The sequence below is a fragment of the Zootoca vivipara genome, chromosome 10 (assembly GCF_965207765.1).
Source record: "Zootoca vivipara chromosome 10, rZooViv2.hap1.1, whole genome shotgun sequence".
Lineage (NCBI taxonomy): Eukaryota > Metazoa > Chordata > Lepidosauria > Squamata > Lacertidae > Zootoca > Zootoca vivipara.
In genome coordinates, this window is record NC_142593.1 from 31,042,636 (window position 1) to 31,286,428 (window position 243,793).

General features: G+C 42.6%; 2 protein-coding genes across 5 annotated transcripts; one reads left to right on the forward strand and one right to left on the reverse strand.

Annotated features, from left to right (window-relative positions):
• Positions 1-13,269: 13,269 nt before the first annotated feature.
• On the forward strand, positions 13,270-77,977 carry HAPLN1 (hyaluronan and proteoglycan link protein 1). 2 transcript variants are annotated; one of them, XM_035100010.3, is made up of 5 exons: positions 13,270-13,444; positions 48,929-49,054; positions 60,701-61,069; positions 69,393-69,695; positions 72,400-77,977. In XM_035100010.3, the coding sequence occupies exons 2-5, from the start codon at positions 48,955-48,957 to the stop codon at positions 72,687-72,689; spliced, it is 1,062 nt and encodes a 353-aa protein (XP_034955901.3). In that variant the 5' UTR covers positions 13,270-13,444; positions 48,929-48,954; the 3' UTR covers positions 72,690-77,977. The 2 variants fall into 2 exon arrangements, with proteins under 2 accessions (XP_034955901.3, XP_034955897.3); XM_035100006.3 differs by lacking the exon at positions 13,270-13,444 and adding an exon at positions 13,464-13,877.
• Positions 77,978-102,351: 24,374 nt separating this feature from the next.
• VCAN (versican) lies at positions 102,352-229,620 on the reverse strand. 3 transcript variants are annotated; one of them, XM_035100043.3, is made up of 16 exons: positions 229,238-229,620; positions 211,715-211,781; positions 192,940-193,305; positions 185,204-185,378; positions 184,964-185,091; positions 177,807-178,100; positions 165,216-167,264; positions 142,434-147,734; positions 140,408-140,521; positions 138,404-138,517; positions 134,781-134,828; positions 126,806-126,964; positions 124,514-124,596; positions 105,603-105,747; positions 104,436-104,618; positions 102,352-103,736 (listed from the first exon to the last, which is right to left on the reverse strand). In XM_035100043.3, the coding sequence occupies exons 2-16, from the start codon at positions 211,773-211,775 to the stop codon at positions 103,606-103,608; spliced, it is 9,351 nt and encodes a 3,116-aa protein (XP_034955934.3). In that variant the 5' UTR covers positions 211,776-211,781; positions 229,238-229,620; the 3' UTR covers positions 102,352-103,605. The 3 variants fall into 3 exon arrangements, with proteins under 3 accessions (XP_034955934.3, XP_088508741.1, XP_034955935.3); XM_088652615.1 differs by lacking the exon at positions 229,238-229,620 and adding an exon at positions 228,774-228,812; XM_035100044.3 differs by lacking the exon at positions 134,781-134,828.
• Between the last annotated feature and the right edge of the window lie 14,173 nt (positions 229,621-243,793).

The following is a 243,793-nucleotide window of genomic DNA, read 5'->3' on the forward strand; positions in this document are numbered from 1 at the left end:
CCAGTGGAGAATTGATGGATCACAGGCATTCTCGAACATGCATTGAGCAGACAGGAAAGTGCACATTATCCCCACTTGCTAAGCAAACAGGTGGGTAGAGCAACATTGGGGGTGTGGTGTGGGTTGGAGGACAGCAATCATGTAGGATGTGAGGGCTAAGCACCTCAATAAGAAGTGCCTTGCTGGATCAGACCAACGGTGTCATGAAGAAGACCTGTTGAAACAGCATTAAAAGGGCATTAGACAACTTCATGGAAGATAAGACTGGTGTGTACTATCCAGGATGGCCAAATAATACTTCCAGAATGAGTTGCGCTGGGCCTCTGAATTCCAGTTGCTAGACAGCAGCAGCACAATGTTTGCAAGGAGGTTCTATGACTGAAGCTTTTTTGTTTCATTTTTAAAATAATGTTGTATCAATTTTAAAAAAATTGTATAATGTCTGTTGAGAATTCATTCAGGTTGGCTTGTGCGGAAGTTAAACAATGTTGCAACAATCAATTGTTACCCCACACTTTCCAGCGCCTTTTCCTATAACTTTCATTACAAAAAAGAGAGAGCCCTCTTTGTTTATTTAGGAAGCCGGTTTCTTGCATGTGCGCACCACATCCACTTTAACTGCAAAAACCTGAAGTTGCTGGTATGTAAACTGAATCCTGCTCACGAAACATACAACTCAGCCTGCAAGCTCCATCTTGTCATTTACAACACATATTCATGGGACTGATGGTGGCAACTTTGTTATTGCCCAAATGGAGAAGCACAGACCAGGCTGGCCCTGGTCACACCTACCTTTCGTTGGGCCAGCCAGGAATGTGCTGCCTGTCTCAGAGTGCAATGCAGCATTTTGGCTCTGCAACTTCCTTTTGCATCGATCAATTCCTTTTTCATCCCTCTGTGTGAATGGCAAGGATGAACTCTGCTGGGCAAGCAAGCTGACTGAGAGCTGAGTCATTCATAAAACAAACACATGCAACATTTACATTCAGTCAATAACACCTGATGACTCTCAGCCAAATACCCGAGTCACCTCAGCTGAAATGTTTTGCATTTTTAGAGAGATTGATATGAAATCTCTATTTGTGGTGTTCTATCTTTGCCTCTCATTCCACACATGCAAAGTGTCTGTTGATGTTGCAAGTTATTTAATGATGAGCAATGCACTTGCGGATTTGCCCTTCATTCTGTCTTCAAGGCGATGCTTCAGGAGAATTGAACAGCTACTGTCTTGACTGATGACAAAGCTGAAAGAAGCTCTGCTCCACATACTGTTACAAGCGAATGCTTTTGTTTGAACAGCATCCTGATCCTAAGCTTTTATATTCAGAAGAAAGTTTCAATGATACCAGTGGGTCTCATTTGCAAGTGAAATGTGCCTAGGATTGCAGCCACAATCCTTCTTTTTAATTGGATAATGTCATTACTACTAGCTGAGTCTCAGATCCCTTTATTGTATTTAGTAACTTACACATTAAAAGAAATGCAGCTAATTTGGTGCCTCCCAGCCTCCCACTCATAGCTGCCAAGTTATCCCTTTTTTAAAGGGATTTTCCCTTATGCTGAATAGGCTTCCTCGCGAGAAAAGGGAAAAGTTGGCAGCTATGCTCCCACTCCCTTGGAATATTGGTGGGTGCTTGATGGAGCTTACCTTAGCATTTTCATTAAACAGTTCTCCAGTTCTCTACAGCCTCCCTGACTTCCTATGCTTACAGGAAAGCCCATAAGAGGGTGTCATGGGGTTTCCAGGAAGTGTGGGTACCTAGGGAGGCTGCAGAAAGGACACTCACAAACATTATCCAATTTTAAGTCAGATGATGGCAACAACAACAAAAACCCCTGCATCCCATCTGCAAAACATTTCACTAGAATTTTCTCTTCCCTCTGATCATTTTCAAATGTATTTTCTTTGCTTTTTAATTGATAGAGAACTGGGGGGGGGGGGACCATGCAGAATTTTTTTTCAGTGCTACTGAAAACTCTCTGAAGGAGACTCTGGGACTATTTCACAAGATATTATATTTGTATGTGAAATTCCTCTAGGCTGTCAATGCTAGTACATGACAGAAGAAGCTGCATTTGGTGCTTATATAAGAACCTCCTTTACGGTGTGCTTTGGCCTTTGCATGAATGTAGTTATTGAAAATGATTTTATTTTAGACATGGCAGGGACTAGTGGATCAAAATAAAACCCCACAGGTATGCTCCGATTTTTCCAATGCCACATTTAGTGAGTAGAAATATGTCCCTCGGTCCTGCAGAAGAAATAGCTACTGTTGCCCAAGCTGGCCTGAAGTCACACATATTGTATATGGAGTCAGCTTAGAATAGAACACAGGTCTCCACCTAGTTTTGTGGCCTCATACCAGGAGGCTGGGGGAGGTGGTAAACAGAGCTGCCCATCAGACTAGGATATAGAGTTGCTTTCCTACCCAAGTGGCTTGCCAGGCATTCACAGGGGGAGCTAATAGTACCTTTTCATTATTGACCAAACTTTGGTTTACTACTGGAGTGTCAGGACTGAACACCCTCTGAGATCAATTTCTTGTTTGCAGAGAGCTGCTGTCACTGTTATTATCTCAAGTGCCAACCATCAACTTTGCCCATAAGGAAGGGTTATCAGTCCTCAGGAGCAACAGGGTTTTATCTATTCAAGGGCACCAGGAGAGAGAGAGAGAGAGAGAGAGAGAGAGAGAGAGAGAGAGAGAGAGAGAGAGAGAGAGAGAGAGAGAGAGAGAGAGAGAGAGAGTTTCTGTTGTCATAGCACAGATAGCTCACATTTACAGCATTTCATTTTGTGAGTCACACACCAACTGTAATGAAAGCAGGATCTGAAAGGGGGAAGAAAATGCAATGGAAGTCTCGTAAAAGCAGCATGATTTAAAAGCTGGCAGTATGCAGTATGCTTAGTGAAACAAGAACTCAAAGTCTACTTTCTTATTTTGGATGTGGACCCAGCAGGGATATCTAGGAAGCCGTTGGCTAGCTGCACTTGGAGAGCTCAGCTATATAGTTGTTGTTTTTTGCATTTATTTATACACTGGGATTAGTTTTATTTATACAAGAAGGATGCTGCTGAATCGGACTAAAGGTCCATCTAGTTCAACATTCTGTTTCAAACAGCGGGCAGCTCTAAATGCTTCTGGGAATTCAGAGGCAGGACACGAAGGCAGCATCTTTCCTCTTGTTTGTTCACAACATCTGGCATATATACCCTGCCTCTGAACATGGAGGTCTGGTTTAGCTGTCATGGAGGATATGACACCACCTGAAGAGGCAGTCTCCCTGCAGCCCCTTGCACCCTCTGAAAGCCCCTTGCTCCTGAGGGTTAGGGACCCTCCAGAAAAGGGAGTGGGTTAGAAGGAAGGGGCAATTGGCAAAAACTGCCCCTTGCCACCAATGAAATCCACCACTAAATTAAAAACCTTCCATAAATGAAAGATCTCCTGTTGATGAAAGGCAGAAGTTCTACCCTTCTCTAAGAAGTTGAAAAGTGAGCAATTGAATTTCTAAGAATACGTACACACATACACACGCCACCGTCAAGCTCACACCGCTTGGTGGTACAGAATGCTTCTTACAAGTAGCATCAAGGGATGTCACAGAATTGCAATGAAAATGGTGCTGCAGAGGTTGTGAGCCACCCCCAATCTCTGCTCAGTGGTAGCAAGGTTCCCAGCTTGCCAAGATGATTCTGCTTTCACAGCAAGGCATGGAGTTCATCCCACTTCCTTTCTTCTTCCCAAGAACCTCCAAGTAACTCCTCCCCGCTGTCCGCTTGCCCTCCTTATCCAGACCTGTTTTTCAAAAGGAAACATTTTTCCTGCGTGACACCACACACTTATGATAACCTCCCCCTCCCAACTCTGCTACTCACCCAGAGCTCAGGCAGAGGGTCAATGATTGACCATTGTTCAGTAATTATCCTTTTGTTGGCCCTTCTCAGTCCAGTATACCTGAAGGAGCATCTCCCCCCCCCCCAATCGTTCTGCCAGGACACTGAGGTACAGTGCCGAGGGCCTTCTGGCGGTTCCCTCATTGCAAGAAGCCAAGTTGCAGGGAACCAGGCAGAGGGCCTTCTCGGTAGTGGCGCCCGCCCTGTGAAACGCCCTCCCATCAGATGTCAAAGAGAAAAACAGCTACCAGATTTTTAGAAGACATCTGAAGGCAGCCCTGTTTAGGGAGGCTTTTAATGTTTAATAGGTTATTTATTTTATTTTTCTGTTGGAAGCCGCCCAGAGTGGCTGTGGAAACCCAGCCAGATGGGCGGGGTATAAATAATAAATTATTATGATTATGATTATGATTATTACTACTACTACTTCTCCCCAATCAATTTCCTCCATTTTAAATTCAGTTATGAATTTCTAACGTTCACTGAGTCTAGCAGTTATGAGTACCCTTGCACCCCTAAACCGTAGTCAGGAATGGAAATCAGTCAAGTGAACTCAATTGGTATTGATTCATACTGTTTTCTAAAGTCTGCTAATGATATTTAATTAATGACCTTTTTTACATTGTTTTGCTGTTTTCTTCACACGGAAAAGAATGCAAGTTATGTAACTTACATAGATACTTATGTAACTTATGTAAATTATGTTTTAAAACAGACAGTGAGGTGAATAATATAACATTTGGCTGAAAATGAACTACAATGGAATGTAAACAATACTGATGGTAACAATTGCAAGTCAGAATGGGAATTGTTGCTTTCTTGCACCCCTGATTTTCAAGCCTAATTTTGGGGGCGGGGGCTGAGAATTCCTAGGAACGTCTCTATGATCACAGCATTCAGTTTACAAAATGTACTGTGACTATCCATATGTCTTGTGGTTCATGAAGATTGAAAAGGAGAAACAGAAAAGTTGAAATTCTTATTATAAGTGGCAAGATGCAAATTCATGTTATTTGGTTTTAAGATCCGGGCAGTACTCGTGGGAAGGCTGTGCACTATTTGGACTCTCAGTGCTTAGTGCCCAAGTGCAGGATGAGTCTCAATCTAATGCAAGGACAGAAGAGTTTGGATTTGATATCCCACTTTATCACTACCCTAAGGATTCTCAAAGCGGCTAACAATCTCCTTTCCTTTCCTCCCCCACAACAAACACTCTGTGAGGTGAGTGAGGCTGAGAGACTTCAAAAAAAACTGTGACTAGCCCAAGGTCACCCAGCAGCTGCATGTGGAGGAGTGGGGAATCGAACCCGGTTCATCAGATTACGAGTCCATTGCTCCTAACCACTACACCACACTGGCAGAGGTCCCTTGGCCCTCCAGACATTGTTAGATTCCACCTCTCATCAATCCCTGGCAGCCTGACCAGTGGTCAGGGATTGTTATAATCTAACAGCATTTGGAAGGCCACAGATTCCCAACCCCTAGTCTACTGTGTGAGCTTGCACTGTTCAAAACTTCAGCTGCAGGTGATATGGAAGTATTTGTGGCCGTTAATCTGGGATGGTTCATTCACATTCACAGGTCATCCATCATCAATCACTGAACGAAGATCACATATTGATGGACTGGTCCTTAATCACCATCATTAATACATTTTCCCAAGTAATTTAAGGTTTCTAGGAACTGGAGTAATTTATGCTTTGCACTGTGAGAGCTCAAGCAACATCCTATGGCTGTCAGTCAAAGCAGTGCAACTGAACACTTATTATGAATAACAGACCTCTGGCATTTGATTCTAGCCGTCCCATACATTAACTGTTAACTACTATTTGTTAAATTTGTGTCCTACCCTTTTAGGAGCTTTTTAGTACTTCTAAGACTCTTCCAACCAGATATGCTCCAGGTGTTTTCGACCACAGCTCCTATCAGGTCCAGATGGCATAGCCAATGGTCAGGGATGATGGGAGTTGTAGTCTAAAGCATTGGGAGAGCATCAGGCTCAGAAAGGCTGTGCTAGGGTATCATGTCCCAGGACTGCCCTGTTGGTTGTCAACTCTCATCAGTCCTAGTCAACGATCAGGGCTGGCTGGAGTCCAACAACTGTAGGGTCACAAGGTTCTCATCCCTGAGCTAACACAAATAAATTCCACGTGGATCTTGCCAGTTTGCCCTGTTAAATGATACAGTTAACAGTGGGTGTTTTCATTGCCTTCAGCTAATTACTAGACTTCAGAGAGATTCAAATTCACAGTTATTTAGGCTGGAGAAAGAAGATCTTGTTTACAAGAACCCAAAATCATCTAGATAAATTAATAAGTTGCAGTAGGTAAACAGATGTGATATATTTCCTGGGCTGTTGCAGGAATACTTTGGGACATAGAATTATTTACCATAATAATGACTGGCAGGGGGATGCTGTTTGGAAAAATAACTGACAGGAACCAAGGACACATGAGTAACAAGAAGCAATGATAAATTAATTCCCTGCTGGTTGGGAATTAAAATTAAACAGGTATTCCTAGCACATTCTTCCAAAGGCTAGATCATGGAAAAATCAATCCCCACGCAGAAGGGCACCCAGTAGTAGTAGCAGCAGCAAGATGGATTCAAAGTGCAATTAAAATGCCAAATAAAATAGCTAGGTGTTGTTCCTTCATGCCCTTTTGGTTTAGCTTTCTGAAATCTGAGCTCCTGTTGCTCAGTCCCAGCTCCTGCCAACCTAGCAGTTCGAAAGCACGTCAAAGTGCAAACCTTCCTGTTTACCTCTGGCAGGAAGGTAAACGGTGTTTCCGTGTGCTGCTCTGGTTTCGCCAGAAGCAGCTTAGTCTTGCTGGCCACATGACCCGGTAAAACTGTCTGATGATAAACGCCGGCTCCCTCGGCCAGTAAAGCGAGATGAGCACCATGACTGGACTTAACTGTCAGGGGTCCTTTGCCTTTACCTTCACCCCTCAGATCAACCTGGAGAAGAGGATAGCCTGTGATTGCATTCCTCAGTTTGTGACTGTGTGGCTGGGACCTTGGTTGCTTCTAAATGGCCTGCATTCAGGAGCATTCACCCTGATTTGCTTTGAGGGAGATTAGGTAACATTGCATCAAACCTATGTACCCTAATCCAACACTTCCCAGTGCATTTTTAGGCAGATCCCCACCAAATCCAATGCACGTGACTTTCCCCAAAGAATCCTGGGATCTGTATTATATATAAAAGCCCTGTTTAGGGAAGCTTTTAATGTTTGATGGATCTCTGTATTTTAATGTTTTTGTTGGAAGCCGCCCAGAGTGGCTGGGGGAACCCGGCCAGATGGGCGGGGTATAAATAATAAATAAATTAATTATTATTATTGTTATTATTATATGCAAGGGGGAGGGATCTGCCTAAGGTTCTTTGAGGAAAGGCATGTGCTAAAACTGCTTTTTCCACTACACTCCTTGGCTTCCGATTTTGCTGCCTCACTTGTTAGCTAACCTGGATACTTTTTGACAAAGTGCGAGAATTTTAATAATTTCCTCTCTCCTTAGGTCAGGCCCTAGAGTCCAACCAAACGATGGGACTAATAGTTGCGCCACCAGATAGCGGGGCGGGACCAGAATCCCTCCCGGTCTACTCTTTGCAGGAGGCGAGCCGCTCAGCGCGGCCGGAGTTGAAAGCGCGTTCGCGGCTGTTTGTTGAGTCAACAGCGCCACCTAGAGATCCCGGGCCGACATAGGCGTGTTGCGCCGCGTCGTTTGCTTTCAGGCCAGCCCAACAAAGCGAAGGCGCGAGCCCAACTTGACGCGGCGAGCTGTCCTTTCGCTCTCGACCTCCGCAGCCAGGAGCGCGCGCGCGGGGGGGGGGACTTTCCCGAGCCGACTGTCCTTTTCTCAGCCCTCCCTCCTCTCTTCCTGCGCGGCTTCGCGCGGCGCTTCGGCCTCCCGCTCCCCCCGAGCCGCCCCTTGTTTCCTGAGGGCGGGTTCCGTTGGCTTTCTCTCCGGCTCCAGGAGCCATCAAAGGCCGCTCTGTTATTGAAATAGGAAGCCGTTTCCTCTCCAGCGAAAGCTGCTTTGCTGAAGGCGGGAATCAATGGCCCCTATATATTCTCCTCGGCCTTATAAATAAATACCTCCTGTTTGCTCGGCAGGGAGGGTGGCGGCGCGCCGCCTCTCTCTCGCTCGGCCGCTGCTTGGAGAAAAGGCGCTCCTCTCCGAGCGCCCCTTGTGGTCGCCTCGCTCAGCCGCCCCTTCGGCCTCCCCCCAAAAGAGCCTTCCATACACCGCCCCGCGCACACCCCTAAAATACACACACAACCCGAAGAAAGCTAGGTCTTAATTTGAGAGTTGTTGATACTAATTTCGCAACTCCTAGAAACTTTGTAAGGAACACAACACAGATATGTACAGTATATGCAGGTGGTGTGTAGCCTTCATAAACAAATCTTTGACTTTTAGAAGACTTCTGAAGGCAGCCTTCTATAGGGAAGCTTTTTTCCAAGTTTGATGCTTTATTGTGTTTTTAAATGTTTCTGGGAGCTGCCCAGAGTGGCAGGGGCAACCCTGTCAGATGGGTGGCATATAATAAATGTTGTTATTGTTGTTAGCATGCATGCACAAGCTGCCAGTAGGATCAAGGCATTTCTCTTTATTGGGGCTGCAATTGGTAGGCAGATGAAGCAAACCAGGTTGAACATGCCCATGTCTACTGTGCAGTAAGTTATGCTGTGTAATATGGGGCTTACTCCCAGGTAAGTGGATATAGTCATAGCTGTCAAGTTCTCCCTTTTTAAAAGGGAAATTCCCTTATGCTGAATAGGCTTTCTCGCGAGAAAAGGGAAAACAGCCTGACTAATCGGCAAAGGTTGTTCCCAGATGATCTGTTGATCGAGGATTCATCCAGATTTCCTTGAACGACTTGTGGGGAGGTTACCCAACGCCGGTGGTTTATGGAGCACTCATCCTGGTTTGTTTGCAATGTCCAGCAATTCTTATCCCACACACTTTCCAGCATTTCTCCCATTGCTTTCCTCGTTGGAAAAAGTCTTATTTTGGAGGGAAGCAGGAGTTTGTTGTATTTTGGAAAAGCCTACAGTTTAACCAGAAGGATTGCATAGTAGAAGAACTAGCTTAGCCTGGGGACTAAGAAATATCCCCAAAGAAATGAGATGTCTTGACTCTCTTGAGTTTTTCTAGAGCAAGCACAACAGGGGCAGGGCCCTCCCCACCCCCAGTTGAGAGACCCCCATGGTTGTGCTGGCCTCAGAAGTACTAGAGATTCTGGACTGAGCATGATAGGGTGGACTTCCTGTCCATCCCTATTCCAGCTCAGAATTCAGCAGGAGAGGTGCTGTTTCATCTTTATACTAGCCCTAGGACTCAGAGGCAATCCAGGTTTTTCTAAAGCTCAGTATTATATTGAGGAAAGGCCTTCTCACTCAGGGAGGTGCATGGTTTTGGGCAAGCACAAATTTGAGATGGTTACCAAAGACGGTAGAAATGTATGGATCCCACCCCCCTTGGTGAAGTGTCTTCTCCTTCACTAAAGGCGGTATAGCTGTAGTGTGAGCCTTTACTTTTTGTTTGTAGGAACAAACTCTTGGTAAGCATGACTGGATCTTTCTCAAAACATGCCAAGGAGCAGATGACTCACTGAATGCTTTCCTCCTTTCCCTCTTACTTAAAAATAAATCTTGGCTGCTGCATTAGCAGTGATTGTGGTAGTGGCTTCTCTGCCACCACCGTGTGCCTGTCTCACCTTGCTCTGAGAAAGAGGCACGGGGTTCCTTTTTCAGAGCCAGGCATCCTGGGGGAGGTAGCAAGAAATGCTTTAAATCAGGGGTAGGCAACTTAAGGCCCATGGGCCAGATGCAGCCCAATCACCTTCTAAATCCGGCCCACTGATGGTCTGGGAATCAGCGTGTTTCTACATGAGTAGAATGTGTCCTTTTATTTAAAATGCATCTCTGGGTTATTTGTGAGGCATAGGAATTCGTTCATTCCCCCCCCCCCCCAAAAAAAATCTAGTCTGGCCCACCACATGGTCTGAGGGACGCTGGACTAGCCCACGACTGAAAAAGTTTGATGACCCCTATTTTAAATAATAAAAAAGACACCTCCTCTCAATGGACCTTACTCAGAGTGAGGCAAAGTAGAAGAGCAGGCAGCAAACCTTGCTTGGAGAGGTGCACCATAATGTGATGGGGTAGAGGTCTCACCTGTGCCCATCACCTGAGACATGTTGATAACATCTCACCCCACATCTCCTGATGACCACTCCCAACTCCCAATGTGTTAAAAGGCCCAGAATACAAGATGGAACCTTATGGGATCCTACCAGAGAGTAGTCATGGGGTCAAACACACATCCTCAGTGCTGTTCTCTAGAACTGAAGATAAGGCTCCAGTACCAACCCAGACCGTTTGTCTTTCATACCATGAATTTGTTCACACTCCGTTTAGTGGAACAATCCAGCAAAATTTAATTGGAACTAGAAGTAGATGACAAGCAGCAAAATTAGGTTTGCTACCCAGCATGCATTTGATGGGAAGTCACACTCAATTTGAATTTCTTGGTTAGCATAGCTCTATGATACATCTTTGCAAACATGTATTTGTTGCAGTCATGATTGTGTATACTGTATCATTTGTGTATACTGTATCTTAAAAACATTGTGTGTGAAGTGGCTGCCCTACTGAAATCAGTGGCATACAAACATAAATGTAAGGTAAAGGGACCCCTGACCATTAGGTCCAGTCGTGACCGACTCTGGGGTTGCGCGCTCATCTCGCATTATTGGCCGAGGGAGCCGGCGTATAGCTTCCAGGTCATGTGGCCAGCATGACAAAGCCGCTTCTGGCAAACCAGAGCAGCACATGGAAACACCGTTTACCTTCCCACTGTAGCGGTTCCTATTTATCTACAGGGCTGGCTCTACATAGACCCCCGGTGGCGCAGTGCACCATGGCGGGGGGCTGGTAAGCTGGACGCCGACCTGGCAAGGAGGGCGCCGCGCGGAAACCACTTGCGCCCTGCACCAGGGCACGCGATCTGCTCAAGACGGCCCTGTTTATCTACTTGCATTTTGACGTGCTTTCGAACTGCTAGGTTGGCAGGAGCTGGGACCAAGCAATGGGAGCTCACCCCGTCACAGGGATTTGAACCGCCGACCTTCTGATCAGCAAGCCCTAGGCTCAGTGGTTTAACCACAGCGCCACCTGGGTCCCCTACTGAAATCAGTGGCATACAAACATACTGTATTCTAAAACAGGAGCATCTGTATTTTTTCTGGTGTAAGGTTTCTTCCTTAATGATGTAAGTAAAATCACTGGACCTGATACTGCCTCTTCTCTGCCCCGCAGAGTTTATTCTGCAAGACCCTTGCTTCCTCATCTCTACGAGTTATTCATTAAAAAAAAATTTTGTTCCACTTTTATTTGGGGATGGGGAAAGTTGCTTTTAGGATTGATGCAGCAGCCCGTCAATCAGCAATGTGTTGCTCTAAACCAGGCATCCCCAAACTGTGACCCTCCAGATGTTTTGGCCTGCAACTCCCATGATCCCTAGCTAAGAGGACCAGTGGTCAGGGATGATGGGAATTGTAGTCCAAAACATTTGGAGGGCCGAAGTTTGGGGATGCCTGCTCTAAACCAAAGATGGGGGAGGCAATGGGGGCACGTTGTGAATGACACAAGGTTAGCCAATCAACACTGAGCAACTCAAGGACTAGCCAATCATCACTGAACAAAATCAGCATCTGCTGGCAAGCATAACAGGTTTCTGTTGGAGGGGATGGTGCATGTGTTCAGTATATGATATGTTTTTGCACAGTGGGCTCACTGCTGAAATTATCTCTCCACACCTCTTAGTCCTGACAAGGACCCTTTGTACCACTTTCAGTTAGACTTAGTTGCAGCTAACCCTTTTGGGAATGTTCCTAGCATGTTTGGCATTGGGGTGTGAGTCAGCAGAACTTATTACATCTACAGCTACATATGGACATTTCAAGCACGAACTCAATATGTACCTGTAGCTTACTAAAGAAGTCTTTTTGTTCAAGTAAACTAGTTGTTTGTGACCAAAATACTGCTGCTGGATCTGGCAAGATCATTTATGTTTGTGGCCAAACAGGAGTAGCACATATTCATACCCAGACAGTACAGAACACATTATAAATAGCTTATTCCACCATAGTGCCATGCCTCTTCCTGCAGAGAAATGATGTCTCGAGGCTGCACCATGGCAGCAGATATGTGGCACCTAAGCAAACAGAAGGTGGGAGTTTAGAAAGGGGAACTCCAGAGGGCAAGGGTAAGGGTTTGCATTTAGCTACGTATGACAGTCCGAACATTTTTTTATTATTATTCAATCACTTTTGTTGGGCCTTGATGGGGCATGTGTTACAGATGCTGGGATCAAGACTCATTCACTTCCACATCCCAGTGGGTAAAAAGGCATCCCAAACACATTATTTTGCTTTTTGAACATTTCCAAAAGCTTGGATTTATAACTGGGCATGAGCCATGTACCATATCCATGAGGTCATCTGCAAGCACCGCCAGTGAATCTGAAAAGGCAATATTTTTCTCCCACTGTCAAGATGACACAGCCCAGGTTTTCTTCAAATTGCCAGGTTCAGGGGAAAGGGAAGCAAGCCATGCAAAGCCTAGCTAATTCATATCTCGCTTTAGGTCACTACTACACAACAGATTATCGGGGATTTGATGTTGCTCATGCAGGCAATTTTTTTCCTCAGCATCAATCTTATGAAAATGACCATTCCCTTCCCCAATTTAATCTGGGTTTACCATTTCCACAGGTGTTGTTGCTTATAGGGTTTTCCACAGAAATGCTAAATCAAGATTAAATGGGAACATCATATGGGGCAGCATTTTGGCAAGGACCTCATCCTGTGGGTGATATGCATACTTGCTCTCACGCACCCCCGCCCCAGCAGCACTAAATCCTCAATAAACTGCAAGTAGAGATAGATATTACCAGGGTTCTGTTACCCTCCTTTGCTCATTATTAGCTGAATATATGTGGTGGGAACATGTCCTGTGATTTCAGGCTCTTGATCTTGACCAGGAATCTCTACAGCACAAAGAATCTTTCCCATGCTGCTTGATCCAAAGATGCAACCGACTCCACTAAAGTTCAGGGCCCGTTTGCCAGCGATTCCCCCCCCCCCAAAAAAAACCCTACATGTTCCCGTGTGGGGCGAGCTGCTGCTGGGAGACTTGCAGGGTAAACCAACGGGATTCCGTTAGTTCTTAGAATTTCTTCGGCGTTTTTCTCCCTCCCCTCTTTCTTTCCCCCGGCTCTTGATCTGCTCCAAGAAACCATCCCAAGAAGAGGAGGAAGGGGGGGGGCGTCAGGAAGAGGGCAGAGCCCACAGAGCCCGGGAGTATCGCATTCCTGAGAAGGTGTCGGCCCTTCGCCCAGCCGTGATCCCTTCACACAGGGAAACTCTTGACAACTTGTTCCACTCGCTGGGCAAAGCCGGGGCGTGGGCGCGGGTGGCGTGAGGGGAGTTGTGAAGCGGCGGAGCCAAGAGGGCAGGGCACCTAGCGAGACCCTGAGGTAAGTGGAGAGGGCGTCAGTCAGGACACGGGGGCAGAAGGGACAAGAGGCCACTTGTGTGAAGAGACGCTGTTGCGCCGGACACTCTGTGGGTGTCTCTCTCTTTCTCTCCGTGCGTGTGTGTTTTGCTTTCGACTTTTCTTCCCCTTCGCTCCTGAGGTTTTGAACGGAGCTCACGCCGAGCTTTCTGGGGAACGTCCTTCGCCTCTGACGTGGTCCCTTCTCGACCGAGAGTGGCGCTCGCTCGCTCTCCCGCCTCACGCGCTCCTCTCGCCTGGATCGGGACTTTCGCTCTCAAAGCCTTCGGCGCGCGAGCCAGAGCGCGCGCAGAAACGACGCCAGGCGAGCGGCCACCGCGCTCAGGGACCAACGTCGCGAGACTTTATTTTGCTCTTTTGAGGGGAGGCATCTTCGCTTTGGAACTTTGAGAAAGGTAAAAAGAGAGAGGTGGGGGGGGAGGTGGGGAGGGAGTCCCGTCAAGCTGCTCTCAACCAATAGACCATAATCTGAAGGCGCCAGTTTTCCTGGGAATGCTCGACCTTCGTGTGAGGGAGGACTTGGAACGAACTTTTCTCCGTTGGTGAGGCGTGGAGCGCTCAGGGAATAGGGGTTGCCATCCCGCCCACCCCTTCTGACAGAGCTCCTCTGGCTTTCAACAGATACAAAGACAGGCATGAATTAGACAGATGCAACTCGCCTCAGCTTTGTGCTAGGGACGTCTTCACCACTAGGCAAACCTGTATTTCAGGGCTGGGGAACCAGTGGCCATCTATATGATGTTAGGCTATAGCTCCCATCATCTCTGAGCATTGGTCATGCTGGCTGGCTGGGGGCTGATGGATGACAGCATCGCATCGGGTTGGACTAGATGATCCTCACGGTTCCTTCCAACTCCACAATTCACAAGCACAGTTCTATGCCCCATCCCTCCCTGCGTAGGATAGCATTCTGTGGAATCTCAGGTAGTGTAGAGAGATGGAAATGGGGTGTCAACCGCTGTCGCTGCTCACATTGACCACATTTATTACCACAGTGACAGCAATGGAAGCAATAGCCATTGTAAACTTCCTAAAGCAAGGGCTAAAATAATTTGAGCATCTTGGTTCGGCAAGAGGAACCAAGGGCAGCCCACCTAGTGATGGACCTAGTGATGGACATGTAAGGAAGCAGAATGGAAGGAAAGAAACAGGAACCCTAGTGAACTTTCACATCTCTGAAGGAAGGTGCATAATTTCACACCTGGCTGTGACCCCTCAGTCTAGAAGAGCCACCACTCTCTGCTTCATTTCCCACATTGGGGGAAGGGGGATTTCCATTCATGCCAGTATGATAGGGTGATCTTGTACCTCAGCACAGGAGGTAATTAGTCTGGGTTAATAAATTATATTGCATGACAATCCTCCTGAGGGTGAAAAGAAGAGTAAGAAGCTTTTAACGAGTGGGAGTCCCTAGCTTGGTTTGTCACCAAGATGAGTCAGCCCCCTACAGTTGGCAGCATTTCATGGGAGAAGGAAAGGATGCATGGATAAGTACCTTTCCTGAATATGCACAAAAAGGATGAAAGGGGCATGAAGAAGTTTACACATCTAGCAAGTGCCCTCCTCTTCTGCACTTTGGGGATGACTGTAGCCTCTGCAATATATTTGTCCGCAACACATTAAAATGGCATGATGGTTTAGTCCCAAATGTGTTGCATATTTTTCCAGCACTGAGTTACTTATGATCAAAACTTTAATAAATTATCAAAAGGCTGTTATTGGATGATAGTAGTAGACTCACGGCAGTGTTATCTCAAGAACCCTAAAAAAGTATTTGTTGTTGTTGCTTTACTTTTATGATAATAATAATCCAAAACACACATCCCAAAACTGACAGTTTTGCAAGAGTTGGGTAGATGCAGGTCTTGGAATTACTAGTGTGTTATACAGCAAGCAATGTGTAAATGAGATTAATGAATGTACGATAATAATCTCCAGAAAGTCCACATATGTTGTTGGTTGGATTTCCCAAAGTGGAAAAAGCATGTATATAGTTTCAATGGGTTGTCATAAAGATCAAATAAATCCCAACATAGTTTCCCCGAATTCTAAACGTCAGTTGAAAAAAAGAATTCCATGAAATGAAACACATATGTTACACTGTGATAAGAGCTTAATGGAAAAGTTAATATCAGTGAGTTTAATATTTTCAATTTGCAAACACTTTTCGTCAGAGTGAAAAGCAAGAAGGTGGTAGCAAAATGAGAGCTTCAGTTATTCTACTCTGGACAAATATGATGTGATGCAATGTGCCTTGTAATGCACATTCCCAGAAGATGAAGGAATTGGTTGGTATTATTGTGCCATTCAAATAACTATATTCTCAAAAGTCAGTTTTTTTGCATATTAAAGTTACAGGCTAACACAATGAGCTGTTAAATTTAAGCCAGGTCTAGATGCATGAGATCTCTTTAGCTCAGTATATTTAGCACTTTCAATTTTGCAAATGCATTACATTTTTTCTTGTGCGTTCTCAAAACTCATTCAATTGTGCCGAACAGCACAAAAAGGGCACATTTCAGCAAAGTAAGTGTGCTTTTTTTTCAGTTGCACTAGTTTCAAGAGTTTGACTAACTCCTCCAGCGAAACCAGCACATTTTGAAAGTGCTTAATTCTGAGCATGCAGGTAAGTGGGTGTTATTCTCCAAGTCACACTGACTCTTAGTTTTGCTGTACTGAGCTGGGGTGGGAGACTAGGAAGGCAGAATTAGAGAGTGGAACCTGTCCAATGTTTGACTAATAGGTGGGGTTTCTATTCCAGCACATTTCTTTCCAAAAGTGCTGAAGTAGGACGCAAAGTAAAATTCCCTGGATTCCCCCCACCCCATTTATCTTAGCACTATACAAGCAATGATCCCACATCAAGGTGATGAGGAAATACGCTTAAGATGTTAGCAGGGATCAGCTTTGTGTTGTTAGTGGAGGCTGATATTCAGCCAGCATCTGATGGCCCAGCTCTCTTCAGTTCAGTTCAGTAAGCAAGAACTATTAAACTATTAAACTGCAATGCATACTCTTAAACTGACAAGCCTTGCAAAATAAAACAACAAGCTCAAATTCAGTATTGAAGAAATGCCTCCTTCAGTATTGAAGAAATGCCTCCTTCAAAGAAACAAGTTCTAAAACCTTCAGTGGTGCAATGAAGAAACATCTGCTCTGTGTGACACATAGGTGCCAAGAGAATAAAATAAAAAAATTCCTTCAGTAGCACCTTAAAGACCAACTAAGTTTTTATTTTGGTATGAGCTTTCGTGTGCATGCACACTTCTTCAGATAACCAAGAGGATGCCAAGAGGATTGTCTTTCTAATTAGCCTTAATGCCCAAGAAGTTTACATTGAATATGAAGGTTTTTTGAAAGTTGGGGTGGGGGGGGGAGAGAGAGGTCTCTTGTTGTTGTAAAGCAGCAATTTAGCCCCAGTGTATCTATATTCTGATTCAGGAAAGAAAATTTTAAAAATGATTTTTTTAAAAGAACCAGAAGTTCATGAGAAGATAATTAATGTAAAGAATAATGTCTCATTCTAATGGAATCAGTTCAATGGTACTCAAACTTAGGGTGACAAATACTGTAAAGAACACTAATTAGTGTAGGCAGAACTTGGCCCATAAAGTAGAAATCTAATAGTTAGCCATAGTTTAGTAGAATTTGAGCTTATAATTGATTGGACCAACACTAGCATTTTAAAGACACTTCATGGGAGGACTCTTTATTGGATGGGTTAGAAAGCTGAGCCATAATTATAAAATGGCAGATGAGAGAAGTATGAAACTGCCCCAGAATCCTCCGTGCTGTGACATGATGCTCATAGGGTTAGTCTCACTTTCTGTTATAGCAGGGCCTGACCAGGTTGGTTGGACCCTGAACCAGGAAAGAGTTAAAGCTGAATTTCATTTGGTGGGCCCATCAGGGGTACAAAAACTTAACAGTCAGCCTATTGGCTTTGCCAACCATTCCTCATCCTCAGTGTGTGCAAAGGTGATGCAGAGTTGCCTGTTCTGTTTCTCATTTGACATTTCTCTAACAGGGTGTCGCCACAGCATTAGTCACACTTCCCAATGTTAGTCATAACGAGCCCCAACCTAAATTCTCACTACAAGACCACAGACCACACCTGTGCTGGCGAACATCACTCCTGTCCTATCCAACCACATCATCACCCAACAGAGGGAATATGCAAAAAAACAAACAAACACCTGGGTGGGTGGGGGAGTGCTGGGAGGGAAAAAGAGTAATCAAAACAGTAAAAAGAGGCCAGAAAAAGAAAGGGGGAAAAGGACCACTCTTCCTTTTCCTTGAAGTACTGTAGATTCCTCAAATGCACCAAGAGGAACATGAGGAAGAGCATCAGTTGCTTGGATACATTAAGGTTGTGTTGTAGATTGAGGCTGGCAGGGACTCGAATCAGAGAGGATCATGGGGAGGGAGGCACTTCATTCCAGAAATGCTCCAAACAGTAATTCTGCATTCTAAATAGACTTCAGTATGTGGGGAACAGAGGAAGGTGACCTTTCTGCTTAGCTGCTGGGGAGGAAAACCTTGTAATCGAGTTTGTGGGTCCCCAAACTCTTTAATGAGTTTCTGGACTCTTGCCAAAACTTGACAACTTCTGGTATTGGCCTTTTTGTAACTCTGAAAACCATGTGTTAATTTTTCCTGTGCAATGATTCATAAATGCTTATCAGAAAATTGTAACTGGGTATCTATGCACAAGTGTATAAACCAGGATTATTCTACATATCATTGGTTTTCCAGTGTGTAGGAAATTACTTCTTTTTCAGAAGAATGAATATGCATGCATGTGCTTGTTTACCTCTTGTCTGCTGTGGGAAGGTTAAAAAAGCAACCACACCCAAACCTATAGCCACCAGTAGGAGAACTGTGCTTGTTCCACACTTCTAGTTCACATGACCTGTCATCAGATTACCAACTTCTTAACACTAAAAGAGTATATAAACGCTATCATTACAACCAGTGTCTAGGAAGCATGTGGTGGAAGAAGGTAGCCGAAAGAGGCGGACCACCAGGGGAAAGGGGTGTATGGGCAATAAAAGCAGTAGGGGAAATCTGGGCTTGCCCCCCCCACCCCAATATCACAATGTGAAACATGCCTCTCCAAAGTTCACAGTCTTGTCCACACCAGAGCTCTTTTTTCATAAATGTTGGAGCATCCACATGATATCCCAGTGTTGCACCAGACCTTCCCCCATTTAAATGCAGGGTTTTCTATTATGGCCATTTCAGGCTTTCTGTGGATTTGGAAAACGCTGCATTTAAAGGGGGAAATGTCCACTAGGGTAAAAGGTGGATTTGCACCCGCCTGTCTCCCCATTAATGTGGTGGCTGCTCCTACATTAATGGGGGGCAGGCAGGCAGGTGCAAATATACATTTTCTCCTAAGATGACTTGTTTCACATTTTCTGCATCCTGTTCTGTACCCTGAAAGATTCTGCTGTACAGTATAGACAGTATTCTGCTTCTAGACTGACTAGTCTGTTTACATAGGTTATGTTGTGAGTCCTATCTTGACCGGCAACCTATTCTATAGCCTTCTAAACATATCAATAATGTAGCTCATTTCTAAGTTGCAAGACTGAGTAGTCAGTACTTGGAACAATCTCTTCTTAAGAGAACAATTGTAAAAGGAGAAAAATGGCATACAAACCCTATGTTGTTCATGCTATTGTGCCTTTTAAAGTTTTGGTCCTGAATTCTCTATGATGAAAATAAGCTCTGATGAAAATAATGATGAAATACGTTGCGCCAAAAATCCATGGGATGACATTCAATGATGTCCACTCACTTGTGCAGTGGAAATCCACTTGTGCAACATAGCTTCCAGATTGTCTTCTCCCCGCTTCCCAACAGTTCAGTGAAGCTTTCTTCCTGTATGTATCACTAGGATCAAAGACCTAAAGATTGTTCAGAGTTGGCTTGCAAGCCATGGGAAGAATTAAAAGCATCTGCAATATTTGCCTCTCTGCTCAAGTGACAATTAAAATGCCTTAAAACACTGAAAGTAGATTATTTATTTGACATTTGAAAATCAGAAATGTCTGTCAAAATATATGATAAAATCCTTTTCAATTTTGTAAAATGTTTAATTGAATCATTTTCAGCTCACAAACATTTTGTGTTTCTACTAAGGAATTGTTAGAAATTCTGGCTTCACAGCTTGCAACCGCTACATGCAGGCATGTGCTTGAAAAGGCAGCTTGTAATTTGTAGGTAACAAAATGTTCTTGGGGGGGACCCCACCCCTAAATGTATTTGGAATTTTAGTCAATGGTGTTTAAGCAGGATTAGAGGAAACAGCTGGCTAAACAAATATTGGGGGCAGAGTGGATGCAATGGTATAAATTAATAATGCTGGTCTTTATTTATGACATGAATGGAAGGTTTTGTGGCAGTATAGTGTATTAGCCATGGTCATCATGTGCCACCTAGTGGATCTGACAGGATTTTACTGCCTTAAAAAAATGTTTTTCTCCAAAAAAAAAAAAACCCCACACTTCTGTAGCCAATCCAGCATATAAATGAACTCTTAACAAGTAATTAACATCTCCTGGCTGGTTTTATTTCCTCAAGAAATTATAGTTATTTCCACTAATAATAACATTAGTTTAACGAAGCAGGGCATTTATTGTTCTGTTGCTAATTCCAAGGGTTTAAGTCACACCACACATACAATAACAGCAATGGCTCTATCTGAATCAAGTTTTAGACATTCATATAAAAAATGCCAATGATCAGAGCTAATGCCAATAATGCTTTCAAAACTTCATTGCAAAAATGAAAGCAATGCCTGTCAAAAATAATTGTGTTCCCCTTTCTAACTTTGCACACAAAAGGCTTAACCACCTTTATAGCATTTCCCAAGATTATCCCACTCTTTCCGATCTTCGTCACCTCTCTTCTTTTCTCCTCCTTCTCTGATTTTGCCCCTGTTGTCTTCATTCTGTCAACTTGCATGCTGTATTATATTTCCTTTCCCAGCGTGGTAAACTTGGCTACAAACCAGGCCAAATTCTGGTTTTTATAATGGGCACAATCTTTTAGACTCGCCCCTTTTAATTTATGAACAGCCCAATTTGATACAGGCAAATTGGAACAGAATCAGAGGAGGGCAATGAAGTTGGCCAGTGGTATGGAAAACAATCCCCATGAGGAGACGTTGAAGGAACTGTAGCTAGGAGAAGAAAACCCTGACTGTCTATTACATGGTAGAGGGCAAAGATTTATTCTTTGCTGCTGCAGAAAGCATAACTAGATCTAACACACTTCAGTTGCCAAGGAAGAGAAATTTGATGATGGAACCAAACACCTAGAGGGTTGTTGAGCTTTTCCTCACTGGAGAATTTTTCAAGCAGAGTTTTAACAGCCATGAGTTGGGAATGAAGAAGCTCCAGATTTCCTGCATCCAGAAAGGGTTGGACATTACATGGCCTAAAAGGCCTTCTCCGACTCATCGGTTAGGAGTTATGCAATTATCTATAAATCTGTCTGTGTATTTAAAGTATTTTAGTTGCTTTTTAGAGCTACAACAAAACAACACCCACACGGGAGCAGGACAATATATAAAGATTTAACAGACACATTAGCAAGCATACGGGAATAATTACAAAGCTGCTCTGTAGCACTTTGGCTTATTATGACTCAATAAAAGGCAGCATTGAACAAGGAGGTCTTTAGCGCTCACCGAAATGCCTGCAGTTGGGGCAAGACTCTACTTGAGGGAGGGAGTTCCTGCAGTTCTGGGGCTACCCCTGAAGTCCACTGCATCTTCAACTGAACCCCACCTAGTAAACAGTCAACAAATGGAGGTTTTGGAGAGCAGGAAATGCTAGAAAGAAACTACAGCTATGAAGGATCCTCCTATTGGTTAGGAGCTATACAGGGCAAGGCAAGTAAGGGGTTATTAGAGTTTCTTAATGTAGATACTTTATGTTTCCCTTTTCATAGTAAACCTATGGATAATTGTTTTATGAATAAAATATTCTACCATTCTATAGAGGAACCCAGGTGGCGCTGTGGGTTAAACCATTGAGCCTAGGGCTTGCTGATCAGAAGGTCAGCGGTTCGAATCCCTGTGACGGGGTGAGCTCCCGTTGCTCGGTCTCAGCTCCTGCCAACCTAGCAGTTCGAAAGCACGTCAAAATGTAAGTAGATAAATAGGAACCGCTACAGCGGGAAGGTAAACGGCATTTCCGTGTGCTGCTCTGGTTCGCCAGAAGTGGCTTTGTCATGCTGGCCACATGACCTGCAAGCTATATGCCGGCTCCCTCGGCCAATAATGTGAGATGAGCGCGCAACCCCAGAGTCGGTCACGACTGGACCTAATGGTCAGGGGTCCCTTTACCATTCTATAGGGACAGGGATAGGTGGTCTGTGAAGCTCTTTTCAATATTAAGATTCAGCAATACTTGCAAAATACAAAACATAACAAGTTTAATTTGAATTTTAGTCACATGGGATGGGGAGATGAAGGAAACAGTAACACTGCCACTATGTGGAAAGATTCCTTGCCCCCTTTACTCAGCTTCAGAACAGGTAGTTTCCCTTTAATTAATACAACAGAGGAAATCCTGAACATTACTGATTGCACTAAAATCAAACATGTAAATGAGGCAGTAGGAACAATCCGCCTGAAGACCATTCTGAGTGCTTGGGAAACTTTTTAAAAACCAAAACCCAGAACTATGTGAAATACTACTTTAATAAGCTGCTGGTATGAGGTATGAGCTAATGGCTGAAGTAAGCAAGAGCTTTCCTTTCTCACGAGAACGGTGAAATTTCCAAAATGCAACCGTGCTTCATAAAATGCAAGCAGATAATGGGGCCAATATATATATCATTTCATAGTTCATGGGTGGAGACAAGAGATCTTTAACAGAAACAAAATTAATAGCTCAGGAGACTGTTACCAGATACTTGCCTCCTGCTTGGAAAATAAATGTCAAATTGACATTTTATCTAGTAGCAAGGGACTATTATCTTGCCACAGCATTCCATTAACAAAATCTCTTAATTATTTTAAAGGCTAACAGAATGACAGTGGAGACAAGGTAGATAAAATGTGTGCATAGCAGATTGTTGAGTAGCAAAAGAAACAAATGCTAGCTTGGGGGAGGGACAGAGAATTAGTAGGATGAGTTGCTGGGGAGCCCAATCAGGGAGAGTGCTGTCGGGTTGCCTGTCCTGCTAGTGAGCTTCGCACAGGCCACTGTGGGAACAGGATGCAGGGCTTTTCTTGTGTTCTTAGCACGAATATAGGATTGGCAAGTGTTCTTCTACACCATTAACATGGTGATGTGTGGTGTGCAGCAAAATCTTGGGCATATTGGCTTCCCTTGGTCCTATTTTGCCACTTCAGGTATGAAGCCTCAGATGAGATATATTTATCCAAACGCTTAATATAGAGTCACTGCTTGATACAAGTCAGACCACTAAGTTACAAGCACCATATGGGAAGCCACTGCATGGTAGCTATATAGTGTGTGTCGCTATGGAGATTCTTTTTTGAGTGTTGCATGTCACAGAGAGAGCAGGTGGAGAGGCTAAAGTGAGAATGCAATGGCAATTCACAGTGCTTCAGATTAGAATGGCCTGTATTTCACAACCATAAAGTGGAGGCCATGTGGTAGAATATAATCATAATCACTAGTTTATTTATATCATAACAATCATATCTAAGGACTTCAATATGGTACAAATTATACAAGGCTTGCACTACTAGAGAATTTTAAGGATTTACAGTGTCTCATGAGAACACAGAAAAGCACTTTATTCTGAGCTAAACCAATTTTCCATCTAGTTTAGTATTGTCTTGCTTTCCAGTCTCAAGCAGAAGTCAGTTACATCCCTATCTGGAAATTTGGACCTAGGATCTTTTGCATGCTCTACTACAGTACTTTGATATCAAAGCATGATATTAACAAATATATCCTTGCCAAATTCAGGTTTCTGATTAATGCTATCTCTTTATGTCCATTATATTATATACAGACATACACATCCATATGCATATGTAGTTATATGCTTGTATAGAATGCATAATGGTTTCATCTGAAAACAAACCATTCGGACCATGGAGGTTGTTTTTGCTGTTCTTCCTGATTGAGAGCCTATTGTTTTAGCCTGTACTACACTATTGCTGACTTATGGTTCTTTGCATACTGGCCATAGATTCCCATTGATTCACAACTGGTACCTCATTGTTTGCATGGCTAGAGGCTGGTACCAACTGTTACTGTTTTAAAGCTCATTTCCGAAAAGCTCACATCACAATGCAAACCTATTCATTTAAACACCAGTCCCATGAATAAATGATGAAAACACGGTGTCAGATTTTGTATAACTATTCCTGGAAGAGAAACACAAATGTGCCTTTCAGAACTTGATCAACATATTAGAGAAGCGTGAGAAAGGCATTAGGATGTGAATGGATTTTACAGCGTTGAAGGGATACCGGTAAATTCATTGGGTTGGTGGACCCAAAGTTTGGTTAAAAATTAAAAAGTTGTTTTCAAAGGAATATAGGATGGATTGTAGGGAAATCATGCTATCATGCATAGCTCACACTTGCATGTACAGTGGTACCTCGGGTTACAAACACTTCAGATTACAAACTCCACTAACCCAGAAATAGTACCTCAGGTTAAGAACTTTGCTTCAGGATGAGAACAGAAATCGTGCTCCATTGGCCCGGCAGCAGCAGGAGGCCCCATTAGCTAAAGTGGTGCTTCAGGTTAAGAACAGTGTCAGGTTAAGAACGGACCTCCGGAACGAATTAAGTTCTCAATGACACCTTTTGACTCGCTTGCTTATCCTCTGATCAGTGGGCATAGTTTTAAGAGGAACTTCATGTGCCTCAACATCATTGCTTATAATGGAACAGTCATGTGTGGGTCCAGTAGCCAAAGACTTTCTCAAGGGCTGTACTTTTTTTTCTATTTGAGCAATTTACCCATCTCCTAAGGTTACTTGGGTATAAATAAAAAATATTGGTGCTGGAAATTTATGTCTCAGTCTTGAGAGACTGTTCAATCCTGGGCTATTTGTCCAATTCACAAAACATTTTTGTGATTGTGACTTAACATTATGCTTGGGTTATTTGGAATTGTAGCTTACAGAAGAGCTCGAAGAATATACCATCTTGTAAAAATCCATGCACATTTTTGAAAATTCCACATGCACTACCCTATTGAGAAAACAGTCTTTATTTTCTTTCTCCATGTTTTAAAATGTTTGACTATCATATCCTTATTATGACTACCATACCCTTGTTATGAGGATCATATAAATAACTAACAATAACAAAAAAAATGGCATTATTAGCCGAATTAAAAATAGTAGGCAATACCGGTAATATTCATCCAAAATTATGAACATAGTAAATCAGAAGCGATAACTGAATGGGGATATGATCATTATTGGTGAATTCTAACTGTGCATGTTCTGGTTAATTCTGCATTATTAATTTATATATAATAGTGTACATTGTGCTTCCACCCAGTGGCATGCTCTTTTATTGTATGATACAATAAAAGTTGACACTGTCATTTCTGCTTGAAAACACCAGCTGAGCTTTTCAGAAAACAAAAATTTCAGAATTCCGAGAAAATTAGGGCACAGTTTTAATTTTACTTAAGTCGCAGAAACCTAACAGTCATTTTATGGAATTTTAACTGTACAATTACAGAAATGATCTTACTGCTTTTAGTTTGTCGAGTATGTATCATTTGTATTTTACTTCATTTAATCATGCTGTACACTGCCTCATTAGCTTTTAGCTGTAAGGTGGATTATAAATGTGCAAGACAGAACAAGTAAGATAACTAAATCCTCAATACGCCATTGCATTTGTAAAATCAAGAAAATTCATTTTTCCTTTGGTCCATTGAAATATATTGCACCTGTGCTCTAGGAGTAACCAACTTGGTCCCCTCCAGACATAGTTGGACTCCAACTTCCATAATCCCTGACTGCTCGCCATTCTGGTGTCCCAACATCCTCTGGAAAGCACCACAATGGCTACCTCTGGCCTGGACTACAGGATCTCCTGATTTATGTAAGTGTTTCTCGTAGACTGTGCTGATCAGACACAGTCAGACAAGGACAGCATTTGGGTGAATGTGTGCATAGTCTGGTTCAAAATGGAAATAGAAAGTAATGGGAGTCAACAAACTGAGCTCCTTCAGGATTTGCACATGTTTAACCACATTCTGGTTTCACCTTATTTTTGAAGACTTTTAGGATGTGGCGTTTCATGATCTCGATGCTTGAACCATTCACAAAACAATTCATCATAAATTTATGTTTATGCCATGGAATAGTTTATGGTGTTTATCCAGTGGAAAAAGTCAACTTGTGTTTACTTCAAGCTGCAAAAATATGTTTGCATGAAATGCATAAATCATCTTCAAAGTACCTTGGTCTAAATAAAGTTTGGACTTGAGGTTTTGTTATGAATTGATGGCATTTCAAGCTCCATTTTCAATTACATATTCTTGTAAATGTTGTTGTGACACATCAGTTATTTCTTTTGACTTATGTTAGTATGTTGGCTAACTCAGGATCCTCCCCTCATCAACTCCATTCAGCAGTTATTCCTGGCAATGTGTGCCTTTGAACCTGGTTTTAGCAATGTTTATGCCAGTGTACTTGCTTATTTGCGTGATTTGTTTCCACTGATAAACAGAGTAAGGCGATTCCTAACCATAGATTCCGCTCACTAAGAAAAGAGACCTTGTTTTTCACATTCAAAACAGAACATTTTCAACAGTAATATCTTATTTCTTTGAAGGTTCATTCCAACATAGAGTCTAATAAACTCAAATTAGTTGCCCTAGAGTCACACAGTTAATAGCATATGCAGGCTAATAATCCCTCTCAACTTCACACTGCCTACAAGGTGAAGCAGTAAATTTGAGGTTGCAATCAATACTAGAAGACAAGGGAGAAATACCCACTATAATCAAAAGCTCTTTCCTGCTATCTGTTGTCATAGCAGGGTAAGTTAAAACTTAAGGTGCACCACAGAAAATGGGGAGAATATTGCTTCTCCAGTATCAAAACATGATATTCCGAATGAAAAAATAGTTGTGCTTGAGGCCCATTACACTTAGCAGGTTTAAGTTAATTGCACTTCACTGCTAATTAGTGCAATGGCATTAACTATATCTGGAGCAGGGTGTAATGATCTGTGGTATGCAGGATTGTTGATTTGGGATGGAATCTGATTAGCAACATTTCAGTGTTCTATAGTTCAAGAGTAGCAAACTAGTTGTTGGAGGGCCCAGTCAGCCTGGTCAGTAGTCAGGGATGATAGAAATTGTAGTCCAACAACATCTGGAGTGCCACAGTTTAGCCACCCTGGCTGTAGTCAGTATCAACCCAGGATACACCTCTGACTCAACAATTTTGGCAACATTAGTGACAAAATTACTGACATCCAGCAATCATTAATGTTCTTTTAGGGTTGCTTCCTAGCTCTAGGTTTTACCCATTAATTTAAGTGATCCTATTATTCATGTTATCCAAACAGTCAATGTTATAATATACTGCATTTTAGGAAACAGACTGATAAAAATCCAGAGTTTACAATCCTTCAAAATGTATTGCTGTCAATAACCAAAGGTTGCCTAGAGGAAATTAAGAGATAATGTCACTTGAATAAAAGATAGACAATAGTCTCTCACTATCGGGGGGGGGGGGTATTCTAGCCCTTACAGAAATGCTGTCTTGTGTGAAACACATCGCTTCATTTCAAATCAAGTAACACTGATCTAATCATCGGAGGCTTATTTCCAATAGGTAGGATGACCTATTTAAAGGTAAAGGGACCCCTGACCATTAGGTCCATTCGTGACCAACTCTGGGGTTGCAGCACTCATCTCACATTATTGGCCGAGGGAGCCGGTGTATAGCTTCCAGGTCATGTGGCCAGCATGACAAAGCTGCTTCTGGCGAACCAGAGCAGCACACGGAGACACTGTTTACCTTCCCACTGTAGTGGTACCTATTTATCTACTTGCGCTTTGACATGCTTTCAAACTGCTAGGTTGCCAGGAGCTGGGACCGAGCAACAAGAGCTCACCCCGTCGCGGGGATTCAAACCGCTGACCTTCTGATTGGCAAGCCCTAGGCTCTGTGGTTTAACCGACAGCGCCACCCGCGTCCCTAAGGTGACCTATTTAGGTGGTGCTATTTTATCTGAAGAGGAATTCAAAGGGCAGAGCAAGAGTCCAAGCTAGGACCATTGTTTGTTGACCCAGTTTAATGTTCTGAGTCCTTGCCAGAACTGAATTAGAACTGACAGGATGAGGGGAACCTGTCATTATCAGATGTAAGCTCCATGCCATGAGAGGAGTTCACAATTCTATAAAGGTGCAGAAGAACGGTGTCCTCAATCCATGCTCATACAGCCAGTGCTGCAAGTGATAGACCTAGAGGAAGCATCGCCGTTGCTCAGAAATCACAGCACCTTCCCTCAGCTCCAGATAACTGGGCAAAGTGGAATACTAACTTGACTCCTCCCATATTTGCAAGAAAGAAGCCTGTCCACTGATGATGGGGCAGAGGGAGGGTCAGTATCTTTCTAAGTGCAAGAATGAAGTACATCTAAAATGTGGCAGGGAAACACCACAGCTTATTGTCTGTGAAATATATGCATTGGGCACATGTAGGTTTATTCCCATCAAGAGTATGTAAAAGATAATGCTATCCAAAAACACATCCCTCCTGTTGGTGATACAACACAGAAAGAAAAGCAATTAGAGAAAAGCATTGCGAATGAATGCATGGAAGTTTCAGGTTCAAGGGACCCACACTGGCAACTTTAAGCTTGAATCAAGCACTGATGACACAGTAGAAAATTTTCGGTGAAGGGAGGATTTTTCTTCCAGCCTAATACCTAGTCAGCAGCTTCTGATTGGTGGGTTTTGGCTTCAGCCTCCAGTGTTGTCCCTCTGTGAAGCAGCATCCCTACTTACAAGGGCAGCTGGTGATAATCTTTAACTTCAAAGTGGCTGTAAATATGCTTGACTACTTGGCATGGCTGCGGAGCTCAGAATAATTATTTGAATGAGCCCAATTCGAATGCTTCTGGGAAAAGCAACTTCTTTATTCTTCCTGAAATATAGATGACACAGGAATAAGTCAAAGATACAGCTGCATGAAATAGATAAGTTAAGGACTAGAAAAGTCATGTTATCCTTAAAATACAGATTTCGATTTAATACTAGCAGGAATTTTGGCAGAATTTCTTATCAGGCAAAGGTAGTGATATTCCAAATACAATTCTTTTTCTGTCTCCTAACCCTCAGCCACAGGGATTAAGGATTCTTAGAGGTGAATTTGCGATACCAGCAAATAGTTAGAAGGAGGCTTCACTGCCAAGGAATCTGCAGCTGCCATTTCAAAATTGCAGGAACGCATTTTAAAAAAAATAATAATCAAATGCTCAGAGCAACAATGACCAAGGTAATCACCTAAATATATGGCAGTCTCGCATGGGAATCAGGATAGCCACTCTTCCGCTATTGCAGTAAAAGGGATGTTATAATACAAGCAGCATTTGTATGGAATACATTAGCTCCTAATTCCTTCCTATAGCAAAGTATTTAATAAAGGCTAATTGTATTACTTTGTTAGAATTCGTATTCCATTAGTTAATTGTTGCTGCCATTTATTTGCAATGTTTTATTTTTTTTATTGGGTGAGATCCATAGTAATTCAGTCCCTCTTCTCCTGGGTTGCGTGAGGAGTTTGACCTAGGCACAGATGTTCCTGCACCCAGCTCTGCCATTGAAGCTGGCATAAAATCTATTGAAACATGAGCTGATCCCACTTCTATCACATGACAGCATTGCATCCTGTCTGGTACCGATTGCTGTACTGGCTCCAAAGTAGTGTAACAATGGTTTTCCATCCCTTGCCTTCTACCCCAGCTGTCATGTGCAGCAGCGCTGCAGCTGTGGCTATTGTCCTGCTGCTCCACAAAGCCCCACCAGTTGGCATCCAGAATTTGGATTGTCCCCTTAATCATACTTGGAGTAGACTCACTGAAATCCACTGCACTTAATTTAGTCATGGCTAACTTGAGCCTAGGACTTGCCGATTAGAAGGTCGGTGGTTCGAATCCCTGCGATGGGGTGAGCTCCCGTTGCTTGGTCCCAGCTCCTGCCAACCTAGCAGTTCGAAAGCACGTCAAAGTGCAAGTAGATAAATAGGTACCGCTACAGTGGGAAGGTAAACGGTGTTTCTGTGTGCTGCTCTGGTTCGCCATAAGCGGCTTTGTCATGCTGGCCACATGACCTGGAAGCTGTACGCCGGCTCCCTCAGCCAATAATGCGAGATGAGCGCCGCAACCCCAGAGTCGGTCACGACTGGACCTAATGGTCAGGGGTCCCAAAAGAGGTTCAGTCTGTGCTGATCTCCTTTTTGTGGTAACCTTGCTGGGAATACAGTCCGGTTTAAGATAATGAGCAGGAGCATGCTTTGGTGCTCAGGGTCTTCTTTTAGGCTTCTCATGGGTGTCTGTGAGAAACAGAATGCTAGGCTAGATGGACCTTTGGTCTGATCCAGCAGCACTCTTCTTTCACATGTGAATGTGCAATGTACCCACAGGAAATCAGCTGTGATGCTGTTGGCAAACCCCCAGACTGACCTGAAGCCTCCAGATTTGAGTGCCTTCTCCCTCCCTCCCCAGGTTGCAGAGGCTTGAATCTGCAGGTAGCTAAGAGAGGGAGAGTGTGGCCACACACACACACACACACACACACACACACGACTATGTATGCAGTTTGCAAGATTTAGCCCATTTGGAGCTGGGGAAAGGGGAACTTCCCATTTGGCTACAGAGTATTGGAAGTCTGGAAACAGAGTTGCTCTTCCACTTCCAGCTTAAATCAGAACAGCACTGATTGGGTGCTGCTAAATTATCCATACCTGGATGCTACATTTTTCCAACATGGCAAGCATCTCACTTCAACCTTCCTATGGCTGACAAAAAAAAAAGCAAGGGGAAAGAGTGAATCCTTAGGCATAACCATTCATAAAGAGTGGTGCAGAGCTGCACAGCAGTCTCCAGCGACCAGCATTCCTTTTCTGACAATTTTGCTCAAGGTTAGATAGCAATATGCTATAGCTCTTGCCTAGTGCAATTCATTCTCTGCATCCCATATAGTGAAAACTTGCTGAACCTATTCTCTTATTTACATTTGGGACACACCTGGGTGAGCTAGTTTTTATCATCTTGTGCTAATCTCCTAAAACCACATTGCTACAATGTATACAACAAGCAAGGTTAAAGCAAAATGAAAGTGTTAGAAGATACATCATATTATCTAGAAGAAAGCATAAATGTGTGGAATATACTAATAAATTAGACTCTGCTACAGTATTTCACTGCTGGAGAAAAAGCAAAAGAAATACCTAGCCTCCCAACAAAAAAAAAAAAGTTTGGAGAAAGAACAATACTGTTACTGTACTAAAGACTGTGAAACATTACCATCAAGGTATGTAGAAAAAGAAACAGGTGGTTCGGTGAATCACACCAGCTCTTCTCAACATGCTGTGTTTGATGCCTGAGCTTTGGATAAAGAAAGAAAATGTCATGAGCAGGAATGAAAATGGGAAAGAAGGGTTGCAGTGGGGCCAATTAACTATCATCACTCTATCTGAAAGTAGAGATATGATGGCCTCCAGCAAAGAAAATATGGCAGCCAATGCTGAAGAAAGGAACTTGTTAATGTTAAGAAACATTAATTGTGAAGGTGCAGGAACAGAAACCAGATCAGCAGTATCTGTTGGTCACTTGCCTGTTCCAGGATACTGAATATATGGGACAGGCATCTCCCTCTCTCTTTCTTCTTGTATCTGATGGTGGGTTTACACTAGCACTTCTACACCCCCCCCCAAAAAAATTCCAATTCCCCTACCTCCTGCAACCTCCTGTGTCATACGGTAGGGCATGCTGAATTTTTCAACTTTAAAATTCCAAAAATGAGGGGTGCTAAAATTGTAAAACATGACTTGAAATTAAAAAAAGATATTTTGGTTAAATTAATATAATGTAATTTAGCTCAGTAAGTACAATATGTGAAAAATTGCCTCGAAATGGTTAATAATTAATGATTAATAATGATTGCCAAGTACTTGCACTTATATTGTTTATTATTATTAAAATAAGTAAAATGATTGTCAAGTACTTGCAGTTATATCATATATTATTATTGTTTATTGTTTATTATTATGTAGCCTTACCTGACATTTTCAGCAGGCAAAATTTCAGTTATTTGGTTTTTCAAGAGCAGTTTATGTTAAGGTTACCAGATTTTTTTCAATGAATCCGGGGACACTTTTCAGCTTCCTACTAAATAGATGGATTTTGTCAGGGGACTGATTTGTAAATCTGGGGAAAGTCCCCAGGAAATGGGGACATCTGGTAACCTTAGTTAATGTGCTTTTTAATCAAATGTAGATTTACCAAGCTCAATTTTGTCAGATCACAAAAATAATAGCTTATTTGAATTATTCACACACCCCAAAAACATATTTTTAAGTACCCTCCCTGAAGAAATTTTCAAAAATTAAGTTTCACCCCCCTAAAGTGACATTCCTTAGTTAAAGTTGTACCTTGGTTTTTGGACAGCTTAATTTTCGAAAGTTTTGGCTCCCGAACACTGCAAACCCGGAAGTGATTGTTCTGGTTTGTGAACTTTTTTTGATAGCTGAACATCTGATGGGGCTTCCACGGCTTCCAATTGGCTGCAGGAGCTTCCTGCAGCCAATCAGAAGCCGCACATTGGTTTCTGAACATTTTGGAAGTCGAACGGACTTCTGGAACAGATTCCGTTCGACTTCCAAGGTACGACTGTATACAGTAGCTGTTCAACTTCAGACATTCTTGGAAGGTGTGCATTACCTTGACTTGTTTCATCTTGAGTTGAGCCTTGGGTTTCATACCAAAATGGCTCTCTTTGCTCTGATGTGTGACCTATTTCAGGAGTAAGATGACCTTGCTACTCCTTGATTTCTCAGTGGTTTTTTATACAATTGACCATGATACCCTATTTGATCTGCTCTGTGATTTGGAAACTGGAATCACTGTTCTCATGGCCTGGGTGGTGACATATGTGTGTTTGCACCTACAATTCCAAAATAACTCCATAATTTATTTATTTTTAAAAACCTCCACTGCAATCTCATTGCAGCCTAGTTACTGTAGTAATCCATAGGCCTGAATGCTACAAAATATGTGACCAGACTGCAAGCTAATACACATCTTGTTCAACTTTTGATAATAATTACTGAAGCTATCTCAGCTCCACCAAGCCATATCGCTTACTCGCAGGAGCAAAACCATTAGGCCAGGCAAGATGCTTGCATTTAATTTAAATATTGCAAAGATATGACAAATTAAAATCAGATAGGTCAGCACTTCCACTCAAGTACGCTTTAATAAATATGCACTAGGATTGTAAAACAATTATTCTATTAATGGTTGATGCAGATTTGCATGAACTGCCGGGTCTTCAGCAAACCTACACATTAGTGATCCTTGCTGTGCTAGCAGAATATAACAGACAGTGATATTGGTTCTGTGTTTGGTAGATCCCAAGCTTAACAATCATTTGCTGATGGACCAAATCTTAGAATCACATCACTCCATTGCTTAAAGCAGGGATCAGCAACCTTTTTCAGCAGGGGGCCGGTCCACCGTCCCTCAGACCATGTGGTGGGCCGGTCTATATATGTTTTTTTTGGGGGGGTGGATGAATAAATTCCTATGCCCCATAAATAACTCAGAAATGCAGTTTAAATAAAAGGACACATTCTACTCATGTTAAAACACGCTGATTCCCGGACCGTCCATGGGCCGGATTGAGAAGGCGATTGGGACGTATCCAGTTTCCTCCCCCTGGCTTAAAGAGCTTGCAAATGAAATTAAAGTATGTTTCAGCTTTTCATATAATTTTATCCAGCCAGCTACAAATGTTTAAATGTGGCTGAAGTGGGGGGGGGCAACTTTCCATTCAACAAGCCCTTTTAGGTGTTTAATAAACATGGAGAGTGGGGGACCTTCCATCCTCACTCTCAGTGTCTCATACATTTATCCAAAGATCTGAACAATTATATGCACATGGACTCTGCATGTTCAAATAGAAGTACAAGTGAGAGGCTCCCAGTTGCACAGGGAGAATCAATACTTGTATGTGCATAGCTCTACTGAGGTGTCTGAATCTTAATCAAGGATCTTGTTTTGTCTTATCCATAGGCTGTCTGCTACCCAAAGACAGTTACCAATTGTTGGAAACTTCCTGGAGTATAATAAAAAAAATTCCTTCAGTAGCACCTTAAAGACCAACTAAGTTTATATTTTGGTATGAGCTTTCGTGTGCATGCACACTTCTTCAGATACACTTGGTGTATCTGAAGAAGTGTGCATGCACACGAAAGCTCATACCAAAATATAAACTTAGTTGGTCTTTAAGGTGCTACTGAAGGAATTATTTTTTTATTTTGCTTCGACTCAGACCAACACGGCTACCTACCTGTTCCTGGAGTATGGCAGACTCCACCACCCCTGCAAAAAGGTACCTACTTTTAGAAGTAAGGAACAAAGAATACAATTTCACTTTCAGTGGTGTTCATTTAGTCTGATATAATCAAATCCATTACCTAAAATAAATTAGATTGGCAGAATATATGTGGGGCTGTGTGTGTACAAATCTGACACGTAGAAGCTGAGAAATACTTCGTTATTTGGAATACAGCCTATTGTTCTCCTCTGTAGAACCTAGCAGGTTGGCAAGGGGCCTGTACACGTTATTTGCTTACTATCACTTCCTTATATCCACCGCACATTTAAATGATAACAGGTATCCATTGTACTCAGATTTCTTTTATGAGATTTCTCAAGATTTGATATGATATGATATTTGTATTACAAAATGACTACCTGTCCTAGCAATGTATTTATGCACTTGATATAAATGACATCTGGTTGGTATTCAACCAGGTTTCTTTTTTACCCAGAGTAGACCTATTGAAATCAATAGGCCTCATTTAGGCATGTTCATTCACTTCAGTGGATCTGCCCTGAGTAAAACTTAGTTGAATCCCATGCATAATGTGCAAAATTATCTTGAACAGAAATTACAAGAACACTTTCCCCCTCATATATGTTTTTATTTTGTTTTATAGGTTTGTTTTTTGTTTACCATACATATGAGAATAGATATTCTTGCAAGAAAGTTTCCATTTACAAGAGCGAAACACAACAATGATAAATGAAGTATTTTCAACACAAATCTAACAGGTTTCCAAAATTATTCTCAATATTCATCATTCTACATTAATGCTAATGTAAGAAAACAGGGAACACCTTATCATGCAAATGTGTTTGCTTACACTATAGACCTAACTAGCAGGTATTTTTAGAAGATGGTCACTTTGAAGACGAGAATGCATAGCAATGGAGGAAGAGGACTGGTACTCTTCAGCAGGCACAGATTTGGCCTCAGGACTTCCAGTTGCGTATTCCATATGTAATGTGTATAATAATTCTACATTATCTGTTATGTTGTGCTTATTAGGCCTTGGTTATATCTTTATTATATTGAAAAAAATCATATCCTTTTACAGAGCTATAGTGTTTGGGGTACAGTTCTTGTCTCCTATTTCTAGGGAGAGCCAAATGTCTACCTTTCAGACTTCTCTAGTTATCAGTGTGTATTGTACGTGTGTAGGAACTTTTACCTTTCTGTAGGGCTTGGAAGGTATGATATCTAGGGCCAGATTAAGACATGCTGAGGCCCGAAGCTATGTTAAGTTTTAGAAGCCCCATAGTATTACCCCCTCCCCACCCCAAAAAGTGCATTATTATGTAAAATTTAGTGCTGGTGAGGTTGTATTTAGAGGCCCCTCGTAGCCTGAGCCCTTGAGCTGTAGTTCACCTAGCCTGTGTGAAAATTTGGCACTGATGGTTACCATTTCAAATTATATTAGGAGTCTCCTAGTTCAGGAAATGGTTGCATAAATGTCTCCCCTTCAGACTTTTACAGAAATAAGGGTATTTTGGACGAGGCATGTACAAAGTTTCAACTTCCTAGCTAATGGAGTAAATGCCATAAGTGTTTCAGTGTACACTTGAGTTCCTTTTACACATTACACAGTGTAAAGGAACTGCAGAAACAGAGCAAGAAGTGGGGTCACACTGCGGTTCTAGCACAAGAATTTGATGTCAGAAGTGAGGCCGGAAGCCCGGCCACACTTCTTCTTCACATCATGAGTGCCCTACACTTTTCTTCCATCTGTTCTAGGAGACAGGTGCACAATTGTCTCCCTTTCAGATTTTTAGCATCATCAGTGGCATCTTGGGCTATATGCTTGCAACAAGGAATTTTCCCCCAGGGAAAAATCTCTCTAACCAGTTCAGGGATTTGAAGGGAAGGAGGATGCATGTTAGCCATTTCTGTTCCCGTGGGCTGCAGCTGCAGCCCTATACATCTTGAGTAGGAAGATCTGAAGGGGGAAGCTTTAGTGTGTTGTATTGTGTTTTCCCGTGTCTTCAATGCACCAAGGTCTCTTCAACTGAAGAGACGCGCGATCAACCGGAAGTCTCTTGTAATTCCAACCCTTAGAATCCTCCATGTGAATGGATCCCCCAACCATGCAGGATTCCCGTTCATGTGAAAGATTCTGAACATGAATACACTTAACATCCACTTAACACAACAAGATATCCTGTTCAGATCTACAGTACTTTTCAATACATTGCAGCAGGGAAGGGGACAATGGAGGAAGGTGTTCTGGGGACCTATGGAAGTCAACACCTAAGTTTACTGTTTTGGGGGAGAAAAGCATCAGCGTCCCTTATACTTGTCTAATAAACAGTAAGTCTTGGATCATTTACCAAATTCCAGGGTTCTTTCTAACAGACTGGGAAATATCCTAGCATTTTCAGTACTTCAGTCTGTCAATCAGTAAAGCCCAGGCAAATATAGACTCATCTGAGGCTATCAATCAATAATGTAGCTTAGCCATGCATCAGAACTAAAGCATGATAATCTATAACCCTCTTTGACCCTTGGAAAAGATTTTGCTTATTTCTGTATGAATCTTCCACTTCATTAAATAATGTTGTCTGCATTTTTTCCCTTGTTGAATATTCAGAACCAATACACTTTGTTAAGAAAGTCTTTTATGGTCCCCTAGACAGAGGCACACATACACATGTAAACAGATATGTTTTGTCCATTTGGGATTTTCTTGTGAGTGCTTTTCATTCTGTCACACGCAGACAGGAAGTTTCTTATTTATTTTTTCCCCTCGGTGGAACTTTGTGTGACTAAATTGTTTACCTGGGAACTACACAAAACCTAGGCCTTAAAATTTTTCTCTTGCTGGTGCCATTTGCAACATGTACAAAGTGTTTTTCAAGGTGAGACAAACCACAGCAGGAGGTTAACAGAGTGCAAAAAAAGAAAGAAAGAAAATCCTCTGTTCTTGCCAGACTTGGTGACCTGAGGTGTATTTAGCCAGTTGTTCTGGACAGTTATTCTGGACAAGGTTCTACAACATGGTTTTGGAGTCTATAATTCAGCCACATTCTGCTGAAAGTAACTGAATAGCACAAATAACTTTCCCACATGTTCCTATAGCAGGTTTTTCATATCCCCATTCACACCACAGTGCATCTAGCTGGCAAATATTATTCAGAATAGAAACCCACTCAAAAATAGGTATTTAGACAGCCACGTCTTTAATAGACACTTCAGACAGGGCTAGGTATGGGGATTTTGCTGCCAGAGGCAGAGGACAACAAAATGCCTCCCTCCCCTGGCCTACCCATTGCAAGTATTGAAGCCGATCAGATTGGCAGTTGAATTTTTACTTTGGTGCCGGCATTGGAACAGCATTCTCCACCACACCTGAGCATAGGAGCTTAAGAAGGGCCTTGCTGCATAGGCCAAAGACCAACCTAATCCAGCATATTTTCCCAGTGGCCAGGCATATGCCTATGGGAAGCCAACAGCACAAAAACAAAACTATGCCGTGATAAATCCCTGAAATGAGATATTGATAAGGTGAACCAAATTTGGATATTTTGCAAAAGAAATCATTACAAAAAGAAACATATTGGGTACACAGGTTTGCATCCCTGACACCTACAGGCCTCAACACGAATATGGACTTTAGTCCTTTCTTGTAAATACCCATTTTCATCAATTCCAAGAACGTTAAATATAAGGCCACAAATATCAATTTCTTTAAGAAGTTAGCTTGGATTTATTTTTCAGATCAAGAGCGCTTACAGTGTTGTTCTGTGATTATAAACAAGGATAGTTCCTTTTCATTTTACAATCATACTCATTACTATTATCCTATATAATAAAGTCCCTGTGTCTCTGCGTCCAGTCCCTGTGTCCCTGGGTTTGCGCTACTGCGCATGTGCCCCACGGACAGCCGTTGGGATTTGGAACGCAGAGACACTTCGGAGAGGGGAGCTTGGTGCCCACTCGGCCCGGCAGGGAGACTAGCCAGGCTGAGGTGGTGAGGCGGGCACGAGGACCACCCCCCCCCAAGCCGGCCGCTCCCCTTCAATCCCTGCTATGCAATTTTCAATTCTTTTCAGAGCTTACAGCTCCTGTTTAGTTTTGATTATAACGAAACCTCAGCCCCTTAACATTTTCCTTCTGAGGAAACAGATAGAGATTTTCCAGTGAAACGAGTCACTTAGCCGACAGCTCGTCCAGGTTTACTTTATTTAAAAGGTTATTTCAAGATAGTCATGTCTTTTTTTATATCCCAGTTTCTTTTGGGAAATTTAAACCTATTATGTTTCTTTGAGTAATCATTAGTTGAGTTTTAGGATTATTCACCTTATCAATATCTTGTTTCAGGGATTTATCACGGCATAGTTTTGTTTTTGCACTGATTATACATTTCCGTGATTGTCTTTTTTGCCATATGGGAAGCCAACAAGCAGGAACAGACTATCTCAGCCAGCTGATTCAGGGAACACAAAGCAGGCTGCATAGTCCATACAGCTTTGTCCTCTAACACCTGGCTGCTGTTCCTTGTCTGTTAGCACCTGGTACCTACCGGTAAGGCAGCTACCTAACTTTCCCTAATGGTAGTTCTGGTTGTATAAGCTTCAGGCATTCAAGATCCAGGCAGGAATAGTTACAGGTAGGTAGCCGTGTTGGTCTGAGTCGAAGCAAAATAAAAAAATTCCTTCAGTAGCACCTTAAAGACCAACTAAGTTTATATTTTGGTATGAGCTTTCGTGTGCATGCACACTTCTTCAGATACACTTCTTCAGTGGAATAGTAAGCTCTCTTTCTGGCCTATAGGGATGCATTAGAGCCTATATGTGTTAGAATGCTCAGATCTAGTCATCACATTTACAGCTTTATACAAGGGGGCACTGCCTAGCCATTCCCTCATGGAAAACTAATCTGAGTTATCAACCATCCCTTTCATACACAAATTGTTGTATCTGTCCCCACCTCTGCCCCTTCCCCCCTCCTCCCTTTTTCCTTGTGTGCCATGCCTTTTTAGAGTATGAGCCTGAGGACAAGGACCATCTTGGAACTGGGTGTTGTTGTTTTTTAGAAGCCAGTCTGACAGCCTTTTAGGCTAATGGGTGGAGTATAAATGCCATAAATAAAATAAATAATAATGCTGGTGATAGCAAGAAAACAACCCTTTTGCTTACTGTTCTGAAAACAGTTGGAGAATCACTTCAGCTGTAATACATTTTCACATCTACTTAATTGTGGCTTCATCACATTCATATAATTATATATCCCAGAGGCTCTTGCTGGCCAAAGTAAAGCTAGTTTATGGAAGATGGCCTGATAATTTAGCTGATATTTCTTGGGTTTTTAGATTTCCTTTTACAAGTGTATGTGGGGGAACCTGTATGTCTTCACTTAGAAACATCCACAATGTCCCTTGAGTTTTAGGTATAGGGAGAGAAATTTAAATAACAACTACTTTATAATGTTGCTAGTGGAGTATTTTTTCTCAGAAATCTTTTTGTTGTATCTTTCTTATGGAGTTTGGCCAGACATAGCAAAATCTTTGTTATGAATACTTCTTTGTTGGATCCAGCTTCTGTAGGAGGAAGACATTAGGTAGAGATTCATTAGATATTTTATCAAAGTTTCAGGCATCCAAGACACTGTGCAAGTAATAATTGGACTTTGAAGGCTTGCATGCAGAATAGTCTTGAAGATGGTAGAGAGGCAGTTAGAGTGGCTGTGAAATGTTCATGAATTCAGGCTTACAGGACGTTGTTAGGCCAAATCTATATCGCTACAGTATGTTCCTATATTTCACCTATACAAATAGTACAGGCAAGCAAGATGAGCCAAAGCAGATTGCCTAAGGACCAATGTCACCTATAAGTGTTTGCTTACCTTTTCTTAAGAGATCAGCAGAGATCAGAGTAATTTTCTTCTGTTAGCTAATGGAGTAAGTATCAATCCACTATGGAAGCTTCATAACCATAACAAAAAAGAATTCTAACTGAACGCAATACAGCAGTTCAGGGTGGCATGAAGGTAACATGCAGAATCAACATAGGTTTCAAGGCAGGGTTTCATTTGTTCTCACTGCCACTATTTAATTGAATTGGAATATAGATGTTTATGTTTAGCCTGTGTTTCTAATGTTTAAAACATCTTTTGAAGGATTGACTCTCTTCTGTGTATTTCAAAACAACTGATGCGCAGTTAGACAAAAGCAGGCATCCCCCAAAGTGCAGCCCTCCAGATGTTTTGGCCTACAACTCCCATGATCCCTAGCTAACAGGACCAGTGGTTGGGGAAGATGGGAATTGTAGTCCAAAACATCTGGAGGGCTGAAGTCTGGGGATGCCTGGACAAAAGCTACTGAAATGTCCAAGATGTTTTGGTTTTCTAAGCTTTGTTGAGTAATCATGCTGATTTTTGCTGCTTGGCTAGCAATATTTTACCAGGGGCATTTGACTGATAAGCCATGAATGTCATAAGTTTTTATAGAATCCTTTTAGGTTTACAAGTGGAACTTATGAATGAACAAAGCCAAGATTGCTGAATCTGCTAAACTTTTCTATCTCTCTGCTGTACATATAGCCAAGGGTTTATTATCAACACTATCTTCTCCAGTGTCTGTGAAGAGTATTCAATTGCATCTCAGTATCTTGGGTTAACTTACACAGCTTCTCTCATGGCAATGAGTTTTTTCTTATATTTTTAAATAAAGTATCTTTGCTCACTTGACCAGCCAGTCAAGAGCAAAACAGAACCTTGAAAAGAATACTAAAGTATCTGGTTCATTTAATTCAATTTGATGTAGAGGTGTCTTTGTTGAGCTAGCTGGTCCTGATGGCTAAGAAGATTCTTTACTGGCAATAACTGAGTTGGGATCAACTATTCTTCAAGAACAATACTTGCTCAAGAAATAGTTTTCCACATCCTTAACAACATTGTTTGGTTCTTGCATTAGATGGAAAAACATACTGAGAGCATCATTTCCAACAGCAGCTCAGGGTACTTTAGTTTATTGCAGCATTTTCCTTGTTCCTACCTTTGGCTTCAGCATTAGAATCAATGACATTGATTTCTCTATGATGGCTTCCTGGATATAAAGCATGCAGTGCACTTTCTCCATGATTAGCACCAAATCTCCTTGTGGCTTTCTTCCTGTTCCTGGTCAGGCAACTGCAGCGAAGCCACATTATGGTTTTCTCCTGCTTCTTGCTTTGGAGCTTGCACCACACAAAAGACAACAGAGGAAAAAGTCCATAGCTTCAGGCTGTATTGCCTCTCCTGTGAAATCTCTGTGGTCTTCTCAGGTGGAGTGACTGTCTCCCCACATACTTCCTTCCCCATGTATGCAGTCTTAGACTTGTAAAGGGAACCTGGAGGGATTTTGAGGCAATGGGAGTGATGACACAGATGCAGTAGACCCTTTTCTCTTCCTCCTCCTCCAACTTCACACAAAAGAGATGAGATCCAGTCACAAAGATTACCCTCCATGCAATTGATTAGTGCCTTATTAGAATGGATTGTGTATTGTGGTTTTTAAAAATGTCTTGAATTCTTCCTTGAATAGCAAGGCTGCTGGTCTTCTTTGTCTGCAGAACAAGAATTATGATGATAGTAGTCTTGCCTAAAATAAACTAAAATATCAATTCATTAGTCTTCTTTGGTGTGAAGACTATTTACCTCTTATGAACTTACAATATTCCATAAGGGGGCATAACAGAAGTACTTCATAAGACATATGGACAATGGTATAATATACTATTATGATCTTGTGGATATCACATTCTAAAATATAAATATGCCTTCTAAAAGGATAGGTGGCAAAGTATAATAATAAAGACAGAAAAATTATGCTCTGTGGTACTTAAAATTTCAGAGTAGAATCATAGAATGGTAGAGTTGGAAGGGAGCCTGATGATCATCTAGTTCAACCCTCTGCAATGCAGGAATAGTAGCATGAGTAAGGGCTCTGCTCTGTAGTTGAGTGAACCAATGTAACAATTTTTCACTTTGCTAGAATCACTTAATTATGAGAACCATTAACTGAGCATAAATCTCAGAATATTTCATAAATATTATTCCTACTGTGATTCACTGTACTGTATTGTGGGTGGGATTTGCATTTCTATATAAGAAGCAATTTTTGAAACACTCTTAAAATCTTGAGCAAAAATCCTTTCCCTACAATAGCCATCCTTTTCAAAAGTGCTGAATCCTATTTTTTTTTTGTGAAAAATAAATATTTCCTAGAGGAACTTGAATTTCATGTTAAAAGAATGCACTGATGTTTAGTAGAATTAGGTGCTTCTGTAGGAACAAAATGTCACCCAACCGCAAGAAGGCAAACTAACAGCTCTCAACTAGATTAAATATCTAGGCAGGAATTTTAGGCTTGAAAACTATCTGGGAATAAACACAATGAATCAATACAGTGGGACTGTGGACAGCGAGTAAATAAACAACCACACACAATGCACTATTAAAGTATGTCAGAAAAACTTGTGTGCCCTTTCGCTTTTAGAAGTAGGAAAAGAAGTAGGAAAATTGAATTAGGAGAGGTTACAGTACATTATACCCTGGTTATTAGAGAGCCTCATGATGGTTTTAGGAAAGAGAAGCAATGCTACTGAAGCAGCAGATCTTCCAGCCAAAATACCCCTGTATCTGTGTTAACATTTTTATCTTTCATAAAGGCGTTGTCAGGGGGTCTCCCTACAGGGAGCCTCCCCCCATCATCCTGACCAGCACTTCACCCAGCGACAGCGCTAGCAGTGGGTCAGGGGGAAGCGGAATGGAGGAGGGAAGGCTCAGCGAGGCATCAGAGCCCTGGCAACGCTCTGGGGAACAGACGGTGGAGGAAGGGCTCAGCGATGTATCAGAGTCCATGCACCACTCTGACCAACTGGGGAGGAGGGACAGCTCAGGGAGGCATCTGAGCCCAGGCACTGCTCCAGCTGGCAAAGGGAAGGACGGGCACCGCTCCTTCCGGCGCCCGAATTGAGGTGTGCGCCCAAACGCAGGGCGAGGGGGCGGTGTTTCAGGGTGCCCAGGTTATTATGCTGGCCCCGAAGCCGACGTGTGCCATTGCCAGGTTCTGAGAGTGACTAGGAGGTCATGTTTTCTGCTATCTCTGCACTGTAAATAGTATGCACAATAAAACCTTTAAAGACACAACAGACTGGAGTGTCTTTACTCGGGAGTAGCCACACCAACTCCCTGACAGGTGTCATTTCAAAATTTGTCCGTGGTGTATTAGAGTTACCAAATCAGTGCTATACAAATTATCAAATAAAAACAAGTGTTCCTGTTTCTCCACCTCACTTCCATTGTAAAATTAAGAGTGAAGTCTAATAGAACGGTTTGTGTTCATGATTGACTCCAAGAGTAATCAGTTTGGATGCAAACACTAAACTAGTGGATGCAAATAACTCTCCCACATACCTTGCTCCTGAATGATCACATTGTCCATAACTGCTTGTGCATCTGACTAAAGCTTGTGAGAGTGTTGTGGAGCTGTTTAGCAAGATTCACACAATGCATTTTCAAATATATGCAGCCATTATTTTCTGATTGCAAAATGTCACTGTGTAGACCTGAAAATATCTGCACCAGCATTACATTATATCAACAGGCCGTACTTATTTTGGTTATTACTTCTACCACACAAGTGCTGAATTGACTAGGCGGCATCGTATCGCCTGCAATAACTGAATGAGGAAAATCCCAGAGCAGTCATGATGTGGATTATAAGGCCATCAAATGAAAATCAAAGCTGTCGATATAAATTGCTACTGTCCTCACAAGAAAAAACTGGCTTTCCTCCATTTACTTTCCATGCTGTGATTTTATGAATTGGACATGCAGAAAATTTACAAGAAGTTTTTTATAAAAAGAAATCCATCCTTAATTTTATAAAAATTAAAAGCGGATACAACTCTAATGATATATTGACTGAGTAAGTGCAATGTAAGACTGCCACTCGATAATTAATGGTTAAATAGTAAACATGTTATAAATGGTAACTCCTCTTATATGCTGGTTGCAAACCATGGCCTTCAATTATTATTCCGTTTCAAATTTTCATGCCCAGAATGTGTTGTCATCAAAGAAAAGAGGTGGTATTCAACTAAGTTTTACTCAGTGTAGACCTACTGAAATTAATAAAACCTATTTCAGTCATATTCATTAATTTCTGTGGGTGTATTCTGAGCAAGGCTTGTTGAATAGCACCCAAGGGAAATTAAAATAGAGATGCCAAGTGATTTGGTCAAGGTCAAACGAAAGGAAGAGGAAAGATCTCAAACTGGTGCTCAAAAAATTGTAGACCTAGTATGTAATATGGCCAATGCATTTTGTATTTTCAGGGGTAACATTAATTTTGCATTGCCTTTTTCCAATGGCAACACTGGTCTGATAAAACATCATTTGAAAAAGCATAATGAATGAGCAGCTAGAGAACTTTCCATTGGAAAAAAGTGTAAGAGTGTAAGCTGAATATGGGTGTAATCGACGTATTATACCCCATAATCAACTTCCAATTTTAAGAACACCAATTTAAGGTGTTCTTGCCTCTTCTTTTTATTTTTCTATTCTTTGGGCCAACTCCAATTTTCTTTTTTGCTTGTTAAAGCCACCCAATGTTATATTTTATTTATTTATAATATTTATGATTTGCTCTTCCTCCAAAGGACCTTAGGCCATCAGTTAAAAAATATTGAAACCCAGTGCCCTATCTACCTATTTTCATTGTCTATTTCTACCATTCTGGAAATGCAACCAAAAAAGTAATCCAGGTTTCAATGTCTTGTTTAGTCTGAATAAAGACTAAAAGAGTTCATCAGAGGGGTGTAATTCATCCTACTTATCTTTTATTTTTAAAAAATCAAACTCCATTAGCATTGTATATAAAATATTGTGTCTACTGACATCTCAGTAACAGTGCGATGAATCTTTCCCACAGTAAATCAAAACAACATATAGAGGCAAGGACCATTTAATTTGACTTACATAATTAGCAAGCAAAACAGTTTTCCTTGAGCCTGTACCTGGAACTTTACAAAACGGTTTCTGTGCATTTGCTTGCAGATACAATTTTTCTTGAACTATGCATGTGCTCATGCAGGTGTAGAAGTTGTTGTGCACCCAACCAAATCGTGTGTGTGTTTGTCTATGACAACTTGCATGGAGTAGCCTGCTTGTATAATCTACATCAGTTTGTGCAACTTGTTTTTATGAGGGGAAAGACGTTCCTCATGTGCAGAAGTTATTTGGAAAAACAAGGGCACTTGAGACATTCTACAGACTTTCCATAGATTTCTGAGAGCATAGTGATTGTAACACAAAACAGAATAGTGTGCAGAAATAAAGGGAGAGGTTTTCTACGTCTCTAACAGCCCTTGCCCATTATCAATTCAAGCAGGAATGTATCCCTGGTAAACATATAGTGTCACAAATCTATCTAGTTTGGCATGCTCCATTAAGTCCTTGAAACCCTCACTGTGTTTTAGACCCTCTGTAGCCATCATTGGCATAAAAAACAGTGACTGTAATGGAAAATGAGACTTCTTTCAAACATTGTGTCTCTTGGCAAAGCAAAACCAATTAAAGCCAATTTATAAAATTGTAAAACTTTTCCTACAGGGGATAGTGAGTCAGACCTCTTGTATTCATATCAAGGGGACCTTTGGAATATGCTGCCATCCCAAAGGTTTTCTCAATTCTGTTGCAATTCCTTAGGCTGCCAGTCAGTCGAGAATGTGATAAATAAATACGACCTGCAGCATCTAAAATAAACTAGTGCTGATTGATACGTTCTTGAGAGAACCACTTCTGTTCTTCTAACAGTCACAAGACAGTTGGAACTGTCCTAAAAGAAGTGGAGGGAGGAGAAATTTGGGGTATTTATTGCATGAGGATTTTGTTTGTTTGATTCATATCCTGCCCTTCATCACATGTGATCTTTGGGCAAGTCACAGCAATTAAATACACAATGTGTAATTACACACAAAGAGAATGATGCTATTATTGACTAATGACAAAAGGGAGCATCCCCCAGGACCAGGGAAAAGTGTACAAGATGGGCACACCATACTGTCTCTTGCACACACGGCACGCAAACACTGCTCCTTTTCTCATAGACCTCAAAGATATGTCTTCCTTCCCCACCCCTACCCCTTAGGGCTGAGCAATATCTGGTTTCCCACATTGTGATATATCACCAGCTAAATATTGCAATATACCAATATATTACAATGCCTGAAATAGCGATAGAGCTATGTTGTGACTTTGGCTGGCTTCATGGCTTCATGGCTTCCCCTGCATCATGATTTTTGCCAGCACCTGCTCTTGTGATTCGCTGCCCGCTGCATGAGGCAGGGGTAAGCTGAGCTGGCAGAGTTAACATGGGCTGCAAGAATAGAGAGAAGCATCAGCAGGCTTCACGGTTTTTCCACATTGTGTTTTTTTTTTTGTAACCAATGCATACACACACACACATCGCGATATATTGCCAGGTCGAAAATTGTGAAACTGTTATCACAATATGGACTTCAAAGTGGTTTTGGATGACCCACCTGTACATTTCTTCATCTTTCTCTGCCCAATTGCATCTCCCCCTCTGTCTGACAGAAGACACATGCACACAAACCCCACATACATTGCTCTGTCTCTCTCTGGCTAAGCACGTCTCTTTTAATCACAGAGCATACTTGAGCACTCCAATTCAGATAAGCCCCTCCATGGATGTCAGGAATACACAAAGGTCACCAACCTGGCCCCTGTGAGCTTTTGTGCACCCTAGCTAGGTGAGTAGCCATATCCTATACAATAAAGTCCCTGTGTCTCTGCGTCCAGTCCCTGTGTCCCTGTGTCCGCACTAATGCGCATGTGCCCCACGGACACAGGGACTGGACGAAGAGGCGGGACGTACACACGCACATGCTCTCCCCACCCCTCTGCCTACCGTTCCCCTGCGGCGGAGGACCAAGATGGCGGCATCAGGAGCTCGGTCCGACTCCCGCCGCGGGCCGTGGCCCCGGAGCCCGATGCCGCCATCTTGGTCCGCCTCCTCCTCCTCCTGACAACCCTACCTGGCCCGTGGGAGGAGCGGCAGGGCCTTCCCTCCCTCTCTGTGCTCAGCCGCGGAACACGACGGGAGAGCGCTTTGTTTAATTGCGTTCCCGGTGCGCCCCACGGCCGAGCGCAGAAAGGGAGGGAAGGCCGCGGTCCCGTCGCACCTCTAGCGCCCGTTTTCTTAACGGGCTGAATGAGACTAGTATATATATAATGTGACATTGATGGAATCTTAGACCCTACGGCTCAAATAAACTGTTCCCTCCTCTTTGTGGAATGTTGATCAGCGCTAGGATCAATTTTCTGTCCAGGACTACACATACATTATCCCAACTACCGGTACTCTATACACATAGCATTGGATCAGGGCACTTAGCAAAGTGGACAAAATCATTGCACTCTATTGGTTGCCAGCTGCAGCTTTCTAAGTTTTCCTAGTACCAGATATATTAAGTAGACAGGCTTCTACTGATGCAGCCGGTTCCCCAGAGGTTGAAATGGAATTCATATTGCCTCAAGACTTCCCTCTGTAATTTTTGCTCTGCGCCCAGCTGCTGTGAGTTACAGTGATTACCGCCAGTGCAGCAATGCTGCCATTATGCTCCTGCAGCAGTGCAACATCATAGATTGGCTCAGGGTGCCATTGCAGTGTACAGGCCATGGCATCCTATTGCAAACAGCCTTTGTTGTATTTGCAAGATCAGCAGCTCATGTTAGCCTGCAAAACAGCTGGGAGCGAATGCAGACATAGTCTGTAAAATCTGCACTAGAATAAGAGTCTGACGGAGCTTCTTTGCCTCCAAATTTAACGAGGCTTTGATCTGTAATTTTGCTCTGCACCCCAAGTGCAGATACGCCCTAAGTTTTGATGCAGATTGTATTGGCCTTGTTCTTTTTTTTATCTGCTGAATCTATTCTGGCCACAATACATTATTTCCAAGCACATTTGAAAAGGACAGTGAATGCCTAGTTATGAAAATGATGCCTCTAGAGAACATGACAGGCTGAACCTTCTGCATCAGAGCCCTTGCATTTTGTGTCCTCTTATCTATTTTGGGTCTTCATTTGCCTAATTACTACTCTGAGGCTGGCAGAGATTTCCCCTGCAGCGCTCAGCAGCTCTGCTGACTGCAGAGACCCTACCTGGCACACAATTTAGTGCGTCAGCATTCTAGATAGAAATGAATGAAAAATCAATCAGGGCAACTGCAGTGGCAGCACATGCAACTCTAACCTACTTTGTGCATGGTTTCCAACATTTCACTGTAGACTCTAAAATGGTAAGTGTACCTGAAATAAAGTGTGCCTGTATTGGTCAGCCTCTATGCTCCTTAGGTTTGACGAAGACATCACACCCTACGCTAATGTGTGTGTGTGTGTTTGTGTGTGTGTGTGTGTGTGTGTGTGTGTATGCAATACATACTATATTGGAGAGATATAGAACATGGTTGTTTAAAGAAAATAAATAGAATAAATTCAACAAACCCAAGTCCACTATGCATTTAAGAATCACAACCATTGCTTATTTTAGCATTTGGAGAAGATGATTGCGTGCTTTCAGTTCTTATTATACTTTTAATGGACAAAGTTATTCAACTGCAAACATATCTCAATTAAGCATCGGTTAATAGTCTCTGCAGCTAACTCTCTAATAAGAGGATTAACTTTAAAGTGCTGCTCGAAGAGTCACTCGCTGCTAACTTTTCAAGCACAGTGGGTTAAATTTTCATAGAGCAATGAGAAAACGATGGGCTGTAACAAGTTGTGCATTGCATCACTGTTAAGCTTTCCAAATTTCACCAGCTTCTTTGTATGTGGTACTCTTACAGTAAAGAAGATTCCTGGGCTATAAAACATGAAGAGTCTACTTTTCCTGGTGTTGATTTCTTTCTGCTGGGCTGATCATCATGCTGCCAACTTCACACTGGACCATGACAGAATTATTCACATCCACGGTAAGTTAAAAAAGGAATTTAAGCTGCACTTGTGATGATATGCTGAAATTTTATGACTTGCATCTTTTTTTAAAAAAGAAAAAGAAAAAGATCAGATAGCTTGGTGCTGTACTGCGTTATTATACTCTGAGCAATGAAGCCTGCTTTTAAATCTGTACAGTAGTGCATTTTTTTCAGTGTGCAATCTAATGACGATTTTTGAGACAGAAACAGTATTTGTTAAAATAAGAGTGCATGCATATTGAAAGAAGCAAACAAGCAATTAGTTTAGCCAGAAAAGTATTTGCCTTACTGTAGAATAAATATGATCTAAAACACATCATATAAGCAAAGACTTCCCTTTCACAGGTAAATGACTGGTTATTAAGACACTGTATTGAAAAAATGAGGCATCAGTTGAAAACTCAAGCAGTATAAAAAGTGCCTTACCTCAACAAATAGATGCTTTCCCCCATAGCTTTCTTTCATATACAGTGGTATCTTGTCCCTCTGCATAATCCTGTATATCCATTTGAATTCTAAAGCTTACAGCTGGCTGTATGAAGCTTTGAGGCTGCAGTGCAATGCAGCTGTTTTCCAGCTCCAGTTTTAGCAGTTGAGGGTCATCCTGTATGAAGCAAGCCAAAACATTTATTTATGCAAAAATGACAGGCAGAATAAAATACATCTATAGCTTCTCTCATTTGTATACAGTAAATTTTGACAACTTAAATAATGCAGCCTATGGGTGACTTTTAAAGTTTGGAGGTTCCATCCAATTTTTTTTAATATAAAAAACACCAAAAAAACCCCACAGTGTTTGCACTTTTTATAAACACGCACCACACTACATTTTGACACCAAGAAGGGTTTAGCATTTGCAGTCGTCTCAGTGAAGATTTCAGGAGCTGAGAGTCTCCAGGCACCAGGCACTATCTTCAAGGTCAAAAAAGAAATTGCACCGGATTGGTGTGGTAATGGAAAGTGACACTAGAAAGGAGTGCAAGCTGAATGGTTAAAAGAAGGTGTAAATCAAAATATAAAAGCAATGGCCTTTTTAGTGTGTATTAACTGGTTCATTCCGAAGAATTTAGCTCTTTCCTTTGCAGGTGTTGTCTAGTTGATAATATTTCTTTTTGGACCATAACTTCATATCAGCACATGCCTCCTGAGCGAAGGACACTTTCTAAACACTTGATGTATAACATATTTTTAAATATGTTGCTTTTAATTTGTTAGTTGTAGATGCGTTACTTATACCTCAGAGCATGTCCTCACTACGAACTAAAACCATGACCTTCTCTGAAGAAATTAGGGGAGAGGTGCGCAATAAAAGGCTTTGCAAGTGACAGTACTTCTATTTTAATTCTATCAGGAAACCTTGTTGCCTCTTTGTAATGTCCCTTTCAAGCAGCAAACTACTGCTGAAACCTTGGTTAGTAATAAAGCACAAAAGAGCTTCTTCTGAAGCAAACCTACAGCAGTTGGAATTTATCTGGTAGTATTCCCAGTGGCAATGCACAGGTACAAATGCAGAACTTTCAGCGTGTCCATAAAACTTTAGTTCTCACACCATTCAGCCCCAATCCTGGGGCACTATACCCTTCCGCCATACAAAGGGCTTCTGAAAAAGAAACAGAGTGGTAGACCTATTCTCTCTTTTTTGTGATTCATGGCTCTCTTGCACACACATTGCTAACATTTTAAGCTGTCCATTGACTGACACAGAGGTTGAGCTAAATAAAAGAATCTAGTAGGAGAACATTGTAGCCTACTAGGATTCTCTCAGTGACTGGGCTTTAAGATGACCAAACTTGAATAAGCACATTTCAAAGGAAGACAGCAGTGTGAAGCCACTGAAATCCAATTCATCAAGAATGCCAGGCACTATGGGTCTAAACAGAAACAATGGTTTCCTGTCCCACTATCAATGTTAATTAACAACACCGTTAAGCAGATTGTGTTATCACTTATCATTGCTGTTGTGAAGGGACATGTCTTTATTTTAATTGAACTGTGTGACATTTTCTGCATTGCATTTCCCCCTGAACTTGCTGCTTACAATCCATGTGTGCTGTACCTGGAACTGGGGTTAACACTTTCTGTATCTGATGAAGTGGACACAAAAATTCATGCCATTCACGCCATTAAAATGTGCTAAACTTCCATGTGCCACTTGTTTGCTAAACAAAAAAAGGGTGTAAGGGCAGCTTAACAACAGACAACTAACCAAAAGGAAGTAGATCTTAGTGGTAGGAAGTGTCAGAGAATAAGCCAGGGGAGAGTAGCCTAGAACAGTGTTTCCCAACCTTGTGCCGCCAGATGTTTTGGGACTACAACTCCCATCATCCCTAGCTAGCAAGACCAGTGGTCAGGAATGATGGGAATTGTAGTCCGAAAACATCTGGAGGCACAAGGTTGGGAAACACTGGCCTAGAACAGTGTGCTAATATAGGGAAAGACCAGCATGATCAGATGCAAGAGAAGGCAGGGCTCCAGATGTGGTGGAATAATGACCACTGAATGTTGCAGCAGCACACAAGTGAAATCTTCTCTTTAATAACTTGCATCCCTCAGTTTTTAGCATATGCCGCTTCGTAATTTCCCCAAAGTACTTCTATAGTGTTGTAGATTCTGAGAGGAGTTTGTGACTAGGTTCTAGCCAGTGGTTTTTCACAGCATAATTACAATTATTGTGGGGTGTTTTTGTTTGTTTTTTGTTTTTGTTTTTTAAAAAGCAAGATTCAAATGACAGTGAGCATTTAAAAGCAAGGGTGGACAGAACAATCCTATGGTCCAGGCATGTCACATGGCTACTATGCATGGGTAAAGGTATGGGTAGGACCAGATAAAATAGTCATGACCCAGTTCTCACCTTACAAAGTCAACAGGGTGCCAACAGCTGCAGAAACCAATGCTAATATAGCAATCCCAGCAGACATTCCCACCACCATCCATCTTCTTCAAACTTTCACAGCTGGAAGTTGAAGTAGTGTGGGTGTGAAAGGGCTTTGTTACCATCCCTGCTACAGAGGGCTATGGCATCATGATGACATCAGGTGATTGGCAGTTGGGCTGCCCCACCCAACACAGGGGGTATAAAGATCTGGTCCTTCCATGAGCAAAGGTTCTCCATCCCTGGTCTAAGGGGAAGGGCTTTGGTGAGCTTTATGGGGAATGTAGGTTGGCAAGTTGTAAGGGTTGGAGATGACTTTGGTGAGGAGAGAGGAGGCAGGATGGCTTTGGCAATGAGTAAAGAGATGGGCTTTTTGGTCAGGGGTTGGGGTTAGATAGGGTTTGCAAGCAAAGCAAAGTGAGCAGCAATGGCAGCCCCTAGTTAATGTTCATTTGGAGAAATGGGTGGGATAGATTTTTACAACAACAGCAGCCTGCCATTTTAAACAGTTTGCAGTTGCTAAACTGTGGATGTGTTAAACAGTTAAAGGATACAATGTCTTTCTTTCCTCTTCCATCTATATTTGTATTTACAGATAGGATCAGTTTAATTTGAACTCGGTCTGTTCCATCTGACATCTAGATCTCCAGCTAATGAGAGACTGTGTATCAGAGGCCCCATCTGGCATTAATCCTTGCAACAATAATGTGGAGAGTGGGGAGGGAAGTCTGATAGGTTTGGGAATAGCAGCATAGATAGAAATAAACTAAGCAGACTGAAGAAGCCAAATGAATATAAAATGATTTTGCTGACTGGGCATCTGATACCAAAAGATTCTCAGTTCAGAAACATGGCAAAAGAAACCCCCACAAAATTAAAAGCCGTGAAGCTGCCCTCCCAAGGGAGGCACTAGCACTTTCCAGGAGAGACACAACTTGCTAGTATGTGGCTTGACCAAGACATGTGATGGAGTGTCACACACTCACCAGACTTGAAATAACTGTGAATGGACTGTGTGATCCATTTCATTGAGCACTCTCTTCACTTGTTCTACACAGGGTATCCTCTACTTAAAGAACCCCAGAGCAATGTTGAGCTCATCCTTTGAGCCAGGGCACATCTAACAACTAACTGGGTTTAGGCTTCAGTGGCAAGCTAAGAATTCTGCCTGCCCTGCATCTCATCTGCTCCCCTTTGGCACCCACCTCTCCTCAGCTCCCCTTCACCTAGAGTCAGCATTATGGGGGACCATTTCCAGCCTAGATTAAGATGACTCTAGAAATGCTTCTTAATGACTTTGAGAACCAGGTACACTTACCTGGGAATAAACTTCTTTTAAGATGGGGAAAATACATCCAGGTCGTTGGGTATGCCACTTAAGAGCAATTTATTCTGTTTCACTTCATGTTTCATTTGTGATCCCAAGTAACCCACAGTCTTTTTAAAATTAAAAATTAAAATATCTTCTGCAAGCAAAAGAGAAGTTTGGGTGTGGAAAGGTGAATCACGCAATTTTACTTTGTTAGACTCAATTTTTATATATTAAGGAAAGTTCAGTTTTTTATCAGACAGCATCAGTTGTTCACAATCCTAACCTGGTTTGCACACCATTTTAAACTATAATTAAATGAAAGTACTGGTGCACCCTGCTGAATTTTTAAGTTCTGGGAACTTGGCCATAGCCTGACTTAGCGTTACATCTGAACTCAAGTTTGTGGTGTTTTTCTTCAAACAAACCATGAGAAGTATCCAAGGTTTATTCTTGGTTTAGTTTTCATGGTCTGTTTGAGGAAAACAAACCACAAGCCCAGGTTTGGATGTAACACTAAGCCAGACTATGGCTTAGTTGACCGTGCAGCAGGAGTGGAGGGGGAGAGAAGCAGTCACATTATCAGCAGTGTGCACCAGCCTGCTGCATGTTCACCTTTAGTTTTGTTTACCTGTGGTTTAAAGTCCCTCTAACCTGAAAGACCCAGGTTCAAATCCCCAGCTAGCCACTATCAGCATAACCTACTTGTTGTGGGGATGAGAAGAGGGGAAAGGTTGAATCATGTATGCCACCTTGAAATGTTGGTGGAATTGTGAGATAAAAATATAATTGATGGTGTTGACTATTTTTTGGTAGAAAGTTCATTCATGCAAAAATGTGATGCCTGGATACTTTAGCCCAAACAGCAACCATGTTAACTAATTATTTGAGCAAATGTAATTACTTTAGCCCAGGCATCCCCAAACTGCGGCCCTCCAGATGTTTTGGCCTACAACTCCCATGATTCCTAGCTAAGAGGACCAGTGGTCAGGGATGATGGGAATTGTAGTCCAAAACATCTGGAGGGCCAAAGTCTGGGGATGTCTGCTTTAGCCACACAAAAATCAATTGGACCCAAAATGGTTCATGTTCCAAAAAAAAAAAAAAACCTTCCAGTCAGCTTGAAATATTATGATAATATTTGCCTCTCAGTAATGCAAGTTTTTGTTGCAGATGAATAAGTATTTTTTCAGGATCCAACTGAGCTCAATATAACAGTCACAAAATGTAGGACAGTTGAAAATAAACACTCATTAAATAGCTAACATGGTCATACATCTTTGAGCTTGGTACATGAATTCAGTCAAAATTACTGATTTATGCTGGTGCTGTCTTTCTGAAGCCAAAATAAATAATAAACAAAAATCCAAGCACTTTGGCTGCACTGGTCTATATATGTCAAACAATAGTGATAAAAAGTCTAAGCACATTATAAACTTACATGTAAGTTTTATAAAAGCTTAATTTTCATGACTTCGCCCAAATAATTCTAGAAATCCATGGTAAAATGGAATGATCATTAAACTAGTTTAAGGTTTAGGTCTACATGGGAGTAAAAACCCCATAAACAGTGGGACTTACCTTCAGGGTAGACATGCATGGGATTGTGCATAGCTTGTGTCAGACATGCCCTCTCAAGAGTTTCTGAGAGAAACATTCTGTTTCCCCCTACAGGATTTTTTCCCCAAAATGCAGCAGGTCTAGGATGTCTAAGGGTTGTGGAAGGTTCCTTTATCTTAAGAAAATGTGGACTGTAATGAAAACTACAATTACCTAGCATAGTGTTTATATAAAAAAATATAGATTCATTTCATGTATAGACTATTAAAAGTTTTTGCCCCATATTATTTTTCTACCAACAATCTAGAAGTGTTTGGGAAACTTTATATCTTAATCTCAAAGCGTGACAGTTTTCATATCAGCTTGTCTCTTTTATATACGTTGAACATAAATATCGGTTGAATTTTTTTAAAAAAATGTAAAACAGCGATCCCTGAAGCTTTTAATTTGTCATGTTTCTTGTAGCACAGTCTTTTCCTCTGATGCTAAAAATTTCATTAACCCAAATTGTTTTATAAGTATAGTAGTACAGTAGATAAATATATGTGACTTCTGCTTCTCCCCCCCCAAAAAAAAAACACACACCATGTTATCCATGGGCATGCATGGGTACAAGGAATGAAATACTGCGGAATTGCTCATCTTTTAGAAACCAGTCTGAACGCTTTGTAGTTAATTCCCAGACATATATCATGCTGCTTTCATTCCTTATTCCCATCAAATATACTTTTCCTGCTGTTTTATTGTTTCCTTCCTAATCTGGTGTGCAGATTTCTAGCCTCTCTCTCTGTAACTGAATATGGAACACTATTTAAGTGACTACCAGCTTTAGATGCCTCCCCACTCCAGGTCCTAAATCGAGAATGGCGAACTTGTTGTTCTCCAGATGTTTGGACTAGAAAGCCCATAATCCCTTACCATTGCCCGTGCTGGCTAGGGCTGATGCGAACTGTAGTCAAACAATATGTGGAATGCCACATGTTCCCCATCCCTCTCCTAAATTAAGAAACTTTTTTCAGGAGTCAGTTTCTCAGTGGTACATGTGAGAGCCACATGGGTGTGCTTTTTCCTCCTTAGCGAAAACACTTCCTTTTCAACCATTTTCAGGCTGCAGTGAGATCACCATTTCTTTTACAGCATGAGGATGTGTGATGATTCACTGGCTTGTCTTCCCCAGTATATGTAATGCTAAGAGACAGTTGTGTCTGCGGCCAGGGTTATTGTTTTCTTTGCAAAATATGTAAGAGAACAGGGATCAAAAGGGCACTGGAGGAGAGTTACTCTACCAGCTGGGCTGTGTCATTTTCAGCTTTGGGTATACCACTGTTATCCCCAAGGCAGGAACATACCGTGAAACACTTATGATTCACCAACTACCAAGGTTTTTGCAACTATTGGCCAACTCTTCTGAACATGTTGACATGCCAGTAACCAAAAGTTTGAAGTCTGTTATAAGGCATAAATAAATCCTTTGCTAGTAATTGTCAATACATGAAGTTTGAAACAGAAGAAAGATCTGTTGACTGGGTCTGTTTTGGATGTCTTTCAAAATAGTTGCACCCCGAGGCCCCCAAGCCCTTTCCCAAGTAAATAACTTCACACTGACACGTAATTTTGGTTTAAGTTAATGGGCAAAATTTAGGCCACAACTTTATTGATTACAGCAAAGTGAGTGGCAATGGCTTAGGCATTGACAACAGACTATAACTGACTCCTGCCTCTCTGGCTGGTAGTCTGAAAGGGTAAACACCAAACAAGGGAGCAACATCAATGAAGATCAACTGAAGCTCACCCCGGGGTTCCTGTGGTCCTGGCATGGCCCTAGCCCCTCAAGCAGACTTCGGATGAGATCCAGGACCCTCAGATTCCTTATTCATGGAGGGGCAGGTGATGGCCGCACCTCCCCTCCCACACACTTCGTTAAGCCAATGCATAACCACCAAACCGTGCCTCAGCCACGTCGTGCTGCCGCTTTTATAGGCCCCTAACCCACCAATCACGCCACCCACACTGATTGGCTCAAACAGCCTGATGTGATTGTGGGGCTATACTGACAAGGCCTGGACCACATCCAGCACCTTCAACCTGGCGTTGGTTGTCTCACCCAGGCCCCTTGTTAAAGAGGGTCCCATATACTTATTTTTGTTTGTTTGTTTAAAATATTTCTAGTCTATTCTTCATTACTAAAATCAATCCAAATGAAAACCAAGTATTGGGGTAGGAGAGCTGGAAAAATAACACACATCTGGCAACTAATGTGCCCCTTGGGTTTCAAATAGTGCGTGGGTAGACCACTCTAAAAAGCCCAGGACACAAATTTCATGGCCCTCTAGCAGCTACAGTGGCTCATTTATCAGAAGTAATGTATTTGGCATTAAATCTGGAAGTGTATACTCTACTCAATTCTGATCAAACTAAGCCTCCTAGGGCAGATATTGTGCCACTGAGTTATGACTCTTACCCACAAAACCACTTTTAGTCCTGTGCCAAGCAATGAAATTACGTTCATATGAACATAATTTCATTGCTTGAAGATGCATGGCAGTTGAAGACTTACTATGTAATTATAATATGATAACTATGTATGGAAATCACATGTTGCTGTCCTGCTACTGCTTATGTCAGGGGAAGTGCTATAGGCACACAGTAGTCTTTCTCCTTCCAAATGCAGTGGTGGAGGACACCTTCCTTGCTAACCACCCAAAACTTTGTCTATGAATTAGAGCCTTTAAATCTGGATGAAAAAGCAAGCTTCATATAAATGCACTCCATATAAATGTACTTTATACCATCAAAAAATTAATTTTATGCAAGGTCAGAGTGATAGTCATATAGTCAGTATTTCTCATAGTAGTAGTAGTAGTAGTAGTAGTAATAATAATAATAATAATAATAATAATAATAATAATAATAATAATAATTTATACCCCGCCCATCTGGCTGGGTTTCCCCAACCACTCTGGGCGGCTTCCAACAGAAAAATAAAATAAAATAATCTATTAAACTTTAAAAGCCTCCCTAAACAGGGCTGAAATCAGATGTCTTCTAAAAGTCTGGTAGCTGTTTTTCTCTTTGACATCTGATAGGAGGGCGTTCCACAGGGCAGGCGCCACTACCGAGAAGGCCCTCTGCCTGGTTCCCTGCAACTTGGCTTCTCGCAATGAGGGAACCGCCAGAAGGCCCTCTGTGCTGGACCTCAGTGTCCGGGCAGAACGATGGGGGTGGAGACGCTCCTTCAGGTATACTGGACCGAGGCCATTTAGGGCTTTAAAGGTCAGCACCAACACTTTGAATTGTGCTCGGAAATGTACTGGGAGCCAATGTAGATCTTTCAAGACCAGTGTTACGTGGTCTCGGTGGCCACTCCCAGTCACCAGTCTAGCTGCCGCATTCTGGAGTAGTTGTAGTTTCCAGGTCAATCAAAGGTAGCCCCACATAGAGCACATTGCAGTAGTCCAAGTGAGAGATAACTAGAGCATGCACCACTCTGGCAAGACAGTCTGCAGGCAGGTAGGGTCTCAGCCTACGTACCAGATGGAGCTGATAGACAGCTGCCCTGGACACAGAATTGACCTGCGCCTCCATGGACAGCTGTGAGTCCAAAATGACTCCCAGGTTGCGCACCTGGTCCTTCAGGGGCACAGTTACCCCATTCAGGACCAGGGAGTCCTCCACACCTGCCTGTCTCCTGTCCCCCACAAACATCCTGTCTTGTCAGGATTCAACCTCAATCTGTTAGCTGCCATCCATCCTCCAACTGCCTCCAGGCACTCACACAGGACCTTCACTACCCTCACTCGTTCTGATTTGAAAGAGAGGTAGAGGTTGGTATCATCCGCATACTGATGAACACCCAGCCCAAACCCCCTGATGGATCTCTCCCAGTGGCTGCATGTAGATGTTAAAAAGCATGGGGGAGAGGACAGAACCCTGAGGCACCCCACAAGTGAGAGCCCAGGGGTCTGAACACTCATCCCCCACCAACACTTTCTGAACATGGCCCAGGAGGAAGGAGCGGAATCACTGTATAACAGTGCCCCCAGCTCCCAACCCTTCTAGACGGTCCAGAAGGATGTTATGGTCGATGGTGTCAAAAGCTGCTGAGAGACCCAGCAGGACTAGGAAACAGCTCTCACCTTTGTCCCTAGCCCGCCGGAGATCATCAACCAGTGCGACCAAGGCAGTTTCAGTCCCATGATGAGGCCTGAATCCCGACTGGCTCCCGAGCAACAACTCGCTCAATCACCTTGCCCAAGAATGGAAGATTTGAGACTGGGTGATAGTTGGCCATATTGGCCACATCTAAAGATGGTTTTTAAAGAAGCGATTTAATAACCGCCTCTTTCGGCGGGTCTGGGAAGGCTCCCTCATGGAGAGAAGCATTCACCAACCCATGAAGCCCATCGCCCAGCCCTTCCTGGCTAGCTTTTATAAGCCAGGATGGGCAAGGATCAAGGAGACAGGTGGTTGGTTTCACTCGTCCAAGCAGCCTGTCCACATCCTCGGAGGTAACAGATTGGAATTGATCCCACACAACTTGACTAGACAGACCTCTAGCACTCCCCCGCCCTGGCCCTGCTCCCATGGTGGAGTCTACCTCTTCTGGAATCTGAGTGACTTTATCTGCAAAAAATTTTGCAAAATCGTTGCAGGAGGTCATAGGATTATATTGTTTTACATTAAGCTCTAAATATAAGCAAGCAATTGAACAAAGCATAAGAGTTCTGTGCCTTTGCATGCTATATACAAAAAGTTGATTTAAAAGTCCATGTCCTTGAGCCTAATAAAGCACCCTAGATAGTGATCTACTGCTAATGGAGACCATTTGGGAAGGACAAATTGTTTTTGGAAAGGGCATTTTGTCTACACTTGTAATTGCCCCTTAATTAAAGGTTAAGGACTGTCATTTCTACAGAGAGGAGGAGGAATTCTCAGTGGGAAACCCTGAATGGGACTTCTTTGACTACAAATGAGAAGTTCTCAATACTCTCTTTATTACGATGTGTTATCATGCTTAAGCGTTTGTGTCATGTATTCACTAGTCACATTGCTGTGCCTCGGTTTACTCAGATGTAAAGGGAGATGCTGCTGCTGCTGCTGCTGCTGATGCTGCTGATGCTGATGCTGATTTATTTATACCCCGCCCATCTGGCTGGGTTTCCCCAGCCACTCTGGGCGACTTCCAACAGAATATTAAAATACAATAGTCGGTCAAACATTAAAAGCTTCCCTAAACTGTGCTGCCTTCAAATATCTTCTAAAAGTCTGGTAGTTGTTTTTCTCTTTGACCTCTGGTGGGAGGGCATTCCACAGGGTGGGTGCCACTACCAAGAAGGCCCTCTGCCTGGTTCCCTGTAACTTGGCTTCTCACAGCGTGGGAACCGCCAGAAGGCCCTCAGCACTGGACCTCAGTGTTCGGGCAGAACGATGGGGGTGGAGACACTCCTTCAGGTATACTGGGTGGAGATAAATAGTATAGTGGTTTGTTTGTTTTTAAAGTATTTTTGTATTTGGCTTCCTGTGCATTGTGTGACTTGCCTCACTGCTTTAGTCATATGGAACATCTGCCTGCACACACATTTAGTTTCCACTTTATCTTCATGGCATATCTGAGTCTGGACTCTGGTATCCCCACCATTGTGCAGCTTGCATGTATGTTCCTAGACAACAAGTGGGTCTCTGTAGCTCTCCAGATATTAATGAATGACAACTGCCATCATCCCCAATCAATCACCTTGCTGATTGGGGCTCATGGGAACTGAAGTTCAATAATGCTTGGAAAGACCATAGGCTACGCACACACCCACAACCATGCGCAGGAATGCCACTTTTTAAAATTTGTGAAATGTAGGATAGAATGCCAAACTAATCATTGTTTCTTTTCTTCCCAATATGTGATCAGAAAATGGACCTCGCCTCCTTGTGGAAGCAGATCAAACAAAAATCTTCTCACAACGAGGTGGCAATGTTACACTGCCATGTAAATTTTATCGTGACCATGGATCATCTGACTCGGGATCCCATAAAATTCGGGTCAAGTGGACCAAACTCACCTCAGATTACCTCAAGGAAGTGGATGTCTATGTTGAAATGGGATATCACAAAAAGAGCTATGGGAATTACCAAGGAAGGGTTTTCCTGAAGAAAAGCACTGAAAACGATGCCTCCCTTGTAATCACAAATATAATGCTGGAGGATTATGGGAAATACAAATGTGAAGTGATTGAAGGTTTAGAAGATGACACAACTGTCGTATCTTTGGACTTAGAAGGCAAGTAGTCCTGGAATTGCTGGTTGTTGTTGTTGTTGTTGTTGTTGTTGTTGTTGTCGTCATATTTCTTACCTACCCTTCACCATTAAGCTGCAATATCAAAATCAGTTAAAATAATTTATACTCAGAAGAATAGGATAGCCCATTATATATACTTCAGCATATGTTGAAAGATATACAATGAAGATGACAGACACACCTTTTGGAGACGTTGTTTCACAGCTTACATACATAGAACTCTTTAGAAAATTTACAATTTTAACTGCTGCTAAAGCCCCCTACTTCCACACCAGTGTGCCAATGTATATCAAGAACCCTGCACTAACTACTTCTGTAATAATATCTGCAAGGGCAGATATCATGAACTACATCATATGCAGTTTGATTCTTAGTCAAACAAGGTTATGTCACCTTCATTAAGTGGCTTAGATCTAGTGCAGCAAGAGCTTTTGTAGGGATGCATTTGAAGAATGCCACAACATTCTTTGTCTTGCTGTTTGCAGGCTAACATGTCTGCCATTCTTACCATAATTTATTTTTTTCTCTTAGAAAATATTAACTTTGAATCTGCTTCCCAATTTTTAAAAAAAAAACGCTAAAAGTTGACATGAAATCAAGGTGACTTGTTTTATTTAGCCATGAAATTATCTTATGTCTTCAAAAAACAAACAAACAGAAAACACACACATACACACACACACACACAACACAAGGAATTTAAGCGACTACAAGTTCTCTGTACATGTTAATGTTGTGGCACATTTCATTTTCTGCTCTGTCAACACAAGTTAGTTATAAATCATTTTAGTAATAGTTTAGGATTTGTCTGTGATGAAATCAAGTTTTGGTCTTGGTACATTTTTAAGGGAGTGTCTTTTGATTTGTGTGGTGAACTCAGCAATTACAGGAAAGTGAGTTATTTCTCCCGCATTGAGTCTGGTCCACCAACTGCAACAAGCACCTTGTTCAAGCACCTTGTTTTAGTTGCCACATAACTGACACTGAAGAATACATGGTTGTGCACAAATGGCTTCTCTATATAATGCTTTTAAAAATACATTTTCAGTCCTCTTTTGGTATCCATTCATATTTATCTCTGCATTTTTACTTTGTGTCCCTTCCAAAAGAGACTAAGGCTGCAAAGGCCCCCAAAAGGAATGAGATGGAAGCTGGTGGGCTTCTAAGAACAGTAAGCTCTCTTAGTCCCCTGCCATGCCCCCAAACCACAGCATTATTTCAACATGCTTTTGAGCATGCTTAGACCTTTCCCTCCTCATTACCTACAATTTCTAAAAGATTTTAAAATCCAAAGCCCATAAATTCCTTCTGCCCTGCTGGTAGAGCCAGGTAGGGTATTAAATGAGACAATTAAACCACATTTCTCCTAAGGCTTGCAGCTGAAGTCACCATATTTGAGATAAAAATGACCATAGCTTTATCAGAAAGCATATACTGTGGTACCTTGGGTTAAGAACTTAATTCTTTCTGAAGGTCCGTTCTTAACCTGAAACTGTTCTTAACCTGAGGTACCACTTTAGCTAATGGGGCCTCCCGATGCCGCTGTGCCGCCGCTGCGTGATTTCTGTTCTCATCCTGAAGCAAAGTTCTTAACCCAAGGTACTATTTCTGGGTTAGCAGAGTCTGTAACCTGAAGCGTTTGTAACCCGAGGTACCACTGTATGTAGCTGGTTTGATCTAGAAAAAAGGGCATCATTCAATTATATGGCAATCATACTTTCCTCTCTTCTCTTTACATTCTTCAGGAATGTTTAACTTCTTGCCATTGTTATGGAAATTTATACTTGAACATGCAAAAGAGTTCCTTTAGAACAATTCAGCAAAGCATTATCTTTTAGAACAATTGAGTTTCTTCCCTGCATGACACTTGCACACAGTCTTCAGTTGCCTGATAGAACAACTGTAACCGCAGATGAAACTGTGAATCAATAAGACAGTTGTCCCTAGATAATGGTCTTATTGGATGATGCTTGGCGGATTGACAAAAACATTTATTTCCAGGAAGCTGGACAAAACAGTTAATCATTCCTATGTAACTTCACTCAAATATAGCCAGCACGTGTAGAGACAAAGTCAGAAAAGTTAAAGCACAGAATGAACGCAGGCTTGCTAGAGAGGTAAAAAGCAACAAAAAGGGCTTTTATGGGTATGTCCGTAGCAAAAGGAAGAACAAGGAAACAGTGGGGTCACTTAGGGGAGAAGATGGTGAAATGCGAACAGGGGACAGAGAAAGGGCAGAACTCCTCAATACCTTCTTTGCCTCAGTCTTCTCCAAAAAAGAAAACAATGCCCAACCTGAAGAATATGGAGCAGGTGATTCAGCAGGGAAAACACAGCCCAAAATAAGTAAGGAGGTAATACAAAAATACTTGGCTAATTTAGATGTATTCAAGTCTCCAGGGCCAGATGAACTACATCCAAGAGTATTAAAAGAACTGGCAGAGGTGATTTCAGAATGACTAGCAATAATCTTTGAGAATTCCTGGAGAACAGGCAAAGTCCCAGCAGACTGGAGGAGGGCAAATGTTGTCCCTATTTTCAAAAAGGGGAAAAGAGAGGACCCAAACAATTACCGCCCAGTCAGCCTGACATCAATACCAGGAAAGATTCTAGAGCAGATCATTAAGCAAACGGTCTGTGAGCACCTAGAAAGGAACGCTGTGATCAGTAAAAGCCAGCATGGGTTTCTGAAAAATAAGTCATGTCAGACTAATCTGATCTCATTTTTTGACAGAATTACAAGCCTGGTAGATGAAGGGAATGCTGTGGATAAAACCTATCTTGATTTCAGCAAGGCCTTTGACAAGGTGCCCCATGATATTCTTGTAAAGAAGCTGGTAAAATGTGGGCTAGACAATGCTACCATTCAGTGGATTTGTAACTGGCTGGCTGACGGAACCCAAAGGGTGCTCATCAATGGCTCCTCTTCATCCTGGAGAGTAGTGATTAGCGGGGTGCCACAGGGTTCTGTCTTGGGCCCAGTCTTATTCAACACCTTTATCAATGACTTGGATGATGGGCTTGAGGGCATCCTGAGCAAGTTTGCAGATGACACCAAATTAGGAGGGGTGCCTAATACCCCAGAGGACAGAATCACACTTCAAAATGACCTTAACAGATTAGACAACTGGGCCAAAGCAAACAAGATGAATTTTAACAAGGAGAAATGTAAAGTACTACACTTGGGCAAAAGAAAAAAAAGAAAAGCACAAATACAGGACACCTGGCTTGAGAGCAGTACATGTGAAAAGAATCTAGGAGTCCTGGTAGACCACAAACTTGACATGAGTCAACAGTGTGATGCAGCAGCTAAAAAAGCCAATGCAATTCTGGGCTGCATCAATAGGAGTATAGCGTCTAGATCAAGGGAAGTAATAGTACCACTGTATTCTGCTCTGGTGAGACCTCACCTGGAGTACTGTGTCCAGTTCTGGGCACCACAGTTCAAGAAGGATACTGACAAGCTGGAACGTGTCCAGAGGAGGGCAACCAAAATGGTCAAAGGCCTGGAAACAATGCCTTATGAGGAACGGCTTAGGGAGCTGGGTATGTTTAGCCTGGAGAAGAGAAGGTTAAGGGGTGATATGATAGCCATGTTAAAATATATAAAAGGGTGTCATTTAGAGGAGGGTGAAAGGTTGTTTTCTGCTGCTCCAGAGAAGCAGACACGGAGCAATGGATTCAAACTACAAGAAAGAAGATTCCACCTAAACATTAGGAAGAACTTCCTGACAGTTAGAGCTGTTCGACAGTGGAATTTGCTGCCAAGGAGTGTGGTGGAGTCTCCTTCTTTGGAGGTCTTTAAGCAGAGGCTTGACAGCCATATGTCAAGAATGTTTTGATGGTGTTTCCTGCTTGGCAGGGGGTTGGACTGGATGGCCCTTGTGGTCTCTTCCAACTCTATGATTCTATGATTCTATAGGCTTTGCTAACAGAAACCATATTTGTCATAACAATGCCATCTACTCTCTGTTTCTAGGGGCTTCCTTCTCAAAGTTTTCAGTTTGTAAGCTGCATTATAGATCCTGGCTGAAAGAATTTGTGAATTCCCTGGGATAGCCCTGCAAGTAAAGCCATTGTGGTGCCCTCCAAATGCTGTTCGACCACCGTTCCCACCATCCTTGACCAGGCCATGCTAGATGGGGCTGATGTGAGCTGTAGTCCAACAATATATGGTCATCATATCAACAAGGGGGTGGGGGATCTTGTAGATACAGCACTAATAAAACTTCCAAGTTTGTTCTGGGATGGCAGAACCCTGGCAGAAGGAGGGATCATATCTTAGAGTTGGGGCACACACTTTGCATTCTGAAGGTCTGTGGTTCAGTCCTTGGCATCTCCAGCTAAGAGGATGATGTAGCACTAAAGTGACAGAAATCTGCTAGAGACCATGCAGAGCTGCTACCAGTCAGGGTAGGTGATACTGGACAAATAGTCTTAAGGAGTTTAGGTCACCAGCAGAGCACATGCATTTCATACAGAAGGTCATGGGACCAAGCCCTGGAATCCTCAGGTAGGGCTGGGAAAGATGAGCTGATGCCAATTGGTGGAGAGTGCTCTGGATTGACCAATGATCTGACTCTAAGGCAGTTTCCTCTTTTCCTGACCTTGCTTCCTGAATTCAACTTTGGGAGGGCAATAAATTATGAAGGTGTGAGATTTTTAAAAATCATAGTATTACAGTAACGTCAATTGGAAAAATGCTTGTTAGGCAAATATGCATGCCAGGTTAAGATGGTTACACTATGGTGGACTGCAGCAAGCTCTACTGTATCCCATGTTGACTCTGGCCATGAGAAGTCTGACATTTTTGTTTAGACTAGCACCAAAGGAAGCCAATTTCTTTACTCTGGCTGAGGCCAGCCTCTTTTTTTCCCACGTGGACTTATGGTACAGGAAATATAAGTCTCTCTGTAAATACAGACCAGTTATTCTTAAAACTGATAATTGACTGCAGTGTTAACTCAGCAACTCCAGCACCCTTTGCAACTGTCACAGTTAAAATCCTAAATCTAAAAATTTTCCTTAGAAAATGGTATCTATCAAAGCATATTGATTTCCACAACACAGGCTTCTCAGAATGCAGGGATCAATGTTAAATGGATATCAAACATCTCTGTGTGACTATTCTTTGCTCCATAATATCTTTTGCCAGTATTTTGGAAGAAGCAAATGGATGTCACTCTATGCAGCTGGTAACCCGAGCCTCCAAATGGGAGAAAGATGGAATTACATGACTATGGGAAAAATAACCTTTTCTCTTGGCTGGGTCTTCCAAGCTGAAGAGAAGTGTTCCTCGGTATTCAAATTTTGGCAGAGCTTTGGATAGGGCGCATGAATATTTATTAGCTAAGTCTTTGGCTTAGTAGACCAATATTCATTCTATAGTGAAAAGCAGATTTTAGATATTGCTCTCCAGTGGTACCTAATAGCACTTCACTGTCAGAGAGACTCAGCTTTTTTTAATAAAAAAAAGCACACGTTTAAGAATGCTAGATCATTAACATCAACACTGCGCTGAACAATTAGTAGTTTCTTGTACAATACACTGGATGACCAGAAACATCAAGTGACAACAACAGTTGGGAAAATGTTTGCATTTTATAGGTAAATAAGTTATACCCAATAGATCTGATTTATCCATTTCTTCCCTTTGAAATACTGCTCTAAATAATCACCTTTTGAGCCTTAATACCTTAGAGGCTTACTTGAAGAACTCAACAATTTCAGTTGGTCCAAAATACAGTGGCCAGATTACCTGCTGGTGCTGCTGTTGGAACCCATATCACCCCTATTCTAAAAGAACTGCATTAGGTGCCAGGCCAAATGTTTAAAGTCTCAAATTATTTAGCCCCCCCCCCCAAAAAAAATCTGAAAGATCACTTCCTTCCCTACAAACCATCCCGGGTATTAAGTTCAGTAGAGGGCCCCTTTGTAGTTCCACCTCCATGGACAGCTGTGAGTCTAAAATGCCTGCCCCCTGTCCACCCAAAACAGTACTTCTGTCTTGTCAGGATTCAACCTCAATCTGTTAGTCACCATCCATCCTCCAGCCGCCTCCAGGCACTCACAAAGGACCTGCACCACCTTCGCTGGTTCTGATTTAAAAGAGAGGTAGAGCTATGTTTCATCCGCATAGGCTACTGCTGAACACCCAACCCAACCCCCCTGGTGATCTCTCGCAGTGGCTTCATATAGATGTTAAAAAGCATGGGGGAGAGGACGGAACCCTGAGGCACCCCACAAGTGAGGGCCCAGGCACTGGATTTATCTTTGTCATCCCATGTTCTCCAAGGATGGTTTAAAAGCTTCAGCTGGCGCAGAATGCTGTGACTCTTGTTTTAACAGGACTGAGTGACACCTAATATTTTCCTCCTATTTTTGGTTCAGCTGCCCTGGCTTCCTTTCTGGGTTGTTGCAAGCTTTAATGTGTGTTTCTAGGTCTTAAAATGTCTTATTACTGATACATATTTTTTATAGTTTAATGTTTTTTAATTGCATTGTACATAATTTCAGATGCCATATTAAGGGCATAGATAGAATAAGGAATATTGTAAATAAACAAATACACTTTGTAAATACAGAAATAGGCTTTGTTTTAATTTGAGCATCTTCAGAAAAATGGGCAGAATTTTTAAATGTAGACGTTGATTCCAGTACATAGGCTCTGCTTTCAGTTTGAATTAAATTTTTCTTTAAAGAAGGAAGGTATCTTTCACAGAAATGCTGCAGACCTGTTTACTTGGGAAAGATGCCAGTTTGGCTTTTAGCCCTGAATATGAACTAACTATGTTTTACAAAAATGTAGCTAGAAAATTTTAAACAGTTACTGTGTAAATATGAATGCCTTGTTCCCACTGTACCGTTTAGAATATGGGCACAGAGTTAGTTAGCAATATAGTTTCTAACTCTATTGTCTTTGCACTTTAGTTTATTCTAAATTATTCTCAAAGGGGGGGGGGGGCGACTTCATGTGTATTTGTATTAGATTGTTCTCCGCATTCCCACAATGCACTGCTGTGCATTTGGCATAAGAACCTGCCCTAATTTTGAGACTATAAGAACATTCAAAAAGTTCTGGATCGGGTGGAAAGGTCCGTTTAGTTCAGGACCTTGACAGGAATTCAACATTGCACTGAGGCGATCATTCCATCAGAGCAAGCATTTCGGCTTGCCAGATGGAACGATCCTGTCTATCTTCAACCCTGACCCCAGACCCATGAGCCAATTTAAGCGGGGGGGGGGGGGGAGTATGGTGTGCAGGGTGTGCATGTGCAGGAGTAGAAGAATAAGGGAAAGCCCCACTGAGCAAGCAGAAGCCCTTCTGCAGAGCTTCCACTGATAGGACTTGCTAGCTGAATCCTGCCCCTAATATTTAAGAGTGCTTCACTCACCTGTTCAGCTAGGAATCTCCAAAAAGGGCTTCCCCACCAGCATCTGGCATTGACTTGCCTCGATAAACAAATATTCATAAAAATAGTTTAAGGTCACAGTGGCAGGAAAAACCCAAGTAATCATTCTACATCTTACCTACCTTTGATGCTAACCCAGCAGCAGAATGGTCACAGAGCCATAATCTGGGAGCACACACAGTCACATGCCTTGGGGCTAAGCTATTGTTTGGTTTAGTGTGTGATGTGTGAACCAAGACATCCAGTTGCTGTCCAGAAATACAGGTTTCATGTAGCTACAGTATCAGAGCTAACAACCACTGATATATTTGCTCCATAGAGACGGTGCTGAAAGGTGCAACATGAAACAATGCTTTATTTGATAACTGTTCATTATGACCCATACCAAAGAACATGTTTGCCCAGTTCTCCATATGTTTCCCGCCCCCCTTTCTAAATGAAGCAGTCCCTCTGCCAACTTGATTTCCTCTTCTGGATATTCCCTAGGTTTCTCCATTTTGGTATGCTTGCTCTGTGGAGAATAGAATTGACCGATGAGGGTAATGTTTCTAATTGGTGAAAACCCACACTTGAGAATAGCATGTGGGATTGGTGGCATTCCAACAGGGAAGGGTGTGGTTCTGTCTGAGAGTGAAGCCTTCTGTCTGCAGAGACAGGCAGAACTCTCAGACTAAACAGCTCACTCTCTGACAGCCAATATCTCCAGATATAAAACTTAACAGGTTGCTCATTTGGCATCATATACATGTAATGCTCTCACCACCACAACCCTACACTTCCAGCAAATGTTCCTTGCACCTCTTCTGATGACATTCATGTGTGAACACACACATGTTTAAAATTACAGTTGAACCATTCATTTCACCCACTTCTATTTTATTTCTCTCTCTCAGGCATTGTATTCCCTTACTTCCCACGACTGGGTCGTTACAACTTAAACTTCCACGAGGCTCAGCAAGCCTGCCTGGACCAAGATGCAGTTATCGCTTCCTTTGACCAGTTGTACGATGCGTGGAGAGCAGGCCTGGACTGGTGCAATGCTGGCTGGCTCAGCGACGGGTCAGTGCAATATCCCATTACACATCCCAGGGAGCCTTGCGGTGGGAAGAATACAGTGCCTGGAATCCGGAATTATGGCTTCTCAAATAAAGATCAAAGTAGATATGATGTCTTCTGTTTTACATCCCATTTTAATGGTAAGGAATTCTGACTCCCTTTTCAAAGGGGCCTGTTGGTGCTTTAGGGGGAAAGAATGACAAGCCGGAACAATTTATTACTCATTTTGGGAAAGGCTCATAGCTCACTGGTAGAACACACATGTTTCACATGCAGAAGGTCACAGGTTCACTCTGTGGCATCTCTGGTTAAAATGATCAGGTAATGTTTGGTGGGAAAGGCCTCTGCTGGAGACCATGGGGGTCAAGCTCTGTGTTATGGTTAATACGTGCTGCACAGCTATGCCTGTAATTTTTCTTAAATTAATTACAGACGTAGGGGGCTCCAGTTATTATTGGCATTGCAACATGCAGGGAAGGGAGGGTTGGCACCACCGAGAACTTTTTTTTGCTAAGCCTCCTAGCCTATGAGAAGGGTGTTATTCGGGTGGGGGGATGCAGCTGGAGAGAGGAGGAGTAAGCCTCCATTCACTGCATGCTTCAATCCTGATAACAATCAAATAATCTGTAATTAATTTAGGGAAAACAAGAGGCACAGTCACACACTATGCATTAATTGTAGTGTGTAGTTTTTCATGAGAAACAGTGCCAGTGAGGTTCAACAATACTGGGCTTGGTGGATAAATAGTGTGATCTGATACCTTTTATTTTATTTTATTGAAATATTTCCATCCTAATGAGAACCTTCAGCTCAAAATTTAGGGGTGTGGTGTGAATGGGGCCATGAAATTAAAGGAAAGTTGTGTTTTTTGTCCAGTGCTAGAATACAATAATAAATGAACTTGCAAAGTCAACTGAATTGCTCTATATAGCCTGGAAATGACTGGTCTGTTTAGGAGGGGAGGGGAGGGCCATCACACAACAGACTTCCCTCTTCAGCAACAACTTGGACTGTCTTCACTGTTCCTCAAACATGGGCCTCTCCCATATGTCTTAACTTGTATGCATGTTGGGGAACAGATGTTTGGCCTGTAGCCTGCGAGCTCAGAGATGCTCACATTCTCCTCTTACGCACGCTCTGGGTATTGGCAATTAAATTTATTTGCCCTAAAACAGGCAAAGAGCAAATACTTCTCTTGCTTTGAGCAATCCCGAGTTTGCTTTTCCAAAACAAATAGTGTTCAAAACCAGAGTTAAAACATTGTGCAAATGTTTACCTGATCCGGATCCAGCTAAATTGTTCCAGAAGGGGATGGTTAAGTTAATGCAAATAAATCCTGTGCCATGTAAGCAGTTTTATGCAGTTTGTAGAAAAGGGGATAAATAATAAACAAACAAATAGACATGAAAAAAGGCTAGTCAGCCTTTGAATAATTACAATGAAAATTAATTTCACTCTTTAAGGTCTGGTTCCTTCATGCCCCTTCTTCATATGCAGATGTGTGAGCATGCTTGCATTATGTAATAGAACAAACTTCTTCTTCAGCATCTCATTTTTTAAAAAAAAAACTTATGCACAGACATGGAAACAGGAAGAATATCATTAATTCTATAAACTTCTGCTGCCTTCCATCCGTAAGGCAAAAGGATGGGTGGTCCTGTATAGGAATTAAATAGGTTGTAAAGGTAAAGGGACCCCTGACCATTAGGTCCAGTTGCGGATGACTCTGGGGTTGCAGCGCTCATCTCACTTTACTAGCCAAGGGAGCTGGTGTGCAGCTTCCAAGTCATGTGGCTAGCATGACTAAGCCGCTTCTGGTGAAACCAGAGGAGCGCACGGAAACACTGTTTACCTTCCTGCCGGAGCGGTACCTACTTATCTACTTGCACTTGACGTGCTTTCGAACTGCTAGGTGGGCAGGAGCTGGGACTGAGCAACGGGAGCTCACCCTGTCACGGGGATTTGAACCGCCAGCCTTCTGATCAGCAAGCCCTAGGCTCTGTGGTTTAGACCACAGCGCCACCCGTGTCCCATAAAGGGGATATAGACAGAACTAAATGTGAACACAATCTCTTCCATACCATAAAAGTCAATTGAAGAAAGGGATTGTGTAGTTTCCCAATCCGCACCCAAGAAGGATTTTAAAAAGGCAGAGCATTAATTGAAGGAGAGGTGGGCACGGCACCTTAAAGTGTGGGCCTGTGCCTGGAAAGTGCAGCACGAAAGGAAATCTGGATGAGCCCCATGTCTGTTGCAGCAATATTAACAAAGTCCTGCATCACTTAAAGACTAACAAATAATAATATTTATTATGGCACGGCTTTATCAAATGCATGAAGTGAATTGAGATTTCACTCCATGTAATGATAAAGTTAGCCTTAGTCCAAGGAAGCTCATGGTATAATAAATAAATGTGTCCATATTTATGGCAATAAAGTTTTTGCTGTGTGATATAGACATTTTGTAACCTTCATGGTTCATAGTTGGATGCCATATTGCGTTTTTTTAAAAAAAAAAATCAGTACATGGTGCATCACTTAATATCAACACAAGCTTTTGGTTTGTGGCTATAGGTAAATACAACCTCACTGCTTATCAAAAGGCAATGTAACATCCAGCACTATTAAAGAGAGGCATTGTGCAATGGCTCCTACACAAACTACAGTAGTCACTTAAAGATTATATAGTGAGAGCTGTTAGAACGGGCAAAAGAATAAGTGATTTTTCTATAAAAAGAAAACTGTAATTTTAACTTTATTGCTCAACAGCGATTGCTTTAAAGAACTGTAAAGAAAACGTATTATAACTTTTTCTTGTTCTTGATATTTTCTCTGCTTTCATTAGGCCGTTTTTACTACCTAATACACCCAACCAAGCTGACCTACGATGAAGCAGTGCATGCCTGCCTCAAAGATGGTGCACAGATTGCTAAAGTAGGCCAAATGTTTGCAGCCTGGAAACTCCTGGGATACGACCGCTGTGATGCCGGCTGGCTGGCTGATGGCAGCGTCCGCTACCCCATCTCTAGGCCAAGGAAACGCTGCAGTCCTACTGAAGCAGCAGTCCGCTTTGTGGGCTTTCCTGATAAAAAGCACAAGCTCTATGGTGTCTACTGCTTTAGGTCATACCAGTGAATGTACCTAGAGCACAACAACATCCGATCCATCATGTGAAGGATTTTGTTTCAATGAACTCATGCAAGTTACCAAAACTGTGATAAATCTTTTTTACTTACTGTAAAGAGTCATTTTCATAAAAAACAAAAACAAAACCCAACCTATTAATTTGTTTTGGTTATTTTTTTGTTTAAAAAACTATCATTCAATAGATATTTTAAATTAATATAATTTAAAGGAAGCTTAGGTAAGGAAGTGCTTGAAGTGTAACTGTTTAAGCTACGTCATTCCAACAAAGCATATTTTTTCATGAATGGGGCATGCAATAGCTTGATGATTGCTAGGACTTAAGTTAAGGAATGTAAGGCTACTCAAAGCAGACACCTCTCCGAGTTTACATATTTGCATCATGTTAAAATAGAATAATGAGATCTGCAGGTCTGAACTACATTAATCTTTCCTTGACTGCCATGTGGTTTTGCGAGCAGTTAAATACAAAGATGTGAACACGAGTTAAAGTGACTGCTTTTTTTGAAGTCTGCAATACGAGAACTGCTTCACTATTTAAAATCCTGCCTTTTATCAAAACCTGCTCAATAATCTCATAACATTCCAACAAACACAGCTAAATCTTCTGAACGTCATTCCCAGTCTTATTGTGTATGTAGTAGATAAATGTGTGTATGAATAATTAAAGGATGGGTCCTACCTTCTTCTTAATGCAAACTAAATATGCCTGAGATGTATTGCATTATCTTTGAGTAGCTTCACGGAGAGGATTTCTATTTCTTACTCTAAAGGCCATTTTGCTAAGCAACATTTACTCAGGGCAGTTATATATAAATGAACTGCTGGACAGAAAGAAACACAAATGTCTGAAATTTAGCAGCTTGATTCATGTTAGCTTTTAAAATAGTATTGTCTTTATAAATGAAGCATTTAAATATTTAAATATTTCTTTCTTAGTTATACATGTGAAAGTCAAACATTTGAATGAATCTTGAAACATATTTATCCACTCTATGATTACAAAAGAAAAAAACAACCTCTGATCCCAATCATGAAAGGGGAAGATATTTCTGTAATCAGTTCCCCATGTACATTCCAATTTGTGAATGTAGTTTTTCTTTGCATTTCCCCACTCATGGTAATGTCATGCCTATGGTGCTGTCTCTCCATTGGAGTGTAGGAGCAAAGAATTCCCATGCCCACAAATGATCAGGAAGAATATTATCTACTTCACCCAGATAGTTATTTCTGACTCTCCAGCTTATCAGTATTCCGATTATGGGATATTAATCCCTGCTACAGAACCCAGGAAAAGTTACTTATTACCTGATCTTCCTGAGGGAAAGCATTGAAAGAGCAACAGATGCAACAGGGTGGGCAGACCTGCCTAGAAGACAAAAATTAGTTCTGTTGAAACTAATGAGAAAAGTTAGTCATGATTAACTGAAGTCCCACGGCATTCAATGGAACTTAAAGTACAATTCTAAACATGTCCACTGAAAAGTAAATCCCATTCCAGTTATTCCCAGTCCCAGATAAGCAGGTTTTAGGATTTCAGCCCATCTAGCTAGACAGTTGACAGTGAATCAATTTTTCAATAGTTACAGTGGCCTCATACTTCTATATCAAGCATGGTTTCTTATTTGCCATGCAAGGTAGCCTTATAATATATGTCTGTGCTTTGATATACATATCACAGCATTCAAATACTTATGAGCAGTGTAGTCAACTGATTGTAATCTTTCCTTGTTTATTAGAAGGGACCAGATGTACTGATTGTGTCCCACACTGGCCATTCTTTCGATAGGAGGCATAGAATGTCAAGTGCTAGTTGGTGCCAATGTAATCAGCTCAGGGCAATCTTACGTGGTTTATAACTAAAATATGAGGAGGAGGAGGAAAATCAAAGGAAAGGGCATGTGCGTGCATTGATTAAAACACAGTGCAATTGCCTCAAGATTCCTTTTTTTGTGCAGTTTTAATCAACGTGCAAATATTCTGGTGCTCACTTTAAAACTGCCCAGGATCTGTACACATGCAGAGTCTTGAACAAAGTCTGGAAATAAAATAGAATGGTGGGTCACTAATGCATTGGTGGCAGTCTGTAAGCAAGATCAGATATAATTTGGAACCCCAAAATCTGGGAGAAATGTTGTAAGCATCCAAAGAATTTACTGAGCGGAAGAGCAGTTGCAATTCATTCATCGATTTGTGTTTAGAAAGTTTGACTTTTGAAGGTTTCTATAATCTGGCCCAAGATGTTAGGAAGAAGGGAGAGATAGCAACAATGGGGTATATGGAGAGAGAGAAATGAAAAAAGAGATAATCACAAGAAAAGAATAGAAAGAAACAGAAAATCTGTTTCGCATCCTGCCTAATATGTTTTCCTTTTCAGGAACATGCAGCAAAAATATGAGAAGCTAAGAACTAATGGGATAAGAGTTTATAGTCTAAAGCACTACAACTCCCATTAGTCCCAGCTTGCACAGTTGGGATTTGTAGTCTAAAATATATGGAGGGCACCAGGTTGGGAAAGTCTGTTCTAAAGAAAACAGGAGTGAGTGAGAAAGTTTTCCATTGGCTAAAGGAAAATATATATTTCAGCAGTTGCTACACTGCACTCTGCCTTTTTTTTTAGCACCGTGAGACTGTAATCCTATATCTACTTAACTGGAAGTAAGACCCATTTAACTACCGGTAACTGGGATTCACTTTTTGAGTTGATATTATAGGATTGAGCTGTGAGGCACTTTTATTTGTAAAGAATCCAAGGTTAACCTTTGCAAAGTATCAAGTCACTTTCCAAAGCTTCTCTCAGACATAGAATAATAACCCAAGCTATCAGAACCAAACAATGGTTGTTTTTAAAACATCCATTTAAAATTCATCGGTTTACTGTTAAGACAAAGGGCATATACTACTCCTCCCTTGGAACCATGCTTGGTCACATTTAAATGTGATTATATTCTTTATTGTAGCACAACTGATATGCTTTCACAAATATTTCTGTGCAGTTTTTTTAAAAAATAAATAAATCAGTTTCCTTATGAGCTGAAAGATCTATTAACTAGGTTATGCGGTATGAGTGTATTAGAGTATTGTGATATATTATGGTTCCAAACAAACTCATAGTACCAAATGCATCTTTGCATGAATTTGAAAATACCTTTTTTTAAAAAAAAGAATTGAAAATGTTAACATGTGAAAAGCATAAGGTGAATGAAAGTGCTTAATTTTCTTGAGAGCCAATATTTCTAAGAATGGGCTTACAGTGTAATTGTATTGGGGATTAATTTAAAATCCCCTCGACAAGTTTCACCCCTTGATTTTGTGGTGCTGATTTATCTGGTTATGGTCATGGGATTGCACTGAAGAATAATTTTATCCCCGTCCTTTTGTTATGGATTTTTGGACTTTGTTCAATTTGCTCTCAACACTGCTTTCCATTCTGCCACTTGTTCATATTAGGGTTTTTGGTTTTTTGTTTTCTTCTGAAGGTAAACCATGTGTACTAGTGATTGTGTACATCAAAACTCCACATTGCTTTTGCTTTGTAGCTGATGAAAAAATACAGCTATTTTAAGCTCCTTGGTGTCCTTAATTATCGGTTGAGAAACACATATAGGGGGAAAGAGATCACTCAGACAGCAGTGCATCCCTTTTACTGTATTTAATAATGAGATTGAGTATTAACCAGAACCTCTGTTTAACTGAAGTTAATGGGCATTTCTGTGTGCTTTAAAAGACTTTAATAAAACAAAAAACCCAAGTCTATCAAATTCTTTAACTAGAAGGAACATTGACACATTTTTTTAAACAATCATTTGTACACACGGTACCTTCGCTCCCATGTACTTTGAGGTAATTTCTTTCTTAAAGGCTTAGAGAAAGCAAATGACATTGAATGATATGGTGTGTGCATTCAGGAACAAATTACACCTGCTGGCTTGTACCACTTTAGAATGCCTGTGGGGATTACATGTATGAATACTCTGAATTGTCAGTAACTCCCTTTCCATGGAAAGCTAGAATGTCAAAGATCATGTAGACTGATAATAATATTACGCTTCTAACATGATGGCTTTTGAGTCTGCATATTTCTTGTTTTGTTGTTTAGTCGTGTCCGACTCTTCGTGACCCCATGGACCAGAGCACTGATCCCCTACCTGCATTCTAAAATGATACAATCCCACATTAAAAAACAAAGCAACCAAGACTCTTGGGGAATCTTTTTTTAAAAAAGCTTCACTCACTTTATTTTTTAGCATAGGATAACCTGATCTGAACAATTTCTTCCAATATTGAGATACAACACTTTGAAAAACATGGGCCCTCTGGGTGGAATTCAACATTGCATTACTGCAAGTATTCTATCTGCACAAGCATCGTAGCCTGACAGATGGAATGATCCCTCATTCTCCCATGTGCAAGTGGGGATTCCAGTTGGATTCCCCAACACCCCTGATCTAATTTCAGTGTAGAGGCACATGGGAGGAGGAGTGAGAGGGATGCCATGTTATGTAAGTGAAAGCTTTTGCACAGGGAACTAGTGTATGCCCATAACAAGAAGGCTTTCCCTCAAGCTATTAGCACATCCCTGAACATGGCATGTAGAACCATGATTTTGAGGGTGCCATCCAAGCAAACCAGTGCAGCACCAGAGAAATATTAAAATATGGCAAAGAGACAAGGCAAGAGCAAGCCATTCCAAAATAATTAAGGTCAATTTCACCTGAGCTCTACATTTAGATACAGTTGCAGCGGCTTTCCAGCACTGCACCCAATCCAAATTGGTTTCTGTGCCTACATTATTAAAGACATGGTGCATTCATTTTCTCACATATATTCTAACTGAAGTAAGAGTAGTTTTGGATCCCAAGAGATGTCATAGTGCTGGTATATAAGGCTGCCGAAAATAACTTCTTACATTGTAAGGAGTCAGGTGGGAAAATAATAAAATGTAAGCTCACAAGGAAAATCAATACAAAGTAAGCAGAAATTATTTTTATTTTATATAGTTGCTAATATGAATATTAATACATGAGCTTTACAGCATTACTGGGACTTGCAGAGCATTCTTCTATGAGGAAATGGTGTTTCAACAGTGTCTGAAGAGAATGCTTAAGAACTGGTTTTATGTCGGTGCTACTGTTCTTGGAAAGAAAGAAACCAACCACCCTTGATCATAATAAGAAATGAATTAATGCACTGTGTCATTTTATTGTATTTTCACAATGTATCTGAATTTTAATGTCCCCTCGTATGGCAACAATTAAATCATGTTGATCTTTTCAAAATGAGAACTTCTTTCTTTATAAGCAAAGTGTCTCTTTTATTCGTAAATAAATCTCCATCTGTGTCACTTGTCCCTCACAAGGACTTATGAGTGAGGGAAGGAATAAAAGTTAATATATTTTCAACTCTTTCTCTTCTTTGGTATCCAGAAAATTATTACAATAATCAAAATTGGGGTTGAGGTGGAGCTAATACCATGATTTGAACCCCAGATATAACACAAATGTTTATCATCCGAGCCCATTGGAATATTCTTGGTATAGCTGGATTCATTGGAACATCATCGTCGTCATCTTTATTACAGACCAGCATAAATTAAAATAGAAACCCACAGTAATTTAGGAACTAAAGCAGATAAAATGGGTAAAAGGAGTGATTCAAAGAAGGGAGGGATGCGTGAGGGAGACTTAAAATCAGCTAGAGGGTTAAGAGCAAAGAGTTGCAAAAGTAACCATAGAAGGGAGGGTGCAAGAGAGGGAATGGGACTTGTGTATGAGCCTTCAGTTTAAGTCTGGTGCGAATAACCATCATAGCAGTGCAAAATCTGGCTGCTGAGTATGTTACGTCTGGGTTTGCATCTTGAAGTTGCAAGCAGGTATAGAGTTGCTCTGTCTGTCCAGGGAATTTGTGTAGTATTGGCAGGATGAACCTGACTCGTATATCTGTATAATATTGGCAGTGGAAGAAAACATGGTCAGTAAGGCTCTTCACTGTTTTGGTATTTCTAGGTTGGTTATATATTGTCTTTGGGAACTGAAGTATCTTTTGGTTTCACCAATGGAAAAAATTGGGGCTCTGGTAAGATCTGCTTGTGTTCTATGTCTTCCATATGCTGTTCGGTGATGGTTTGTGTTTTTTGGTTTTTTGCTTTTTCATATCCCATGTCAAGTAAAATTTGTGAAACACAGGGGCGTACCCAGGGTCAAATTTTGGGGGGCAAGGGGCGGGGCCAAGGCACGGGTGGGGAGGGGCCACAGTGGGAATGTGGGTGGGGCTATGTGGCCTGCGCCTTTCAGCTCTTCTGAGGAGGCGGCCCCAGGCTCCCGCTCCCGGCGCGAAGCTCCAGAGGCGCGTGGGGAGCATAAGCCTGGGGCCGCCACGCTGCGCCCCTCAGCCTTTTGCTTCTAGGGGGGGCAACTGCCCCCCTGCCCCCCTGCCTACGCCCATGAGATAAAAGCTAGGGTTGTTATTTTGTTTAACACTTCTCGTTTTCGAGTTGTTTGGAAGTCATCCTTTATAGTTAGGAGAACAAGGTCACATGGGAAGAAGGATAGTCTAACCAGTAATTAAGTGTGGCAAGTCACACTCTGGCCTCAATTCTTACAAGTCCAGTTTTTACTTGTAGGGTTGCATTGGAAACGTTTTTGGGCACTTGTAGGACAGATCTTTGAAATTTATATTGTGCCAGTTCCAGTGTTGTGCCGGGGGGGGGGGGTGCCAGTTGAGCACCATATAGCAGCTGCACAATTGACTTTGCCTTAAACAATTTGAGGGTTGCAAGTGCATAGCTGCCAAGTTATCCCTTTTTAAAAGGGATTTTCCATTATGCTGAATAGGCTTCCTCGCGAGAAAAGGGAAAACTTGGCAGCTATGCAAGTATAAAGTGACCACCTTTGGTCCTGAGATATTTAAGTATGGCCGTTCTGCTTCTCTGGGCGTTCCCTGCAACATACGGTAGTCCCTATGGGCTTTTCTGCTTCCCGAGGAATGAAGGGCTATGCCAAGGTATTTGAAGCAGGAAAACTGCTCAATCCTTTGGCCATCAATGTACCATGACCAAGATTTGGGCCTTTTGGCAAATACCATGATTTGGGTTTTCTGGTAATTAAGTTCTAGTTTGTTCTTCTTGCAGTATGCTGCCAGTGTTTTCATGGCTCATTGGTGTTACCAATGGAACAATTATCTGTGTGTTTTTCCTTTCCTTTCCTATTATTACACAGTATGGCTGACCCTCAGATCTCTATCTCAGAATCAGTTTGCCCAGAAACTATGTAAGGGTAACTTTATTTAAAACGATTGTAAGGATTTCTCATTTCGCATATTTATGTTGTGAACCACTCTGTGGTCTTCCACTGAAGGGTGGCATACAAATTCAATAAATAAAATAATAAAATAATAAATAAATAAATAAATAAAGTGAGGAATGACACTGTTTCAGTGTTTACACTTTCCCACTTCTCCCAAACCTAAGAAGATACAGTCATACCTCATGTTTTGTTCGCTGCAGGATACATCTTTTCATGTTGCGAACAGGCTGAACCCGGAAGTTCCGGAACGGATTACATCTGTGTTTGGCGCATCCGTAAGCTGCGCACATACGCAGAAGCGCTAAATCGCACTTTGCACATGCACAGAAGCACCACATTATGTCACGTGCGTGCGCAGATGAGGCGTTTAAGGATGCGGCATTTTCATGTTGCGAACGGGTCTCCGGAACGGATCCCGTTCGCAACCAGAGGTACCACTGTATCTGAGATTTGACTGAAATATAGTTCGCAATGGTAACTATATCACCAAAAGTAATAGTAGGCATCTCAAAGTACATTGCTATGTTGACATCCCCAGACAAGGTATTCAATCTTTCTAAGGAACAGAATTGATACATTTTATGCATTCTCTCTACAAATAACAGACTCACAAATATTAATGTTTATTTACATTTTGCAAGCATGCATTTATTAACAAAACTTTTATTTTAGCTACCTGCCATTACAGAGCCTTGTCTGAATTCAGTGTTGAAATACTGTAATACCCCACAGCAAGTGTGAGTCATTGACATTTAGACTGATAGAGGCGCCTATTAATGAAGCCATTCTTCACTTTACTGGGATGCTTCATACATTATTTCTCAGTAATAAAAAGATTTATTGGCAATTGCTCAAAGTAAATTGCACCAGGAAAGGTTATGTGGATCAAATATTTGTTCTTGAGCGTTTGTTAATTTATTTGTTTATATGTTCAACTGTATACAAAGAACCAAGCCATGGCATAGCACATTTCATTTTACATGAAGGATTTTATTGTGTAACAAGACCTGAAATGCAAGATTTTATGGAAACTGAAAACAAATCATGCTTAAACTAGCTGAGGATTGGCTGGGTAATGGAATACTTGAATTGAGACAATCTGTTGCTAGAAAAGAAGCATTGAAAAAGGAAGACTCTCCCCTAGGTATTTTCTCTCCCTCTTCCCCACTCAATAAATATCTTTCCGCACTTACCATTTATAGTGGTATAGTTTCTTCCACCCAACCACAGCAAATTTTTTGACATGATGCTACACAGTGGCATTAATAACCTGTTATACCAGAATAATGGACTCAAAAACCTGCCTTTTCTTTTACTGAAAAAAAATCTGACATTTAGGAAAGGTCTAGAATGGTTCTTTTGTGAGGCATGTGTATTATCCAATTTCTGTGCGAAGGGGTTCAGTGGCAGAGCAAGCCGATCGGGCACCTGGATTCATGCAGGCCTCTGAGTAGTCTGCCTGCCTCCTCCCACTCAGCCGCCCTACAGCTAAGGGGGAGGTAGCGGGTGGACCATTTGACGCAGCGTGGAGCCTGTGGGTGGCCAAGCCACCACGTCACTCCCAGGAGAGACATGTGGCTCGGGCACGCTGCAGGTCCCGCGGTGAGTGCCACCCAGCATTTTGTCACACACACCCCAGAGGTGACACCTGGGGTGGCCTGCCTCTACCGCGCGCCCCTTGCTACGCCCCTGGAGGGGTTGGGAGTTGGTGGGCACGGTTTGGGAGACATGTTTCATGCCTCTTTGTGAGATTAGGACAGAGGACAGAAATGGCAGGTGAAGACTGAGTCAAAGTTCTACCCATGATACTTACCATTAGCAGCAGACAAAATTTCATCATAATAACCAGGTTTACCATAGCTGAAGCAGACTTGTAGTTCCTATTCTAATCTGGCCTCCCACAAGAATAGAATTCTGGAACACTAGGTATTAAAACATCATCATCATCAACAACAACAGCAGCAGCAGCAGCAACAACAACAACAACAGCAACAGCAACCCACAAAGGGGCAATTTTCATGTGCATGCTCATAACTCTGACAAAAGAAAACCCCACACTCACTCACTACCAACAGTGACACATGAGCAAAGGTGCAGACTATCAACTAGAAATTCACTCTTCAAAATGTTGGATCAAAAAGAAAATTTACTGCTACAGTGGTACCTCTGGTTAAGAACTTAATTCATTCCGGAGGTTCGTTCTTAACCTGAAACTATTCTTAACCTGAGGTACCAACTTTAGCTAATGGGCAGGGCCGGCTCTAGGTAGAGTCCTGGTGGTGCGGGGCGCCAGGCTGGTAGGCAGGGCGCTGCGCGCCAAAGCCCCGCGGAAGCCATGCTGCACCCTGCGAGGGCAGGGGCGCCGGAGAGATCTCCGCCCCTCAGCGCCAGGGCGCACGACCTGCTTGAGACTGCCCTGCTAATGGGGCCTCCCGCTGCCGCTGCGTGATTTCTGTTCTCATCCTGAGGTAAAGTTCTTAACCTGAGGTACTACTTCTGGGTTAGCAGAGTCTGTAAGCTGAAGCGTTTGTAACCCCGAAGCGTTTGCAACCCAAGGTACCACTGTATAAATGGCAAGTCCCTGTCTCTTTCAGACCAGCCAAGCAGAAACTAGAGAAAAGAGCTTCTTAGCTGCCTATCTCATCTCACCTGTTCCACAGATCCCAAATGACATGGTCATAATTCCTTCACCCTCCCAGGTCTTGAACTGAAAGATGTAGAGTAGACTGTGATATTTTATCACATTGAGTTCAACTCAATGTGAATCTGGCCCATTTGGGCTAAGATGAGAATATGTCTCTTAAGTGGTGCTGCGATTGGACTTTTTTTTAGTTGTAGAGGTGAATTATTCACAAAATGTTCTCATTTTGTATTTTTATGTTGTGAACTGCCCTGTGATATTCGGATGAAGGGTAATATAAAAATATTATTATTATTATTATTATTATTATTATTATTATTATTATTATTAAGCCCTCCATGATCACAATCCAAGACAGGGCTGTGCACACTTGCAACTTAATCTGACCTTGCATTTAAGCACTAGCCTCGTAGCCCTAAGAAGCAAGGAATTCAACGAAGGTCAATATGTGGAACTGCACACAGGCAAGTGGGCAGGGCAACGATGGAGGGATGGAGTGCAAACTTTTGAAATAAAAAAAAGTGGTAGAATCAGGTGATAGAAACAAGTACACAGCCTGCTTTGGGCAGGTCTAGGTCAGAACCCAGCAGAAAAACAGTCTATTTACCTAAGGTATAGAGGTTAAAATGATTAAGAAGATTTTAAAAAGTAACTCTCCTTCATTCCTTTATCCATTTCATTCATCCACTGCAATTTCCTGCAGTTTCTCAGTTGTTCATAAATAATGTCAAGTTAGATTTACACTTTTCATTAACCAAAAATATATTTTCAGCACAAATCTTCTCAGTGTTCAAAGCAATGACCTTATAATGTGTGTCTCTGTGATCATACAGCTCTGGTAAGTTAGTCATGACACTGTGTGTTATGAGACTACCGTTCATTAGTGAAAAAAGGCACCAGCCCAGGACCTGATTCAAGAAAGGTATTGCTGTACCTCACTGGTGTAATTCCAATTCCATTGATGTTGTGGTTCAACTCCCATTAACTTTAATGAAACGGAATCTCATTCTAAAATTCTGAAGCAAAGGAGTGCCATTGCATACTTACTTCCCATTTACTTCAGTATCCCTGGGAGCTTCAAGTATACAATGAATGCGGTAATTAAACTTTGGGAGCTTCCAGACAGGGGCTTGGTGCTGTAAATGAGATATTGCAAACATGTAAGTAGCAACAGGGTTCCCCCCCCCCAGGAAAAGTAAACCCATATTAAATGGAATGAAATGTGGGTGGGCGTTTTGATGAAAGTGATGATGCCATGTAGGTGCTGCAGAAAGAAAGAAAGAAAACTTGCATGCATGAAGGCCACCAATTCCAAAATAAGCATCCATTTGGAATCATCCTTGCTCACTTACTGAAAACAGCAGCAATGCAGAGACCAATGTCAGCTTCAGTACATGCTGAGCTGTGAAATCAAACAGGAAAGCTTCCATTAGGAAAACAATGGTTTTTTCAGTAGTTTCTGAATAACCTTAACCAATAAGAAGGTTAGCAGAGAAGCAATCATTAGAGAAAGATAAGCATCTTGAACACAGGCCTGACACCCACTCGATTAAACAATGATGACACCTGGCACAGGCACAGCGAGCCACTGAGAATTAATGTTCTCCATTATCAATAAAACACACTCTCTCCTGTTAGCTTTCCCAGCATTTAAAAGGAGGCAATATAACTTTTAGGTTGTAGCATGGCACACACTTTTTCTGTCTTGAAGATGAAGACCTGCACTGTAATAGCAAGGGGCAAAAAGACCTGCCATCTCAAATATGTCACAAATTACACTACGGTAGGATGATGTGGCGACATGCTCCATTCTCTCAAATGACCGCTAACCCTGTCCACGTTTTCCCCCTGTTGCAAATGTGCATATCTTGTAGTTAAGCAACCTGTCAACAGCACAATGTGAACACTTTTTACAGATATGCTTTATTTGGACTCCAGAGCAGATTTTGATTGCCTAAGGCTACAATTCTAACCTCACCTGCCCGGGAGTAAGCCCCACTGAGTTCAATATGACATTCCATCTGAGTTCAATCCGAGTATACACAATTAGGATTGCACTGTAATAATTCTATCACACAGGATTAGTGGCAGCCACTAGGAAGTGAAATATGCTTCATCTCTGGGATATGTCAAATTGCTTATTGAACTTCTTTTGCTTAACCATAGTTACCTGAAGCATCAACAGTTGTAGCTGAAGTGAAAATATAGCCACATATTTAGGCATATATGCACTACAGATCTTTCAAAAACACCTTTGACTAATGTAAGTTTAGTAGCTCTGGATACTATCACACACATTGTCTCTATGGAATTCTCACTCTAACTCTACATTCCAATAGAGTTCAGATCGTTCCAGACAAGAGTATATCGTGGGATGGATTCATGCAGGCCATTTTTTCACAGCACATACACTCCATTATTGACAGCAAAATACCAGCTTCCCCCCCCCTCACCCCCTTTGTTTAACCCTGATTTATGTTTTCTTGGGAAGAATCCAGAAAGTCTCTTTTAAAAACTGCCAGTGATTCTTTTGTGATATCTGAATGCTGCAATCTTAACCCCCCATCTAGAAGCACCCTCTGTGCATTGTTTTGTATCTCTGAGAAATACATTCCAAGTCTTCTCCTACTCCTCATGGGTTTGGCAAGTATCCTTTGCCTAAGTAAACATGTTTTGGATGCCCTAGAAATCTTACTGACATCGAAGAGTCTTGTTTCCAGCATATCGCATTGCCTATCCATTTCACACTTGTGGGGCAGCACACTCAGCACAGGTCAGTGTTTCCGATCATGGCTCTGCGTTTATAAAGTATTTAAGTATTCCATTAGAGCCATCGGGGAAAGCTCCACTCTGCTTTTTGAAAGTACTATAATTGGGCATGTGGTGGGGGAGGTAAAAACTTGTACAACTAACCACAAGAACTTCAAGGGAATTCTTCTATGAAAGGTCTGCATGCACTTTTAATCTGTCTTTTATCCATCACATTTGTATTCCACACTTTACAGGTAGCTGAGGATGACAAATATGGGGCTATTCTGTTTTATCCTTTGCCAAGATCCATGTGAAGCAGACTTTGCTGAGAAGTTTCCCAAGGTTGCATGCAGTGCAATCTTATGCCTATTTACTCAGAAGTTCCACTATGTCTAACGGGGGCTTACTTCCTAATGCTACCTTGGTATGTCTTCTTGAGATGAAAGGTGGTGTATACTATTGCTATCATTATTATCATTACAATTAGGATTTTAGGATTCCAACTTTTGTGATTTACAGAGCTACGTCAAGCTCTGCATCCATGTATCCTAGTCCACCATAGCTGCCAAGTTTTCCCTTTTCTCGCGAGGAAGCCTATTCAGCATAAGGGAAAATCCCTGTAAAAAAGGGATAACTTGGCAGCTATGCAGTCCACATCCACTGCACTCCATTGGTCTTCTTTGCACAGTTAAAACCCTGGTGCTGCACCGCTGGTAGTGAAGCATCGGTTTGCCTTAGTGTCACATTTGAACTCAGGCTCAGGGTTTGTTTCCCACAAACAAACACAAGCACTACCTTTACTTACAGCTCGTGGTTTATGTGGAGAGAAACAAACCACAAACCCAGGTTCAGATGGAATGCTAAGCAAAACCATGGTTTAGATGCTAGTGGCATGGCAGCAACAGGTGAGCAAAGCGCTCACAATTTTTGCATCATGCATGAGCATGCTTGAAATATACTTGGAGTCGAGAGTGAATTTCATGCTCTTTATTCAGCTCTTAGTCATCAAGGAGAAGAAGAGAAGAATGCCCTTTTCCCAGAACCATCTGCTTATATACATTATTTACACAATGGGCTTTGCGTGATTGGCTTCTTCAGGGCTACACCTGTGGGCCAATCAGTTTGTGGATTGACTTCTGCCAGCAGCCTGATTGGCTGCTCCTGCAGGCCAATCAGGTTGCGGATTCACTTCTGCCAGCCGCCTGATTGGCTGCTCCTGCAGGCCAATCAGGTTGCGGATTCACTTCCACCTGGAGTTGGATTGGGTGGCTCCTGCGGACCAATCAGACTGCTGATTCTGGATCCTATTGTTCTATTATTCAGCTCAATGCTGCAGCTTCATCTTCAGAGCTTATATCATTTTAACCATGGTTGAGAGTGAAATGCAAATAAGGCTATTGCTTAAGGTGGTTCGGAATGGATCCTGAAGTTTGAGAGCTACACCAATGCAGAGGTTTCCCCAATGCTGATGATAATGGGAGCTGTTTCTCTTTCATCTGTTTACCAAATAAACATCTACATAAAGTTATACTAAACTGTGTTTTGTATTAATTGAGGTATGTCAATTAACAAAGCCTCATATTGTAAAAAAATAAAATAAAATTATGTGGTAACAGTTTATTGTAAAGGTTCTTCCATTTCCAGTACGAAAAGACATGTTCCATTTTTCCGAGTTAAGTTTTTAAAACAGGGAAGTGGTGGTATGGAAATGGTTTTTCTTTTTTAATTCAATATAGGAGTATGTTGTGGGAAAGGGAAAGGGGGAAAAAATCTTAAGAAACTATAAATTCTGCACATTATGCAAATGATGCTAAATAATATAAATACCCAGATATTTCTTCCCCAATAGTGTATCTTTTGAGCAGCACTTGACACTCTAAAAAACAGCCAGAATTAAGGGACTATATAACTTTCATGAGCACAGATCTGTGGCAGATCCAATGTGGATCCAGACCACACACATCCACAGTTACAACCAGCCCAGTGATCTAGATGCTGAGCCTGTTCAGATGTAGAACACATTAAGGACTAGGGGGGAAAAGCAACATTCTTTATGCTGCTACTGTCCTGACTCTTCCCGTCTTCCACTGCCAGCTGCAGGAAGGAGAGCGTGCAAATATTTGAATTTGCTGACAATTTTGCCCTCTCTGCAAAAACAAAAAAGAACAGAACAAACACTACCTTAAAGGTCTATTCAGCAAATGGTCCAATCCTAAATTAACATCAGTGAGAAGCAGGTGTGAGGCTCCCAGCACTCAAATGATGCTACAACTTCTGGCATCAAGCTATGATCTGACACCAGGCTCAGCAACAGCCACTTTTTGAGCTGCACTGCTGAAATGGGGATGAGGTGGCACCATTTCAGCAAGTAGTGTAAATTTGCCATGTCGGGAGGCAGAGCAGGGTAGCCAACCTCTAATGCAGCAATATGTATATTATTGATACAGCGGCCGTTAAACTGGACCAAGCACAAACCGGGCCAGAGCTGGATCCCTGAACAGACGGTCACTGCCAGAATGTTCGAAGCAGCCACATTCTGGCAACTCTTCTTAAGAGTTGTTATTCTTAAATAGTTGTTATTCTTAAATAGCAACTCTTCTTATGAGTTGTTATTTGTTTACAACCCGACTTTATTCCGTTGTGGAACCAAGCTGGTGTACATGACGTTCCCAGGCAGTCTGCCATACTGACACCAACCAGACCCACACCTGTTTTGCTTCAGCAAGGTTGCTGCATCACATGCCTTCAGACCACACCCTGGAATATCCCTCTGAGCTTGTGGAAAGAGAGTGTCCTTCTTTTCCGATGAGTTATCATCCACCAACCATCCAGTATACAAAACTACAGGAAAGGTTTTGCACACAGTCAGAGGCTTCATACTGAATTTTAGAAATTTTTAAAGAACTGAGTGGATGTGGTTATGAATCTTGAATATATGCCTACTTCTGTACTCCTACAGCTTGATTAAGTCAATGTGGTTGCTGATTACCATTGTGAACTGATTTTGGAATGACTACTGTTAATTACATAACTAAATCTTTTACGCACAGCCATGGTTGCCGTATCCCTTGCTCTTCCAAGAGAAGAGCTTAACCAAGCATTCTGCTCTATGTTTAGACGGCCAGTCCAGCCAAGTCATTACACCTAGCAAATGCTTCTTCCTTCTCTGGGTATGCCAGAATAATTTATGCAGACAGTAAACAGAATATCTTATGAACATACAAAGTGAAAGGGGAACCAAGACATTGTAGCAAAGGAAAATACACCCGATGGTTCTCTTCTACTTGTACAACATGACAGGGTCCATTGACCTTGGATTGAAGCAGCCGTGAGGAACCTCAGCCCCAGGGGCCAGTGGTAACCTCCAGGCACCTCTCTCAGGCCCTCAGGTCTACCTGCAGACCATGCCTCTTCCTGAACCACATCCCTTCTCTCCAGGGAACAACCCTCTCTGGTCCTGCTCTGCAGCTTCCTCAGGGGATTTCTTCTGGCTGAAATGTGTCCATGAATTGTCTTGCTTGCCTAGACAAAGGGAGATGTGTGCATCATCTGAATGTAGCCTACCGTACAAAAATAAGAGTCACATCCAATGCTCCACCCATGTTTTGTCTCTGGCCCTGCCCAGCTCTGGTGTGTAGCCCCCCAGAAAGTTGCCCTTGAGGGAATGTGACCCACCAACTGGAAAGGTTTCCTTCCCCTGACAGAAGGAGCAACTCTGGGCTGGTTTACATGTCTTTTTTTAAAAAAATTAACTCATACCAGGTTGCCTTAGTAAAACATCAAATCATGTTACTTCCTCAAGTAATGAGAGAGGGTGCCTAGATTGGCTGTGCCAATTTCTACACACAACTGCTGGAAGTTACCAGATCTGACACATGCAATCTCCACACATGGCAAACATATTTCACATAACCTACCTACCGCAGCATGCAGATTAAATTTAGACTGAGGGGGGTGGAAATAAGTATTTCAAGGCTTTCTTACTTTCTGTCTATCTGTCATTTCTTTCTTTTGATGGGTGTGATCCAGCCAACATTAAGCACTTTCAAGTCCCATTGATTTCGATGGAAGAGTTAAGTACATGCTTCCTTGTATAGACTGAATAAGCTGTATAAGCTTGTCCTTGGCAAAAACCATCCAAGCAACTCAGCCAACCAGTAAAATGAAGTAACAGTGCGTCTTTGTCCTCAGTGTTGAAGCAAACGTCCAAAATAACGTACCACTTTCCCCAACATTTTTCTAGGGTGTGTGAGGAAGGTGATTCCCTCTCCCCACCCTTAAACAAAACATTTACACAGAACATTTCTGCAGTTACCTTCAAGAGGAATTTTCTATGACTATTTCAGACCCACTGTGGTAGGAAAAAAAGAGACCAGAAACACTTTCCTTGACATTTTTGGCTGTGATCATCTTGGTTTGGCCAGGCATTTGCAGCTGGTTTTATATGACACACACAGCCACACAGCAAAGCCAATTAATCAAAATTTTCTGTTCTCACAATGTGCCTCTCTGTTTCTTCTCCAGGATATCTTAGTAAAGTAAGGCAAGGTGTGAAGCCTGAGAGGCTCTTTACTCCTTTCTTGTCTTGAGGATCTAAAAATGGTTGAGAAGGAGAGAGAGAGGGGGAGGGAGGGAGGGAGGGAGGGAGGGAGGGAGGGAGGGAGAGGGAGAGAGAGAGAGAGAGGGGGGGGAGGGAGGGAGAGAGGGAGAGAGAGGGAGAGAGACAGAGGGAGAAATTCTGCAACTAAAGGAAAACTGCCTCAGATGAAGGGCAGTATATAATTGTAAGTAAGTAAGTAAGTAAGTAAGTAAGTAAGTAAGTAAGTAAGTAAGTAAGTAAGTAAGTAAATAAGTAAGTAAGTAAGTAAGTAAGTACAGGACATGTTGCAGAGAAGGGAACCTTAACATTTACACAAGAAAACACTTCTCTATGTGTCTACAATTCTTTATTTGCTCATGAATTACACTTATGACATATTGGCAGCTTAGTTCTTTCCAGGCCTTTAGCACTTGCACAAGACACTGTTTGTTCTGCAACAGCTAAAGAAGAATCCTGCACCAAGTAAATAGGGCAAAGTGCCCTATTTGCCACCTAAAACACTTCCCACACATCTCTCTTGTAATATATTTGCTCTGGCCATTGTCAAATCTTAGAATACCTTTGGAAGGTTTTCTTGCTTTCCAACAGTGAAGAATATCTGTTGGGCTGTGTGACGATCACCCCAACCTCAGGAACAGTATAGAAGGGGTTAAAGGGATTAGACAGTTGGAATCCTAGGGGGCGGGGTTAGGAGGAGTATATAAACCCACCCTGGGAGGGGGTAGAGGAGAAGCTGGGTTGTTGGGGCTGGTTGTGGGAGGTTGAGGAGGTGTGGCTGAGAGTCTGAGGGTGAGGCAGAGGTAGCGAGAGGGAGAGTTTGGAACTGATATCAATTAGAAGCTAGAGGTATAGGAACTGTTATAAAAGGAATTGATGAAGTTATCTTTTGGAAACCACACACTTATGTACAACTTCTGAATAAACATCTTTTTATTTCAAAGCTACCCTGAGTTACCCAAACTTATATGGGTTGGTGGCAGCGGAATAAAAACGTGGTTGGTGCAGGTATCAACAGACCGTTAAACGTCTGGGGGTCCTGTGCAGGTTGAGGCAACCGCCACAGGTTGTTCCCTCATTTCTCTAAGGCTTTTAAGATGGTGTCCACTGCAGCCTGATATAGCTGGACAGCGACTCGCCATACTCTCGCATTATAAGCTTAATGTGTGTCACATATTTGCTTCATTGCTGTCTTCTGAACCAACGAAGCCTAGCGCAGGTTATGAGAGCTGTATTTTCAAAGCCTCATTCTGAGGTAAGAGTATTGGGGGGGGGGCAGGAACCATTTCTCCACAACTCCAAAACTGAGCCCTACTAAGAACCGAAGAAATAACTGTGGCAAAAATGAGGCAGGAAATGTATATGTAGTTTCACAGCCAAGGGTGCAATCCTGTGCAGACTTTAATGGGAGTAAGCGCCACTAAATTCAATGGCATTTATTCTAAGGAAACATATTGTGTCGACAGTCATGTTACAGGTGTGTATTAAAATTATCACTATATTACCACAAGATTTACAGGAAAGTAGTGTACTTAGCACCGTGTCTTGATCTTGACTGGACCGGGGGGGGGGGAATAAGGAACCCTTCCCACTCCAAAAATGTATTTCTCCAGCTAATTTGACATCTGAAGCAACATCAGCGAAGGAGTAGCCTTCCTCCACCACACTCTTCGTGTTATTAATCTTTGACTGAGTCTCAGCTCATTGTAACATTATCCACTGGTTGTGAATTATTGATTTGATTAAAAGGCTATTTAATAAGTTTATTTGGCAGAGAAACTGTTTTGCAGTGCCCTCTGGCAAAGGCTATTAAGGCCCGACTCTCCTCTCCACAATCAGATAATTTATACATAACCTTTTAATATTCAGACATAAAGGTTACTGCTTCAGTAAAGCAGCCCCATCTTCTTCGTTTCCATATTTGCATCAGAACTGTGTAGACCCATTTGGAATCAAGTTTTATGCATTAACCGTTTTACAGTCCTATGCTGGACAATACAAAATCCATCATGTCGGTATAAAACCCCATAGGTTTTGAACTTGCCATTTTCCTTTGTAGCGGTATAAATTATGATTCCAGTCACACAATTCACTTTGACTTTGCTGCTGTTGTAACATATGTATTTCCAAATGCTGTGCTTTTGTTCCACATTATCTGTGGGAAACAGTAGTAGCTGAGGAACAAAAAAAATACCTGAGTCTACTTCCATTGGCAGGTCAATGTCAATGTCACAAAAGTAAATTGGAAAGTGGGGGCTCCGTGTCCCCTCCTAAATCCCACTGGAGGAGCGCCTCTCCTCAAAATGAAAACAACATGTCCCTTCCATTATGGCTCCAAACTGCAAGCCGCACCCATTAACAATGTTGTTTTGAAACCTTGAGCCTTGGACCCAGGGAGGCTCTGGCTGTGGCTGCTCCAAATTCAGTGACTATAGCCCACTTTGCTGGACTCTGTGAGAATCAATTCATTTTCATAATAACCAGTGGAAGGCTTTCCCTGAATTCTAAATGGGAGATAAATGCCTCTCGGCAAGTAGGTGTTATGAGCAAACAGTTACCCTTCTTCCATTCAGCAGCCAACCCTCGCCCTTTCCAAAACCAATCTTAACGGATCCAACACAATAAACCCTCCTATGGCTGACATCTAGTGGTGGCATGCTCAAATTACAGTGTGTGGAAGTTAAAAATGATGTGTTCAAAATCACATTTCTTGGAGGAAATTAAAACCTACGTGTGGCAGATCAGCTCACGGAAATAACAGTCTTTCCACTGTGCCTCTATAATAGGCATGACTTTTCAACAGAACTAGGATTTCTCAGTACACCGGAACGCATTCCAGGGCCTCTGCAGGAGCTGAATCTATTACTTCAAGTGTGTACTGTCTTATTAAGTTGTTTTCCTGCATTTGCCATACATTATCCAAAGTCCCTACTCCAGATTTGTGTAGGGTTTACTCCTTAGCTTTTTATCCTCCCATAGATGTCCCACAAGGCAGCGGGTACAGGTTTTTTCCTCAGGATTTACTCTCGAAGCAAGGCAGCAGATGTTTAGGATCAGTGTTTTTCTTCACCTCAGTGAGCTACCTGCTCAGGTTGATAATTGTAGCCAAGGGGCCCCTCCAGACGTGCACTCATTTTATACTTTATTATTATTATTATTATTATTATTATTATTATTATTATTACTACTACTAAATGTGCAAATTATTGTGAATTCATTTGTGCTCATGATGCTGTCGGGGCAATCATACCATAATCCCACTTTTTAGCATTTGCGCTTACTCAAATTTCAGAGCACCCTTATGGCTTCATTTCCAATCGCTGAATGTCCTGCTGAAATCACATAGCTTTTTCAGACCACACATGTTCTGGGGGGCGGTGCCTTGCTTTTCCTGTGCTAACCCTTCCTGAGAGCAGTGATGCGGTAGCAATTCGAGGACGGGGCAGGTTGTTGCTGCTGTTTTACTATGGAATGTAATTTGCAGTGCTGGATTTTGGGTGGTGCAGGCAGTTCAGAAGAAGAAGAAGAAGAAGAAGAAGAAGAAGAAGAAGAAGAAGAAGAAGAAGAAGAAGAAGAAGAAGAAGAAGAAGAAGGAGGAGGAGGAGGAGGAGGAGGAGGAGGAGGAGGAGGAGGAGGAGGAGGAGGAGGAGGAGGAGGAGGAGGAGGAGGAGGAGAAGACTATTTTTATATCGGTACCTACTGAGAATACCTGTTAATAAGCAACTGTACCAAAAGGAATGGAGTTTTCTTGCCAGGGATACTGGAGTGGCTTGCCAGTTCCTGCTCCAGGTGGATCACGTTTAGTCAAAACTCTCCACTATGACCTGTCCATCTTGGGTGGCCCTGCATGGCATAGCTCATAGCTTCTCTGAGTTATCCAAGCCCGTTCTCCATGACAAGGCAGTTAAAGCTATGGTTTTCCCAGTAGTGATGCATGGAAGTGAGAGCCGGACCATAAAGAAGGCTGATGTTGTGAAAGATGGAGGGCACAAGGAAAAGGGGACGACAGAGGACGAGATGGTTGGACAGTGTTCTCGAAGCTACCAAGATGAGTCTGACCAAACTGCGGGAGGCAGTGGAAGACAGGAGTGCCTGGTGTGCTCTGGTCCATGGGGTCACGAAGAATCGGACACAACTAAACAACAACAACCAAAAGGAATTATTGTTAAAATAAGAAATATTCAGGGGAGGGGGATTTCGATATTGCCAAAGTCTGCCTCTGCTTTTTGGTGTTTTTATATTGTAAACCGCCCTATGATCTTCGGATGAAGAGTGGTATAGAAATTTAATAAATAAATAAAGAAGAAAGCAGAATAAATCCACCCAAATGCATTAGTATTATGTCAAGAACATATTGCAGAATCCACCCACAATGCAACACCAATCTGGGGGTGGGGGTGGGGAACAGGGACAAGAGTCTTAGTACCAATAGCCAGGGCAGAAGAAGTAGTTTCATGCTAGGATATGGAAGTGACAGCAACCTTTTTCTAGTGGTCCCACGATGCCTGTGCTTTCAGCCTACAGAAAAAAGGCTGTTTCAAGGCCCTGTGACAGGTTGGGGTGGTCCTCTTGGCACTGTTTCCAGATAGCTATTGTTCAGCTGCTGGCGCAAATTTGCTTTGTCTGAGGCATCCCTCCTACAACACAAGGATTTAAACCCTAATAACCTCCAGATGGTTCTGCACTGTTTCTTGGCTTCCACTCCTTTTCTTGGACGCAGAGGGACTGCATTTGGAAGAGTCTCTGGCGCCGTGAATCAAAAAGCTATCCAGAGCCATCAAGTTATTGTTATTATTATTTTTTAAAAGCTTCCTTATTAATTTTGGCTTTTTTCCTTCATTGCAACACAATTAACTTTTTGTAAAATAAAATAATAAAATGTGTATTTAGAATTGATAGAGTTTTTCCCATGCCTTATGCTGTTAGTGAAAAGCAATGTCACAGTCTAATTAAGTTAAACTATATTAGTTTATATTATACAGACTTTGGTGGGATTTGAGCTTAAGGGGCAAAAATACACACACAAATGTCTGTACTAAACCTTGTTTCTCTCTCTCTCTCTCCCCCCCCCCCCTTTAATTAAAAGCAGTCTTGGAAATTAAAAGCTGTGCTTTTGGCTGCAGGAGTGGGGAAAGTGATGAACCCTTGAAAGGAGAGGACTCTAGCACAATGCCAGGACACATGCTTTGCATGTAGAAGGTCCCAGATTCCATCCATAGCATCTCCAGGAAGGGCTATGTCTGAAACCCTGGAGAGAGGCTACTTTGAGCTAGATTGCTCAATGGTCTTATTCAGTAGAAGGCAGCTTCCTATGTTCCTAGCTTCCTGTGATGGTTGTTTTTCAGTTCACAATCACGCCTGCCCCAAGCTACTTTTTCTAAATTGCAGTGTGGAAGATGCATTTTATGAGAGTAGTCATACATCTGGAAGTGCACAGGGAGCTGAGCGGGGAACGGATTAAGCAGACTCCCCACATTGCTCTTCCACTGTGCAACATTGCAGCCCCTCAGGACTGCTTTTCAGGAAGAAGAAGAAAATATGAAGAGTTGAAGCTTATGTGCATTTGCATATAATGTGCAGTTGACCTCCACATTTCATCAGGTATGCTTCAGGCTATTTATTTAATCTTTTCATCCTGAGTAAAAAAAAAATGTCTAAATTCTAAGACTATTATTTTCACATATGAAGCTATATTTTGCTGAGTCAGACCACCCCTACTATCTCAACTCCTCTGAATGGAGATTGAACCTGTGACTTGAAGGATGCTGCAAAACTTTGGGGAGGCTGTATTTTAGTGCTTTGGGTGAGTGGGCCCAGCTCAGTGGTACAGTATATGCTTGACATGCAGAAGGTTCCAAGTCAGAGGCGTACGAAGGGGTGGGGGTGGGGGCAGTCCGCCCTGGGTGCCCTCACTGAGGGGGGTGACATTCGGCACACCGCCCACCTGCAACTCCCAAGCCTACCCCGAGCTGTCGGGGTAAGGGAGGGAGCTGTGCCATTTTGCCGGTGGCATTCCCCCCTCCCCCCTTCATTTTGACAGCTTGGGGGAGGCTTGGGAGTCGTGGGCGGGCAGCGCCCCGAATGTCCACCATGGACAGCTCGCTCCACCCCCGGCTGCAGGACGCGCCCGCCGCTCCGGGCACCCAAGTGGCTATCCCGCGGCTGGGACGGCACCCTCCGCGCCACTCCCCCCTCGGAAGCAAGCCCACCCTGGGCAGCGCAGGCATATGCTCTGCCGCTGTCCCAAGTTTATTTATTACATTTATATGCTGCCCTTCACCTGAGGATCGCAAGGTGGTTTACTGTTTACAGGTTCCGATCCCTGGCATCTCCTGGCTGGGCTGGAAAAGACTCCCTGCAGAAAACCCTGGAAAGCCTCTGCCGCTCAGTGTGCACAAAGCTGAGCAAAATTGACCAACGACCTGACTCCCTATGGTCCTGTGAGCTGTTACCTTTCTGTTTCTCTGTAGAGAGATGTGCATGTTTTGTGGGTGGGTGTATGGGAGAGAGAAGGAAAGCGAGAAGCAAGGTAGAGTCGGAAGGAGTGGTGTTCAGTATATGCTACAGGAAAATAGCAGTTTCCTAAGTCTTTCAGACATCTCACGCTTGCGTTTTTAAAATACTGAAGGAATGTTCTTCTTGCATATATAAAAACATAGCACAGGAAAGGCTTATGCATTTGTCCACTTCCTTTAAAAGCTAAGGCATGCTGAGAACCCAGGGGCTGTTCAACAAATCCTGGTGTTCTTGGCATTTATTTATTCATTTCATGTTCTGTATTTATGTGTATAAAAACCTTTCCTATAAACAAAGAGGTGGTGTTGGATTGTGCCCATAACTTAAAATGTAGGGAAGCAAATGTAGGTATCCATTAACGGAGAGAGTTTGGACCACTCAGTTCTGTAAATGTGTGTTTTGGGAAGCTGAGAGCGTGCTGCAGATATCAACACAGGTTCTCACAAGTCAGCTTTTATTTCCAATACACTGCCACAGCATGAAGACTCTGATCTTGCCAGGTTTGTTCTAATCATTTCTGAGTTGGGTTGCGTCTTCTGCCTAAAGCAGATCCATGCAACTTCGTACCCTGCAGCTGCTGAAGTATATTTTGAAAGCATATTGTAGGACAACTATAGCCCTGTTGTTCAGACGTTCTCTGGGCTTGTGTTGCATGGGATTGTGCCTACTCACAATCTTCTTCCTGCCTTGTATACTTGTTTGGCATGTCTGATGGATCCTGTATGTATATGAACTCACACCCAAACATACCTGTTCATTTGATTGTGGGCCCTGCCCATTCAAGGGTCCTCAATCACATAAACAGAGCCTATCGCTCATACAGTTTGAATGGCTTTAGGCTCTTTTAGACACGGCACCAAGCACTCATAGGTCCAGGAGGTAGACAAGCTGGTTCAGTCTCATTCTGCCCTGTACAAGCATTCAGGGAACATGTGAGCAGTGCTTATATTTTTCAAGGTTATCTTAAAATTAAACGAACAAAAGACCCAGTTGGATGTTAAATCAGTGGGCAATGAACTATTGCAAGGTAAATGAACAGAAAAAACAGAAGATGGAATAGAGCCTTTGGCAATGTGTAGCAATGTTAATGGAACTAAGTAAGAGAGTTAGTAAAGCAACAGGAGGAACAAGTCAGTGGAACAAGAGGGAAATGCAGATTAAGGGAAGAGCAACCCAAAAGTGACAGCATAGAAACAAAGAAAAAGAGAGCGCAGAAGTGAAATAGAGCAGTGGTTCCCAACTCCTTTGGGATGGCAACCCACAAGTCCACAATTTTTTATTGTCACGTGAATTTTGGACCTTTGGTCTTTGGCAGACATTGGCATTTTAACTGCAAGTTTGCCTAATTCATAACCACCTCAACAAAAATTTACTTAATGCTTCTATTAATGTTGAATTTGCTGAAATATTTATAGTACTTACAAAGTTATTCAGTTTTGTTTATAGGAACGTAGAAACACCAACCATCTAATTGCAGGATATTGCTCCATAAACTGTACAAATTATATTCTAAAAAGCTACTCAAGCAGCGTTAGATATAATGAACTAGTAAGCTTTTTAATCCTATTGACAATAGAGTCCATTTTGGCAAGCATCAGTGGGATGGCTGAGCTTGCATTTTGCCGATGAGTTGGTCAGTGCAGGGTGTGATGGTTGTCAGACATCCTCTCAAATCATTATTGTTACACCGGCTAATGCTTTTAATTATTATTTCGCCTAAGCAAACTTCAGATCACCCTTGGCTCAACCACAAGCTGTTGCCAGCAGCAGATCTGGCGACAAGCACCTGCACATCACAGGCACTTATGCACACCCTGCATGAGCAGCCTGTGGCAAACTGTCAACAGCTCTGCCACCAGCAAGCAGCTCCCATGTGTTAAAATGTAAGCCTTGGGCTTTGCTGATGTTCAGTTACAAATGTCAACATATCATTATAATAGGCCAGCCAAACAAAAAGCTGTAAGGGGTATTCATCATATGAGTTAGGGATTAAATGCAGTAATTATTTGGGCTTTACTTACCAAGTCCATGACCCACTTGCTCAGTGGGCTACAATTCACAGGCTGGGCATGGCTGGCTTAGAGGACGTTTAGCCAAACTTTAGGGATAAGGAGCACACAGGGCATCAGATATCTGACAGGGATTCTGAAACTTAATACCATGAACCCTCTTCTTGGTGGGAAAATAGCCTGATAAGATGGCATGTCTGCCACCACATTTGGAGTGCCTCCTTCTCAGGGCCGTCTTAAGCACCTCTGGCGCCCTGGCGCCGTGGTGCAACGGATCCCTCCGGCGCCCCCGGCGCCCCATTTTGCAGCGCGACGGGCAGTCGGGCTTAGCGCACAGCGCTGCTGCCAAGGGTGCTGCTGTGCGACGGGCGGGTGGGCTTAGAGCACAGCGCTGCTACCGAGGGTGCTGCTGCGCGATGGGCGGGACTAGCACGCAGCGCTGCTGCCGAGGGCGCTGCTGTGCAGCCGGCGCCCCCCCTGGCGGGCCGGCTCCGTGGCGCCCTGCACCACCCAGCCTGGCCATAGGGCCGGCTCTCCTTCTCCAACCCCAGGTAAATGTAATGGGCCACTGAATGGAAAGGGGGTCAGGTAATGGAGAAGGCACTTTGAGGGCTGGTGGACGATCACTTGGAGAACACAGAAACCACTGGTCTTTTGGATGCATTTGCTCGGATTGTGCACAAAGAATTTAGCGCAAAAATGTTCATACATTCCTAGTACCTTCTTTGAAACAAGATGTAAAAGAGAGGAGGAGGAGGAGGAGGAGGAGGAGGAGGAGGAGGAGGAGGAGGAGGAGGAGGAGGAGGAGGAGGAGGAGGAGGAGGAGGAGGAGGAGTTGATATCCCGCTTTATCACTACCCGAAGGAGTCTCAAAGTGGCTAACATTCTCCTTTCCCTTCCTCCCCCACAACAAACACTCTGTGAGGTGAGTGGGGCTGAGAGACTTCAAAGAAGTGTGACTAGCTCAAGGTCACCAAGCAGCTGCATGTGGAAGAGCTGAGACGGGAACCTGCTTCCCCAGAGGGGCAAGCAAGAGTGCAAGGACTTAAAAGCTTGTTCTTGATCCAGCAAACCTTGATTCAGTGGACTGAGACCATTGACTTTGAGAATATGTAAAGCAGAGGCGGTTAACCTGTGGCTTATTGTACCATTTTACTCCCAACACCCATCAGCACCAGCCAGCAGGGCCAATAGTCGGGGAAGATTGGAGTTGTAGTCTAGCTCTAATCTGGGGGCCCAAGGTTAGCCACCATGGTGGTGTAAGGGACAAAATGTAGCCAAACTGTGCATATGTTCACTAAGACTGGTGAACTGTTTCAAAGAGTTCAACTAAGGAGGAGGGCAGGCATGATTCAGAAATGCATGCACTTACTTAGCACAATGCCAAATGATTTTATTTTTTTTTATTTTTGTAATGATAGAGCACCTCTACTTTGCAAAGTATATCCCCACTTTCAAATCCTTTGAAGAGTCTTTGTATTATTAGGCTGAGCTGAGGTTCAGCAATTCTGCAGTTCCCTCTCCTCCACTTACCTTGATTTGTCAGCGAGTCCCAGGAATAACAGCAGTAATAACAGCAGTGAACCTTGTGCTGGTACCAACAAGATCAAAATGTCTGTTTCAGTACAAATTGCGAAAAGCAGTGATAAAACCTACACTAGTGTATTTTTGTACAAAAGGACATATATATACTGTTTATTGAGAATAATCTCAGTTTACACAAGATTTATTTTTTATATTTATATATATATATGGTATATTATAAAACAGATTTCATAAATTACCTGCATCTAATTGACTATGGTCAAATCAATTTCCCATTAAAAGTCAATAAAAAATTGACTCTGGTTAATCTGCTAAAAAGTTATTATTAGAAATGTAGAAAAAAGTTATGAAAGTGTTTGCATCACTCAGTATTTGTTGTTCTTGGTTATTTGACTTGACTCATCAGTAGAACTTGACATTACATAGACTTAAATTCGAAGACATGCAATAAACAGAACGTATCACAGTAGAGCAAAACAAGATTTCTTTGGTGAGCCAGAAGCCGATATATATAAAAAAATTAACAAGGTTTCTAAAGTTCTTTCACAAAACTCCCCAAAACATTCACATTACACACCATACAAAATAGAATATAAATAGTGAAAAAAGTATTATGGGTATAGAAAAGGAAAGAAATGTACAGTTCAAAACAGTGGTAGCTTTTTATGAGAGACCATGATTCTTCTCAAGGTGATCTTACATTTCACAAAACTGGTCCCAGTCTGGGAACCCTTGAGCCTTTGTTAGAGTGAAGCTACTGAATGTGCAACAAAATGAAGCTATATATTGTTTATGCTCATTGTAGACCTGTACCCGCCAACTACCTCTGTCTTAACACCTATTTCCCACAGCATGGTTCAGTTTTGCTTCTGATCATCACACAACAGGGCACCTGAAATGGGATCTCACCACTCCTCTCCAACTCTGGTTTTTTGGCCAGCCAGATATTGTGCATCATTGTTTTGAAGCTCGTTTAATATATGGCCCAGTTTCTTTTAGATTCCTCCATGTTTTGTTTGCAGATTGTTGCACAGAGGAAAGAAACTGTGTTAATCTACCATAGATTCACACATTATTTAATCAGTCTATGGTCACCACAAGTTCCCAGGGTGCATTAATTCAGCTGAAAGAGGTTTCAGGCAGTGGGAAACTGTAAACTACCTAGGGGAACATGCCAAAATCAGAGTTACTATTTGCTTTCTTACATTTTATCCTGCCTCTCTTCCATCATGGCACCAAAGGTGCCAGGAAGTCGTCCCATCCAGACACTGAGGAGGTCCAGAGTTGCTTAGTGTCAGCAAAATGTGCCTTCAGACCATAACCTGGGACTTGAGAGGAAGCCCTAAATAATCCACACCACTTGAGGCTGCAGCTAAATGAAATTCTATCCGCACAACATTTATGCGTGAGGACACATTGCTGCACCAATCCAGGGCCAGTTTCTTGACTTGTGGGAGTCAGCAAGGTATTGATTGCTTACACATGAGCTCTGTTCACAACTATAGCTACATCACATGCTAAACGTACACAACAGAACTGGATAATGAAGAGGTCAGTCTACCAGCTAGCCCTTACTGATTTATGTTACCTTCTACTTACAAACTTCACATGTACTGCTAAAACTAGAATATTTTTCTTCTTCATACGTTTTTGGAATTCAAAGAACAGAACGTTTCAGATCTTTTCTTCTCTCCTCAACAAAGCTAAAAGCAGAATATTGCAACTGGGGGGATTCTTTTGGGCCAGATAGGACCATACTTGTTCAAAGATCCACCATTTGTGCCTGACGCAGAGAGCGTACATTACGTCCCTCTGCACACTCCCAGAATGCCTAGACTGCATCTCTGATATCACCAGGCATCCATGCAGAGCAGACCCATTTTTGTGTGGTCGCTATCCCAGAAATTGTCCTACGTTAGATTTGATGCACAAGGCCAGATTAGAATGTCACACCCTTGTGTGGGCAGTGGCAACTCTGGAGGCAAGGAAAGCATGCCAGAGGTGTGGAGAGGGAAGAAGACACACTCTTGCTACACAGCACATGCATGGCATGGATCTGGAGAGAAGATACATCTAGCCCTTGAAAGTACCAACCCAGCCTGGCCCTTGAAAGTACCACTTTCTGCAATTAGTGTACCCCACCTCGCCATGGAAGATAAATTGAGAAGACCTAAGGAGACATGTCCCCTCCTTAAACCAGGCCTGCTAGGCAGAAAAATCTACAATAGTTCTAGGAACACACAGATTATTCACAAGTCAAGGTATTGATTGCTTACAAGTCACACAGCTCTCACTCATGATCCCATTTATTATATAGATATAGACATATTCTCTCAAGTCAAGTCAAAAAACATTTGAAGCCAACTCTAGTTCTCCCCATCAGGATGAGCTTGGAGGCTGAAAACAAGCTACTAAGCTATTTCAAGGTAAAAAGAACATCCAATAAATTATATCAGTATGGCTTACTTCATTTATTTAGGTACGCTTCACAGCTGCAGCATTCATACACAAACATTCATTACTTTATAAAAGGATTAAAAATGGTTATATATATTTATATATACAAAATTATTTACTTTTCCGTTTGTTCGGTTTTTTGTACAACAAAAGTTGTAGGTCTATCGTATCTCCATCGTAAAATGCAGAGAGCTGTAATCTAGACCCACGGTTAGTGTTGTAAAAGTCATCGTAAAAAAAGAAAGGGAAAAAAGTGGCCCTGGTTGAGATTTATTGTATTAGCACTTATTATTGTTGTTATTATTATTGTTATTCCTACAGGCCCTCCTTGTCGTTAAAAAAAAAAGTCCTCCAGGTAAGTCCCTTTTCAATCAGTGCCAATGCTGAAAAGGACGGAAGTCAAGTTCCACATTGCAGTCCATTGTTCAGGGTTGTTTCTGCTTGCTGTGCTCCTTAGGTGTAAGGTTTCATGATACAGTTCTTTATGGACTTCTGCTGGAAAAGAGCAGCGCTCCTCTGTTACTTTGCTCATCTTCAGCCATTGCAACAGCCGTTATCTCCCATGGATACAAAAAGAAAAGAGAGAGCAGACTGCAATTTAAAATTATTTTCAGCCTGATGAAGTACCTCAAGACAAACAAACAAAACAAAAACAATTAAAGACCTCTGAGGCCAAATAGCCATAAATAAACTTGAACTTAGTGTGACATTTCATTGTATATACAGGGTTGCTGTTCTTTTAAGGTAACACACATTAAAACACCATTAAATCATCTTATTTACATTATCATTGGTGCTAAAATGGAAGAGTTTTAATTGTTATAGGACGCTGGGACAGGGACTCTAATGTTCCCTCATCAATGACATATGAACATTAACATGCTATAGATGGCTGGCAATGTCTCCCTTTTCGATTTTGCATTTGTAGCAATCGCAGATGTGTGCTGAGAGTTCTGAGGTCCTTAAGTTTTCAAAAAAATAAAATAAAAATGCTTGGTAATACTCCTATAATTGATTTTTTAAAAAGGCACAGTTAAGTTAGGACTTTGGCTGGCATGGAGAACCTCCCGCTTTTGCCAGAGTGCGTTCAGCGCCTTGAATCCTGCCATGTCCTGATCCAACGATGAAAATGTTTTGATGAATTTAATGAGTTTCCCTTTCCTGGTGAAGAATGTTTATAATAATATTTCTTAGAGTGAGTCCTTTGGAATGAGGATGCTGGAAACAAAAGAGAAAGAAAAGAAGGGAAATGTTGTAAGCATGCCAGCAAAACTAGAAGCATGATGAAGAGATGCACTGTGTTAGACGCACAACTCAGGTTCACACATTTCCTGACCAGCGTATAGAGTCTTTGTGTGGTGGAGGAGAGGGCATGGAGGTAGCATGGGTGTTCACACATTACATTCAGCGAGGGTGCAGTCTGTGAAACTGGGAGCACAAATAGTTGAGCTACACACTCATACGGCAATGCATGTGTGTTGTTCAGCAAGTGAACAGTCTGTGTACCTGCCTACACAACAGCAGAGCTGTTCATATGAACAAGTGTACACTCTTTCACACAAATATTTGTACAAGTGTAAAGACGGCTTGTACTGTATTCAGGGCAACCTGTGAACCATCCTAGAGTCACATGCAATTCAGGCTCTCCGTTTGGAAATCCAATTGCGCAGATGTCCAATTTGCACAATTCTCCAACATCATAAAAACAAGATGATGGAATAAAATGAGCATCAGAATGGTTGTATGAAACACCTGTATGGAACACCTGCATTAAATAACACTATCCACAGGGCAGAGTGGAGAGGTGTGTTGGGGCAGGGAATGGTCCCTCCTCCTCCATGCAAAGGCATCTGAAAGACTGGTGAGGGTCTAGCCTGAACCTTGGCAATCACAAATCCCTTTGCAAAGGCAACTCACGATTCATGCAGGTAATTTTAGGCGAATCCCATCGTCCATTCCCTTGGCACCGGATGATTGGAACATGGCGCTGGATAAAACCATCTTTGCAGTGGTATCTGATCAAGGAGTTAATTTCATAACGAGGCTTCATCTTCCCAAAAGTCTTTGCGTTTTCTACAACTGGTGGCTGGCCACAGGCAACTAAAAGTACAAATTCAGACTTATTGTCAGTTTTCTTCCACACTATAACCTCGAGCAAAGCTCCCTTCTCTCTCCAAAAAGCCCACTATTCAGACTGGGTTCTCAGGCATTTTTAGAGTGTTTGATTTAAAGGGGACCCTTAGCCTTCATTTTTAAAAACCAAATTAGTTAATTGGAAGTATAACTTAATTTGATTACAAGAATTTTCAACCTTTCCTAAATAGTCGCTAGAAGTTTATAACATTGGAGGAAGGCTAGGAAGGCTCGTGCGAAATTTCACGGGGATGTGGACTGCCACTTGAGATGTCATGAGAGCATCCGAGAACCAGCATGCTGAGATGGCCTTGCCCCACAATCAAGGCACAGAGGTTAAAAGTTCTTTTCATGCCAGGTCTACCTGGGTTACCCAGCACGAAAGAGCTTTTAAGTTCTTTGTCTGATTTGGGGGGCAAGGCGCGTCAGCTCCAGAAAACTAGGGTTGCTCATGCGGGGCAGTTCCAAGGGGGTACTTTGCATATAGGCATTTTTGCTCATATAAGGGACCCTTGGGACCAAACCCCCATGAGAAGGAACTCTGCTCACTGAAGGATCTCACAAGTGGAACAACACAACCCTAACCACATCTACTCAGAAATAAAGCCTATTGACTTCAGTGCTGAATTAAAATAAGTGGAGTTAGGATGGCAGTCATATGTCATTGCATTTTTCTCCTACACAGCTGAAACATGAAATTACAAGAAAGCTAAAGCTGGAATGAAGAATTCTTCTAAGAGTGCATTCATTTGTTTCAGCACATTTTTAGCAATGGCATGCAGCCAGTTTCAATAACACAGCCAGCACTGATTTCTGCAGCACTAACATAGCTCGGCCTGCAATGAACTATGCTTGTCTTCAGACATTATGACTTGCACACATAAGTTCACAAGCCTGCACTTCTTGTGTCTTTCAAGTGGCAATTTGTGACCCTGGTCTGAAAACCTTTACCTGTTCCTTTCTTGCAAGTGTAGGTGAGATGATAGTTGCATGGTACATCGTTCCACTGGCCATTCTCGTGCCAAATTATAACAACACAGTCTTCTCCAGAAGAAAAGAAACTGTCTGGCTGGTTTGGTCTCCAGTTTTCATATTGCTGAAGAAGATAAAGAAAAATATCAGAAGCATGGTTTAAGAGAAACTGAATTCAAGCAGGGCTTGCCAAGTTAAGGACCAATGAAATGGAAATATTTCCTTCCTCCTCGTAGTCCCAAGAAAAACCTGTCCTCTGCACTGGGAAGAAATTTTCCCCTGAAGTGTTCCCTCCCAATGCAAATAGCAGCTTCAGAGGGGGGATTTTCATCCGGATCACAGTAAATGGGGAAGGGTGCTCCACCCCTTGCTATTCCACTAATTATCCTTCCCCGAGTACCATGACTCTTATTTGATTTTTTTTTTGAAATGTATACATTAAATACAGTAAGGTAAAGGTAAAGGACCCCTGGATGGTTAAGTCCAGTCAAAGGCGACTATGGGGTTGCGGCACTCATCTCGCTTTCAGTCTAAGGGAGACAGTGTTTGTCCACAGACAGCTTTCTGGGTCAGGTGGTCAGCATGACTAAACTGCTTCTGGCGCAACGGGACACCGTGACGGAAACCAGAGCGCACAGAAACACCGTTTGCCTTCCTGTCGCAGTGGTCCCTATTTATCTACTTGCACTGGTGTGTTTTCAAACTGCTAGGTTGGCAGGAGCTGGGACAGAGCAATGGGAGCTCACCCCGTCGCGGGGGTTTGAGCCGCCGACCTTCTGATTGGCAAGCCCCAGTGGCTCAGTGGTTTAGACCACAGTGCCAAGCAAGGGCGCAGGAGCAGGAGCACCCAGCTGGCCTCCTGGCACTGATGGTGCTGTGGCTGACTGGGAGGGTGAAAGGCAAGGCTAGGGAAAAGTCAGTGCTAAGGCAAGTTGATCCGGCTCGCCTTCTGCTGTGTTCACACAGGGCCAACCTCCCTCTTCCAGCAACAAACTGCAGAGCCGGAAGGCCAAGTACAGGCGACTGCCATCCCCACCGGCCACTCCCAATTGCAAAGATGCATTTAACATCCCATTTAGGCCAGCCACTCCTCAAGGCAAATATGCATTTAGCATCACATTTGGGTAGGTCCTTAGTATAGGAATCAGAAAGTTTTCAAATATATTGGAGGATTGTTTGTTTGACGTTATTTTCTAATTTTTTAAGGTATGTTGCCATCGCATCTTCAATCCCTCCCACCCCCACCCTGAAAATAATGAAATACTTGCATTAATAACTGAGAAAGCTGAAATTTTAGTCAAGAGTCTAACAAGGAATCAGGTGGACATTCTGTGCTATCCAGTGTCCACTACTACAGCCTTGTGTCTTGTTTCTCAAATAGCCCAGAGAGAGAAAATGCTTGCCTTGCCAAGATATCCCTTGTTCATTTCTGTAATGCATAGCATTATAATGATTCAAAACTCTTTATCCAAATAAATAGGACTACAGCAGAATACGTGCTACATTGTACTATCCTTTGTCTTGCGTACAGATACAGATATATGAGTGACTAGGAAAAGAGAGGGAGAATACTTGAAATCTTTTTTAGCTCTTCTTTGTGGTGCTACAAAACTTTCATTTCAAGTAGAAATTAATGGTGGATAAAAATAAGTTTCTAGAAGAGCAAGAATCCTCATAAATACCTGGCATGTACCAGTCACTCTGTACCTTAAATGGACATAATGGCACAGTTCACAAGTGCTTTTATTTAATCTCAGTGCTTACTTCTTGGAGCTGGTCCACTTACATGCTTATAAAAAGTACAAATTGTTTTCCTTTAATTCTTTATCTAGTAATCCAAACATAATGTCTTTCTGAGAACATTTTACTAATAAAGTTAATGTATCACACAAAAGTGGTGCTTAATTATCCGGGCTGTGGAAAAGTGGAATATAGTATTTTGAATACTGTATAGTATTTTAGTGTTGTATTCCCTCCAGTATGTCAATAATAGTGTTTTATGTATACAGGCAAGTGAACTGTAGACTTATAAATTGGGCTGCATTAAAAGTATTGTCTGTGCCAGGCTATAAAACATTTTAATTGCCATAAGGCTAGGGCTACAGTCTTATGCTTACTTATCTGTGAGTAAGACCCACTGAATTACAGTGTCTTTTTTTCCTATGTAAATATGCTTAGGATCAAACTATGCATTGATCCTTCTTGCCTGGTATCATGGTATAATACTCATTGGTATTCTAGAAGATTCCAACTAAACATTAGGAAGAACTTTCTGACAGCAAGAACTGCTTGACAGGAGAACAGACTCCCTTGAGAGGTGGTGGACTCTCCTTCCTTGGAGGTTTTCAAGCAGAGGCTGGATGGCCACCTGTCATGTATGATTAAGTTAAGATTCCTGCCTTGCAGAGAGTTGGACTAGATGACCCTCAGGGTCCTTTCCATAGCTGCCAAGTTTTCCCTTTTCTCGCGAGGAAGCCTATTCAGCATAATGGAATTTCCCTTAAAAAAAGGGATAACTTGGCAGCTATGGTCCTTTCCAACTCTACAATTCTATCCCAAGCAATGAACTGACTTGATTTCTAACCAGGTGCAAAACTCCAAATATAACTGCAAGAGCCAGAGCTTATTTTGCAAACCTCATCCAGAACTACTAAGTGACTTCAGTCACTCCGTAGCCAAGCCTCTAAGTAACACCTTTTCCTCCCAATAGCTGAATATTCATTTTAGTTTCCATATGCTAGTATGGGATGCTGGTGGTCAACTCCTGGCAGAAATGGCAGCCCTGGGATTTCAAGACGTTACATTCCAGCCAACAAAGATTCAAGAGCCTTCACATCAAGGGCCTGCAATAACAGCCGTGAGCCCTGGCTTGCATATGCTGCTGGCAAGGCCCTTCAGTCCCATGGAATGGATTTTGCAAGATTGCACCACATCCCCAGCCGTAACATGCTGTTGCCTCACAGCTGATATCATCACTGTGCACATTAACTTTGGCTTTCTGACCCTCATGCTGCTTTTTACTAATGCCAGAACCACTTAACAGAGGAGGTTCCAGACTCCTGAAATGCTTTCTTAACTCTCCATGCTACACATATTGAACTTTTCCATTTCCTTATTTAGGCAAGCATCACTGATGGGGAGATAAGCCTTCAGAAACAGTTCCCTTGGCCCGCATTAAAACATGGCACAAGACAAGTGCATTGGGGGCTTGATTCCTCCTTTTACAAATATGGGTGGAAGTCAGGTTTAACTGATGCGGACCAATTATTGGAAGATCCCAGTGCAGATGGTGCTCAGATGGCTCTGAGTTGTTGTTGGACTTCCAACTCCCCTCAGTCCCAGCTAACATGGCCAGTGACCAGGGATGGAGAGAATTGTAGCTCAACAATATCTAGAGGACCACAGGCTGCAAACCCCATGTACACCTCATATGATCAAGGCAAGCTTTACATTTTGCCACTACCTGTGTTGTTGTTGTTGTTGTTGGCATTCGTCTGCCTCCAGAGATAACTGAGTGCACCTCTGGAGGTGAAGTCCAACCACTGCATTAGCAGCACTGAAGTCACCTCTCCTGGGTGCCCTGCAGTGTGTATGGACGTTCTGGGCTGCCCAGACAACAAGACTTCTCTTTTGGTCTTGTTTATGTGGTCCAAAGAAAGCAGAGCAATAGGTTTGGCGTCAGCTAGGCTGCAGGAATTTTTGGAAGGAGGCATACAAGGCGCCATCCAGGTCTGCATTTGTGTAGAGTTTGCTCATGAAGCTTTTCTTCTCCCAAAGATCTCCCGCAAGGCAGTGGAGGATTAGCTTCAGCGTTTTCCTTCTCCAGGGGGTACCAACTTGAATAAAATATTGGGGTGGCCCAGGTAAGCCCTGTCCTGCATAATTGATCCCATCATACAGCACACATGCACCGTTTGAATGACAATGCCCATCAACTTTGGGAGGCCCAAGCCCCTTCAAATATTTTCAGCCCCTAAGACTTGGCTCCTATGTCCTCCTAGATGGGCTACCTTCCCAAGCTGATGAGCCTCATCTGCCTCTCACTTCTACAGCATGTGCAGAAAGTGTCTTCATGACTGTTGGACCTACTATTGGTCTCGCCCACCCAATCCGCTGGAGCCTGTCTTGGCATGCAGGGAAAGTCTCTAACTCACTGAGGGTTTGAGACCCATCGGCTACCCTCACCTGGTTTGGCCGGCCAGTCGAAACCGTTTCCTTTGGTGCAGCCACTGTCACTTGCTGACAGCTTTTAGGAGCCATAGGTGAGAGCTGAGTGTAGGGTGGAGACCAAAAGTAGGCAAACTACCCCAGAAGCAGCATGATGTGCTCCCCCACCCCACCAAAGGTACTCCCCCTCCCTAGTAGGATGGAAAGTGATAGTAGATAAATTAACTTTCTGATGAGAAGAAAGGATCTCAATCTTTCACTAAGCTCCACAACTACAATCTGCCACAAAACTTTAAGGGTTGGGATTTCGGAAACCACAGTATCAGTTAACTGATGCATGAGCAAGGCTACTAATGGAATGTGATCCAGATATATATAGATTTAGGTGAAAACGGACATCATTTCATGGGAGCTTCTCCTGGTGTATTCATGGAAGTGTCTTGTGCAGAAGCTTTCAATTGATTTCCATCAACTAATTTCAACAGGGCTCATGCAGGCAACATCGCTGTGGTTTGTGCTCCATGCCTTTGTACTTTCTATTTTATTCTATTTCTGTATTTGTCAAATAGCACATGGAAGAGAAACAGAATGTTTCATTTCCAGTTTTGGCACAGAACAATGTCTTATATTTCTGAAGCTTAGCCAGCCAAATGAGCAGGCGGATACAAAAACAATACCCCTTTCCCAGTTACTTTCCAGCTAAGTTACATCTTTGTATAAATGAAGAAATAAAGTGTTATGCTTTAATAGATGAAGCTATCAGCTAAAAGTCTCGCTTTTGTACTTAAATCAACCCAAGGATGATCCAGGTACAACAGCAAGCTTCTACAGATACAATGGCATGTGGAGTTATGTTCTGTGTGTGCAGAGTGGTGCTGCTTGGGGTAATATACACGGCATCAAGAATATGGAACAAAATGCACAGAGATATTTACAGGACTGATCCTCACATACAAGCGTCAACAGATGAGAACTGAAATGTGACACTGCCAATTTTCTAACAAGTATACACAACTTGTCTCTAAGATCAGCTTCCATACCTAAGGACTGGAAAATTCCTCATTTAAGATGGTGCATGCTACCCATATTTTTCAAACAACCCTGTAAAGTAGGTTAGGCTGAGGAACATTAACTGGCCCATGCTCACTATATTAACTTTATGGCTGAGGATAGACTTAAATCTTGTGACTCCCCAGTCCTAATCTGACATCCAAACTATAATCCCATGCTGGCTTTCACATAGATCATTCTTGGTGAGATTCATTACAGAAAATTAAAGCTGACTTCTGCATTGCCAACTAAGCACCACTTTCCAATAATTTATCATTCTTTCAGAGAAAGTATATAGTGTGGTCATTCCTTATTAGTTATAGGACTGTGTTCCTACTGCTACCCATTTCTGTGTGTATCTAACATTTAAATTTTAGTTAAATTATACTGCTCCATGCCACAAGAGATACAGAAATCCTTTCTTGAAACTGCATTTAAACAAAACAAGATAAAAACTATAATTGATTTTGTTAGCTGCTTGCTAACTTTTGTCATTCACTCAAGGCTCACATCCAAAATATACAACTCTAGCTTTTCTTTCTTGAAATCTTTTGCATATATCCTAACCTATTCTGGCTTTATAGCAGCTTAGTTACTTGGGTAACCAATAAGTAATTCTCATGGCTCTTTATTTGTTTGAATGTTGTCAAGGTGAATCTGTCGTGAACAGTATCTAAGCAATGCAATAGATACTGAATGATAACAGCTATCCCTTTTATCTCTGAAATCCCCACCAAGTGCCTGGGATCAATAGTTGGGATTTCACATTCCAGAGCAGTCAATGGGACATACGTGTAATGAACCGCGACTAAATCAACTGCCAATGCACAAAGCATAATTACTTGACCGTTGTGTGTGAGAAACCAATGAGCATCCAATATCAAGGATGTGGCTCTTTCTAATAAACAAGTCCCAAAACTAAGTAAGTCAGTCATTTAATTTTCAGCTTCTTTAAATGCTTCCTTAAGAGAACTGAGGTTTTCTTTCTCCTCCTTCCACTATCCCCTGGAAAATTTTGTCTATGTGGGCAGGGGGGGGGGGGTGTTACAAGCCTTCCATAAAACCCAAGAAGCCAAGGACACCTTCAAAGCAAAGCAAAATAAGCCTAGCATTTATCAGTGAGTGCTTTAAAATTGAACACGGGAAACCTTCATTAACTAGTGTTGTCTTTCCCATAATCCCTCCTATCTATTAGAGGAAAAAACTCTTCCACTGAGGCAGATAAGACCTTTCAGGTTTTTATCTAGAAAGTGCGCTTCCTACACTGGAAAATTTCTTCCGCAGTGTTTTTAACTTCAAGCAAAGTCCTTCCATTGCCCACATGAACAGCTGGGCTGTCTGCAAGTTGACCTATCAAGGGTGCCCTTAGTTTAGTAAGTTCAGACTGAGCTGATTCATAATGAACTAAGCATGGCTTTGGTTCCTCTGAAGGCAGCTTTTAATTAGTGTAACACTGCACATTGCCCACGGCACTTTTTAGATGTAGCAAAAACAAACACAGTTATTAAATGCACACCTAAAGTGTGCGAGCTACAACCATTTTTATCAACGTGTACTATATAGGTACAATGATAAGAGAGTCAAGAGACTTGTCAACCCAGAAATAGGTCGCAGTGTATTCAATGGGGCCTGCTTCCCACTAAGTTTGCATCACAGTGGTAGGGATCCTGTGGCCCTCCCATCCCTGGTTGGGCTGATGGGATATGAAGTCCAACAAGAGCTGGAGAACCACTACTTCCCCAAGCCTGGTGTTTCAGATCAATGCCTAAGTGTAGCAGTTTGACAGATGTTTGTCTCCTTCACATGTACATTCAAAAATCGTAAGCACACACAAAAACAGTGTGTTTAGGAGTCCTGTGTTTGTACAGTGTAACCAGCAGGTTTTGCCAGACTTGGAAAAGTGTACAAACTCCACCTTCCCCTTCTGAATCAAGGCGGAGATGTTGCACAGAACAGAAGGAAGATATTCTCCTATCCCAACAGCTACCATTGATGAACTTATGTGTGCTGCCGATATTCACACACAGAGGTGGGAAAAGACAAATGCATCATTGCAATTCCCTAGGAGGCTGCAATGAATCAGGGGAGGATAGACCTAATCTAGTTGCATGGTTAAACGTGCCACTCTGAGTAAAAGAATAAGAGAGTTGATGGGAACATTCAGAAAGCAGATCTGCATACTTTAATGCAGGACAGACAAAAAGTTATACAAGTCTCTAGTTTGGATGTGCCACCCACAAAAAAATCCTATTAGCACCCTGGGGAAGCTAATTAGTGGCTGGGGAAACCCAGCCAGATGGGCGGGGTATAAATAATAAATTATTATTATTACTGGAGTCTGCTGATTGGACTAGTGTAAATATTACTTGTGTACCTCAGGTACAGTGAGTTTTGCACACCAGACACCTGAGAATTCTCCACATGAAAGGGCCTAACATGACTTATTAGGATGTGGGATACTATTAAATTTCTGACTGCATGCCAAATTTTAAGCCTGTGGATCTCTCAGCACATATATCCTTCCGAGATGTTTTCCACATGTCTCGCGATGATTTCCTGGTATAAAATAACAAAGTGCTTTATGTAAAAAAAATTAAAATGCTCTGAATTTGTATTTTGCTATTGGGGAGCAATCATTTGGAGATTTAAAGCAATTTTCCACTGAAACTTGAAGTAAATGCTCAGTGTAAATGCTTATTCAGCGTCACAGAAAATCCCCACTAGATGGAGCTGTTTACTCATTGCTGAACCAGGATAATAAACGTCCTTGATTAAAGGAGGTTAAGAGCTTTAATACACCGGAAAGATGTGATTCCTTTAGTGCTCAGCACAAATACCAAGGAAATCAATCACAATCTTCCCATTGCCTTCTGCGAGCTTCGTGTGCTCAATGGTATGGTGTCTCTAGCTAGCTGTGCATAGGAGAGGAAGAGAGAAGGAAGAACAAAGAGAGGAACTGGGTTTTTAGAGCAAGTCTTAATAAAATGCAGATTCAAGCAACTGGTTTTGTTACATCAGCAGTTTACAAAAAACAAAACAAAACCAACAACAAACCACCCATTACTGAAGACCACACTCAAAAATTCCCATTTCAGACATTTGTGCCATAGTATCACAACAGGCTGGGGCTTTCAGGTGGCGCTGTGGTTAAACCACTGAGCCTAGGGCTTGCTGATCAGGTCGGCGGTTCGAATCCCTGTGATGGGGTGAGCTCCCGTTGCTTGGTCCCAGCTCCTGCCAACCTAGCAGTTCGAAAGCACATCAAAAAAATGCAAGTAGATAAATAGGAACCGCTACAGCGGGAAGGTAAACGGCATTTCCGTGTGCTGCTCTGGTTCGCCAGAACTGGCTTAGTCATGCTGGCCACATGACCTGGAAGCTATACGCCGGCTCCCTCGGCCAATAATGCGAGATGAGCGCGCAACCCCAGAGTCGGTCACGACTGGACCTAATGGTCAGGGGTCCCTTTACCTTTACCTATCACAACAGGCAACAGGACCCGCCCTACCATTAGGCAAAGGGAGGCAGCCACCTCAGGTGGCAGATACTGAGGAGCAGGCAGTGGCTACAAGGTGCTGAGTGACAGGTCTGTGTGACCTACACAGCCTGCTCTCTGCGCTCTCTAAGCCCACCTGCTGCCCTCTGTTACGGATATGGTGGAGGATGTCGTCCTGTCACAAGTGTTGAAAGATTTGACTGCCACTCCAGTCAGCTTCTGTACATTGAATGGGATGAGGTTCAACCTTGCTTTTTGCCCCAGGCAGCAAAATATCTTGGGCCAGCCTGAAGAAACAGCCTGCCTGCCTGCCTATCCATCCTACACACTTTATGGGTCTCTATGATTAAAATGGCTTTTCCAGCTTGTCACAACTATAACATGAAAAACAGCAGACAATTGTTAGGTCAATTGTTAGGCTGACAACAATTCAGTTAGTGTATGTCCAGCTTTGCAAAAACATAATTAACAATAAAAAAACTGGTTATACCAAATGGCAATCATAAAAGCAGCACGTTGCAACCTTCCCAAAAAGACAGGAGGCGGCCAAGGAAAACAAGAACACTTCACAGTCTCAGGACAACAACCACAAAGGCCTGTTTTTCACAGCACATATTATTGGCTCACGTGGCAATCTTGGATCTGAAGCAAGCAGCTGGTATTGGGAGATGCAGTCACTGAGGTATATTGGTCTGAGTCTTTGAAGAACTGAGGAGGTTAAAGCTAAGGCCTTGAACATTTATCCAATGAAAATAGGGACATCCTAAGGAAAAGTGGAACGCTCTGGAGTCAAATAAGAAACCGGGACGGCTTCTCTAAATCAGGCACGTATCTGGAGAAGAGGGACACTTGCAGGCTAAATCTGTTTCTGCCTTCTAAGATTCATTTGTTCCTGCCCAAAGATTAAAAAACAAAGCAAAACGCTCATATATATGCTGCTTGAAGGTAATGGGCTACCTAAGCAAAAAATACAAACAAATGCCTGTGTGAGTGGCCTCTTTACTAGTTTGAGCAAAATAAACACGATTTTGTCACCAAACAATATATTTCAAGTAATTATAGTGGCAGGCTTCCCCCTCCTCTTCCTCAGAGTAGGTCAAATGGGTATCTTAAATAGAAGCCGTACCAACCAAAAAAGAAAATATGTGCTAAGTTTTAAAATCCTTTTATTCGAGGGTCCTGGGGGTCTTTGGCACAACAGGCTTTTTGTCTGCAGTCTGCCTACAGCACTCCCAAGTGGGGGTTGTTTGTTTTATTTAACTCTCCCAGGCAACTTTCTTCCATGGAAGGCTCACGGTCTCTCTCTCTCTCTCTCCGCCCTCCTCCCCACCTTCCTTTATGCTCTCTGAAAGGGGCACAGACACAGATTTGTGTAGGGTAAAACTGAAGAGAGAGAGAGAGAGAGAGAGAGAGAGAGAGAGAGAGAGAGAGAGAGAGAGAGAGAGAGAAAATGCTTTGTTCTTTTCGTATAAAGAACCTCTGTTTCCTTTTGTTGCAACATTGCCTCTTCCCATTGGCATCCTGAAGCCCCATATTACAAACATGTGAAATGTGTCTGCATGGAAGGGAAGCGAAATGAGCATAGGTCTCTGGACAGTTTTAAAGTGGCAATGTGCCTGTTTCCTTGCTGCCAGCAAGCCAGGGGTGAGACACAATCTGGCTGCGGAGACCAGTCTGCTCGTTTAATAAAGCACTAATCTTGTGTAATGTGAGTGAGCTCACTGCCATACAAAGTACTAATTATCAGCAGCGTTTTCCAAAGGATATGAATAACTCCCCCTGTGAGAAAGAGGCCCAGTGCACAACCCCGAGAGTAGCTGTAAGTAGTTAATCCATAACATGAATGGTTCCAGTGGACTCCTTTACAGCTTCGCCTGCTTGCAAAGGTCCCAAATAGCAAAATGGTAATCATCCAAGTTCAGTGGAAAATGTGCCAAAAACAATACCTGCTTTTTTCTGTTTACATGGTTAGGCTTTGCTGATATCAAAGCTGGCACTCGCCAATCTAATTGAATTATTTGAAATGCAATTTCCCTACAAGGTTTTTAAACACCTCCTAATGATGTCTGAAGGGGGCTATTTACTCACGGCATGTGCATATCTTTTTCTTCTTTTTCTTTTAAAGAATTCAAGTAATTAAAAGGGGAAAGCAGCTTCAGCAGAAACTTTAGGAACTCAAACCTTAGAGACAGGAATTGTTTGATCAACAGATGCCCCTGTGATAAAGGCTCCCCCCCCCCAGTTTGGGCAGCAAACCAGGTTTGTCCAGACTTGAATCATAAAATTCCCATGTGCTTCTAAGGAAGCCCCCGGAAATCCAACAGGACTGAAATGTGAAGAACCCATGGTCAAATCCTTTTGTAGTTCAGATTTCACATTGCACCATGCCTTGTATAGGTAAATAATGACTTGCTTTAATTAGGGCTGCCATACGTCGGAAGCATAGATTTTGACAAAATTGCTTAAGAATAACTCCAAAAAAATTGCAAAGAAAAGAAAAGATCAACAACTTTGGGCAAAAAGAAAAAAGAAAGCTCCTGAATAACTTTTATGTCCAGCAGATAAAGACATTGGCAGGATTATTGTAATAACCTGCATTTTCAAAAGAATATATAGTCAAAATAGATGAATAAAAGAATAGGTTGTTAGAATATGCAGGAAATGGTAAAATAAATTTAAGGAACCGCAGAAAGAGGAGGAAGGAAGTCAAGGTTTGAAATGTTAGAACTATTGTTAAACTACAGAAATGTATATAAATGAAAATTAATTTAACAACAACATTTTTTGTGTCCGGATTTTCACTTTTGGAAATATGGCAACCCTAGCTTTAATGGGTTGGCTCACGCACAGCACTAAGCCAAGTCTCAGCTCTGAAGCTGAGTACTGAGCAGATGGGAAACACTAGACAAGCAGCTCTAAGCAATGGTTTGCATTTTTTACACCTGGAAGGTCACACCGTAATGTGGGGCTTCTGAACTATGGTTAGAACAAACCATGGTATGTCTAGTATATTATGTCTAGACTTAGGCACACAGCTATTATTGCTACAAAACCTGGAGCAAGGCGAATCAGGCTACAAGAGAGTCCAAGTTGGATCTGCTTGTGAGCTTTCCATAAGAACGTCACAGTAGTCCTTCTGGCTCAAACCAAAGTCTTGCCTAGTCTAGCATTCTGTTCTCTTAGTGGACAAAGCAGGTGCCTATGGGAAGCCCAGGAGTGGGACATATCTGGGGATGCCAGGTATTAAACCTGAGACCTGAATTTCTTTTCAAAAGTGCTTGGTTAAGGGTTGTAGCAAATTATGCCTTTACATTGGGAAGAGGTCTTAACTTGCTTTTGTTCATGAAGTTCAGTTCAGTTCATATGCAAGCTCTCGCGGCAATTTTAATAAAGCTCCTTTAACGTGAAGCATGAACCCTACAGAGAGAGCTATGTTTATATAGGAAGCCCTGCTGAATTCCAGACACCTCCAGGGTGCAAGATACTAGGAACTGCATTTCTCTCTCTCCTTTTTATTCTTGGGTGGTTTCCCCAAACTTTTTTTTAAAGCTTTAGAAAAACTTGAGGTATTACTGGTGAAATGCATGAAAGCAATTTTGTTTGGTCCATGAAGAATGATTCCTGTGTGACAGCTCGTGGTTGGCTCTGCAATGACCTAAGCATTTTTTCCTGCAAAGCTTTGCTTGTCAATGAGTCCTCATGGATTAGAAGCTTACTCCACTTACTGGAATTATTTTTGTTAACTTCATATGCATTCCAGTCAGGGAATGAAAAAAAAAATGCAGTGCACAAGTCTGGTATTTTTACAGTTGTTAATTCTGGTAAATTGCCAACAGCTGATAATTTCCATGGGAAAAAGTAACCCAAGAATCCTGAAAATGAACAGGTAGACCCTTGATTCTTAATTACACATCTCATCTAACACATTGATTGATGAAGTATTCAGTTAGCAATATAGCAGTTGATCCTTACTTGTACAAAGGCATTGTGCAAAGACTGTACTGAGTGAAAAGTTGCCATTCAATGAAGTTATTGAAATTAAAAATCTACTGTATTTCAGCATGCAACTAGTTTCTCCTGATTCAAAGAAGTCTTCTCTCAAGTCTTGGTTCCAATGGGAATTTCAGGCGGAAGCTTTTTTTTAATAGGAACCATGCCCCTCAGAGAAAGTATGTAGCAAGTCTTACAAAGTTGTATATACATCTACTGATCTCTGGAACATTGCAGATTCCCCCAAGTATCTCCTTATTTAAAAATGGGTAGAAGATTAAATTGGGTAAAAGAGAAGGGCAACCAAGATGATCAAGTGTCTGGAAACCCACATAGAAGATGGAGCAAGCTTGTTTTCTTCTGCTCCAGTGGCTAGGACCCAAACCAATGGATTCAAATTACAGTGGTACCTCTACTTACGAATAACTCTACTTATGAATGTTTCTACTTACGAATGGAGCTCCGTCCGCCATCTTGGATGCAGTTTAGATAGGATTATTTTCTACTTACGAATTTTTAGATAGGGTTGCTTCGACTTACGAATTTTTTCGACTTACAAATGTGCGTCCGGAACACATTAAATTCGTAAGTAGAGGTACCACTGTACAAGATTCTGACTAAATATCAGGAAGAAATTTCTGACAGTAAGAGCTGTTTGACAATGGAATGCACTCCATTGGAGATTTTTAAGCATAGGTTAGATGGCCAACTGTCAATGACGCTTCATTTGAGATTCCTCGAGGTCCCCTCCAACTCTACAGTTCTATCATTCTATGATTATGTTCTATAAATCTGTGATTCTGTGTGCAATTCCCTAGACTCTAGCAATGACCAAACATTTATGAGCTGCAGTTTTTAAATAAGCTATAGTCACCAACTGTACAGATATAGTTAAAAATTTCATTTCTTTTTCTTTTTCTTTAAGGTTCAAAAAATGGGGGAGGGGGATGATGTTTTTTTGTCAAGAAACAAATTATTTCAACCAAAAATTATTTTTCTTCTAAGATTTGAAAATAAGATATGCTTCATCACATGAGACAAAAGATATCACTACAGCTGAAAATTAGATATTGATTATTATTATTTTGAAGAAAAGTGCTATGGGATTGTTCTTGACCTCAGGTACATCCCCCCCCCAACTGTCACTACCCTGGGACTTTCTCCCTCCACTCATTTTCCCTTCCCAGTTTAACCAGTTGGAGCAAAGCTTTGTGATGGAAAATCCATGGACTTCAAAAACAGCTGGACTAGACAATCTATTTCCTCCAATCCTATAAAACACAATTCAATTCTAAATATATATATTGCCAGTTCTTGCCAAACAAATTGCCTTACATGGACAGAATGAGAAAGCTGAGGACTTCCTCAATAACTTCATGAAAAAGATATGCACTGAAGCAACCCCAAAACGCATTCTATAATTTGCCATGGTAGTTTCCTATTAAAACGTTCTGTTCCGAAGAAGAAGGAGGAGGAGGAGGAGGAGAAGAAGAAAAAGAAAAAGAAAAAGAAGAAGAAGAAGAAGAAGAAGAAGAAGAAGAAGAAGAAGAAGAAGAAGAAGGAGAAGAAGAAGGAGAAGGAACCAGAAAACGAGAAAAACAAAAGCGGAAGTGACAGAAGAAAATTTCTGAAGACACAGCTAACAGCAGTGCCAATTCATAATTTATTTCAGAACTCTATGTTGGATATATTCATTTATCTGTCTATCTTACCTACTAATTACACTTCCATATCCCACATTTTAAAATATACATTATATACTGCTTTTCTTCCATCATGTAGCCCAAGAAAGTGTACAGACAGTTTCCAAGCTATCACCCATCTAGGCACTGACTAGACGTATCAGCAAGGCTGTGCCTTTAGGCCAGTGTGGGATTATTCTTTCAGAGAGCCTCATACATTGGATATCCCAGATGGGTGCAATCCACAGTGAAGCCCCTTTTGTTTGATAGGCATCACTGCACTGGTTTCCCAGGGTGTGGCCACTGTGACATTGCTAACAGCTTATGGGAACCACAGGTGACAACTGAGTGCAGGGTGGGGACCAAAGATGGACAAACTACCCCAGAAGGAGCACAACAGGTCCATCCCCCTTGGAAGTACTACCACTCTGGTTATGCTGGCTGGGGATGATGGGAAATAGAGTCCAGCAACATCTAGAGGGTTGCAGGTTAGCCACTCTGGTATATAGAATAGCAGAGTTTTTCAGGAAAATACACAACAAGTCGTCGCTTAATAAAACAACGCAAGGAACTACAGTATCAGGTGAACTTGATACTCCCTTCAGTTCTATAACCTGTGTCAGAATTCAGCTTGAAACACAGTACATGTTCATTAATTAGTTGGAAAGTTGGGAAAAGCTGTATCATAATGTGCAGGAAAGATGTAGTCTCAGCTCTTGACACCCTGCCAATGAAGAGAGCAAGCTTATACAGCCATGGTAGACTTCTTTGCTACTTCTCATATACCCTAGTCCAGGCATCCCCAAACTGCGGCCCTCCAGATGTTTGACCCATGGTCCCTAGCTAACAGGACCAGTGGTCGGGGAAGATGGGAATTGTAGTCCAAAACATCTGGAGGGCCGAAGTTTGGGGGTGCCTGCCCTAGTCCCCTGCCTTCCTCCTCTCCAAACTCTCGCACAACATTTCCCCATCCCTTTAAATAAAAAAGGATGCACAGAATCATAGAATTGTAGTGTTGGAAGGATGGCAGGTTAAAAGTAAATTCATTGCAACTAGTGGAAGTTGGGACCAGTTCCCTTTTGCTGAGTGAGCTGGGAAGGCAGGAAGTTTACATAAGAAATGAATAAGATCAAAATGGATCAAAATGAAGATCAGTCGAGTCCAGGATCATGTTTCCCACAGTGACCAGCAATACATCTGTGGGAAACTCCAGCAAGACCTGAGTGCAATAGCATCTTCTGCTGTTATTTCCATGCAACTGATATTCAGAGGCATGCAGTTTAACACTTTGGGATACATAAAATACTGGTCATGCTTAGAAGATATCCATTAACGTTAGCAATGACTGGATCAAGTTCTATTGATTTCAGTCGAACTACTCTAATCACTGCTAAGTCTGGCTTTAATCCTGTTTGTATAAACTGGAAAAAGCATAAACGTTATTGATTGTTTCTGAAGAAAAGAAGTGGAGGGAAGTGGTTAACAGAAAGGGAAAAAAAAAATGGGATGGAGATCAGACGGAAAGAGGTCTGTTGGCAGATGTCCTTATCCTGCTCATCAAATGCCTTCTTTTCCTCATCTCAAAAAAGAAGCTAAAATTTAACACTCCGGTTTGTTCAAAAGCCTGAATTAGGATTTCATTTCCTGGAGTCTGAAGATTGGTGCCATGCCATTCTTGGCTCTCCCACCCTGAGGTTTATCACATGTTTAATACTGACTAGCTTGAAGACAGGCTGATCTTGCGAATACAATTCTTGGAGTGCTAGAGTGCATTCAATCATGAAAGGGTGGGGGAAGGATAAACATGGTAAGTGGAGAACAAGGCTATTCAAGCCCACAATACAGACAGAATGTGTGAGGCTTCCAAGGGGGTGGGAGGGTGCCCTTGGGGAGAAACAGGCTCTCTCCTGCCACACGCCAAGAGAAACTGCTCCTCAAGGCACAATAAAGCACATTTGTTCCAGCAATAAAGTATGTCAGCAATATAGCACATAAGAGAAGGAAAGAGTTGCTCCCCTTTTTCATTTTCTACACTGTCACCTGCAGCAAATAGCAGCTCTTAAAGAAAAGGGTCCTTCAAACACATGCACACACACAAAGCAGCTCAAACCCTCTGGTAAACTCTAAATGGTAATCAATCAAGGCGGATTCTTCAGTGACTTCTTTCTGAAGCTGTCATGTGTGATAGGCAGAAGGGATGCAAGGACCAGACCTTTTCCTGGAGGCCTGACGACGGAAGGCAAATAGTAAGCATGGTCCCAGTATCTGTGCAGAATCCGCAGGCTAAAAATCATATACAGTATATATTTCATATGGGGGAAAGTATTTTTTGACTTGGATGAAACAAAACCCTGTTTTAAAAAGAAAGGGGCAGCTGAGTGAGCAGCAGTTTTATTTGCTTTACTTTTGAATTTATGCGGTATTTTGTTGCAAAGCATCTGCGCTTAGGTGGGAGAGTGAACCGACTTCAGTTCACGCTATTCAATCTGAGAATGTCCCACACCATCCCAGTTAGGGCCTAGCTACGTGTGGCAGGAATAAGACGTCACTAGTAATCGTGCTGTAGCTTTTATTAAATACCAGGCACGGAGCAGGGATTGTTCCAAGGAGCACAGTATGGGGTGGGGGGGGCAGATTTAAGCTCCCCCTCCCCCCCCACGGTATCGGAGAATATCCACACCACCACAGCAATTTGTGTTAGGATAAAACTGCACGTCGATACCATTTAAGCCCTTAGAAAAGAAAAGAACATGGAAGACTTCAGTCTCCAGAGCAGAATGCATGCAAGGCAAGGACTTCCGTGTGGGACGCTGGATGCCTATTCTCGTGGCTGCAGGTTGGCAGACCTTGTGCAATGCAGCTGGGACTATAGGAGCCTCAGTGGTTTGTATTCAGGGAATCCAGATGCTCCACCAATGTTGCATTTCCCCCAGGAAATAGCTGTGTATTAAAGGCCTCAACAGAGAACACAGAAAATGTTAGTTCACTCATCCAGGGCTTGCAGCTCATTGGAATACCTCAAGGACCATCTCTCCCCATATAAACTGACCAGGACTCTGCATTCATCATCTGAGGCCCTTCTTCATGTGCCTCCTCTCCACGTGAGGTCTGGAGGGTGGCAACACAAGGGCGGGGCTTTTCTGCAGTGGCTCCCCATTTGTGGAAGGCTCTCATCCAGGAGGAGGTTTGCCTGGCACATCTGTTACAGGCACCATCCAAAAACATTCTTCTTCAACCAGGCCTCTGACTAGTTCCACAGCCTTTTAAATGTGTTTGTGGGAGGGGGGGTTATTGATTTGTTGTTTCTGTTTTAACTATTTATTTGTGCTTTTGTCTTGTGTTTTTATCTTGTGAACCACTCTTGTGATGAAGAGCGGTATATTCAGGTGGTTTGTGAAGGTAAATGGTGGGCTGGGACTTTTGCTGAGAGTAGAACTTGCTATTAAAACTTAGGTTCATTCACAGAAACTACGGCATAGCTGTCAGCCTTCACTTTTTTTGCTGGAAATTCCCTTATTCCAGAGCCGTTTCCCAAGCTATCCTGGATTGTTATATACAGTGGGACCTCGACTTACGAATTTAATCCGTTCCAAATGCACACTCGTAGGTCAAAAACTTCGTAAGTCGAGTTTCCCATAGGAATGCATTGGAAGCGGAAAAACTCGTAAGTCGAGGAAACTGCATCTAGCCGTGAACGGGTTTTCCGCTCGTAAGTTGAAAACATCGGATGTCGAGTAGCTCATAAGTCGAGGTCCCACTGTATACCGCAGACTGTCCCCGGAAAAGGTGAGGCTGCTGCTGATCCCTTATTTTCAAATCCAAAAGTTGACAGCTATGACGGACTAGGGAAACATCTAATCTCTAACCTGATGCCCTCCAGAAGTTGCTGAAGTACAACTGCCACCATAATCTCTGGTCATTTGCAATGCTGGTTGGGGCCGATGGGAGTCTTTGTTTGGAAATATCTGGAGAGCCACAGTTTATCCGCCATCTGCATAAAGCCCATGCAATGATTGTGTATAAGCTGTTTTTAAGTTGCTAAGGAAACAGCTACCACCAATTCTCTTAATTCGCCCTATTATACAAACAAAAGACAGGTCTTTGTACCAGGCATGCAATCTAATTTAGTTGGGTGGGGCAACAGTAGAAAAGCAAATGCTGAGATGGGATAAATTCAAACATATGCCACTTTATTTTAGTTGGAGGTTGAGGGTAAAAGGGTTAAGGGAAGAGGTAAGTTTTGAGCCGGAATTTGAAAACTGGACTAGCAGTAAGGAAAGTTATGTACAAACACGTGAAGTGCCAAAACTACCTTGGCATTATTACTGCCTACCCTACATTACAATAATAAGGACAAAGTGGGTATCATACCATAGCAAATCAGGCTGGTTGTTTGCTAGGAGATTTTCTCCATTGTTCTCGCAGCCTGACCTATTTTCCTTTCTCGGAAGCAGTGTCACAAACAACTGAAACATTTTCCAGATAATGTTTTCTAGGTCTCTTACCAGCACACTGCCATCAGTCCAGCGGAAGTCACTCTCGTACATCTTATCGTTTAGGCCAATCCACTGGTAGTCGTGTCCTATTCCTAAAAGGAAACAGAACCAGTGATTTTTTAAAAAACCAACTTTCCCATACAAGGGAATTATCTCAAAATGAAAGTATTTTCATAGACTTGAATCAGCCTTCCTGTGTGTGCTTCAAAATGATTATTCTTTCACAGAGAGAATAAATGAATATCTGCAGTGTGCTCCACCTTTTTATAACTGAAGTTATTTATTTATTTATAACCACATTTCCTCTACCACCACCCCAAATGATTTCGTATTTTGCTGCTGACTACTCTTAAAGAGTTGGGTGGTTGGTTTGCTTTTCAGATGGCTGTATATGATAAAATGCTTGACACTCGCCAGTATTTGAACAAGCTTGTTTAGTTGGTTGCACTTAAAGAAGTAAAACTTCTCAGTGCCCTTATTGTATCAGACTAACAATTTATCTATGAAAAAAGGGGGTGGAATCAGTGGCAGAGAGCGGGTGAAGGCGGGGCTGGCACCCCACCGGGATCGCGCTGCTGGGGGCGTTGTGCTCCCCCCGCACTCCTCTTCCTCCGCCAGTGGGTGGAATTCAAAATAGTACTAAGGCAATTGTTCCATCAGTGCAAGAGTGCCAAATGTATTGCTCTGCTTTCCATTGGACCACATCAGTGAGGATGAGAGGGGGGGTCTTGTGTCTGGACAGTGCAGGACCTTCATACACATTGTCCAGGCTTCTACCCCGAGGAAGTCACTTTGCTGTTGCTAGCACAGTAATTTGATTTCACCCCCAAAGGCACACTCCACTGTCTCTTGAGACAGATGAATGCCAACAACTACAAGGATGTCTGCTTGTGCAATGGAACATTCTTCTCCTCTCCCCCCTATTCCTGCATGCCCCCTAAAACTGTTCCAAATCCCTCGAGAAGATTTGAGGAGGGTGTGTAAGAGGGGGAGAAGGAGGGCAAGTGGAAATCCTCATGATGATAGTACTGATTAATAGAATACCACCTATGGTCACACATCTTGATCACTACTGTTGCCATTTGCTGTGATTTTTTTTATAGTCCCTGAATACAAATGTCCAATGACTGTGCTGATTTCACACGTACTGTGATCCAGCAACTTCAATGCACATGTGGGTGCTCCATTGCATATTTTGCACCCTGATGTATCAGGCTGTCCAGCTCCTTAGAGTTGGAGAATGATGTGAGTAGATGACGGTAATTTAACCATCTTGTTATGTACCACAAATTGTATATAGAATATTCCCTGGAAGAGGTAAAAAGAGTGTGTCCCATTTGTATGCAAATATCTATGAGAACACAGAAGTTGAATAATGCCCAATTAAAAAATATAATATTTATATTTTTTTGAAGGGGGGAAACCCTCACTCCATGCTGATTGTATTTTCTTGTTTAATTAAAAAAAACCCAGAAAATGCAAAAAGCTACAAATAACGAAAATGGCCACCATAATATTTCCTTCTTAATTTTCCTAGTTATTTCTAATGTTTTACTGTGCCATGCTGGTGTGCCGATTTTTCTTTCCAGGGATGCATATCCCCGTAAAGCAATTTTAAGAAACATTTTAAAGGAAAGATGTGCCAAACGACTTGGCGGAAAATCAACAACCTAGTGACAACACAAGCCCAGAACAAACATGCGTTTTCTTCCAAGAACATATTCAGGGACTGAACATCTTACCCAAACATTAACACAGCTAATGATGAGCATTTTGAAATGAACCTCATGTGCATTAGCCTGGAATGATAATTTGGATTGTCAGATAGCACCTGGGACTGCAACCAATGTCAGCTACTTGTAGCAGAACGCAAAGTGACTGACGCAGCAGTTCCTGCGAGCAACAGTGTTTTTAAAGTGCCTAGAGATGAGACTGTCTAAACAGTGAGCCTAAAATAAAATTAAAACACCGGAAAAAAATGCCTCACTTAATTCTTCTTCTAATGTCTTTTTCTCGTGAACTAAATTCTTTAGGATTGTAAAAGATGAATCCCTCCAAAGATCAGCCATTTCTCCCACTCTAGCTAATGAGTTTGGCAGACCCTAGAGGAGGGCTGAATGGAACAAAGTAGCGGTCAAGGACAAAAGGTCCTCTTTTTAAAAGGATAAACGATAACACACATTTCAGAAAGCAAAACATAAAATAAAATATTTGGAGGCCTGGTGGATATTTTATTTTACAGCCATTTCCACTGCCTCTGCGTCCTCAGGCTCAGCATTGGATGATGAAAATGCCACATACGGTTCACAAAGAGCTGTTCTTCTTGAGACAGGATGCTGGTCAGATGGGCTCCCTGGAGGCGGCACTCTCTCTCTGCCGCGTCCCACGTGCGGCGATGAGCAAAGTATTTGTAGCACTGCCCTTGGAACTTGTGCCATCCGTAATCACAGGTTTCGGTATCTGCAACAGACAATTGCAAAACGCTTGTTGTAAACATGGGTTGGCAATGCCCAGGGGCTGCCCATTGGCAGAGCCCAACACTGAAATGCCAAAAAACAAACATTCAGTGACAAGGGGACCAGACATTCTGCATACAGAAACGCTCAAATGCTTCACTCAAAAAAAAAAAACAAAACTGAGTCTGTGAGTAACATTTATGTAGTAAGTGTCTGCCCTTCCGCAGATTGTTATTTGGAAAACATTATATAACGTCAACATTAAGGGAGGGGGGGAGACCATGGTTGTGAACAGCATAAAATCAGCAATAAAATTACAACCATGAAACAAATACAAAATACATTACACATCAGCTTAATGCACTGAAACAGCTGGATTACCCCTCAGGGTAAAGCCTGGACAAACAGGTGGATTTTAGGTAGGAGATCAAATGCCAATACTGTAGGTATCAGGCTGATGTTCACTGAAAGCATATTCCAAATAACATGCTGATCTTAGTGAGCATAGAATGAATCTCAGGAGCAAACCAAGAGTATCTCTTTGATGCCCAACTTTGAAGAGGAAATTGTGCAAGACAAGGAAGTGGTCTGCAGAAGTGGATTTTACTGAGGATTGGAAAGTGGAGGTCCACTGGCAGAGATCACAACGAACTGACAGACCTTATTACACCCCAAAGCTCCGACCCATGAACATAAAGAGCTTCCTGTGGAAAACAGCTCCCAAGGAAGTTGTGTGCTTTCACCCAGGGGATTCTTCCTCTGGGAACAACTTGGAGCCCCCTGTGCTGAGCAAAGCCCAGGAACCAGCTAGATTTGGAGATAAGGATGTGTTAGGCTATCAGTCCAGACATCAGCAGCCAAGATCTAATGGGCTCTGAGCCTGCAGGAGTGGCTGGTGCCTTAAACAACAGGTGGAAATGGAGAAGTGCAAGACTTCAAGGAAAGATTCCTTGGGAGTAATCGTCTTCTGAGGACACTTCTCTTTGAAAACAGTTGATAGAATTCAGCAGGACTTGGGCAATGCTTTTCTACCAGAAATGTGCCTTGATTCTAAGCCACCGCTTGCCCAAAATCAGACCTTGCCTTAGCCCTGATTTGAAATACTTCTCGCCTGGCAACAGACCGCAGTCTAGCCTTGGATTGGCTGCTGACTGTGCCCACAACAGCTCTGTTATCTGGAAGTTCCCTTGTGACCCAGGGCCCAGCTAGGACAGCAACTAAGCCTGAAGGTTTAATCACAGCGGTGGCTCTCACTACACTAGAATCAGGACACTTCCTAATCTGAACAGTGTGTAGGTTGCTTCTTCAGCAGAGGGAGCTGCTGCAGTTACATCTTCAAAGACAGCTATTTGCATATAGAGCTTTTTGGATTTGGGCCATGGCTTGTATGTTTTCCAGATGCATACACTCAGCCATTAGCGCTAGAAAGCAGAAAGGAAATTCTACACCAGATGCCAGATACCACATTCCACGTGGAATTGCAAAAAGAAAAAGAACAACCTCATCTGTGTCATTTAACGGCTTAAAAGACCGTGATATCATTTTAACATTTCATAGGGAAAAAAAGACAGCATAAATGAAGCTGCAAGCCCTGCACACACTTGGGCGTCTGATCCACTTTAATTCCTTTAGCAAAACTATACCCTACGCTTGGTAGTTAAAGGTCACTTATTTCCCCCCCTTAACCATTGTTGAGTGATACAGTTTTAAACCTGCAGGGCTGGGAGGGGCTTCCTGCACTCAGACTCCATTACTAAACAAGCTCTAATCACAGCTAATGATGATCAAAACCCATTGTAATATCATTCAGACAACATGATTCGCTGAGCAGAAATTAGCTGAGGATAGTCAGATTTACCCAAGTAATGTACATCTCAGTGAAGCCAAAGGCAAAGTTTCCATTGATTTAATTCATACACACTGTGCAAATAGCTTTTGAAGGAGATAAAGGCAGAGGCACGGCCATCAGATTTGACTGTGATGAAAATTCATTCCTGATTCCTAACACTTTGAAAATAAAGACTCAAGGAAGTTCACTTCCATAATAAAAATGATGCATGAAAACTATTGTCAACTAATGCTCAAAAACACTGCAGCCCACACCCTGACAAAGTTAGTCAAGACAAATGACATGGGCCAGCAAGCTGTACTTTTTCACATCTCCACATGCCTTCCTGATGCACATGTAAAGTGGTCTCTCTCTCTCTCTCTCTCTCTCTCTCTCTGTGTGTGTGTGTGTGTGTGTGTGTGTGTGTGTGTGTGGTGTGCATATATATACTGCTTGTATCAAGTGGGTAAGGGGAGCAAAATCCCATCTAGAGCCTGGGGGGGCATGTCTTGGTTTTTTCTTGGAGGTTTTTCTTTTCTCACTCCTCCCACAACGAAAAAGAAAAGCACTTTGCAGAATTTTCTCATATTTCCCTCTGCTCTTTCTTTGTTATGGTCACTATTTCCTCTCTTCCACACCACACATAGACACACAATGCCCTGGGTATGTCCAGGGTATTGTGGATGGTATGAAGTGGCCCTGTTGCCTCTTGAGGGGGGAAAGCCCCACACTGAGAAACTGTAGGAGAATTTCTCCTCTCCACGGAGAAATTCAGTGCATGGTCTGCCCCTGCCCCCCAACACCACCCTATTCCCCAACATCTCCGCCCACACACAGGGTGGAGATTAATATTGAGAAACTACACACGTGTCAGATTTGGCCGCTCTTTCCCCCTATCTTATGCTGTGTTCCAATGTTTGAAGCACTTCCTACACACAAGCCCTAAAGTCAGAAATGAGCTGTGTGGGCAGAATTATTATTATTTTTAAGCAACAGGTCACACTGTGGGAGGGGCAATGGCTTTGTTCACCTCCTTTGTCATGTAAAGAAAAGAAAAGACAAAAGATGCCCCCAGTTCTCAATTTTCTGTATGTGAAAAGGGAAGACACATGAACATAATACACATGGCTTGGCTCTAAATCTCATTGAAAGCAATGGAGTTCAAGTCAGCTGCAACTGATTTGTTCCACTGCTTTCATGAATAACTTTAGTTGGACTGGGCCTGTTTGCTTGGTTTTAACATTGCAACAGGACACACAAGTTATAACTCTAGTGAGAAAGAAAAATTAGATCCAGGTGGATTTCTGGGCCCTAATATGGAAGGGTCATGTGTTTTTTTCCCCCACAGCCTTCATAAAAAAACAACAACATTATTTGCGTTTTTCATTTCGGCAATGCAGTCTTGAAGAACTGATGACTGAAAATAGCCATGGAAAAAAATAACTGTTGTTGTGCAGTTCACAGATGCAAAGCTGGAGTGCTACCTCAACAGAGATTAAGACTAGCCAAACAAAGAATAAAAAAAGGCCCCTGGAGGGGACCTTTTTAAATATATTAAATAAATTTAAGGGATTAGTTTCTGAAGGCAGCTGTAAAACTGAAACATAACATAATGAAATGCACGTTGTCTATCTTCGTGTGACGGATGGTCCCGATAAGAACACACAGTAGAAAAGCATTTGCATCAGCCTATAATTCAATTTTGCTAAAGGGAAGCAAACATGAAGCTTGGCAACGTAGCACATTTTAATGGCTTCGTGTCAATTACACTGCCAGTACCGCAGGATCCCAGAGCGGAGCTGACAAGTGGCATAAAATTCCACTGCTACTTTGGGTTGTGCCTGCGCCCTTTACAGATGTGCTTTTTTTTATCATGCTCTGGGGTGGACGGGTGGTTCAAATCCAGTGAGGATCTACATTGAGAAAGAGAGTTCTACTCTAGCCTACTTCCCGACATAAGCATTTTCTAGGAGAAGGGATATTTGTGGATGTTTTAACATTTAACTCTCTACCAGCATTCCAAAATGGTACAGTCCCTGCAGAGATCCACTGCATGTTCTTTCTACAAGGTTGCACACTACTAAATTCTGCCCACTGAAATTGATGCACCCAAGTTAACCATGTCCTTCCATTTGAATGGGTTTATTCTGAGCAGGACTGAAATTAGATACAACCCATAGGACGGTGCTTAGTGTGAGGTCCATATACAAAAAGAGGTCTTAGGGGTTTTTTAAGTACTAAAGAGCCTGTTAGACTAGATAATCCACGAAATTACCTGAATCGGTGAATAATTTAGATACAAATAATAATAATCCATTGCAACCCATGTGCATAGAGACACTTTCTTTTACAACATTCTAGGCATTCATAGTTAAAATGTATTATATAAGAATTGAAATGGAGCTTGGCATGTTTATGGTGTTTTAAAAGCTGTTTCACTAAACCCAGGAGTCATTATAGTGGAGCAGTTCATTTTTATTTATGGAGGACGGGTGTTTTATATATTCACATCATCTCTTTACGATAACTTCAGCATGGATATTATTCTTCAGACATATCTAAGTTACTGCCTAGAGATTCTGAGCAGAGTTGCTTTTTAAAAATTGTTGGCTTGTTGTTTTTAACTGTTGCAACAAACATTTAAACATTTGACTATAACCCTCGCCTTGTTTTAAAAGTCCTCTGAAAATGCGAGAAAAGCAAAGTCTGAACCATAATTACTATCAAAGTCAGTGGGGTTTAGTAGATAAAGCATTGGACTTAGACTGAGACCTAGGTTCAAATTGCCTTAGCCATGAAGCTTACTGGCAAGTCACTTTTTAGCCTACTTTACCTTAAAGGGCTGTTTTTAGGATAGAAACAGTATTACATCATGGGTGCATCTCTGATGTCCTTTGGGGAAACACAGAACACAAAATGTGGTACGTAATGGGTAATTCCATTAGCATGTCAACCTGCAGACCCATTTCTTATTTACATATATAGTTAACATGTTCTGTATCATTTGAAAGATAATTTCCCAAAGTTTCATGATCTGGCAACAATTTTTCAAAATGACATTTTACACATGAGTAAAACAACCAGAAGCATGACATGCAAGATTACTCAGAATTTCTCTCTATTGTTTTTTTAAGAGTTTGGTTAAATACCTCTCTAAGAAAATAGAGAATTGGTTGATGATCCATCATCAAAGTTTTGCTTTTCATTTGGTGAAATGACAATAAATTTTATGTTGGGGGGGGGGACTCAGATGAGTTTAGGACAGTAAAACATACGTTGCTTGATCAGGTTATGTTAGCACAAAACCACATACTTTTATTCCCGCAACAAAAGAAAAGAAACATACATGTTTTGCCTTTTTCTCTTCTTTGAGGTTCTTAACATTACGAAAATGTGGTAAGATATTAACTGAAATGTGCTTTACATGCAACATTTCTTGTGACCAACCTACCACCACAATTATGTATAAATGTTGTCATTAAACCTCTTTCTAGGACTGTCATATTTTCTTCCCTGAGAATTTAATCATTATCAAGGGAGAAATCCTATGCACAATAAACTGCCATAAAGCAAGCTGGTGTAAATTAAGCCCTAGCAAAGTTACACGAGATCCAAATTCTGGTGGAATCTACACACATATTAAAAACGCTATGAAAATGCTTTTTCAAAAAACGTTTTGAAAAATACATTGAATTTGGCATAGCTCACTGTCACCATCTGGTGTCACATTTGCATGTTGCACTTTACAACACATTTAAAATGTCCTATTTGCAGCTGTATAGCTGAGTCCTCTGTTCAACAGCATGGCTGCTGCTGCTCTGCCTAAGCCTGGTAGAAGGAAAAGAAGCCTTTATAATACTGTAGTGTTATGCAGCAGGCTGCCAGGTCACATGGCTGAACTGAGCAGGCATGACATGCAGCCTAAGTCCCCCCCCCCAGTTCCATTCCTGCCACCCCCCTGGAATGCTCCTTTTCGGGGGCTTACATTGGCCTTGGTTCAGCCAGCTGAGTCCCAGCTGAGCAAGTTACACTTCTGTATCTTTCACTGAGCTGGGGACTTAATGTTGATCTGCTGCACCCTAAATTGTCTATTCCAGCAGATCTTGCCAGGGCCTATTATATGTACCACTAGTGTCATTCAGCCCGTTTAATAAACGGGCGCTTGAACATTCAGCCTCTTTCTGTGGCGGCGGCACGTGGGGGGGGGGACTGAGCTGGCCAGTGGGCGCCCAGGAGAAGGCCGCGATTCTTCTGAGGACTGCGAGGGAAACGGTAGGCAGAGGGGTGGGGTGGGGAGAGCGTGTGTGTGTGTGTGTGTGCGTCAAGTCTCTGCGTCCAATCCCTGTGTCCGTGGGGCACATGCGCAGTAGCGCAAACCCAGGGACACAGGGAATACTGGACGCAGAGACACTTGCACTTTATTATACAGTGGTGCCTCGCTAGATGAATTTAATTCGTTCCACGGGTCTTTTCTTATAATGAAAAATTCGTCTAGCAAATCCCATAGGAATTCATTGAAAAAAAATTGTTTTTTTTTTTTTTTGCCCATAGGAACGCATTAATTGAATTTCAATGCATTCCTATGGGAAACCGCGATTCGCTAGATGAATTTTTCATAAAATGAATTCGTCTAGTGAGGCAACCTCCGCTTGAAAAATCCTTTCGTTAAGCGGAAATTTCGTTAAGCAGGGCACTCGTTAAGCGAGGCACCACTGTATAGGATTAGTGTTGACCATCTTACATAGTTTTACAAAAAGAGACAAGTGGTACAATCAAGAAGCTTATAGCCTGAAAGATCAGTCAAGCAATGGAAGGTGGACATATCTTATTGCTTTTTAGAGGAAAGGTAATATAATTATGTGCATAATATATATTTAGGAATCAGACATCCTTATTATAAGCAACTATGGTTTTTAGAAAAGTATTTGGCTACTAGATTCCCCACTACCACCTCCTTTCTTGAAGCAGGCAAAAGCTTCTACCAGGTTCCCCTCAGATGCATCAAGGAGGCAGGCCTGTCTTAACCGGTTCTCCCTACCGGTAGTTAGGTTCATCCAGACCAGAGGTGGAGAACCGTTTTGGCACCACAAGCCAAAGTTGACGTCAAAATCCCTTCTGCTCCCATCAGAGTGAGACTGGGCTTTAAAGGGAAGAAGGGAGAAGAAGCCTTTGGGAGTCCCCTTTAAGCAAGACTGTAGGCGGAGGAACTCCCCAAGGCTTTTGGAAGCATTTGCAAATCTCCCTCCCATTAAAATTGCATTGAGATTGGACTTAACAGGGAAGGGAGAAAGAGCCTTTGGGAGTCTCCATCTCCCTCTTTAAGATTGCAGGAAGATCAGGCTTAAAAGGGAGCGGTTGAGTTTGGGCACATCTCCAGGTGGGAAACTGTAAGGCCCCTTGTCCTCACATCTTAAGGTATTTAAATGGGACTTGGGTTAGACAAACCCTTCAAATAGAGGCCTGTCTGCTATAAAGGCAGGCACATGGCCACTCTAATCCCACTTTCCTGTCTACATGTTGTGCCCAGTTAAGCTGCCTGAAGAGTCCTGCTGCCAAGCAGGGTCCTGTACAGACAAGCCCAGTCTCCAAACTCCCCAATGCAATGGCTTCACTTCAGGGCATGAGACGAAATGGGTTTAGCAAACATATGAAGCAAAAGCTTGTAAATCTAATTTAGTCAAATGGCTTTCAGAAGTGGCATTGCTTTCCCCAGTCCTTCTCAGCTGTGGGAACTGAGCTAGGAGCTATTTCCAAATAGAAATGCTTCTTTCCTTCCTAAACTACAATGACTTCCAGAACTGAGCCTGTGGGGAGGGACAAGAGCAATCACAAACATTTGGACAGGGAACTAACTCCTTTATAAAACTGAGCACTTTTGCTAACAAAGAAATCATTTATTTTCCTTAGGAAAGGGAGGAAGAAAAGAAAAGAGGGGGAAGGGGAAGAGAAACCATCTCTGGCTATACTGCCCCAAGGAGGGTTGTCTACTCACAATTGCATCTGCGCAGTTTTGGCAGCAGGTTCACATGCACATCTGCATCTGGTAAACAGTGCAACGAAGGTTCAATTTTACTTAACGTTTATATATGTAAAGAAGACTTTATATAACACAGTAAGGGTGAGTTGTACTGCCAGGAAGAAATGGTGCCAAAAGCAAAACCTGAGCTATAGGAGCAGAGTGCAAGAGAAGGAGAAGATGAAGACAGAGATGAAGGCAAAGACAAAGGACGACCATAGTTTAAAGCATGCCTTCTACTTTGTTCCAACGGTCTTGGAATAAATATGCTGATTGTGTTGCATTTCTTCAAAATAGCCGCACAATTAAAAGAGTCAAAAGCCAGTGTTAGATGCAGCCAAACGCAAAAGCAACATACCCAATCTATTCACACCCCTCCACCTACCCACACATATACAACCTCAGCCACACACATTGATATCCCACATTTGCGCTGTCATTTTAAATTCCCCTCACCATCATGTGCCCTCTTTCTCATCCCATCCCTATCTGTGGTAGTTAGGGGGGGGGGAGAATGATAATGGAACCTTTATCTAAGTGCAATGGCAAGGGACGTAATTTTCAGAAGGTGCCAGCACTAGGGGAGGAGGGGGGATTTCCCCTGCTGCCACCCAACCATCCCTCTACAAAAACTGCCCCCCCCCCATACAGTAATCAGGCTAAGAAGTAAGCTCCTGTTCATTTAATGGGATCTTTTTTTAAGAAGCTGGGCTGCCACAGGGCTGAGAGAGGCTCTGGCCCCCGTTTTACAGTCTGATCTGGCAATGAACACACTGAATCCAGTGTTAGTTGTAAATAGACAGGGAACAGTATTCAGACGGCTTTTTCACAGATGAGGTCTACCTCTGGGGAAAGGGCGCAGCTCAGTGATAGAACATCTGCTTTGCATGAAGAAGGTCCCAGGTTCAATCTTCAACATTTATAGAAAGGGCTGGGAGGGACCCCTGCCTAAAACCTCAGAGGGCTGCTACCAGTCATTATAGATAATACTAAGCTAGATAGAACAACAGCCTGACTCAATATAAGGCACGTTCTTGGGTTTCTCTGCTTATTGGAAAGAAATGAAAGCAGTCAAATAGCAGTGAATCTTGATGTTTCCATATTTCAGTTCTTCCATCTCTTCCACTGTGACAACCAGGATTCAATGGCTAATGTCCCTTTCTTGGCCCTCATGTTCCCCCCGCTAAGCTGATACTGACAGAGAAAATATCAACACTGCTGGCTGAATGCCAACTGCCTTGCATACAATTACCTTATCTTCTTGGTACAACAAAAAGGTCACCTATATTTTCTCTAATATTAGTTCAAATGTTCACAAGCACTCAGAAATCCATTTGGCAAACAATTGTTTTTACAAGCCAATAATAAGTTCTAGGAAACAACAGAATCATTCACTCATGCCCTTTTGTGGCATAGGAATGCACATTCTGTACCTTTTGGCTTTGCTATAGATCTAATGAAATCAGGTTCAGTGACATGAAATCAAAACTGCTTTCCAGAAAGCAGTCCACATTTTCTTCCCCCATTTTCTGGTAGAATGGGCAGGGGGTAGGGGCTGGCATTGAATGCCTTCCTGCGATCCTAAACCACTGCAGGACTTTCTGTGGAGGAAATTTAAATTCCAGAGTTGACTGAGTTGAGATCTGTTTCAGACTGACAAACGAAGAAATGCTCACATTAAGTATTTCAAAAATACACTCTCCCTGGTTGGTCATAAAGCACAACTTAAAGCTACCATGAACTTCAGACTATTTCAGTGTTAAGGATTTGTTGCGGGAAGATATTTTCAGAAATATCCTTCTGCTGTAAAAACATGGGTCAAATTCTTGTACTAAAGAGGAGATTTCAGGAGGCTTTTCCAGCCTATGCCAGACTACTGGAATATATTGAGTCCTGGACCTAGTCCTATGCCTGAGACTTCAACATTAACAAAACAAAAGCAAAAAAAAATGTCCCTTCAGGCTCATGGAATATTTTTAAAGCACTAGCAAACTCAGAGTCTTTCACCCAGTAGGCTTACGATGAAAGGCAAGCCTGAAACATGCCAATGTTTATGTAATTATGCCTGGAAGACACTCTTGCTCTGGCTGTGAGTGAATCCAGTCAGAGCAAGATGGGGGGGGGTGGTATTTTCCTACATGTGAGGGTGAACGCAAAGGGGTAAAACCCACAACTTTTAAAACCTTCAGCTCATTTTTTTCATCCTGGAAATTTCCCCATTACCTTTGGACAGGCCTGAACCCATGCTGGAAGACTCGTGTTTATTCTGTAAATGCCACCTTTACAAAGGAAGGGCAGGGAGGTAATGTTAAAAGAGTGCTGGAAAGCCCACAGCAAAACTCCCTAATTAACTTCTCCATAGGGCCATTACGTTAGCATGCTTGACCAGAAGACCCAGACACAAAAGGAAAGAAAAACATGGTGTCACTTTGAGAAAGGCTTGTTGAGTTTGTTAAGGTCTGCAGTGTTGGGTGTGTTAGCATTGACATCTATTACCATCACTGTGCTTATCTTGTAAATGGCAGAAATGTCATGTACCTTTTGCATTTCATGCCTTTTAGATTCCACTGTTTACTTTTCTCTCTCTGCACCAGGAAAATCTGTAACCCTCTAGATGTTTTGGGCTCCATCTACCATCAGCCCCAGCCTGCATGGCAAAATTGCCATGGATGATGGGAACTGTAGTCTAGCAACACCTGGAAGGCCACAGGCCTCCAGTCCCTGGGTTAGTGAACCTAAAGTCCCCTACACGGTGCTGAAGAACAACTGCATCATCTCTGCCCACCTGCCATACTGGCAGGGCATGAATCTTTGATGGTTCATGGGAGTGAAGTGTTTCTCCACTGATATGACCTGAAGGACCTCCTGTTTCCTGTCTTAATTCAAGCAGAACACTTCTAAAATCAATTCACATCACAATTCTATACAGTACATGCATTTAAAGGCCCATATAATTCAGTATGTTTATTACCCAACGAAGTGGGTGCAGGATTGCAGGGATTATGGGAGTTGTAGTCCAACAATATCTGGGCACCCACAGGAGTCCCCCCCCAAAAAAACCCCAAAACCCTCTACACCTGTGTAAACACACACAGAGAAGAAGAGACTTGCCAACTGAGGATAAGATTTATCTGATGAAAGAGGCTTTGGTCCACAAAGTTATGCAACAGTAAATTCATTTTTGTATTTTCTGTAGCAGACTAATGCAGTTACCTTTCTGGAATCTGGAATAGCATCATCCAGGGACAGATTAAAGAACACAGATTAAAGAACCATATCCCAAACTTAAAACTTCATTTTTTAAACATCACTCTTGAAGTCAAATGTTGGAAACATAAGATGACAAACTAAAGTCAAGCCCAGAGGATTAATTTTCTACCTCAGTAAAAGAGACTACAGCAATCCCCCCCCCCAATGACTGTTTTCAGCAGGAAGGAGAAAGAAAGCAAAGCAACACAAGCGAAAGAAAATAAAAGCAAAGACGAATAATTATCCATTAATTGCCACCACCCTCCCCATAGAGGCCTGATTTGTTAGCAAATTTGCATATTTGATTCCACCATAACCGCAGGTAACTATAAATTTCAAACAGAACTCACCTTTTTCGCAAAGAGCTCCAACATAGCTTGGAAGACAAAGGCAAGTAAATGTATTGATGCCATCAATGCACGTGGCTCCATTTCTGCAAGGGCTGGATTGACATTCATCAATGTCTGCCCAAGAAAATGAAACAGGTATTTAAAATGAGGTATTGTCCTCACTTGCAATATAAAATAAAGTTTATATGTATTAATAATGTCAAATAAATAATGTACATAAATTGATTTCAGATATCACAATGCATAAGGACCTAACGATTTTCTTCAACACTTGCACACAGAGTACAGCAGCATTTATATCTCAGAATCTGCAGAACAATTCTTAACAAAATATACACACACCTGAACATTTTAAAACCATCCCGCATGACCACTGAGTCTGTAACCTGCATCCTCGGTTTCTACCTCTCAGAACTTCTTCTTATAGTAGTAGTAGTAATTTATTTATACCCCGCCCATCTGGCTGGGTTTCCCCAGCCACTCTGGGTGGCTCCCAACAGAATACTGTATTAAAAACACAATAAAACTTCAGTCATTCAAAACTTTCCTAAACAGGGCTGCCTTCAGATGTCTTTTAAATTTCAGATAGTTGTTTATTTCCTTGATATCTGATGGGAGGGCGTTCCACAGGGTGGGCGCCACTACGAAGAAGGCCCTCTACCTGGTCCCCTGTAGCCTCACTTTTTGCAGGGAGGGAACCGCCAGAAGGCCCTTGGAGCTGGATCTCAGTGTCTGGGCTGAACAATGGGGGTGGAGACGCTCCTTCAGGTATACAGGACCGAGGCTGTTTAGGGCTTTAAAGGTCAGCACCAACACTTTGAATTGTGCTCGGAAATGTACTGTTGAGGGAAAGAGTACTTCAGCTCATTCTTTTTAAAAACAAAAAACCTCAGAATACCTTTGTGATGTATCCAACCTATTCTAACCTGGGACCATGGAAGACTGAACTCCTATTAGGCTGCAATGGATGCATTTCACATTGTTGCAGTAGATGTTGCCATCTGTTCCTACTGTCCTTGCCCTTTCATATCCTGGTGGTCATAAAAACATAACTCCAAACAGTAGGGGTCGTGTCCGGTGAAGGCTGTCCTGTGTCCCCCAATATATTATTGGGGTTGCTCCAACCCTCCAAAACAGATTGAGGGCACATGCAGCGAGAGGAGAGGCAGGGGATGTTCCATTGCACAAGCAGAATTCCTTGTACAATTGGGACAATTTCATTGGATACAAACATAGAAATCCCAGAGAAATTAGCTAATCTGTAAACAGTATGCCGTTTACAGAGTCCATCGTCACAAAGAGTCTTGTCATTACCACAACTTTTTTTTGTCTTCCTGCAATGTGACTGGCCTAACCAATCAAATAAATAAATAAATAAAATTCATTCATTCATTCATTCATTCAGTGAATATGCTCATACTTCTGCCTGCAATAACCACTCAGTTTCTTTTTAACTTATCTTCGGCACATGTAGCAGTCTTACCTCCAATCTGCTACTAATCTGATATCTAAACTGGAAGAACTTTCAACAGGCTATTAGCAGCATTCAAACATTTGAGGCACTTATTCTTCCTCACCCATTTATAAACACCAGATATTGCCGTTCATAAATATTTCTACAGGTTTTGCATGTGTATAAATTGCAGTTGATCATCCTAGTAAATCTCACAGAGACTTGCTGCCTGGTGTGCAAGTTTGTCTACAAACTACCACATAGGAAAGCATATAGAATAAGGCACATTTTGCTGGTGTACTGGGTACAAATTACCATCTTCCTGTTGGCTTTTGTCCACTCAGCACAGTAGATTGGCACATGAAAATTTACTCCCATACACAAATTGCATTTGCGGATTGGACCGAAAATGCACAAAGTTGGTAAGCAAGCAAGAGTTCGTCTTGCATGCTTACATCAGTCTGAGTCTTCTGGTACTGCAATGCCATGCCCTGTTTTGCATATTGAATAATCAGAGATAATCAAACACCAACAAAGGCTTTGCTTCTTACCTACTTCACACTGGTCACCACTGAAACCCGGCATACAAGTGCAGATGTAGAAAGTGTCACGTGGATAACAAGTTCCCCCATGTTGGCATGGATTACTCTTGCATGGCTCTTGGCCTGTAAAGTGAGTTCATGGAAAATTGCTATATTTTGCTAAAATTACTTGTTGGGTGCTGACTCTCTTTCAGCAGAAAGACATTTCCTACTTTTCAGCTGGTTCTGTCAGATTTGCTATAGTTGCAGATTAGACAGAAACCAAAATCATTTCATCACAATATGCAGCAGTAATAGTAAATCAGCAATCAGCCATGTTGGCAATGCAATCCTTACTTGCTGGTGAAAACAATTTACTTTCAGCAATATTTCATTTTCTTCAAAAGACATTTTGCATTATTTTTGGCAACTGCAATATTCTACTGAGGATTTAGTTGGCATGACATGACAATTAATTATAGCAGAAAACAGTTAAAACATATGTGCACAGTGAGTGAAATATGCATTTATCTGAACGGGGTTAGTTTATGTGGAATGATTGGGTACACAGAACATGCATTCTTATACCACACTTCTTGTTTGTCATTCTGGATATTGTTTGCTTTCCATCAAGCCATATTCTCATTTTGTTTCTTTATATGGTTATTGAAGGACTAACTGAATAAGAGGCCAAACCAATATGCTTATTTAAACATTATTTCACATGAGATTACAAATATATAAGGCTCTTATATTTTGTAAAATAGTATGCAATGAACCATTTTGGTTCTGCATGTGATATTTGGACCAGTTCCTCATATGCATTATATAAAGATAGCATCAGGTATGATTACTTGTGCTACATAAAAGTGCTTAGTGGAACTACTACGGTACAGCCATTTTCAAACATATCTATAGCCTTGCCATGGGAAAACTTCAGGGAATGTTTAAGACTATAATCTTTTACACATGTAAGCTACCATTATACAGAAGCTCCATGGCAAGTCACCATCACACATAAAACATCTTCATGACATGAAAGCAGCATCAGTCAACAGACAGGAAATCATATTTATATTTGATAATAAACACATTAAGAAGGTGTAAATCTGTCCTGTCATAAAGGAACAGATCATGCCCCAGTGTGCCTCCTTTGATGATTTAATCACAAATACAAATAAAAAATCCTGTCTTCAAATTTATCTGCCTAGCACTATTTGTAATGCTTCCTATCATGGCTGACAATGGGAGATCTCCACTAACATCAAGGACTTTTACTGAAGGACAAAAAAAACCTAAATAAAGTTGAGGATCATCTTTACATTTTAAAAACAAAAACTTTAAAAAGAACTTGAGTACAATAAAATAATTTATCACAGCCATACCAAAAGTGCCACCAAGAGTACTAGGAAATCATCCATTTGTCATGTTCCCTCAACAGTGGGAGCTTATCACATGTAAAGCAGTTGTTCCAAATGCAGAAACCCACACCAACAGCAAATCCTATACATGCCTATTCAGAAGTCTCATTGGGTGGGGCTTATTTTGTAGCCCCCTTTTGCACATGGGTATGTATATCTGGCTCAAGACAAATATATCTGCATTATTATGACATATCAAAGTCTAATAACCTTAGAATATCTGTCAACATAAAAAGACTTGTTATTCTGTAAATATTCCAAAATTATTTCCCCACATAACCCAAAGTTTCATGGCTCTCTCACACAATATGTCTTTTCTTCATCCAATCAACCTTCACTGTTGCTGGACAATGAATGGGCACATGTTACCTGTCAATCTGCCAAGCCTAGATACAGCCAAAAGGAATTGATGGGAGAAAGGCACTTCTGCCAGCCATACCCACAAAAGATCCAATTCACCTATTACATTTGTAAATGTGTCTGTGTGCTCAAAAAAGGCTGAGATTGCAAAGATTGATGAAAAATGTATTGTGAGACCTAACAGTAGTATCTCCAGAGTTTACTATATTGTATCATCAGGCCAATATTTTCATGTGAGTGAAGAACATTTCAGTAGGGGAAAATTTAACTCTTACCTGGTATCTGAACTGCTGTGCCTTCGACTGAACCCCCACCTGTGCCAATCAGGAAATCTGATCCATTAGTTACATCCAGAAGCAAAAGTGGTGGTGTTACAAGTTCAATGCTGTTTATGCCCCCTGTGGTTCTTGCCTGCTTAATAGATTCAGGAGTGTTTTCAGAGCCTGGGTTTTTTGTTGCAGCATTAGAGGAAACAGTCGTTGGCTTCCTCTGCCCATCCAACGCAGTCTGGGTTTCCACAGTTGTGTCTACTGACGGAGGGGATGAAATTGGCCAAACATCGGCTTCACCATCAGTCCCAAATACTCCACCTGTTTTACTTTCATGTGGAATGGGAGGCGGTGTGGTGCGTATCCATGGTAAGTCTCCATCAGCACTATTTTCATCTAACTGATTTAGCTCCTTCTCATGAGACGTTTCCTCTTCTGAACTAGATTCTAAAATGTCAGTTCCTGGAACTATAAATGTTGTTGGTTTAGCTTCTTTCGAAAGAGACTCTCCGGGAGCAATGGTTCCTTCGACAATAATCACTTCTGTTGAACTTCCTGGCTTTTCCTTCATTTCTGTTACAGAACTAGGCACAGATTCAGTGATCTTGCTTTCTGGTACCAGTTTGGGAGAAGATGCTAATGGGAACGTGGTGCTTCCTGAAGACTCTTTCAGGGCAGGTTTGTAAGTTGCTGTGATGTCAGCACTAGCTTCTCTAAAGGTTTGTTCTGGTAACAAATCATGCTTGTCATTGTCAACTGATGATGAAGTACTTGGCATGATGTCTTCAGGATACTCAGAAGCTCCATTGAGTAAATAGACAGTCACGGGCAACTTTGGAGTCTGAGTTACAGGATATATTTTTTCTGGATCTGTTTCTATGGATTCTGTGGCTTCTGTTTCCTTCATTCCTTTGTAGGCCTCCTGGGTTGTTTCCTCAGACTTTGTTACACTTTGGGAAGCAAGTTGTACAGTAACTGCGCTTTCTTCAGATTTGTGTGTTGTCAAAGATTGCCATGGCTCAATGGGTAGGTATGGTGGTGTAGGAGCCACGAGTTTCTTTTCATCCATATCTACTTCTCCTTTTCCTGAAGAGTCTGCGGGAGAAGTAATTTCACTTTCATCAGCGATTGCTTGGTTGTCTGACAATGTTTGTACTTCAGAGTTGTCTTCTATTGTATTTTTGGAATCTGTATGTTTAGTTTCCAGCTCTAATTCTTTGTCCTTTTCATCAGTTTTGGAGCTGGTTGGCGATGACATGGTAGATCTGACAAGAAGTGGCATAGTTGGAAGCAATGCGGCTATTTTGGGCAGCTCTTGAGTAACAGCAGTTTCTGTTGTGAAAGGTATGGCATCTCCTGAACCCACATCATCTGATGTTGGTGTTAGATCAGATATCATGGGCTTGCTGAATATGAACTTACTGGTTACAGAACTCCCTTGACCATCTCCAAAGCTATCTGTTTTATCAACAGCAAAAGTAATTGTAGGTGTGGCAGTCTTAATTTCCATAAAAGAAGTATAAATGCTGTACGTCGAGGGTCTCTCAGTTCTTTGTCCACCTAGGTCTTCAATATTTGATTTCAAGTCATCAGCGTCTATAATTGTGGTTTCATCAGATACTATTCCATGGCCTACATCAATGAAGCTGGAAATATCCCCCGAATAATTCCTTTTGTCACCAGGCAGTGGGATAAGTTCCTCAAAGTCTTTTATGCTGTTTGTGGAACTTTCATCTGCAAATGTCTCTGAAAAGTCACTCTCCGAGGTTGGTAGCATTTGTTTTTCTTCTCCATGGGTGGGAAATGATACCAATTCTATTTCAGATCCATTCACTGCTTCAGCAAGGTCCACAACTTTCAAATTATTTTTGCCTGGTGTATGAGATGATGGTATTACTCTTTTTGGCAACTGGGTAGGTGATTCAGGATATTTTTCCATGGTGTCCCGCCAGCCAGAACCTTCTCCAGATCCTTCATGAATGGCTATTCTCATCATTTCAGGTTTCGAGGTGGGTTTAGGTTCTTTAGCAATTCCAAGAGTAGCCCTTCCACTAAATGATTCAGGAACAGGAGTTGTGTCTTCATACATCACTACGTGAGAAGCTTCCTCCTGCGTAATTCCATCAGTAGCTACAGATGTTGATAATGTTATATTTTCCTTCTCCTGATAGCTATTTTCTAGGTTTTGAGAATTTTCAAGAATGAGTTGCTTTATAGTAGGTACTTCTGTGCCAATGACCCTGGTATCTAGAGTAGATGCATTAGGGGCTATTTTGTCTCTTCCTGCAAGTAACTCTACTGCTATAGTATATGGATATTTATTAACATTGCTGAAATCCCCATATGTTTCAGTGGGATATGTATCAGATTCTTTTATTTTTTCCTCTGAAGTACTTGCTTCTGAACTTCTCGGATGAAGAATGTCAAGACTTAATGTGCTTGGACTGACATTTAATATAGCAGAACTTATAGGCACTGTGGTAGATGGAACAGTAAAGATTGCATCTCCTGAACCTTCTTCTGAAAAAAATGGAGCATTACTGGTTGCCTTTTTTACTGGCTTGTACCCTGTAGACATGGAGGAAGGCTTGTGGCTGTCCTCAGTTGGGTAGACATTTTGTGCCAACTGTTCTTTCTCTTCAGCTGCTGGTGAAGGGCTTACAGGTTCATCTGGAAATGTTTCAGACTCAATCGTGAGGATCTTATCATGTGAAGAGAGATTCTTTTGCACAAATTCAGTTCCAGGTGTGACATCAATTTTTATTTCTTCTATGTATGGGATAAATGTAGAAACAGTTGAAATTCCTGCCTGTCCAGTTAAAGGTTCTTTACTTTTAATGAAAGATTCTTGTGTTACCACTCCAAAGGTCTGCACCATTTCATCTGATGTTTCAGCAGCATGTTCTTCATCAGAATTCATTTCATCTTCTGAAGGAGGGTTTGTAGTAAAAGCTATTGTTTCCAGTTCAGCAGGTGTTTCTCCTTCAGTGTTTGTAATTCCTGCATGATGACTATGTGTGTCTAACTTTGCAGGTGCATCAGTAAGCAGCATATATCTAGATGTCACGCTGCTACCTTTGTTTTCATTTGTTGTTTCTATAGGAGGTTCTGTAAAAGAATCTATGTCTCCAGAACCTTGTTCAATCAATGGAAATTTAGTATTTATTATTCTTTCTGTAGGACCATGAGTCACAAATACTACACTACTTCTGTTATCTCCTGATTCTTCTCCAGAGCCCACATCCACCAGGTCAATTATCTCAGCAAAGATGGTTGGAGAAAAGTGTCCAGTGCTTTCTGGTTTGGCAGATTCCATTGTTTCATTTATTGAAAATTCAGAGCCTCTTTCTTGCAGAATAATGTTATCTTTCAATAGTGTAGGAGTGCTGACAGAAAGGATTGTAGTGTTTCCACTTCCAGTTGACTCTACAAATGATGCCGCACCAGATGTCTCAAACAAGTCAATTTTCTTTTCAGTTGCTGTAGAAGATGTTATCATCTCTTCATTTGATTCCAGAATAGACTTTTCACTAAATGGCAATTGTGTGGCTGCATCCAATTCATGTTTTACTGGTCCTTGGTTATCAGTTATATCCTTTGATACTTGCACTTCAGTTTGAGTTTCCATGGCCTTTCTGTCTGATTCAGTACTTAACACTTGCACTGTGGGATCAATAATAATTGCATATTCCAAAGGTGATGAATCTGTGTTAAGAGTGTCCAGCTCCTTCACTTGTGTGTCAGTGCTTCCAGGTTGAGATCTCAATAGTAATGAACTCAATGTAGTAGCTATAGTGATAACATCTATTTTTTCAGTACCTGGGTCAATAAATGGGGAGTCGGTACTTACCACTTTGCTGGTGGGACCCCCCCAAAGAATGTCCATGCCAGGTTTCCTCCAAACATCTGTGGATCCATCCCCAGATTCTTCATCTACAGGAATCATCTTCTCTGTGGCCTCTTTAGTTTTGAGAGGTGAGGCATCTGTCACTGATACTGTTTTAGTGAGAGTTATGGATTCTTGGCTCACAGATCTGACGCTATCTTTACTGAACAGCAACTTTTCTGCTTTAACAGTAGTTGAATACTCATTGGTTGAGGAAATGGTGCTCTTAATCTCGTCCTTATCATCCCTCACTTCCTCGGCATTTTTGGTAGAGTTCAAAATTAATTTAGGAATAGTTTGGGTAGCAAGAGCTTCTACAGAACTCTGTTCAAGTGTAGAATTCATGTCTTTATACAAAGATGCAGGAGGCTGTGAAGCACTAGGGCTGCTTTTGGTAGGGCTGTGTCTGTCAAGAACTGAGGAAATATCCTGAACAGGATTTTTTCCTGTTCCTGTCATTTTTATTATTGCAGTCGTAGGTTTAGCATTCTCTTGCTGAACATCTCCAGAGCCTTCTGGTATATTCAACAAACTAGGACTTCTGGTTGTTTCTATTGAACTTTCAGCAGTAAGAAGTGTATCTGGTCTAACTGTTGATTTATATCCATCTTGCAGAACATTTTCAAGTGCTGTGCTGTCTTCTATGGTTATGGAAGCAGGTAGCCCACTTGGAGCAAACGTTGTAGTAGAAAACCTTTCAGAAGCTTCTTTTGGAGATGTTTTTACTGAGTGTGAAAAGCTGTAACTGTTTGACTCAGGCGTGGTAGTAGAAGCTCCTGAATATTGTGTATTAATTACAGAGAAAATGCCAGGATGTTTGCTTAAGATTTGATGAAAATCTGTTCCAGGTTGTGTTAATTTCTCTGTAGTGCCTGATAAAGGCTGGCCATGTAGAGATGTTATTTCAAGGATTTTATCTGTAGTAGAAACTTCAGAATCACCACTAAAGACCAGTTCCGTCATGATAGATTCTGCTGTTAGCTTTTGCGTAGTGGCTTCTCCTATAATTTCAGCAGATTCATTTGGCTGCATTGTGTCAGAGACTTCATTTTCAGACACTATGCTAGTATCATTGATGTGTGAAAATGTTACATTTTTGGAATGTGGTAAACTTTCAATCTGGTCACTCCTTGCTTCTTCAGCATTTCTATCTTTAGGTGCTGTAGTCACCTGCTGCTTTCCATTGATAAACTGCAAAGCTGGTGGAGTTGTGATATCGGTAGTATTATCGCAGTCTTCTTCGTCATCATCTTCTCCAAGACTGTATATTTCTGGGTAGAATAAAGGGTCCAAAATTAAAAGTTCTGCAGATTCCTCGTCCGGCGTTGCTGTGCAGGGGTCATCTTGTGCTGAATCGGTATCTGTAGGGGACTCGTCTATTTCATGATAACCAAGTAAATCCCAAACTTCATGCACTGGATCTGCAAAGAAAGAGAGCTTTTAATAATATTTTTAGCAACTGGCTTGACATGGGCATCAACTGTCACAGTAAAACCAAATACACTGAAAGGAAGAATAGGCTGAATGCTCCCATGTGCTTCCATTAATATCCAGCTATTTAAACACTTCTAATGTTGTTGTTTTTGTTGTACTGATTTGTCCCTCCCCAAGTTTTGTGATACCATGAAATGAAACGAAATAAATATTTCAAAGTGCTTATTTAAACAGAGGTACTATAGTCTACGAAGAAAGAGGAAATTGTCAACCATTAGGTGAATAAAGTATCGATGATATTACACGCATAACTACATGCCACTGCAGTATCTTCTATTATAAGCTCATCTTCCTTAGAAAGTTAGAAAAGAAAATTTGGAGTTTAAATATAGACAGCTTAGTAGAAATTAACAAATCAATTAGGTCTTCAAATAGTTCAGCAGCAGTGCTTGAAGGGCAGGGCCTCCTAGTGGCAGTACAGCATTCACTGGGAGAAGGATGCAGCAAGGTGGTGGAAAGATGTGAGACGCTCTATCAGAAGCTATGGCGGGAGAGGAGATTGACAGTATCTGGGACATCTTGGAGACTATGAAGAGATCCAGGGTGACTCTGTGAGCGATGGTAGCATCTAGATATGTTTGGTCGGGATATGAAGCCAGTGGGTAGGTATGGCTGCGTTGAGAGCAAGACGGATGTGAGAAAAGGGACTTGATATCTGGAGGTTCCTTTAATGAACTGACCAAGGTCACAGCTAACTGCCCTTGCTTTGCACACAAACTGCTTTATGGGCGAATGAAACTGAAGTAAAAGTATTACAAGCTATTTTAACATCGGGATTATTTTAGGGCACACCATTTTTTAATTACAGAGATGAAAGATAGATACCTTTTCTCTAGTTTTGTCTCTCCAGCATTTTTTAATAAAATGAAAGTCTGGAGAGCTTTTATTGTAACCGAGAGGCCTGTAATACAAGGGAGGAAGCCCAAACCCATTATACTGACGATCATTTTCACTCTGCCCTGAGATCTGTTCAGGCATATCCAAATACAGCTAAAGTTCCCAGAACTGTTTTGCCCCATGATAGTAGTTTCTTGGAAAAGTAATAGACTGTGGAGTTGTCTTCACATACTGCAGTAAACCAATCAATCCCCCGAGGCTATTGAAAGCAATGGCAGCAAAACCAACTACCATGATGAGAAAAACTCAGGAATTATTTTTTCCCCTTACCTAAACAATATCATCTTCAGTAATTCTGAAACTTTTTTGTTTGCTTGTTAAACTCTCTGCTGCTTTAGCCCAAAACATTTAACCAATCAATTCAAAATTACAAACTGAAAAACTGGCCTCTCTGCTGTGGGGCAGTAATGAGACTAAAAAAATTCCTGGACATTGGGTTACTTTTCTCACCTGGGAGACACACAGATTACTGGTTTAGTATAATTCATTTATAGTGGGTAATAACCCTGATGAAAAGCATCTGTTTAAGGTACCCAGAGAAGACATAAACATATATACATCTGTAGCCAACAACAGCCTACATCAAGTCTGCATTGATCTCCTTAAGCTTTAAAACATATAATACACACAAAAGAAGCAATTTATAGAGATGCAATGCTCCAACATGATTCTGCTACAGATTTAGCATATGTAGATAATTTTAAAACCAGGTGCTCTTCTAAAACATTGAACAGTTGTTCACAACCTAACAGTTCCCCTGGGTGGATGGAATGATATTGTATAGCATGGAGTTCTATAATATTACATTAAAGACCTTCTTCGTGCTACAGTTTTTGTAATTTGGCTGTGATCATCAGCTTTTCAGTCCTCATAGGTATTTGCCTTATGAACAGAGCTTGAATCTGTACCTTTTCTTTTACCTTTTTTCATTTTCTTTTGCTCCTGTCAGAGCACACATTACATCACCTAGGGTCCAGATTCACTGCTGTTATCTCCACTTGGACTCTCACTGCTTTGTCCAGCCTCTCCCCCTATAAAATGTATGACCACTGGAAATCTAGCAATCTGATAGAGGGTTGGAGGACACCATCTCCCCCCCATCCCTCTCCCTCCCCCTTCCTATCCCTCACCTGGCTTGAGAGTGGTGGTTGCCAGCAATTTTCAGTAGTCTTAGTTCTTCCCCAGATGAAGAGATCAGTAATCCATGCAAGCCATCTAAAGAGTGTATCCATTCAGCTCTCATTTAGGAGCCATGGAAGACTACCGTAAATTATGCTTCAGGATAATCCTGTCCTCCTAAGCTGGGCAACAACATTGATGAAGAATGGTCAGTAATTGCGGAATGACCAAGGTTTAGATAGTTTATATGGGTAGCATCAGCTTCAACTGAATGAAGATCTGTTGAGCACTGTTGGTTCTCAACTGTGCCAATGGTGGGTTGTCTTTTGGTCCCTGGCTTTAGCTTTCTATTGACTACAGTGGTACCTCGGGTTACAGTCGCTTCAGGTTACAGACTCCGCTAACCCAGAAATAGTACCTCGGGTTAAGAACTTTGCTTCAGGATGAGAACAGAAATCGCACGGTGGCAGCATGGCGGCAGGGTGAGGCCCCATTAGCTAAAGTGGTACCTCAGGTTAAGAACAGTTTCAGGTTAAGAACGGACCTCCAGAACGAATTAAATTCTTAACACGAGGTACCACTATACCAGGCATAGGCAACCTTGGCTCTCCAGATGTTTTGGAACTACAACTCCCATGATCCCTAGCTAACAGGGCCAGTGGTCAGGGATCATAGGCGTTGTAGTTCCAAAACATCTGGAGAGCCAAGGTTGCCTATGCCTGCACTATACTGTACACTGTTTTCTTGACCTGCCATAGCTCTCTATAGTCCTCCAGCGTTTACCTAGTAGAACTCAGGGTATTGCACATGATAAGAAGCTAGTGATATAAACTATAGACCTTGCTGACCCTGCAACTGCTGACTTGTCAGTCATATTGTCAGCTTGCCAGGAGGGGCATGATTACGCTAAAGCATCGTTTAGTCTTCCAAATTTCATGAATAATTGCTGTATGAATGCAGCCTTCAAATATAAATGATGAATCTCTGATCCCTCCATCTGAGGAATAACTGAAACCCCTGAAAGTTGCTAACAGTTTTACTCCCTCTGGCAAGATGGAATTTGGAATTTGCCCAATGTCAGCAAGTTAGTTGTGGGGGGGGGTACATAGCTACCACTACATACACTTAAGTTAAACAAACCAAGCTATGCAAAAAATAATTAACTTTTTTATTCTATTCTCTCCTCTCAGACTTATTTGTAAGTAGGCTGCCCAAGGTCAGAGTGAAAGTCAAGAGTTTTTTGAAGTCCTGTTCACAATGTTTCCTAGCTGGTGTATCCTTGTCAAAGCCATGCTATCTTTGGCTGTGATTTAAAAGTTTAAGGAATATATTGCTGAACATTTTTCTGTTGGTTCAGTCTTTCACACAAACACATTTAATCGAAGTACACTTTTTTGTCCTCTCTTCAACAATTAAAAGAAACATTTGGGGGAAATGTACACCCCCTGCAGAAGTAAACCCTTCTTCTTTTTAAGGACACATGAAATTTGTATAAAGCTATAAATTATTAGTCAACTCAGTTTCTGGAAGGCAGTGCTAAAGAAGAACTTATTTATTGTACAACTGGCTTGAAAGGAGTTGAAAATCAAGCAAGTTGGGTGGTCAGTCTTGGTATTGGAGTTTTTAGATTCAGTTACAGAACTTGGTTTACAGCATTGCCTGTATTCCAGTAGAAGAGCATGGAAAAGCAGATGAATGTTTTAATTAGCAGAATCTTCTCAAGTTCCAATTCTGATCTGAAGGGCCTCATTTCAGACTTTCAGAATTGTTGGCTGAGACCAGAAACATCTGTGCAGAGTGGATGTTGCCAGAGGGAGCATCCTCACATTCTCCACTCTGGCTTCATCACAGCTTTGCAAATGCTTCTTCCAAGCTCAGAAAAGTCATTCATTCATTTCAGTTTAATGCATCTCCTGGCTCCGTGGTACACTGGCTCTTTAATCATATTTTGTTGACCTCCAATGTTTTAAATTAGCACCTCAGCAATATCCTCACTCCTGTCTAAATTATAATCTTATGCCATGTCAGCACTCTCAATTTTATTTTTCCAAAACAAGAAATGCAAAGCTTTTCACACCTGCCCTTCCTTACACTGACAAATCTGGGTAGTTCTATTTGCACATGTGCAGTTCACACTTATCTGGGCCACTTGCACACAAGTAGATGTGAACGACCATTTATGCTGCATATCGCCAGAATTTGTGTGGAAATGAAATAGCTGGAAACAACTGGAAAAATGCACAGTACAAGAGATGCAAGATGAACATAGAACCATTAATAGAATTGCTTCTTTTCTACCTTACGCATGTCAAGATTTTTCTTAGAAATTCCAGGATTTTTTTAAAAAAAATAGATACCATATATTTGAACAAATATGATAAACATTGAGTGCACAAGGTAAACACTTTCGAACATGGGACAGGCTACTTGGTCTGTGGTTATTTATACCACCAGATGTTAAGAATAATCTCTTCCTTATTTACTAAAGAGACCATTTATGGTAAAGACAATTATGTATACGATTGAGAAGCTGCTTTCAGATAATATTACTGGTAGAACATTCAAAGAAGTAACCCTAGATCTCAAGGGAAATGGGGGAAAATGTTTTACTGTCACTTTTTTGGAGGGGTCCTGTTATAGAATTTAGCATCTCTTCCGCTTTTCTTTAATTTCTTCCATTTTTCATTTCATTTCTTCCATTTCTCTTTGTAATTCATTATAGCTTTGTTTTTTATAATTATTCATTCATCTGTTGGCTGTAGATTTCCAATATGACTGTTAATATGGTTTTGGATTGTGTAGAATGGTTGCAATAGACTTAATATATATTTTAGTGCAGTTGTAAGAAAGTTTAAATTAATGCCACACATCCTAAATGTTGACAATGGCAGTGCTATTTCTTTCTGCAGCTTTAGTTAATATTCAGCTGCCCAAGACTTTTATTTTTAGACTAAAGTTGAAATCCTCAAAACGCTGACTCTGAAGAAGTCCCATTGCAGTCAGTATAACTGCACTGGAGAAAGTGGCCTGGAGTAGCAGCTTATGGTGATTAAGTGAAAGATGTGTCATAGATAAAAGAAAGTTATAAAACTATAAAGGCAGCAATTTTTTTTAGATTGTTCTGTCTCTGAATCTGCATGCATGTATACTGTGCAATTATTTGCACATGTGGTACAATTTTTAAAGACAAAAATAGCATTTCCATTGAAAATCACCAAGAGAGGTTGATTTGCCATGCACTCATCAGGTACTACAAGACTTCAGTTCTGAGAGTGGAAGAATCTTACAAGTTCCTATTCAATATTAGTTTGGAATAGCTGTATTTTTCCCCTGGCTATGTGAGCAACTCTTCTTATTCCAAAGGGGCATCAAGTAAGGCCCAGTTTCAATATTTACTATTTCCATTCAGGACCTCCGAGCCTGCCACAGTCTGTACAAAAGAAACTGAACCTTATGCAGAATAACTTGAGTCAAAGGGGAAGAGGCCCAATCCAAGCTGAGAAGACTATGGGTAAGCCTAACAAAGCCCGATACAACTTGCCACTTAGCTGGATCCAGAGAGCGGTGCTGTGATCTAAACCCCTGAGCCTCTTGGGCTTGCTGATTGGAAGGTCAACAGTTTGAATCCACATGATGGCGTGAGCTCCTGTTGCTCTGTCCCAGCTCCAGCCAACCTAGCAGTTCAAAAGCATGCCAGTGCAAGTACATAAATGGGTACTATTGTGGCGGGAAGGTAAATGGTGTTTCTGTGTACTCTGGGTTCTGTCACTGTGTTATGTTGTGCCAGAAGCGATTTACCGGTAGTCATGCTGAGCACATGACCCGGAAAGCTGCCTGTGGACAAACGCCGGCTCCCTTGGCTTGAAAGCGAGATGAGCGCCACAACCCCATAGTCGCCTTTGACTGGACTTAACCGTCCAGGGGTCCTTTACTTTTCTCTCTCTTTTTTTTTACTACACAATTAGTGTAGTAAGTTCTGCCTCACCAGACTCTGAAAACCACCATCAAAACCCATTAAGGGGGAAAAGGCAATTCACACAAATGTTGCTGATATAAGAGAGGACCTTTTCATACATATGGGCACAGAGTAACTGACGGTTTGTTTGTTCTTAACTGCACTGTGCTCAACTGAGCATTGACAATGATCAAGCATGACACTGTATTACTTTATTTTAGCCAGTGCCTAATTCTTTAACCACCTAAGCAGTTAATGAATGTGTCTTTAATAAGAGGGTATACTGATTTGCCAAAAGAAAGACCTTGTTTCTAGCATGCTCTCCTTAACTTAACCTGATATTTTAAACAATCATTAGGTTACAGGATAAACCAAGGAATTTGTTAATGTTTATTCTCCCTTACTAAATGAATACTTCCACCTTGCCTTTTTTAGTCATGGGAATGATCACATAACTTAATCCCATGTCTAAAAATGTAACCTTGGAAGAGTTTGCCCAAAAAACGATATAGGTTTGCTGTGTGTCAGGCTTGGCAATAGCAATGTCTTTCTTGGAAGTCCCTTCTTGCATAAACTGTTCCTAGCTTATGGTTTTAAGATCTGGCTTAATGAAGAAATCTCATAGTATTTCTTAGCATTAAATACACAATCCTACAGTCTTATTCCGAATCATTATTTATTCACTAATATCAATATGCCAAAACATGTTTTCTTATCCTGGCTTCAATCAAGGAATTTTGCCCTTTTTGTCAAGAGAACTGTGAACATAGATGCACACCCACTCTCTCACACATTCTATGTGGGTATTATACCAAAACTATCTTTCCACTCTGGAAGCCTGCACACACCACTAAAAATAAGGAAATTGAGGTTCTTGTGAGCTCAGCATCTTTTATATGGCATTATATCTTGCCCTTAAAAAATCCTTTAAGACTCTTAACAGTTCAGCATTGCATACAGGACTGGTAGGGTGAGATAAATACAAAAATGCACCCTTCAGTGAAGTGGTAGGATTACTGGGATAATGAAGCTTTAAGGATAAGTGAACTCAATAACAGGTCTCAAACTTTTACTTGGGTTTATCACTCCAGCCCATGGATTCCTCCCTTTGCTTGAACAAATTGGTTAGTGAAGACTCCTGCATCCTTTTCTCCCCAGTGGTTAATCATCTCCCAAGCAGGATTCAACATTATCTGACCAGCAGCACAAGGGTGAGAATAATGGTGGAAGAAAATGAAAACCCGTGCAACAATTGCACTAGCAGAAGCTTGCTGTGTGACCAGTTGTGCAAATTATTGTCACTGTCCATCTTCCACAAAGAGGGTCACAGAAAAACCAAAGTCTAAATACCATAGTTCTTGTGTCTGGTTGCCCAACTATCTGCAAATATCCTGGCTTCCTGCACTTTCTCTTAAGCCATACATTCTGCTAGTACTGTACGTCTAACAGTCTTTAACTTGGTGCTACAATGAACTCCTCCCTAAATGCTTACATGGCAGGAGTCGAAATGGCATTCAGGAGCATCAACATTGTGATGCTTAGGAATGCCCAAGTGAGCACAATCAGTTACTTATATATTTGCTGAAGACTGAAGTAGAAAGGTCAAGTAAGCTGTCTCAAAGTTAAAACATGTTGTGCTTTACTGGCAACGTTAATGGAGAATCCTGAACAGCTGGCTAAGTGCTGAACTCAGGGGAAGGAAGTAGTCAGAAATGTATTCTTTCTTCAAAGAATACCTGTTGTTAATATCTCACTGGAGTCAAGGATATGGTAAATGTAAATGTTAATGACCAACTAAGTTTTTATTTTGGTATGAGCTTTAGTGTGCATGCACACTTCGTCAGGTATCTGATGAAGTGTGCATGCACACGAAAGCTCATACCAAAATAAAAACTTAGTTGGTCTTTAAGGTGCTACTGAAGGATTTTTTTTTATTTTGCTTCGACTCAGACCAACACGGCTACCTACCTGTAACTAGTAAATGTTAACGATACCCCCAAAAATGTATTCATCATGTGTTGTTCAGGAAAACACGGCTGTCAACTTTACTGTGTGAGATTTATGCAGAATAAGACTATTCTAGGTACCTTTGCTTAGGACGCGGGTGGCGCTGTGGGTTAAGCCACAGAGCCTAGGGCTTGCCGATCAGAAAGTCGGCGGTTCGAATACCCGTGACGGGGTGAGCTCCCATTGCTCGGTCTCTGCTCGTGCTAACCTAGCAGTTAGAAAGCATGTCAAAGTGCAAGTAGATAAATAGGTATCGCTACAGCGGGAAGGTAAACGGCATTTCCGTGTGCTGCTCTGGTTTCTCCAGAAGCGGCTTAGTCATGTTGGCCACACGACCTGGAAGCTGTATGCCGGCTCCCTCGGCCAGTAAAGCGAGATGAGCACCGCAACCCCAGAGTCATCCACGACTGGACCTAATGGTCAGGGGTCCCTTTACCTTTATGTACCCTTGCTTAGGAGTAACTCTCCCCAAAGAACTTGCATCTGACAAATATTGCATAGGATTGGGCTTGAAATCAGCTCATTTCCTGATTAATCTGTCAAGTTAAAAAAAATGCATGGTGGAAAAATTATATTTATTTCATACTACCACCATTTTAATTTGAAATGAAGAGGGGGGGGCAAGTTAAAATTGAGAGTAATGAAACCATTCATTCTCACTCTGGACTGTTTGCATGTGCCTTTCCATGTGAAACTGAGGTAACAAAATTATCCATGAGCACTTTACTACCTTCAATATGCATGCATAAATTGGGCCTGACTTTTTAAAAAGCATTTATCAAAAGAACATGGTACCTCATCTAACATAGGTACTGAAAAAATGTCTGTGCTGATAGTTCTCTAACAGTTATTTTGATATTTTCCCCGAAACAACTGGTGCCTAAAAATAGCGTAATGTGACTAAGGGTAACATTCTTGCAGGATTAACACCGCTATATAACCCAGTAAACGGCATGAAAAGAACAAGAGATCTGCCGAGGACAGTTTATCTGATCAACTGTGGTTCTGACTGCTGGCTGTGTATCCAATGGCCTTGTAAAGGTAACATTTGAATTTGGTTTTAAACAACTCAGAAGATCCTTGGAACACTCAATGCCAAAAAAGTCATAATGTAACTGTGATTCTCCATTGTATTCACATATATGGAATGTAGCTCTGAATTCCTATATTGTCTGATGCCCAGAAGCATTATTGGGAGAATGATTTTTATTGTCTAAATTATGCCACTAAAGCTGAATGAATGAGTAAACCAACATTTGGATCCACAGCAGATAATAATCATGCTCCTCACTAAATATTCAGTTGTAACTGCTTATGTCACAGTAATACACTTTTATTCTAATGACCTATTCCCCACTACCTAACCCCATCCCATAAATCATTAGTCATAGAGTACATTTTTTTTCATTTAGTAGGAGAGAGATAATGACCCACCAGCTTAGTTCCTAATATTTACTTCTCTAAATATAGGTCCTGGAGAAGTGGGTCACTGACTAGAACAGAACAGTCTTACTTCTCTTATTTCAAAAACGTTCCTGTAAAATATTTATTAGCTACATAAAGCAGTAATTTATTTCCAGAAACTTGAACCCAAAATAAGTGATGTTACCTTTGCTTTGTAAGTTTATTATGATGTTCTGCTGATTTTCCAAAATGGGAAGGACTAGATTAGAAAAAGGATATGATGCCCTTACATTCACTCAGCCACTTCCCAATGAAACAACATAATAAAGTTACAATGACAAATTAAGTGGTGACAACCCATTTCACCAAGGATCTCTTCATATGCCACCCCTGTGGTTTCTTCCTGCAATGCTTAGCCAATGTCAGAAGCCTTGGGCCACATAAGAAAAACAAATGCTGTAGCTCAGCTTCGCCCCTTCCAGAAACTGGAAAGGAGTGCAGTGTGGTGCAGCTTCTCTGCAAGAATATAATGGGGGGCTGTGTCAATATCCTTACTAAAATCAAGATACACTACATCCACAGCATTCCCCTGATCCACCAAGCCTGTAACTCTATCAAAAAAAGAAATGAAATTCACCCAGCATGACTTGTTTTTGAGAAACCCATGCTGGGCCTTAGTCATCACAGCATCCTTTTGTAAGTGCTCACAGACTGGCAGTTTATCCTTTCTGACACCCTGTTGATGATTTCAGGAGTGACAGACCTGGCAAAAGGTGAAGAGATTAAAATATGTGTGTATAGGAGATCCTATTTGGCTTAACTTGGTGGGGTTATTCATAGATGATGGATCTGTTTCTTTGAGAGTAGGAGTGTTTTCATTTTACTATTTCTACTGCAGTGTTAATGTGCCAAAAATGTCTCTTACAGTAATATCGCCTGATAAAGTACTGGACATTCCCTGCAATTTCAGTGCTTTCATGAGGCTGGGTGTGTTGAAATAGGGAGAAAGCGCTCAAAGTAGTATGCTAGGTAATAAATTAGTAGTGATGGTGGTGACAATTGTACCTCAATCTTTAAAAAGCACCATTTTGAAATTTCTATACCACTGTGAAATTTGTTTGAAAGGCAACATATACAAAAAGAGGAAAAAATGAGAAGCATCAAAATCTTCTGCCCATACAAGGCTATTTGCATTAATGGTGCCAAATGCCACATTTGTTCTGAATTTGGTTTTATGAGCGTTGGCCCATTTGTTTTGGAACTAAAGTTCTCACTATGTCCAGATATTTCCCCAGAGGTGACAATTAGCTAACATTTGCAGCAAGAATGGCAGGACATTCGCATTTAAATAGTGCCTGAAGGAACAGATGACAAACTTTCCACATGTTCAAGAAGTGAAACATATTCCTCAATAGAAAACACATGTTAAGAGTTGCATCCATGTAAAATGCGGAATAGGTCCTTCTCTATATGTACTTTGCAAAGGGGGTTTTTCCCCCTATTTATCTATGAGAATAATGAAAATGGCTTGGTACCCATGAATAAAGTGACCATTCATTTGTTTCATAAATGCACAAAAAGCCATTAGGGAGCCTCAAGTATTGTTTATAGGGTGATGGAGTTTCCTTGGAAACAATGCAAAAAACAACAAAGACAATGTGTATATGATTTTGTTTCCGGGTGTCTACGAAGGAATCTGAGGAAAGATAACTATTCTTTAACAAGCTTCACAGAAACATCTCACAATGGGTGGCAATGGACTATTGAGTCAATTATTTTAAAAAAATTAAATCTACAGTTTACTATAGTCTGGCAATTAACATTAAAGAGTTTTCAAGCCTACAATTCACATTTTGTACAAAGGGCAGGAATAATCCACAATAGATGCTTTTCTCTCTCTCTTTCAAACACGTACAATCGTTTCTCAAATAAAAAAATGAGCTTATGCTACCCCTGTGTTCACTTTGTTTAGAAAGGTGTCCATAATACTTGTACAGCAAGTATAACAAACAACGGGTCTTCCATTTAGGCAGATTTAACACAAAGTAGTTTCACATGTACTAGTGAAAAATTAAATGAAACAAAGAATGCTCAGGAATGTGAGAGAGCCAGGTTCTAATGGCCATTTCAGAACAAACTTATGTTCTCACTCACTCCACTTTACTTAGATTCTGATTCTTATCTGGTTTTTAAAATAGCAGTGGCCTATTGCCATATTCACCTCAGTAGATGAGGTGACGCCTTTTTTCAGATATAGCAGCTATGGTGAGTGAAAGCTAGTGCAGGAGCAAGACCCCCATCTCAATCATTTGCCTGATTCAAAACAACAGGAACTATATGTTCATAGAGCAGTGTTTCTCAACCAGTGTGCCTCCAGATGTTTTGGGACTACAACTCCCATCATCCCTAGGTAGCAAGACCAGTGGTCAGGAATGATGGGAGTTGTAGTCCCAAAACATCTGGAGGCACACTGGTTGAGAAACACTGTCATAGAGGTCTCTCCACTGGGAAGCCTTGAAAAGCAGGGTAGCCCATAGTGTGGATAGAGATCTAAACGAACACAGCTGTCCATTCACAAGTGATACTCAACTGCATTCACACAGATCCCTCTCCAATATGTGAGCTCATGCACCAAGAAGATCACCAGCAGGGGCACTCAACCTTTTAATTTAATTTAATTTTACAAAGAAAGCCATTGAGACAATATATATGTCATGACATAGCATTGTTTGCATTGGACCAATCTGTTACTAATTTGGAATGCCACTGGGTTGCTTATTGAAGCAACAAAGTGGCAGCAAATGTTGTCTTCCCCCACCCCCATAAAAGGACGACGTCAAGTCCTCTGCTACCTTACCTATAATGGTAAGCCCTCTGTCCTCTCAAGAACTGTAGAATTTCATGCAATTCCTACCCCAGACTTCTCCAAAAGGTCTCCCAAAAGGCCACACACACACACACACACACTTTTGTAGGAGACAAGTGGCACCAAGAATTGGGGGTGATATTCAACTCAATTCAAGCTTAGGTGAAATCCAAGTCGGACAATGGTAAAGAACTCCCAGGAGTCATTTCCAGTGGTAAAGCAGCAGCCAGTCACTGCACTGTGAGATAATAATGCAATTGTCCTCATTAAAGAGCAAGAAAAGAACTTGATCATTCAGAATATGAGAATCACTACAGCTGTCTCAGTGATTAACTAAGAAATTAGCACTCACTGACAAGATGACAGCCTAATTACACTGTGAGATATACAGCTTTTAGACACAGAAAAGCTTGCACATTTAAAGGGAAAGCAGGCAGACAAAATTGTGTGTGTGTGTGTGTGTTGTCCTGCAAAGCTAATAAACTTGGAGCAAGGATTAAATCCTAACCTCTTCTCTGTTAAGCTAGTTTTGCTTAGGCAGAGAAATTTGGCATGAGTCCTTTCAGACAAACAATCCTCATGTGCCTTCTGATGCAGGGCAGGATTTTATTCTGTGCAGGGGATTTCTGAACCAGGCAGTCTACTTCTCCGTTCCTATGCTAAAGTTTCAAACACTGAAAAGAGGTTCCATCTCTTTCCACATTCCCACACAAGCATTTTGTTTAACTTTTCAAAATAAAATATCAGCAATAAACAACAGCATCGTTCAAGTCCTTTTGCACCAAACTAGCACCCACTGTTCCAAATGCTCCACATTTGAAGCCCCAAATCTTGCTATATTGTGAAAATGAGGTCTCTTCCTATATTCATCTTATTCTGAAAGTCTCCTTCAGAAGCAATATCTAGTCTGCTGCCAAACATACAATTTCATGTCCACCAGTGATTTTTATTTCTCTTGTAAGTAGCTTCTCATACATCTGGTGCCACTGAAATCTGTGACATTTTTCATATAACTCTTAGGTTCTCACCATCTGACCTTTGACGTTGAGATTTTTTTAAAATAAATAAATAAAATAAAAGTAAACCCAACGTCCAATCTCAAAGAACAGTATGAGCCCCAACAAGGACACTTGTTTATTCCAAAGCTTAAGGTTGTGGTTTTAATCTGCACATTCTGCAAAAGGCTCTTACTTTCATTGAAGTTTTATATACTTGTTACATCTTGGACGCAGAAAATACACGAAGTAAAAATAAATGGCATTTAAAAAGGCTGCAGTCCTTTTTCATAAAACGTTGCATTCAAAAAGTGATGGCCCTCTCTCAGCTTCAGACTGTTTGAAAGCCGAAGGGGCCAAAAAACCAGACATAGCTGGTGTGAAACCCGGGCTCCCAGCAAGCCTTTCCAAGCATGCTAAGTAAACACTTTCCAATGCCTCCACAAGATGCAGGTGCGCAAATTATTCTCGACACAGACAGAAGTCATGTTTTCAGTATCCCCTCGGCTGCTGTTAAACAACAGCCTCACCTCAATCCCCCAGTATTTGTCAGCTCATAAAAAGTTTTATATGCTCAAGAAAAGTTCCTTTTTTTCTTCTGCTAGTTCATTTGCTCCTTGCTCTTGAATCATAACTCTCCATTACTGCTTCTTTTGAGCCGCACAGAAATGACACGTTTCTCCCCGCACCCCCAAGTATTGACGCAAGATGGATTCCACTTGCACAATATGAAAAGATTGTAGCATCAAACTGTTGGAGACTATTCCGCCCACCCTGTCGTATCATCATGTATTCAACAATACCGTAGTATGAAAGTGAAGTTATGGGATCCTGTTGAAAGAAATAAAGAGCCCCTGAGAAAACATAGCAGCATGCATAGCCATGATTCCCATTTTAAGAAAGTAAATTCCCAAGAGGTTGTCTCCCCGTGCACACATATTTTTGCTCATTAATTTGTACACCTGCCCTAGAACTCCCCATGACCCACACTAATGGTGTGCTTTATATATTCCTCATTAACTTGTACACCTGTCTCAAATTGAGTCAGTGCATGGCTTGCTTGTGCAATACATTTTCTCAGGGAAACCACCATATTCTAACATAGAGGGGGGGGAGAACCATTTTAATCCCTTTAGCAATATTATCAGCATATCCCTTATCAACATTTTTGTGAAGCTGCCAAAAAAAAAGATTTTGGTTTTCAGCCAGATCTCAGTCAGCCCCTTCACCCCACAAGTGGAATTCTGTAACTACAACAGATATTTTGTACCAAACAATAATTGATATGGTGTAATAATAATAATAATAATAATAATAATAATAATATGGTGTAATAAATAAGGGTGTAATATATAAACTTCCAGAATAGTTTCATGTTATGCTATATCAATAGAAGTGGCATGCAACTTAGGAAAACAATCATATAGGTCCCAAGGGATCAGAAATAAAATACGGAGTTAAAGGTTGTTTCTATGGTTCATGACATATACAAATAAATGCGCGCGCACACACACACACACACACACACATCTTAGGGTTGTTGTGAAATGTTCTTACCCTAATTTAGCAACAAATGGAAATGGGTCATTTTTTACAATTATCTGGGGACATACAATTTTTCAGGACAATTTTTCAAATACTTTCAAGGAATTTACTTTTTTATCCCTTGCTGGTGTCTTTTCTTTCTAGGAAGCAGAATGCCCTGGAATGATGCTATGCCTTGACATAGCATTGTTCTGAGTGAGGTTCAAGGCGTGTGGTGGGGAATGGTAGTTTTGTTTCCCCCCAAAAGCCTCATTTTCAGCAAACCTACTTTAGGTGTTAGCCAGCCACGCACCCTAAGCCACCATTAGCCAACTCACAGAACTAGATTATACAACAACACAGTGTTCTTAAGCACGCTTCTCATGTGAGTGAGAGCATCATCTATAGACCATGTTTAGCTGTTTGGTACAAGGAATAATGATAAGTTCAGGAAGTTAAGATCAAGAGAGACTTCAAACATACTACCAACTTTGGGAACACCCCAAAGTTCTGGTAAAACATTTCTTTTGGTTTTATCTGAGTTAGACTTGTTACTGGGGCAGGTTGAACCACTTGGAGAACAAACATGAGAGGAATTGTGTTAGGTCTTTGTACTCACTCTGCAGCTTCAAGCCTGAACTCAGATCATGCGGTACCTTCCTGAGTGGCATCCATTTGGCCAATGAGGCCAACTCAGAGGAAAGATCCAACTGGCTGTAATTAATGTTGTAATCATTGCAAGTTGATTCAGCAAAAAAAAATGATAAAGCCCAACAATATGAATTATCAACATGTGGTCCTTGGCAACTGGCAGCTGTCAGGGATATGAAGGAGAGGGCCCAACGGAACTTGGTTACTAAACCGATTCATCTCTATGGCACAGGGTCATAGCCTATCTTCTTGAAGCCTCAATCTTGCTGATAATAAATGTTTGAGAAAATTGCATGTTGCTTTTGCTACTTAGGAATGATTACTACTGAATCAGTACCTACCAGGTAATCTAACTCATTCTAGTTTTAGCCCCATCCTCCCTGCCACATGGAGACTAAGGAGGAGGAAGCCGATAGGTTGTGAGACAGTAAGTGGGCATGTGGGGGCTGGCTAAAGAGAGGCTGAGGTTTGTGGGGCGGTCCCTCATTTGCCCTGATAGACCAGCCCACACTGGAAATTATAGTCTCTGCACAACTGGCTTGCAGATGCAATAATTTGTTATGACTTGCGTAGAGGCCAGGAATCAATAATCAGCTTTGAGAATGGGATTCAGGGATTTCACAGAAATGGGGGAACTGGTAAGAGTCAAGAGTCTACTTTTGTTCAGCTGAGAGCTCCAAATAAATTACTTTCTGATGTAATTTTCAGCATTCTTTCAGTGAAATTGGTCTACCCACACATGTTCATTATGACACTATGTACAGCCAAGAGTGAGTGTGAAGTTCATAAAACAACAACTGGAAAAGAGTACTCTGTAAAGCTTATAGAAGTGCCCTACTGGTTGGAAAGGGTATATAAAGGGCAGTAAGATAGAATTATATACAGTAAGCCCACAACTTAGGTGCATTTAACATGTGTGCATTCAGCTCTATGTGCGTGGCAAAAAACGTTTTTGTAAGGAATTTAAATGGAGGCAGAAAAGGGGTGTGGTTCCGGGGGAAATGGCTTGGGTAATCCCACTGAACTTTGAAAAAATGAAACATGACTTTGGCCATTGAACCCAAAGATTAGCTTTAGGCATGATCCCCAGAATGTATCCCCCACATAAATTGTGGGCTTATTGTTGTTGTTGTTGTTGTTTAGTTGTGTCCGACTCTTCGTGACCCCATGGACCATAGCACGCAATGGCTTACTGTATGAAAAATTATATAAGATGCGATATCCAATAAGCTTTCATTGCTATTTTCTCCAATAATGTTTCTATCTGACTTCAAAACATAGTTATCATTGATGACATTTAAAAAATCCCACAATGTCTCCTTTCAGATCTCTTTTCCATTGACACATTGGCCTCTTTTCTTAACACAGAAGAAATCATATAACTTATTAGTGACAGTTGATATCTCTGTTCTGGATACCCACAAGATTAAAGCTGCATAGACAGTGCCCTCAGCTAAAACAGAACAAAACAAAACAAATGTTTGTTCTGATTACAACCTGGCAATTTCACACAATACCCTTTTCTTTCCCCGAATTTGATAGCACCCTTTGGCGTAAGCAATGAAAAAAGAACCCAGGCCTTGTTTAGCTGATAGCACTGCAGATGCCATTGTTAATAGCTACAGACTAATGGAATGTTAACACGCTCCAATGCCACACTCAGGAGTAGTAATGCATGGAGTGGAAGCTATGAAATTAAAATGCCTTGTTCCACAAATAATGGAAGTCAATTTGATGATTTGCTAATATCAGATAGGAAGCTCTCATATATTATTGCTACATCCACAGCTGATGATTTGCACATTTATATTGCCAATAACTATTACCAATACCTCATTTCAAAAATATCAACTATTTGTAACATACAGAAGTGTAAGCTAGTTTCATGCTCCAGACGTAAAAGACACATCTTCTAGCACATTTTTAAACTACTTGCTATGGCCAAAGGTTCATCAGGTTGGGCATATGGCCCTGAGAAGCAAAGTCTTACCTGTATCATTGCCAGAGATAGTAACAACAAACACTTTTATGTCAGGCCTGCTTTCCACTCCTACGCCAGCATCTGAAGTAGAAGGAGGCTCTTCCTGAGACTCTAAAACCTCAGACGGTGGTCCTGTAGGCTGTGCAACCGCAGTAACACTCGATGATGTAAAATATTCTGTATCAATCTCTGGCTCTGCCGTCTTGCCTGTAAAATCATCATCAGTAGTAGTTTTAATGGGAGAAACAGATTCCTCAATTATTACCATGTCTTTACTCGTATCCTCATCAGGTTCCCTGTCAATTAAGGGTGGCTGTGTTTTGGATGGTGAAGTGGCCAGGGTCTTCTCTACTGGAGCAATGGTAGCTGTGGCTATGCCACTTACCACCGTCGGTTTACTTGTCACAATAGCCGAGAATAAAACTGGCTCCGTTCCTACAGCCTCTTCTGTCGTTCCTGAACCTTCTGGGCTATGAGTTGTAAGAGTCTCCACATCAGGCGATTTTTCAGTGACAGGAACAACAGCTTCTGTAGGAAAAGGGCCTACAAATCTGATTGTGGGTACATCCCTTTCACTTTCTGTGCTTGCCTTTCTGGGGGGAACACCCGTCGTTTTTAGCTTACGTTCCGTGACAGCATCCATTCCAGGAGACAGTTCAGGTTTTGTGGCTGTTTCATAAACTGTTATTTTGACACCTGGGCCCAAAGCCTCAGTAGTTGCATATTTTCCTTCATATGCAGATCCTTCAGCAGTTAAGTCACTTTCAGGTGTCAAAAGCAAGGTTGAAATCACTGCAGTAGAGTCTGGGACAGTAGCCAGTTTTTCCACAGCTTGATCTCTAGCACCAAGTTCCTCCTGAATAGCTGTTGTAGCCTCTGTTTTCGTACCTGTGACGCCTGTATGAATAGTAACAGTGACCACATCTTTAGCAATTTTATCTACTGGGGTTTCAGAAGTGAGGGAAATCCCAGGTTCTTGCTTTGCTGTTGCAGAAGGAGTTACCATCTTTGTAAATATAATTGATTCTGTGCCTGATATGCCTTCCATATCCACTGTTGAAGAAATAGTAGTGATTTGTCTGGGAATTCCTAAGTCTGGTTGATGCTCAGCAGAACTCCCTTCAGAAGTCCAATCATATTTCTGATCGTCTGTTCCTGCAGTTTTCTCTTGCTGCATCTCTGGGGTAGGTGTTACTGTATCACGATGCCTTGTCATGTCCTCTCTTTCAGCTTTGGGGAAAAACCCTGCCATTGTATCATTCGCTTCTGTTACAGTGGTTGTGGTCTTTGGTAATTCCATAGAGCCTAACTCAGAGCTAAATGATGTTTCATAGCTCTTTGTATATCCGGTAGTTAGTGGTATTTTGCTTTCAGATGAACTGACTATTACACCTGGTGTAGCTGTAGCATTCTCAGGTGAGAAGGTCTTTGACACTTTGACTACATCTGATTCTGAAACAGTGCTAGAGGCAACTGGCCTGTCATCGGGTGAAATATTGCCATTGTTATCATCTTCTGTAGGTTCATGACGATCAGGGAGCAGTTCTTTGGGGATGACGACGGTTGTCAGTTTTACGTCGCTTTTTGCTTCCATTGATTTTGTTGTAGGTTGGATGCCATGATGTGTTTCTTCCTTTGTTAATGTAACAGAAGTTTTTGTTTCCAAAGGTTCACTCAAGTTATTTCTCAGTAGAACATCTCCAGAAGTTATTATTGGTCCCACCTCTATTTGTTCAGTCTGACTTCCAGAGCTCTTCTCACTGAGGTCAGAGACAACTTGTGTGGGTGTGATCCCTACTAGGTCACTCGGTGCAGTATCTGTTTCTGTCACTTCTGATGAATCAGAAAAGTCTGTAACAGTCTGAGGTAGAACGGTGGATAAAGTAACAATCTGCTTAGGTACCTTCTCTTCTGGTTTTGCCTTGGACACCCCTTGTGTGACCGAAGAGATATGAGGATCAATATTAGTTTTAGAAGTGATGTGTTCAGTTAATAAATTGGAAGATCCGCTTTCCAAAGGTATATTCGGTTCAACAGTTGCAGAATCATTCGGCTTAGCTATAAAAAAAGAAAGACAGTTAAAATGAATGTCATGCTTACTAAAATATATTAAATGTAAGAAGCATTTTAATAAATTAATTCTGAACAAGCATCCTTTATCTCTACTGTATCTTTGCTATATGTCAGTTGTTCCCAAAATGTATTTGCTGAACATCTTGACCAGAAAGCAACTGTAATTAAGCTAATTTAGTCCCATGTACTTCTAGAGTGAAGCAATTCAGTCCAGTGTAGTTTAAATGAATTATGAACTCCCACTAGTCCATAGCAGTAGCTTAAAAGTCTTGTATGCGGTAGTTTTCTGCTTATGGTAAATCGGTCATATGGAACCACTGCCACACAGATTCAAACTTTTTCCACGCTACTTCAAATGGGAATTTGCCCCTCCATGTTAAAATAAAAGCCTGGATTGGTTTGAATGGCTGATCATACGCTACAGCGTTGGAGTTTGTAGACCTGGATTCAATCCTGCTTAGCTGCAAAGCTTGCCAGATGACCTTGGATTGATATTTACGCTTCCAGCCCAACCTACCTCAAACAGCTGCTAAAAGCAGTGTTGTTGTGGGTTTTGGGGTAAAATAAAATGAGGCAGCACTGCTGCTCCTATGTTGATAAAAGTACTGTGTCATGTGTACCAGCACAAAATGGTAGTCAAAGCATCAACAACAATGATCTGAAGGTAAAGGTAAAGGGGCCCCTGACCATCAGGTCTAGTCGTGTCCGACTCTGGGGTTGCGGCGCTCATCTCGCTCTATAGGCCGAGGGAGCCGGCGTTTGTCCGCAGACAGCTTCCGGGTCATGTGGCCAGCATGACAAAGCTGCTTCTGGCGAACCAGAGCAGCGCACGGAAACGCCGTTTACCTTCCCGCCAGAGCGGTCCCTATTTATCTACTTGCACTTTGATGTGCTTTTGAACTGCTAGGTGGACAGGAGCTGGGACCGAGCAACGGGAGCTCACCCCATTGCAGGGATTCAAACCGCCGACCTTCTGATCAGCAAGCCCTAGACTGTGCTTTAACCCACAGCGCCACCTGGGTCCCTGGATCTGAAGGTACTCCGTAGCAATGGGTACTGTCACAAAGAAAGCACTAGCTATAAGGAAAAAAATGAATAAACCTATGTATGTTTCCCTGGGTTCCTTAGAAGCTGGGAAGAGTATACATGTGCTAAATAAATATGCAAAGGAATTTAAGTGGCTGCCCCATGGTCCACTGTTCTGTGAAATAACTCTCATTTTTGCTGACCTGAAGTTATTGTACTCCAGCTGCCTCCACTGCCTGAATTCACATCTGAATTCAAAGACTTTCTGCTTTAGTCATGTGTATTATACAGTGCAGTTCTCAAAATAAGGTGGGATACCATTCCTAATTTGTATAAGCACCTATATTTTATGCATCATACCCTTTTTAAGCTTTAAAAAAGAGAGAGTAAAAACATCAGATTCCACTTAGACACAACAAATAAAAGCCTCGGCACTTATTCCACTGTTTAAATTTCAACTAATATTTCCAGAAAATATTCACTCAGCTCAGTTCATCTACAATCTGGTTTCTGTCTACTGGCAGCAATATTTTAATCCAGGATTATTGCACCATCATTGAACGTTGCTTAATTAACAGCACAATTCAGAAGATACAAGCTTTAAGTTTCTAAACTTAACTTTTTAAAAAGAGAAAGAGAAATGGGATGAATGGGTGGATGCTAAAGCTGTTTCGACTCAAAGAAGATATTCTCTACATTTCAGCTGCCTTTTGCCTGAAAGAAGATGACCTGCCCAGGGAAGGGTGTTTCCTTTCTAAAAGGCTCTGCTCCAGCTTTAACAGACTCCCTCACTGTACAGATGTTTTGCATTACTAAACTCCTTGAATCATATGTTCAATGGGATATCTTCTTTGTGCTCCTTCTAATGCAAGACATGAGGGAGTTTTTCCTAATAAAATATCCACATCTAATACAGCAAGAAAGCAAATTATCTCACCGACAGCTGCTTACATCAAAGTCTATCCTGAGTTCTTAAAAAAAAGTGTTCTTTTACATTATGCACAACCTGAATGAAGCTGATCTGGGATGAAGTCTTTTGCAACTGGAAAAGGTTTCTATGCTTAAAAAAAATTCCACATATTTCCTTTGTTTTTATATTAATATATTATATATATATATATATATATATATATATATATATATATATATATATATATCTTCATTGGATAACTTTTTTCAAAAGTTGGAGAATTGTTAAATATTAGATCACAGAATAGTGTGGTAGCACACTTGCTTCCAGGTTGCTTACTGTGCAGTGCAGTGGTTCTGAATTAAGCTCAATAACATTTACCAAAAAAAGGAACAGATAAAATTGGGAGATAAGAGGAGCTACTGCTTTAAAAGGGTCTCCATAATGCCTGTTATCTTTGTATGTAGCCATATCATGGGAAATCAGTGGTCTGTGAAAATGGCCTAATTCCCAAAGCAAGCTACTACTGCACAGTAATTGCTCCCTGTCATAACACAGTGCCCTTTTTAAAAGTACAGCAATCCAGAGTGAGAATTGAATCTTCCCCTCTGCAAACCCATGTAAAGATGGGACACTGAGCAGTGTGAAATTATATCTCAGAATACACCAACCAAAAGATTCAAGATGTGGAGCACATATTGGTCAGGAACCCCCAAGCATGTTGGGCCACTTGTATGATCTAGAGCCACAATTATTGTGGTTGTTAAATGACACACCCTCCCCTACCAGGTCTCAGGGAAGATTATAGAGCATGGAGTACCATGGTCAAGTCATTTCTGTCCAGAAAGGCCCATAGCTGGCTAATCATCAGGAGCTGGAAACAGTCACCCAGTCACCAAGGCCACCTGGGTTTCAAATAACAATGTTGGATCCATGGGAGGTACTCCAAGTGATGAACCTGTACCATCCAAAACAGGCCGTCTTCCCACCTCCTGGTTTCAAGAACTTGGAACACATAGAACTCATTTCTGGCCCACATCCAGCCCATCGCTGCTTCCAAACATCTTTCTAGCATCTCAGTCACCTCTCCTGATTCAGATAGACATATTGGTGACACTTCACCCCATCACTGACTGACCATTGTGCTTTCCTGAAAACTGAGGGAGGGAGAAATAGCAGCATTCCCCCTTTTCATGTATCTCCCTCAGCTTTTCATTCATGGTGGCTTTAGGGCCTGGCCTAGGGTTACCCAGATGACTATTAGAGAAGAACTGCAAGCTGGATCTTTTCCATCCCCTCACCACACTACATCTAATATATATGAGCACAATGGCTACGTGCATTTAATGGTGAACTGTGGTTCATTGTTATGAGAACAAGTCTAGGAAAGTCTTGGGCCCCTGCACTCCTCCCTCCTCCTCTGGGACAGCCACGAGAAGACTGGAAGGTGTTTTCTTCCATTTTCAATTAACCACAATTCAGCATTATGGCCTGACACTGAAGTGTATGCTTAACATTAACCATGGTTTGTTGATACAAGCCAGGTACGTACACTGAGGTTTGATGTTGGCTTGTTTCAGTGAAGCATAACTAAGGCTTACTGCAGTTTGTATGGATTTGGACATAACACTGGTCAGTCAAAATCAGAAGAGAAAGCGTCTGATCTCCTCCTCGCAGCTGGTCTGGAGGGGTGGAGGGTGCAATCCTGGCAGAGTTCCAGCTGAATCATGCTTCTCAGTAACAAAAATGTCCCAAGAATTTCAATTACTTATTTGGCTATGTGTGCCTAAAAAGTGTTTTCTTTAAAAAAAAAAAAGTAGAGCAACTACAATCATTAATGATGTCCATAACTAGGCCTACATACTTAAAGGACCAGGATACTTGGGATAATCTTCTACATATGGGAACCCAGGACCAGCCCAGGCTATTTTGCCACTTCAGGCAAAAAAAGAAAATGTCTCCCGCTGCCCCACTGCCACAGCAATCTTTTCTGTCCCTGGTCTCCTCGTCTGACATCGGCCACTCCTCCTCCTCCTCCTCCTCCTCCTCCTCCTCCTCCTCCTCCTCTTCTGCACCCATCCACCATCGTGGCTGGGCACAGAGGTAGTAGTGGCAGTGACAAGTAGCCACAGAGGAGATGGCCATGGTGGCAAAGTAGGTGGCCAGGAGTGGAGGAAGCAGCTATGGTGGAAGGCGGGTGTGGAGGAGGAGGACGCAGCAAGTGCTAGCAGAGAAGGTCAGATCTCACTGCCTCACCTGGCCTCATGGGCAAGCAGGCCCTGCACTAGCCCCTTGTCTGCAAATTCAGAAGTTCAGGACTGATATTGCTTTGGGTTCCACCACCATATGAGGTTAGATTAACTACAAAAATAGAGGTTTTCCGATGGTTAACTGAATCTTTAAATTCCTTCCCTAGGAAAAAAATACCAGGCCAGTTTTATTGTGACTTTTAAGAGATCTGTGAAGATTTAGGAAGCTGCAGTCAAACCATTGCTCAATCTAGCTCAGCACTGCCTTGCACTGAATGACATCAGTCCTCCTGGTTTTCAGAAAGGAGTTTATCTTGAGATGCTGGAAGTTGTATGTGAGGCATGCTCTAGTACTGGTCGTGGATGCTTTTTAATCCATCAGGTTTGTAGAGGGATTGTTTGTTTCTGTTTTATTATGAGATGGACTGTCCACTGCATTTTCTATTGTGTTGGCAGTCATGGCTGAAAAGCAGCATTAAAACCCCTAAGTAAAAGAAGGGGGAAAGGAAAAAAGAAAGCAAACTGCATTGGTTTTGTACACTTTGGCCAAAGCTTACAAATCAATGGACAGACTGTGGTTGACTTCATTAGGGTTAGGTCTTAAGAAAGAGGAGGGAAATCTTCCAAAGTTTATGTCTGACCACAAAACCAGGATCCATTAGGAACAAATTGTTTTTGGCTAAAGTTGTGTTTTACTTTACTATAGTTAAGAAGAATCAGCATTCGTTAGAAGTCCCTCATCACATTTTTCTTTAATGCTTCCTCTCCCAGCAAAGACTTTTAAATACACAAAAGGCCTTTTAAATAACGGTCCAGATTCAACATAAGCATTACTAAGATTGTGCCCTACTGATGAGGGCAACAGAGGAAACTTTAGAAACTGAGATTATCCAACTGTTCCCAAAATCTGAATTAAGCCTTCTTGGTTGTACCCCCACCCCAGCTATGGAGCTCCTTGTCCAACAAGGTTAATTTGGACATCCTCCTCCTAGCCTTCGGGCAGCAGACAACTCTGCCCATAACATCTCATATTGTATGCTTTGATTTTGTATGTGGTGTTTTATTACATTGTTTTAAATGTTCTTTCTTTACCTCCTAACTTTTTTGCTTAGCACGCAACATCAAAAAACTAAGATCATGGCCACTGGTCCCATCACCTCCTGGCAAATAGAAGGGGAAGAAATGGAGGCAGTGAGAGATTTTACTTTCTTGGGTTCCATGATCACTGCAGATGGTGACAGCAGTCACAAAATTAAAAGACGCCTGCTTCTTGGGAGAAAAGCAATGACAAACCTAGACGGCATCTTAAAAAGCAGAGACATCACCTTGCCATGGTTTTTCCAGTAGTGATGTACAGTCATACCTCGGTTTAAGTACACTTTGGTTTGAGTACTTTCAGTTTAAGTACTTCACAGACCTGTCTGGAACAGATTACTCCACTTTCCATTACTTCCAATGGGAAAGTTCGCTTCATGTTAAGTACGGACTTCCAGAACCAATTACTGTACACTCATACTTCAGGTTAAGTACACTTCAGGTTGAGTACTCCGCGGACCGTCTGGAACGTATTAATCCACTTTCCATTACTTTCAATGGGAAAGTTCGCTTCAGGTTAAATACGCTTCAGGTTAAGTACAGACTTCCGGAACCAATTGTGTACTTAAACCGAGGTACCACTGTATATAAGTGAGAGCTGGACCATGAAGAAGGCTGATCGCTGAAGAATTGATGCCTTTGAATTATGGAGGAGACTCTTGAGAGTCCCATGGACTGCAAGAAGAGCAAACCTATCCATTCTTAAGGAAATCAGCCCTGAGTGCTCACTGGAAGGACAGATCCTGAAGCTGAGGCTCCAATACTTTGGCCACCTCATGAGAAGAGAAGACTCCCTGGAAAAGACCCTGATGTTGGGAAAGATTGAGGGCACAAGGAGAAGGGGACGACAGAGGACGAGATGGTTGGACAATGATTCTCGAAGCTACCAACATTCTCGAAGCTACCAAACTGCGGGAGGCAGTGGAAGACAGGAGTGCCTGGTGTGCTCTGGGCAAAGAAGATGTGCTCATCATTTAGTTTTATATTGTATTTTAGTGCATATGATTTTGTTCTCTAGACTAATTAGAGAACAAGGTCATACACATTAAAAATATGATAAAATATAGTTGTGGAGAAACATAAAATGTGCATGAACACAATGGTTCAGAAAGCCTTACAGCTGAGTGCTATATAAATTTAATAAATAAGCATAGGTGTTTACTTGGAAGTTCAGTGGTACAGCAGCTGCTTTGCATGCAAAGGTTCTGGTTCCATCTCTGGCATCTCCAGGTAGGGGTGGGAGAAGCACCTGCATGGAACTCTTAAGACAGGCATCCCCAAACTTTGGCCCTCCAGATGTTTTAGACTACAATTCCCATCTTCCCCGACCACTGGTCCTGTTAGCTAGGGATCATGGGAGTTGTAGGCCAAAACATCCGGAGGGCCGAAGTTTGGGGATGCCTGCTCTAAGATGTTACTGCCAGTGTAAATACGGTAGTACTGAGCTATAAAGATGAATGATTTGACAATACAAACAGTAGAAGGCAGCTTCTAATGTTCTGATATGTAATACTGGAAGCAATAATTCATTCATCTTCTCTATGAGCTATAAATGCATTTGACATTCACACCTCCATGCACAGAGAAGATGTGCAAGTTCTGACTGATGTTATACAGGAAGTACAAAAAGTGGAAGTAACAAATCACTTGTGCATATCTGCTGCTACCAGGGTGGTTTCTTTTCTCAATCAGAAGCTCTTTCGACTGGCTTAATTTATGTCACTGACTAGCAAATGGTCTGGACTAACAGGGGGTTAGACATTGCCACAATACCCTGTTGGGGAAACCCTCTACGACATTCTTTGTGGCTACTGTGACTAATAGCACAAACTAGATAGATGGCAAGTTAAATGGGCTTCTTATTGTTGCTGGCATCCGTCTGTCTCGAGAGACAATGAAAGAATGTGCGGTCTTCTGATATTCAGGAAGCGAACAAGAAACAAATTCGTTAAATGAACAGAATACAGGTTTGCGAAACAGGTGAGAAACTGTGAAGGGGAAAGAAGTTCCAGAGCTAGAACCACTATTTTTTAGGTGTGCAATGGTGAAATCATATTGGAACAATAGGGTTAGTAGGGTCTATAAAGGACAAGGGAACTCTAGGCTCAGATCCGCAGAAGTCTTTTATTAGATTTCTATGATGCCAGTGGGATTGGCTCCAAACCCAAAAGAGAACATGAAAATGATTAGCATTTTAGAAAGCCCCGTGATTTCTCTAGGAACAAATCCATGATCAAAGTGGTTATGGTCAGCATTGTGAACTTCCCTTTTTTAAAAAAAACTTAACTAAACTAAAACTAAACACATATGGCATGATCCAAAAGAGTAAAGAGCATTTGCACATCCACTTGGGGCTTTCTTGGCACAGCCACTTTCAGCTCCCAACATCTAAAACCTCTTTTTCACAGACTTGCTGCAAGTATAGAAAGCAATCTGGTAGTCCGGGAGTGAGAGAAACAAAAGTCAGAATGAAAGTTACAAAGAAAAGCCCAGAGCCCTTGCACATCTGGCACACATGGATATGGGGATCAGACTCACTATTTCAATTGCCTGCTTTTACTTGCCAAGGTTAAGGTTAATATATATATTCCAGGCACTGCAATGTGAAATCAAATTAAGTGAGAGCTTAAATATAATTCCATTAGCGTTCAGTTATATTTTGGGTACTTACTAGAAGCGTCATCCAGAAAAAGCTGGACATGTAGGAGAAACCACTGGGGCTTTAGCCCACAGTTAAGCATTTGATCCCCACTCATATCAACGTGAGTTAAGAGCATCTAAATATTACGACTGTGTTTACATTAGTAGCAGAAACCTTGTAATTTATCTTTACTGGAATTGGTTGTTCAGATATATTTTTTTTAAAAAAAAAAATACAACCAGGGCTTCATTTTCCTTAACTTAAAAGAAATGTTAATTCATTTTGCTCCAAAGAAAAGTTTTACTCACAGTTTCTTGCTGAGACACAAAGAAAAGGCTGTCTGCTTTGTTGACAGCAATGTTTGTTTGTTTTATAATTATTAAGACAGATGCCTTTTCTGGCAAAGATCTTTTGCTTTGCTGGATGTGAAAACACCAGCGTCTCCTTGGCTTCTCAGAGGCCTCCCCCCCCCCCGCCCCTCCTGATTTCCTGGCTTTGCTGGGAGTGACACTGCAATGCAAATCTTTACATCAATGGCTCCAGAATGGGGCAACTCCCTGAGCAAAGGGGTAGGATTTGAGCCCTCCACATTAGAGTAAATACATAACATGTGGCATAAAAGCAGAAAGGTTAAGTAAATGAGAACATCTCCTGCTCGAAAGCGAGGGGAAAAGGGGCACAGTAAAAGGGTGACGTCGTTGCTTTTTACTGTATGAACATCTGTTCTACAGACTTCAGGCACTGCTGCTAGCTAGATGTCTTAGCCTCTGCTAGCTAGATGTCTTACCGGTAGCTGCATTTTGTCTTTCTGAGAAGTGAATGCAGTGTTTTCTGTCCTCTCCTCTATCCCCACAATTAACAGCCTCTAATGTGATATAAATGGTTGCAATTATGAACTGTGCTTTGCTTTTAATTCCAAAGGTATTCTTTGCAAAGAGGATTAGTTGCTTTTTCCAAGGAGTTGCATATGGGGATGAGCAGGGAGTGTAACAATTTAATAACGGGGGCAATCCAAGACGCCTGCACAGCTTGTTAAAGCACTCTTTCACGTGTACAAAATGTTGCACTTTCCCTTGACATTAGCTAGCATTGGATGAGCCTGATTCTCGCCAGGGGTAATTCTCACAGGCTTAAAATTTGAGGACGCTTCTGTCCGTGGAACAAAAGCTTGGACTTAGTTTACTTCTTAAGGAAGTGGACTGGGGACAGGTGGGGGTCATGAAAACGATTAAAGCCACATAAGCAATCGAAGCAGGATTGAACCTTCCGCTCATCAATTGGTCATCATGACGGGCATGTGGGAGGCCCTGCCCACCTCTCGAAGCTAGCCTGCAGGGGTGGGGGTGATAAAGATCTAGCCCACAGCACAAAGGGTTCCCCCACACTGCACCGCCAACACTAATGGGACAACTCTGCTGGGTATAACCCAGTACTGTACTGAGCAGAGCAGGAATTGTATGAGAAAAGAGAAAAGAACCAGACCCCTATTCAAGGCACTTAGCAGTTACAGCCAGCCCTGGTTCAATGAAACCATCAGACGCTGTGTGTGCTCACAGCAATCAGGAAGAATTGCAGGTTTTTCCTCAAAACTCCAAAGAAAGTAAAGGTTCAGTCAAGCTTGTTAATCTACTATCTAACGCGGGTGGCGCTGTGGTCTAAACCACAGAGCCTCTTCAGCTTGCCGATCAGAAGGTCGGCGGTTCGAATCCCTGCGATGGGGTGAGCTCCCGTTGCTCGATCCCTGCTCCTGCCAACCTAGCAGTTCGAAAGCACGTCAAAGTGCAAGTAGATAAATGGGTACCGCTCTGGTGGGAAGGTAAACGGCATTTCTGTGCGCTGCTCTGGTTTCGCCAGAAGTGGCTTAGTCATGCTGGCCACATGACCTGGAAGCTGTACGCCGGCTCCCTCGGCCAGTAAAGCGAGATGAGCTCCGCAACCCCAGAGTCGTTCACGACTGGACTTAACAGTCGGGGGTCCCTTTACCTAACCCTTGGAAACTGCAATCAACCTTTTGGTGGCTGATCAAATGTTTTTCCAAGAGGTGGCAGATCACAAAGCAAAGGTTCAAGCTTATATCAACATTTCCTTCCTCTCCATAATGAAATATCTATAGACAATGTTACTTCAAGAATTATTTCAGCTGAGCTCCTTTGCTTGGTGTGTAAAGCCTCCGTCAAGAGCTGCTTTTATGCATGGTTTGTGATGCCCATGATGGGGCGGTTCTCCCTTTGTATAATGCCCTCCCCAGTGAGGTGTGTCTATCTCCCTCATTCATAACTTGCAGGAGAAATTTAAAAGCATTCCGGTGTTACCCAGGCATTTGATAGCTGAAACATACTGTTTCTGGCAACCTTCAGATCACTAGTTTAGAATGTTTTTAACTTTTTTTTAATAATGTTTTTAGTTGTTGAGGTTTTTAATGTTTTATCATTACTGTATCTGCAATACTGGAGGAAGGTTCAGACAGAAATTGAACAAGTAAAGAAACAATAAACCACAAGAAAGTGAATCCAGTAGATTGGCAGGTTATATTACCGGTATGTCTCTTTTTTTTCCCTTTAAGAAATTGTGATAGTTATACATTCTTAAGCATTAAATAAACTTACGTAGAAAGCAGTAGGCATCAAATCTGCTGTCTGGGGGAGGGAAGGATGTTTGATTCTCATAGCGATACAAGGTTCGCACTCCAAGCAAACCTCCGCCACACTGGATCCTTGCCACAGAAACAGGATAGCGCACACTGCCATCAGACAACCAGCCATAGTCGCATTGGTCAAAGCCATTTCTCCAAGCGGCATGTAGGTCACCAACAGAAGCAAGAACTGCACCATTTGCCTCACACTGCTCTTTAGCTTCTTCAAAGGTTAGCTTGTTGGGAGAAGTGATATGGAAGACATCACCTACAAGAAGAGAAACAAAGGGCACCTTTACTTCTTTGTCTGGGCGGCTGTGTCACATTCCTAAAACGGTTTTTAAATGGGGAAATCATTTACTTCCAGGATTATTGTACATAAAAAAATGGAACATTGGCATTGAATTGGAAGCATGAATATGCTGTGATAAAATTTGTTATGAGGATCTTCCTGTCCCTATCTTCCAATGTGTCTCTCCCCATTAAAAAAGTATCCTATTCACTTGAATAAAATGTTCTCTTTGTCCATTCTTCCCAGCTGTCTCTTGTACCTTGGATCTCATTCCCTGAAGATTCAGGTCCGGCCCTTTCTCTCTCTCTCCCTCAGCCAGATCCCTCCTCAAGTCTCACATTTTCCTGTAACATTTGGCTTAACTACTTAGTACTCAGCCCAATTATAACATCAATAGTAGCCAACCTACTGGGTAAGTACCTGAAACTTCAGCAAGCCATTTACTCTTGTCCTTCCCTCCCAAACCCCATTCGTTTTGACTCTCTCATTGTCAACATTTAGATTTAAATTTCTTGCAAGCAGTAACCCCGCCCCCTCTCTTCTTAAGAAATTTTGCAAAGCATTATGTACCTTGATGGTACTGTACATATCATTGGTTGCACTGAATGTCATCATAACAATTAACACACACAATAACATCCCATCATAGCATGACCAATGAACAGAACCTAAAAAGGGGGCATAGGGACTGGGATCACTGCGGATCACAAGAGGCAGAAAGTATGTTGAACCCCCACTGCCATCCTATCAGGGCCCAAATAATTTCCCCAGTATAGCTAAACTTCTGCTATTCACTGCTGTGGGGAAATGTAACGTACTTCACTTGGGGTACAAAGAACAACTCAACCTCTAGCCTTGACAGTGGGTACATCAGACATCTCTGAGAGAGAAAAGTGGGGAGCATGCTCCTGGGCTCCTTGCAATATACTGTACATAGAAGCCTTCTATCTTCATATACTCTGCTCTGTCCATCATGATAATACTAACAGGAAAGAATAACAAGTGCCAAAGGTTAGGCAGGGAAAAGTGCTGGCTCCCTATTTATGCACCATGAAGCCAGAGATCCTGGGCTTTTGTCCCAAGGCACCTGACTAATCAAGGTATACACTTAATGCCTCTGATAACAGGACACTATTTACTCAAGAGGACCACATCACAGCTGAAAGTTAAAACAAAAAAAAACATAAAATGAAAACCAATGCCAAGAAAACCAACGCTTTATTTGCATGGCCATTCCATCAAGTATTTTGTACAGATTTTTGCTAATATGAACACCAAATGTTTGATTAGGTTAATGTGTCCAGATGTTGGCATCCAAACCAAGCAATTACACAATAACGTCTCCAAACTTCTAGCTTAAAAAACAGCTACTAAGCCAAGAGCATAGCAAGCAAATTCCAGTTAATGTGTTGCCACAAAGAGGCAATAAGGTCTTCAAAATACACCATCTGTTTTGCAAGGAAACTACAAATCCATGTGTCAATACTGTATTAATCTAATCTGCATCTCAAGTGGTGTACACAGCCATCGCAACATGTTAACAAAGCAAGCATTCAACAAGAACTAAACAATGATTGTTTGAGGCTAAAAGTGTTGAAACAACACTATTTAATTCTGCCAAATTGCAGTGGAATATATATGTTGTGTTCTGTTACTTTGGAGGATACATATGAATGTGCTTTCCAAGCCAATTTAACAGGTAATAAAAATGCTCTGGTCTCATTTTGGCTAGCAGTGGAATTGATGTCTGGTTTGGGAGATTGTTCATGTTTTATGAAATAATGATTTCACTACTGTTTCAGAGGGCATACTCCAAAGACTGTAAGGGAAGTCCAAAGTTGCAAACCTAAGTGCGATTATTTAGGGGGATGGGGATCATTGAAATGAATTGCATCTTCTGAGAAAAAAATGTTTGGGGTCGTTGAGTGAGTCCTACTGAAATTGCTAGGATACATTTGAATATGGGCTTAGGTTAAAGTGCTGCTTAGGACAGTAGGGGCCAGAAGGGTGGGGCTACGTTTCTTTCCTGACTTCCCAATGCGGCACATTGCTGTTGGTTACCAAAAGACAATGGAAGAGGCAAGGCAGCAGGGAGCTCAGCATGGTGTGGACAGAGCATCAGAAGTGTTGGATTGGTTTTCCGCTGCCTTGCCTGTCTACCTATCAGCAACCAGCAGTGACGTATGGCCAAGAGAGACCCACCCACCCTAGACCGCCATTTACTTTAGACTCAGCAGCTATTCATGCAGCTGCAGGTCAATCCCTACAGTCACTTCACTGGACTATATTACCACTCCAGACAAGATGCCAGGATCACAGGGTTAAACTCCCTGCATATTTGATGTCTGATAGGCTAGGGCTTTTTTTATGAGCAGGCTGTTCTTTCATGTACTAACCTCCAATACGAAACAGCCCCAAACCAGGACGCCATCTTCCGGGTGCTGAAATTCCGCATGAGTCAAGTGACCCACATGAGATCTCAGCCTCCCCAAAAGTGCTTTCTTCAGGCACCACACCAAAAAATGCATGTTTTAGGGCACTATGTAAGATAGTTGCCCCCCCCCCAAGCACTTTTCCAGGGCAAGAGTGCGGCCTGAAATCACACGAGATCACAGCGGCCATTTTGTGAGAAAAAACAGAATGTTCCAGGGGGTTTTCAGGACAGCTTGATGGGTAGGCTATATGACTGGAAATCTCTCCTTTACAATGGGAAATGGTGCAGTTCAGAAACAAGCTTGCAATCTCATACACTGTGTCTTATATGACCCCTCACACACACACCTGCAATCTTCAATTGTATAACCCACAGAGATTATAAACTCTGTCTTGTTTCTATATGCTGCATCCCAGACCACAAATCTCAGAACCACTCAACTTTTAATCCTGACTTCCACAGGCATAGCCAAACTAGGGTAGTGTTTATCCACAGCTTCCTATTCCACAGTGTCAAGGGGAAAGTTTATCTGGACCTTCTAAGCAACTTCCCTCAACAAGATTATGACTGTTAGTGAACTCAGTAAAAGTATTTAAAGTATAATCTCCAAAACCAGCTCTTATTCTCACCATGGCAGTGTTGCAGTCAACTTTTAAGTGGGGGGGATTAGTTCTATCATACGCTTTGAGGTGCTGAATTATGTATCTGCCTGAGCCAAGGTTTCCCAAACAAACACAGCTTAAATGTATCTCTCCCACATGTTCCAGAAAGACACAGAGAAAATCCATCTGGCAGGCTTGCGAGTGACGTAGCTCACTAGAGCAATGAAGAAATACTTAGAAAGAAGTGGAGGGGGGGAGAATCAAGAGTTAATAGTGGTCTGTGATGTTTTGATAGCTGGAATCCACACTGAGAGTAACTCAGCAAAATGATCCAGGCAAACACCAGGGCCAGGAGCAAGAGAGCTAGCTGTGCCCTGCAATAACAGGGGTGACATGGAAACCATGACAATCTTTGGATTACAGACAGCAATGTGATTTCTGTTAGTTTTGGCCCCCTGTTTTAGGCTGATTGCCTCTGCCCCAGAGTCAAAGCACTCTAAGAATCTCCAGATTCCCCCTGTTGTGTGTATTTGCATTGCTCAGTTTTAAAAGCACCTGACTAAGCTGCTTTTTATTGCTGTTAAATGCAGCAAGATAGACTTGGCAGCCAAGCTTTTTTTGTTTCAGACACACACACACACATTGATTCACCACAGCCTCATGCCAAAATGCTTGAACTCCAAAGAGATTTCCCTCTAGTATTCTTTCCTCTGAGACTCAGTTCATTTTAATTAATTAATTACTTTTTAAAAAATTCCTTCCAGTAGCACCTATGCCAAATTCATTTATGTTAAGTTTGTAACAGTTACATTTTTTAACCCTTTTCCCCCATCCTGTCTTTAATATGAATGGTTTCATCATGATGCTGCCTGTCTAGCAGAGCAGTAATGGTGCAGAAGAGAAAATGCCCCGCCCTTCTGCTGACTCCTGTGGGGCTCACCTGCATGCCCCTCTGCACACACATTGCACTCCATGTCAACTTTGAATGGTTTCTTATATTCCTGAATAGGCTCCCTGAAGTCAGCTGAACAGCAACGATGCACACAGCTTAAAGTTTGCCAGTTATGATCCTTGTCCTAGCCATTTATTGGGAAGTAAAATCTCAGTGGGGCTTGCTTCCAGGTAAGTAAAGTCAGCATGGCTGCCAAACTCACATTCACTTTACGGCTCTTGTTTTCTCCAGAACTGAGGTCTGCAATTATTGTTATTACCAATAGACTATTTTGTAACTGAAGTCAATGAGTTTCCCTTGCTGTGTGGTGGGTTGTGAATACTCACTAATGTGTGTGTGTGTGTGTGTGTGTGTGTGCAAGAAACATCTGGATTTATATTGCTTTTCTTGACTAAAAGGCATAAAGGTGGATCATGGGGGAATATATGTTAGATTTCCCTTTACACTTCCATAAAATAAGTTTCCTACCACTCCCTTGATTACTTATTATATGGGCATGGTTTAATAGGATTTGAGGCAGGAGATTTTACATTCCATAGCTGTGTTTTGCATCGGCATCATCAGTGAGACATGGAAAATGGCCTTTTTTACAAGTCAAATTTTCCATTGGTTCCAGCCAGATATCAATACCGTGTTTATCTAGGGGGTCAAACTGAATAAACATTCCTGAACTATTTGTTTACAAGTTGCTGAGAGTGGCTAGGAAAACTTAGTCAGTTGGGCAGGGTACAAATAAAAAAAATGTTATTGTTGTTGTTGTTATTATTATTATTCAAAAGCTCTAGTTAGGCATTATTATTATGCCAATATGTTCTTTAAGCAGGCATATCAACAAAAACACCTCTGACTGACCATTCAGGTGCCCTTTCTGACCCCGTATTTTTTAATTAAGGAATTGCCGGTAATTAGATTGTAATAATCACATTAAAGAGGAAACATGCAAACAGGGATCACTTACACCCAGTTTCACAATTAGCTGCGCAGAATTCTGAATGTGAAAATACAGTGGTGCCTATTTCTCTTTCCAATCATGCAGCATTCAGAGCAAAGTAATTTGCCTTTAAGTCAAATTCATAAGGTTTTACCTGGCATTACAAACAATTATATTTGTGCATTTAAATGATTTTTACACTGCCCCTTCAACAAAACTATTCAGGGCAGTGCAAAATACCGGTAAATAAAAGGCCGGTATGAAATATGAAATCACAGAGTAGATCAGTGTCGAGAAAATTCATGCAAAAAGGATCTTTTCTTGAACAAAAACTCAGCTCCTACATCTATGAATGCAGAGGTGATTTTTGAAAGCCTGAAGTCCATGCACCTTTGCTTGGGAATAAACACTACTAGAACTTAACTCCAAGTAAACATGCATAGAAACAGGCTATAAAAAGAGATGCAAGGAGCTAAAATCATGTGCGCTTACATATATCTCACCCTGATGAATCTAATTAGTATGGTAAATTCACAACATATTTCAACCAATGTATTTTCCACATGCTCTCCGCCCTCCTAATAATCCCATCTGGTGTAACACTTTGGCCCCGGCATTTCACTGTATAATAATATCCTTCAATCATATTCTTCAGTTATCTGCATGTGCTCTCACTTAGTGATCAAGTCCATCAATGCCAATGAAATCCTTTATGGATTCGGATACTAGTAAACCATCACGGTGACCCAGGTACATGGTGTTAAGAATCCAGTGGCATAATGACAACTGCCAATGGCTTCCTTTACCAAGGTTTTCCCTACCTTGCAAAATCAGTCCAAAATTAAAACGCCTCCACCGTGAGGTTCCAAAGGACACTATTTGTCCCTGAAGTTTTTTAACATCTACATATGAAGCTGTTAGGAGCAGTTGTTAGTTTTGGCGCACGGTGTCATCGCTACGTTGATAGACGTAATATTTGAATCTGGAGATACCGTGCAAGCTCTGGACCGGCACATGAATGTACTTATGGAGTGAATGAGGGCCAGTGAATGCAGCTTGAATCCTGGCAAGATGGAAGCTCTGTGGGTGGTTCCTGTGTCCAGAAAGCAGGTCGCTTGTCTGTTTTGTATCGGGTTGCCCTCCCTCTGAAGAAACACCCTTGTCATAAGAGGCCCAAGTGACCTCTGTGACTAGGAGTGTCATATGCCAGCTTCATCTGGTATGCCAGCTACAGCCATAGTCAATCCATGAAATGGGAACCTTGAGATTGGATGACTACAATCAGGGCAGTCTCAAGAAGGTCGGGCGTCCTGGCTCTGAGGCGCGGAGATTGCTCCGGCGCCCCCGCCCTTGCAGTGCGCAGCATGGCTTCGCCGCGCAGCGCCCCCCCCCCTGCTGGCCTGGCGCCCTGGCACCCCATGCCACCGGGACTACACCTAGAGCCAGGCCTGACTACAATATGCTCTATGTGGAGCTGCCCTTGGGCCTGGTCTAAAAGCTCCACTTAGCACAGATTGCAGCAACTAAATTGCTGAAGGGGGGCAGATGGTCCACAGTATGTGACAATTCTTCTTAAACATCTGCACTGGCTGCCCACAGACTACTGGACCCAGTTCAAGACACTGGAATCTTTCCTTTTTTTAGGATAAAATGAATACTGAGCTGCCATTGAAAGCTTAGGTCTATGTAAGGTTCACTATCATAATGTTTGGTCCTCCGAAAAACCGCATGTGCTTTAACTAAGCCTTCCCCATCCCGATTCCTCCAGATGCTCTGGGCTAAAGCTCCCATAAGCCCCGACCATCGGCTATGCTGACTTGGGCTGATGTAAGTTACAGTCCAAACCTTTTGGAGGCCATCAGGATGGGGAAGCCTGCTTTACAGTTTAGCCAGCATGCATTAAAAAAAGATTCCACTTACCATTTAAGCCTCCCACATAGCAATAGACATCATAGGTTTCATTAGCAAGACGATATCCATAGGTTCTGACTCCTTCCTTCCCCATCATGTCTCCATAGCATCCAACTCTTGGTTGCCTAATGGGATACCTGCAACAGAGTAAGTGGAAGTTTGTGAAGGTCACGTTTCATTTGCCCCCACAGATGTACAAAAGCCATTTGTTTTAGGGTGTGCAGTCAAGAAGCAACTTGGTCCTCTCACCTGACCGTCTGATCAGACAACCAGCCCGCATCACATTGCTCAAAGCCATCTTCATAGGCCGCTTTCAGCTGATCGGGGCTTGCTATAACAGCACCATTCTCCGCACAAGCCTCCTGAGCCTGCTTGAAATTCAGGGTGTACCTGCTAGTAGCTGCTCGGTAGTGAAAAACAACACCTGCAAAGAAAGTAAAACCATGCTGGTCACTTGTGTGTCATCAACATCTATTATTATTATTATCATCATCATCATCATATTGCTGATTAAATTATACTAGCCTCATTAAGCAGTAAGCTTAGAAATAACATGGAGGAATGATTTTAAAACGTCAGATTTTATTCTACATCACCATGATTGTGGAACTGAAAACTGAATTTGGTTGACCTATCTTTTTCTCACTGTACTAATCTGTAAGATATGGGTTCCATTAAGTACTACAGTTAAGTACTGTATTTCTGCATTTCTGTTATGGCCTACAGTCAATGTGGAAATAAAACTGAATTGGAATTTTACCCTACTGAAATTTCCTGAAATAAAACAGACTTGTCAATTTTCCATCCTCCACTGTGCAGCCCAAAAGGAATAGACAATAGGGCTGCACATATTCTCTCAGTGCTTGGGTTCAAAGCTTTTAGGCTGTTCTTAGATTATGTATGGGACTTTAGAGGTGTAGGAGTCTCAAAGCTAGCCCTGGAGTCCCCATCAAGCTGAGATTCAGTGAAGACAAATCTCAGCTAGAGGACATATTCTTCTCCCATTTGAAAGATGGGCATGTGTTTGAATCTGAAATGAATAGATATACTTGCATTTGTAGACAGTGCTGTGCTTTATATGGCTGTGCAACAGCTACCTCAACATTTCCCTTAGTGAATAATTCCATACAAATGAGAAAACTTGTCAGACAAATAGAAGTTAGAAACAAGGTTTCTTTAAAGAGAAATAATGTATCTTCCACGACAGGCTATGTCACTAAGCATTACATTGTAATTTTTAGAGACACTCTTAATTGCCTCTAAACTGAAGGCTGTTTGGACAGTTCACACAATTTAATTTAGTTTTCATTATTACCAACACAAGTATAATGCACAAAACATTAATGCACCAGTGTAACTTTTGAAAGAATGCATAAAATTCAAGCCCACTTTGAACATTTGCATTTTTTGAACCCACAATCTGTAGGAGGTAGGAGTCATGCCAGTTCAGCAACTTAACCAGCTACACAAAAAGCAAAAGTGGGGGAAATGGTTTTATATTCATAGAATCATAAAGCTGTAGAGGTGGAAGGGACCCCAAGAGGGTGGCATATAAATATTTCTATAAATAAATAAAAATTGCTATCTCACACCTTCCAGTGCATTTCCTATCACCTTCTTTACTTCAAAAAGTCCAATGTTGGGGAGGTCTGCTGCATCAGACCACTAAATCTACTCTAACTGTGCAACCTGATTTCATAGTATGTGACCAAAGCCCACTCTAAAATACCACAGTCTGGAAGCAGCCTCAGAATGTGGCAAAATGTCCTTTCTTCTGTTACATGTATGTCTTCTCAATAACCTTGTGGCCCCCACTGTATGCATTACCTAAAGTGTTCTAACTCAAATAAACATTTCAACATGATTAACTAGGTGCAAGATTGCAACCCAAATCTTCCTGAAATTAGCAGGAGTTAGGCATGCTTAATGGGGATACGGCATTTTGCTGTAAAACACCGCTTACTGTTTCCATGAGTTTTTATGATAGGCTCTCTCCGTCGCTGAAAATGTGGAATGATTCCATAGAACACAAAGAGCTATTCCAAATGTATAATTCATCAGAATACCGTTGGGTTGCTAACATTTGGCCAAACAGAACTTGGAAGAGGCTTACGGCTTGGCATGGTCTTAATGTTATGAGAAGATGGCAGAGAGCCAGTTACATTAGGTGTTTACCACCCTGGAATTTCCCACATGCCATTTAAACAAATTTACAATCCCTTTCTCCACCCCACCCCACCGCCACGCAACACAACTATCTAAGTAACAGCAATAACAATGATAATATTACTATGAATAACATTCTGCTATTATTTGATATTGAAACGTTCATAACAAAGCTAATTGACAGAACTGCCATGCAGTGAAAAACCTTGACTCTGTTTCTGAAGGTTGAAGGTTCAAGACCCAGTGGGTTACATAACAGATGGCCACCCCAGTCTAGACAGCTGTAAAAGAAGAAATTGATCCATTGCTTCAAGTTAAGAAGTTACAATCAAGCATGCTATCGCTTATTTCTCTTCCCTTGTGAACAACAGACCACAGCAACTGGTGTCCAGGTTAATGAACTGGAAAATGGCTCCAGACAGACTTTGGCCACAAATAGGTGAAGCTATTGATCTGGTCAGCTTGCATCTTGATCTTCATTAAAATGTAATTTGCAAGCTAATTTGGATTTGTAATGTGGCACATTCCCAACTTGATGCAACCCAATTTCAGTCTGTTATGCTCCACTGCTGCAGAGATACAAATGAGACAGGACAAAGCAATGTTTTCCCAGCTTCTTTCTGCCAGTGATCATTACCCCAAAGGCAGGTACGGTATGCTTCCAAGGGGTTGAGATAGCATCTTTTAAAATCTAAACAGAAAGGCAGCTTAAAGTTCTCTGATATCTGAACAAGATGGAATTAAAAATTGGGAGCATTCTGTTGGAACAGCCTAAGCATGCTCTCTTAGATGATTACAGGAACTTTCAGAACATAAGTCCAAACAAGGAACAACCTTACACGTGAGGTGCGACATCCATGATGGAAACTCGCAAAAAAAAAAAATCAGTTTACCAAAAGCAGCATCAGCAGGACCCTGATTTGGAAGAAGGGTATTGCTGTGGGGGCGGGATACAAAGAGTCTTTTATGCCAGGTTTCATATCTCCTACCACATCCTTCCTTTTATTTTATTAGTTTTTATTTCACTTACGTTGCAGGTAAACATGCTGCAGAGTGCAGTGTTGGGCTGGGCAATATGTGGTTTTCCACACTGTGATATATCACCAGCTAAGCATCACAAAATGGGACACGGGTGGCGCTATGGGTTAAACCACAGAGCCTAGGGCTTGCCGATCAGAAGGTCGGCAGTTCGAATCCCCGCGACGGGGTGAGCTCCCATTGTTTGGTCCCTGCTCCTGCCCACCTAGCAGTTTGAAAGCACGTCAAAGTGCAAGTAGATAAATAGGTACCGCTCCGGTGGGAAGGAAAACGGCATTTCCGTACGCTGCTCTGGTTCACCAAAAGCACCTTAGCTATGCTGGCCACATGACTCAGAAGCTGTACGCCGGCTCCCTCGGCCAGTAAAGTGAGATGAGCGCCACAACCCCAGAGTTCTCTCATGCATACCTCACTGATATAAATGGGAAATGAGATTACTCTTCCTCCTCCCCAAGACAGACAGAAAGACAAAGACACACACACAAACATACACACACACACACACACACAGAGAGAGAGAGAGAGAGAGAGAGAGAGAGAGAGAGAGAGAGAGAGAGAGAGAGAGAGAGAGAGAGGAGAGAGAATTTTCTCTGTTTAACGTTAATTATTCCAACTTGCTACCAGATCAAATTCAAATGAACAGGCTAATATCCATGAAAACAGTCCTTCTCCTATATTAGTCAGAGAGACACAAAGAAGGCTGATCTATTACTGACATGTTGAGTTAATGAGGTTTTAAAAGAAAAAATAAAAGCTATATATACAAATAAAAGCTTATATAAAAATGTCATCTGCCACTGCCATCTCCTGGGAGTCTAGACCGAGAAAAATCTTTTGAAGTTGTTCTGAAATTCTTGAGTTTTCCACGGGATGTTTCTTTTGATTATGTGTTCGACTTGACATGAGTGATATATTGAGCACTGCAACTTGTGCCTGTGTTTACAAAGACAGCTTTAAACAAAATGGAACAGTCAGCCAAGCTGTCCTTTAAACTGATGAGAGGGAAGAAAGACACAGTTTGATCCTCAATATATCTAAAGGATAACAAGGAACAGAGACAGTATTTCCTTTATTGTTGTATACTCCCTAGTAGAACTCCTAGAACAAAAGCAGTGGGGTCTGTTTAGGCATAATGGTTTCTGTCCAATAAACTATGGCTGTACATTTTCTCTTTAATATCTCCCCTATCACTTTGCTCATACATCAGACTTAAAAGACTTCCAGTGCTTGTTAAACCATGGCTTCCTATTATAATCAAATCAGGAAATAGTGGTTTAATCTCTACTTAGTAACTGCAATGAACCCAGAATCAGCTATCCTCAGTCCTAGCAAGCAATTGAAGGGAGAGGGAGAGAGGGAGAGGGGTGATGGGGGAAGATGACATGGGGATGCAATGCTCAATCTTGGTCAGCAGTTGTTACATCTGACACAACATACAGTTAATTTATGGAATTCACTGCCACAAGATATGGTGATAACTAGTATCTCATGTGGTTTTAATAGGGGATTAGACAAATCCATGAAGGATGGGCCTACAAATGGCTATATGCCATAATAACTATACAGAGCCTCTGGGTTCAGGATGCTGCTGAATAACATCGAATCATAGAACTGTAGAGCTGAAGGGACCTCTGAGGGTCATCTAGTCCAACCCCCCACAATTTTCTTTATAAATGCTAACTAAGTTAAAGCTATGAAGGCTCAGGGTGTTTTCTTACTTTTAGCATGCTCCTTTCTGTGGAAAAGGTAAAGGTAAAGGGACCCATAACCATTAGGTCCAGTCATGATCAACTCTGGGGTTGTGGCGCTCATCTTGCATTATCGGCTGAGGGAGCCGGCGTACAGCTTCCAGGTCATGTGGCCAGCATGACAAAGCCCCTTCTGGCAAACCAGAGCAGCGCATGGAAACGCTGTTTACCTTCCTGCTGTAGTGGTACCTATTTATCTACTTGCATTTTGACGTGCTTTCAAACTGCTAGGTTGGCAGGAGCTGGGACCAAGCAATGGGAACTCACCCCGTCGCGGGGATTCAAACTGCAGACCTTCTGCTCGGCAAGCCCTAAACTCTGTGGTTTAACCCACAGTGCCACAAATAAAATTATGATGATATTTCATTATATCTGACTGATTTGAGGCAGTGGTTCTCAATTTTTATTTTGTGGATATTATAGGAATCTTCAGTCCACAGCACTGATGCGCTTTTCAGTTACAACGCTCACCCCTGAGACCATGCCATCTGTCACTGAGCTAAATACTTCTCCCCATTAAATATTGCCATCATGGCTTTCCATAAATGCCATCTATTCAATTTTATTTTCACCCCAATAACCTTGATTAATTCCGGTTAACTCCAATCGCTCTGTTGAGGGTAGACTATATGCTTCTAGCTCTCCAGGCCAAATAATAAAGATTAGAAATATGATGATATGCTGTGTAGCCTTGGAATGCAAAGGAAACAGACAAGCATATTTTGTTGCATATAAAAAGTCTCATCACTTATCAACCAGTTTGATGAAATGAGGGAGCTTAGCTGATCATTTGTGGTGAGTAATGCTTCCCATATTATTATTATTATCATGAGGAAGGCATGTTATCTCATTTCTGCACGCAAACACCACAGGCTTAAGAAAAACAAAGGGGGAAGTTCCCAGCTTGTATTCAACTTTGACCATCTTTTGTGACATAATCCTGATTCCTGCACAAAAAGCAAATGGGAACCTTCCCCTCATTTTCCCTGTAAAGTTTATAGGATGGATGGATCAAGAACAGTGGCTGGAGATGTTGCAAGATGGGCATGCAAAAAAGAGAGGTGGGGACAGCACCACTGCGCAGGGTTGGAAGTTAAGAGTAGCTTTGCAAGGGCACAGAAACAGAACATGGGGCTCCTTGCCTCCTCAGGGAGCTCATTTGTTGTTCCCTTGCTGTGTAGTCAGAGACCTATATAAGAGCACCAGGAAGAACAGACCTGGGAATTCTTGCTTGAAAAAGGACCCTAAATATCCTTCACTATTTTTAGCCTTCAGCGTTGCATATACAGGAGCTTGGTTTGGGTCATCTGTTTTACTCTACTCAATTCTTCCTTGCCCCCAGCTATGTATGATGTGTGCTTCTAAATGTCTGCTTTTGTAGCACTATAATCTAGATTACATTATACAAGTGATGAGGGCAGAAGAAATGTTCATACCGGTACTGTATTTGGGGTTTCTGTGTGCCAGATAAAGTACTATAACTCTGGTCAAATTCCTATGACAATAAAAATGATCAAATTTTGGTTTTATTTTGCACCATGCAGTCATCTTTAAACTCATTTTTCCTGTATGAATTTGGCACCATGATATAAGGAAGCTACTGTGGTGGTAGATGTCAAAAATGATGCCATAACAATTACCTGTGATTCTTGCATTGCAGTGAATTGGGCTAGATGATCCTTTGGGTCCCTTTCAACGCTACAACTGTATGATGAGCAGTAAGAGACCCCCATTCCCTGACCTCTTGGCTTTCCCTCAACCCACAGCCTGGCAGCTTTAGTCACACGGAAGTTTACATAAGCAATGATGTTAACTACAGTTAATAATAACTAAGTTTATCTCTTAACCAACAGCCTCAAACTTGGGAATAAAACATTTTAAGTGTGTTTTAAGTACAATATACAATGTGACACTAGATAGTGATGGTGAGCCTTATGGAAAATTCATTTATTTTTTTAAAAAAATGCTTAAAAAAACATTTTCAGAACATTTTAAATATGTATGTAGATTCCACCTTGGGCATCACTTCCTGGTAAAAAGCCGAATAAGAGAAGGAGGAGGGTGCCATCCCATGTTAAGAGTTCCCGATCTCTTAACCACTACGGAGAGATTACAGCATTACATCTGATACAAGTGAAAACAGGTGATGGAGCCCAAACTGGGAATATTAAGAAGTATTATAACAGATAAGATATAAAAGGAATTAGCTTGAGCATAGTAAGAGCAGGGTCTGCATTCAATGAATACAGGGGTTACTTTGAATTTAGGGGAGGGAACCATCTCTCTTTCAAAGAAAGGTAAATAAAAAGAAACTCAGTCTCTGGGAAGAAATCAGAAAGCACTTCCAGACTGTCACTATTTTTGAGTAGGATTCAATCACATACTGGCATATTCAGTTTGTGCAATTATAACTGACTTCTACAACAAACCTGCTTTCCCCAAAGATCAGAACTTTTCCAGTATGGATAGCAACAGGAATGAAAACACTGAAAAATGTGGGATAACGCCTGTTTTGTTGCAACATCATCTAACCTCCCCAGAAACAAATCAGAATGAATGGGCATTAAGTAACTGGCATCATCACTATGCAAACCAATCAGGATGGACACTCAATAAGCAGGTGGCCTGGAAGCACCCAAAAGCAAGGCAGGATCAGCAATTGGAGGCTTTGTGGTCAATTCTGGCCAAATACGAAACAACAGCTGTCTCCCACCATTGCCAGCCCAGAGGCAAAAGATGGAGAACAACCAATGCCAGTAGCAATAGGACTTACTGGCAGACGGCTTATGACAATAGAAGGAAAGGCCACACCCACCACACTCCATTGTCTTCTCAGACTTACTCTCCCAGGAAACTAGAAACAGCAGGAGTAGAAAGGGAGGCTAAGAAGATAATTGAAATGTAACAGTATCTTGCTGGCAAACGGAAAAAGCATTGCGAAACATATTAAACATACTAGTTCATTCATATATGATACATTTTGTAATTTGAAGCTGATAAAGCAGATGAACAAATACAAAAGTGTACTCTTACCATCCACAGCTAATGAGACAACATTTTGGGTATCTTCAATTCCATAGATGACATCGCAGCGGTAAACCCCAGCATCGCTTGCCTGCAATTTCTCCATAGTCAATGATGCATCACCAATGTCTTCCCAGTTGCTCAGAACAGACACCCTGTCCTTGTAGCCTCGCTCTAGCTTGACTTTCCCATTCTGGGCCACCAAAACAGTAGTTTCTCTTAGATCTTTTCCGCCTTTATCCTGTTCGATCTTTGACCACTTAATCCGGAAAAGTTCATTTAAACTGTGGTAGTTAGGCAAAGTAGGCAAGGTCGAAAAGAAGCAAGGGAGGATGACTTTTCCCGAGAGCGAGCCCTTCACCGGCGGGCTTTTTTCTGGAAAAGAAAATAGCATATAAGTGAGCTGGCAAAAGCTGATCCACACAAAATCAACAGAGACTTAAAATTCAAGCAACAATAGCCCCCTTCTTTTACTACAGCTGAAAGTGTGCAGCAATTGGTTGATTCGAACAGCTCCCTTACATGTCACATTGGACCATAGTTTAAAACTTTGGTTATCACTCGTGGTTTTTTTGAAGGATACAAACCATGGCCCCAGGTTTGGGCACAGCCACAGGAAGAGAAGTGGAGGAGCATATTGTTTTAATGGCTTTTAAACTGTATTTTTTGTAGTTTATTGTCCTGTAAATTGCTTCAGGACTCCTTTGAGGCATGTGACATGATATATACATTTAATAAAATTAACATCTGGAAGACTGAAAGTTGCCTGTCCCTCTTATAAGTGAGGCCCTGTATGACAAATAGAGCCTCATAAAACCCAGCCACTGAAAAATAACATTGTGTTTAAAATATGGAATCTCAGTTATGTGTGTGGGGGGGTCCCCTTTACAGAAAGGAGTCACCTCAGAATAGCATTTCTATTTTTTTTAAAAAAAAAAAACCAGCAACCCATATACATTGGTGGCATTGTCACTTGTTATCTTCTCGACATCCCTTTTGTCTTAAAACATTAATTTAAATCCTTGGAGCAGGGCAGTCACTCAAAAGCCTTGACACATTAAAAGAATGAGTACACAGGACATAGTCCAAGTTCTGCCAAACAGGAACTGGGTGACTGTGGGAATGGTCCTAGATGTACAAAAAGCTTCTTCATTAAGGGGGTTCCTGACCACATGTGTACAGTCCCTTCCCACAGCCAACCTATCCAAAATACAGCAGGAAGCGTGGCCAATGATGACGGTGTGAGAACCAGTCACAGCCCAACAGCTCCTGCACAACTCTTACGCCGTGGGAGTCTGTGAGAATTCCCTCATATTTGCAGCATAAGAGAGCACAGTTAACACTAGTGATATCCAATGGCCAAGCCTAATTTCACTGAGCTCGATACAGGCTGGTAATGGCCAGGACAAATTGAAACGAGGGTCCCTTCCTCGCTCTCTTCCAGCAAAAGGCCATGTCTGTTTAGAAAAATTGGAAGATTAATTCATACAGGTGGTGAGCATTTTAGGCGCATCCAAATTGCGCACTATCGCTGACGCATGGATCCTTTTGGGCCCGGAAAAGGGAAGAATGGGGCAGAATAGGGAAGAACAAGGTGGGGCACATTTACGCGCACTCTGCCATTATCATGCAGGGGCTGGGGACAGAACCGCCACACAAAATGGTTGTCACCTGCATGAATTAGCTTCTTCAGGTCCCTTTATTAAAGCTCCATGTGTGTCTGGCTCCCTGGCTTGTCTTTCTAGCAATATCAGATGTATGTGTTACAGTATGTATATAAATCACACCTAAGGGACCTGGCAATTGCCATTTCAGCATCATTCTTTGTCCCTTGGATCAACGGTCCATGGCTCAGCACAATTTTTGGACCAGAGGTCTGCCTCATTTGGTCACCTACTTCCTGGGCCCAGTAAATATTTTCAGCAGCACTGGCTTCTCCTGTGACTAATTTCTCCCTTCCGCTGCCATGCCCTATTGGTTTTTCCAACCTGTGCACAGGAAATGCCTGCAGGAACTATGGATCAGTGGGAGCTGTTGTGGGGATGATTAGGGAGGCAGGAGAAGATGATATCCTTCCTAACTTGCGATAGCAAGTTTTGTATTCTAGTAGAGTTCCAAACATCCGCCTTTTAAAAATTACACAGCAATCAGATTGTTGCTGACTCATCTCTGAGTCTTACTATTAAAGATTTCTTCCTGGTAAAATCCCTTCTAATCCCTCTTAAAAAGAATAAACACAAGAATCTGATTAACGTTAATATAAAAGTAGTTTACTCACACATTCATTCAGGTTCACAGACATATCCCTGAAGGCAGGCTTAGGTTACATAACAACTAGAACTATTCCATAAAGAAGTTAGTCCCAAGTGACTGCGACTAAGCAGTCACTTCTCCAAACACACAGCAACATACAACATGAAGAACACACACTGATCAGAATGACTGCTCCCCACATTAAACGGGGGGCGACTTTTGCGTGGTTGTGGGCAGCCCCCTGGATCACAGAGCGACTCCCTGGTAGTTCGGAACTGGCCACTACCTCCCCAGGCTGGATACCTGGGGTCTCCGCCTACCCTAGCCAATCATCCAATCCCGCCTGGGGAGGCGTTGCCAGGGGACTGGCCAGGTAAGGGGAGGGAATGTCCAGCTCACACAATAGAATTTGAATCTTACCTGCGAAGCAGCAGTTGGCTCCAGAGCTTCTCCCACCCTCCACACCCTCATTTAAGTCTTATTTTGCAGGTTAACCTCTCCTTTTCACAGGTACGCAGAAGCTGCTACGTCAGGGCCACTGTTGAAGGGCCGGAAAGGAATTTCCCTGCATTGGCAGGTTTCACCTTTCCCCTAGCAATACGTCACAACTTTGGCAGTTTCAGGCCTTGGACAGAATCTTTTTTGGCTATCTTCCTAAAGGGGGGGCATGAGGCGGTGACCTCACCCCCCTTTGTGGCAGCAAGATCAGAATTCTCCCGTTAAAGAGGTCTTGGGTGGAAGCATTGGCCATACACCGAGAGGTTGTCATTGCTCTCTCCCTCCAGCGGCGGCGAACAGGAGCGGGCTCTCTCTGCTTGAACATATTTTAATGTATTTTCGTATTTGCTGGAAGCCGCCCAGAGTGTTGGGGGAAACCCAGCCAGATGGGCGGGGTATAAATAATAAATAATAATAAATATGTTCTCCAGAGCCAGCCCAACCCCATACATTCTGGATAACCCTGAAGTCCCCCAGATCCCCAGCTGGGGACTGGGAAGGATAAACGCCCAATGCCTGAGCCAAGGTCTCCCTACATCTGAATCTTAATAAAGTTGTGGCCATTTTTAATCCCATAACACATTGTCTTGAGTCATTATTCCACTCAGGGGTTGCCTGGGGTTTGGGGGGACTCTGCTTGTCCACACAACATGAAGGACGTGTGCTCCTCCATGCCATAGCTGCCAAGTCTCCCGCTGAAAACTGTGGGATCAGCAGCGGCACAGCACCGGAAGTTGCTTCTACGCATGTCTAGACATGCGTAGAAGCAACTTCCGGTGCCACGCTACCCATGTCTGGGCACTGGAAATCGGGCAGCGCCAACACCCAAAATGGAGCCTCCCTGGCAGGTAGGAAATCCGGGGGATTTACAGGATTTTTTCCAATCCGGGCTGCCAGCGGGAAACAGAGACTTGGCAGCTATGCTCCATGCTACTACAACATACCACACCCTCTTCAAGTCACATGTAGTGGAAGTCTGTCCCGGCTCAGAAGGGAACAGGAAGTTGTCTCCTGAGTGGTACAAAACATCCCCTGACATGTCCACTGTAGGAATGTTGTACTTGACTGCAGTTTTACATCCCACAACTGTAGTTCTTGAGAGGGCATGACACTAAAGATGACATACTTTCCTTTGTGTTTCAAACTACAAATCCCCTCTCTCTCTGACTCCACATTTACTCAGTAATTGAATGTAGACGTCAAGCCAGGTGAAAGAGGAATATTTTGCTACAGACATTACACGGTGATGGTAGGGACAAAAGGAGCATGATGTTGGAGTTAAAACACACAACTCCAAAGACCCTTTCATCATGATTTTTCTCTACGCATCGGGGGGGGGGTGTTTCCTCTCCTTCTCTGGAGAGCCCAGGCCAGCGGCTCGCTTTTCAGAATATTACTTGTTCTACCCCAACTGTTTCTAGAAAATCTCAAAGATCTGGATATCATGTATGAATACATGGAAATAAGTTTGTATAAACATCTTCAATGCACCATCTACTAGTTAACTTGTTTTTCCCCTCACAGAAATGGGCTTGTAGCCCAGGCCTTGCCTCCCCTGGAGCTCTGGGTCTTGTTAAAGCCCATCCCCTTGCTTGGGCCCAGCTGATACCGCACAGATTTAAGTTTATTACAGAATAAACAGTGCCCATCATCTCTGAGCACTGGCCAAAGATCTGGAAGTTTGGTTCATGTACCAGGCTCTTATCCTGACCTTTTGCCAGGTCGAGGTTGGTTTTTATTCTAAAAAACGTGGTGCTGTTTTCTAGTGTATATAAGCAACCACTCTGGTTAGAACTATTGCATTTTTTAACCCTACATTGTTAAGGTTTGCTCAATGTTTATTGAGAATCAGCAAAGTAAAATGTTAAAAGAATACATAATCTAGTAATTCTAAGCAAGTGTCGGTTTATTTTTAACATTTATCTAGAGAAAACAGCCACATTCCCATTATTTCCAGAAGAAAAAAACACTCCAGGCAACAAATCATTGCCTTTTAATTATTGCCCCTTTCCAATCTAGGGGCTTAACATATCACCGAAATAAAACATCCCACGGCATTTTATGGGAGAAGGGCCCAAAGAGGAAGTGAAAGCACGTGGATAGTCCCTGCTTGATTAAAGGACTTTTACAATGGTTTTTATACATCTCCAGCTGCAAACACTTTACTGCAAAATGTTTCCATACAACAAAAGAATATCCTTAAGGGTAATGCTGGCTACTGCTCATCTAACCTGCCTGCAGCATGTCTGGAGACGAAACTTTACATTTGCTAACACCAAATGCCAACCCTTAATCCCTCATTAAGTTAACTCAATGCGACTTGACAGCCCTGGATACAAAAGCGAACTTCGTCCTTCCTTTCTTAAAAGCCCGTTCAAAAAGAATTAATGTATTAATTCAAAACAATTGAGAAACGTAATATCTGTGAACTAGTGGCTGGCCACCAACAGTGCAATGAGCACTTCCGACACCTGCAAGTTATTTAGCTGTTTAGGAAACAGCATTTACTTGCATGTAGTAATCGCCAGGGATGTTTTTATAAATGCTCATTTTATGTGTATGCTGAGAAATACAGAGTAGGTGGAGAAGATATTACATACTAAGATACGCAAACGAGAATAAAGAAAACTAAACACGCAGGGCTAAGAGCCATGGTGGGAATCACAAGCTGTTGGAAATCCCAATTGGGGAGAGTACTGTTGCATTCGTTTCCCATATTCAACTGGTTGGCCTCTGTGAGAACAAGGTGCTGGAGTCAGGGGCAGAGCGTGGGCGGTTGCCCCGGGTGCAAATTTGTTAGAGGCACTAAATTCCTACACCCAGTGCTGCCTCAATACAGTTGCGTGTTTCCGTTGCTGGGCTTCGTTGAAAACGGGTTCTCCACGCAAACCAGGAAATGACCTCTCCAGACAATGGAAGGACTCTTTCTTTTCTTATCTCTGCGGCTGCAACCTTCTGGGTGACATGGATGCCATTAGCCGTTGAATGTGCATGCGTATTCCCAGTGCTTTAATTTTTCTTAGGAAAAAAGGAGCTGGTATTCACCATGAAGTTGTTACAGTAAGTGCCACACTTTTAATTTTTTGGGGGGGGGGTGCTGGTACTGCATACTCTTGAGTATCCCCCAGAACAAAGCACTGCATGCACCCATCTTCAAATATCAGAAGGGCTGTCACATGGAAGATGGAGCAAACTTATTTTCTCCTGCTCTGGAGGGTACGACTTGAACCAATGGCTTCAAGTTACAAGAAAGGAGATTCCCACTAAACATCATGGAGAACTTGCTGACAGCAAGACCTATTTGACAGAGGAACGAACTCCCTAGGGAGGTGGTGGAGTCTCCTTCATTGGAGGTTTTTAAGCCGAGGTTGGGTGGCCATCAGTCGTGGACTTTTTAGTTGTAATTCCTGCATTGCAGGGGATTAGACTAGATGAGCCTCGCCCACCCCCCAAACTCTACAATTCTACGGCTCTATGAAAACACAACTATAACAAATTTAATAATCATCAGTTGCTCTTTCATGATACACAAGCTCATAGTGCCCAACAGCAGAGCCAACCACAATGCATGATGAACGAGCTTTCTGTTCAATACAGAACAAAAAGTGACAGTGTAGCCATAAATATATTCAACTACAGTCATACCTCGGTTTAAATACGCTTCGGTTTGAGTACTTTCAGTTTAAATATTGCCACTCGGATTAAGTACTTTTCAGGGTGTGAATGGCACCCCGGAACCAATTAAGTACTTAACCCGAGGTACCACTGTAATAATATTATTTTTTATCATCTACAATACTGTCTTATTTATTTTATAGAGCAGTACATTGATTATTGCCTTCATTTTATGGATCAATGGTCTTATTAGACAGTAAAATTCGTGTTAAATTGCTGTTTTAGAGGGTGTTTTTCATCGTCTGGAACAGATTAATCCACTTTCCATTACTTTTAATGGGAAAATTCGCTTCAGTTTAAGTACGCTTCTGTTTAAGTATGGACTTTCGGAACCAATTAAGTACTTAACCCGAGGTACCACTGTACAGTGGTACCTGGGGTTAAGGACTTAATTTGTTCTGGAGGTCTGTTCTTAACCAGAAACTGTTCTTAATATGAGGTACCACTTTAGCTAATGGGGCCTCCCGCTGCCGCTGCGCGATTTCTGTTCTCGCCCTGAAGCAAAGTTCTTAATCCGAGGTACTATTTCTGGGTTAGCGGAATCTGTAACCTGAAGTGTTTGTTAACCTGAAGCATCTGTAACCCGAGGTACCACTGTATTCTATAATAGGCATCCCAATGTACCTTTCCCTGGGAGTTCTCTCTGGTCTAGCTTTCAGATTAATCAGATCAATCAAACCTGTAACTGGGAAGAATTGGGGAAGGGGGGATAATAGACTTGTGATTATTTTTTGCTCCTGTAGCAGCCCATGCTGCAGATTCAGGAATGATTTATTGCCCTTTCTGTTGAAGTATCCATTTTAATTGGCTGAGCCTTTTAGAGATAGGATGTTTCAAATCAAAATAAATTTGCCTAAACCATATGTTCAGCTTGGCACTGGCACCTCTCCTGAGAAATGGGGTGCAGGAAATCATGATGCATGTTTATATTTCGTGCAAATATTTGTTACGGTCACTTATACACATTTAAAGTAAGTCTAGAGATTAATAAGAAAGCCTTAACCAAACAGCATGAAATTGGCCAAATTAGTTTTCTCCTGCACATCAGAAATCCTGCTTAACCTTTCAGAGGAAGAAAGGAAGGAATGGAAATACGAAGCAATAGTTCACATGTCCAAAAATGGGTAAAGGCTTTGCAAGGACATGTGCTCACTCTCACAAAACAGAGCAGTGTCCAAAGATGTATAAAAATGCAGACTACGCTAGGGTGGTCATTTATGCATCGCCACCAAATGAGGACACAGATTTGCACAATATTTTCGTGTACATATTTAGAAATAATTACCATAGTTTAAATAGAAATATAATGCATCTCACCATAGTGAGGAAGACTGACCAGGTGACCTGCATGCCTACTCATTCTGCTGATCAGATGCTAACAGTTGATGGGCAACTCCAAAGTGCCTGCTCTTTCTTTTGAATGTTTAAAAATCTTTAAACCCGACAGACTGGGCAGTGCTTCAAATTGGGGACTGCCTCTGGCCAGCCCAGCGTATAGATATTTTCACTCAGATGTAAGTCTGCATATTGCCAGGCAATGATTGTCTATCTGAGCACGATCAGGGTGACACCAAAAAGCTTTCTAGGGGGGAAAGCTTTCCCTAGCAGGGCGAGCAGAGTCAAGGGGAGGCGATCAAAGTCACAAGAATCTAAATCACAAACGCATGAGGAAGTGAGGAACTACGGCTGCTGTTTCAGCAGAGGCTGAGACATAACAGCTACTTTCTGAAAGCTAGATAAGTGCAAGCAGGCCACAGCTTCACAGTTCTGCAGCATTTATCATCATGCTGGAAGCACTACTGAGCCAAGTGGGAGAACAATTTAAAAAAATATGTGCTAGAGGCTCATGAAGAAAGACCCACCAGAGAGCTGCTGGGAGGTAAGCTTGAAAAGCTGGCCAACTACTGCCAAGACCCCAGCTCAGAGCATGCCTGCAAGGAAACCTAAGAGAATTGTTTTGTCAGGTAGTGAATCAACGGTTTTATGCTGCTGAAAATCACTGCCCTGGAGACAGAGGCTGGGAACCTCCAAAAACTTGTCCCTGTAAAAGTGTCTTGGAGAACAGTTCTTTGCAAGTAGACCTAATTCACTGCCATCTGGACAACTTGAAGACAATGAGGAGCAGCTCCTCTAAGAGAAAAAGTGACAATGTTGTGAGCTACTTAGAGCCACAGTGGGTGCAGGGCCGGCCCTCCGGCAAGGCTGGGTGGCGCAGGGCGCCAGGGCACTGGGCCGCCAGGGGGGGCGCCGCGCTGCCACGCCTGCCAGGCAGCCACGCTGGGAAATGGGGGGTGCGCCGGAGGGATCATCGCACCACGGCACCAGGGTGCCAGATATGCTTAAGATGACCCTGAGTGGGTGGTGCTGTGGGTTAAACCACAGAGCCTAGGACTTGCCGATCAGAAGGTCGGCGGTTCGAATCCCCACGACAGGGTGAGCTCCTGTTGCTCGGTCCCTGCTCCTGCCAACCTAGCAGTTTGAAAGCATGCCAAAGTGCAAGTAGATAAATAGGTACTGCTCCGGCGGGAAGGTAAACGGTGTTTCCATGCACTGCTCTGGTTTGCCAGAAGCGGCTTAGTCATGCTGGCCACATGACCCCGGAAGCTGTACGCTGGCTCCCACGTCCAGTAAAGCGAGATGAGCGCCTCAACCCCAGAGTCGTCTGTGACTGGACCTAATGGTCAGGGGTCCCATTACCTTTACTTAGATTAGAAGTTAGGACAGCAGGACATGATAGAGGTGTATAAAAATCTCTCTCTCTCTCTCTCTCTCTCTCTCTCTCTCTCTCTCTCTCTCTCTCTCTCTCTCTCGTAAAATGTAGGGTTAATCAAATTAGATTATTGACATAAGGAGCCGGGGCAGCTTCTATCAATCAAGAATGTCTCAGAAAAATCAGGACTATTGGCGGGTGCGGAGCTGATGGGCAGGGTGGTGGTACACTCCCCCCCCCCCGCACCCCAGATGTTCCTCCTGAGCCCTCCAACATGGCTAGGCTCAGGCTGCACAAATATTATATCATAAATAAATGCAGCAAAAAGAAAAGGAAGACAGCGAAGCAGAAACTCCTAGAGGAGAGCAGAAACTCATAAGACACAGTATACCTTATAGCAAAAATTCAGTTCTTTAAGATATGGGCCCATATCTTCAGCCTTCTGGGAAGAGCAGACAGCTAGACACAACACATAGTAGTGTGGATTATGTTTGTTCTGCCTACTGATACGAAATAAAATCTTCAGAGATGCTATGCATCTTGACATTGAGGTGGGGGGCATTCCATTTGCAGACTAGGGTATCTTATAGACTCCCTCTCCGGGATGGACCAAGCAAATCATTACGGTATGATCTTCCTAGAGGACCTTGCTGGTTGTTCTACCACTAGCAGAATGTCAGTAAGTGACACTAAGGAAGCAGGGCAGTCTCAAGCAGGTCGCGCGCCCTGGCGCTGAGGGGCGGAGATCGCTCCGGCGCCCTGCCTACTGGCCCGGCGCCCTGGCACCCCGCGCCACCGGGACTCTACCTAGAGCCGGCCCTGTAAGGAAGCAAGTCTTCTTGGTGATAACACCTACCTTCTAGAATACACCCTCCAAGGTAATTCATAAGGCAGACAGTAAAGACCTTTACATCATAGAATTATAGAGTTGGAAGGGATCACAAGGGTCATCTAGTCCAACCCCCTGCAATTCAGGAATCTTTTGCCCGAACCCACAACTCCAGGATTAAGTCTGATGCTCTACTATGGTAACTGAGCTATTAAACTCATATGCTTACACAAGCTATCCTGGACTGTTACTTTTTATTTTTGGTTTAGTACTCTTACTAAGTTTTATTTCTCATACACCATTGTGTTTTGTTTTTGTTTAGTTTCTGAAATTTTTTATTGAATGCTGTTTCTGAATGTATATATTTTTAAACGTAAACCAATTACAGCAGTCTCCGAAAATCACAAGAGCTGTCAGCCAGAGATAGAGCAGACTTGAGCCCCATCGGCGCCATACATTTAAAGCACTTTAAACAGTCATGGCTTCACACACACACACACACATAAATCCTGGGAACCGTAGTTTGTTGAGGTGCTGAGAGTTGTTAGGAGATCCCTACTCATCTCATAGAAGTGCAATTCCTAGAGTTTCTTGATTACGGTAAAAGAAAAGGGTTGATCATTAAACCACTTTGTGAATTGTAGCTCTGTGAGAGGAAAACGGGGCTCCGAACAGCACTGTTGTCATACCCTCCAACATTTCTCTGATGAAAATAGGGACATCCCATTCCATAATGATAATTTTACAATTTATACCCCACACATCTTACTGGGTTGCCCCAGCCATTCTTGGCAGCTTCCAACATATATAAAAACATAATAACATTAAACAAGCTTCCCTATACAGCAGGGGTTCCCAACAAAATTTTCTCGAGGACCCCTCATTGAGCCGCTATTGTGACAAGGACCCCCATTAATTCCTAATCCTAAAATTAAAAAGTGAGAGCCAAATTAAGAGTCTTTTTATATTTTATATTTATACGTTTTTTACAGTTACAACAGAGTACTCCATCAGTATACAGTTAGTTTTAATTTTCAGTTCTTAATGAGATGAACCACTTTTTCACCAACGGTTCATTTTTAACTACGCGAACTGTAGCTTCCGCGAAAAACAACGCTTTGTTTACAAACACTACTGTTTTGCAAAGAGGCAACGCGTGCCAGGGAGGAGGGAGGGGAATGGAGAAGACAGGGTACCTGCGCAGTAGCATACAAATGAAGCCGACACGCGCAAAGCATCTTGGGGAGGTGAGCGTTAGTAGAATGCGCGCGCGCTGCCTCTTTGCAAAACAGTAGTGTTTGTAAGGCGCCACCTAACGGCATATAGCAGAACTACTGCCTCTATCTAATTCTAGTTTTGCGCTAGACTCTGCTCATGCAGGAAGCGGCCAAAACAAAAAATATGTTATCATACGAAATATATTTTATATATTTTTTATTCTAATAGCATCTTGAGGACCCCTCTGGCATAGCTCGCGGACCCCTGGGGGTCCCCGGACCACCTGTTGGGAACCACTGCTATACAGGATTGCCTTCAGAAGGCTCAGGGGTTGGATAACTCCATACCCTCCAAATGAAAATAAAGACATCCTAAGGAAAAGTGAAACATTCTGGGATCAAATCAAAAACCGGGGTGGCCTCTCTAGATCAGGGACGTCCCTGGAAAACAGGGACACTTGGAGGGTCTACGTTGTATAACCTGGGAAGTATAAGGTTCTACACCAACCCCCTCCGTCTTTATGTATTAATTCCGTCCCATCACTGAGGGAGCCTAAGGATCCCACTCTTCAGTAAATGTGCACAAAGCATATTGCAAAACAATCACCTCTCGAACATGTGGTAATAGTCTTCCACCCAGAGAGCTAATGCATTCAGTTGCTAGGCAGTTATAAAAGCTGTTGAGCTGTTTAATTAATTTAAAGGGAGGTAGTTATAGGCAGGGATCCCAGAGAAGCTATAAATTCTGTATCCCACCTACTGTGAGCTCACAGTCACATTTTTTTTTCTCTACACAGAATAAAATCTCTTCTCCTTTTTGACCTCAATCAGAATCGCAGCCTTCCCTTATCCAAAGGACCCAGCCCTCTGGGTTGAAAATATGTGCTGTTAAACCTCATCTTGTTATTCATTGGGGGGGGGGGAAGGTCTTTGCTGCTGGAGCTTCCCTCATAGCATTTTTTAAAGATGCTCAGCACTTGAGAGGCAACAAAGAAATTGTTATATGACTTTTGCTATGATCATAATACCAACACAACTTTGCCTCTGAAGCCTGTATATTAGTGTTAAGGTTTTAGTCTTGCTATAAGTTATTGTAAGTTTAAGTTAAGTCTGCTGCAACTGGATTTCTTGTGGGCAGTGTCAATCCTGTATTTGTATTGGATTTGTGAACATTTTGTTTATTTGCCTTCAGTAGCAGTAAAGTTCTGCTGGATGAAATACGATTGTCTCTGATCTACTTTTGGGAATCCTGCAATATGTTTATGTTTTTACTCTGCTAACTATATGTTGGATTTTATCTCTGGATAAATAAGAGTAGAATTTATGACAATATTGTTAACTATAATAAATATAAATCTTTAATCTGAGCAACCCCCAGCCCCATGATCAGCTATGAAGGCACAGGTCCATATGTGCTTGTTATTCTATAACCAAAATAGAAAAACCTTAGAGAAAAACCTTCCACAAATTAATTATTCCAGAATATTGTGATGCCAGCTTGCAACCCAAAGATCCGTCCATTTCTCTTGAACAGCCCCATAACTCCTAAAAGAGATATTCTTCCTGTACATGGAAGGCACTATACATGTAGATCAGGCATCCCCAAACTTCGGCCCTCCAGATGTTTTGGACTACAATTCCCATCATCCCTGACCACTGGTCCTGTTAGCTAGGGATCATGGGAGTTGTAGGCCAAAAATCTGGAGGGCCGCAGTTTGGGGATGCCTGATGTAGATTGTCATGTTTGACATCAGTGCTTTGTGGTCCAAATACAGTGGTACCTTGGGTTAAGAACTTAATTCGTTCCAGAGGTCTGTTCTTAACCTGAAATGGTTCTTAACCTGAGGCGTGTTTTCGCTAATGGGGCTTCCTGCTGCCACTGCACCGCTGGCGCGCGATTTCTGTTCTTATCCTGGGGCAAATTTCTTAACCTGGAGCAACCACTTCCTGGTTAGCGGAGTTTGTAACCTGAAGCGTCTGTAACCCGAGGTACCACTGTACACTCTGAGCACTATCACAAAATTCTAATAAGTGTAAGCTCTGAAGGCTACCTATGTTTCAATTAGCTCAGCAGACTAGATTCAGGCAACTTTGTATCAGAATTCACAAATTCCCCAAGCATTCCTAATCATGTCTAATGACCCTTCTGAGTGATCCCCCCTCCCCATCCCCACCCCTCCCCACCCCTTCTCTACATAAGTGCCTGGAAACTTCCATTTCACTGTATCTGAAGAAGTGTGCATGCACACGAAAGCTCATACCAAAATAAAAACTTAGTTGGTCTTTAAGGTGCTACTGAAGGAATTTTTTTATTTCATGTCTAATAAACCATTGAGAGGTATATCTTGGATGAGTTTACATAGCAGTGTTTAAAGTCATTTAAACTAGTCTTCATTGCCCCATATTTTGGTACCAAATTCCATAAATCAGTGAAGAAATACAGCTTCCTTGAAGTAGTAAATGAAGCAAGAAGCCGCTGAAAGCAATCTTGACTTCCAGGTAACAGTTCACATCATACAATACATATGCATGCAATCATCAATGGTGATGATTTACATATGAATCGCCAGGACAATATTTGGAAAGGGCAACAGAAAGACCAACAAACTTATAGTTTCAGACCACATACAGTTTTTCCACAGAAGCGGCTATTCTATTACATAGTATCTACAGCAAATGCTTTTGAAACGCACAGCTTCCCTCAATTTTTGCAATTCAGTTTATAATCATCATCATCATCATCAATTTCTATCCTGCCCATCTGGCTGGGTTTCCCCAGCCACAGTGGGCGGCTTTCAACAGAATATTAAAAACAGAATAAAATGTCAAACATTAAAAACTTCCCTAAACAGGGCTGCCTTCAGGTGTCTTCTAAAAGTCAGATAGTTTTTTATTTCCTTGACATCTGATGGGAGGGCATTCCACAGGGCGGGTGCCACTACTGAGAAGGCCCTCTGCCTGGTTCCCTGTAACCTGACTTCTTGCAGTGAGGGAACCGCCAGAAGGCCCTCGGTGCTGGACCTCAGTGTCAGAACTGAAAGATGGGGGTGGAGACGTTCCTTCAGATATACTTACTGGGTCGAGACCATTTAGGGCTTTAAAGGTCAGCATCAACACTTTGAATTGTGCTCAGTACTGGGAGCCAATGTAGGTCTTTCAAGACCAGCATTATATGGTCTCGGCGACCACTCCCAATCACCAGTCTAGCTGCCGTATTCTGGATTAGTTTTTGTCATGTTTGAGAACTATTCATCAGTGCTTTGTGGTCCAAATGCAGTCGTACCTCGGGTCACGTTCAAAGGTAGCCCCATGTAGAGCACATTGCAATAGTCCTAGTGGGAGATAACTAGAGCATGCACCACTCTAGCAAGACAGTCCGCAAGCAGCTAGGGTCTCAGCCTCCATACCAGATGGAGCTGGTAGACAGGTGCTCTGGACACAAAATTGACCTGCACATCCATGGACAGCTGCGAGTCCAAAATGACTCTCAGGCTGTGCACCTGGTCCTTCAGGGGCACAGTTGCCCCTTTCAGGACCAAGGAGTCCCCCACACCCAACCGCCCCCTGTCCCCCCAAAACAGTACTTCTGTCTTGTCAGGATTCAACCTCAATCTGTTAGCCACCATAGTTCTGAATATATAGCCAAGAGCACCCCTTTAACTACTGTGTGAACCTCTTCTTCCCCTGTCCAACACACACACACACCTTAGGCACAAATAATGGGGTCACCAGCTATTACCAATATGGAAGTGCCTTCTGTGTAAATCAGCCCTTAGGATCACCCCGTCAACGTATATAGATTGCTAGAGCAGATCTGCAGAAATATCCAGTCTACAAGCAGAAAAGTGCATGAGGCTTTGACAATGAAGGTAATAAATTGAATTCTAACAAAAAACCTTTCTGTTCTGCCAGATGGCTTGTGGTCTGAGTTTGTACAGTAAAGAGAGGGAGGATGTAAACCAGGCATGGTGAAGGATCAGTTACTGTTCAGGCTCCGGCTGTAAATCATGTGAAACTAGGCAAATGTACATTCCATCTGCAGCAATAATATTTAAGAGGGCACATGCATCCGAATGTAGTAGCATGAAACACCCACAAACACATCAATACATGCTTCTTGTTAATACGCACTGGCCCTTTCGAAACAAATGCCATAGAGCTAGAGGCAATAGCCATTCCATGACGGAGGCATCTACAAATCTCTTGACCAGGGCCAGCCCAAGACATTCTGACACCTGAGGCAAACCACAAAACGGCACCACTACGCCAGGGGGAAAGGGGCAGGTGAAGATTTACAAAAGGGAGAAGTTGGGGATGAGTATATGCAATCTGTAACAAAGGGAAGCCAAGGTTGCATTCAGCAACTTGCTGCCGCGTGTACTACTTCGCTCAAATCAACCTTACCTGATGGTGGGAATCAAAGCAGAGGAAAGGGTCGGGGGAGGGGGGACCGTGGAAGGTGGAGTGGAGTAGAAAATGAAGGGGAGCAGGAAAAGGGACACCAGAAAAGGGGGGAAAACAGCATCCCCTTTAAATTAGGTGAGGTGTAAGAGGCATACGTTAGCTGCTGCCTTAGATGAAATGGAGAAATCATGGAGGGTTGAGGCAGCTTCTAGGCACAATATTGATATGTTGTGGTTTATGACCCTTCCATCTCCACAATTCTATGATTCTATGATGATGCCATGAGAAGAAAGGGGAGAGGTGCAGGAGGAGGCTATATCTGGGCAAAACTCAGCAATCTGAGCCTCTGAAATGAGGCTCTCAAACAGATAATGTGGCACCGCTGCCTCGCTTGCCAGTTGCTCCCCAAAGGAAATTAAAGCAGCCACCACAGATGCTTAACTATGGTTGAATGCAAATGAGCAGTGTGCTAGTACACGCTGCTCAAAGGTCCCTCTGTTTGCTCTTCCACCACTCCTGGACGTGCTGCACCGGGAGCAACAAACCACAATCCTTGGCATCCAAGCCAAGGCTCGTGCTTTGTTTCCCCCAAATGAACCACAAGCAGCAGGCCAAGAGCAAACCCTGGCTACCACTTGTGCTTTGCTTGGAGAGAAACAAACCATTAGTCTGGGTTTGAATGACACAGAAAGCCAAGGCTTGTGGTTTGTTGCTCCCAGCATGGCCTGTGAGGAAAGTGAAGAGGGGACTTTTGAGCAGTATGTCCCATTCACATGAAACCCTGATTAAAGATGCAATTGCTTAATTCAGTGGTTCCCAACAGGTGGTCAGGGGACCCCCAGGGGTCCGCGAGCTATGCCAGAGGGGTCCTCAAGATGCTATTAGAATAAAAAATATATTAAATATATTTCGTATGATAACAGATTTTTTGTTTTGGCCGCTTCCTGCATGAGCAGAGTCTAGCGCAAAACTAGAATTAGATAGAGGCAGTAGTTCTGCTGTATGCCGTTAGGTGGCGCTTTACAGACACTACTGTTTTGCAAAGAGGCAGCGCGCGCATTCTACTAACGCTCACCTCCTCAAGATGCTTTGCGCGTGTCGGCTTAATTTGTGCGCTACTGCGCAGGTACCCTGTCTTCTCCATTCCCCTCCCTCCTCCCTGGCGTGCGCTGCCTTTTTGCAAAACAGTAGTGTTTGTAAACAAAGTGTTGTTTTTCGCGGAAGCTACAGTTCACGTAGTTAAAAATGGACCGTTGGTTAAAAAGTGGTTCGTTAAAACGACAAAGGATGAAGAGGAAGATAATGCATTTGATGTTCAAGCAAGTAAGTCAGTGACTCTCGAACCGATCTTGTCAGTGTCCATTGAACCTAAATTGTAACTGTAAAAAACGTATAAATATAAAATATAAAAAGACTTTTAATTTGGCTCTCACTTTTTAATTTTAGGATTAGGAATTAATGGGGGTCCTTGTAATAATAGTGGCTCAATGAGGTCCTCGAGAAAATTTTGTTGGGAACCCCTGGCTTAATTGTTTATCATGGTGTGAAAACCAGGCCAGTGATGAAAAACCATTGATGAAATTACAACAGCAGTGGTCCTACAAAGAGCCTTATTATTTTCAATATAAGTGTATTTTTGTTGTCGTAATTGAAATTGTAGATGGTATTTGCACATTCCCGGGGAAATGTGGCAGGGAGGCTTTAAGAAAAACTGGGTTTTAATATGGAAAAATATGAAAGTGTAAGGCAGGTCAATTAATTTTGATTTTATACATTCTTTTTCCTGTTAGGGGATTACACCCAGTTGCAAATATTTAAATTATGCCTCCATTCACGTCACACATACATTTAGCTTGCTATTAAAGATACCACCTTAGCAACAGACAGGGCAAATCATGATGGAAATCTCCACCTCAGTGGAACATATAGCCCATAAAAGTCTGCCAATGGTTTAATACACAAACCAGTTGAACCAGCTGAAGCAACGTAAGGTACAACGTTCTTTACACAGAAAACACTTCTGTGTGGGAAGCACCATGCAATCTCTGTGTAGATGGTCACATGTGAACAATCATGTAGCAATGCACATGTGTGATATCACAAGTTGTACTTCTTTCCATACAGCAATATTGTAACATCTGAAGTCACCATAACCCAGTTTGAGATGAGGCTGGAATACTACTCTTATTTACCAGGTATTGTCCTGTTGGAACCCAGTGGGAAATGCTTTGTTCTGTAAATCTAGGTGTTCTGGTAAGCTACAGTCAACTATTAATGCAGTATTCGGTTTGCCAACGGACCAGAAGATAACATGTCTGGTTAATGTGTGTGATGTGCAAAAGTTGGCATATAATAAAGATAACCATTGTCTCACTTCACAATGGCTACAGTGACTGACGACAACTTTGCAGGGTTTCAGAAAATAGTCCTTCCTAGCCCTACTTGGAGGAATTTAGGAACGTCTGCATGCAAAGCATGTACTGTGCCACTGAAGAACAACATAGGAATATAGGAAACCAACCCATTGATCCTTCTAGCTTGGTATTGACTGGCTCTGGGTCTCCAAGGTTTGCTGCAGGCTTGTCTCTCAGTCCTACCTTGAGAAGCTAGGGATTGAACGTGGGACTTTACGCCTACAAAACAGATGCTCTGCTACTGAGTTCCATGATCCATTCCCTAAAGGCACAGCTACCTCTGACAATTCCGCTCCCATTCAGAATATTAACTAGCAGTTACATAGGAAACAGAGTGCTCTCTCGCTGGCTGATTCACCACGGGAATATAATCCAAGAATCTCGGTTCCCAGCAGGAACTCTTGGACCTTTGCTAGCTCTTGCATGGTGCTGAGATGCTTCTTTCCCCCAACATCATAGGTTGATAACAGCACCAGCTTTTACTCCTTAGTTCTTTTCATTGTCAAGCAGCTGTTAAAGGCGCATAGGAACCCTGTCCAGGGGTGGGGGAGGAAGTGGCAACCCTAAATAAATAAATATACAGATATTTTCCTTCATTTCTGTGTAACTAAGCGCCATCAGGGCAAAAGAATCACACACAAAAATAGACATTAAAGTTATGGAGGTCAGACTAATTGCTTCAGAATGATTGCCATGTTCCCACTGCCAAAAAACATCAAGACGACTTCTCCAATTCTCATAGAAGCCAACTTCAGCAAATATTCCTGCTCCACAATGTCCTTACCTTTGTGAAGTGCACCTGTTACGGCTAAAGTCCAGCACATCCATAAGAGAGTTTTTAACATCTTGACCTACAAAGAATGAAAACACAAAATAAATTAAATGTACTCTGCTGTGGTCTCATAAAAGGTTCTAAGTAAATACTTGATCTGGTAATTATATATATTTCTCAAATTACAGGCTATTTTGTTGTCTTTATTCTAGCTCTTTAGACAAGTGGTACTATCCAGTGGTGCTTTTCCATCCTAGTCACACAGACTGCAAGTGACAAGCACCATAAACACAAACGTTTCCCCATAACCACTTACGAGGAATCTCTCTCCTCTCATTATGCCTGCTAAGGCTGCTGTGTGTATAACCTAAAAACTAAAGTGAAATAAGTGGCAGTTTCATTTATTAATCAATTAAAAGTCATATTATTGAGATTGATTGATTAGTTGTGATTAATTAATATCCTTTAATTGAGGGACAGCCCTCTGCCATTTTTTGCTTCAGGTGCTCTAATTCACCATGTGTCAAGGGTGGTGAAACCCAGACTAGCTCTCTCTTTCATGCTATACATTTAAACCACTTATATAGCACACGGCTTCCCTCAGAGAATCCTGGGAGCTGTAGGCTTTGCTTCACAGAGCTGCACTTCTCAGTGCTCTTAACAAACTACAGTTCCCAGAATTCTCTGGGGGAAGCCATGTGCTTTCAATGTATGGTCCGATACCTTCATACTTCTGCATCTACGTTCTGACACCCTCCAATAAAGGCAAAGGTTCTCCCTTCAAATAGTACTTAGCAGTGGAAACTCATAGTCCACCAACAAAGCACCTTATAAACTGTGGCTAAATATAGTTCTGTGCTGGGTCCACTACTTAGGATTCCCTGCCACTTGCCTCCAGCCATGGGCCGGTCCACCGTCCCTTAGACCATGTGGTGGGCCGGACTATTTTTGGGGGGAGGGATGAACGAATTCCTATCCCCACAAATAACCCAGAGATGCATTTTAAATAAAAGGACACATTCTTCTCATGTAAAAAACACGTTGATTCCCAGACCATCCACAGGCTGGATTGAGAAAGCAATTGGGCCGCATCCAGCCCCCGGGCCTTAGGTTGCCTACCCCTGTTCTGGACTTTGCCTAAACTTTCCCTTTTTCCCATCTCACCACTTCCTTGTTTACTTACTCCACAAAAAGAGCATATTTTATTTTGAAATTTTTATACTACAGGGAAAATGAGAGGAGCCTGAAACCTAAAACCCAACAACAACAACAACAACAATCACACCATAGTCACATTCTGAAACCAGCTTTGTTGGTTTATGTACATCAGGGATGGAGAACCTGGAGATGCTGCTAACTCCCATCACCCTGGACCACTTGTCATGCTGCCTGGGGCTGACAAGACTTTGTAAGTCCAACCAAATCTGGAGGTGTACAGGTTCCTCCCCTTCAGCCCCATCTAGATGGACAGAACAGGAGAGGCAGAGAAAAGGACAGGGAAAACATGATGAGGAATATAATGAGAAAGGAATTAGTTAAGACAATCAGTTTCTTCCTCTCTCTTTCTCTTGGAGTTTAGCAACAACAATGAAGCAGAGGAAGAGCATGATGGTGTTTCCAGAAAACATTTCCTTCACATTCACTGCTGAGCTTAGATTTCCAGTATAACATGGTCAGAACTGCAGGAAACAAATCGCCCACATTCATCACTGTCATGTAGTATTAGTAATGCAGTGGTAGTTAGTTTGAGTTAAGGGAGGCCTGCAAAACCAAGGGATTCCTTAAACAAAGGACCTGGTGGTACACAACTAAATTTCTCCTAATTAATAATTTTTCTGACACCGGAATTTCAAGAGTTGAACCAATTAGCTGCCCTTCCCGCTATCTTCACTCTCCCGCGAGTCAATCCAAATGCAATTCCTCCCTGCTGGAACAAGTCTTGACGTGTCTCTCCCTAAATTCTGTATGGCTTTGCCAAAACATGACACTTTGATCAGTCTTTTAAGTTCTGGGATGCTATACGGCAGCCCTGTTTAGGGAAGCTTTTAATGTTTAATAGACTATTGCATTATTGCATTTTAATATTCTGTTGGAAGCCGCCCAGAGTGGCTGGGAAAACCCAGCCAGGTGGGCAGGGTATAAATATATTATTATTATTATTATTATTATTATTATTATTATTATTATTCAGGGGAATGGGCTATTCCCTTTTTTTGGTCTTTTGCTACGGTAATCCACAAGGGCAAGTTTTGTGTTGGAGAGAAGCAGCTATGTATACTGCAGTTTTTAATAGGTATGGACAAGAGACTGGAAAACCAGGAGTTAGGACTTGGGAGGCATAAATCTCTGGTCCATAGTAAATGAAGCCCAATTGCTAATATCGAAACAAAAATGCATATAACTAAGAATACTAGGTTGCTGCTGAAAGTGCACCAAGTTCATGTTACTTTCCAAATTTCCTTTACCTCTTCTCTATCCCCGCCTCACACCATTGGTTGTCTCTGGCAGGGATGAAAAGGACAAAGACCTTTTTTTGTTGTAATGCTGTAAGAATTCCTTGCCACCAGAACTAACACCAAGACAACAAATAAAATTGACTGCAAGACACAGCATGGCATATTGCTTCCGTGTTGCCTGCCAGAGTTATTTACATCAACACCAGCCCCATTTTGATCCTTGACCCATGCACAGGCATTCCCCCAAACAGGGGTGTCTAACAACAAATCCTCCCTCTGGTGGATCAGTACCGGTACCATACCCTCCTACATTGCTCAGATGAAAATAGGGACATTTCTCACTCCCCAGCCCCAATTTTTTGTCCCTGCGCCCTGCAGAACATTTCCTATCAGAAGAAGGGTGAGTGCTAGCACCACTACATCAATGGGACACAGCATGCAGACCCACCACCTCCATTATTTGATAGATTTACAAAAAAGAAAAACACACACCAATAAATAAATTTTAGAAAGGGGCAAGACTGGGCACAGATGAACAAAGCATTTTTTAAAAAAGCATCAAAACTCCTTCTGCTCTCCTCTGCTCCCCCTTTCTTCCCACCCAGGGCAGCCTTGCCTTCTGCCTGCCCCTCGGAGCCGGCACGTCACACAAAGCTGGGTCTTGATGGTGGCAGCCTCTCCTCCTCTTTGCCCACTCTCCAGCGGCTGCTACGAACTGCCCAAGGGAGGAGGCCAGCAGTGGCAGCCATGGATGCTCCTTCGTAGCCACTGCAAGCACTGCTTGGACAAGTTCCAGCTCCTCCTCCTCCCTGAGCTCAGTGGCAGCAGCACCAGCAGGGAAAATAGGGACATTCTGGGATCAAATCAGAAGCCAGGATGTCTTTTGCAATTCCAGGAAAAATCCCTTGGAAATCAGAACACTTGGAGAGTATGCAGTACATGGGGTTAATGTTGAAATTGTGGAACTGTGAAACACCCCTCTATAGCAGCTGGCAGAAATGATCTTTTCCGTATGGAAACCAGGGTGAAAAGCCTGGAGCACGATCTGTGCAAAAACTATGGTTCCAGTTGACCAACCTCAAATCAGTTTATTTCAGCTTTAAGCTCATAAAAATACAGAAACAACCAAGGCACTGCTAATTGGGTTACAATTAATAAAATAAAATATAGAAAAAAATAAAATATTTAAGAAATATACAAAATCAGGGATAGGATATAATAAAAGAGTTTCCGTTTCCGTATAGGAGACCATTAAGTCTCTTATAAGACAGGACAGAAGTTAAAAAATTTGCCACTTGCAAGGTTACAAACAGGTCTGTGTCTTGCAGTAAGAAGGCAAGATGTGCCTCTGTCGGATACCCGACCAATTTTTCGGCTAATGGACTCAAGAGATTTCTCCGAGCAGCACTATATAGAGGGCAAGAAAACACTATGTGGTGAAGAGATTCAATCGCACGATTATCGCACAAACACAAAACCAAGGCTTGACCCTTGGAAAATCTATGCAAAAGAACATTGGAAGGAAAAACATTAAAACGTGCTTTAATAAAAGCAAAACGATGGCTGGCAATAGGGAGAGAAGCTAAATAGGTTGGTATATGAGATGCAGGAGTAACGCCCAAATGACGAGGGGAGCATGACCCCCCAAAGCTTAAAGATTGCGTTGCATCTCTATATCAGTTGACCAACCTCTATCCTCAGTTACCGTAGTTTTCTAATTGGATGTAACACATTGCCGTTCATTGCAGTAGCACCCAGAGTAACTGGTTTTTCAATTGTATTCCTAGCCATATACTGGGAGAACAAATGCACCATATTTGAGTCTACATTTTAACCAGTGCCCATAAGCCCTTTGGACAAAATGGCAGACTCTTGTTGGAGCTGGAAGAGAAGATGCCTAAATGGCAGTCTGCATTTCACCCCAGTTTTCACTCAGGAGTCTTTCTCTCATCTTGCTTTTAAAGGATACAATTTCCTGTTTTCACACGGTTGCTCTCACCTTTAACAGACACATTTATTGCGTGTTCCAGCTTGAAGAAAGCCAAAGCCCTGCCAGTGGAGTTGGATGGATCCTGAACACACAGAATGAATGTGAAAGCTTTTTAAAGTGACCTAATTACGTGGGTGGCACTGTGGTCTAAACCACAGAGCCTAGGGCTTGCCAATCAGAAGGTCGGCGGTTCGAATCCCCGCAACAGGGTGAACTCCTGTTGTTTAGTCCCAGCTCCTGCCCACCTAGCAGTTTGAAAGCACGTCAAGTGCAAGTACAGTAGATAAATAGGTACCGCTCTGGTGGGAAGGTATCGACATTTCCATGCACTGCTCTGGTTCGCCAGAAGCGGCTTAGTCATGCTGGCCACATGACCTGGAAGCTGTCAGCGGACAAACGCTGGCTCCTTTGGCCTATAGAGCAAAGTGAGCGTCGCAACCCCAGAGTCATCTGTGACTGGACCTAACAGTCAGGGGTACCTTTACCTTTAATTTTGATACATAGATGCAGGGCCTGTCCAACCATTTAGCCACTCCAAAGTCAGAGGTTTCTACACACACACCACACACACACACACACACACACACACACACACACACACACACACCTTCATCCAGGTAAGCAAGAGGCAATTTTTGAGCTCAAAGGTGCATTTCAGCAAGGCAGAAACATTCAAGCATGGCCAGTGAGTGGAGAAGTTTGTGGAGAGTCCTTAGGACCAGACAGAGCTGTGTTTGGCCCAGAGACCTGATTTAGACCCATTTCAAGCCACCTTCCAGTCAGGAGTCAGGACTGAGGCTGCCTTAGTTGCTTATGTCTTTCAATGAACAAGAGGAAATGATAGGTATGATCCATTTGATTCTCTTGGCTCTCGTGCTGATCACTCGTGCTGACATTCACACGCCGAATGTCACTGTAAGCCATGGTTTGCATGTCACAGTAAGCCATGGCAAGCAACAAACAATGAATGAGCAGCATGCTAATGCACATTCTTCAATCACCTTCCTTTCACTCTGCCCTGTCTACAGCTGCAAGAAACAAGCCATAAGGTTTGCCTTAGTATTACATGTGAAATGGTGCTCATGGTTTCTCACAAAATGAAAGCAGTAAGCCAAGAACAAAGCTTAAAGCAGGAGTGGCTGAGCAGCATGTGCTACCAAGTTGCTCAATCATGATAAGCCATAAACTACGGCTTTTCATGTCATGTGGCTACGGCTCATTATGAATGCACACTTTTGGGGGGGGGCTACAAGTTGGAAAAAGTAATGTATGAGCTAGCCACCAATGAGTAGATGAGCCACCATCTGCATAGCCCTGAGAGAGCATGCTGCAATTTCAATCTCTTATCAAGCCAGTGTGTGCACAAAAAAATCTGAGCAAAAGAGATTCAAGGAGATGCTTCTTGGACGGAAACATGTCTGAGCTTGGAGCACTTGCAATGAAAAATGAACAGGAATAGAGTCGGTTAAGAGCTGTGACTTTTCCCATCCTTACGTTGCTTGTCAGAACTGTTTGTTCCTTGATGGAAGGAAACAATGTCCCCTGCGCCATCCTCCATTTTTCAAAGTCTTCTTGTTGTGATCAAAGATGTAATAAACCCTTGCTTCTTGGGCCACATAGTCTATCAGAGGCTTGTCTCTTCCTGTTCATCTGCTTTTGCTACTGTGAAAGAGCCCTGGGGATCTCTATTCACTTAGAAGAGCCTTATTCCTTTTTTCAGATACAAAATTTGCAGAGATTCTAATCTAATCCTCCCCAAAATAGACATGCAGATGTTGTTCCTTCTGGTTTAATTAATGGCTAAATCCTACCCCAAGCATTTTATGTGAACTGAAGTACCGCAACAAGATTGTAGAAAAAGTATAACAGGAAACAACCTCTACTGCTAGATTTGCTTAATCTACTTCAAATAACTACATTAATTCAAGCAGAAGGCTATAGCACTGTTTACTTTGATGCTTACCGGTATATCAGGGTAGTTTTGCCTTCCCATTTCCTGCTTACAAAGGTTAGTGTCATTTTATTCATTCCGTTTGTTTAATTTACATCCCATCTTTCCTCCAAGGAGTTCAAAGTAGCATACATAATTCTCCTCCTCGCCAGGTTATCCTCACAACAAACCTGTGAGTTAGGCAAGGGTGAGACTGACTGACCAGTGAGCTTCATGGCAGAATGGGGATTTGAACCGTGGTCTCCCAGGCCCTAGTCCGATAACCTAACTGCTACACCACACTGGCAGCTAGACTTGCTCACTAGTGACTGTGCATGGGATTGTAGTCTTAGTCTTTGAGAAGCCACGGCACTCTGGCATGTTACAGTACTTGTTTTTAGTGAAGTTGAAAAGCCCAAGTCTCGACACGGCCTATCGATGGGCATTTCCTTCCTATGCCCAGCTAACAAGCTACGATTGAAATTATTGCAGCAACCCTAACATATACTTGCACTTTGTATTGTTCACTATCAACTCATCTCCCATCTTTTGAAACTCTCTGCTGGACCGTTAATTGCTGAACACTGATTAGTTTCACCATAAATGCCGCTGCTTAAATATTCTCCTCTCGGTTTAATTAACTTTGCCAGTTTCACCACATTACTGCCAGTTGATTAATTGCTCTGTTGCTCACAGTTGGTTAATTTCGGCCATATTCAATTAATCACAGTCTCTTGATGAGCTCATTATCGCTTGCTATGGACTGGCTGCCAGATCCTCAAAACGACTGACTCCCCCCAAGGCACGCTTTGGTCCTTGCTTCTGTCTCTTCACACCATACTAAAAGCGTTCCCATATTCTGAAAACCTCTGGAAGGTTTGTGTCACACGGAAGAAGCCAAGGAGTGTCACACAGATCTACATACAGAGCAGAAGCCTGACTAATTTCTATCTCACCAAGCAAAAAAAAAAAAAGCCCAGCAGCCATGTGTGGAGCCAACCACTGTCAACCTTCTGTTTTTGCTGTTTGACAGGAGCTGCAGAAATGAGTTATTGGCAGGCCTGGTAGGCTGTGCTCAAATTATTGGGTTACATCTTGTGCAGATTTGATGTGTAGAAGATGTCGGGAAGTCAAGCCCTAGATATCCATTCTCCCCACCGCATATATTTACAGTCATGTGAGGGAGGGGGAAGTGTGGATGGACCCTGGATAGCTCAGTTGGTTAGAACGTAGTTCTGATAATGCCAAGGTTGCAAGTTCGATCCCCATATGGGACAGCTGCATATTCCTGCAGTGCAGGGGGTTGGACTAGATGATCCTCAAGGTCCTTCCAACTCTACAATTCAAAGTTGTCTCCTCTTGCAGGTCCCTGTCACCTGCACACACTCACAAAAACACACAAAACACTGATATTCCAGGGTTCTTAATTAGACAGAGAGTGCATTCAGACATTGGCATTATTGCATTAGTTTTCCTGGTTACAATGCTAGTGCTTCTATAGCAGTTTCTAATGTTCCTTTTACACTGCATTACCCAATGTGTTATGGAACTGTGGCTTTTTCATCAACATACTGTCCTGCTATGTCATGCTGAATTTCAGTAGGTGTGGTGTGACACAACAGTTAACATCACTGGACATGTTGCCACCATTACACACATGTGGGCTTCTGTTTCCCCATGAAAATGTCAGGAAAGGACTGTATTCAAGAATATCGCCCCAGATTTCATCACATGGCACGATCCATGGAAAACCATAGGAAAATTACAGCACAAAGCTCCCACGATTTTCTAGGTTAACGAGGTTGCGGATGGATTTTTTTCTGGAAGCAATTAAAACAGAAATGAGTGCTTAACTTCCATTGAATCCCGCTAGATTTTCAGAAGTTGCTTTTGCAACATGTGAAAGAGCACATAAAACACAGAAATCATCCGATAAGGAAATTGAGAACACAGAATAAAGTGTCATCTGAATGCAGCCAGAGACCCTCCACAACTAAAGCAAGGAAACATTCAGTCACAGATGGAGCTACTGTAGCTAGTTTGTTCCTGCTCTAAAGGGTAGGACCCAAACAAATGGATTACAATAAAGGAGACTCCAACTAAACCAGAAGTGGTCCAACACACAGCCCATGGGCCACACATTGCCTGCGAGGCTGATTTTGGTGGGCACAGGGAGAGCACGGGGCACGACAGAGCACCGGATGTGCCAAGGTGGTGACTGCCTGCAGCGGCAGCAGTACTCAACTCCACCGGATTGTGTGCGGCTCTAGCCTTTCCGGGGCAGAGTCCCCATCACCAGCCCATGTGCTTCAGGGGAAGGGTGGGCAGCACAGCCTGGGCAGGCCACCCCCACAGCGCCTGACCAATGCCAGGCAGGCAGGCAGGTGGGGCTGGCTCACCATCTCTGCACTGGGCTCACTGGGCCTCTCTTAGCAGCCACCACCACTGCTGATGCTTCTCCTGCTGGGCTCAGCTCACCCTAGTTCAGGTGTGAGAGTTGGAAGCATGGATTTGGAGGACCAGAACGAGCCGGAGCCTCTCTAAGCTGTGACCCTTGGGATCTTGGAAGTAAGCAAGGCAGAGAAGAGGCTCCATGTGGTGAAGTACCTTGGGGGGGAGGGGTTGGCTTGTTGTTTATATTTTGATTATATACTTTGTGGTTCTATGTTTTGATTTTTTTTCTGTGAGACCTCTGGGTATAGTGTGGTATATTAATAATAATTATAATAATTAATAATTCTACAGCATTATTATTATTTTGCTGTGAGGCAAGCCAGCCTAGCAGACTTTTGGCCTGCTTTGGATAGGTGGGTGGGTGGAAAGGGGTTCCTTACTCAGACCCTCCAAGTGTCCCTATATTCTAGAGACAGTCCCAGATTTACAGAAGCCGTGCTGGTTTCTGATTTGATCCTGGAATGTCCCGCTTTCCCTTAGGAAGTCCCTTTTTTCACTGGAGAAATGTTGGGGGGTATATTCTTAAGAGTAGAATGCCTTGCCCAAGGACAGTCATTTGGTGAAATCTCTCACTCCTTTTAGCTAACGTGTAAAAAAAAGCGCCCCAAATTCATATTAAGGCAATGCCTTCCTTAGGCCAACTAGAATGTCACAAAAAGAGTGTGGAAGCTTTTGAGTTCTCCATAACTCATCATACTATGGTAAACAAAGGAAGTGTGAGGGAGAGAGAGTTGGCTGGTGGTGAAACATCTGGCAGCATCTGGTCTGATGAAGAGTTCTGAAGAACTCAGATGTTTGCACACAATTTTATGGCATGTTGGTTGGCCTAATAAAAATATTGCTCTACAATGGAGTTTGGATTTCTTTTACTTATAGGCCAGTACAGTTCCAGCAATTTTCAGCTGGAAAAAAGCCCTGGTTCTAGCACCTCTCAGGTGGGCACCATTGCCATTCTAAGAGAACAAGGATGGTGTTCGTGGTGAGTTCAGACACCTTTTTTCCTAGAAAATTTGCACTGCTCCTGGGATTGGTATTTTAATGAATCTGTCCAGCTCCACACCTGACATTTAAAACACTATTATACTATTTTAACAGTTGTGGCTTCCACCAAAGAATTCTGGGAACTGTCATTTGTTAAAGGTGCAGAGAGTTAGGAGAACCCTAATCTCCTCACAGAGAATTTAGCTCGCTAGGGGGAATTTCAGCTCTCCCATCACCCTTATCAAATGACAGTTCCCAGAATTCTTTGGGGACAGCCATGCCTGTTTAAAGTGCTACGATCCTGCTTTAAATGTATGGTGCAGATGTAGCCTCTAAAGTGCCTGGAGCAGCCTTCTTCAACCTCTCCAGATGTTTTGGACTTCAGCTCCCATCAGCTTCACCAACACAGTCAAAGGCCAGAATGCTGGGAACATTTGGAGGGCCCCGGGCTGACAAAGTCTGTCCTAGAATATCTGCGCTCCATTCTTCAAGTGGGTCAAGTCTTTTTAAAAAGCTGTTTTTAAAAAGAATCTTAAAATCTACATAATAAAACTATTCGGATTCACCCCCATCTATCGCTGAGTTGCTAAATATTCCTAAAATGTGCAAAGATATAAATTGTTTTCTGCATCACAAACTCACACATAAAGGCATGGCTCTACATAAGTGCTGAAATATGGATCTTTCGAATGCATTAGCAGGGACACCTGTTAGCCGCCACCATGTTAAGTAAGAATCCTTCTGCAATAAGGCTGGCATGCAAAAACATGAATGTGCTGGAGGCAGGATCAGATTTAAATACTAAAGTTGAAAATGATGAGATTCTCTTCTCACCCACCCACCCCCAAAAATTGGATTAGGGGGAAAAGGAAATAGGAAGGATGTTTCAGATGATACAGAAAAGAGATGTCTACTGTATGTTCTGTTCAGTGCACATAATCAGTTCTGAAAAGAGAAACCTATTTGAAATATTCCAGCATTGCAGGGGGTTGGACTAGATGACCCTCGTGGTCCCTTCAATCTCTACAATTCCATGATTCTATGATTTACAGAGACAGCAAATGCCCAGCTCCTAGGCACCTTGCTGCACAAGGTTTGTTTGCAAGCACTCAGGTCCCCTTCAAATGGCATTGTGTTCTCTGCTGCAACACATGATGCAAACATCTCTTTTCCACATTGTGTGGGATATCCCTGAATGGTGAGATATCTCAAAAGGTCCGAGGATAAATAGGTGTGTGAAAGCAATCCCACAAGTTCATCCTGTTTCAGTACAGGGAGGACCAAATGATGATGAATACTGGCTTGCTTACGGGGTCCTATGCTGAACTCTACGTTATGCCAAACTTCTCTGATTCATATCACAGTCTGTCCCCATCTAGAAATAGCCATACACTGAGGCAGTCATCATAACATTCATGTCGTTGCAGCAGCAGCAGCAGACATCCGTCTCCTTTCCTGCTAATCCTGCACCTGGAATGTCCCTCCATATAGAGAGCTCTTTCATTCTGGTCATCAGTGGGAACATGGCCATTGATAGGCTGCCATGGGATGCGACAACATCGGAACTGGAGGGAGTCTACGAAAGAGGACTGCTCCCATCTCCACACAAAGGCACTGTCTGATCATTCCATCACTGCAGGACTCCTCATTTGCATATCTGCCCAAGTGGTTACATCATTGCTGCCTATCCATCACCGAGGCTCAGTCCACCCAGACAAATGGCAGGTCCCCCTTGAGTTCCCAGCCTGGCATCTCTCTCGGCAAGGATTACTGAGAAGATTACCTGGGTCAGTGCATCCATCTTAACCCCTGGGTCCTATTTGGCTTTGCACTCTTGCCTATTTCAAGGTGTTTATTGGCCTCCTGTGATGTTTGCAGACTAGGACTTAACACATGATGATAAATAAGTACTAATGACTAAATCATATTTATGTATAAAGTCGGGGTCTGCATGGAGAAGTGGGAGGGGGAGCAAAGTAGAAAGAGAATCTCCGTGCATTTAGAAACCCCCTGCCATAGCAGTGGAGGGTCATTCTGAGCCCATAATTTCCCATCCAAATTCCAGTAGGACAGGGTCACACATGGACATGTCCTTTGTGCTCTGTGGGGAACATGCTGTCAGGTTTGATAGAACTGATGCATTGCTTTGGAACATTGTGGTGTGGCTGAATATGGCTCCCTTTCAACCCCCCACCCACCCACTTTGGAAACAGGAGGTCTTGTGCCCCTTCCCTTCCAAACAGGTAATGAGTTTCATCAATTTTGACATCATCCAGGTGTTGTGTGTCCTAGGCCATCACAACATACTTTGGGTAGCCTTGAAATTCCAAGGGGGAGGCATGAAACCCATTGACAGAGGGGAGGGGGAGAAAGTGTGTATTAAGGAATCCTGAAGGCTCCAGACAGAGTCACAAGACAAATTAGGCTCCAGAGTTTGGTGCAGGGGGAATGGAAGCAACATCAGCTGTGGAGAGCAACTCCAGGGATACCAGTAGCAAGGATGAGTTGTTGGGAGTGTTGCAATGGGTCTCTGTGCGACTGCTTGCAGGGCCTGAGTGTCTACATGTGGACAACTGGGGAATGTCAGCTGAGAGGATGTGGTTTTCGTAGGATGATAACATGCCTTTGAGCTGGCAGTATGTGGGTAAGATGTAAAGGTATTATTGGTCGGGGTCAGGGCAGTTGTACATAAAAGACAATTTATGATTCAAATCTCCCCCATACATAACTATTAGATGACCTAACGGTGATTGTTTTTAAAGGCAAGCTGGCCTCTTAAGGAAGATGACACAAAATATATTGGTTGTGCTGCCCTGATATTTTCTATAGTATCCTCATTTCTCATGTGCCCCAGGCAGCTCAATGAACAAAGCAATAACAAGTGAATTACTGGGGTGGGGTGTTACCATATCCCTGTGCTGTGCAATACATTGGTCCTAACCACTTGTTGTAGAACAGGCTCAAAAGACTAGCTATGTTGGCTTTCAACACCAGAGAGAGAGAGAGAGAGAGAGAGAGAGAAAGAGAAAGAAAGCATTAACTGTGCTGTGATGTTACTTGAAATTGTGCTGTGATATATTTAAACACTTTTCCCATGGCCTTGCTATTCTGAAGGCAACAACCTACTTCATTCCCAATCCCCACTACAATCAAGTTTTAAAACTGGACTAAGACAAATCAACGACAGAAATGCCCGTCTCTGACTGTAAGTCAGGGTGACTAAATGGAGCCTCCAGGTTCAGGGGCACTATACCTCTGAGTTTCAGATGGTGGGGGATTAAAACAACGAAAGAGGGCTGTTGCTTTTATGGCCTGCTTCCCCAAAGCATTTGGGCCGCCCCTGTGGGAAACAGGATGCTGAACGAGACAGACCCTTTGCTTGGTCTGATTCAGTGGGCCTCTCTCCTCCTGGCTCCCACCGAAGACATTCTTTGTCTGCTTAATGCAAGTGAAGCAAGCCGTTTCATTGGCTGTCTTCTGAAGCTGATGTCATAGCGAACCACGAAAGTCTCCCACAGCACTCTTGGGTTGGAGGTGGGGGAACAAACCAGCTAATCCTGGCAATTGCTCGCAATGGCACCTCGCCCCACGGTGGCCTCTTTCCCCTTGCGATTGCCCGTGTCTCCCCTGCCACCCCCATTCAGCCTGGCCATGTCGCTAATAAAGCAACCCGCGGGATGCACCCCGCCTCCCGCAGCCGCTGTTGCAGACGACCTTAATATTCCGTGAGAGCTAACTCCCGGATCACCCTCTCTGACTTTCAGCCCTTCTCTCCCTCCCTCCCTCTTTCTTTCTCTCCCTCTCTCTCTCTCCTGGCTCTTGTCCTCGTTAGACAAAAGGCGCCGGGCAAACTGCTCCGCAGCAGCTCCTAACTTCACACGACACAGGCAAGGACAAAGGAGGAGCAAGGCTGCCTCCCAGCTGAACCTCCTCGGTCCACGTGGCTCCGGGAGAACAAGACCTCCCAGGCTCCCGCTCCCAGGCAAGGCGGGAGGAGGCAGGAGGCGACGCCCAGGACGCGCCCCCCTTCCCAGTCCTGCTCTACTATGGGGAGTGGGGAAGGGGCGCATTATGGGTCCCGAAGCCCCTAGGAGCTGGGATTTATTTTATTTTATTTTTAACAGCAGCTGGCGGGGAGTGCGCAGCCTTTTGCCAGATCCCTGAGAAGAGGCTCCATCTCCATTGGGAATCAAATCCGAAATGTGACACGGTCCCTTCTGCCCCCATTCTCAGAGGCGGGACCCATCTTCGTTGGAAATTTCATTTGTGCAGAGAGTCTGTGGGGATCTCTTCGCCCTTTCGCGCCCGCCCGCTCCAAAAGAAAAACGGAACAAGACTTTTCTTTCTCTCGCCAAGGAAACGTGGGTTTCGCTGCCTGTCTTGGAGCGCATCTTATTATCCATCACTCCGAGGCAGCTAAAAGTCTCCGAGCCAGAAGATCCCAACAGGGGCTTATTATCACGTGTTGGTTTCCTTTCCATTTTTGAAAGAAAGAAAGATCGGAGGGAGTTTAAAGAGTCGGGCCATTAAGTGGGAAGGAAGCAACGATTCGAATCAAGGGAGTCCGCTGCCGCGTGGAATAGGAAAGGTGGTCAGAGGCAATATGAACGAAAAGGTTGGGGGGCAGCTGGGGTTCCTTTTTCTAATGGTATGCTCCTCGCGGACATAAGACTAAGCAACTCGGGGTCTTGTACCCTGACGATGCTCTATACCAGTGGGTGGCCCGTCATCATTCCTGCCCATTGGTCATGCTGGTGGGAGCTGGAGTCCCGAAACATCTGGAGAGATACAGATACCGCAGCCTGGCTGCATGAAAAAGTAAATAAAGTCTCCCGGAAAGACTTGCCTCCTTGAAAGCCCGATCCCTACTTCCAGATGTGTGCAGCAGGAAAGAACGCCCCTCACCCCACAGCACCCCCTCCACACACACCCCCCCTGACTATGCTCAAGAGTCAGTTCCCACGTGCATGTGGCATGTGGTTTTTTTTAAAAAAAAATCCAATGTGTGAACTCTGGCTCCGCTGAAAATAAGAGTCATCTTCAAAATGCTATAACGTGCCCGGATCTGCAAAGGCTCATTCATTCACACATGCAAAGGCATCGCTTGATGCAGTCATCAAACTAGTCCGGAGTCCACGCCTCACGTGCTCGCAGACTTTCGCTGCGGCATTAAATAAATAAATAAAATCTGAGATCCCTGGCTCAAATTAAGCCGGCTCAAACGGAGCTTGAATGAATTGGTAAGTTATCTTTTCGTTACGATAGCAAAATTTATTCCCCACAACGTTTGTGGTACGTACGGAACGTTTATTCCCTACGGTAGGCCTAATAACATTCCGTTCCAAGTTCAAGAAAAGTTGCGCACGGAAAGGAACTGTAAAAAAACTTGCTAAATGATCGGTAAGACGGCTAGCTGGCATTATTGGTGATCTCTTATGTTATGGCATTAAGAATCCCCAAGGTAGCGCAATGCGTGCAAGTATCGTGTTCTCCCTAGTGAGAGAAGAAGCTTGCCCAAGAATACATCCAGCTTGTGTGAATGAACTTTCCCTTCCCCGCCTCCAGCCTTTCTTCGCAGTTTCCCCAGCAGGGGGAGCCGAGGGCCTATCAAAAAAGCGTCCGATTCCTAGATTTCCGACTTCGGGGTGGATGAGGAGAGCGCTCCGCGCTTTCAAACCTGCCCTTTCTACCTGCCCTTTCTACGTCTTGGGCTTTTTAAAGCGTGGTCCATCGGAACCCGAAAGGGACTGGACCAGGAAGCTGCAAGCGGCGGAGCCCTCTTTGCAAAGCGGCCCATTCATTTGCTCAAGCAGGATTTCCTGTAAAATGGGGAAGAAGAAGAGTTTGCGTCCCGGACCCTGGAAGGAGGAGGATGCGCGGGGGCGTATTTGGATGGGCTTTCTCCCCCCCCCCCCTACAGCCAACTTTTTAAAAAATCTGCCAAAAAAATCTCTTCCCCCCCCCACCCGGACTGGGAGGGGTGGGGAGTCTGTCTAAAAGAAAGCAGCTGGGCTGGGGGAAAGAAGCAGTTCCTTGCCGAACGGATGGTGATGACATAGACTTTTCCTGCAGTCGAGAAAACCTGACCCGCCGCCGCCCCAGCCCCAGTGACATTTTGGAGCCCGCCAGAGGGGCTGGCGGTGCCTTGGGAAGTTGCACATCGCTCCTTTTGCACAGAAGAAACCTCGGATGAGCTTCTCCCCCGGACGCAAACTCCCTTCTTGCACAGAGACACAGGCGCACACGGTCACCAAAAGCAAACCCGGGCGGGGAAAGGTTTCTCTCCACCCCGCCCGCCGCCTCCTCCTCCAGCACGCCTGAAACATAAGCAACCGGCCCGAAGCAGACAAAACAACGCTCCATCCTCCGACACAACGTTTCAGTGCACGAAAACAAAACTCTTACTCTTTCCATCCCCTCCCCGCCCCCCCCGGCACCACCACCACACCCACCCTCAGTTTTTTCCATGTTGCACATTCGCTCTTTCTGACCTGCCAAGTCTTAACTCAGTTCTGGATGGAGTTGCCTCCCCCTCGGGATGATGCGTTTTGCAATCTGGAGCAGTGGGTCAAGATTAAAGTTTTGGGGGTTGGCTCCCCCGCCTTAATCTCCCCCTCCCTCCCACTTCCTCAAAGCGTTCTAGCCTCTTGAACTCCTTTCCAGCAACTCCTTTCGGAAATCTGGGTAGGAAACTGATTAGAGGCAGACAGACAGACAGATGCCTCGCCGAAGCCTTCCTTGAGCATTCACGTTTCTTTCTGAACCAAATGCCGATGCAAAGGGAATTCCGCTCACTTCCCCAACGCTTTCCTGCTTCACCAGAGGGGCTTCCCCCGCCAATTCAACGTCCCCATTTGTCTCCCCGAACACTTTAAAACACAAAAAGGGGTCGGTGGGTGAGCAGGAGACGGACGGTGGGAAAGAAACGTGGAAATGTTCCCTAAGACCAGTTGAAGCCGGCTCGGGGTGCCAAGGGGAGGGGACGAGGGGGAGACCCCCGAGGTCTTTCCTCCTCCTGGTCGCCTACCAGTAGGGCTGGAGGGTTTCTGTTCTCTGTCGTCCCCTTTTCCCGGGAGATCTCCCGAGACCCCCACCCCAACCTGAGGAGGAGGAGGAGGAGGAGGAGGAAGGCTGCTTCCCAGGCATCCCTCAAGCCACCTCAGAGTGGCTGGGAAACGGTCTCTCATCCTCGCGGGCTGTTCAAGCCCATTCAGTCGACTTGATCAGTGCAATAATCATCGTAATAAGAATGAAACCCACCCGGCTTTTTACCACCTCCTTCCTCCAGCGCCGCTTTGTGCATTCAAGCCCCTACAAAGACTTCCCCCCCTCTCTCTCTTTCTCTCTCTCTCCCCCTGCCATTAACCGTTTGAGAGCCGCCAAACTCCCAACTCTACCTTGCCTGCCATTCAATTACTCCGGCCACACACACTTCCTCCATTCTTTTCACTTTTCTTTGTTCTCTCTCTCTTTCCCACCCCCCCCTCCCCAGAACTTGTGGTTCCCACCAAAAAAGAACCCTTTTGCTTTGCACCCCAGATCCGTAGATTTTCTTTTTCTTTAAGTAACAATCCACTCCTCCCGCCTCGCCCCATTTTCTCTTTCCCCAAACTCTTTGTTTCACAGGTAAACTGGAGTAGCCACAGCAGCGGAATCCTAGATGGTGGGAACCTTCCCCACCCGACCCGACAAATGCAGAAAATTAGAGGGGAGGGTATAGTTACCTCTTAAAGCAGTTTATTGCAGAGACTGGGGGAAAAATCAAGAAGAAAAAAGAACGATGGGAAAGGAGCACCAAAAAATAAAAATAAAAATCACAGCGTGCTTGTTAATCCAGAAGTGCCCTCATGCAAGCCCCGGGCTTCTTAGTCGCTGGTCCAGGCTCGGGAGTTTTTTCTCCTCGTGACCCCCCCGGTGGTGAACACCTGATCCCCGGCTGTGGAAGTCCGGCTTGGGGAGCTGCAGGCACCCAGAAGCACCCAGCCCGCTTTGCCTGCAAGTTCAAATGCGGGCTCCGCCACCCATCATTATTATATCATGGTACCGTCAGCGCTCCAGAGGAGGGGCCCTGCCCTGCCTCTCCGAGAGGAGGGCTCTTCCCTCCAGCGCAAGGCGAGGTTCGCCAAGGCAGGCGAGCCCCGAGCCAAAGGGGGGCAGGAGGAGCAGAGCGGCGGCGGCGGCGGCGGCGGCTTCCCTGCGCCCGCCTCGCCTCTGCCCCCTCCCACAGCCTCCTGCCGGACTCACCACGTCCCAAGAGGCTCGGCAGAGCGCGGCCTCCTTCAGCCCCTCGCCGGGGATGCTGGAGAGGCGGCCGGGCAGCTGGAGCAGGGGACCTGGGAGAGCAACTGGTTTCAGTGGGACAAGGATGGAGACCCATCCCCCCTCTAATATGTCCCATAGAGCTTTCTGATAAACTAATTTTTATTTTATTGCACTTATAGCTCATCTTTTCTCCAAGGAGCTCAAGCCTCAAGGGAGTGTACATGGTTCTCTGCCTCAATGAAACCCCACAACAGTCCTGGGGCAGGCCCAGGGTCATCCCCTGAGCCTCATGGCCAAGAGGGGATTTGAACCCTGGTCTGTCCCAGGCCCTAGTCCAACCCCCTAACTACTGCACCGCACTGGCTCTCTAACCAGTGAAACGCCCCCTGTGGTGGGGTGTGGGATTTGGGGGTGTTGTGTGAACCCCTCCCATGGGAGGATGGGTTACAAAGTGTATAGGGGTGCTCTTCTTGAAAAACCATTGCCCCTGTTAAATTTTGACTCCCAACCAACCACTGTCCTGGTAGTCCATCCAGCTCAGTATGGTCCGCACTGACTGGCAGAAGCTCTCCAGAAAGGGGACATTATCCTTTCTAGGAATTCTAATTAAACAGCTGTTTCCTGGGTTGCCAAATGTATCTGCAAGCTGAAGGAAAGCCTGTGATAAGGACAAAGTGCATTCTTCAGACATATCACAAACATATCCACAGCACTTTACAATCCTCAAGCATCTGTGATGCGACTCAATGCAATCTCCCCATCTCATAAAGACAGTAACTTGCCTCCGGTCACTCTGAGTTTGGACTGGAAGAGCTTTAAACTGAGGTTTCCCAGGCTTTGTTCTAAAAGTAGGGTTGCCATATTTCAAAAATACCTGTAAAAACCAGGACACCCCAAAAGTTGTTTTGGTTTTTTTTTAAAGGAAAACCTGAAAGTTGTTGAGCTTTCAATGCCAAATAAGCATGATTTTTCAGCTTACTAGCTGGAGATCTAGGACAAACCACCACCTTCCAGAAATTCCCCCCAGATTATAGTTACCAGATGTCCCTGTTTCCCGGGGAGAGTTCCTGGATTTACAAATCTGTCCCCGGACAAAATCCATCCCCGGAATGTCCCCGGATTTATATTTTAAGTGTTGTAGATTTATTACCGGTAGTGGGGAATGAATGTTGTGTGATGGGTTCAACGACACAAGACATATCATATGGGGACTTCCGACGAGGCAAAATGGTGGGCCCCACAGCAGTGAGCAGCTCCTGAAGCCAGCCAGAGTCAACTGCACTACCAGGCTGGCTCCGGGATGCTGCAACTGCCCCCGCTGCCGCCACTGTCGAGGGGGAACCGGGGACGCCTAGCGTGTCAACTGGGGGAAACCACTAACCCACCCATGACCCAAATCAAGCCAGGAGCGAGAGCGCCCGGCCACCTGGCCGACTGCCCAGCAGCGCTCTGGGGCCACAAAACCCTGGGGCTGATGCAGGGAGAAGGAGAGAGGAGAAGGAAGAGAGAGAGAAAGAGGAAGGAGAAAAACTAGGGGAGCCCCAACCTTGCCACTCTGCCGCCGCCGCAGAGGAGAGGTAGGAGAGCACTGGGAGGGCAAGGACATGTGGCCGAGTCCAGGTCCGACCCAAGCCTTCTCCACAGTGGCTAGTGCTCCAAGAGAGCAGGCCGGGGCCCAGAGGAAGGCCATGTGGCAGAGGAGACCACAGAAGAGATAACTTCTTTTTTTAAATAACTTTTTTGTCCTCTTTTCCAAAAAGAAAAAAGAAAAAAGTGTCCCGGATTCCTTGAAAAAAATCTGGTAACCTTATCCCAGATGTCACTTCCGCCTTTGAAATCCCGGCAATGTCTGGGAAAATCTGGATATATGGCAGCCCTCTCTAAAAGCCATCATCGTGGTGGCAGGCATGTGTGTTATACTGACACTAGCTTTCCTAGCAAAGAGTACATGAAGTGTAAAGGGGTTGTAGTCTGGGAGTTGTAGTCTGAAACTACTATAGAGGGCATAATTTTGCAAAGGCTGGTTTAGGGGATTCCATAGCTGAACCATGCTTTAGCTTGGACTGGTCACACACACACACAAAACTAAGGTCTGTTCAATTATTATACATTGTACATGTGGAGAGGGAACAAGACTGCCCCTTTCCAACCCCATCTCAAGATTTCCAGGAGTGGGAAACCTGTGCCCCTCCAGATCTTTTTGAACTAAAAAAGGCATCTTGCCTCATCATTGGCCATGATGGGTGGAGCTGAGAAGACCTGGAGTCCAAAAGCATCTGGAGGTTCCCCACCCTGAATTAATACTGTATGCTTGTTTCCACCAAACATCCACACATTCACCAGAAGGGGAGCTGATCCATTTGCTTCCTAGAAATATTTGTGGAACAAGACTGAAAACTGGTTCACCCAATACAATACACAATGCACCTCAACTGTTCCAGGGGGATACATTCAGACAAAGAACCATGGCATGTGTGAACCAAGGCCTCCACAGGTACAGGTACAACTTTACTGGGAGAAGATAAATGTGTGAATAGCAATAGTAATAGCAGTAATAAGTAGAAATAATACACTTAAAAGAGTTAAGTGTACTGTATTACAGCGGTACCTCGGGTTAAGTACCCAATCCGTTCTGGGGTGCTGTTCGCACCCTGAAAAGTACTTCACCCGAGTGGCGCTTTAGCGCATGCACAAAGTGCCGATAGAGCGTTTCTGTGCACTCGCAAAGCGCGCAGAATGCATGCGCACACAGTGGAACCCAGAAGTTAACACTTCCGGGTCCACGGAGTACACATCCTGAAAGTACACAACCCACAGCGTACTCAACCCAAGGTAGGTATGACTGTATTGTAATGTGGGAATCTCTTAGCATTATGAAAATGCTTCTACTTACACACAATAAATAAGGATAGGCAAGAGATGTCCTTTTCTGCAGGACACAAATTTATCATCCTTAAAAACAAGCAACTGGCCAATGAAAAACCATCTCCCAAGCCTCCTTTATAATCTTCTCATGCCAGTAAAAGAGTAACATCCTAAACCCTTTCTCGCTTGAAGGGAGTTTTAAAGAAAAATACATTTGTAATTGTTAACTTCATCCCTTTCTCTGCCAGAACTGTGGACAGTCCAACATTAACAGCTTTTCTAGCCAGGGGTGTTTCCCTCTGAGGTTTAGCAATCTCCAGCCCTTAACACTGGGGGGGGGGGCTTTAACAGTGTGATGTGGTCAGCTTCCCTACAGAGCTGGTGCCTTCTGTTGAAGGTGGCAGTGGGTGCTCCTTTCCCCAGTGTGCCTGTGCCACCCCCTTTCATGCTTCCCCCCCCCCACCTTGCCCCGCTGATTCATTTGGCCTTGTGGTTGGATTGTTTGTTTCCCCTTAATTGCACTTGGAGAGGCTCACACTTTTTATTTCTTGGCCTGGGGAACGTTGTTTACAGCAAAGGTCAAAGACTTCTGTTTTACATCATTTAATTCTGCACTTTCAGGTTTCTTGGATGTGCCTTAAGGTCTGGGCTTTTACCTTGGGGGAGTAGCATGGTTGTTACTTCCCTGCAGTTGCTACCTATGTCATCCCAGTAAAATTAGAACCGCGAAGTCATGTGGGAGGAGCTGACAAAGTGGTTCTATCCCATGTCAATATGGCCCCTTCCAGGGGGTGGGGCGAGACTGCTGTAGCAAGTCACCATGTCATTATCCCCTCCCACATAATCTCTCTTTTAATAGGACCAGGGTGGAGTGGGAAGCAGCTATGGGGGAGCATTGGATACGTAAGAACTGGCCCTAGAATGACTGTCTGGCTCTGTTATAGGGATTCCCACTTGAGGCCACATAGTAAAGGATTGGTTAGTGCTTCCATGTGTAGGCCTGCACTTAATTATTCTAAAAAGAGAGAGTTAAGACCGATATTGTTTTCTATCGCTGCTGCTAGATTTTCTGCTTGCCGTTAAATGTACTCCTGATCCCTTTTTCTGCTTAATTCCTGTACTTCACGATAAGACCATTTTTACACTTTATGATTTCCAGAGGAGCAGCCGTGTTAAGCCTTTCACATCAGAACCAAGAAAGTTGGGGCCTTGTGGCACCTTAGAGACTAACCGATTTATGATGGAAAAAGCTGTAATGGAGTACAGTCTACTTTATCAGATGCACAAAGTGTTATCCTGAGTCATAAATATATCTATACCAGTGACGTGCAACTCCCAATAGACTGTGATCTACTCACAGTATAAAAAACTGGCAGTGGTCTACCCATTGTCACTGGATGGACCAAAGTTGTTGAGCTTTTTTGAGGGGGGGGATTGCTGAGGGGCCAGAGATCTACCAGCAACACCCTGTGATCTACCAGCAGATTGCGATCTACCTGTTGGACATGCCTGAATTATATATACCACAGTTGGGGGATCGTAAAAAGTCAGGTCAGAGGGAAATGACATGCAGAAAAGTGCAGTGATAGTTACATACTTAACAATGGTAATTCATAAAACAGCTTTTGATGGCAAAGATATCCTGGTAAGCCAATTAACACATATAATGTGCTAAAATGCCTTTGTTTTGGTTAGATTCTTTGTTCTTCAAGGTTATTTACAGAGTGTCCTGGAAAGCAGAAATGCCCCCCAACCCAGCTTTTGAATACTACCATTCCTGATGTCAGATTTGTGTCCATTTATCCTTTTGCACAGTGTCTTTTGCATGGCGTTTGTCCTATGTAGAATGCAGAAAAGAACATTCCTAGGAGATATTGGGTCTTCCCTGCAAGAGAGGGCATGCGTTGCAGTGGGCCCAACAACCAGGACTAGTTGTTGGGGCGGGGACAATTGGAGCAGCCACAACACCCTATTGGTGGTCCATCTGCGGGGTGCAATTGGACTAAGGGCATGTCAGTCAAAGGAGGCAGATGGACCACCTATATAACCCCTGTCAAAGCCGTAGGGAGTCTCCTTCTCCAGCTTCGTGCATCGGAACACCCGCCCACCACTCCCTATTTTTAGGGCTTGCGCTTGACCTTGCTATGGGACAGGGGCATGGCAGGAATTTTCCCCACTTGGCTTATTGGCTGTTGCCACTTGGGTTTTGCCTGCCGCGTAGCAATTCGTCACAACTTGTAAGGTTGGCGGATAGGCTCTGGTTCATGCTGATAGGGCAGGAATGAGCCCTTACCACCCTATCCCCGAGTATTCCTCCTAAAGGAATCCATTGGACTACTGGTTGGTATTTCCCCAAGTGGGGTGTGCCCTCGCCATAGTTCTGGGCACACATGGGGGAATCAGGACCTGGCAGTCATCAGGTACCCCGTCCCAGGCATGAACCTGGCTGCTGACTCAAGGTGCACCCTGAGTCAGCACTACCCAGGTAGCTTTGGAACCAGAACCTATGCAACCACTCACTTGATTTGTAATCAATAAAGGCCTAAATTCTGCCAAAAACCAAACAAAAAATCTGAGTCATGTCTGAATTTATTTCTAGGCCTGGGTTACAGGGACCCCACACACAAACTGGCATATAGAAGAAGAGTAGGAGAAGAAGCATGTGATACTGTGAATGACATTATTAGGTTCTGTAATAGTGTTGTCAGAATATACACAACGATGACTTAAAACACAGCTAGATCATTCTTTTTCTCAATTTAGATTGAAGCTGGTCTTGGGGAGAAATGCATTAAATTGCAAATGGGCTGTGGCTAATGTCTTGTGCATATTACTTCCTAAAGCAGCCGTGGGAGTGCATTGGATGCAGAGAAAACAAGAGTGTCTGCACAGTTAGATATGTGGAAAGAGTTGGCATCTGCAATGGTTACAGATGCTACAGTATTACATTATTGCCACTACTACTGTGTTGTTGTTTTTTGCCGCACACTTTAAGTTGACTTCTAGGGGATTTGGAATACAGTGGTACCTCGGGTTAAGAACTTAATTTGTTCTGGAGGCCCGTTCTTAACCTGAAACTGTTCTTAACTTGAGGTACCACTTTAGCTAATGGGGCCTCCCGCTGCCACCGTGCCGCGCAATTTCTGTTCTCATCCTGAAGCAAACTTCTTAACTCAAGGTACTATTTCTGGGTTAGCGGAGTCTGTAACCTGAAGCGTCTGTAACCAGAGGTACCTTACCATTCTGGTATCAGGAATGGGCATTTGCCAGTGCTCTGCAAGGAATCAGCTACTAAGATACGTACCTGGATGTCATTGCCTCTCCATCCGTCACTCTTGAAGGAAGTGAGCATTGACAAGAGCAAGGGATGAAGCCACATCTTCCACTTGCCTTGATCTTTCCCAAATAATGGATTGGGTCCCCCCCAAAAAGGGAAGGAATTGGGCAGCAGTGGTGGCACCACTTAGGAATGGGGGTCCATTGAAAGCAACTTGCTCAAGGTCCCCTCCCCCACATACCTGAAGACAGCACCAAACTACCCAATTGTTTTTGTTCAATAGCATATACTACAAAAGTTCAAAGAGCATATGCGATTAAGGGGTGTATACTAACCCTCTTAATCCTAATATTCCATGAATGTTCTGGAAAACATCTGCACCTTACAACTATTGCAAAATTAAAATATAGCACTGAACCACAGAGATGGAATGTGCCTTGAAAGTTCAATAAACTCTAAGCAAGCCTACCTTTGAAAAGTGGGTGTAATGTGATACAGAAGGCAGCAATCGTAGGTTGGAGTGAGGTGGAGTTGGTCACCTGGCTTCCCAGCATGGAGGTTGCTGGTGGTAAGAGGAGGGGCAAGATCGGCAACAACGTGCCACTCTGCCCTGTGCCACTGACCACTACAGCATTGTGTGGCAAATGGTACAGAATACACAGCTGTCTCAGGCCTACAATCACATTACATATACAACAGTCACAATCTGAGAGACAGCTCTGGGTGATCCGCGCACACCACTTTAAGAAGTGCTCTGAGGTAACATTTAATATTTGTGAACAAGAGTAGGCCAACCAGGATCCAAGCTGCCACCACACAAGTCAATTTAAAGACACATTCCCCTTCTAGGCAGAAACAAACCCTTGAAAATCCAAACATTTGAGGTAAATGTGACATTATTGAATGCACACTTGCCTAATTTTGGTGGCTTCCAAACTATTTCTCCAGAGAGTAACATGCATTTAGGTAAGACAATCTGAAGCACGCTGTAATCACAGGAACAATGTGTTGTGTACCTCTAAACAGTGTTGTTTTTCTAGAAAAAAAGAGGTGCCGGAGCTCACAACGAACGCCTCGCTCGTTCTCGTAGAATGGCAATGGCGCTCACCATAGAGGTGCCAGAACTGAGTTTCCGCTGAAAAAAAAGCCCTGCCTCTAACCATCAGTGAAGCCCATAACACATTGGCCCTTCCTACACCTTCGGCTCAGAAGCTGCTCTAAGTTGTCGTGGCTATGTAGCCATAGAAAACACTCAGCAGCCACACAATAAGGTCACAGCCACTGTGTTTTTAAACAGGTATCCTGTATTTCCCAGTTGTCTCTTCAGATGAAAAAAAATTTAAAAAAAAAAAGAAAAACTCAAGACAATTTCATTCATCCAGCTCTTGCGGTTGCCACAGAAGCTGTGGTATGATGAATCAGAAGTTTTGCTTCCCTTATTATATTTTTGCAACACAAGAATTGCTAGGAAGCAAGCATCAATACTGTGGAGGAAATAGCTTGCATTAACTCTTTCCTGCAAAACATTGTGTGTGCAGATTTAAGGGTGGGGTCTGTACATTATGCAGCTAATAAGGGAAGTCCAGAAAAGTATGGGTCTGAAACTATTTACTGAGCTGGTATTTAGTTTCTTAATACTGCTGTGAGACTCACTCCTTTGGGCGGTGTCCTCTGTTCTCCCTACCCTCCAATATTTGGAGTAAATCCCGCAGGATTTACTGTATTGCTTTTGGTTGCCGTGTTCTGCTTTTCATCCAAAGAACTCAAGAGTATTGCCCAGTGAATTTCCCACTCAGAAGGCTTGCATGGCCAGCTTCTGAAGTATGGCGGTCTCATGTGCCTTTAAATTATTTTCAGGGACATTTACTGCCTTCACATGCCTTACTCAGAAGGAATTGGTTCAAAACTGTGGTATACAACAAAAGGCATATCTATCTGTCTGTCTATCTGAAACTAATTAAGAGCTTCTGCTTCTTCATTTGTCACACACACACACACACCAAAAAAACCGGGCCTGACTAATACACATGAGTGCAAATGAACTCCTGCTCTCACAAAGTCCTGTGATCTTTCAGAAAGGCATTGCAAATCGCCCTGGCTTCCTTGTAAAGAATGGAAAAGTTTCTGCTGAGGAGTCAAAAAGTGCTCAAAGACTGCAGTCACTGCAACTAGGGATAAGGACACAGTGATATCGCTTGCTTCAGCTATAACACCAGGTCAACCATACAGTAAGACTAGGCAGCTGGCTGGAGTGACACAAAGCCAGCACAAGGACAATTCAGTGGTCATCTGCCGTGCTAGAAGCAGCATAGGAACAGGCCTAGAAACCAACGCCAAGGGTTCGTGAGGGCTTCAGCCCCCACAGTAAAATATTTGAGGGGGCTGCTGGGCCCCCACAAAGTTGATGGGCACTCCCATTCAAGTGGTGTGTGTGATCGATTATGCGGAGCAGGGCTTACATGGGCCCCCACAATATTTCATTCAAGTTGACACCCCTGTGAACAGGAGCACTTGCATTGCTCTGAACATGCCAGGCTCTCCATGCAAGCTGAAGGGGGTGCTTCAGAGTCTTCTGTAACATCTTGGGAGTGTGGGGGGCGGGGGGGGGCAATATCCGCTGTTATCATCCTATGTGCCTTTTTAAAAAAAGTTCCCGAGCCTGCAAGTCAGCCAATAACATAGAAAGAAGCAAGATCGGAAATGCAGTCAGAGTAGTCATGGAGACTGCACTAGAGGGTTACATGTGAAGAAATCTTCTTCTTCTTCTTCTTCTTCTTCTTCTTCTTCTTCTTCTTCTTCTTCTTCTTCTTCTTCTTCTTCTTCTTCTTCTTCTTCTTCTTCTTCTTCTTCTTCTTCTTCTTCTTCTTGGAATAAAAGTCAACACGAGAGAAACTGTTTTGGTCAGAGTGGCAGAGTTACCCCAGAAAACAGAAGTAGTTTCATGCGAGCGTTGGCCCTGATTTGATTCAGCGTATCAATTCTTTAAATTATGTGAACTGGGCATTCGCTGATCCAGAACAAATTCCAGAGGGCATCTGATTGGCTCCAGAGCTGCTGCTCCAGAATTTTCCCTGATCATTTTTAAAGAGGGGTTTTTTTGGGGGGGGGACTTCTGAAAAGCTTGAGGTTTACCCAAGCCTGCTGCTACACCCTGTGTGTGTGTGTGTGTGTGTGTGTGGTTTTTGCCATCTTGACTACATAAGCAATGGTGCTCACAGCTTGAACATAAAAAGAGGGAGTGATATAGCGAATAAGTAGTTGTCTGTATCAAGCATGTTTTATACATGTTAATTGTCATAGCAGTTCTTTATCATTTTAAAATTGCAATGAAACCATACAGATACCCAGGAGAATGGTGTTAATTTGGCCTCAGTACTGAGGATATAGTTGCTTGTACCTGTAGGAGGACTGGCTGCTGAGGGCCTGAAGGGCCCCACCTTTGCCTCTTTCCACCTGGCTTGGGGTGGGGCTTGACAGGCTTCACAAGGATTGTGGCTGCTGCTTAGCACTGAGGACTCCTCTTTTAAATTGTTTTTTAACTTTTATCTGTGTTGTTTAAAATGAGATCATCTTGGCTGTGAGCTCTGGAAGACCTGCACCCTGCCTTACTGGCCCTTTCCCATCTGGCTTGGGAGAGTGGAGTGCTGACTGACTCCAGCTACAAAAGCTGAGGCTGTTGAACAGATTCTTGGGCTGGAGTATTGTTTATGGGGGGTGGGTGGGTGGGTGGGTTTGAGAGAGCTGTTGCTGTTATTATTGTTGTATCTTTAGTTTTAGATCTTATGGTTTATGTGGAAATTGTTTCCATTAGATTGTGTACTTTTTGATGTGTTTTATTTATTGTTTATGACTTCTGTTATGTTTGCAATTATGTAAATCTTGTCATGTTGTAAGCCGCCTTGAGCATAGTTTCAATTATGGAAAGGCGGCATACAAATGAAATGATGGTGATGGTGATGATGATAGGAGAACTTCAATATCATAACTCTTGATAACTACTGTATTCACACATGCAGGTGCTCACATGGCCAGAGGGTGGGCCAGCAATGTGTGACAGAACCAGTGCACAAATGACAGAGCCCCCAGGAATATATGGGCCTCCAGGGTTTCAGACGGGATATCCACAGCCCTACCAGGGGATGCAAAGAACTGAACCTGAGAATTTCTGCATGCGAGGCAGATGCCATCCTACAAAGAAAAAGAAGAAGAAGAAGAGTTTGGATTTGATATCCCGTTTTATCACTACCCGAAGGAGTCTCAAAGCGGCTAACAATCTCCTTTTCCGTTCCTCCCCCACAACAAACACTCTGTGAGGTGAGTGGGGCTGAGAGACTCCAGAGAAGTGGGACTAGCCCAAGGTCACCCAGCAGCTGCATGTGGAGGAGCAGAGACGCGAACCCGGTTCCCCAGATTACAAGTCTACCGCTCTTAACCACTGCACCACACAAAGCTTCCCTTTCCCTTTCCCCTTTCCCTACCCATGTACACTTCTACTACATGGACACGCATAGGTTTTTGTGGAGGTTGGCAGCCCTGTTTAGGGAGGCTTTTAATGTTGAATAGATTACTGTGTTTTATTTTTCTGTTGGAAGCCGCCCAGAGTCGCTGGGGAAACCCAGCCAGATGGGCGGGGTATAAATAAATAAAATAATAATAATAATAATAACAATAATAATGTACCCAGTTTTCCCGAAAATAAGACATACCCATAAAATAAGCTGTAGCAGGATTTCTAAGCATTTGCGCAATATAAGCCATACCCCCCAAAAAAGACATAGTGATAGGCACAGTTCTGGAGGGCGCCAAGGAAGAGGCGAGGCTGGATGCGTAATTTTTTTAAAAAAACATCTCCTGAAAATAAGCCATAGTGTGTCTTCTTGAGGAAAAATAAATATAAGACAATGTCTTATTTTGGGGAAAACATGGTATTCAGTGAAGAGCCTGCACAGTCCTCACCCTGGTCGCTTCCAGACAATCTGTTCAATGAGCATTCATATTGATTTGTTTGCAAGGAGATTAGAGGATGTTGTGTCAAGCAAGTGTTGCCCCACACATTCCATTTCATTTTCACATCACTATTCTTATTGCAAAATGCCCATTCTTTTCGGGAAGTGGGCTCGTTTCATAAGAGCGCCAAATCAGCCTGAAGTTTTCTATGATGTCATTGAATCCCACCCCAAAATAGTGGTTGTCTGGAAATGCCCTGTGTAAATAGAAACCAAGTTTCATGTTATGTGTATTAACCAAAGGCAAAGTAATGATTAATGATAGCAGCCTTGATCTTGATCTAGTTGGTTCTTTCACATCAATATGTTGAATCTATCCCTTCTATTATGCCCTTGGCATCCCTGTCACTTCAGTTCCCTGACCTACAACCTCCTCAGCCTCTTGACCTCCTTGTTCCTTTCCCCCAGCAGCAACAGATAGTTCCTTGTCTCTCAACACAAACCTTATCTTTTCCGTTTCCTCACACCAGCTGCACTGTCTGTTTTTGTTATGGCTCTTTCATCTTTGCAATTAGGTTGGTTACTAACATGCCATGACATCATTGCAGTTATGGTATGGAGGAGGGCAGCTGGGTAGGGGAGCTCACAGACAGGTGATAGCTAGCTCCATCTACTTATTAGGTCAAACAAAAAAGAATGGGTCTGTGAGCTTTGACCTGTAAAGGTTTTTTTGCAGCTCAGGACCCCAATATATTCTGGAATGCCTCTCCTGATATGAACCTCTTCCTACGCTTAGATCTTCCTCTGAGGGAGGCTCAGGGTGCTGACAAAGGGAAGGACCTTTTCAGTTGTGGCTCCTGTCTGTGGAATAATCTCCCCAGTGAGCGCCACCTGGCACTTTCATTGACATCAGATGATGTTGGCCCTGTATGGATGATAAAACAAAAAACAAAACCCAACCCCCATTTATATTAATCTTGCTAGTCAAGTCGGCGCAAGAGGTTTGCACTTGAAATCTTCACTATTTATTTATGACCTCGGGAAGCCTATGTGGTTTACTCCAGATGTTGTTAGATTCCCACTCGTATCAGCCTCAGCCAGCATCAAGGAGTGGTCGAACAACATCCACAGGGTACCAGATTGGTTGGAAAAGAGGCAACCACAGTCTGACACACTTGAACTCACTCCTACCTACAACTTTACAGATACTCATGTAAAACAGTTATTCAAAATGTGTATTTTGAAAAATGGCGATAAGTTCTGTGCATTTATCCCACAGATACATTACTTCCAAATAAACACATACATATTGAATGCTATCTTTATTTAAAATTTCATTTGTCTTGACATGAAGTAATTTTTAAATGCAAATTAAATAATTATTCAGTTCAGAGCAAAGCAGTTAGGCAACCAAAGCAACGTTCCACTTGCTAGGAAAATAATAAAATGTGGTTCTCAGGATAATACCCATTTGTCCTATAACATGCTGGCATGTCCACAGAAGGCAGAAATCAACAGACCCATTTATTGACAATTGAGAGCCAACGTACAGCAGATGAAACAAAATAAAATAAAAATCCTTCCAGTAGCACCCTAGAGACCAACTAAGTTTGCCCCAACTAAGTTTGCCCCTATCAGCCAATCACCCATTTCCACCACCCTTCTGAGTAATACCCCTCCCCACCCTCTCACTATATATAAGGGTCTGGTGACTTCTGTTTCAGTGTATCTGAAGAAGTGTGCATGCACACGAAAGCTCATACCTATGACAAACTTAGTTGGTCTCTAAGGTGCTGTCGGAAGGAATTTTTTTGTTTTTGACTACGGCAGACCAACACGGCTACCTACCTGTAACTAGTACAGCAGATGCTAAGACTTAGGTCATTTTTATTAGGCACCCTGACAATGTCACCAATAAGACTGGCCTCTACTTACATATCATCAATTTTTAAACTGGTAAGTTTAATAACAAGGTCATTAACTTAACTTTAAAATGATTCTTAGTGCTGGTCAGGCCCACAAAATGAAAGCCCTAGAAATCAAGAAGTTAGCACTCTCCCCCTTCATATGTGCTTATTTGCTTTATTTTCCTCCCAAGCATTTCCAGACAGGGCCTGTTCTGTGGACCCTTTCCTGAGGCCCTATCAGCTGCTGCGCCTAAGCACAATGTAGCGATTAAAGGAGAAACCCTCAGCCTTCACTTTGAATTTCCTTGCATATGTTGGCTTAAGCCAACCCCTTAACCTTTCTGCAACATAGTTTTTGTGTGCACATTTATGAAGCCTCTCTCTCCCACCGCCACCCTCCTTCGACTCCCCCTTCCTTCTTGACTGTAGATCAAACACTTCCATGACATATGGGCAAAGTATTTGCCAAGAAATTGCTCTTCTCACGATGGGAAATTGCAGCTCTGTTCCTCCCTCGTTTCACACACCATACAACAATGTCCAGCTCTTTTTCCCCCTTCCCAGCAGCCCTTTCAGGCCCTGCTGGGGGGGGGGGGAGAACGGGGATGAATGGGGATAGTTTCGCCTTGCCACCCTCAAGGTCTTGTTTTTACAAGGCGATTCCTATCCTGCCCTCTGCCTCCCTCCCCTTTGCCTGTGTAATACGAAAGACATCTCTAACCTCAGTCATAGGGGACGAGGGAGGGGGAGACGTCGTGAAAAGATATTCATTATCTTTACAGTTCTCTTAATAGCTAGTCCCAAAGGCCTATTCAAAATATCATTAACAATGGAGCTCAACAGAGGTATAAATGTCAGAATATGACCAGGGTCAGACTCCTTTTTTACAGGCTTATGCCTCCCTTGTTACGATTCTCATGTGCCTGTTTTATTCTTGGCTTTCCACTTCTGCATCTTAGTCACACAGCTTTTGTGCTTCCAATTGCATAGGCAGGTGGAACACCTTTGATTTTGAGGCAATCC

Excerpts from the sequence above, each read along its gene's own strand:
- HAPLN1 (XM_035100010.3), top strand. The coding sequence starts at position 48,955 with ATGAAGAGTCTACTTTTCCTGGTGTTGATTTCTTTCTGCTGGGCTGAT. Across the intron at positions 61,070-69,392 it reads CGTATCTTTGGACTTAGAAG|GCATTGTATTCCCTTACTTC; the intron begins GCAAGTAGTCCT and ends TCTCTCTCTCAG. Across the intron at positions 69,696-72,399 it reads TTTTACATCCCATTTTAATG|GCCGTTTTTACTACCTAATA; the intron begins GTAAGGAATTCT and ends TGCTTTCATTAG.
- VCAN (XM_035100043.3), bottom strand. The coding sequence starts at position 211,775 with ATGTTAAAAACTCTCTTATGGATGTGCTGGACTTTAGCCGTAACAGGT. Across the intron at positions 185,092-185,203 it reads TTGTCTGATCAGACGGTCAG|GTATCCCATTAGGCAACCAA; the intron begins GTGAGAGGACCA and ends ACTCTGTTGCAG. Across the intron at positions 126,965-134,780 it reads AAAACTGCGCAGATGCAATT|ATACCGAAACCTGTGATTAC; the intron begins GTGAGTAGACAA and ends TGTCTGTTGCAG.